Here is a 288358-nt window from a genome sequence, read left to right as displayed (position 1 = left end):
TCATTTTTTCCAAAAGGAAAAAAATTTAGAAATTGCAAAAACAAACGGGGGAAAAAATCATGGTAACTGCCAGCCAATCTGTCAGATCGAAAAACAAAATTTATCCAGCAAGCGAACCCCATCCCTACTATGTAGTTCACCCTTCTTGAACCAATCTGTGAACTGAAAAGCTATCCTTCTAAAATTGCACTTCTCTAATTTTTTGCAATGCAGTTCTCCAGCCAAACTGTGAGTATGGAAAGACATATATACATTAGGGGAAATAGTACATAAAGATGCAGTTATTCGTCAAAGTAACACACAAAAGTGAAGCACATAGAAGGGAAAATAGCTTGAGAAATGTGTCTCTTAGTCAAAGCTGGGTAGAAAAAATGTGTTAGGACAAATGCCCACTAAAATGCTGGAGAATTTTCTTGAGGACTTAAAAATCTGCAGAAATGTGGAGAACAGAACTGAAGATCGGAAAACATGAGAAATGGAGAGAAGCGGAATGGACTGATTTATCCATCCCTAGTATGGAGTAGAGAAATAGCAGACAGGAGGAAAGGTGCTTAATCTCTCTTCCACTCTTCACTTCCCCTCCCAATTTTTCCTCACCCCCCCAGTGCAGTAAACCAAGGGCAGCCAATGTTCAGCTCTCCACATGTTGTTCAACTACAACTCCCATCATCCCTGACCATTGGCCCCACTTATATCTGTTTCTCTCCCCTCACCCTCAAATTGCAGCCAGGGAATTATGATTGGGAGTGCAGCAAGGGGAGAGGAGGAGTATTTAACCTCCCCCCCAAACTCACATGCTATGGTCCCAATGAAAGTCCCCCACCCAGCCCCATACAACATGTGGCAGAAGAATGTTATTTGGATCTCAGAAGTCTGGAAGCAGAGCTGCTGTTCCACTTGCAGCTTCATTGTAGAACTGCAGCGATTGTTTGCACCCAAAGGCAGCTCTGTACATTTGTCATTTATGATTAAAATTATGGATGGTAGACATCTAAACAGTTCAGCTAGTGCAAGGAGTTTTTGCTCCACAGTGGAACTTCCCTGCCCTCTCTTCTCCCCGTGCATCTTCCACATGTCCCCTAAATCTCTTCTGGGGCTTTCCCCAACTTTCTTGAGCATATTTATGGGAAGTTAAGGGGGTTCACGGAGAGAGGTGCCAATGTGTCCAGAGAGTATATCCAAAAGTTCTCCCTTTTAGTCAGTGCTGCTGGATCTGTTGGCATCTCTATAGAAAAGTCCAACAGGCTGTGACCCTCAATGTTATGAAATCATAATATTTGTGTGCCCATTATTTACACATGTAGGTGATCACTTGATCCCACAGTCAATGGGGGCTTTACGTGCATGTGTGAAAAAACCCAAATCATCCCAACATTTCTCTTTGACTGGAATTAGACACCAGCATGTGATAAGAATGCTGCTTTGGAGGATATAATGGGACCCGTTCACTTTTGTCTGTGTAGAGTCATCCATCCCCAACGAGTACACAAATGAAGCGGAAGAAGTTTCCAAATTGTTCAGTAAAGCATCTTTTGATTTATAGGGAAGAGAGGCCATTGACCAACAGAGGGTGTTGAGAAACAGCCCCCAAACAGCTTTTTCCTTTCATAAAATTAATACGTAGTGCCTCCAGCATGCCAAGGAAAATGCTGGAGAGATGCAAACTTTAAACTACTGTCTTACTGTGAACTGCTTGTAAAAAATAATAAGGAAGAAGCCTCTACTGTAGAGGAATGCCTTCCCATATATCTGCTCTATGCGTTTCAGAGACACAGTGAAAATTGCTTATTTCTAATAAAATGTAGCAACTGTACCCTGAGGAAAAATTACAGCATTATGAAATATTTTTCTCCCCCTTTTCCCGCAGTCAATTTAGTTTTCATTTAAAATTCAATAACTGCATCGTACTCAGAATCTTCCAAAACTGCTGTAATGATACTGAACCAAAAACGTGGGCAGTAAACAAGGGAGATTAGAAAGCCATTATGAAGGCAATTTCTCCCCTCTTCCCCTTTTACCATGCAGAAGCAAGAAAACAGGGGGGGGGGAGAGAGGATAATCTGGAAATGAAGTAAATGGAACCAAGGGCACTCCTTTATTCTCCAAGGACTCACAGGATCATAGAATTATAGAGTTGGGAGGGCACCTTAGGGATCATTTAGTCCAACCCTCCCTGCTTCTTTGCAGGATCGTTCCCATCTCTAGCGAAGGAGAGAGCTTATTGGCAGGAAATATTTCCTAAGGTTTCATTGAAATCTGCATCCCTGTCATTTCTGTCCAATGAATTGTATCCAACAAAGTCATGCTAAGAGCAGATGCACTGAAATTAATGCACTTACGTTAGGGAGTAATCCAAAGCAAGTTAAGATCTGGCTGATCTCTGGCTCACCTGGGTCTATGTCGATCTTAAGTCCTTCATTGCAGCTCAGCCAAGTGGAGAAATATTTATTTATTTATTTATTTATTTACTATACTTGTATACCGCCCCATAGCCAAAGCTCTCTGGGCGGTTTACAGTAACCATTTACAGTTTACAGTATTTACGTGTTTATCATCTGCACTTATGAGAATACATCAAGGTGGAATGCAACATATAAAAATAAAATCAGTAAGAACAACCGTAAAAAAAATAATTAAAAACATCAAACATCATAAATATAGATTGGTTAAAAAGAGAAAATTCAAACTGCAAAGACCTGCCTAAACAATATAGTTTTCACAACATGTCTGAAAGAAGGGAGGGCTGGTTCCTGCCAAACCTCAACCAGTAGGGAGGTCCACATGGCAGGGAGTACCAGACTAAAGGCTTAGTCCTTGGTGAATGCAAACCAAACCTGAGAGGCACAGGGAACCACCAGAATGGCCCCATCAGAAGAAGGCAAGCTTTTGGGGTGGGTTAGGTTTTAATATTATTATTATTAAGTGTCGAGAGGACATGTTGCTGGCCGCATCATCACAAGTACCTTGTCCATGTCATCAGGCTGCATCAACTGAAACCGTTCCCAAGAAGTTGCAGCAGACTTTGCACTGGACACTTCACTGGGGACTACAGTAGATGTAAATGGGGCATCAAGATTGCTATAGAGATGAGCAACTTTACCCTTAAACTGCCTTACAAACAATTCACAGTGGACCTCCAAAGGAACTAAATTTCCACTTCCTCTGGTTGCTAGGGAACCAAGTATTTATTTATTTATTTATTTATTTATTTATTTATTTTTATTATACTTGTATACCGCCCCATAGCCGAAGCTCTCTTTATTTATGCTCGGTTTATTCTACCAGCTGCAGTAGGTTCCATTTTTAAAAAGTCTGGAAAGGCTATTATCTGTATTTTCACTGCCTAGGGTTGCTAGGATACAGCTGAAAGTACAAACCTTTGCTTGAGCAGTATTACACTTTTGCGCACAAGTTAGAGGAAAAATAAAAAGAAGGCATCATCCATCTGTCAAGAAGTGGGGCTGCTTTTTTGCAGTAAATAGCTGTAGAACACTGTCAGTAGTCTGCCCCCTGTGGCTGTTTGCAACAATATAAAAAAGACCAGCAGAACTGAGGAGAGCAGCTGGAACTAGCTTGTCAACCCACAGGAAACAAAATGAAAGAAGGGAGGATATAGTGGGCATGGAAAGGGGTGTATGAAAAAGTAACCATTGACACATCCACTTACAAACATTGAAGAAACGCATCTGCAACCACTGGTGGAGCAGAGTGGAAACATATTGTTCTCCAATTTTCGTATTATCCACGGATTGGGTTAGTACATATTTACAGGGAGAAAACTGTATAATAGCTTTTGTTTGCCGGTAAAGTCACATGAACAATACGAATTAAGAGGAGATGAACCACTGTGTAAGCCCAGAGAGAAGACATCCTCTCCAAAAACTTGAGTATGCCAGGCTGAATCAACAAACAGTTAATATTCTGTTATAGAGGTATCCTGTTCAATCAAACCCCCTTCTGCTTGCCTGAGCCTAATAATCCTTTGATCCACTTTAATGACTTCCAAAACCATAGCACCCCTGATGGGAGCACTCAGCATGGAGCATTTAAAGTTAAAAGGGAAGATGCTCCTCCCTCTAAACACAAAACCAACTCTAATTTGCTCATCTCAGTTGCCATATTCAGATCTGCATGTTTCCCAGAAGTGCAAATAGGGGACCCCAGAGAATAAATGTGTGCCATTTCATATGTTATTGCAAATGACACAATACATTCCACAGCAGCTTTAAGCAACCTGTTGTGTTGTTGGATGTATCACTTTAAAAAGCCACCCCTGCACAGAGATAACCTTGTGCTTCTATCTCAACAGGCCCATAGTCAGCATGCCACAGTTTGGGGCTTTTGTCAGGGTCCAGGGATCCTGGCACAGCCCATCACAGATGCCTGCTCTGGGTCCTCAAATCAGGGCTTGGAAATAATTTACTATATGCATTTCCTCACAAGGATTCTGATGTATCCTCACCTCAGGGCATTCTGGGAAATTAAAATGGCTACTTGGCATGATGCTGACCAGAGTGCTGTCTAGGATTTGCAGCAGATAAGCCTGCCAGGGATCCCACTGAAGTAGGATCCAATCAATCCCTCTTCCCAGTGATCTCTGGGAATGGGAGGAGGGGAATAGCGGTCTCTAAACAACTCTCAGCACCCATCACAAACTACAGTTCCCAGGATTCTTTGGGGGAAGCCATAACTGTTTAAAAAGGCATTGACACTGCTTTAAATGTATAGCGCAGATGGGGCTTATGACAGCTCTGTCTCCTACGCAACAGCCCTTTAGAGCCTGGAAGACATACTCAAACGTGTGTGTGGGCGTGCAGAGCGGAGGTAAGTGGTGTATTCAGGGTGACAATGAAGTGCTTAATTATGTCATCAAAGCTGTGCCTTTCCAAAACACCCATCTCCATAAATATCGTTTGATATCATTGCGCGACACACAAATATAAGAGCCGTTTTGCCAGCCCAGCAGCGTACTTAGCCGTGCAGGTTCTTCTCTGTATTCATGAGCAACATTCAAGATGGATAGCTCTGCTCTTAATGGAATTAGTCCGCTGGGACTAGAGTTCCTGGGTATCCAGTTAGAGGCTTGGTATAATCAAATTTCTGTGCGCTTTGCTGTCCTTGCAAAGTAGGGCTCAATAAGAATTCAAATCCCCTGTTAAGCTAAGCTGAAAATATTGGCAGATGCCTGAAAAGTCATTTGCTCTAGTTTTCCTGTTTGGAACACCTTGCAGATGAAGAGAAAGAGCATTTCCTGATGGGAAACTATGCAAGTTAGGAAGGATCTTTGAAAGAGAATGCAGAAGGATCTTCTTTCATCTCCTATCGGGTGCCTGCTACTAATGTTTGTATTTATGTTCCCAGGAGTCGACATGCAAGAGTATATAATTGGGAAAGGAAAAGAAACTAATCAAAAGAAGATCTAGACCTATCATCTATATGAAATTGCCCATTCTTTAGAAAGCCAGGGAGCCTCCTTGAGTAGAAGCAAGCTTTTCACTTCAGACCAGGGTTGGAATGATCTGTCCATTTCAGTTCTCTCAGTTTCTCCTTTTTGGAGTCTTCAATTCAGTCTCTACATTCTGCAGCAATTTGCATTTAAAAAAAAATCCTCGTATGAATTTTTCAGCATCTGTGGTTTCTCCTAGATTCTATTGATGTAGTATTAACTGTGTGTGTGTTCCATAAATATAATTTCTAAAGCATCTTATTGGTCTGAAGCCTTCCACTTTCTGTCTCCAACATCTTTCTTTCTAACCGATTCATGCTTACCTGGGAGTAAACCTCATTGGAAACAGTGGCAATTATTTGTGAATATGTGAGATGGGGCTGCTAACGTTGTGCTCATGTACTGCTGCCGACTTTCCGTATTTATTGGTTCACTGCTGTGAGAAGGAGCAATGGAAGGATGTGTCAAGTTTTGCTTCTCTCCGTTTCTCATTGTTCCAATCTTGCACACGGTTCTCCATGTTTCTGCAGCAATTTGTGGTGTTTTTTTAAATCCTCATGAAGATTCTGCAACCTTTTAGTGTGAAGTTTTCCTAACAAATATGTTTGTCTGCAGTTTTGACTAATGTACAGTTTGTCAAGCAATTTCTCCTAATACAGTGCATTTTTGTATCTTATTCTCACTAATATATGCACTTTTATACACATTTTCCTCTAACAGACATTGTTTGGAGGACAGCATTGCAAAATTTGGATAAAGTGTGTATTCTGAAGGCTGGCTTTGTTTCAGAAAGTGTGGATTTGATAGACTTGATAGATGCAGCTATAAATGTGAATGGAATCAAGTATTTCCCCATCCCTAGAATAGTAGACCAGGCAGGCCTTTGGCCTTTGGCCTCTTCCAGTAGGGCGCCTCTTATGTTTTCCCTGCTCCTCTTGATCCGGGTCCAGGTGTTCCATCTCTCATTCTTCTAACCACAGAGAGGTTTCTGTCCTGCATATCCAGATACTAACCACAGCACCTTGCAGATCTACTTCTTCTACCATAATTTAATTCTGCAGATAAGCTCACCCACATTCCTGTGTACCCACAACTTGTCTTTTCTACCCATTTGACATAGGTGCGGTCCTACACAAGCTCCCTCGGGACCTCAGCAGGGATTGCAGATTTCAAGCACACATCCACGCATGCCACAAGTCTTTGTGTCTCCTTACTTTTCCCAAGCGGGTCTCCCCTCTGTCTCTCCTTTTTCAAAACCAAATATGGTCACAAAAAAGTTTCAGTCTTGAATATCCAGATATTTCCCAGGGGGCCTTGCAGCCCCCTTCTTCCAACATAATGAAAGTAAGCATGACCTCATATCCCTCCCCACCCTCATAATGGTACATGTCCTCTCGGGTCTCAATGCAACTGCTTATAAAAAGGCAGACAGTTTCTCAACTCAGTTGGGTTTCCAGTGGGCACTCAGAGAATAATCACTTTCTCTGAGAAGAAACCCCCAACCCCTGGGCTGCCCACCTCCCAGGCGTGCCCAGAAGTAAGCCCCATTGGGCTCAATGGGCCACACGGAAGTATCTCTTGGATGCTTTCATTCTGAGGACTGCTGCCACAGACAGAAGAGGAGAAGAAGCCACATGGTGAGTAGCACTTGTTTAGGTATCCCAGTCTCCCTTGTTGCCTTTGGGACAGTGCCTACCCATTTGACATAGGGGATATCCCCATTCCCATAGTTCCTTTCGGCTACCCATCTGAAGATTCCTGTTCTTTTCAGGCCCTTGATCCATAACGTGTAGACGAGAACACATGGAAGCAGAGGAAGAGGAAGGAGGGTTACATGTGATCAACGGTCTGTGTGCTAGAAAACTGCCTGGCAAAGGATAGAATGGAGACGAAGGACACCAACGAGGGACATTCATCAGCACGCTACCTTGATGTCCTCCTCTGTTGTCACAAGCACTGGGATGCGACAATAGGCCCATTAATGTGAAGCATTTAGCTCAAGTTGTGCCTGAACCCAGACACAGATTGGCTATTTCAATGAGGCCTCAGGTAGACCTGACAAAGGTGAGATCCTTCTCTGTTTGGTCTTTGCCAGGGCTACCTGAAGAAATGCCCCACTCGCCATTTAACTTGGCCGTGCAGGCGTTGCTGGTTGCCTGAATTGGAGCCGAGAAGGAATTTTTTCCCTGTTGAACCCGAACAGGTTTTTTTGCCTTCTCTGCACTGCCTTCCTCCTCAGCTATTGAGCCTTCTTAGCTTGTAGCTCAGGAGGAGTTAAAGAGTGGGAGCCATACACAGTACATCAGAGCTTGGAAAACTTACTTTTTTTGAACTACAACTCCCATCTGTCCCAGCCAGCATGGCCACTGGATTGGGCTGGCGGGAGTTATAGTTCAAAAAAGTAACTTTTCCAAGCTCTGAGTACACTTCAGAACAGCCCCAAACAATAAAGTTATACAGTTCTCAGACTTTTCACATATATTGCTTGTCTTGTCTTTCTTGGTGCATTGTCTTGTGTTACTTCCTGGGTTTGGGGGCAAGTCTCTTTGGTCTCTGTGCATAGGATTCCCGACTTAATCCAAATCAAAGCCCATTGAAATGTATGCAACAGCTGCAGAATGAATTATATGTCAGATAACGTAATTATATGTCTCACTTGAAAAAGTGTTAGAAAGGATCATTACACAATGGGATGTGTCCAATGTTGGTTCTACTCAGAGTACAACAATTGAAATGATTGGACACGACTGATCTGGGTTAATTTCAATAGGTCTCCCCTTAGAGGGATGAGGGAGAAGTTTGATTATGCTTGCATTTGAATGAGAAACTACCTAATTCACAGTGCTTGAACTAATATGTGAACTGAAAAAAAGCTAGCCTTTAAAATGTGCACTTCTCTGAACTATGTGATTCAGTTCCCCAACCGAAAAATAAGTAAAGAAATGCATTAGACTATGGGAAAGTGCATAAAGATGCCTATATTAGTGATTATAATTGCTTGCAACAAAGTTATGGGAGGAAGGGTGGACAGACATTTAATAAAACAAAAATGTGTTTGTTAGGAGAACTTCACACTAAAATGCGGACATTTTCATGAGGCTTTCTTTTATAAAAATGCAAATTAATGTGGAAACTGAGCAAAAAATGAGAAATTTGGGAAAAGGCCATAGCTCAGTGGCAGAGCCTTTGCTTGGCATGCCAAAAGTCTGAGGTTGAGTCCCTGGCATCCCAGGTAGGTCAGTGGGAGACTCCTGCCTAAAATCTTAGAAGGTCACTGCCTGTCAGCTTGGACAATACTGAGCTAGGTGGACCAAGAGTCTGATTCGGTATAAGACAGCTTCCGATATGCCTAACCAAAATGGACAGATTTGTAAATGGGGCACAACCCTATGTTCACCAATAAAACTGAGTTGCTTTCAGTGGATAACTATGAAGTAATGAGCAAGAAACTACTTTTAACATTTGGCTTATAAGGATAGATAAGGCTCAGCTTCAAGACAATAATGGGGGACATGGCACAAGAGGTCACAATGGCAATGACAACCATCGTGACTCAACAATAGGCTCACTGATGAGCAGTACTCAGTTCTCAGCACTGCTTTCAGGTTGTAACACTTGCCAAATTTACTACTATACAGTTAATGAGACAGTATTATGTTAATATGTTTCCTTTATCATCATGTTTAATTAAACAATATTTAGACTAATGATTAAATGCGACAATGATCTACTTAATTATAGAAGACAATTCCTTGTTTAGTTATACATTTTAATTATATATTTCGATTTTTAAAACTTTTATGCCACATTATTTTCAAAGAAATCTCGTAGCGGCTGACAGATTAAATAGTACAAACTAAAACAAATAACATCCCAAATTAAATCCAATACAATAAAACAAAAAAGATCATAACAGATTTTCATTCTGGTTTCCCTGTTATCCATTTCAGATGAATTAGATATGGTAAACAAAAATGATAATAGAGGGTGTGCACACGGAAGGATTTCTTTTATCTTTGCATTCAGTAGCAAAAGAAATGAGCCTTTTATTATGAATCAGTTGTTATTGTATTATTAATAATCAAATAACATTTCTCTGGATTATAACTGCACCTAATTCTTGATCATAAAAAGAAAAAGGCCTCGTCAATTTTTAGGTGGGAACTGGAAACAGTCAGCATTTTTTTGTTTGCTCCCTTCTTAGTGGGTTTTCATTCTCCTGTGTTTGCTGAAGGTTGAAAGTGTGCTGATGTTTTATCTTCTTTTCTTATTTTTGTTTTATTTCCTATCTATTTATTTTGAAGTATTTTCACTCCGCTTTTCAGCCAAAAATGCTTCCCAAAGCAGATCTCAATTAATTATCAAGAATAAGAAAGGCCCTGCCCTCAGGCTTGCAGTTTAAACCAGTGGGTTACAGTGTTGGACTAAGATCCAGGTTCAAATCCCCACCCAGCCACAAAGTCCACTGGGTGACCTTGGACCAGACACAGTCGCTCAGCCTGAGCAATCTCACAGGGTTGGTGTAAGGGTAGGATGGAAGCGGGGAACCAGGTTGAGCAACTTGGAGGAAAGGTGGGATATAAATGCAATAATAAATACATTTCAGCTGCTGTATGTGGACCCCAGCCTCAGCCAACCTACTGAGTTTTTTTTAAATCATCATCAAGAAGCAGCAAGATGATAGTGGTGGGGAAGCTAGATTGTGAAGACAAAAGGGTGGATAGGTTGAGGAGGTCGGTTTGTGCTTTTAGGCCTTGGGATGATCATCAGAATGGATAACTTGGTTAGCATGCGCTTGGGGAACGAGAGTGGAGCCGAGACAGAACACAAATACACCTGCCCCTCCTGCAATCATCTGCAGGCATGCAGGCATTTGGGCACATGGGGGGGGAACCCCAACTGCTGCAGTATCTTAGAGAAAGAAGTTGGGGGGCAGAATGTACATGGAAGAAAGGGGGGACACTGGCGCACACACGTAGCCTCAGAGATGGGGGGCGAGCAAGTCCTGAGCTTCTGCACTGTTCCTTGGCTCCGTCTGGGCCGAAGGCAAGATCTGGACGGCCTCGCATATAAGAATAATGTTTAAAAGGAGGTGGCAGCAAAGCTGGAGTCAAGAAAGGTAGGCAGGCTGACTGTCAGAAAGGAAGGGGGAAAGCAGCCTTTCCTTGCAGCTTTGCTTCTTTGTTGGCTTCAGAAAAAGCCTATCGGGTGCCTGCTACTAATGTTTGTATTTATGTTCCCAGGAGTCGACATGCAAACGTATATAATTGGGAAAGGAAAAGAAACTAATCAAAAGAAGATCTAGACCTATCATCTATATGAAATTGCCCATTCTTTAGAAAGCCAGGGAGCCTCCTTGAGTAGAAGCAAGCTTTTCACTTCAGACCAGGGTTGGAATGATCTGTCCATTTCAGTTCTCTCAGTTTCTCCTTTTTGGAGTCTTCAATTCAGTCTCTGCATTCTGCAGCAATTTGCATTTAAAAAAAAAAATCCTCGTATGAATTCTTCAGCAACTTAGCGCACATTTTTGTATGCAGCTTTGACTTGTGGTTTGGCAAGCAATTTCTCCTAACGAAATGCATTTTGGAATGTCGTCTTCACAAATATATCCGTTTTTATGCACGCTTTCCCCTAGAGTATGCATTTTTGTAAATATTGTTTGGTTGGAGGAATGCACCGTGAAAATTTGGATAATGGCCAGTTTCAAAGGACGGCTGTGTTCAGTTCTCACATTGATTCAGGACGTGAGGATTAGAGAGATTCGGCTTTAAAGGCAGATTGTATAGAATTTCTCCTGCATCCTTACTTCAGACAGGTTCCGCTCAATTCTTCCCACCTCCCCTTGCATGTGGAATGTCTAGTTTGCAATGAGGCAGGGGTGGGGAACTTCAAGCCCAGGGCCCAAGCGTGGCCCTCCTAACCTCTCTATACAGCTATATTTTCTCTCCCCAGGGCACACACCCCGCTCTGATCTTCACCTTCCTTGGCTGCCTGGAAGTGTGTCCCTGAACACACTTCCAGGCCTCTTGTTCGCCTGGATGGCATGGAGAAAGGTGTGTAAAACCCTCCGACCTTCATGTGGTTGGAGGTTAGCCTGTCGTACAAGAGTCACATCTAATTGCCCTGCTCACTTTCCCTCCAGTCCTGCCTACCGCTGGAATGTGGCCCCTGGAAGGTTACCCACAAGGGAATATGGCCCTTGGGCTGAAAAAGGTTCCCCGCTTCTGCAATAAAGGCTACTGTCTTCCTGAGTTCTGCCGTGTCCCTGTATTCATTATTATTCTTCCGTCCTGAATTTCTGGCTCCTCCCTTGATCCTGCCTCCTGGTTCATCCTTTGGTCCGACTGGCTTTTTAGTTCTGACTACAACCCATGGCTCCTGGTTCTGGGCTCATTTCACGCAGCTGCCGATAGCCCAGGCCTGACACCAAAGCAAGGATTCTGTGAAATGATTTCACAATATCCTTTCCAAGAATATCCTTCTCTTTTCTCCTTTAGGGGCCCAGTAAGTTTCATTTCCTCAGACGTTTGGGGGAGGATGGTATTCATATCGCCACAGCTACATTTTATTTACTGTGTGGTACATTTCTAGGCCATTTATTCCTAGATTGTTTTAACTGATACGGGTTTGTTGTCTTCCTCCCGCCCAGGCTGGCACTGCTACTTCCTCCCGGCTGCTTATAAGCTTGCTCCATAGCCACCTGTTTGCCTTGCTCATCTGCCCCACAGCCACTTCCCTCACTTGTTTGCCCCTCGCTTATCTGCCCCTCACTCATTTGCCCCACAGTCGCTTCCCTCATTCGTCCACCCCTCACTCATCCACTCCTCGTTTGTCTGCTCCATATTGCCTCACTTCTTTTGCCCCACAGCAACTCGCCTCGCTCGTCCATCCCAGAGCCACCTGGTCACCTTGCTCCTACAACAGCCATCTTTGTTTCCCTGATGCCTCACTTACTGCCCTGCCACTGTGCTCTGCCATGACCCCAGGTCACCCTGTGTCACGTTATTATGCTGTGATGGTGTAATGTCTTACATTTTCATTATACAGAATATCAAAAGTTGAGTTTCATTGTGGTTTTTCAAAGAAACATTGCAACTTTTTAAAAAAATTTCATTTTTATATTGTATCTGCCAATGTTTTAGTATAGATTTTTCTTTAATAAAAATGTCCTACTTAAATAAATTGTTAAATACATTTTCAACTGCTGCATGGCTGTGTGACTTATTTTGATGTTATTTTATATTTCACAATTGTGAAAAGTTGTCAGAGAGCTTTAGGAAGCCCTCTTACATATTTTCCCTGGCGCATATTTCCCTGTGTGTATGTGTATGTCATGCACTCACTGAGACTTTCTTCCAAATAGGCATTCCTAGGATTTCATCCAGACTGACTATAATTATTTTCTGAATGAGGGTGGCTCAGGTCAGGGTTGGTTATGATTATTTGCAATGTCCTGCCCTCTCTGGTTGTTATATTGTGGTGATGGTGACTATATTGGCTAGTGTTTACTGGTAACTTTCACACAAAATCTCAGCATATCTCCATCCCCTTTTCTGCAACTCCCCCCAGCGCAATCCTAATCATGTCTACTCAGAAGTAAATCCTATTGAATTCAATGGGCTTTACTTCTGGATAGGTGAGGTTATGATTGCAGAATGTCAAGTCAGTTCAGCATTATAGTTAAATAACATTTCCTGAATGTGGGGGACTGAGTTTCAGGGACAGGTTATGCTGATTTGTAGTGTTCTACCCTGTCTGGTTGTTGTGTTGTGGCGATGACGACTATATTAGCTACTGCTTGCTAGTCACTTTCTCAAAAATAAGAATAAAATAAAACCAACTCATCAATTCAAACAAACAGATTTTCTCATCACCCAAAAAGTTGTATAATCACATTTGGAATATATATGCATAATAAAAGGTAACATTTATAGGGTTTATAGGAGAGGCAGATATCTGACAGAAAACAAACAGACAGGTTAAGAAATAAACAAACATTAATTGCAACAGCCATTGCTGTGAATTAATAAAACAAATGAAAAAATGGAGGCAGAGTAATGGTTGTTAATAGCAATCGTTCACCTCATATACACTGCAGCAATTCCAAGGTAAACAGATTACGAAGATAATGACGTAAATCTTGTTGTGGATTTTTTTTAAAAAAAGGCTGGCGTTGCTGACAGCCGTGAGTGCACTCAAGGAGTCAGAGCCTATCTAAAGATATATCAGGCTTGTGGATTCTCTCACAATTCGATGACTAATCCAAATATGTGAATATTCTACCCCATCTCTATTAGGTAGCTTCTTGTTAAAATGCAAAATTTCTTGCATCCACGCTCCATGCAGCATCCTCCCACAGTTTAGCAGTAAAGTTTGGTCTCCAAACCTGGATCTCCGCCAAATGACTGCTTCTAACCTTAGAAGGTGTACATGTAAAATCCCACATTCATATTAATCACAAGTGGTTATGTTTTTACGATTGAGCAATACTGTTTATGACTAATGCATTAGAGAAAATTACGAGGTTCTTTCCAAGAGAGGCTTTTAAGGAAAAAAAAAATCCCCAGTGATTACTACTATATCACAGAAATAATTGGGGGAACAGAGAGTGCAGCTGATTGCTTCAGAATACAAACAATGACAGATAAAGAGGTCACTTGAAAAATGCACAGTTAGAATAAAGTAATCATTGGCTTGGTTGCCAGATGGAGCCCTTTGGAAACAATACGCTGTGATTGTCGGGTTGACGCTTGTGCTGAAGCCTGTTGCTCGCTCAATGAAAGAGAAACCAACAAGTTGCGAAAAGAAGAGCACTGTGTTAACAGAAGATGTCACTGAAAATGACAACATTGTTTCCCAGTTCCCTCGATTTATTAGGTGGATTCAGCGGCATGTTAGCAGGCTGGCAACTCTCGTGCCACATAACCTGTTTCGTTCTGTTGTTTGTGTGGGTAATGATAGAGTGAACAGGCATGGAATGATGCATATGTTTGGATATTCTTTCTGAAGGGGTGAGGAGGAGCCAAGGGTGCTTGCAGGAGAGTTTACACATATGTGTTTTGTCACCCAGTGATTGCATCATCAAGTGTAGGGATATGGAACCTCTTTCAGCTCAAGGGCCACGTTCCCTTCTGGGAAAACAGCTGAGGGCCATGTGCCAGTTGTGGGCGAGGCCAGAGGCAAAAGTGGGTGGAGCAATGAATGCACATTTTACCTTTGTAGAGTAGGGTAGTTTCTACACACCCTTTGTTATCCTTCATCCGGATAGGCATGATGCGCTATCAAGAGTTCAACAACACATTCCAGCCAGTGAAAAACACTCAGGCAACTAAGCAGGGCCAGTGAGAGATACAGCCTCGGGAGAGTTCCAAGGGCCAGGCAGAAATGCCTGGAGGGCCACATTTGGGCCCCAGGCCTAAGGTTCCTCACCTCTGGTCAAGTAGAAACATGCATGTGTGAATCAGCCGCTGCAGATGAGATATCACAAGCAAAGCAGGTTCTCCAGCAGCTGGTGATGTGTAGTAGCTAAAAACTGATCTATAAGCCAAGAAGTCCCTGTTCAGTTTTCACTTATTTATTTTATTTTTGAAGATTTATATCCTGCCTTTTTTTCAAAAGAAGAACATTTAAATATGCAAATCCCCAGCTGCAGTTTGAAGAGTTTAGTCCTATATTACAAGGATAATATAGGACTAAATATAATAACATATTATTATGTTATTACAGCAGCCTATATTACAGGGAGGGGGAACCTGTGGCCTTCCAGATGTTGTTGGATTTCAACTCCCACCAGACCTAGCCAGCACAGCCTATGGTTAGGGATGATGGGAACTGTAGTCCAAAATACTTGGAAAGCAGTAGGTACTCCATCTCTGCTATATCATGTGGTTTAATTGCACATATGGATCAGCCATTGGGTATGTAGGTCCAGGAGAAGAACCTGTGACTATCATTTTCTACCTCTTGGCTTTGAATGTCCAGGGGTCGGCAGGTATGAAAACAGATGATGTTGTGGCACGTGCAGTTACCGCTCAAGAATGGAAGACATGATTGTCTCGCTGGACAAATAGTATGATTATGGGTGGCATCTTAGTCCAAGTCTGGTCCCAGGCTATGGTCTGAAGGCACATAAGGCCAGCGCCCTGCTGAAGCTAAGCAGGGTCAGGTCTGGTCAGTGCCTGGATGGGAGACCGCCTGGGAACCATATGTAAGCCGCCTTGGGTTTCAATCATGAAAAGAAAGGCAGGGTATAAAAGTAATTAATAAATAAAAATCTTGCTTTACTAGAGAAATTAACTCATACACAAGGAAATGCATTCATACCAAAACAAGAAAGATCCTATTTTACCTGTCTGGTTTTACTTTATCGATTATATGAACTAGAGGAAACATAGGAGATCACCATCCTCTGTTTATGTGAGACAATGGATAAAGTAACATGCCCCTTCCATTATTTTCAGATGGATTAACAGATTATTGTTGCCAACCTGGAAACATCTTCAAACTGTAGAACTGAAAAATGTATTAGGACTTTAATAAGAACTGAACAAATGTTATTGTATCTCACTTTCTCAACAACTACCAGACACCCTTTTCTCCCAGTCCTGTGTGTCTTTTCCCCTTTTTTCTCTTGGTTTTGTTACTGTATTTTTACCCTGTATGTTTATATATTTTGGAAACTTTTCAATAAATAATACTTTTTTAAAAAAACAAGTGATGCAAATACTGTCCTCCTTACCTGAGCTTGCAGCCTATTCATCCAAGGCTTGTGTAAGTTATCCACATGAGATCCAATTTAATATATCATGTTATCTCTTTTATTGAAATCTAACTTGTAGTGACAAATAGATTGCAGCTGACAGATGTGACTGCAAAGTACATAATTAAGTCCCCTGTGTGTGCCAGCCTCAGCCTCACAGACATAATTAGAATCTGACCAGTTCAGACACATATATTTGGGGGGGTGGGAACAAATCTTACAAAATTGCTATTAGGGAGAAGAAAGTAAGATCACATTTGGGATCACAAAGGCATCTGATCCAGCGTTGCTGCGGCGCAATCCAGCAGGATATCCTTCTGTGCAAGCCCGAAATGAATGGGAGTTGCACAAGAGTGCATGCATACTCTTGTGTAATGATGCTGGGGGATTTCAATTGGTCTGCATCTTAAAAATGACAGACCTTCCTTGAAGACAGATTGGAATGCAGTTATCTTTCAGATTGCCTGCGCGTCTCTGAATTTTGTGGTGCAGTCGTGGTGGTTGTTCTATTAAGTTTCTATCTCACCTTTCCTCCTGAGGGAGCCTCATGAAAATTCATCAGTATTTTAGTGCGAATTTCTCCTGATATACACATGTTTGTAGACAATGCGGCCTAACCTTACACATTTTTGCAAAGCAATTTTCCCTAATGCAATGCACTTTTGAACGCTATTTTCAGTAATATATGCATTTTGAGGCACACTTTACCCTAATATGTGCCCGTTTTTGTTCACATTACATAGCATTATAAAATTCAAAGAACTGCGAATTTTAAAGGATGGCTGTGTTTTGGCTCACATCTTCTTTTGGTAAGGTAGGTTCGCCTTCAAATGCAAACTGAATTGAATTTTTCCCCTGTCCCTAGGCGTCACTGATCAAAGTTAAAATCAAAAGTGCATGCAATCAGGATAACCAGCTGAAAACTCTTGTTCCCCATCTAACATGGCTGCTTTTAAAAAAATGCTCGCCTTCATTTCAATAAAAAAATATTTCCCTGATTAGGATTTTGAGAATGCAATCACAGTCATTTGCATTTAGTCCCCTTTGTTCCCCTTGACGGTGGGAATCTCAAGATTATTTTTGCAGAGCAAAACTAGGGATGCCACCATCCCACTAGGTACACCCACTCTTTCCATCTCGACCCGATGAATAATTACAGAAGTCAGCTCATAATCAATTTTCCCCCTTTCTGTTATTTACTCTTTTTTAAAAACAACAACAACAATTTATAACACGGCGGCGCCTTGCACTATCCATGTTAATTACGTTGGCACTCAAGTTTGGCTTGTAAAATGTAATTGCTTGGAACATAAATCTAGTCTTGCCACTTATGTTCACATATCATTAATATTATTCAGTCCACTCGTATTAAATCTTTATAAAGCATGATTATAAATGTGCCATTAACCTGCTCAGTTGTACGGAGGCAGTAACCCTTTCCAGAGGAGTACTTGTGGGAGTTTTTACATATGAACCTTTTACCTTGAAGACAAATGTAAATCTTTTGAAAAGAGGGAAGGGAGAGGGAAATCAATCCTGCACAGTGTTACAGGTAGAATGCTTCAAGGAATGCGTCTTTGATATATTATTTTTGTTCATTACATTTCTACCCCACCATGCCTTCAAGGAGCTGCAGGCAGTATACACAGTGGACAAACTGGACAGCCAATGAAGCTGAATGTTGAAAGATTCAGCTACAGACAAAAGAAAGTATTTCTTCATACAGTATATAGCTAGGAAGCTTCATATTGAGTCAGACCACTGGTCCATCTAGCTCAGTATTGCGTACACTGACTCTGAGGCAGCAGCTCTCCAGGGTTTCAAGTGGAAGTCTCGACTAGCCCCACCTGAAGTTGCCACAGATTGACCTGGGACCTTCTGCGTGCAAGGCAGATGCTCTACGATGAAGCTACAGCCTTTCGCGATGGAATTTGCTCCCACAGGAGCAGTGATGGCCACTAATTTGGATGGCTTTAAAAGAGGATTAGACAAATTCACCAAGGCTACTTAACCATGGTGGCTATGCTCTTCTTCCATGGTTGGAGGCATATGCTTCTAAATACCAATTGCTGGAAACTGCAAGAGTGCTCTTGCACTCAGGTCCTGCTTGCGGGCTTCCCACAGGCATCTGGCCGGCCACTGTGAGAACAGTATGCTGGACTAGATGGGCCATTGGCCTGATCCAACAGGGCTGTTCTTATGTTCTTACAGTCCTCTTCCCCCAGTTTTCATCTTACAACAACCCTGATAGGTTAAGGCTAAGAGATAGCAACTGGTCATCTAGTGAGCTTCTTGGCTGAGCAAGGATTGAAATTGAGGCCTAGAACTCTAACCAGTATACCGCCTTGGCTCTCAGTACTTTCAGCACATCTACTAGCAGGAGAAGTAGTACAACAAGTAGTAGAGCTACTGGTAGTTCTAATATTAGTACTTCAATTTTCACAAATGAAAACAACGGCACACTTGTGACCAATGGTGTTGGCTTGGCTTATTTGTGGTTATCACCAATCCCCTGGCACACAGAGAACGCTTGGATTCTCCCTCACTGCTCAGAAGGGACTCCTGCCCCTCGACAGCTGCAGTAGAAATGAGGGTTCTGGGGTGAGGATCGGTATGTGTCCTGCTCGCCAGAGGGCTGAGGGCACTCTCTCTGGGAAGCTGGAGAGCGGAGTTGTAGATGCCTGTTTGCAACATCCCAAAGATTACTGGCCATTCCACATTGCTGAAGGTTCCACTCCATCTGCTTTATTCATTCATTCTGCAATAGGTTTGTCCTCTAGCATTTTAAAACCCAAGAATTTCCTTCTTAATTAGAATATAAGATAGGCAAAGAAAACATCGTTCTCTTACCTTCTGTTAGCAACAGTTCAAACTGAGCCTCACCAGTACCTGGAACTGGTGCCGTACTGTTCGTGCGCATGCATTTGCACAGATGTAAGCTTGAGATAAGATCAATCTCTGAATCAGGTGGTGTTATGCGCAGCTCCAAGACCCTGGGGAGAGAGTTGAGCCTTGATGAGAACTGTAGCAACTCACATTGATGTTTTTTAAAAGCATCGCCAACCAGGAAAAGGGGGCTGTCTCTGAAAATTAGACAGTTGGGGTCTATGCTATGTGTTTTAGGGATTTTCAAAGGTGCATAATATAGGGGCTTCTTGCTCAAAGGTTGGCCAATCCCTCAGGTCTTAATCCTAGCCTGCAGGCTATCAAGTGCTCCCCCTTCTGCTGAAAAACAGCACGTTAACCTAACAAGTAGGCATGGGCAATTCTGTCAATTTCGGTTTCTCTCAGTTTGTCATTTTTCTAATCTTAGACGAGAAACACGCTCACTGTTCTGCCGGTTCCAGTGCGTTTCCACCCCTCTCTTCTGAAAACAGGGGCACGTGACACTAGCCAAACCCCGCCCCTTTTTCCTGTAAAACCTGGTGGGATCAGCCTGAGTGTGTGGTTTTTTAATTCCGTTTCAAAGAGATTTCACAACTGATCGGCAGATCAACCCGTTCCCCCTCCAGGTGTGGCTAATGGAAACGCTTTGATCTGGTGACTAGTGCGTTCACAGCAGCCTCTGGTTCAGTTCTCCACAACTCCACATCAGTTTAGTGATTTTTTTTTAAGTCCTCATGAAAATACATCAGACTATTAGGGCACATGTCTCCTAAAATACACGTTTGTATGCTAGTTTGCCTAACAGGCATATTTTTGCAAAGCAATTGTGCATTATTTTATGCATTTTATGTATGCTCTACCCTAGTACAGCTTATTGCATATACACCAAAAGAACACACAGCGAACAGATTAACAACCTATAGTTAAAAAGAAAATAAGATAAAACAATTATATAAAACATACTAAAATACAACAAGAGTTAATCATTTTATTAAGCAGTTATAATTTTTTAAAAAAGGTCTAAGAGCATATACTATAACCAGGGGGGATGAGAGCTTTCCCCCTCTCCAAGGCTAGTTTCACACTTTTAGCAGCCTGATATGTCACACAGAAATCTGTTCTTGCCAATAAAAAACACAGTTTTGTTTCTAAAAAATATTATCTCCAATACCAGCACAAAGGTGGTCAAGATATCGAGTGAACAAAGTCCTCTGCCTCCCAACAACCAGCATTGGCCATTATAGTACCCCCTGACCTCCATCAGCTGCAGAGTATTTAATCTACATTTAGTTAAAAGGTCCTTAAGGACACATGGGCAAATAAAGGCCAATTATAAGAGCAACATCCCCAGAGAAACAGTGCAAAAAAATGTACAGTGTATTAGAGCAATGTAGTCGCCTGGAAGTCAACATCACCTTGTGACTTCCAAACGAGCCCCACTATAGCCCCTTGTAATCAAGCAGCTCAAAGCAGAGGACCCAAATCAGAAATAATCCGGCAAATTTTGGTTGCCTGGTCCCATATCCTCAAACGTCACGAAGGATGCATTCATACTGCACTTTATTCTGTTATTGCAACCATTTCTTACCTGGTAATTTGAGCATTATATTTGACTTTTCACACAACGTACAAGCTAGTCCCAGCCAGAGCTTGGAAAAGTTCCTTTTTTGAACTACAACTCCCATCAGCCCAACCCAGTGGCCATGCTGGCTGGGGCTGATGGGAGTTGTAGTTCAAAAAAATGAACTTTTACAAGCTCTACAGAAATCTAGTGGAATATAGTGTAAATGTAGCGCTGATTTTGGTGATAATATCAGAAATAATCCATTTGCAAGCCTGGGAACCCAGAAGATCGTGAGAGCTCTGCCCTAGCTGCAGCTGCTCACATGACAGGCCTCCCGGCATTCAGTGCATTCCTACCCTTTAGGCACCTACCAATTTGTTTTGCCTGACGAAAATTGTGCTAGCATTCTGACATAGGCACAGCATCCCCTCCCTCCTTTCCCCACACACACCCGTGTCCAGACACTAACTCAAGCAGTGAATTACACGGGCACTATGCTGTCCCTGTCTATAATAGGGGAGGGATGAAAACATGGGACCGCAATACCTGGTGGACCGCCTCTCCCAATATGAACCTACCCGGACACTGCGCTCAACATCTAAGGCCCTCCTCCAAGTGCCATCCCATCGAGAAGCTCGGAGGGTGGTGACTAGAACCAGGGCCTTTTCTGTGGTGGCCCCCGAACTGTGGAACAGCCTTCCTGATGAGGTGCGCCTGGCGCCGACGCTACTATCTTTTCGGCGCCAGGTGAAAACCTTTTTATACTCCCAGGCATTTTAAAGTGTGTTTTAATAGCATTTTCATCATTATTTGTATTTTGGATGTTGTTTGGTTCTTTTATTGTTTGTTTGTTTTGTTTTCTTGATTTATTGTATTTATTGTATTTATACATTGCTTGTTTTTTATCTTTTTGTACACCGCCCAGAGAGCCTTCGGGCTTAGGGCGGTATATAAATTAAATTAAATTAAATAAATAAATAAAGATGTCATTCTTTGCAGCCATGTGAAAGACATTTGCGTGATAGGCCAGTACATCGGCTGAAAAAGCCAGAGTTCCTTAACACACCAGGTACTGCAGTGTGAAAGGAATTTTAGAAATCGGGACAGAAGCGCTGCCATTTTAATCCGTTAAACTAACGCAATAAGCCTCATGTCTGAATGCAGCCTGACAAGGGATGTATTGCATTAGTTTCACGGATCATAATGCCGCTGCTTCTGTTCCGATTTCTAACATACCTTTCACACTGCAGTACCTCTTGTATTATGGAACCAGGGCTTTGCGATCGCTATACTGCCATATTGCGCTAAATTTCATTCACAACAATGGGAGTGTTGTGACACAACAATGAACATCACTGGACATGTCGCTACTCCCCCACCCTTTCGGCGCATGCGCACGTCTGTTCCCCCCGTGATCATGGCAGGAAAGAACTGTATGCCGGTATACTGCCCCAAATTTTGTCACTTTATTCCCACGATTTACTGGGTTAATGGGGCTGCAAACGGATTTTTCTGGAAGCAATTAACATGGAAATGAGCACTAAACTTCCACTAGATTCCACTAGACTTCAAGAAGTGGCTTCTCTGTCATGTGAAAGATCAAATAAAATGCAGAAAGTATCAGGTAAGGAAATGTTGGGGAAATGAAACAAACTGCTGTCTGAATGTAGCCCTGGAATAATAACAACAAGAACAACATTATTCCGTACAACAGCCTTAGGTGTGGATCTAGATATGCCCTGAGCTCTTGTCAGGAACCTGCTGCATTTTTGTACATGTTATTTGCCTGGACAGCAACACTGCAAAATTTAGAGGTGTGTGACTTTCAAAGGATGGCTATGTTTTGGTTCATGCACTGTTTCAGAAAATGTGAATTTGGTAGGTTCGCCTTTAAACGTAAACTGAATTGGGCTCATCTTCCCCTGGAAAACAGCACCACCATCTCACAAGTGCTTCCCCTTCCTCTAAAATCCATGGATTATCTCTCACTTCATGCCCAGCCAGTTAGTCTGAGCTCTCAGCAAATAATGGCACATATCTCTGAAGGGCTTACTATGCTGTGACAGAGCAGAAGAGCTTCTTGTGTCTGCCTTGAATGCCACCCATTACATTATCACAGCCTGGAGGGGGCATTTGTTCACCTTTACTATTATATTATTAAACAGCTGCTACAGTTTAATTGAAGAGTAGGAAGAATGAAGAGTGAAAACAACACAACAAATAAAGGGCAAATTCACACCACACATTTAAAGCACATCCAACACACATTTAAAGCACACGGCTTCCCCCAAAGAATCCTGGGGACTGTTGTTTTCCCTTCACAAAACTACAAACCCCCAGAACCCATAACATACTACAGTTCCCATGATTCTTTGGGGGCAAAGCCATGTGCTTTAAATGTATGGGGTGGACCTGCCCTGTAATGACAGATTTCAACAATGGCAATTCATTGTTTATAGCACATTTCACAGGTTATTATTTTCAATTTTGTTTCACAACGTTTATAAGCCACTTGATTGGAATAAGGTTTACAAGAGGATGTACAGCTGACAATGTATATTAATAACTCGGGGGCCCTGGGGAGTTCAGCTGCACAGGGCCTTACTTCCACACATGCTGCACACCCCTATGAATCCAAGTGTGGTTCTTCAGAATACAATTGTATTTCTTCTTGTTTTTAAAGGTTGACCAGATATAGTCAGAAAAAGCAATTATTCTTATTATTAGAATTTATTACCTACCCTTCACCCAAAGGTCCCAGAGCAGGTTACAACAAATTCAAAACTAGCATTAAAAACAGTTAAAGACAGCATCACAGAAAATACGGTGGGTCCTAAAAATATACATCTCGGGTTTCAAAAGGCTAGAGTAAAGAGGTTCCTCTTCAGCATTTGCCAAAAGTTGTACAACGAGGTTTCCCGATGCACCTCAGTGGGGAGGGAGTTCCACAGCTTAGGGGCTGCCACAGAGAATGCCCTCTCCCAGGCCACCACCACCCCGAGCTTCTGAGGGTGGCAGAACAACCAAAAAGGCCCCCTCTACTGATCTCAACACCCGAGAGAATCTGTAGGGGAGGAGGCAGTCTTCCAGATATGTGGACCCTAAATCATTTAGAGCTTTAAACACTAATGTGAGCACCTTGAACTGGGCCTGGAAACAAACTGGCAACCAATGCAGTAATCTGGCTGCTGCATTTTGGACCAGTTGAAATTTCTGAGTCATCTTCAAGGACAGTCCCATGTAGAGTGCTTTGCAACAATCCAGTCTGGAAGTTGAGTGGAGGGATTGCGTGGGGGGGGGGGTGAATCTGGAGGACGAGGGTTACACACGTCACCTCATCACTTCTTCCTTGACAACTGTCCTCACCAGGCTTCCAAGGAAACAAGAGGCTTCCCAGAAATAACACCAACGTGGGCAACCACAAGGCAGTATCCGGTGCCAGTCCAAAGTCAGGATCCAAAACAGAGTCTACAACAAAGGGGTCAGGCAAGAGACAAGGCCATGGCAATCCTAAGGTCAGGGTCTAAGCCATCTGTGAGCAAACCAGGGCAAGGGAAAGTCAAGAGGCAGGTCCAAGGTAGTCTGCAGTTAGATCTGGAGTCAACAGAAATCAGCAAACAGGGCTGGTACAGAGACATGGTTCCAGCTTAGCCCTGACGTTTTTGAGCTGGAGCTGCTGAAACCACACCCCCAACCTCACTGACTCCTATCAGCCACCTTCAGCCAGACCTTTACTCCTTTGCTCTCAAGGAAGCCTTGCATTCAGTTGAGCACTTCTCCAGACAGGATGGGTCTCCAGCTGGTGTTTGAGACGACACCTATCGCTTGGGCTTGGGACCCATTCAGCCTCAATGTCAGAGGCCGAACTCACCCTAAGTGCAGATGGCTCTTCCTCGGCCTTGCTGCAGACCCTGGCTCCTTACCCCGAGATAGAACCTGACCCAGGGCTGTGTCTAAGGCTGGAGTCTCCTGATCTTCCTCTGATGAGGACTCCTTCGGCTGGGACTTAAGATAAACACTTGTTCCTTCCCACATTGCATACCAGAGGTAAGCACAAGCCCGGGAACCTTGTGTTTGCTACTGAATATTTCCTTCTAGCTGAATCCATTGCACTTATATTTAGAAAGGAGAGGTGCCAACAACACTGGAAGGGGATTTTGGTCATTCTGAACAATAAGGTGTCACAATTTTATTCCGTCTGATTCATCACATACATAATTGCGTCTCAAGGTTACTTTCTGCTTCCTGCCTAATAGATAAATGAATGGTCAGTCTCCCCCCCCACACCCCTAATCTGATTGGCTAGGAATCAAATCTATTAGAACCATCTCCTTTACTTTGAACAGCAACATTATGTCCTTGGCTTATCTTTCCGTTTTGTGAATGAATTGAGCAGCCATTTCATAATACCCTTGAAAGCTAGGGCAGAGATTTGAAGAAGAAGAAAAATGCAGAGGACAGTAAGGAAGTGGAATCGGGGGGTACTTTTAATTGGATTTAATGGAGTTGAGAGTCAAGATATTTTAAGACTCCTGCGGAGTTCCATTCCTTTGGCACATACAGAAGATGAACGGGCTAATCGTTTCTTAAGGCCTCAAACACCCAGGGGAGATGCAGGAAATCCATGCCCAGCCACAGTAAATATATTGACTCGGTGCCTATTTGAACTAAATGTTCCAATTTTCTAAAAGGGTTCATCTAATAACAAAGGCCTAGAAAAAGTTACTCGAAACATAATTCTCTCGGTTATCTCCTGGGGGCAAAATACACACATCTAGATGGATTCCATTCTTTCAAGCAATAAGGAGTGTGGAACAACATTCCCTCTGAGGTGTACCACACACCAGCATCGCTGGCATGTTGTTGACAGGTGATGGCACACCTCTGGGCCCAGGCTTTGGGCGGGGAGTAGAGCTTCCAGGTTGCATGGCATCATTTTGTTTCACCTGCTGCTCTGAAGATTGCTGTGGATGTTTTATGCACAGTTTAATGCTTTGTGTGTTTTAGCCACAAGAAACATTAATCATTGTTTTAATGTTGTTATTTATTAGATGTATATCCCGCCTTTCCTCCCAGTAGGAGCCCCAGGGTGGCAAACAAAAGCACTGAAAACACTCTAAAACATCTTAAAAAACAGACTTTAAAATATATTACAACCAAACATTTTTTTAAAAAAAAAAAAAGCTTTGTAAACAAGGCAGTCTTTCAGGTATCCTGGTCCCAAACGTTACAGGGCTTTGTACACTAAAACCTGAACCTTGGACGTAGCCCAGTAGCCATATGTATTTCCACCCTGGAACCATTCGGTGAAGTGCTGGTTATAAATATGGTAAATAAATTAATCACACACACAAGTTGTGATTAACAACTCTCTTGTCATTTTCTCATGGAATGACAGCTTGGAGCTACATGTTCACTGCATCTGAGCAACGCCAATCGTCCATTCGTATTTGGTTGATTTGAAGGGGCCAACAAAAGAATCACTGCCAAGATCTTTGTCTAAATGTGTATGGTGTTATAGCCTGTGGAGCTCAAAATAATACCCTACTTCAGATTTGGCCAGTTGGCATCCTGTGGGCCAGATCTGAGTCCCTGGTGACTTTATCTGGCCTCTGAAGATAGGAATGGCGGAGAACCCTGCCATATTTGCACGTCCCAAAACAGTAGGTGAACTGAAATGTAGCTGTCCTTTGAAACTGACACACCTGCAGATTTTGTAATGCACTTCTCCAACCAAATAATGTGTACAAAATTGCAAAAAAATAAGGGGGAAAATGTCCTCTGGATCTCCCTGGGCTGCCCTGGCTGTCCTCATCCCCTGCCCTATCCTTGCCACTCCACTCTGCCCCTCTCCCCCCACCTCACCTTTCCACGTGGGTCAGTGGACAAAACTTTTTCTTTTAAAAAACATTTGTGTGGAACTGACGCTCTAGTCACCCACCCTCTCTGAGGAAATGAAAATGTCCAGTGGCCAGAGCCATGGTCTTCGCTTTGCAACGTAATACTGTTCTGGTCTTTTGTTCCCCACTGGTTTGCTGAGGGAAGAGCAAGTCCTGTGGGATACCTGGACAATTGCCCCAAAGCCCAATCTTAACGGAGCCACTGACCACAAGGGATATTAAAGACACAAGGAATATTTTGCGTTGATGCAGGAGGAGGCTAGCTACTTACCCCTTCCTGGGAACTGGGAAGCCCAAAGCTCCAGGACCAGATTTTGCCAGCTCCGTGGGAACATGGCAAGCCGATTACTTAAAAGGCAATAGTAAAGCAGACATTGGTCCTAACAGGCCTAAACTAGTAAAGGGGTGGGGGCTCTTTGAAAATAATATCCTGGCCTTCTAAATGGCTCCCAGCATTCCGTCTCCCATGGTTCCACCTAGTAAATACAGAATTCCCATGATCTCCCATGACTCCACCCGGGGCTGGAACTAAGTATCTTGACATCTGAGGCAAACAGCATGAAATGCATCCCTAATCCAACCCAATATTTTTTGACGTAAAAAGATTAAACAACAGTTGCAATAAAATTACCAACATTGGGGAATTTGTATTGTTTTAATGTAAAGACTTGAACGCCTTTGTACAAGGCAGACATGTTGGCCCCTTTATCATGTCATTGTCCTTGGGCATATTGAATCTCGAGTGCATCTTGTTTTAACATGTTCACCATTTCATCCACTAAACCACTGCCTGTTTTCCGCTTCATTTCCATGAGCTCAACAAAACTTTCCTCAATCACACTGTTTCCAGCGTCAACAGGGGCATCGCTAATAAATTTGAAACTTTTGCTCACAACAAGAAAGGTTTAAAGTACAATCAAATAGTAGCAAATAAAACTTTTTTTAAATTCCAGAAAATATTTCACCGTGAGTATTTCCTGCCAACAATTTAATTCATTTTGTATTTTATGCAATAAATAGTTTACAGCCTGCTTTTGATGACTTAACAAACGTTTTTTAACGTCACTATCTTAATGGCTAATCCGTTCAATGAGATTTAGAAAAATTCCCACATCAGGATTGCCAATAATCTCTGCAGCACCTCTAAGAATCATCAATAAGTCCACCTTTTTTTGTTTTGCTTTCTAAGGTCTTCCATCTTAAAATACTTCACATTTCTAACAGTGGCACCCCTGAGAAAATCATTCACAGCTTTCCGACTTCAGACTATGCCCTCTGCTTTTCTGGATGGGAGGTTTTCTAACATTCCAACCCAACAAAGACTTTGTATCTGTCAATCTGGTGAAGTTGAGGACATTATACATTATTTACTAAGCTGCCCGCTATACAAGTCCCCAAGGTTAAAATTTCTTTCCTACATCCTTCGCTCCTTGTCAAATAGACCTCCCCTGGAGCAGATATGCATTCCGCTAGCAGGCAATGATCTATTTATAACTACTCAGATGGCAAAATTTGCTCTAGCTGTGGGAAAAGTAAAAGTTAGATACCAAAATCACCTTGTGGGGTAAGTGGCATGTGCCACAGTGCAATTATAACTGTAGTATTTATACACTAAGACATGGGGTGGATCAGGGTATCTTTCACTCAAGAGAGGAAATTTTATTTGAGATGTAATTCTTCTTTTACTGTATGTTGTTGAACTGTGTTTTGTTGAAATGTGACATATTTTAATATGTATTTTGTATTTTCCTTTTACATGTGTTTAATTGTGGTAGCCTATGGATCTGAGCAATAAAGATTCATTTCATTTCATTTCAAATTTTATCACAATGAAATGCTATGATGTGTTCTCATGATCAATGGATTTGATTCATATGCTTCCAGTCATTGAGACCCTTTGATTTACTGCATGTTTGGTGTGAACAATGTGCAAGGAAAGCAAAATAATGCCATCAATTTTATTCAAATACACCAGCCTGTCCCGATCAACAACTTTGATGTTGGGAAGGTTTTTTTAAAAAAACTTGATTACCAGAATATTTGCGGCCATCCTCTGATGCAACATCTTTAGCTTGGTCAGGTCCACGTTCAATGATGAAAAATCATGTTTTGTCCATATTAAATCTACATAAATGCAAGACCCAATCAAACTCATACGCATATAAGACTGTGGCACTGTGAGCTGGCTAGAAATAATGAGTGTATGTATATGTGAATGGGTGTTGTATGCTCTTTGCCACAAATGTGCTCTCACCGCACACACATGTGCTTATTGCAAAGCAGCAATAACTAGATCTGAGCCTCACAATTCCTACTCGGCTCCAGAAATGTTTGCCTGGTTGCTTGCCACCAACCTGACTTTATCATCAAATCATTCTCTTTGATCCCGCTGCATCGCACCTCCAACCCCAATAACATGCCTTCAGGCTGCCATGGAAGAGATGAGAAGCAGGGCTCATCCCATCAGCTTTGCCAAAAGACCAGCTCCATCAGGCATCTCCTAGCCCTTAACCATTTCTATGCCAGCTGGTCATTATCAGATTCACTATTTAAGGATTGCTGCCTGCGTTTGCTTCCCCCCACCCCATTCCCTCCCTGTGTCTATTTTTTTTAGATTGCAACTAGCCTGTGGGCAGGAACTGTCTGGTTTTGGTTGATTGCATGTAAGCCACTCTGCCTTTTTGGCTGAAGGGTGGGGTACAAATACGCCACTCACTCCACTGTAGTTCAACCCTATCTCCACCCCTCCTTCATGGCATTCAGGGCAGGGAAGGCCCAATGAGAGAACCAATCGCATGGGCCAGTTTCACATGGGAGCTAAAATCCATACTGAATATGAAGCTTTTCCCTTCGGAATAGAGTTCCACGGTTCACACATGTCCATCCTCCCTACTTACAATTTTTGTTTTGCATTCACACATGTTTGTGTTTATTAGTATTGCTGTTTCCTTGTGGCCCTGCTGCCAAATTTACATGTTAACTCCCTCCGGAACACCCCCATCCATAATCGAGAAGGGGAGGGTTTTTCTGTCAATTTCACACTAAGCCAGGAGACAGTGGGGGGTGCAACTGACACCAAATTACTTTTTTTCTGTTGTCAGTTTCATTTCCTCTAGACAAAGCCCTTCTTTGTGAAGAAGGAATGAAATGTTTATAGTGTGCAGTGTGTATATTTTTGTGTTTGTGTGTGTGTGTGTGCTCACACAACCTCTTTGTGAACGAGACCTTAGTTGCAACAGGGCTTCTGCAGCTTTCCCCGGGCTGCATCCTGGCCGAAAGTTAGGGGGGTCGGGTCCTGCTCTCTGGGCTGTATCTCTTCCCTCCTCGGTCACAGACAGCTTTCACGCTGGCTGGAGGGAAGGCAGCCTTCTCTGGCTGGCAGGGCTGCTTACCGCCACCGCCTTAAGAGAAGGGGAGGAGGGCCTGCTCGCCTACCCGTGCACCAAGCACCGGCCCTAAATACCCGCCTGGTCTCTTCCCCACAAACTGGCGTGGAGTGAAGCGGCTCCTCCTCCTCCTCCCCCCGGCAGAGATAGGTGCAGTGGAGAGTGGCAGTGCAGTTCTCCTTCTCTTCCCTCGCTGCCCCTGCCCAGCTCGTAAAGCAAAATAGTGAGTAAACGGAGCGCATAGCTGGTTTAAAGGACTGAGGGAGGGAACTTGCTGGGGGGGGAAGTGGGGGAAAGGAAGGCTAGAGCATACGGGATACAAGAAGGGCCAAGCAGGGGCTCCTCCTCTGCCACCACAGCCACCCTCCCGGGGCCACCGAGGAGTGCGACGAGGACGGCGGCATACGTCTAAGCATAACATACAAAAATGTATGTTGGGAGAAAAGTAAAAATAGCAAGTAAACGGAGTGCATTGCTGGTTTAAAGAACTGAGGGAGGGAACTTGTTCGGGGGGGGAAGTGGGGTGAAAGGAAGGCTAGAGCAACCGGAAGTTTGTTCATCAGAGGCAGGAAACAAAATGATGTCCATAGACAGTGTAGGGGGTGGAGAAAGGGAGGGTCTAAAATTGGGAACAACCTGTGCAGCTAACAACAGCGGAGAAAGTGACCACACAGCAGGTGGGCACCAAAGCGGGTGCAGATCTTCAAACCAATTTCAGATTTTTATCGGATTCAATCTGGATTTAAAGGCAATAGCAGCTGAATGCACTCGCGTTGGCAAAAACGTCATGTAAATGGTCCAAATTAAAAGGATCTGCAAAGGATCCACATTAACCCTCCATGTGATCGAGCCCATGGACTGGTGAGAGTACCACGCAAGAGGGGACAGCAGAGAAGGCACTGTGTCTAAACCTTCCTTTTCTCTCCAAATGTGGCTAGCAGAACCCCAGGATAGGGAAGCGCTGCTGGCTTGGGGGCTGGGGCTCCTGCCCCACTGTTAGGCCTGGACTGGCTTCACAATGCCATCACCCCTACCCTGGCCCAAAAAGGCTTGGCTGCAAGAGGCGATTCTGACACCAACAGGGTGGAGGGCTTGGCTTAGCCCATAAGTTCCCAACCCTCAGAGGCTGGGTAGCTCACGTTCTCAGCACACATGTCTTGTTGCAACATTTATTTGCTGTTGCTCATCGAGGTCTTGCAATTATATCCTGCATGCAGCATCTTCACCCTCATCTTCTTCTATTGGGTAAGAGCAAGATCTTAGCAGAGGGACATAGTTCAGCCCTGGCATGGCTCCTAGTCTCTCTGGACACCTAAGGGCAGAAGCACCAAAGGGGCCATGGGTGGTTCTTTTTTTAACCAAAAAGAACAAAAGAGAGTCTGTCTCCCCTTCTCCTGGCTAATCATTTCCTTTTCCCTTTTGTGCAACAGATTCACACCCTGGAAATCCTCATGGCAGATGGCAAAGAGATTTGGAACAGTGAGTAGCCAGTCTCTAGGCCACTCTAGACCAGTGCTGGGGGACCTGTGGCCCTCCGGATCTTGCTGGGCTTCAACTCCCATCATCCCTGAGCACGATCAACCACGCTGGCTGGGGAAGGCGTTCGGATTCTCTTGGCCTCTCCAAGCCAGCTCACTGGGCCCTTTCTCTCTTCTTGCAGAATTAGTCAGGTCCTCTCCGGAAAAGAAATCCAAGCCACAGGCGAGAAGTAAGGGATCATCAGTCTCTTTCTCCATGGCACGCACATTACCCTATAGCCCCATCCTCTGACCCTGTGCTCCATGGGGGGGGGAGAGTGTATGGCCTCTCACATAAAATTTGCCTGGTATTGTTTGGTTCCATCTTTGGCTTACCGCCTGTCTCTCGAGGTTCTGAGCTCCACGTTTGCCTCATCCGCTTTTTCTTCCACTCCCTCCCTTTCTCCCACCGCTGCCGCAGTTCTTACACCCCCTTTTTTGTCTTTCTTCCCAACAGAATGCTGCCCATGTATTTGGCGAATGATAAGTAAGACTTGGAGACAACTGCACAAGTACTGATGTTCATCTTAACATTTTGAGTATTATAAAATTAATTTAATTTAAAAAATTGTTTGCTTTTGGATTTGAGGCTCTTTGTCATTTGTCAGTGAGGGACAAATACTTTCAAAGAACACATGAGGAGGTTGTGGGGTACCTGTGTTATTTATAAAGTTTCATTTATTGATAGATCCAATTTCTTACCAGCCTTTACTATAAGGTCCCATGACGGGTCACAACACTGAAATATAAAGTTATTCAATAGATAAGACAGGTACACCCATAAAACAACAAAAATGTGAAAACAAAACAGTTCCATATATAAAACAATTTGAAATGTTTTTTTAAAATCCATGTATTAAAAAAATATAAACGTTTACAACCAATTCCTTAACAGTTAAAAAGAATTCCAGTAGAGATGCAGACTGGGGTAAAGACCTCCACTTGGAAGGCTTGTAGGGGTGATGTCATCATTGCCATCTATGAGGTCATCATAATCACCATTATCATTATTAGTATTAGAATTTTTTCTTGGTTTTCAGCCAAGCACCTTGCAAATGGCAATGATAAGTGTCAGCATACAAAAAGCTTTTGGAGGAGAGTAAGAAAGCAAAGAAATAATAATCTAGGGCATTTTAGGATATGATACTCCATTGCCCCAAGGCTCTGAGTTACTTAACTGTATAAAAGAGTCAGTCAGGAGAGAGCAGTGTCTTATATGGTAATAGCAGTGAGAATAAGATATGCAAAGAAGAGGAGGGAAGAAGGAGGTGTGCCTTCCATTAAAGAGGAAGGTCTGGGGGCTTGCCAGAACAGCAAAAATAGCTTCTTATCTCAGACATTAAAAAAAGGACAATCAAGACAAAATTCTTGCACGAGGATATAATCCTGGCTGCACAAACATATGACCGAACATTACAGAGAGTGCTGTTGCTGCTGTCCAGTTGTGGGACATCAAAAGAAGCCCAAATCGAGATGAGGCCAAGACCCATGGAGAGCTAGCGTTCCTCCTCAGATATGGCTTGTGCTTGGAAATATTATAAAATTTATTCAATAAAAACAAATTGTTTGGATGTGAGGTTCTTTGTCATTTGTCAGTCAGACTTCGGCTCAGCCTCTCAAAAGGACAGTAAGGGGGAAATACCGGGGGGGGTCAGACAACCCCCCCAGGCATTCAAAGAACACATAAGGGGGTCGTGGGATGTGTGTGAGTTATTCAGGGAAAGATTCCTTGACCCAATTTCATGCCCACCGTTTGCCATAAGGTCCCAGGCTGGTTACAACAATGAAATATACAATTATACAAGAAATAAATCAGTTGGAACCTTAAAACACGAACAGTGCGAAGACAGTTTTAAAAAGGAAGAAGGCCGTCGCCAAGGGCAGAGGGCGCTGCCCTTCAGCTCTGCGAGGAGATTGGCCCCACCCTTTAGTTTGAACGGGATTCTGCATGCCTCCACCCCCGCTTAAAAATCCTGACTATTAAGCAGCACATGAATACCTGAAAAAGCAAATTGTTTTTATTTTTATTAAGCTTACATATTTTATTTTAGGTATTTAAATACTACTTAACATTCAGAAAATTAGAATCATAATTAAGGAAACCACATTTTTTCAGGAAACCACTTTGATTCCCAATCACACCATTTAAAGGTCTGAAAAAGGTTCTTACAATACAAATAAGGAAAATCAAAGGGAAATTCTGGTTGCCCACCCCTCTTTTCTATGTCTCAAGTTCATTCAAGACTGCATCATCCTAGGCAACTTTCCCTTGATGTCAATGCAACTTTCCCTTGATGTCAATAATTGGGGGGGGTTCACATCTTTGAAAAACACGAGGGGATCATTGGAGAACTACTGGATAGACAAGAGTGATCAGCCTGGCTCCTAACTTCTTTCAGTCAAGCCCCAAAACCAACTTAGGAATAGGTTTGGATTCAGGTTTCTTTTCAAACAATTAAAAGGAGTTACGAAGTTTCCCAGAATCCCCGATGCACCCAGACTTTGGCCAACATAGAAAGACACCTGTTCCCTGCAGAGGCAACTGTGTGGAGTCCTCTTTCCAACCCTCCAAGAAACAGCTGCAATACAGATGCACAGAAAACAGAGAACATAGCCTGTCTGAGTCAACAAAGTCCCCTGTGCTGATGTTACCTTTCCAACCATGGAGGAGAAACTGACAAAGAAGGTTGGCCCTGCCATGCAGATGCCAAAGATGGGGTGCACTCCATCATGAATTCTTTCACTCAGAGCAAAACAGCAGAAGACCTGCCCTTTGGTCAAGCGTGAGAGGCTTACCTTGCTCCGTATGTGGAAGAACATAAATCACTGATAGAAAACATGGTGAGTCTGATCGATCCCTCAGATAATTCTGGGTCTTTATTGTACAGACACCACGAGAAAGCCAACAGCCAGAGCGGAGAGAGCATAGACAAACAAGTTCTTGTGAGAGAGAGAGACCCAAGTCACTGGAAGACCTCAACCAAAAAAAAAAAATGTTCATATAAAACCAGAGATTATGGATCTGGTGTATGCAAGAGCACTGGGCAGCATGGGGAACATAGGAAGCTGCCTTAAACCAAGTCAGATCATTGGTCCATATAGCTTAGTATCGTCCATGCTGATTGGCAGTTGCTCTCTAGGATTTTCGGGCAGAGTTTTCAGGCAGGGATCTCACCCAGCGGTACCTGCAGGTGCCAGAGACTGAACCTTTGGCCTTTTGCATACAAATAAGATTCTCCACTACTGAGCCACAACCCTTCCTGGAATTCTTATACAATGTTTTTGGTGCTTTTTTAAACCTCTCTTTCCTACAGAGACCTGCCCCAGCTGCTCTGGTGTCCATGTGCAGCAGGCTTGCTTCAAGTTCCATAGGAGAGGGGGGGAAACAAGGCTGAGATGCACACCTCACTGCATATCCGCTGCCCTTTCAGAGAGTGTTGCTGCCGGCTGCTGCTTCACAGGATCCACTGGAGATGGGCTCAAGGTGTTCCACTACAAGCATACGTTCTGCATGGAGTCCAGTGTCATTGCCACCTTGCAGGCAGAGTACCCCTATGCCACTTCCGTGGCTACTGTGTCCTCCCTACCCCCAGGCAGAAGGTAGAACATTTTATAGTCATTGGATCATGTTATGAAATGTTAATAAACATAAATTGTTTGGATTCAAGGCTCTTTGTCACTTGTCCCTCAGACTTTGCCCAGTGTGGGAGAGACACAGGGAGCGAGGGGGTACCATGAGACCTTCACCAGACAAGTATACGTTAATATTCAGGGCTCATCTTGTCTCTGGACACTTGCCTCCCTTAACTCACTTTTCCCAACTCACTAACTGACAAATCTCAACTGAATTCTGACTGACTCTTAACTCTTAAGTTAACTCCCAACTGACTAGATGCTCCAGCCAATCAGAGTCTGATGTTACCAGGCCAGACCAATCAGAAGGTATTTCCCTGATCCTAATACATTCTCAAAGCAAAAGATGCTTCCTGATCTCTAAGATCCAGTCAGCAAGCAGGTACTGCTAAAAAGGCCTGCAACAAAGGAACAGTACAAGGCCACAAAAGGGGACAGCTGCAGAGGTCACAGAATATTTTTCCCCCGCTTTCAAACACATACATGCATAAAGTCACATGCTGTTTCTCTCTGCATTAGTCCTTTGTTGTGAGTAGGGATGGGGGGAGATTTGATTCAGTTCACATGTAAAGGCAAACAAACCTAATTTGCACTTTCCAAAACAATAGAACTGAACCACAACCATCCCTCAAAATTAACACTTCTCCAAATTTTACATTGCAGTTCTCCAGCCAGGTAATGTGTACAAAAATGCATATACTGGGGCCAGGTGTGCATCAAAATGCATGAATTAGTAAAAATAACATTCGAAAATGCATTTTATGAGGGGAAATTGCTTTGCAAAAATATGTTTATTAGGCAGAGTTGCATGCAAATACGTGTGTATTAGGAGAATATATTGATGAATTTCATGAGAACTTATTTTTAATTCACAAACTGATGTGGAAATGTGGAGAACTGAACTTAATTTACAGTGGAAAAACAAAGAGACAACGGTGCAATCCAACACGTGTCTGTACGCTCCACTGGGTTCAATGGGACTTACTCCCAGGTAAGTGTGCATTGGATTGCAGCCTTAGAGAAATTGAAATTGATAGATTTGCCCATTCCTAGCTATGACTTGCGCCAGAGACCCTGAAAAAAGAATTTTGAGTATATATAAAAGCATAGTAAACTTTTGATAAAAGATTACATAAACATCAACAGCCAGAATATTGGTGAAGGAATGTACAGCTCACCCTATCCTTCCAAAAAAAACACTTGCATCCATTCCTTTTTCAACGTGTCTCTCTATCCAGCCTTCCTGTTTCTTGAAATGTAGCAGGGGTAAGACAAAACGTGGGAGGAGGGGGGAAGAGAGAGGGGGAAAGTAACTGACCCCTTCTCCATGTACTCTAGCTTGGCCTGTTATCCCATAATAAGGTCCCAGAAACCTCTTCATACTGATTGCTGGGAATCATGAGTGTGAGAGTGCTTGCAGTCATCTCATGGACATCTGGTTGGCCACTGTGAGATCAGAATGCTGGGCTATATGTGCCTTTGGCTCCTCTTATCTGCTGAAGGTATGCATTTTCAGGGTGGTGTTCATTGTCCTCTCTTTTATCCTCACTACTTTATGAGGTGGATTAACCTAAGAATATTGACCCCAAGCACACCAGGAGAGCTTTTTATGCTTGAGGTGAGGTTTGAAACATCATCTCCTTCATCAGGTGGGGAAAGTGCTGTTGCACTCAGATCCTGCTTTCATGCTTTCCATTGGCGTCTTGTTGTTGTTATGTGCATTCAAGTCGACTACGAATTATGGCGACCCTATGAATCAACAGCATCTGTCGTGAACCGCCCTGTTCAGATCTTGTAAGTTCAGGTCTGTGGCTTCCTTCATGGAATCAATCCATCTCTTGTTTGGCCTTCCTCTTGTCCTACTCCCTTCTGTTTTTCCCAGCATTGTTGTCTTTTCTAGTGAATCATGCGTTCTTGTTTTGTGATGTAGTTCTTCAACCAAGCGGTATTTTAAAAAATGCATATATCAGGGGACATGTTCCACAAAAATGAGTATATTGGTGAAAATAGCATACAAAAATGCATTATATTAGGATAAATTGCTTGCCAAAAATATATAAATTTTGTATGCATTAGTCAAAACTGCATACAAAATGTATTTATTAGGAGAAATTCACACTAAAATGCTAGAGAATTTTCATGAGGATTCTTTAAAGAAATATTGCAAATTGCTGCAGAAATGTGGAGAACCAAATTTAAGATTAGAAAAAGGAGAAACTGAGAGAGCTGAAATGTACATGATCATTCCATCCCTAACACACACACATGTCAGAATTCTATGGTCTTACACTGTTTCTAGATCATCCCACCCATTTAAATTTTTCCCCTAACGTCGTTTTGTATTTCTACAAACTTAGGGGCTTCCACATGCTTCCTGACACCTCCTTTTTTATGGGTGATACTATTTATTTACATAAGCAACAACACACGCAGTCCAGACATGAGAAATTGAGGTTCCCAAGTGACCTGAATCTCCGTCACTCCGTTTGTTCAGAATCGTTTAAACCTTTTTAAGTTCTGCCCTGATTAAGGTAGCCACTTTATCTGTCCCCAGGTAACCAAGCACATCATTAAGAGCAATCTGGCCTCGTCATGCTGAAATATGCTTTCTCTTTATATATTAAAAATGCATCTGAACAGGGCTCCGTTTCCACACAAATTAGAGAGGCACAAGTTCCTCAACTATAAGCATAACACTTTACCTGATTGTGCTCACGCACCATTAGTTGCACAGGAGTATAAATTTAATTTTAAACAAACGAAAGGCTTTTGTCACTTTCCAGGTATAACATGGCGAGCAACACGACAGCTAAAGTAAAGTTTGGAGGATTAGGTTCAGTTTCTTTGCATCTTCTCCATATCAGAGGCCTGATATGCTTCAACCAGAAGTTGTGTGTTTAGTGTCTCTGATCCCATGCTATAGAACATTCTTCCAGCAAATAAGCTTTTGACTTTCAGGCATCTCTTGAAGACTTTTTTTCTTGAGTAGTCAGCCATTTTCATGATTGCTTTGTATTGCTTTTAAATGTTTTTATGTTGCTGTTCATTGTCCTGGATTATCTTCCAAGATTAGGTCTTTAACAGTGGGTCTGTAAGTGACTGTGGAGGTCAATTCTGGATCCACACAGCCTCCCACATTGAGGACGTAGGTTTCCAGATGGAAAATGGTTGTGATGAGGATTTGTTTGACGTGCCTTCCGCTTAGCTTGTTTGTCCTGTTCACCCTGTATTTGTGCTTTTTCGAAGTCCATAGCACCTTTGATAATAGCCGACCTTCATTTGGGATGTTCATGGGCCAAGACTTCCCAGTTCTCGAAGCTCATGTTACATTTTTTTAGATTTGCTTTAAGAACATATTTAAACCTCTTTTGCTGTCCACCAATATTCTGTTTTCCATCCGTAAGTTGGGAGCAAAGTAGCTGCTTTGGAAGACGGTGATCAGGCATTCGAACAACATGGCCAGTCCAGTGAAGTTGATGTTGAAGGATCATTGTTTCAACACTGGTAGTCTTTGCTTCTTCCAAAATGCTAACATTAGTCCATCTGCCTTCCAAAGTAATTTGCAGAATTTTCCGGAGACAGCGTTAGTGGAATCTTTCAAGAAGTTGGGAGTGGCGTTTATAAATGGTCCATGTTTCACAGGCATACAGTAAGATCAGTAGTACTATGGCTTTCTCAATAAGCATTTTGGTCTCCCTGCGAGTACCCCAATCCTTGAACACTCTATGCTTCATTCAGGAGAATGCGGCACTCGCAGAGCTCAGACGATGTTGAATTTCAGCATCAATGTCAGCTTTTACAGAGAGATGGCTCTTTGTAGGGGAAGACAGGGGAAATGATCAACGTTCTCCAGTGTAACACCATTAAGCTGGATTGATGGTGCTACAGAGGGACTAGATTGTACCTGTTGATGAAGCACTTTGGTTTCTTTAATATTAAGTGAGAGCCCAAGCTTTCCATATGCTTCTGCAAAGACATTTAGGATAGTTTGAAGATCTTTCTCTAAATGTGCGGAGACTACATTATCATCGGCATATTGAAGTTCTACGACAGAGGTTGACATTACCTTACTTTTCGCTTTCAGCCTGCTGAGGTTAAAAAGCTTTCCATCTGTTCGATATATGATTTCCATACCAGTAGGAAGTTTCCCCTCAATAGGGTGTAGAATCATAGCAAATGAAGATAGCAAATAAGGTAGGAGCAATGACACGTCCCTGTTTTACACCTGATCCGACTCTGAATGGAACCACTGTTGTTGCTTCTATGGATGTAAGGGAGTAAGGTCAGAGATAAATGAAATGCAAATAGAAAAAGAAAACAAAAGACAGTGATTATTTCCTAAATGCAATACCATATCAACCACAACAAGATTCCTATGAGTAAGATAGAAAACTCAGCATCCCATAACCAGTCAGGGTTCCTAACCAAAACTAAAAAAAATTCTGGCAGACAGTCCGCCAAGGTCACAGAAATCCCCATGATTGCTGCAGCACAATTGCGGAGTTGAGTGAGACCCTATCAGCACATAATATTTCTGCTCTGAATCTGCACTGGTTGCTGATTTGCTACCAGGCCAAGTTCAAGGTGTGCTTTCCATGTTATGGGTGCCACATAGTACTTGTTCTGTTCCTGTAAGAAATCAGTCCTTTAGTGCGGCAGTACCTATGCTTTGGAACTCCCTGTGTATTTCCATTAGGCAGGCACCTTCATTGTACTCATTTTGGCACCTGCTAAAAACATTTTTGTTTAGGCAAGCCTACCCAGGCAGGTAGAAGCTATTATGTTTTTTTTACAGGTTCTGCATAGTACTTGTTCTGCTCTTGTAAGAAATCCGTCCTTTAGTGCGGCAGCACCTACTCTTTGGAACTCCCTGCCTGTTGACATTAGGCATACGCTTCATTGTACTATTTTCAGACCAGCTAAAATCATTTTTGTTTCGGCAAGCCTATCTAGCCATGTAGAAGCTATTGTGTTTTTAAATCTGTTTTTAACTCATTGTTGGTTTTATTATTTTGAATGTTTTTAAATTCCTGTCTTTAACACATCAATCTCTCCCAGCTGTGCCCACCTGGGTACTCGGTTCAGCATCTGGGTAGATCCGAGGGTCGGGGAGGGGGAATCGCTGTGGTCTATAGAAGTTCCATCCCTCTTGTTAGGCACCCTATCCAGGTGGCTAATGGTCTGGAGTGTCTCCACATTGCGTTGGGTCAGCGAGACAGACTGGGAATACTGTTGGTGTACCGTCCACCCTGCTGCCCAACAGCCTCCCTAACTGAGCTGACAGAGGTGGTCGCGGATTTATTGTTGCAATCCCCCAAGCTCTTGGTATTGGGGGATCTCAACATTCATGCCGAGACCGCTTTGTCTGGGGCGGCTCAGGACTTCATGACCTCCATGACAGCCATGGGGCTGTCTCAATTTGTTACTGGCCCTACGCATATCTCGGGGCACACTCTAGACTTAATTTTTGCCACTGGATTAGGGGATGGTGATCTGGGAGTGAGGGATTTTACATCTATTCCTTTGTCATGGACAGATCACCGCCTATTGAGGTTTAGACTCACAATGTTTTCTCCCCTCTACAAGGGTGGAGGACCAATTAAGATGGTCCGTCCCCGGAGACTAATGAATCCTGAGGGTTTTCAGAAGGCTCTAGGGAGTTTTCTGGCTGATAAAACTGACGCTCCTGTCGAAACCCTGGTCACTCTGTGGAATACGGAAATGACCCGGGCAGCTGACGTGATCGCCCCAGTGCGCCCTCTCCTTTGCACAGCTCAATTGGCTCCTTGGTATACCCCGGAGCTAAGAGTGATGAAGCAAGAAAGGAGATGGCTTGAGTGCAAATGGAGACGAACTCCCGACGGCTGTAACCATGCACTTGTGAAGGTCTCTAACAAGCTCTATGTGAAGGCGGTGAGGGCAGCAAAGAAGCAGTACTTTGCTGCCTCCATTCAGTCATCTTCTAACCGCCCAGCGGAACTTTATAAAGTTGTTCGGGGACTTTTACACTCTGGTCCTCAGAACGCAATAATACCATCAACAGCCCGCTGTAATGAGTTTGCGAGACACTTCCAAGATAAGATCATGAACATCCGTCGGGACCTTGACTCCAACATTGTAGCAGTTGAACCTAATGAGGTGTCCGGAGCACAGTCCTGTCCTGTTTAATGGATGAATTTCAGTTGGTACAGCTCGAGGATGTGGACAAGGCGCTTGGACAGGTGCGGGCAACCACTTCTGCTCTGGATCCTTGCCCCTCGTGGCTAATAAAAGCTAGCAGGAATGGAACAGCCGGCTGGGCCAAGGAGGTGATTAATGCCTCTTTATGAGAGGGAGTGGTACCACCCTGCCTGAAGCAGGTGGTGGTGAGACCGCTCCTGAAAAAACCCTCCTTGGACCCTGATAACCTTGACAACTATAGACCGGTAGCAAATGTTCCATTCCTGGGCAAGGTCCTAGAGCATGTGGTCGCTCGCCAGCTCCAGGCTCTCTTGGATGAAACTGATTATCTGGATCCATTTCAATCCGGCTTTCAGCCGGGGTTTGGTACAGAAACAGCCTTGGTCGCCCTGTATGATGACCTCTGTCGGGAGAAAGACAGAGGGAGTGTAACTCTGTTGGTTCTCCTTAATCTCTCAGTGGCTTTTGATACCATCGACCATGGTATCCTTCTGGGGCGACTTGCGGACTTAGGAGTTGGAGGCACTGCTTGGCAATGGCTGTGCTCCTACCTCAAGAATCGTCTCCAGAAGGTGGTGCTTGGGGACCATTACTCGAGTCCCTGGGTACTCCAATATGGGGTCCCGCAGGGTTCAGTTCTGTCCCCCATGCTCTTTAATATCTATATGAAGCCGCTGGGTGAGGTCATTAGGAGATTTGGAGTGCGTTTCCAGCAATATGCTGATGATACGCAACTCTACTTCTCCTTTTCATCTTCTTCAGGTGAGGCTGTTAATGTACTAAACCGCTGCCTGGCCGCGATAATGAACTGGATGAGAGCTAATAAACTGAGACTCAATCCTGACAAGACTGAGATGCTGTTGGTGGGGGGGCTCTCTGCCCAGATGGTTGATGTCCGACCTACCCTAGATGGGATAACACTCCCCCTAAAGGAGCAGGTCCATAGTGTGGGGGTCTTATTAGATCCGCTCCTGTCACTGGAGGCTCAGGTAGCCTCGGTGGCACGGAATGCGTTCTACCAGCTTCGGCTGGTAGCCCAACTACGACCCTATCTGGACAGGGAGAACCTCGCCACAGTTATCCATGCTCTGGTAACCTCTAGATTGGACTACTGTAATGCACTCTACGTTGGGTTACCTTTGAAGACGGTTCGGAAACTTCAGCTGGTGCAGAATGCTGTGGCCAGAGTTCTTACTTGGACTAAAACATCTGACCATATAACACCTGTCCTGGCCCAACTGCACTGGCTACCAATATGTTTCTGGGCCAGATTCAAATTGTTGGTTCTTACCTATAAAGCCCTTAACGGCATCGGACTGCAATACCTGGTGGAACGCCTCTCCCGCTATGTACCTACCCATTCGCTACGCTCGACGTCGAAGGCCCTTCTCCGGGTTCCAACTCATAGGGAGGCCCGGAGAGCAATAACTAGATCTAGGGCCTTCTCAGTGGTGGCCCCCGAATTATGGAACGCCCTCCCTGACGAGATACGCCTGGCGCCTTCTTTGTTATCTTTTCGGCGCCAGGTAAAGACCTACCTCTTTGCCCAGGCATTTTAATCTTAATTTTAATTGTAATTGTAATCTTCTTTTAATCTTTGTCTTCACCTTGTTTTTAAAATGTTTTTATAGTTGTATTGTACCCACATTCACCTGTATTTTAATGTGGTTTTATTCTGTTGTACACCGCCCTGAGAGCTTGTCGCTAAAGGGCAGTCTAAAAGTACAATAAATAAAAAATAAATAAATAAAAACTGTTTTTGCAACAAAGGAAAGTGGCTAGCATCTAAAACCAGAAATGTGAGGGGGAGAAACCAAGACGCTAGAAAAATATGTTTTATTCGTAATCCAAACCCGACGCGTTTCACCCTTGTATATTTAGGCTTTCATCAGGGGCTGTAGGTAAAAAGGCAGGGACAAAATTTCACTCAATTAATATATAAAATCACAACAAACATATAAAATCTATCTATAAAACATCTTTTCACATACAATAAAGGCTGATACACAATATCTACAATGAGCACAACTGCTTTCACCAGTACAAACGCCTCAGAAAGGAGTTCATTAGTTCTGAGCTGTAGCCCTGTTTTAAAAAGTGTCTTTTAAAAGTGTTCTTTTCAGTTCACTAATGAATGCACATCATACCTAGGGCAGATCCACACCATTCATTTAAAGCACATTAAACACACATGTGAAGCACATGAATCCCGCTACAGAATCATGAGAACTGTGGTTTGTTAAGGGTGGTGAGAACTATAACTGTGAGGGGGAAACTACACTTCCCAGGAAACTTTAGGAGAAGTCATGTGCTTTCAATGTGAGTTAGATGTGCTTTAAATGTATTGTGTGGATCTACTTAATAAACTTTGCCTGCATGCAAATTGTTTTAATTAATTTTTCAAAGTGGAAATGAGCTATAAAGTGTACTTGGTGACCATTTCTTAGCCTATCTGCTCCTCAGGATGAAAACAACGGAGGGGAACCATGACCACCCCAAGGAAGAAGGGCACACTTAAAATGTAGAGGAAATAATAATCTACAAGCATAGTTGAAATCAAATATTTATTGAGACACAGTATGAAGAAATATTTATATAAGCATGAATGCCAAAGATGTTTATTATTTACACAATTGGTAAATATATTTAGAGTGCAATCCTATGTTTGTTTACTCAGAAGCATCCCAATGTATTCAGTGGAGTTTACTCAAACTGCAGGTTTATCCACCCACATGCGACTACTATGCACTCTTGCAACTATGCCTTTCTGAGCAGTCAGGGTAAGAACCCTGCTGTTTACTAAACAGAACTGTGGGTATACCAAAGTCAGCACCTCCCCAGCTTAATGCAAAGTAGACTTTCAGTGGCTCGCAATAGTGCTTCTCCTTTCATTAGCACAAATGTTCATCATGATTAGCACCATCGTAATTGGTACATTCGTTGTCACTAATTATTATGCTGCATTGGACAAAACATTAACTCTTCACTGAACCCTGAAAATAATTGGCTGCAAATGGGACATTGAGGTTTTGGTGTCTTGAATTAATTTCCCTTTCTTTAAGGCTGTGTGGAAACACACACACAACATACACACACAAGAATGACAGTAAAAAAATGTAGCATACCCATTTGAGAAGCTATCATCCTCTCATAAGACTTGTAGGCATCTCATTTTAATTAGGAATTGCAGAAGAGGCATATATTGCAGAAGAGACATATAAGAGTCGTCTCTGCCATTATTGCTGTAGAGCCAGGGTAAGGAACCTTTTCAGTCTGAGGGCCACATTCCCTCCTGGGCAACCTTCTGGGGGCCACATGGCAGCAATGGCCAAGGCTAGAGGCAAAGCAGCTGGATACTAATTGGTGGGGGACACCGGATGGACAGGGTTAATACCTGTGTGCCCTGCTTGCTTGTAGCAGGGCATCTCCAAGTTTTCATATGGGGGCTCTCACAGCCCTACTTGGAGGTGTCGGGACTGATATTGGGACCTTTTCTATGAAAAGCAGATGTTCTGCCACTGAGCTATGGCCTTTCCCCAAACACAGCACTTACGAATCTGCCTTATACTCAGTCAGACCCACTGGTCCATCTGGCTCACTATTGTCTACACTGACTGGCAGTGGCTGTCCAAGGTTTCAAGCAAGGGACAATTCCCAGCCTTACCTCGAGATGCCAGGTATTGAATCTAAGGCCTTCTGCATGCGAATCGGATCCTCTACCATTGAGCTATGGCCCACACATGAGCCACAGCCCTTTGCACAAACATTGGTTGAGTATCAGAAGAATCATGTTGAAGGCAAGAGTAGGATGGGCAAATCTGTCCATTTCAGCTTCTCTCACTTTGTTGTTTTTCCAGTCTTAAAGGGTGTAGCCAACTAAGTTCTACTCAAAGTAGACCCACTGACATTAATGGACATGGCTAAGTTAGTCCCATTCATGTCAATGGGTCTACTCTCAGCAGGACTTAGGAAGCAATCCAATTTATGTTTACACCAGGCTAGGAAAAGTTGGATGTGGGGGGCTCCTGGCTGAGCTGGCAGGCTCCTGACACCACTGGGCTCTGCTGGAAGAAGCCCCTCATCCTGGTTCAGCTGCGGTGCCGCTGGGACCCTGCTGACTTACCCGGGGGTCCTCCGGGGACAGACAGCCCAGCGGATGGAGAGTCAGCAGAAGCCGTCGGTAGCCTCAAAAACAAGGTGTTCCAGGGCGTGGGGGGGGAAGAGCCATGGGGGGACTTATATGGCATCCCAGTCCCCATTGGAGTGCTCCCCTGGGTCCCGATCCACACAGAAGTTCCACTGGCACAAGGATCGACAGAGGAAAACAATTGCAGTGATGCTCTACTGCTGGGTAGCACTATTCATGGGACCCAGCTCTTTCCTTCCGGCTCCCACACACAACCCCCAATGGAGCATGCCTGCGCTCAGCCGGGCTAGTGACTCCTGAGTGGCAAGTGGATGCTATGGAGCTTTCCACCAGTGACTCCTCCACCAGCCCCCCCGTCAGCTACCCCCAAGTCAGATTGCTCTGTTAGTTGGACGCAATCCTAAGTTCAGTTCTCCAAATTTTACCATTAGTTTGCCATTGTTTTAGTCATGAAAATTCATCATTACTTTAAGTGTGAATTTCTCCTAATATGTACATTTTTGTATGTAATTTTGCCTAACTTATTTTCGCAAAGCATTTCCCCCTAATATAATTTATTTTGTATGCTATTTTCACGAATAAATTTATGCAAACTTTACCCAAGTTACTTTTGTCCACTGTACTTGGCTGGAGAACTGCATTGCAAAATTCAGAGAAGTGCAATTTTCAAACAAAAACTGTGTTGCACTACGCCTATTATTCTGGAAGGTGAAAATTAGGGAAGTTCACCCTTCAATGTGAACTGAATTTTTCCCCCATCCCTAGGTAAGAACAGTTCAACAATGGAACCAATTACTGGTGAGGGAGGTCTTCAAGAGTAGGCTAGGCAGCCACCTGTTGAGGATGCTCTGGATTTCCTGCATCAGAGTGCTGGTCTGGATGGACAGCTCTATGATACTACGCCTTGCATGGCAGTCTCCATCTCCAGGAACTGTACTGGGGAAGCCAATCAGGTGCTCACTCATTTATTTTCCAGTGTTCGACATACTTCCTTCTCTTTAGCTTACAGTTATATACGAAGGCACACATTCATCACTAGGAGTTTTGGTTTCTGTCATTTTTAAAAAAAATATGCTTGATGAATTTACACTCAGCTAGCCGGAAGCAATGGTATGATTGCAGCATTTCATAAACATCAAGACTCCTTTCTCTAAGACGAATTCATTTGCATGGGCAATGAGTTATCTGTTTTTTGTTCAGATTACTGCCAGTAACTTATTGCAGTGCTCTGGGGACAACACTTTGGCAGAGTCAGGGACAGCCAATGAAAAATGAGAATATCCATGACTTGTGAATTTAGGCTTTATTTGTAAGTAACTTGTTTCCTTTTCTGTTCCCCGCACTTTGCACATTCACCCTCCCCCTACACAACTGATTATACATGTATTCTTCCCTTTCTTCTGATCTTACATAAACCTGAATGCTATGGGGGGGGACATCTGAGGAGGGCACACTACCTTATGCATAGAAGCTTTATGGGTGGAAATCACACCTATGGGGAGCACACTCAGCTATGCACAGATCTTGTGCAAAATAACAATAGGCCGGCTCCAAAACTGGAAGGCTCCAAGCTTTGTAGGAAAAATCTGCACTATGAACAGAATAAAATATTCAGGTCTTCTTAAGCAGGCAACACAAGGCCAAGGATTATGAAGCGAGGGAAAAAACATTTCATTAAGGAAAAAAGAAGTGAAAGGCTGAAATAGAGATGGGCTGGTGCAAGCATCACCTAATTACAGATTCACTCTGAGCCGTGTGACTGCCTTTGAACCCGGCATGTTCGCAGAAGTTCTCAACTTTCAAACCCGACAGTCTTATTTGTTCCTCTGGGAATTGCAGGCCACAGACAGAGATCTTTGATTCTGCGATGCTTAGCCCTGCTGTGTGCATGGAATGATGGCCTTTTGGAAATGGAGATGAGATGCTGACAGGTCACACCACTGCACAGATAGCTTTACTACCATGTTGCTTGTCTGGATGTATGAAGTTAGGAATTCACTCTGGGCTGGCGATGCTGATTTGAAGAAGGTGCGTTTGTGCCATTCCCAGAATCTCAAGACTCCAGGGTCCCAAGACTTTTCATTCTCTGTAGTGAACCCTGAAGAACAGCTTGTTTGAAAAGCAGGCAGGCAGGCAGTCTCTCTCACTCTCTCTCTCCACCCCACTTCTCTGCTTGCCTTGATGAAGGTAGGCAAATGTTAACTCTGATGTGCGGGTTTTTTTCAACCCATGAATTATTAGATTCCATATTTATTTGTTGCTTGATCAGATCACCCGGTACATTTTTTAACAGGATCCTTTTGTGAAGCATCACAGAATATGAATTTCAGCTTTGCATCCCACAGGCAGGTTGAAGATCTCGTTATTTCTTGGCTTAACCATTTTATGCAGGGATTGGGGGGGGCTCATATAACAACGCAACTGCAAAATATGATTCTCCTGTGGGCTGTGTGTGTTTCTCTCCACTGCAACATACAAGCGCCCTGAAGAGCTTACAATCTAAAAGTTGCCAAAGAAGAAAAGACACATGAGATGTCTTGGTTTGCATATATACCATACATTTAAAGCACATTCCTCCTTAAGAATTCTGGAAACTGTAGCTTGTTAAGGGTGCTGCGAATTGCGGCTCTATGAGGGGTAAACCACAGTTCCCAGGATTCTTTGGGGGAGAGGGATGTACTTTAAATGTATGGCGGTGGGTATAAAGCCTTGATTGCTAGACGCCATGGTAGGGAAATTCTATTAGCAAGGCCTCTGGTCCGACCAGGCAAGGGTCCAATCCATGTAGCTGTCTCACTCTGGCTGTGTTCATCTAAGATGGCAGATACTGGGGTGTAGGGGAGGGGGGAACAGTAGCAGGCCCTCACTGTGATTTCTTCTGAATGCCATGGCTGTTTCCCTCTGTTGGACAGAGTTGTGGGACTCTGGCAGCCTGCCCTACACCTTAAACTACACTGTCACTTTCATGTATGGTGAATGATACTGTCCCATCACATTGAAGTACAATCAAATTTCCAATCCAGTCAGTTTCTGTATGTGGAAAGAATGGGGATGCTATCTTGTTCTTCATCCCATGTAGCAAAACAGCATGGGCCAACCCTAACAGTGATTTTTAGGGAGAAAGAGCATTTGATCCCACAAAGTTTTATTCAGAGTAGACCCATTGCCATTAATGGACCTACGTTAGCCAGGTCCATTATTTTTCAATAGATCTGCTCTGAGTAAAACTAACTTGGATACAACCGGAGAGTTGTTACAGCCTCTGAGCATGTGCAGAGTGATTCTTTCTCAGTACAGTGTAACTACAACTGACCCACATGCATCTAGACCAAACTTTCCCAACCTTTGTGTCCCCAGATGTTGCTGGACTGCAGTTCCCATCATTCCTAACCATTGATCATGCTGGCTGGGGCTGATGGGACTTGTAGTCCAACAACATCTGGGGACACAAAGATATGGAAAGGCTGATCTAGGCACTGGGTTCCTAGGGATGGAGCTGGCAAGCTTATGGGCCAGGCCCTAGTCCCATAATCCTTTCATCACAAGAGCTTCTGATCAGAGAAGGGGGAAGATGTAGGAGTGCATGCCAGGACATTGTCATGATGACAACCCAGAATCTTCCTGGATCTGAAATCAGGTAGCCCTGCCTACAACAAAATCCCCAGACCTGCTGTTTTCCCTCAAACTGAACAAATTGTTGCATAAAGAGGGCACCCAACTCTCTGTAATGCCTTAGGGATTGGGTCTCATTGCGATATGTGGAATCCAGCAATGCCCCTTTAATGCCCTATCTGGAGCCTAAATAGGGGTCTGAAATGCTTAATAATACGCTTTTATATGATATAGGCATATGTCTTGGTAATTATTAATACTGTATAAGAATGGATGATGTCACCTGATGTCATAAGATGGGGTGGCTAAAGGCAGTCTAATTAGACTGGGAGGGGTTGGAGACTCCAGGTCACAGAGACTATCAAGAGAAGTGGGGGCTTGCTGGGCAGTACCAGGCAGGAAGAGCCATAAAACAAGTGTCCATAGGAAGCACCAAATATGGGCAAGCCTTTGATCTGAGGGAAAGGAAGGTTTATATTTTTTGGCTGTATGCCTGGAAATTCCTGTGGGTGCTTATCTTGATGGGATGACTGCCAAGCAGTTTACTCATCCTGCTGGGCAGTGTCAGAAAGGTAGCCCCATATAAGGCTTCTGGGATGACAGATGGCTTGAAGGACTCCTTTGAAGCAACCAATGGGGAGGAGGCCAGCCCCTGGGAAGTGGGGAAAGCCCACTGAGTATAAGAGGGGCTGACAGTCCATTACTCTATGAGATTCCATGTACCATTGTTAAGAACTGGGCAGGAGGTGCACGAGACCATCGCTGCTGTTAAGATCTAGAGAAGGGAATCTCCCAGTAGCTGCTCTGTTAGTTATAAAACAGCACCGTAGTGCAGTTACTTTGATTATTCTGCTAACTAATTAATGAACCAACTCAGTTGGCACAACTGGTGTTAATTTTCATCGCTACCTGGATTTATTTAAAAGAACCTTCCTCAAGCAAGTAGAAGGGGATGGCATAACAGTCTCCCTCTGCATCACTGGCAGGCCAGCCTGGCACATGCTGAACAGATTCTCACCTGGCTGCCACATAGGAACCAGCCTTTAGTCCTGAGCTCCTGTCACAAGAATTAAGGGGTGGGTGTTTTGGAGAGTCAAAACATTCAACTTCTAGGTAGGTCTAACTCCAGGACCTTTCAAGTATGGGGACTAATCAGTGACAATTAAATGTTACAAGTAAGAACAGCAACAAATTGTTGCAGTGTCTAGTGTTCTTGTTCACTGTTCCAGTCATACTCCATTCCACTGCCCCTCCTACCCAGTTTTCCCTTTCTTTCTTTTTTACCCTAAGAGTCAGTCAGCATCCCATGGTCACTTGACCTTGGTACCAGGCTCTCATCAGATAAACAGGGGTCCCTTCACAGGCCTCCTAATTAACTGCAGCTGAGAAGCAAAACTAGGATTTTTCCACTCACTCAGAGGCTCCATCTCTGAACAAGATGAAATCCCCACAATTCTTTTCATCAGAGCCCTGTTACAAGCAACCATTCTGACAAGTTCTTGACAGACGGTACTGTTTTGGCAACATCAGCTATGACATTCATGTCTGCACTTTGGAAACGGAGTGATTCAATGTATTCTCCCAATTTTTTCCAACTCTTATCCATTGGTGGGGATGGGGAGGAACGTGCCTATTTTCTGCTCCATATACTAGTTTATGAACTCCTCATAAAATATGGATCACGTTACAGTGGTAAATGTCAACACGTCCCACCAAAAATGAAAATTGATTAGGCATGAATTAATATTCCTATGAATAACTGACATTTGCGGGGAAATGCCCGTGTTCATTGATATCTAATTTGCTGCAGTTAATTTGCTCAATGCCAATTAGGAGCATGAACATTTCTTATCGCCTCCTTCTATTATTATCCAAATCTCATTACACATATTTTCTTCGTTGCTTATGTAACGATGGCTTAATTACAGGCAACTAAATGTATACCCCACTTGCACTGAAGGAAGGCTCTTAAAGTCAGCTTTCTCCAGTCAACAATAGATAATTGCCATGCACTGGCTTTAATGAATGCAGAAATGATAAATTCTGTATTCTACTTGCACATCAACAAAAGGGAGGGCAAAAGACGGTATAGATGTACATACATTTTGCATATGCACATTCATATAGAGATGAAGATTCAGAAATGATGACTATCAATTAAATAGAAATACCATGCAGCTCTCACCATAGTGGGGAAGACCCAGGTGATCTGCCAGTCTGCTCAAGTCTGCTGTCCAAGTGCTCACTGTTGTTTCGTGAAGACTTCAAGGGTCCTGGTCTCATCCTTACGGCTCTTTGTCTTTAGACCAGACTGCGATCAGGCATCCATTTAAACTAGGGTGGCTAGTTTATGCATTGCCATAAGATATGATCTTCATCACTATCTCCCTCCTACTGAGAAAAAGGACAAAAGAGGACACCAATTTGTACATGGTGATTTTGCAATACCAAAGATAATCTTGCCTCTTATATACAAAGATGATCACTGTGCTCTGCAGGAGAGGGCCTCCTGCAAATACCATCTTATCAGGAGGTGTGTTTCGTACAATAGGAATCTGCCTTTAGCATTGAGGCACCTCCCCTTTAGAATTCCCTTCCGTCACATATTAGACATGCACCATCTCTGTTGTCTTTTCAGGCCTACTGAAGATCTTCCTGTTTCAACAAGCCTCGCAAGGAGAGATCTTTCCCCAGTCTGCATCTGTATTGGAATCACCTTTCAATGTTTTAATTGTTTTATCACTTATGTGTTTGCCACCCTGGCCTCCTTTGGGAGGAAGGGTGAGATATATTTAATAAATACATTATATATATATGGCTGCAAATTTAGAAATAGTTATTTTAATTTAAATAGAAATACAATACATCTCACTGTAGTGGGATATGACCCCCGTGTGCTGAGCAGTTCTGCTGACCAGGTGCTGCTAACAGCTGATGTAGAACTTCAGGGATCCCGTTATGGGTCTTTATCTCTAAACCAGACTTGGGCTGGACAGCCCTCAAACAGAATACACTTTTAAATAGAGGACTGTCTTCTCTAAAATGGCCACATATGGCCTCCTTTCTTCAAAAAGATTATGCCTTCAAATAGAGACTATTTCTCCATAAAAAGAGTGATTGACACTATAGCATCTGTTGTTAGTGTATTGTTTGATTGTTCTTATACAGAATATCTAATCCTTTTTTAGAGCAGGTCTCAGAATAAGAAGAAAAACCTCCCTCTGGCCTTGTTATCTGCCTCTATGAATGGCAGCCTGGAGTAGGGTTGCCAGGTGTCTGGTTTTTGCCCAGAGACTCCGGTTTTTGGGGGTCCTTTGATGACTCACCTTAATCTCCAGACTCTTAGCTTTCATTTAAAAAAAATAAGTTTCTAGGTGGTCTGGTTGAAAAGATATAAACCAAAATTTGCTACCAGGCCAAGTTCAAGGTTCTAGTTGGTGTACAAAGCCCTATACAGCTTGGGACCAGGATACCTGAAAGACCATCTTACCCCTTATATACCCAGTCGATCACTGCACTCTGCAGGTGAGGGCCTCCTGCAGATACCATCTTATCAGGAGGTATATTCTGCACAACATAGGAAACAGACCTTTAGTGTGGTGGCACCTACCCTGTGGAATTCCCTCCCCTTAAATATTAGACAGGCACCATCTCTGTTATCTTTTCGGCACCTATTGAAGACCTTCCTTTTTCAACAAGCCTTTTAAGTTGAGACTACAACAGAAGATCGCAGCAGGATCTTGGTAGGCATAAAAGTGCACATGCAGAAATGGCATATTACACATTTTATATTTCAAATAATTTTTAAACAGACGTTTTAAAAAGTGTACATGCTGCAGTGTTATACTTTTCTAATTAAGGAGTCAAACAAGTTTAAATTTTACTGGAAAAGGGCACTTTATTTGTCTTATTCATAACCTGTTTTGACAACCTTCCCAATATGACACTTTTCTGGAGTAAAGCTACAATGCTAATTCCACATACCTGGGAGCTAACCCCATTGAATTCAATAGGATTTACTTTTGAGTACACGTGGTTAGAATTGTGCTGAAAATCAGTGGAAATTTTGAGTGAACATAGACAAGGATTGTGTTGTAAATCTCTCCCCCTCTGATCTTTTTTTAAGCAGTTAGGCAGGGCTTACTTAGATGTCACTGCTTTTATTTGGCAGGAAACTAATACTTATTTTTTTTAAAAAAAATTCTGCAACAGCCAACTGGTTTTGACAATAAGCTTTTATATGGGGTGTATGTGTTTTTACATCTGCAGTGTGTGTGTGTGTGTATGGAGTCTTTCCAACAACCCTGTGAGATAGGGTTGGAAACCCAGGCAGCTCACAACAAGAGCCATTTAAAATCCAATAACCATAAAACAAGTATAAAACAGTTGCAAAACAGCTTAACGTGGCATGATTCTGAATTTTGGATTGGGTGAGTGAAGTTCCTTATCACTGAATTGCAGTCCTGTGCATGCTTCCTTGTGTAAGAAAGCCCCATTAAATACATTGGGAGTTGCTTCTGAGTAAACATCCATAGGATTGCACCTTGGGGTGGTCATGATTCCCCTCTGTTGTTTTCACACTGAGGGTCAGATTAGGCCGAGAGACGATGCGTAGCCCATGGTCACTCAGTAAACTTTGTATCTTATTTCCATTTTAAAATTTAATTAAGATGATCTATATGCAAGCAAAGTTTATGAAGTAATGTAGATCCACATAATACCTTTAAAGCACACCCAACTCGCATATAAAGTGCATAAAGAATCCTGGGAAGTGTAGTTTCCCCCTTACAATTACAGGTCCCACCACCCTTAACAAACTATAGCTCCCAGGATCCTGTGATGGGATTCATGAGCTTTAAATGTATTGTGTGGATCTGCCTTAGTATGCTGTGTATTCATTAGTGAAATGAAAAGAACAATTTTAAAAGATACTTTTTTAAACAGGGCTGTACCTCAATGGTAGGGCACATGCTTGTCATGCAAAGGTCCAAAATTCAATCTCTGGAAGAGACTATTGCCTGGAATTCTGGAGAGCCAACGTTAATCCATGTCAGCAGTACTGAGCTAGATGGTACCAAATGGCCTGACTCAGTATAAAAGAGGAAAGAGACCCAAGAGCCACAGTGACTCAGAAATTTATTTATATTTTTAATTACAACATTTATATACTGCTTAATTGCAAAAAGAAACCTCAAAGAGTTTTATAGAAGGAATTAAAACAAGAAAATTATTGGCAAAATAGTTAAAGACAGGTATTTAAAAACATTCAAAATAATAAAACCAACAATGAGTTAAAAACAGAAAAAAACATAATACCTTCTACCTGCCTGGGTAGGCTTGCCTAAACAAAAATGTTTTTAGCAGGTGCCAAAATGAGTACAATGAAGGTGCCTGCCTAATGGAAATACACAGGGAGTTCCAAAGCATAGGTACTGCCGCACTAAAGGACTGATTTCTTACAGGAACAGAACAAGTACTATGTGGCACCCATAACATGGAAAGCACACCTTGAACTTGGCCTGGTAGCAAATCAGCAACCAGTGCAGATTCAGAGCAGAAATATTATGTGCTGATAGGGTCTCACTCAACTCTGCAATTGTGCTGCAGCAATCATGGGGATTTCTGTGACCTTGGCAGACTGGCTGCCAGAATTTTTTTTAGTTTTGGTTAGGAACCCTGACTGGTTATGGGATGCTGAGTTTTCTATCTTACTCATAGGAATCTTGTTGTGGTTGATATGGTATTGCATTTAGGAAATAATCACTGTCTTTTGTTTTCTTTTTCTATTTGCATTTCATTTATCTCTGACCTTACTCCCTTACATCCATAGAAGCAACAACATTGGTTCCATGTGGTCAGCTCAGCCCCCTTAAACCCAATGATGATGCACCTTGTTATTTGCATGATGGTTTGTAGTGGTGGGCGCCTTCTCGACCCAGGTGGTGGATGTTCAACCTGTTCTGGATGGGGTTACACTCCCCCTGAAGGAACAGGTTTGTAGCTTGGGGGTCCTTTTCGATCCATTCCTGTCGCTTGAGGCTCAGGTGGCCTCGGTGGCACGGAATGCGTTCTACCACCTTCGGTTGGTAGCCCAGCTACGCCCCTATCTGGATAGTGATGACCTCGCCTCAGTCGTCCATGCTCTGGTAACCTCGAGATTGGACTACTGCAATGCACTCTACGTGGGGCTGCATTTGAAGACAATTCAGAAACTACAGCTACTGCAAAACGCAGCAGCCAGACTGTTGACGAGGACCAGACGGTCCGCACACATAACACCTGTTCTGGTGCGTTTGCACTGGCTACCTATTTGTTTCCGGGCTAGATTCAAAGTGCTAGTTTTGACTTATAAAAGCCTTACACGGTGCGGGACCAAAATACCTTGCGGAATGCCTCTCCCGCTATGAACCTACCAGCTCACTACGTTCAACATCTAAGGCCCTCCTCCGAGTTCCATCCCATAGGGAAGCTCGGAGGGCCGTTACTAGATCCAGGGCCTTTTCAGTGGTGGCCCCCGAATTATGGAACAGTCTCCCCGATGAGGTGCACCTGGCGCCTACTCTTCTATCTTTTCGGCGCCAGGTGAAAACCTTTTTATTCTCCCAGGCATTTTAATGCTTACTGTTTATTGTTGTTATTCTATATTAAGTTGTTAAATGCTCAATGTTGTATGTTTTTAGTGATTTTATCTGATTTTTATTTTACTGTATTGTATTTTATTCCTTGCTGTAAACCGCCCAGAGAGCCATTGGCTAGGGTCGGTATAGAAATGGAATGAAATAAATAAATAATAAATAAATAAATTGCTGTTGTCCCCAATCTACTGTCTGTAAAGGTAAACCAAACCATGTGTGTTTTCTCTCTGTCAATTATTACCCACTGGAATTGGGTTGGCTGTCAAAGTGAGTTTATAGCAGCCCACAGAGTAGGCAGAAAAGAGTAGAGAATCTTCTTAATTCTTACTCATTTCTCAAACCTGCAGTGAAGCATCAAGTTTGTAAAGAAGTTTGGAGCAGCCATGTTAAAAGGCAGGCAGGGCATTCCAGGCAGGGGGTTGCCAACCCTGCTTTGATATGGATATCATTACAGAGGATTCCTAGTCAAGCCTTACCAACAGCACAATCCTAACAATATCTACACAGAAGTAAGTCCTGCTGAGTTCTGTGGGGCTTAGTCCCTTAGTAAGTGTGTTTAGAATTGCAGCCTTCAGGGGCATCCATCTTTACTCCTGAGTGCTCCCATCTAACATCTCCACAACACAAGGCTTTCTTCGTACAACGTCCTTCTGGTGCCTGGCCTGGCCTGGCCTGAGGGCACTTAAACACTTCTTGCCAGAAGCAAGTAGGCTAGATTAAATGTTCCTTGCCCAGGCTCTCTAAGCAGTTGAGAAGGAATGATCCTGTCACTTCAGCTGGACCTGGAAACACCCTCATTCAGCTAAGATTTCAATCTCAATTTCAGTCAGAATTTTTGTTTGTTTGAGTGGTATGCTCCAAGCACCTGTGGTTGATGCTTAATGTATCATGCTTGATGACATCACCAGGGCACACCCCCATGACATCACTAGGATCACTGGGATCCGCCCCGGGAACCCTAGCCTGGAGGGCCTAGTCTTACATTGTTTTCAACTCATCCATGTCATCTTTTTTATCTCTGTCAGATTCAACCAATCTTTCATCCTTCCTCATTGGTAGGCATGGAGAACCTTAGGCCCGGTGCAGGTCCCTGTTTGGCCTGTGAGTCCTTTCCCCCAACCCCCACATGCCATCATACGTGATGTCAGATGTGTGGCAGGTAAACAAACATCTGCCAATTATCCAGCAGGAGCCTTAAAGTCTACTCCCAGTTGTTCCTTTGGAAGGGAGTCTTGCTGTCGCTGCCAATCAGCTGATCAGCAGAGAGAACAAGCCTGCTGGGATCGGCTGTAGTACAGAGCCCCCCCCCCACTGAGAAGTCTCAGTGCAGCTGATCCTTGCTGAAAGCAGGGGCATAGCATCACAGTTAGCTGACTGATGCCAACGTCAAGCCCTGCTTGGCTGGCCTAGGAAGTTTCCCTTGTAGCGTAGCTCGAACTCAAGCTCGAAAAGGAAAAATAGGTCTCCTGATGTTATAGTGGCATCAGGGGATTGACAGGTGAATGGATCCCTGGCCACTTTTTAAAATGGCCTGCTGGAATGGGGGAATCCAGGATCTGGCCTGCTGGATCATCTACACTTACAAGTTGTCTGTGGTTCAAGCAGAGTTCAAGATAGTAAAGTAAAGATTGATTTGCACAGAAATATGGGTTGGATGCGAGAGTTCAGCTGACTAGATAAGACACACAGTCAAGGGCAGAACAACCCCTGCTCCAGCTTGATAAACCCTACAACCATCTTAACAGCCCCAACATGGCCCCTCCATATATTAATCCATAACTCATCAACAGGACTGTTGGCATATTCTTTGCCACACTGCTCATTCAAGAGTAAACAGGATTTTTCACATCAATATGCATGTTTGGCCTTGATGGCTGCAAATATACCATACGATAGGCCTTGGAATCTGTACAGTATTGCTAAAATTCAGGTTGTGCTAATTGTACGTCAAAAAGCTGTCATCTCAGAAAGAAGTCTGATATAATGCAGAGCAAACCGATTGCTAATTGATATAGTTTCTGAGAACAATGGAGGGACTCTTCTTGCTCAATACCATTTGCTCAAAAGTTTGCTCAGTATGGCAAGATTCTCTCTCTCTCTCATTTCCCCATTCCAACAGCATTTGTTACATTTTCCTGTGATATATTACCTACTTGTAGCAAAGAATAGTCAATATCTATTAACTTTTCTCTTGTAACATTCAATAGTTCACTGCAGCGACTCCTCCCCTCCTTCCCCTTTTCTCCCTCTCATGAAAATTGTAAGGCTTTTAAATATATATGTTGGTTCGGTCCAACAGATTTTGGGTTGAAATATGTATACAATTATTTCTTGTATTCGTGTACCCTGGTTAGGGATGGAAAGATCTGTAAATTCCGGGAAGGGTGACTTAGCCTGTGCCTGCTTTTGAGACGGGCTCCTGCCTCAAAAGAAGCTTATTCAGATATATCAGTCAGATTTTTTTTTTTTTTTTTGACTGATTAAACTTCTCCCGGGTAGGGAGAAACGAAGAGATTAACCTCAAAGCCTATTTTTGTTGGGACGACCAGATCTCATTAATTTATGGGACGAGGTCCAGCCGACGAAGGTGGGACGGATTTTCAACAACAAGCTCTATCTGATAAAGCGAACGTTCATCTTATCTTCTAAGAGAGAACGCACTAACAGGCAAGCACCCTTCTTTCTATATTTTTCTTTTACTTGACTTAAATTGTTGCTGTTTAAAAGAGATTTGCCAGATTGATCGGTTTTTGACATCTCACTGGGGAGCCATAACTTCTCTCTGCTACTCACTAATTAATAGCTTATCTCTGTTTTTGTTGCAAAAAGCTGTCCTGGATTTGCATTCTAAAGATATACACAGAAGAGGGATTTCTATTCCAGATTTTTATTTTGAAGAATATTATATTGTCTGAGACTACTCTCTTTTTGGTCTATTTTATTTTGACGAATCTGTTTCCTGACGACCGCCATTAATTGTTTCGATCCTGGGAACTGCATTTTGTTTACTTAAGCATGGAGAGATAAGGCTGTCTGCTCTGTTTATACTGTGATGTCACCAAGTTTGGAGTATTAACCCAATTGTTGCTGAAATAAGAAGTGGTTTTCCTATATTTTTCTTTTAAAATGGCAATTAAGAAAGTGGCTGAGAATCTGGAAATAACTATGTTTCAGAAAATAATGGATGAGATTGAGATAACGAAACAAAACCTGCGACAGGGTTGTAAGGAGCTGAAAATTGAATTGAGTAAAATGAAGCAGGAGATTAAAGATATAGGGGTCCCTGTGAGAGAGGTGACCCTGGAAGGGGTCCCTGTGAGAGAGGAGACCCCGGAGATTGGAACAAACGTGGAACAGGAAAAAGATTTGGAGTCTATGGACTTTAGAAACAAAATCTATTGTTTGGAGACACAGGAGATTAAAGACATAGGGGTCCTTGTGAGAGAGGAGACCCTGGAGACTGGAACAGGGGTCCCTGTGAGAGAGGAGACCCTGGAGACTGGAACAGGGGTCCCTGTGAGAGAGGAGATCCCGGAGATTGGAACAAACGTGGAACAGGAACAAGATTTGGAGTCTATGGACTTTAGAAATAAAATCTATTGTTTGGAACTCAATGTTATCTCTGAAGAAATTAATGAAGATTCTAGAGATAAAGTTATCAATGGCATGGATAATCTTCTGGACTGGAATGATGTGATGGAGCCCAATATAGAGAAAATCTATGGAATTAACTGCAGCCATGTGACAATGGAAAAACTTTCAAGAGATGACCCAGTGTATTTTGAAAAAAAGAACAGAGATATGATTTTACAGCAGTATTTCAGCAACCTATTCAGAACGGATGGCAAGAAAATATTTGGGATAGAGGTAATTCCCATCAGACTCTTACTATATGACTATGGCTTTGACAGCAAGATTATTATGGAATACTGATAATGGAAGATTGGATACTGAAATTACTGGACTTAACAAGACTACTGAAGATGGAAGATGGAAAATGGAACTAATAGGGATAATAGAACAATGGCTACTGAAATTACTGAATCTAACAGATTCTGATGTGATGGATTAATTGAAATGTTTATTTTGACTATGGTTATGACAATAAGATTATCATAATTAGTAATGAGATGGATTAATCGATATGCTTATCTGGAAAAAAAAAATTGATAGATATATTTCTTAAAGAATTGAAACCTCTCTTTGACTTTTTGTGGAAAGAATAAAGTAATGTTTATGAGATTTGATGATTAAGTAAGATAACTACTGGAGGAAAGTGATTTTATAATATGACTTAAGAGACAGGATTGTTATATATTATAGACTTATAACTGATTTGATCTTTGACAAATGGGAAGTCAATATTTTACTCTTTATTTTTTATTTTTGTTTTTTTTTTCTTTTTTTTTTTTTGTTTAACTATTTTTGATTTTGTTTTTTGTCTTTGAATGTTTTATGATTTCGTCTTGTATGTTTTATGAAAATCTGAATAAAAATTATTGAAAAAAAAAAGGAAAGATCTGTAAATTCTGATTCTCTCAGTTTCTCACTTTCCTAATGTTAAATTCAGTCCTCTACATTTCTGCAGCAATCTGCAAATCCTTTTTTTTTTAAATCCTCATAAAAATTCTCCACCATTTTAGTGCAAATTTCTCCAAATAAACACATTTTTGTAGGCAGTTTTGACAAAGGTACATGTTTTTGCAAGCTATTTCTCATCATATCATGCCTTTTTGCACGTTATTTTCACATGTATTCATTTTTATGCCCACTTTCCCCTAATATATGCATTTTTGTAAATATTGTTTACATGGCAAACTGCATCCCAAAACTCTAACAAATGCAAATTTCGAAGGATGGCTGTGTTCCGGTTCTCGTATTGTTTCAGAAAGTGCAAATTTGATAACTTCTGCTTGAAATGCGAACTGAATCAAAATTCTCACCCATCCCTAACCCTGGTTTAGAAAAACAAAATGTATTCTAGGAGTCTAGCCCATTATCTGTGTGAATACCACACAAACATCTCATTTCCTGGGTGCACTGCACCCACATATTGGAAAGGTTGATTTCTAGCTTGTGCCCACATACTTTCACAACCTTCTCACCTGGGGAGATAAAGACTGCCACCCCACCTCTAGTGCCAATAATCTCCAGTGTTGGAGACATCCAGTGGTAATTGTCTCCAGTGTCAGAAGCACTATGCCTCTGAATGCCAGCTTCTGGGAACCACAAGTGGGAAGAGCGCTGTCAGTAGTGGGTGGTGCCCAATGGGACTGGTGCGGCGGAAGGCAGAGAGGACAACAGTTGGTGGAGCCAGAGCCAATCACAGGGAGAGACAACTCATTCTAGTTTTCCTCCCACCTTCCTTTCCACAAGGGGTGACACTAAGACTAAGGAAGGGGAAGCTGACAGGCAGTACTACTCCCTGGACTGGATGTAAAAAAGCAGGCAGGTGAGGGTTGGCTGAGGGCGGAGTGAGGGTGATGGGGCAGTGCTCCATTTGCCCTAATGAAGCAACCTCCGCTGAGCACTGTTGCACTCCGGTCCTGCTTTTGGGCTTCCCATAATCATCTGGTCGGCTACTGGGAGAGCAGGATGCTGGACTGGATGGGCCACTGACCTGATCCACCAGGGCTCTTCTTATGCATGGCCTCCTTCAAACCCTACCTACCCTTCAATATTGCTCACTCTCTCCAAACATTCCTTCCAACACTATCTCCTAGGCACTTAGAAACCACAAGCCAAGTTTGATTCCTAAAGTACAGTCAGTTGGTCTAGATGGAGAGGAAACTATGTCTTCTGCCCTGGTCTCTTTGTGAAAAAGGCAGGGCCTCGAGGTATTCAATAAAGGAGACCAATTCAACATCTGAGCAAGACCAAACCTTCTGAATCCCTCTCCCAACCCCCAACCCCACACCTTTGCTGAACTTCACAAGCTAATGAGCTCAGTGGGGGAACTGGCTTTCTACACAAGGAACATTTGTTCATGGTACACCATCAGCAAGAATTTGACACACCGGGACTGAAAGGTTTTTGTTCTCTTCCTTGTCTTGCTGGGATTTGCTTCAATTATGCCAGAGAATGTTGCTTCTTTCTTGCCTTAATAAACACTGCAAAGGAAATTAAATTACTCAGGCAGAACAATGGTGAAGCGGTTTTGACATCTCTCCGAGGCAAAATTCCCTGTTGCGTGAGCTGCTTAAGCGTCTTCCGCCCGCACTCGAGGTCTCATATATATATGGATATTGGTGATCACTCATCCACAATTTAAGCACCCCGCAAGAACATGGATTAACTCCAGGACATAATGGGGTTTGCCAAGAGAGTTCCCCCCCCTTCTGCCTTTCTGCAGTGGTTCCGATTTTACATAAGGGTGTTAGAGGCAATGAATCATTGGCATTCATCTGCAGCTGATGCATTGCGATACGTGAATGGGGCACATCCTGACCTAAGCTAGCTGCTGAGGCTGAACTACCATGGAAGAGCCAGGAGTCAGGACTGAGACGTCAGACATGGAACAAGTAAAAAACCAGAAAAGACTCATTATTATCCTGGCCCAAATTGAACAGAAAGCCTTTATAGCACTCCCTGTTGAAAAGAGACATTGGCCAGCCAGAGCAGGTGAAGCCACTCCAATACCTGACAAACCTTTACTGTCACAACATAATTGGGAGATGCATGGTAAATTGCCCCTTAATAAATCAGCTCCTTAGATTTTTCTTTTCATTTTATTATAGGGAAATACAAAGAAAAGGAAAATTGGTTAAAGGAAACCTATAATTAACTCCATCCCCTTAGAGAACAGAAGTTAATTAAGTAGCAGTTCATCCCCCACCCATGCAAAGATAAAGAAATAATGCAGACATAGTAACCCTTAGAAAAGGAGTGGGGAACCGGATCCAGGATAGATCCAGAACTCCCCCATCCTCTACAGCTCACTTTTCCAGGGTGGCCGGAACCCCCACTTTTCTATCACCCAACATCATATGATTCACCTTCGAACCTGTGACTTGCAAAGGAAGAATCAGGAGCACACCCCACATCCTTTGCAACCATGGCTTGAATTCAGCTACACAGGAAGGATCAGGAGGACATTCTAAGTGCACTCCCAACCCTTCCTTGCCAGCTGTACTTTGGCAACAGGAAAAGGCACCAAATTCAAGAAGTGCGTAATTCTACCACTGGCTGGAAAGGAAGAATCGGGAGCACACTTAGAGTGTGCTCTCGGTTCTTCCTGTTCAATTAGGGTCTGCTGCTTAACCTGTCCCACCCTGACGTCATCATGAGCCAAACCACAATACTGGCTAAATAGAGAGGTCTTGTGGGCCTAAAGGCCTGGGGGCTGGAGATTCCCCACACCTGCCTCAAACACTTTGATAGTGCTTCACCTGTGCACACTCACAGCTTGGTGCCACAATTGCACTTTATTGCAATATATATATCAGCAATCAGGTGTGTAAAAGCAGAAGACGTCAATACAGAAAACACTGGGGTGTAATGATTTGACAATTATCATGTGGATTCTCTACAATAAAAGAAGTGAGTGAAAAAAGGATGGTAAAAGAGCAAAGATGGAACCAACCATGAGATCTAGCCTCTGTAAATCTGAAATCTGTCTATTCAGAAGTATGCCCCATTTAACTTCACTGTGACTTACTCTCAGGTAAGCATGCATAGGATTGCAGCCGTATCCTTTTAGAAAAGTCATCCGGGGGAAAAAGAGATTGGGAGAGAGAGGAAAGGACAGTGTTGGGGAACCCGTGGCCCTGAGGATGCTGTTGGACTACAACTCACAGCTGAAGCATGACAACATCTGAAGGGCAAAAGATTTCCCCCCCAGCTGTAACCAGAGATTGAACCTAGCAATTTCTGCATGCAAGGGAATAAGTGAAAGGACTGCAGCTCAGTGGCAGAGTATCTGCTTTGCATGCAGAAGGTCCCAGGTTCAATCCCCAGCATCTCCAGGTCGGACTGGGAGAGAACCTTACCTGAAATCCTGGCATCTGCCAGTCAGTGTAGACAATACTAAGCTAGATGGGCCAATGGCCTGAGTCAGCATAAGGCAGCTTCCTACATGCCATGCTACTGAGCTACCTGAAAAGTGACATCTGCATTGCAATTTGGGGTGAAAGGTACTCCCTGGCTCTGGGAAGGGTGAATGGCTCTTGATTTATGTAAGTAGTCTTGAGTCTGTGATCTTCAATGTCTCTGCACCGTGCAGTCCTTAAACTACAAATGTAGTCAGTGCCCTTTCTGCATCCTCACTGAATGCCATGCTTCGAAACACCTCATAGCGAATGCCATTTTAAGCGTACGCTTCTTTTTCAAGGGTGAAGGCATCTTGAAAAGAGTGGTAGTTAGACTTCTCCGAAGAGAAAGATAACATGCCTCTGACGCAGTGACCCCTTCCCCATTTAGAAATCACAGAGGAGATTATTTTGTACACCCACCACACCACCGATCAGCTCTACTCTTAATAATACAGAACTAACCTAAGTTACCATCTGGCAAAGGCAACGTTCCATTTTGCCCTATAAAAAAATAAAAGAAATCCCTGCTATTTATACCAGAGGAGCTGCACAGGCCCAGAATAAATGAACAGTGACATCTTCCTGTTTGGATATCTTTCCTTTCCCTTTTCACCCATTTTTCCTTTCCTCCAGGCACTGCAGCCTAGATACCCTGGCTTTTGAGGATGTCGCCAAGCATTCATCAATTGCCCAGACACTTTCCATTTTCATACATCCTCTTAAGAATGATGTGTTTGACGGAGAAAAGCTGTCGCTGCGATGTGCGCCCTCCTGGAGGGCCATGCACTGCCATGCATCTCTCCCATTTCTGTCATATGTCACTGCACGCAGGGACTGCGCAATGGATCCACAGAGATGCAATTTAAAAAAGAGAGAGATGCAAGATGAACAAACAAGGGAAATGTGGAAACACATTTCTGTGGGTTTTCATGTATGAGAAAAAAAATATGCGCTCTGGGTAAGGGATGGAAGGATCTGTCCGTTTCGGTTCTCTCTGTTTCTCATTTTCCCAATCTTAAATTCACTTATCCACATTTCTGCAGCAAATGGTGATTTTTTTTAAAAAAAAATATTCATGAAACTTTTTCAGCATTTGAGTGTAAATTTATCCTAATAAACACATTTTTGTATGCAGGTTTGACTAATGTGCAGTTTTTGCAATCATTTTCTCATAATATAGTGCATTTTTGTATATTATTTTCACTAATATATTCCTTTTTATGCACATCCAGTACAGCCTTTCCCAACCTTTGGGTCCCCAGATGTTCTGGACTACAGTTCCCATCATTCCTAACCGTTGGCCATGCTGGCTGGGGCTGATGGGAGTTGTAATCCAACCCAACATCTGGAGACCAAAAGGCTGAGAAAGGCTTCACTAGTATGCACATTTCTGTAAACATTGCTCGGTTGGAGAACTTCATTGCAAAATTCATTACAAAATTCGTATAAGTGCACATTTCAAAGAATGGCTGTGATTCTCCTGTTGTTTTGGAAAGTGTGAATGTGAAAGATTTGCCTTTAAATGTGAACTGAATTGATTTTCTCTCCCATCCTACCTATGGCCCTCTACATGTGGTAGGACTCCAACTCCTATTGGCCACAGCGAAAATGGGGTGGGAGTTGTAATCCAAACTATATCAGAGCATCAGGTTGACAAAGGCTAACATAGATGTATATATGGCATAAAGAACTGCCCTGTTTGCTGAAGCTGCTGGGTTAGATGGATGATGGTGGTGGTGGTGGTTATAACAGGCCAAAAGAGGAAAACTGCATCCTGTTTGCAGGCAGTATCATTAGCGGAGGAAGCGTTTTGTGCTGAACATTCACCCAGGTAACCCCAAATTGTCTACAACAGAACATAGGAAGCTGCCGGATTCCAAGTCAGACCATTACTGCATCTAGCTCAATATTATTTACACTGATTGGCTTAGGTTGGCCAGGATTTCAGACAAGGATCTCTCCCAGCCCTACTTACAGATGTCAGAGATTGAACCTGGCACCTTCCCCATGCAGCAGATGCTCTGCTACTGAACTATGAGTGCATACTTGGGTCACAGCAGTCTGGAGCCCTCTCCCACCCCAAGTCATTGTTTGAGAATTTCTCACAAAATTCTTTTCTTAGAACTGTCAGCTTGGCTCTAGTCTAGAGATGGCAAACCCGTGGCCCTCTAGATGCGAATGGACTCCAACTCTCATCAGCCCTAGCTAACACTGGCCAATAGTCCCTCCAGCTCCAACCAGCAGTCAGAGACAATGGGAGCAAGAGTTCAACAACATCAGGAAGGCCACAGGTTACTCATCGCTGCCCTGGAATTATTGTTTGTATGTGCTTGGGCAAAGTGTGCATGGAGAACATGGAACTGGTTGTTTTGTTGCATGAAGTGAAGTTTGCTACCACAATGGGAGAGCTTCTATTTTAATTACGTTAATTAGTCCAAAAATGCATTGGAAGTGGAGGGGGTCAGGTAAAAGTGTTAGGATCCTTAATGACAGCAGATGGCTTCTTCAAGAGGAGTAGTTTTATTGTTTGTGCCATGTGCAGAACACCAAGGAGAAAGATGGTTTCAAAACTATTTCTTCAAAGCATAACTTTAAAAAAAAAGAAGGTTCTAACTGTGTTATTGCAATCGAAAACTGGCATAGAAGAAAGCCCAAAGGCTCCAATCCTGATAGCTGAGGATCTGCCTGTGTTTTAGAATGAGATGCCCATTCGAGCTTGGAGGAGATGGCACCCCTCCAGCTGGGGCCCAGTGGGGCTGCCCCTAAAACAAGGATGGAGAAACCTCCAGTGTAGCCGGGCTTCATCATTCTTGACAGTTGGCTGTTGTGGTTTGGGGCTGAAGGCGTTGGCTTCCCACACCATTTAGAAGGCCACAGGCTCCCTATCCCTGTCCTAGAACTTCACAACCCTTGAGCCCTCAAAGCATTCAATCTGAACAGACAAGGGCAAAATATTGGTGGGAGTGGAGGAATCAGAGCTTGGAAGAGTTACTTTTTTGAACTACAACTCCCATCATCCCAAATCCAGTGGTAATGTCAGAATTTCTCTATTGAGATGCATAGCAGAGTTGCTTAGCGCTGCGGAACGGAGAGTATTGAGCGAGCTTAGTGTGTGTGTGTGAATCTTTGCTAAGATTCTACCTTCCCTGCAAATTAGTCAGACAGAGACTTTAAGCTTTAAAATAAGAAACAACTCCTTTATTCTGGAAGTACATGCTTGATAGGAAAGAGTCCTATATCTAGCTTAACTGGTCTATGCTGGAGAAACGAGCACTGGTTCCAGTACTCGCCCTCATCCTGGTTGAGAGGAGAGACAAAGAGAAGATGTCTGCTCCCCTCTCGAGAGAAAGAGAACACCGAGAAAGGCAGGAAAGAACTGAGATCAACATTCCTTTGCTTATCAGCCTAGCAGGAAGGGAAGAGACGGCAGGATGAAAGGGATAGGTATAGCCTCAACCAGCAAGAGGTCTAGCTCTCTAGCTACCCTTATTAACCCCATGCAGCCTCAACCCACCAAGTTGGAGTTGAACCTCATACATTCCAACAGGTAAAGCAGAGAGTGAACAGAAAAATGGTGCTCCCACCAAAAAACATAGGAAGGCAGCAGAAGTGGGGCAGAAACAAAATGGAGTTCCCACCGAAAAAGCTCCCACAAGCAAACGGTGATCCAAATTGGTATTCTCACCAAGATCACAGTTACACCCACAACGCAGCAAGGAAGAAGGGGAGCGCAAGGACTGCCTGCTAGTCAGCACAGCCCTCTGTTTTCCAGGGCCAGTGGCAGTCAAAGAAAATAAAAAGACACACAACAAAGCCTGCACCCCCTCCCTTCCCAAGCCCCAGAACAGCAGGGGAAGAGGAGGAAATGGAATCTAAACCCAAGCCCAAGGGGACACAGGCGGAAGAAAAGGAAGGGGGAAAGATCTCACGCAGCACAACAAGCAGGAGAAGAAAGAGACAAAACAATATTTACACAGATGGTCAAGGGCTGCAGAGCAAACCAAAGCCACTTCCTGTCAGGCCCACAGAGAGGGTCAGTCTGGGGAGAGGAGGGAGAAGATTGCAAAGGACCCTGCCTGTCAGTTCCAGAGGGAGGATCATCCCTGTCAACAGAGTGTCCTCCACTCCAGTCTGCAAACAGCAATTCACAGTAGGTAAAAACTCTGCTTTATCAGGGCTCCTGGTCAACAGGAGATTTCAAAGCTGTTTCAGTTTGGACACACTTAGAACCACCACCCCGACCTTCCCACTCAATGAAGGAAGATTGGGAGTAGAGCACACAGAGGGAGATTGGAGGCAGGGACAGCGCACAAGCCACCAACCCCTCACATTTGGATGGCTAGCCCCTGGCCTGGGGATGGTGATCCACACACACAAAATTATCTACCCTCAAGACCCAACTGATTTTGGCAGTGGCAGAAAAGCAGAGGGGAATTGAAGTAGACACAGTGCTAGGGTAGAGATGGGTGAGAATTTTGATTCAGTTCACATTCCAAGCGACATTTATCAAATTCGCAATTTCCGAAACAATACGAGAACCGAAACACAGCCATCCCTCGAAATTCACATTTATTAGAATTTTGGGATGCAGTTCGTTGGAAAAATGAGAAACTGAGAGAACCGAAACAGACAGCTCTTTCCATCCCTAGCATGGATGGGGAAGCTGGGAAGCTTCTTCACCCTGACAGGCACATTCCCTTTTAGGCAGTCTTTCAAGGACCATATTCCAAAGGTGGGCAGGGCCAGAGGCAAAAGTGCACAGGGCACTAATATAAATGCTATCAATACACACACACACACACACTCACTCACTCCACCCAGAAAAACAAAATGCATTCTGCGAGTTCAAGGACACATTCCAACCAGGCAGCGACACTTGGAGTGTTAAGCAGGGCCTGCGACGGGTGTGGCCTGGGAAGTTCTCAGGGCCAGATAGAAAGGCCTGGAGGGCCACATTTGGCCCCCAGGCCTGAGGCCCCCACCCGTGCTGCATCGATAAACTGAAGAGGAACAATACAGAAAATGTTCAAGGCTATTTACACAGGAAGGCAGAGAGAGAAGGACATGAAAAAGTGTTTTTCCCCTTGATGGAAGCTAGGTTGTAAACTCAGTGAAATTGAACTAATTAAATAGGTTGGTGTGGGGCTGTTGTTTGGGGAGGGAGCTTGAAAGCAAAGGTTTTCTCCCTTTGTGCATCTATTTTATTAAAAGTTTCAGGCACTGTTTCCTAATAAATAAGGTACAGAGATAAATTGAGACAGAACAATTAGCAAACGTGATGATTCAGCCCCACAAGCTTTTAAACAGTTTGTCTAATCTTTATTCACAGTGCCAACACTCTTATATATCATGGTGGTGGCAAGTTAATTCAACTGTTTGGAACACAAATTCAAGATTGCTTTAGGCGAATTGCTTATCCTTTGCATATGGCCTCACTCACCTTGAGGATTAACACAGTGTATGGACATAGAAACAGATGTAGCAAGTGCCCCCTGGAGAAGCAACGCATCTCTCTGCAAGTTTAAGAACATAACCAGAGCCCTGCTGGATGAGGCCAAGGGCCCATCTAGTCCAGCGTCCTGTTCTCACAGTGACCAACCAGGTGCTTCTGAGAAGGCCAAAAAGCAGGGGCTGAGTGCAACAGTGATCTCCCTAATTATTGGGGTTGAGATAGATGATTTCTCTGGGTCCCCTTCAAGCTAATGATCTTGTATCTGAAGTTGGGATATGCAAGCAAGAAACCTGCTCTGCTGGTCAGACTAGTTTCCTTTGTTAATCTAACAGAGTGGCCAAGTCAGCCAAGTGAGCTAATGGGTCTGTCAGGTGCCTCCATTAACATGCGCAAGAATCTGCCCGGGAAGCAATGTGCAACATTTAGAATTCTTTCAGGAGAAAGGCCTTCCCCACCCCACTTCAAACAAGGAAGTGGTTTGTGTGTCTGTGTGACAGCAACTCTGAGGAAGGAGGCTAGGAGCTGTTCTCTGTGTCTGAAGTGACCCCAAAAGCTATGGGTGATGGGAAGCAAGATCTGATGGACTGTTAATGTGGAGAACCCCTCCTTCTTAAGCTCAGGCTATGAATATGTGTAAATAAACCATATATCCTATAAGACACCACAGTCTCCGCTGACTTCCTTTCCAAGGAAACCAGACCCTGGGAAAGCTCAGGAACCCCAGCATGTCTTGAGATGCTTGGAGACTAAAGGTTATGATTCCCAGCAACTGGTATTTAGAGGCATACTGCTTCTGACTGCGGAGGTAGAACTTGGCTATTGATAGCCTTAACTTCCATCCCCTTGTCTAATCTCCTAAGAAGAGTCCTGCTGAATCAACCCAAAGTGCCAACTAGTCCAGCATCCTGTTCTCACAGTAGCCACCCAGATGCCTATGGGAAACTCGAAAGCAAGACCAAAGTGCAACAGCACTCTCCCCACTTGTGATTCCTAGCAACAGGTATTAAAAAAGCATTGGTAGAACATAGCCATGTGTGCTATGTGTATATTAGGGTATGTGTGCATATAAAAGCATATAGATGCTGGTGAAATAGCAGAAAAATGTATTCTATTAGGGGAAATAGCTTGCAAAATGTGCATATCGGAGAACACGTGCTGAAATGCTGACCAATTTGAGGGTGGAATCACAAACATGTGGAAGTGCAGAAAGCTGAACTAAAGACTGGGGGAAATGCGAAACAGGAACTGAAACAAATGCATTCATCTACACCTACGTGCATCCACTTTATTGTATCAGCTGCACTGGCTGCCAGTCTATGGCCATGTGCAATTCAAGATGAAGGTCATTCCCTATGAAGTCCTAAGCACAGGAGGCAGGGGAACTGGACCCAACTGGCCGGTCAGGGCCTTGTCTCCCCCACGCCCATGGGCCACTCTGGATGAGTGGGACTGCTCGCTCACCCAATATCACAATGAGATCTGGTGACTTATTTTTGCCCTTGCAGACAATCAGCTGATTGTCAGTGCTTGCAAAATGCTGTGCATGAAACTACAAAAGGGCCAACAATCAGGGCTTTACAGTAACTGCTTGGGGCCAAACTTCTTAAAGACTGCCCTATGATTGCCCTTCCTTTATGCTCGTCGCTCATGTGCCAATGCTCTCTGAGGCAAGGAGGGTAGAAACACATTCTGTAGCGCTGCCCTGAGATATTAGATGGTCTTCCTTTATTTATATTCCACAGGTAATTGAAAACTTTCCTTTGCAAACAAACTTTCAATTCTGCGGCTGCTTAACGTCCTGACTGCTGGTGCTGCTCTCTATTTTTGTTGCTGTTTTTAAGTTTCATAATTCGAGTTTGAATGGTTGACTCACTGCTGGTATTTATGTTTGTTTTCCATTTGCACTTTGAGCAAGGCAGGGGTACACTTTTTTAAAAAAAGATTTTGCTTTATTTGAAGGCATTTGTATACCACCTTTCACCACAAAAGTAAGATCAATGCTGTTTATAACGAATAGTAAAAACAATCCTTAAATCTGTGGGATTTTGGCAGCCGCAGACAGAATGACTTGAGTAGCAGTTAGATCACTACCCCAAGGAGAGTGTAAAGAAGAATATTAAATTACCATTAAAGCAGCCTTTCCCAACCAGTGTGCCTCCAGATGTTGTTGGGCCACAACTCCCATCAGCCTCAGCTAGCATTGCCAATGGTCAGGAAAGATGGGAGTTGTAGTCCAACAACATCTGGAGGCACACTGGTTCGGAAAGGCTGCATTAAAGGCTAGAGAACACCTAGGCAAACAGATACATTTTCAATAACTGGCAGAAACTCATCACAATTCATGCGTGCCATACCCTAGAGCAGCGACAGTTCCACAGGCTGCCTGCCACTATAAAGAAAGCCCTTTTCCAAGACTCCACTAGATGAACTTCTGAAGGCTGTGCAACAACCACAAGGACCTTCTTCAAAGATCATAGCCAATGGGCAGACCTTTATGGGAGATGGTAATCAGACAACCTGGCCCCAAGTTGTTTAGGGCTTTATCATTCCAACCTTAACAAAACCTTAACCTTGGCTTGCTCGCAGATCAGCAGCCAGCACAACTCCTTTCACACAGGTGCCATGTGAGCAAATGCTCCGTAGGATTCCAATTTTGCACCAGCTGCAGCTTCCAAACCAACCTTAAGGGCAGCCCCGCATGGAGGACATTGCAGCCTTGAGAAGTTACCAACGCATAGCTCACTGTGGCTAAGCTACCCCAGTCATGGAATAGCTGTAAACTGGCATATTAACCAAAGATAGTAAGAACATAAGAACATAAGAAGAGCCTGCTGGATCAGGCCAGTGGCCCATCTAGTCCAGCATCCTGTTCTAACAGTGGCCAACCAGGTGTCTGGGGGAAGCCCGCAAGCAGGACCCGAGTGCAAGAACACTCTCCCCTCCCGAGGCTTCCGGCAACTGGTTTTCAGAAGCATGCTGCCTCTGACTAGGGTGGCAGAGCACAGCCATCATGGCTAGTAGCCATTGATAGCCCTGTCCTCCATGAATTTGTCTAATCTTCTTTTAAAGCCATCCAAGCTGGTGGCCATTACTGCATCTTGTGGGAGCAAATTCCATAGTTTAACTATGCGCTGAGTAAAGAAGTACTTCCTTTTGTCTGTCCTGAATCTTCCAACATTCAGCTTCTTTGAATGTCCACGAGTTCTAGTATTATGAGAGAGGGAGAAGAACCTTTCTCTATCCACTTTCTCAATGCCATGCATAATTTTATACACTTCTATCATGTCTCCTCTGTAAAAGGCACTCCTAGCTGCTGAGGTCAGATCAAATAAGGTCAGTGACAGATTAAAAACAACAAGAGCCTTGTGACAACCTATGATATGCTCCAGGGGATGCCCTCAAGGAAAGGGTCTCAGTCCAAAGAGATAAAAGCCTTTTGCCCCCACACCCAAGAAGACTTGTGACACAAGTTGGAATAATGTTATATTTATTAAATATAACATTCTACATCAAATGCAGATAAGCCAATTCATCCGATTAAATTGCTTCGGGCAGGTGAGGCCTCCTACATATGTGGGAATATTCCCACGCTTTCTAAAGGCAAATAATTCTCTTCAGACCTTAACTCCATAGTCAAGGACGTGGGGGAAAATCTCCCTCCTTGCTGCTGAAGTCAGCTGTGGTTCCAAGCTCCGCACCATGGCCCCGCCGTACGAGCGTTCACCATGATGCGCAAGCAGGTCCCACAAGGACACTCCTCAGTTCGCCACCGGGCATTAAGCTTTGATGGTTCCCTGGGGAGTGCCCCTTACCTGTGTACCTTAACCGCCTCCAAATAACCCAATATACCTCACCTGCCCGAATTCCATGCCAGCCAAGCTAAAACACCACAACCCATCCCAACAAGCCAATTGAATTAAACCCAAGCAGTATGGAGTAGGCAAAACCAAAGGGATTCTGAAATCAGGATCCCCCCAAAAAAATTCCTACTCAGCCCCAGTACGGCGACTAGCAAAGCCCATACTGACGAGGGTGGGAGGGAGGGTGCCGTGAGGCAAAAAAGGCAAACGCTGAGGGACGGAGCGGCTTTAAATACTCTGCTCAATCCCGAACCTGATTGGCCCCTTTGATCTCACGTGGCACACTAGAGAAGCTTCGAGATCATTCACGAGCCTTCCCTTACATTTCTGGTGGAGGCAAAAACGCCCCTTAAAAGGAACGACATTATCAAAGCACCTACCCAAGAAGGATTCAAGGTGCCACATAGTCTCAATAAGCCAAGGCCAAACACAGAGAATCACTCTGTGTCCAAAATATGATTCAGAATCAAGGTCAAGAAATAGCCCTGGAAGAAGGAGCCACAGACCTATCTTACTTCTAGCAACTAGAAGGCTGAAGAAGGAGGCCTGAGAACTCTGGCCTCCTAAACCACACCCTAACCACAGCTCCTGGCAGGAAAGGAGCATCCGGATTGCTTACTCACAAGTAGGCTCCTTACTCAGGTGTAGACCAACGAGGGTCCGTAGACGCATAGTGTGCCATTGCTCTTCGGCCTGGACCCAAAGCTTTTGGTGCCAGCACTTTTGGGGACTGGGAGGGGTCGACTCTGCTTCCTCCTCTGACGCTTCTTCATCAGGTGTCAACCTGGAGGGCCCCTCAGCACTGGATTTAGTGGGCCCTGCTTGCTCCTCCTCGTCCTGTGCATTGTCTTCCTCATCCTCCAGGGACTCAATATTTGGTGCCAGGTCAGGGTTAGGCATGACACTCTAAAGTCCAACATATTTATTATGGCTTTTGTGGAGCATAAGTTTAGTGCCTCAAGGCAGAGATCAACATATGTGGCAGGCAGATACACACACAACCAGGTGTACAGATATCAGTATGATGATTGGCACTGAGTTGGCACTGACAGACAGCAGAGTAAATTTCAAAGGGCAACCCGAGTTCAAAAACTTTGAGGGGAAAACTACATGGCATAAATTTGTGTCTCCCCAGACCACATCTTCCCCTCTGCATTCTGCCTTTTTTTCAATATCTACTTAAAATTTGAGCAGTTCAGGCTGATCAATACCACTCTCCGTTCTAATGGCATCCATAAATCAGCTGCTATATAAATGGCTAAAACTGGGGTGAGGCTAAATCCTAGAGTTGTTAATCTTGGATGCTTTATCACCTGTTCACATGTAAAGATGAAGTCAGACCTGAGAAAGGAGTTTTGGATTTGATCCTGTATTTACTTTGAATGGGGGGAGTGGAGGCAACAAGTTTAAAATAGCGGGCTTGGACCTTGATCCTGAGAATCCTTGCAGCTGCAGGAAGGCTCCCGGGGATGTATGGATCTCCGGCACAGCTGGTTTCTGCATATTCAAGTCAGAGATTCCCTGTGGAGAAGGGAGCTCCCACGCATCTATGGATCTCCAGCATGAACTGGCTTCCATATATTCAGTTCAAGCCAATCACACTCAGGGCTGTGGGGGAAAGCTATATAATGACTTTATATAAATTAAATAAATGCACTTAACTAGGATCTTCTGAGTAAGACAAAGCAAAAATACATAATTAAAACCAACAATTTTCTACCACATACGGTGAGCTTGCAAAAGCATTCAAAATAATAAGGCACATGCTATACATGCAGGAAGTCCCAGATTCAACTCTGCTTTAAAGTAGCAGGCAGCAGGCGATGAGAAGTATCCTTCTTTGCTTGAGATCTTGGATAGCTGCTGCCAGCCAGAGCAGACAATACTGGGCTAGACGGACAAATAATCTGTCTCAGTTTGAGGCAGCTTCAAAGATTACATTCAACGGATGGCTTTGGACAACTTGCTCAGGCAGGACTGACCCCTGCTCCCTGACCATCAGATGATGTCACCCAGCTGTGTCAGTTGATGGACAGGTGGGCATGCCTCATGGGCCAAATTGGACCCCCTGGTGGGCCAAGATTGGCCCAGAGACTGGAGGTTCCCCACTCCTGCAGTACATACCTGCATGCATAAGAGTGGGTTGTTCATCTCATTTCCCCCATCTATTAACTTGACATGGTCAACCTCTATCTCCTGTGTGATGGTTGCACTCCCAGTGATAATACAAACATTATTCTAGCTGTATTATATATTTATTTAATATTGCAAGTGGGGACCAGCAAGATTGAAGTCTACTACCAACCATCCAATCAAGGAGAAGATGAGGATGAAACTGTTGAAAAGCAAATTGCCAATGTTTTAAGGAGGCATGATGTAGTAGTAAGGGGAAGTTCAATTACCCCGATATCTGTTGGGAGACATTGTGCAGGGAGCAGACCTCTCTGCGTGTCCCCCCCTGTTCAGCTGCCAATTCACTTCTTGGATCTCTTTAACCACCTCTGCACCTCTGCAGCTGGGCTCCCAAGTCACTCCACTGCGGTCTTCTCTAGTGTGGTGCCAAACATGTCCTCCAGTTTCTCAAAGGTTTGTTTTTTCTCACAAAGAAAAGGGTTCTGTTTTTTTTCTGCCTCATTTACAAGATGCTTTAGAATTTCAGTGGGGGCAGGGTTCAGCTTACCTTATTGTTGCAAGATGGCCAGGACAATGTGTTTTTTTCCCTTGCCATTAAACATTTCTCTCACTGCCTGCAGCCTCCCTGGCTGCCTGAGCTTCCTGATCTGAAAAAAGGCCCAGAGGTTATGATGCCTTACCCTGGGCTTTCATTGAAGTACAAAAAAGTCAGGGATGCTGGTGCACTCACCGATTTTGTTTTTAAGGGAAGTCCTTCCAGTCTATCCTGCTTTGGTCAGACTTCACCAGTGGCTCGCCCCTGTAGTTTAACCAGGATATCAGCTAACTGGAACATGTCCAGAAGAGGGTGACAAAGAGCCTGAGGTGCCTGGAGGGTGAGTCAGGTTGAAGGCGTGTTAAGCCTGGAGAAGAGATGATCTGAGGCAATCTGATAACCGGCTGAAGAGCTGTCACATAGATGGTGGAACAACTTTGTCTTCATTTGTGCCAGGGGGTAGGACCCGAGCCAACAGGTTCAAAATTACAGGAAAGGGAACTTTGACAAAACATTAGGAAGAACTCAGTGGTGGCTGGTGCCCAGTGGGACTGGTGGGGCACCAGATAGGGAGCCCAACAATTGGTGGAGCCAGAGCCAGTGGCGGGGAGAGCCAACCCATTCTAGTTTTGTCCCCATCCTCTCTCTCCATGTTGAGTTCTACAAAGGCAACACTGAGACAAAGAAACAGGACTGGCTGTGCTTACAAGCCTGGGCTGGTTGTAAGTAAGAAGGCAGATGGGAGGGGACTGGATGAAGGCAGACTGAGAGTGGTGGAGCAGGGCTCATTCACTTCAGTGGACCAGAACACTGGAAGAACATCCTGACATCACAAGCTGTTTGATTGTGAAACACTGCATGTTGTCAATGTTGTAAACCGCCCAGAGAGCATCGGCTATGGGGTGGTATACAAATGTAAATAAATAAATAAATGGAGTCAGTTCTAGGAGGGGAGGAGCCAAGGGGCAGCTGGTCCCAGCCAGGCGATGCAGGGGGCCTTGCTGTCTCAACTCTCCATCGGACACAGCCAACAGGAATGGCTATGGATGGAAACCTAGCTGGGAAAGAGGCTTAAGTGGCAGGAGAAGTACGAGAAGGGGGAGAGAATCAGTATTAGTATGCTAAGCCTTGCAATCAGTCACATTTGTAAGAGTTTCTCCTTTTGGCTTTCTAATGATATCTTTGAAAATACTCTCATGTTGCACAGTGTCTTCCCGGATTTACAACAGCATTTTTTTTTATTTTATTTTTTGCTACATTGGAAGGAACAAACTTCAATCTGTCATGCGTTCTTGAGCTTGACCTTTACCTGCTGTTCTGCAACATGGTTGGCAAACGGATCCGGTTGTGAAGTTGTCAAATTCAGCAACACGCGTGGCTCTAGCAAGAATGAATACCTCATCAAGTGCGTTGCAAAACATTCGAAAGGTTAAGGGAATCTATTGCAACCTCTTAAGCAAGCGAAACAAGTCTCATGCACCAAGCTTGTAGGCTCGTTTCAGGAAAACAACGTTGCGATATACCCAGTGGAGGATGGTCTGTTAGGTCCTGTTTACCAATGCAGGGGGACCACTGATGGTCAGTTACCTCTTCCTTAATCTCAGGGTTGCCCTCTAGAACTCAGCAGGGATGAGGGTGGGGACAAAACAAGAACAAATGGGCTCTGCCTGTCTTTGGCTTTGCCTCCACCTTCTGTTCGGGTTCCCTGCATTCTGCCCTGCCTCTCTCTCAATGGACACCAGCCATCATTGGATATACCCTCCACGTTACCGGTCTGGCGTAGTTCAGCAAAACTGAATAACGGAAAGGAACTTTAGAAGACAGTAGGGGGTTTAACACAACACCTTCATGTGCTGAAAGTACATGCAACAGGGTTGTGGAATTGCATTAGCTTAGCCCTGCCCCCTGCCAATGGCATGAGCGCCAGCCAAATGCCCCCATAGTGCATTTCGCAACTATGTGAAAGGCTCCTGCATGTATATTAATGTGTACATATAGCGATCCTGCACTGGTGAGTGGGGGGGATTGTGTATTAATCAGGATGACCCTCATACACATGAAGGGCCCCTTATGTATGTGCATTGGTACATATGTAGAATTTCTTTGCATGGCTGTTGAGTGTGTCTGTCGAGGATGTGGCATTCATTCATGTATCAGCAGCAAGTGGTTACAGCCTCCTCATGCAAGCTTTAAATGCATGGGGAGGCATATGAACCTCAGAGGTTCCCAAAGAATTAAAATTAGGGGGCTGAGGGTTGGGACCAGCCCCTCAGTGTAGTGCAAAAGCTCTTCAACCTTATTTTATTAAGGATCACTACTCTGGTTTAGTTGTTGTTTATGCACCATCACATTGTCAGGATCATCACACACAAGCATGTTTGATGTCCCTTTACTCTGCCTCCTTCCATATTCCTTCTGTTCTTTGTCCAGTGCAGCACAGCTGAAGAGGCAAGCCTTTTCAGGTTACGTTTTTGCATGTTTATTGACAACCAGCTTCTTTCTTCAGCATGTAGTGGAAACTTCTAAGAAGCTTCTGCCCCCTTCAATGAATATTGGAAGAAATGTCCTGCTGATGGGCCTTCATGTTATGCTCATGTGCCGAATGGAGACATTTGGGTGGTAGACCCATTTGGGACTAATAGTGGTCCATAGATTTGCTGTTTAAAAAGTCCTGATGTAGTTGCATGCAGGGATGGATGGAGCAGTCAATTTGTGAAATGCTTCGGCACCAGGTAAAGATGTTTTTGTTCTTCCTGATATTTGGGCAGTACCAATGATATGATTTTATACTGCTAAAATCTGCTTTTTAATATGTTAATATGATTTTTATTGTTTTTAACTTTGGTTATAAATCACTTCAGGACTTTTTTTTAAGGAAGTAATTATAAATTGAATAAACTTAACTGTAACCTATATCCAGTCCTTGTCAATTTCGCATGTGTTATTATTCAGAAGATCATTCTGTCCAGTGTAGGCTGGCGATACCAGCAAGGCCGGATCTCTTCTTGTGAATGCACAGGGTCGAGGGATCTTCTTTCCTCCGTTCCTCTGTCATTGTATGTCAAACGTTAGTTCACCTAAACTCACAGGTTATCGACAGCAGTCATCAGAAGGTAGGCAGATGATAGAGGAGACCCCACTCAAGGATTCTTGGACCTTGGGATATACCAGAAATTTTCTATTCAGGCGTTAGACTTCAGAGAGCAGAAAAATCTTTATAATATAAGTTATTCATATATTGCACTTTACAACTAATAAAATGCATTCCAGGTGGCGACAGCCAACATTGCAGAAAAGGAAAATAGAAGCACATTTCAGCAAGAAAGAAGATGCTGGACATCCGTTTAACTTCACAGTATAAGACGTTGAAGGCACAACTTAGTTAAAATAGGTTACAATAGACGGAAGACTGAGTTAAACTCTACGTTCTGTTACAGAGCCAAAGGTACAAAATACATGGAAGTACAGGTCATGATACGTCATCCATTAGATGTCATGGATGGAATAGATAGATGGTTCTCCTGCATTCTGTTCGACCCTCACTCCAGCCGGAGTGGAGGGTAATGAGTGCTCTGAAAGCGCAGCTTTTATACACTTTTTTATCAAAGAAAAGGGGGCGTCTTCATGGCCTTATCAGCTACAACTTTTTCATTGCACCTTTCCCTGCCACCCCCTCCGGTCATTCGGTGGACGCGCCGAGTGTGATTTATATCAACAACTAGTTTGCTTAACAACTTCACTATATAAGGGGCTACCTTGTCGATACAGCCAGAGTGTTGGCTGACTGCCTAGACCTCCTTATCACTTTGTACTTGGCCTCATAGTAAAACATTGTTTTGTTCAGAAGGGAGGGCAAGAAGCCCATTTTTAAAAGGAAAACTTTTTTTATTTTGCACAACTTATGCATCAACAAGCTATAGGCTAAGCAAATGGAAGCTATTTCAGCAATATTTCATACACATTTTAAACCAATGTTTGGTATGGCCCATTACACCGGTCTATTAGGGGAAATTGAGCAGTGCCCCACCAACCTCACTCGACCCTCAGCCAGCTTCTACGGGCCTGACTTCCTACTTAACAAGTTGTCCAGAGTGCGGCCCTGCTTGCAGTTTCATCCTCCGTACTCTCAGTATTGCCTTTATAGAACTCAGCAGAGAAAAGGATGGAGACAAAACTAGAATTACTTGTCTCTGCCTGTCATTGCCTCTATCTTCATTTGCTGTTTGGGCTTCCTGCCTTCTGTCCCGCCAGTCCTAATCAGCACCAGCCACCACTGGTCCTGTCCCATTTCCATAGGAATCCGCGATTTATTTATTTATTAATAGCATTTGTTAGTCGCTTTTTCCCAAAAATAGGACTCAAAGCGACGTACAAAAAGGGAAACAAATACACCCTGCATATGAAATAGCTTACAGCAAGTCAAACAATGGCAAAAACCATTTCAAGCGCAATAAGACAGCAATAATAGAGAAAATAACAAATGGCAGACTTAAGAGCAGCACGAAAGCCATACCAACGCTATAAATATAGCGTAACATATTATAACGCTCCTATTACACAACTAGTCAATATGGCAAAGGTAGAAAAGAAGTAACACCATTTCAGCTTCAGCGTAGCTACTAGAACCACCCCACCCACGATGTCATTCACAGTCTCATCCTTCCAGTAACAAAAAGTCCTTTTAAACGCCACCAGTCACCGCCAACCGCCCGCTGTAGCTCTTTCCTGGCGGCCCGATCTCAAGCAGCGGCGTCGAGTGACCGGCAGCACTAGCGCGCCTCCAGGAGAGTCCTGCTCGCAAGTCCGAGGTCAGAAAAAACCTTAACAAAAAAAATCATATCTAACTATGTACTTACTAGGGGCTCTGCTCCTGCATGCTTTGAATGCCAACCCCTTGCCCAAGGCACCTCCCCTTCCCCTGCTCTCCGCCTAGTCTCACCTGCTGTACTTCCTTCCTCCCCTCCAGCACATGGGCTGGAGGAAAGGGAGGCTTCCTGGCAGTGACACTGAGGCCTCCCATGAAGCCACTGCATGGGTTGCACAGGGCACCACCTAACCTCACCTTCCTGCCCCCTGCCCCCCCCTGGCTTTGGGCCCAGCACAGCTGGGCCACTGTGCATTTGCTCACCTTCTCCTCCCTTCCCTCTGCTGGGCTGCAGCCCAGCATTGCCCGCTTGCCTTCCCCCCCCCCACAGCCTTGAGCCCAGTGTGGCTGGGTCACGCTGTACCTTGGAGCACCACCTTGCATGGTGCTGCAAAGTGCAGCATAACTGCGGTGGGATGCTTACAGATATATGTATTGGAAGAAATATATATTTTATCACAAAAGGCTATTTAAATATGTATTTTATCTCAATGTATACATTTCTAGCTAATCAAAAATACCTTCTTCTTATGCATTTTGGTACTTCTCTTGAGCTGAGAACTGTATCACAAAATTCAAAAGAGTGTGAAATGCAGGGCCTGATGATCTTCCGATCTGTATATTAGTCTAGTCAGTAACTAGATCAGTTCGCTTTAAAAAACTAAGTTCCCCTCCATCCCTAGTTTCACCCTTGCTTTTATCAAACTGAAGGGAAAGCCATTTCTGAACTAGGGTTAGCCCATCCTAATTTTTAAGTAGATTCTTTCATGTTGTAATTTACACCGTTGGACATAGTACACCTTTGCAAAATGGTGTGTGTTTAAAAAAAAAACTGAAAAAGCAGCCAGAAATTGATGGAGCTTTTGCAGTTTCAAACCAATTCTATAATCATAACTTTTGCCACATGCAGTCTTAACTTCCCCAGAAGCAACATCAATCAATAATGAAAAAATGCTTCAGCTAATCAAAGCGGCACAAAGAAAGAGAGTGACAATATTGTGATGAGGCAGGATTTTAAAAGGTTTCATGCCTGGCTGAGAGGCTGGCAATGAAAAAAATAATGTTTAAAATGATTTTTAACTCTCAGATTAAAAAAGAACTTTCAGAGAGTGGCTTTTCTCTAATCACATCTCACTATGCAACTGCAAGAGACAAACTCAGTCCAGCAATGAGCTAGGAAATCGTGCTTTTGGAGAACTACCACATTTGCGGTAGCACGTCTATATCCAAAACAAGGATGGAGAGTTTGTGTGCAAAAGCCCTTTTCAAAGGCTTATCATTCAGGGCTGGGCTCAGGAGCAGGTGACCTGGGTGACTGCCTAGGGTGCCTGGCCTCAAGGCTGCCTGTCAGGGCAAAGCTGGACTCAGAAAAGGGTCAGAAAAGGGCATCCCAAATGATCAAGAGGATGGAATGACTCCCTTATGAGAAAGGTGTTGGAAGTGGGGCAAGAGCAACTCCTGTTTTGTTCTTTTGGTTAAGCTGCAGAAGGAAGGGTCCTCCAGATGGACAGGCTTGTTTACCTTTTACCTGTGATGCTATGACTGACTTCCTTCTGTCGCTAGACTGTGACGCCTTTAGGGAAGCTTACCTGCCTCTCCTCCTTCCGCCCTTTCCACTCCTTTGTCCTCCGACTGTCCAGGAGAGACATCCCTTTCTCTCTGCTCTCTCCAAGCATGGGGCTAACTCCTACACCTGGCCGTTATGCCTCCAACTTAGCTAGTTAGTTAGAACTAGGTATGCCTTTTCTATCTACTATGTATTTCTCTAAATAAAGTAGCTTTTCTTATTTTACTAAGTCTCCAGTCTCAGTGATGCTGATGCAGGGTAAAAGCCTGCTTTCTTAGGCAAAACGCACGCACACGCCGGCACACTCACATTTCAACATCTGCTGTTACTCTGCTGCTGTGGTGTTGCTTTAAAATGAAATTAAGCACACATAAATACACACAGCTCGACAAAAGGTTACAACCTTTGGGGCTTTTCAGTTTAGAGAATGGCGAATAAGAGGAGACATGATAAGCGGTGCATAAACAACGCAAAGGTGGAGAGAGTGGATAGAGAAAAGGTTTTCTCCCTCTCTCGTAATCCTAGGCTATCCAATGAAGCTGAATGCTGGAAGAAGGAAGTGCTTCTTCACACAGTGCATAGATAAACTGTGGGATTTGCTCCCACAAGCGGTAATGATGGGCACCAACTGGGATGGCTTTGAAAGAGGATTAGACAAATCCATGGAGCATAAGGCTTTCAATGGCCATTAGCAGTGGAGGCTGTTCTGTTAGGGTGAATGGGGCACTGTCCCCACCAACCCCAGCCTGCCCTCAGCCAGCCCCCACCTGCCTGCCTTCTTACTTACAAACAGCCCAGGCAGTAGCACTCTTTCTTAGTCTCAGTGTGGGGCTTGTAGAATTCAGCAGGAGGGAAGAGGATGGGAACAAAACTAGAATTAGTTGGCTCTGCCTGTCCTTGACTCTGGTGCCACCTACTGTTGGGCTCCCTGCCTTCTGCCCTACGCTCCTCCCTGTTGAATTCTACAAAGGCAACATTGAGACTAAGGAGGAGGAAGCAGACAGGCAGTGCCACCTCCAGGGCTGGATGTAAGTGAGGAAGAAGGTAGATGGGGGCTGGCTGGAGGTTGGTAGAGCAACATCCCATTTGCCCAAATGGATCAGCCTCCACTGATTCGTCTGTTCAAACCAACTGAAAGCTTGATGGAGCATTCAGCTATGTGGTGGAACAGCACATTCAATTTACCTTTCTCACTTGCTTCCCCCCTCCACCTCCTTCCTCTTTTTTCAGATTAAGTTAGGACAAGACAGGAGTGACCCCAGTTGACCCTATCTTCACAGGGTTTGAATTCCCCCTCATGCAGCACAACAGGGACAAGCGGGGGGGGAATTACCAAAACCTATGTTGGCACTAGGGTTGCCAGGTTCATGGCCTGAGACTGATCCTGTATGTTTAGAAGAGAAAGTCAGCCAAGTGCAGGTGTCCTTGCAACACTGTAATGAGAAAAAGCATAAGGTAGAATTCTCCCTTCCCCCTGCACAACTTTTAAAGCTACAGAAGACCTCTTGGTTGCCAGGCCCGGCCTCCAAGAGGTCTTCTGTATCTTTAAAAGTTGGGGAGGGGGGAGGGAGAATTCTACCTTGTGTTTTTTCCCACTACAGTGTTGCAAGAACACCTGCACTTGGCTGACTTTCTCTTCTCCTAAAGATACAGGATCAGTCTCAGGCCATGAACCTGGCAACCCTAGTTGGCACCTTCATTATTGGCTCTGCTTACATTTCATTTCTATTGTTTAGTGCAACTAAGGATGGGGAGGAAATTCGATAATTCGTTTCAGTTCACATATCAAGCCGAATCTATCAAATTCACACTTTCCAAAACAATAAAGGAACCAAAGCACAACCATCTGTCGAAATTCACACTCGTTCAAATGTTGCAGTGCAGTTCGCCAACCAATGTACACAAAAATGTGTGCCCAAAAATGAATATATGAATGAAAATAATACAGAAAAATGCATTATATTGTTGCGCGCCAACCCAATCTCCGAGCGGTGTGAGACTTCCAGGGGGTTCCTATGCTTACCCATGGTTTGGTGCCCTTGGAATGAAGGTCAGCGGCGTCTAGGGTGTCTTCATGAAATATCGTTTATTTACACACATTCCAACCTGAGCTTAAGATGGAGGAGTTCAAAGCATCAGCAATCCAATAGAACTTGCTTCTCCTTCAGGCTTATAGGAGGCACCCTGAAGCCATTGTGCAGGGAGCAGGCCTCTCTGCATGTCTCCCCAGTTCCCAGCCTTTTCCCCCAGACCAAATTAAAAACACAAGCCTCTCTTTTGGCCCCAGGAAGGGGGGGCCCTCCTGAAGAGTTTCAATAACTAGGATCTCCCTGGCCCATTCTTCAGTTAATGGGCACTTGACAGACTCATTACCCCACCTGGCCACTCTATTAGGCTAACAAAGGAGACTCTTCTGAACGTTGGAGCAGGTTTCTCAGCTGCAGAGCCCATCTCCAGGTTCAGAGTTCCGGATCAGAGGCTGGAAGATGACTCATAGAAATCATATATCTCAACCCCCTTCCTTGACAAAGGCCCGGACGTGCAAACAAACAATAGAATGTCAGCTTTTCCTATAAAGAAATAACAGATACAGGTTAAGAAGACATTGAAATATACATCATCAAAAGCATAGTCATAGTACAGTACAAAAACAGTACATTCCTTTACAGTAAGTCTTCAATTAATTACTCTATATTTAGGCTCCCTCTTCTTTCTTGAAGCCCCCCCAGTCACAGTTCTGCATCCAGATCACTTACCCAGTCCTTGTACTTGGCAATGCCCGAGATAGTGAATGATCTGTTTTAGCCAGATTACAGCCTCAGTACTGGAGCTCCTTCGTCCTGCCTTGTGCCACTGCAGCACAGCAACCTTAAAAGTCACAAACATTTTTCCTTTGCTGTCCTGGACAGTAACAGCTGGTATAGCACAATGGGGAGGAGAGCCTGGCTGGGAGTCCAGAGTCTGCGAGTTCAAATCCCCGCTCGTGTCTCCTGGGTGTCAAGGGCCAGCTAAAGATCACCCCCACAGGGAGTGGCTCAGGGGTTACGTGCCCTGCCACTTGTGCAGCCGTGGGCAAGCTGCAGAGTCCCAAGGAGCCCAGTTGCCCCCCAGCTGCCAGTTGCGGACAAGGAAGGGGCTGGCTTGTGCAGCTGTGGCAAGCTGAGCAGGCCCTAGCCAGCTGGGGAGGACAAGCCTCAGAGGAAGGCAATGGTAAACCCCCTCTGAATACCGCTTACCATGAAAACCCTATTCATAGGGTCGCCATAAGTCGGGATCGACTTGAATGCAGTCCATTTCCATTTCTCCTAGACAGTTGCACACCAAACAAAATCTAACAGGCATAGTGTAGTAAATCTTAAACATTAAAACCTTACTGCAAAAACCTATCATCATAATTCTTAAAAAATCATTAAACAGTTCATATCCCCACAAGCATGCAAAAAGCACAAATCAACTGCATTTCCAAAGACAATACTAAAACCATCAGGATGAATTCCTATAGCCAATCAGTACACAGTCCCATAAGCACAACGCCCACCCCCAAACCATGCGGTTCTTCTTCTTGGCGCTCCATGGAGTTCCCAGTCCAAGCTTATCCCTGTTGCACATGAAGAATCTTGGGACATCTCTCCAGGAGCACATCTGTTTTCTCATCAGCATTCAGCAGACTGTAGCCATCTTTCTCCCTCTCTGTGTCCTGGAAAAAGTCTTTAAGCCAGGCCACCTCATCTGCTGCCCCAAACTCCAAATCAAGTACTGCCACAAGTCTTTATCTGCAAGCATCTTCTTCGGGACCAGCCGGCCTAGGCCACCTAGGTCAGCAGAGAGAAATCTTCCTCTCTGCTCTCCCTCACCATCTCAAGTTTAAATCATGGGCCCAAACAGAGGCAGGTAACCTTGCCAATATCCCTTACCCTCCAAACTCAAAGGACCCTAGATACTTCTCACTGCTGCAGCTTGCTCAGGGACTGCACCCATCATAGGAGCTGGTTCCCACCCTAACAGACCATTATGGGGCACCCAAGGGGCAAAGTCACTTGGGGGATTTATCTCACCCATCTCTCCAGGCGCTGGCAGCTCCTCTCTCACACACGCCTCGAGCTTTTCCTCCTGCACTTTCTCTTCCACAGCTGGCACACACCAGGTGAAGAAATCTATCAACAGCTGCTCTTCTCCAGCCTGTAGTTCACCTTTCTCCAAGGCCTTTTCTTCCTCCTGCTCTACATCTTCCAAAGCAGGTGCTCATGGAGCGGAGAAAGCTATGAGCAACATCTCTTCTCCAACCTGTACTCCACTTTCTTCCGGAGTATTTTCTTCATTTTCCACCCTGTCCTCCTTCAGTTCTTTGGGCTTCACCTCTATCTTTCTAGCATCTTCCCCACTGGCAAGCACCTGGACAAGCAAGACCTCCTCTTCCTCCTCTGCTACTGTGGCCCATCTAGTCCAGCATCCTGTTCTCACAGTGGCCAACCAGGTGCCTGGGGAAAGCCCACAAACAGGACCCGAGTGCAAGAACACTCTCCCCTCCTGAGGCTTCCAGCAACTGGTTTTCAGAAGCATGCTGCCTCTGACTAGGGTGGCAGAGCACAGCCATCATGGCTAGTAGCCATTGATAGCCCTGTCCTCCATGAATTGGTCTAATCTTCTTTTAAAGCCATCCAAGCTGGTGGCCATTACTGCATCTTGTGGGAGCAAATTCCATAGTTTAACTATGCGCTGAGTAAAGAAGTACTTCCTTTTGTCTGTCCTGAATCTTCCAACATTCAGCTTCTTTGAATGTCCACGAGTTCTAGTATTATGAGAGAGGGAGAAGAACTTTTCTCTATCCACTTTCTCAATGCCATGCATAATTTTATACACTTCTATCATGTCTCCTCTGACCCGCCTTTTCTCTAAACTAAAAAGCCCCAAATGCTGCAACCTTTCCTCGTAAGGGAGTCGCTCCATCCCCTTGATCATTCTGGTTGCCCTCTTCTGAACCTTTTCCAACTCTATAATATCCTTTTTGAGATGAGGTGACCAGAACTGTACACAGTATTCCAAATGCGGCCGCACCATAGATTTATACAACGGCATTATGATATCGGCTGTTTTATTTTCAATACCTTTCCTAATTATCGCTAGCATGGAATTTGCCTTTTTCACAGCTGCCGCACACTGGGTCGACATTTTCATCGTGCTGTCCACTACAACCCCGAGGTCTCTCTCCTGGTCGGTCACCGCCAGTTCAGACCCCATGAGCGAATATGTGAAATTAAGATTTTTTGCTCCAATATGCATAATTTTACACTTGTTTATATTATTTATTTATTTATTATTATTATTTTGTTCAATTTTTATACCGCCCAAAGCCCGAAGGCTCTCTGGGCGGTGCACAGCATAATATTATTACAACTATAAAGTACAATAAAATCACAATAAAAACATCAAAACATACATTTCAAACATTCAACATCCTAAAGCATTATTGGCTTTATGAATGCTTTTGAGTCATCGTGTCTTAAAATACTTAAAAGTGTCACAATAAAAATAAGTGTCCAAGTAGAGCTTTGAATATGTTTGCACTTAAATCATACTTTAGTTTTTATTTAGTTTTTTATTGAATTGCATTTGCCATTTTTCCGCCCATTCACTCAGTTTGGAGAGGTCTTTTTGGAGCTCTTTGCAATCCCTTTTTGTTTTAACAACCCTGAACAATTTAGTGTCGTCAGCAAACTTGGCCACTTCACTGCTCACTCCTAATTCTAGGTCATTAATGAACAAGTTGAAAAGTACAGGTCCCAATACCGATCCTTGAGGGACTCCACTTTCTACAGCCCTCCATTGGGAGAACTGTCCGTTGATTCCTACTCTCTGCTTTCTGCTTCTTAACCAATTACTTATCCACAAGAGGACCTCTCCTCTTATTCCATGACTGCTAAGCTTCCTCAGAAGCCTTTGGTGAGGTACCTTGTCAAACGCTTTTTGAAAGTCTAAGTACACTATGTCCACTGGATCACCTCTATCTATATGCTTGTTGACACTCTCAAAGAATTCTAATAGGTTACTGAGACAGGACTTTCCCTTGCAGAAGCCATGCTGGCTCTGCTTCAGCAAGGCTTGTTCTTCTATGTGCTTAGTTAATCTAGCTTTAATAATACTTTCTACCAGTTTTCTAGGGACAGAAGTTAAGCTAACTGGCCTGTAATTTCCGGGATCCCCTCTGGATCCCTTTCTGAAGATTGGTGTTACATTTGCCACTTTCCAGTCCTCAGGCACGGAGGAGGACCCAAGGGACAAGTTACATATTTTAGTTAGCAGATCAGCAATTTCACCTTTGAGTTCTTTGAGAACACTCGGGTGGATGCCATCCGGGCCCGGTGATTTGTCAGTTTTTATATTGTCCATTAAGCTTAGAACTTCCTCTCTCGTTACCACTATTTGTCTCAGTTCCTCAGAATCCCTTCCTGCAAATGTTAGTTCAGGTTCAGGGATCTGCCCTATATCTTCCACTGTGAAGACAGATGCAAAGAATTCATTTAGCTTCTCTGCAATCTCCTTATCGTTCTTTAGTACACCTTTGACTCCCTTCTCATCCAAGGGTCCAATTGTCTCCCTAGATGGTCTCCTGCTTTGAATGTATTTATAGAATTTTTTGTTGTTGGTTTTTATGTTCTTAGCAATGTGCTCCTCAAATTCTTTTTTAGCATCCCTTATTGTCTTCTTGCATTTCTTTTGCCAGAGTTTGTGTTCTTTTTTATTTTCTTCATTCGGACAAGACTTCCATTTTCTGAAGGAAGACTTTTTGCCTCTAAGAGCTTCCTTGACTTTGCTCATTAACCATGCTGGCATCTTCTTGGCCCTGGCGGTACCTTTTCTGATCTGCGGTATGCACTCCAGTTGAGCTTCTAATAGAGTGTTTTTAAACAACTTCCAAGCATTTTCGAGTGATGTGACCCTCTGGACTTTGTTTTTCAGCTTTCTTTTTACCAATCCCCTCATTTTTGTGAAGTTTCCTCTTTTGAAGTCAAATGTGACCGTGTTGGATTTTCTTGGCAATTGGCCAGTTACATGTATGTTTAATTTAATAGCACTGTGGTCACTGCTCTCAACCGGTTCAACAACACTTACATCTCGCAACAGGTCCCGGTCCCCACTGAGGATTAAGTCCAGGGTTGCCGTCCCTCTGGTCGGTTCCATGACCAACTGATCTAGGGAATAGTCATTTAGAATATCTAAAAACTTTGCTTCTTTGTCATGACTGGAACACATATGCAGCCAGTCTATGTCTGGGTAGTTGAAGTCACCCATTACTACCAACTTTCCTAGTTTGGATGCTTCCTCAATTTCATATCTCATCTCAAGGTCTCCCTGAGCATTTTGATCAGGGGGACGATAGATCGTTCCCAGTATTAAGTACCTCCTGGGGCACGGTATCACCACCCACAACGATTCTGTGGAGGAGTCTGCCTCTTTTGGGGTTTCGAGCTTGCTGGATTCAAACCCTGGAGAGCTGCTGCCAGTCAGTGTAGACAATGCTGAACTGGATGGTCTAAGGCAGCTTCCTATGTTCCTCTCCAAGATCCCAGGCAGATGGTCTTCCACATCACCTGGTATCCAACATCCATTCTACAGGAGGTGCCGGGAATCAAACCTGGGACCTTCAGCACGCAAAGCCGGTGCTCTGCCCATGCTAAGCTCTGGCCTTTCCCTTAAAAGGATGGGCTGGAGACTCGGACCCTTATACCATCTAGCCAAAAGTTTCTACTCTGGCACATCCACCCCCATTTAAAGCGCATAGCTTCCCCCAAAGAATACTGGGAACTGTAATTTGTTAAGGGTCCTGGGGATTGTAGCTCCAGGAGGGGGTGTAAACTACAATTCCCAGAATTCTTTGAGGGAAGCCACATGTTTTACATGTGTGCGAAATGTGCTTTAAATCTATGGTGTGGATTATGATCTCTAGCTGCTCTTCACAGTCTCAGGATTTGAGCCAGGATCTGCTGCCTCGTCATTTTATAACTGAGGGTGCCAGGTATTGGACCTGAGACTGGACCTTCTGCATGCGAAGCAGGTGAAGGCCCTTCCTCATGTGCATGGCCACTAGGGGTGCTGATGAAATTCTCCCCATCTCAATCTCTTCCCAGATTTTGGGGTTCCAAACTGCCAATTATTATTACCTGAGGAGGAGGAATACGCTTGTAATCCAGCCTTTTTGGCCATTTAGTTTCCAGATCTTTTGTGCCAATTGATGTGCATACCCACATCAGTTTACTACAATTTTCCATTTGTCTCTTCTTTCCCCCCTAACAGGTTACTGTTGAACATGAATGCACATGCACAGTGATTCACCCACAGGAGGGGGAAGAGATCCTGATGTGACTACGCAATCACACGGGTGGAGAATAATAAAAGGGAATGCAGGCGGGGATCAGTATATCCTCAAAGGCTGTTGCCTCCATCAGAGTGAATATGAAACAGCTAAAGTGTGTGTGAGAGAGGGCCGGGATATATGTAATGTTTTGCCAGAACCATAAGGGCTAGCAACATGGGGGTTTTGTGTTTACAAAAAACAAACACAGATTGTCGGATGAACCCAGAGTCACATCATCACCAAGTTTCTGCTAGGTTACATCAACCACCCATGCACTGCGGCCCGCAGAAGCTTAGCTCATGAATTTGGAATATTTCTTCCTCTATTTACAGCCATTTCTTTCTCTAGTCAATAGATTCAGCTGTTTTAAAAAAGCAGACTCCTCCACACACACACACACACACCTGAGCATCTCCCAGCTGATAAGTTACATCAAAGCTCATCTGGTCTGAGCCATCGATAATTAATTCTTTCCATTTTATTTACAGTGCGGCGGTCAATTCTTCTCCCAGGGCTTTGTGATTGCCTTTGGAAAATGAAGCATCTATTGTTGCATCCTCGTCGAGCATATATTATTTTACGCGGTATAACCTCTCCGGAGGCTGTTGCATTGAGCAAAAGAATGCTTTTTCAAGGGCAAGTGATAGAAGCCCTGATTTATTTTTATTTTTGCTGTGTATGATTCTTCTCTCTCTCCTAAACGTAGAGCCCTCCTGCACACAACTGTGCCCAGAGGCTGGGACACACTGCAATGCACCCAGCCATGCTCAATAATGGGGGTCCCAATTTGGTCCACAGGGCCGTTTCCCCCCCCAAAAAAACAAAGACCATCTGCCTCATACCTGATGCTACGGTATATGTGATGTCAAGGTGGGAGAACCCACCTGTCAATCACCTGACATCATAAAGATGCCAGGTGATCGACAGGTGGGTTGTCCCTCTCACCTGTCAAAGTTGGCCCATGGGGATAGGGACATATAAGGGTCTGGGCCACTGGGTCAGAAAGGTTCCCTAGCCCTTCTCAATAACAGTGAAGTTCCTTCCATGCCTCCTTCTGTTAGAGTTCACATGACCCCCTTCATGCCTTGAAATAAGGCATGGAAGGGGGTTGTGTGGTCTTGTGGGCAAGCCCCCACCAGTGTCTGTTCTTTTCCAAGTCTAGTGCTTCCTCCAAGGCTGGGGTGGGCACTCTGGGACAAAACAAGGGTGCTAATTTGGCATGCAAGGCCATTTTCCTCAAGCCACACCCACCTGCCTGTCCTCAATGTCGTCTGTGGCACCAGGTGAGAGGCAGTAAAGGCATGGCAATGATGTCTCTCAGTGACGATCAGATGATAGGTGCTAAGTGGCATCACTGTGATGTTCCTTTGCAAATGGGCTTCAAGGCAATGTCTCTCAGCGACCACCAGCAGATGGGCACCAAAAGACATCGCCTTTGAAGTCCATTTCCAAGCAGTTTCTTTTCACTTCAAAGGTGATATCACCGGCTGTCATAATGAAGTCAGGTAATTGACAGATGGATGGTCCTGCCTGTCTGTCAAACTTGGCATCCAGGGGTGTTTGGAGATGAGGATCTGGCCCTCTCCACCCCTGCTGTAAGGGGATGTGTGTGGATAGTGCCATTCCCCCTGCACAACTTTTAAAGATACAGAAGACCTCTTTGTTGCCAGGCCCAGCCTCCAAGAGGTCTTCTGTATCTTTAAAAGTTGTGCAGGGGGAAGGGAGAATTCCACCTTGTGGTTTTTCCCATTACAGCGTTGCAAGAACACCTGCACTTGGCTGACTTTCTCTTCTCCTAAAGATACAGGATCAGTCTCAGGCCATGAACCTGGCAACCCTAAAGCCTGAGCATTGCTATCATGAATATGCTGGCTCTTATGGGCCTGAAGAGAAGTAGATCACAGATAGCTGCTATCCTGCCCGAACTTGAAGAACTCAGACTCAGACACAGCTGTAGTTTTTTCCATTGTAGTAAGAGACAGTTTCAATTCAGTGCGCTTCATGAATCTACCTATGGCTTACTCAGGACTCAGCATCTCTCTCGGACTAACAAGGCACTGCTTCGCGGCACTAAGACGTTGACTCAGCAACTACTCCCCCCCTCACTCAGCTTAAGTAAGGCTGGGCGGGCACCCTGCATGCATGGGTCAACTGTCACTGTTGGGAGCACGCATCCAGATGAAGACTCGCTCCTCAACTGTGATAGAATCATAAGAACATAAGAAGAGCCTGCTGGATCAGGCCAGTGGCCCATCTAGTCCAGCATCCTGTTCTCACAGTGGCCAACCAGGTGCCTGGGGGAAGCCCGCAAGCAGGACCCGAGTGCAAGAACACTCTCCCCTCCTGAGGCTTCCGGCAACTGGTTTTCAGAAGCATGCTGCCTCTGACTAGGGTGGCAGAGCACAGCCATCATGGCTAGTAGCCATTGATAGCCCTGTCCTCCATGAATTTGTCTAATCTTCTTTTAAAGCCGTCCAAGCTGGTGGCCATTACTGCATCTTGTGGGAGCAAATTCCATAGTTTAACTATGCGCTGAGTAAAGAAGTACTTCCTTTTGTCTGTCCTGAATCTTCCAACATTCAGCTTCTTTGAATGTCCACGAGTTCTAGTATTATGAGAGAGGGAGAAGAACTTTTCTCTATCCACTTTCTCAAGGCCATGCATAATTTTATACACTTCTATCATGTCTCCTCTGACCCGCCTTTTCTCTAAACTAAAAAGCCCCAAATGCTGCAACCTTTCCTCGTAAGGGAGTCGCTCCATCCCCTTGATTATTCTGGTTGCCCTCTTCTGAACCTTTTCCAACTCTATAATATCCTTTTTGAGATGAGGCGACCAGAACTGTACACAGTATTCCAAATGCGGCCGCACCATAGATTTATACAACGGCATTATGATATCGGCTGTTTTATTTTCAATACCTTTCCTAATTATCGCTAGCATGGAATTTGCCTTTTTCACAGCTGCCGCACACTGGGTCGACATTTTCATCGTGCTGTCCACTACAACCCCGAGGTCTCTCTCCTGGTCGGTCACCGCCAGTTCAGACCCCATGAGCGTATATGTGAAATTAAGATTTTTTGCTCCAATCATAGAATAGTAGTCTTGGAAGGGGCCTATAAGGCCATCAAGTCCAACTCCCTGCTCAATGCAGGAATCCAAATCAAAGCATTCCCGACAGATGCCTGTCCAGCTGCCTCTTGAAGGCCTCCAGTGTCGGAGAGCCCGCTACCTCTCTAGGTAATTGGTTTCATTATCGTATGGTTCTAATAGTTAGGAAGTTTTTCCTGACATTCAGTTGAAATCTGGCTTCCTGCAACTTGAGCCCATTATTCCATGTCCTGCACTCTGGGATGATCGAGAAGAGATCCCGACCCTCCTCTGTGTGACAACTTTTCATGTACTTGAAGAGTGCTATCATATCTCCCCTCAGTCTTCTCTTCTCCAGGCTAAACATGCCCAGTTCTTTCAGTCGCTCCTCATAGGGGTTTGTTTCCAGTCCCCTGATCAGCCTTGTGGCAATCCTCTGAACCTGTTCCAGTTTGTCTGCATCCTTCTTGAAGTGCGAAGACTAGAACTGGGCACAGTATTCAAAATGAGGCCTAACCAGTGCTGAATAGAGGGGAACTAATACTTCACGCGATTTGGAAACTATACTTAATGCAGCCTAATATAGCATTTGCCTTTTTTGCAGCGACATCGCACTGTTGGCTCATATTCAGCTTGTGATCAACGACAATTCCAAGATCTCACATGTTGTATTGCTGAGCCAAATATCCCTCATCTTATAACTGTGTATTTGGTTTCTTTTTCCTAAGTGTAGAACTTTGCATTTATCCCTGTTGAATTTCATTCTGTTGATTTCAGCCCAATGGTCCAGCCTATCAAGGTCCCTTTGAATTTTGTTTTTGTCTTCCATGGTATTAACTATGCCCCCCAATTTTGTATCATCTGCAAATTTGATAAGCATGCTCTGGACCTCCTCATCCTGGAGAGCCACTGCCAATCAATGTAGACAATACTGAGCTAGATGGGCCAATGGTCTGACTCGGTATAAGGCAGTTTCCTGCGTTCCCATGCAAAAGTCAGAGATATGTATAAACAAACACCTTTGCATTTTTTTTTCATCCAAGCGGCATTCTTAGAGCTCTGGGAAACCTTATTCTAGCCCGGCAAGCATACTCAAGGAAGGTGCAGAGAAGGCCAGTGGAGGGTGTCGCTTAGTAATGAGGCATGGTCTGGAGAAGTCCTCGAGGGCCAGAGAAAAGCCTTGAGGGGCGCACTTAGCCCCTGGGCCTGATGTTCCGCATCACTGTTCTAGGGGCATTATAAGTGGTGGGTGAGATGACAGATACTAAGAGATGGCTATAAGTTTTGTCCCCCAAAACTCCTGAATTGTGCACATGGATTGCGCAGGACAACAAAGCATCAGGCAATGACAGGTAGCAATAATTCATTCCTGTCTCCACCACCATCACCACCCCTCTCTGTTCCTCAACGACTCTGAATTACCCCTCTCTGTTTCCCCCTTATGGTTTACGATGTTATCATATGCCTGTCTCAACGGCTGCCTTACAAAACATTCTTCAGGGTTATTTTCCCCATAAAACATGGCAATAATAATGATTTCTCCTGTAAAAGCCACTGGTTCCTGCTTGCACGGTAATTTCTATTCTGCCGAGCCATCCATGCACTGTTGATGGCTAACAAATTGCAGGGCCGCAGATGGCTCCGAGCGGGAGGAAGGAGGGGAGGCATCAGTCACCCACACTGTATGCCGCAGCAATGGCTTACTCACCAAGTTAGCGAACAGGGACTTGTTACTCAGGATTAGGGACGGGGGAGATATTCAATGTAGTTTGCATTTAAAGGTGAACCTACCAAATTCATACTGTCCAAAACAAGTTGAGAACCGAAAGACAGCTGTTCTTCAAAGTTTCCACTTACCTGACTTTTGTGATACAGGCTGGGGCCTTTTGGATCAATTGGCAAGTTTAAGTACATAAGAAGACACTGCTGGATCAGGCCAGTGGACCATCAAGTCCAGCATCCTGTTCTCCTAATGGCCAACCAGATGCCCATGGGAAACCCACCTGAGCACCACAGCACTCTCTCTTCCCGACACTGGTATTTAGCCTTTTAACAGTTGCAATAGTAAAAGAGGATATTAAGCAGACAAAGCACACGCAACACAGTTGCTCCCTAAATATCCCTCCCCCTTTTTATGAAGGCCTTCAAAAGCTGCCGGTCAGCTCTCCAGCTGATATTCACCGTAGAGATATTTCCTCCTCTCCCCATGTCTCTCAAGTATTTTATTCACCTCCTGTGATTTCTTCTCCACATCATTCACACCTAACTTCTAACCCAAGGGCAGCCAACATGGTGTGCCTTCCAGATGCTGTGGACTCCAACTCCCATCAGCTCCAGCCAGCGTGGCCAAAGATCAGGGATGATGGAACTTGTAGTCACGTCTAGCCCTGACCAGATGCCAAACATGGAGTTCTTAGAGGACAAATCAGACATCCCAGAACTCTAGGACCTTGAGGAGCAGGTGCCCTCTGGGTTGATACTTGATGAAGAACCCCTGGCCCATCCGCTGCTATTCCGTGTTCTATGATCTGTCACCCTGCCCTAGTGATGGCTCTAATCTCCTGTAATTAGAACCCAAGCCCCTGTGGGCATCCCAGTCACCAATAAATGGAGGCTGATGCTTTCATAACTTTGTCATCTCTGTCCCCCCCACTCCCCCCCACCACACTCTAATTTCATCTTTCACTCATATTTCAACTGATCCTCACTGCCTGACCTTCATTCTCCATCAAACATTTCATTCAACGCCTGCCCTGCTTAACTTTCTCTTGCAATAGGTCCATGCTGAGCATGAAGTTATACTGACTGACACTGGCCACAAAAATACATGTTTAATGAAAACGACAAACATGTTACTCAACTCATTGGTAATGGTGCGTGGCAGACCTAACACAACAAACCATTTCTCAAAAAATGCAGTACACACTGAAAAATTCCCCCACTGCAAAAAAAAACACAAAAACCAGCAGTCTATGAAAGAAAATGCACCCCCATCAATGTGCCAGAGTCTTTCATCGAGGCATGATCACAGCTTATTTATTTATTTATTATTTGATTTATATCCCGCCCTTCCTCCCAGCAGGAGCCTTCCAGCTTGAAGACGCATTCCAAATTATGTGACTGATGTTCAGTAAAATCAAGGTAATCTGAAACACTGTGTACCACTAAGAGTAGTTAAGTCTTAGTTTAGTTTTATTCCTTTGTATTTTCGTCTGGTTAGTGAAAAGTATCACGAAGGAAGAGGCCACACAGAAAATCTAAACAATAACAAGAACTTTACTATAACTAATTATATACAGAGAATAAGGCCCATAGCATGGTGCTGCTTGTAAGGCAGGCCTGGAACTGAAACTGCCAGAGTCTGGGGCTGACTCAGCAGCCCCTGGTATGGCAAGCCTGGAGGGCCAGTACACTATGCCCCTCCCCCCTAGATCTCATAGTCCTAAAGATACTTGGGACGAGCCCTGCTGTGGGTCAACGACAATTTTGCATTGAAGTTGATAGTGCATTCCCTAGTTCCCTATTTGGCTCTGGTTGATGCTGGTCCACTTCAGGGTCCAGTTGCAACTAATCGTCTGGCATCAGGAGTAGCCACTGGCTCATTTTCTCTTTCCACCTATTTCCAGCATACTCAGAAAGAACTGAAGGAGGTGGGCTTCATCCTCTCATCTGGTCCATATGTCAATGTAACACATGGCCGTTTGGTGTTTCAGCCCTGTAGGACAATGGGCCCATGGCTTGGGTCACAGTGGCAGGAATCCATGTTTCACCAGCAATGTAGTTCCTGACATACATAGGGTTACTTGGGATGAATACCCGTGCAGGTTCCTGAACTGCAACGGACTTCCTCAGTCAAGTCAGGATGCAACCGATCAAGCAGAGTTGTTAGTTGTCTGTTCATTAATAGCTCGGCTGGGCACCTTCCAGTTGCGGCACAAGGTGTGATGTGTTGTGTCAGGAGAAAATTTGCAAGGTGTTGGTCCCAGTCACCTTCTACAATCCATTTCAATGAATCCTTTGTTGTCCTGACCATCCTCTCGGCCTGGCCACTGGTTCCTGGATGAAAAGGGGTTGAAGTGACATGCCACATCAGTCCATTACCCAGGAATGTGCGGAATTCCACAGATGTGAACTGGGCCCCATTGTCAGAGACAATGGTGTTTGGTAACCCATGTGTTGTGAAAAGCCTGCGTAAAGTCTTGATAACAATACGAGAGGTCATTGACAATAGCAAAACCACTTCTAACCATTTGGAGTATGAATCAACAACAATCAAGAAAGTTTGTCCCTGGAAGGGACCTGCAAAATCAATATGAAGCCGTGACCATGGCGTTTTTGTCGATTCCCATGGATGCACTGGGGCATGTGGTGGAGCTAGTCCTGAAACCTGACACTTCTCACATCTCTTGATGCATTCTTCAATCTCACTGTCCATCTTCGGCCACCATATATAGCTGCGCCCTAGAGCCTTCATTCGCACTCTACCAGGGTGTCCAACATGTCGGGCCTCCAACATCAGATGACTCAACACAGTAGGAATGACAATTCTATTTCCCCACAGGAGGCATCCCTTGTGCACTGATAGTTCATGTTGTTTGGATACAAATGGTCTGAATTTCTCCTCAAGCTTCTCTAATGGCTATCCCCTCCACACACAGTTGAGAACACAGGCAAGAACTGGGTCCTTGGACGAAGCAGTGGCAATATTCCCAGCATGGAGGGGTGGTTCCGGTAATGACTCTAACAACAGCATATCCAGTGGAGGGGTTTCATCAACCCCAGCAGAAGGGAGAGGAAGGCCGCTCAAAGCATCAGCATGGGCAATGCTCCTGCCAGACCTCTGTTGCAATGTGTAATCATGCACGTTCAGGGAAATTGCCTGCCGCAACATGCGTGGAGATAATATTTGTGGCGTCTGCTGGTTAGGGGCAAACAATCCCAATAATGGCTTGTGGTCAGTAGTAATAGTGAATGATCGACCACAGACATAGTCATGGAATTTTTTTACACTAGCCACAATAGCCAGGGCCTCATCAATTTGGGCATAATTCTGTTCTGTTGAAAACATTATTCTGGAGTAGAAAGCGATAGGCACCTTATGAGAGTCCTCAAGTTGGTGGCTCAGGACAGCTCCAGCACCATATAGAGATGCATCACACATGAGAATCAAGGGCTTCCGTTCATCATAGTGCACCAAGACACTGTCAGACGATAACAGGTGTTTTACATCATGGAAAGCCTTATCATGCCGGGCTGTCCACTGCCATTCAGCATGCTTGTCAAGAACCCGATGCAATGGTTCTGCCACTGTAGCCTTATGTTTCAAGAAAGCGTGATAGAAATTCAAGAGTCCCAAGAAGTCTTGGAGTTCCTGTTTATTACAGGGCACTGGAGCTTCATGAATTGCTTTAAATTTTTCCAGGATAGGCCGAATGCCAGCAGCATCAATACTGTAGCCAAGGAATTAATTCAATTTGGGAAACACAAAATGCACATTTCTCATGCTTGACCTGGAGACCTGCAACAGCAAAACAGTGCAGTACATCCTGCACCCATGAGGCAAGTTCAGCAATGGAGTTGCCAGCAACCAAGACATCATCAAAATACAGTATGGCACCTGGTACTCCTTTGAGAATGTCCTTAATAAAATTCCAGGGGCCACAGAAACACCAAACTGGAGGAGTTTTACTCTGAATGCTCCATGATGAGTGGTGATAATCTGAGCATCGGCAGTAGCATCATCCACAGACAGTTGCTGATAGGCCTGGGCCAGGTCAAACTTTGCAAAAACTTTTCCTTGTGAAAGTGATGCCAAAAGATGACTCACCGCTGGGATTGGATATGGATGCTTATGCAGGGCTTTATTGATAGTGCACTTGTAGTCCCCACAAATGCGGATGTCGCCATTGGCCTTCAATGGGGTGACAATGGGTGTCTCCCATGTAGGGTGTGTCACTGGCTCCATGAGGTGATCAAGTTCAGCATCAAACTTTGCTCGCAGTGCAAACGGAACACGACGGGGTTTCATACAGATGGGGGCCACAGTAGGATCCAAGAACAACAAAATAGGAGGCCCCTTATATTTCCCAAGACCTTTACCAAAAACAGCTTTGAAATCATTTAGGATGCTATCCCATAATGATTCACCAATCTGGTAGACCCCCGTGAGAGCAATGCCCAATGGCTCAAGCCAGTCTAAGCCAAGGAGACTGGTGCAATGCCCCTGAGCAACCAATAACTGTGAAGTTCCATGGAAAGTTTGGTAATGCACCTCAACTTCACAGACGCCCTTTATTGGAACCTGATTTTCCTGGTAGTCAGTAAGTTTGAAGTGGAAAGGGACAATTTGTGGGCCCCCACAAGGAAATATTTGCAGGTAGGTTTCAGATGATATGATAGTATAACCTGAGCCTGAATCAACTTCCATGGTGCATGGAGTGCCCTGGATGGTGACATTCACCTTCAACTTCCTCACATTGGCAGAGTACTGCAACCCTGGCCTGATGCGGTTAATCACATCTTCTGCATTGTCACATGTGGAAAACTTCTATACAGTGTGTGTGGTACGGCTTTGTGTCCTTGACGGTGTTTTCCCTTCCACCGCACTTCTGGGGGCGGCTGCTTCCACTTTGGCTTGGCATACTTGCTCAATATGCCCAACTTTTTGACAATATTGACACTGTGAACCTCTGAAATGGCAGGTACACTGTTCACGGGATCCGCCACAGCTCTTACATTTCACTGGAGAAACTTGTCTGGATCTCGGAGGTCCTGCAGCATCTACTCTGGTTGATGAGCATTTGCACTGCAGCCTGTGGATCTCTAGAAGTTGTTGATTTGAATCTTTAGCCAGCTGGGTTTCTGACCAGGATAAGTTTCTTGCCAAGTGCACTTCTTGGGTGCTTGCTGCTGCTGCTTCTGTAGTCAGAGCTTCCTCTAATGCAGTCTTGAACATGAGCTGTCCTTTTGCAAACAGACACTCTTGCAGGCCCTCATCATGCAACCCACAGACCAGGAGATCACGCAGCATCTTCTCAAGATTTGGGAAATTGCAGTGTTTCGCCATGCATCTAAGTTCAGCAACATACAGTGACACATTCTCTTTTGGGCCCTGATTTCGTTTATAGAAAGAATTACGTTGTGCTATTTCAGACAGTTTTGGAGAGAAATGTCCTTGTAAAACATCCAGGATATCCTCATAAGATGTATTAGCAAGTTTTGCTGGTGCTAGGAGGGCCTGGGCTAGGTCAAAAGTGCCTGGCCCACAGACACTAAGTAACACAGCACACTTGTTCTCTGTCTCTGTAATGCCATTTGCTGCCAAGTAAAACTCCAGCCCGGCTGCATATCTTTCTCACTTGCTGGGACATGCAGGGTTAAATTCTTCAAGATGCCCTTGGGTGGCCATATTCCACAAGATACACACTGACCTGGAGTGCTTTGCAGTGGTTTCCACAAAGCCCAAGCTGATGTCCTAATCCAGTCTAAGGAGAAATGTTCTCTCCCTTGCAGCCTCTAATGCAGCCTTTCCCAACCAGTGTGCCTCCAGATGTTGTTGGACCACAACTCCCATCAGCCTCAGCCAGCATTGCCAATGGTCAGGAAAGATGGGAATTGTGGTCCAACAACATCTGGAGGCACACTGGTTGGGAAAGGCTGCTCTAATGCATGAAGAAAACACTCTGTGTGCCTCACAGAATCCCATCCTCGTCGCCAGTGAAAAGTATCATGAAGGAAGAGGCCACACAGAGGATCTAAACAATAACCAGAACTTTACTATAACTAATTATATACAGAGAACAAGGCCCACAGCATGGTGCTGCTTGTAAGGCAGGCCTGGAACTGAAACTCCCACAGCCTGGGGCTGACTCAGCAGTCTCTGGTATGGCAAGCCTGGAGGGCCAATACACTACAGTTAGATGTACTGGTGACGAAAGTAGAACTAATAAAGATATTCTGCTCGTTGTTAAAAAGACACTTTCCAGACATGCAAAAACACTCAAGGAAAGTGTGAAGTGAGATAAGTGAGGATGTGTGCGGTTTAGAGAGTCTCAACTGCCAAACAGAGGCCTGCAGAGCCACATTTGCCCCTTGACCGGAGGTTTCTCCACCCCTGTCTTATGCTCAAAATGCCACATGCCATCATTCTGTTACGGTAGAAGCTTGTAATACTGTGAGGGTCATGGGACAAAGTATGCACCTGCATTATAGGGCTTCTGCATTATAATGAAAACTGTACTGAAAGGCACTTAGAATGATTTTTAAAAACAGACAAGAGGATTGGGCAGAAGAAGCAACCAACTTTTTTTTTTTTAAGTAACTGGGAGCAGAAAGAGGAAACTGGGAACAGATATAAGACTGAGGATGAAAGAGGAAAAACAGCAGCGGCTGAGGAACAGAAGGGGAAAAGCAGGAAGGGTAATACTGAGGGAAGAATAAGTTAACAAATTAAACTCCACAGACAATAACAAACGAGCTTCGGAAGTTACTGAGGAGAAGTGATAAATGATTCCCAGAAAAAAGCCTCCAGGAAGGGAAAAGAGAGGGGAATGGGGGAGCGGGGATCAGGAGAAAAATGAAAAGACCGCTGACAGGAAAAATGACTCAAAAACACCCAGGGAAGCAAACTGAAGGACTCGCAAGGGATAGGAACACTGAGGATGAAGAACAAGGTACAGGAAACATAAAAAATAAAGTAGAAAGCGAGGCTGATATAAGAGTGAACGAGAAACCTTCCTCGGTTGCATTTCAGCTCAGGCTCACCCTTACGGGTTAAAGCCTGTGAGTACAGTACTGTTTCCTAGACATCACTGAAGTGAGGAAAGTTGTCTGGAAAGACAGGAACCTCCATGTTTTTCAATCTTGCAAGTTACAAGATGTGTGAACTGCTGTAGTGTATATTTTACCGGGGGACACGAGCGTATCCGCAATATCTCCAATTCCATGGTTCATTGAGATGTGTTATAACAAGCTTTTATTGCATTGCACAAAAGATTGCTTGTATGAACAAGTTACAAAACACTAGACTCGGGTTTCTCTCCTTTCCGTCCCATGCACCATACCAGATGACTTTTTTTTCCCCCACTCTTGTTAGGCTGTCCAGGGTTATCAACATGCAGCTTCCCTTTCATACTGGGCTTTGTAGGGTGATGTTCTTTGCATCTCACTCTCCGGTTCATCATGCCTCAGTGGGAACGATGACAGGAGAATCTCCATCTGCAGAGATCACGGGCGGATGCCTCCATTATACTCCTCTGCATGTTAAGCCTTTTGCTAGAAGCTGAAGAAATTGGAACGGCGTTCCGATTTGTACAGAGTGTCAAAATTATGAGCTCCAGTGATGGGAAAATGCAAGGCAATATAAGATCAACCAACAGGCCCACCAACACCACTGAAAATGCCATCATAAGTGGAAGGCAGGTTCAGAAGAGGCCTGCTGGGTTAGGGTCCAGCATCCTATTTCCAAGAGAAACCATCCAGATGCTTCCAGAAAAGTCATAAGGCTGGCACAAAAGAGAGCAGCCCTTCCCTGTTATTTCTCCCCAGTGTCTGGCATTTAGCATACTGCCTCTGTACATGGAGGTTTCATTCAGCCATCATTCCTTCTATTTCCAGTGTGCGGGGGTGCATGCCGTTACACAAGCAGCCAAAACAGCATCTTCCATGCTAGGCGGTGGTGGCTGGTGTCTATTGAGACTGGTAGGGCAGAAGGCAAGGGAGCCCAAACAATGGATAGAGCCAGAGCCAGAAACAATGACAGGCAGAGCCAACTAATTCTACTTCTTTACTCAGCGCATAGTTAAACTATGGAATTTGCTCCCACAAGATGCAGTAATGGCCACCAGCTTGGACGGCTTTAAAAGAAGTTTAGACAAATTCATGGAGGACAGGGCTATCAATGGCTACTAGCCGTGATGGCTGTGCTCTGCCACCCTAGTCAGAGGCAGCATGCTTCTGAAAACCAGTTGCCGGAAGCCTCAGGAGGGGAGAGTGTTCTTGCACTCGGGTCCTGCTTGCGGGCTTCCCCCAGGCACCTGGTTGGCCACTGTGAGAACAGGATGCTGGACTAGATGGGCCACTGGCCTGATCCAGCAGGCTCTTCTTATGTTCTTACTTTTGTCCCCATCCTCCTCCCTGCTGAGTTCTACAAGGGGCAACACTCAGACTTCAGGAAGAAGTTGACAGGCAGAGCCATCCCCTGGGACTGGTTGTAAGCAAGAAGGCAGGTAAGTGAGGGCAAACTGAGGGTAGTGGGGCAGTGCCCCACTCGTCCTCCACTGATGCTAGGAAGGGACAATACTGTCAGTATCAGTTTCTCATTTTTTCCCAATCTTAAATTTACTTTTTCATATTTCTGCAGTGGGCTGTATTTTTTCCTCTTGAAAATTCATAGACATTTTGGTGCAACGGTATCCTCTGTTGTTTTTATTTTTATTGTAATTTTTATTGTAATTTTTATTCAAAGTTTCAAAAAACAAAACAAAACAAAACAAAAAAACAAATTAATAACTAATACAATAAAATAAAATGTTGACTTCCGATTTGTCGCAGATCAGTTATAGGTCTATAATATATAACAAACCTGTCTCTTAATATATTACAAAATAACTTTCGTCCAGTAGTTATCTTAATTAATCATCAAATCTCATTAACATCACTTTATTCTTTCCGCAAAAAGTCAAAGAGAGGTTTCCACTCCTTGAGAAATATATCCATCGATTTTTCTCCAAATAAACATGTCAATCAATCCATCTCATCAAGTCTGCTAGGTCCAGTAATTTCAATAGCCATTCTTCCATTATCAGTATTAATTCCATCTTCCATCCTTGCATCCATAATACTCTTGCTGTCATAGTCATAGTCATATAATAAGAGTCTGATGGGAATTTCCTTCCTCACAAATATTTCCTTGCCATCAATTCTGAATGTGTTACTGAAATGTTGTTGTAAAGTCATATCTCTGTTCCTCTTTTTTACGAAATGCACTAGCACATCTCTTGAGAGTTTTTCCATTGTCACATATCTGTAATTAATTTTATATTTTTTCTCTATTTCAAGCTCCATCACATCATTCCAGTCCAGAAATTTTTTCGAAACATTGATAGCTTTATCTCTGATATCTTCATCAATTTCTTCAGGGACAACGCTGAATTCCAAACAGTAATCTTTATCTCTAAGGTCCATAAACTCAAAATCTTTTTCCAGTTCCACATTTGATATATCTGTTCCAATCTCCAGGACTTGCATCTTCCCTTTAATTTTTCTTTCTTCTTCTATTGCTTGTCTAGTTATATCTTTGATCTCATCAACCTCCTCTCTCATAAAATCCCCTATTTTTTTCAGCTCCTGCTTCATTTTGCCAAATTCAATTTTCATCTCTTGTTTGCCATGTCTCAGTTCATGTTTCGTTATCTCAATCTCATCCATTATTTTCTGAAACATATTTACATCCAGGGTCTCAGCCACTTTCTTAACTGTCATTTTAAAAACCAAGAAGAAAAAAACCCCTTCAATTTCCAATATAGCACTATTCCCAAGCAAAGAGCAATTTATTTCTTTTTCCAGCAACAAAGGAGTTAATATTCCAAACCTGATGACATCATAATGTAGACAGCACAAACTGCCTTATCTCTTATGTGTCCAAGAATGCAAAACAAATTTAGTTCACAGCATCCAAATAGTTAATGGCATAAAGAACAAGCAGATTCGTCAAAATGAAGTAGACCAGAAAAAATAGTCCCAGACATATAATACTCAAAAGTTCATATAAATCAAATTTTTTCTCCTCAGATTAGATGTCTCTCATCCGTTTGTATCTTTATAATGCTCAATTCCAGGCCAGCTTTTTGCAATAAAAACAAAGATAAGCTATTTCGATTTCCTTCCGCCTTAATTCTGTGTATAAAAGAGAAAAGTTATAACTCACCCAGGGATTCTTTACTGCTGATTCTTTTAACAAATCTCTTTTACTGCAACAATTTAAGCCAAATGATAAGGATAGACAGAAGAATGCTTGCCTGTTAAAATCTGTTTTTCTTTGAAGAAAAGAAAAACGTCTCGCTTAATCAGTTTGAGCTTGCTTGAAATTCCCTGGCTCCGTCCAACGTTGCTGGCTGGTCCTTCGTTCATAGGCAATCCTAATGAATTCAAGTACCCCAACAAACACAATGAAGCTTGTGGATGATCTCTTCGTTTCTCCCTTGCCTGGGAGAAAGTTTTTACCAGTCAAAAAAACCTTTTGACTGGTTTTAAAACTGAAAAAGCTTCCTCAGAGACGAGAGCTCATCTCAGAGGCAGGCACAAGCGAAGCAATCCTTCCCGGAAGTCTACTGCGTCCAGTTTTGGTCTCCGCACTTCAAGAAGGATGCAGACAAACTGGAACATGTTCAGAGGAGGGCAACAAGGATGATCAGGGGACTGGAAACAAAGCCCTATGAGGAGAGACTGAAAGAACTGGGCATGTTTAGCCTGGAGAAGAGAAGACTGAGGGGAGATATGATAGCACTCTTCAAGTACATGAAAGGTTGTTGTCACACAGAGAAGGGCCGGGATCATTCCAGAGTGCAGGATACGGAATAGTGGACTCAAGTTGCAGGAAGCTAGATTTCGCCTGACCATCAGGAAAAACTTCCTACCTGTTAGAGCCATACGACAATAAAACCAATTACCTAGAGAGGTGGTGGGCTCTCCGACACTGGAGGCCTTCAAGAGGCAGCTGGACAGCCATCTGTTGGGAATGCTTTAATTTGGATTCCTGCATTGAGCAGGGGGCTGGACTCGACGGCCTTATAGGACCCTTCCAACTCTACTATTCTAGGATTCTATGAAAAAGACTTTCACACAAGATAAAAAAAATCACAATTAAAAATAATAAAATATATGACAAGCGTCACTTGTAAAACAGGTAAACATTGCTATATCAGCAGTAGTGTAGTGGCAAATTTTAGAACTGCAGGGTCCCTTCATGAGTCATTAGGTTTGGCCTCACAGGCCAGATTTGATGGCTGGTGCCTCCCCTGTCAATCGTATGACATGATTATGGTGTCAAATGATTGATAGGTGGGCTGCCCAACCCACCTATCAAAACCCCTTGCAGAGAGCCCCAATCGCAACAGCCTACTGCAATCAGGTGCTCGGAAATCACTGCACATGGGGCTTTGCTAACCAAATATAGGCCTAGGAAAGTGGTTCTTTCTCCTCTCTCCCCATAGGGAGTGGGGACAAAGAAGCTGGTATTTTACAGGTATTGCTGCAAGTAAGAGAGATCCCTCTCACGGCTGATTTGCAAAAAAAAAAACCAGTTTCTTCCCCCTGCATTTTGTGTATCAGCTGAAAGATATTTTTTTTCTTGCACACGAGACCTGCAAAATACAAGGGGCATTGCTTGATAAGCAGTTTTTTCTCCTTGCACATCCTCACTGCAGCCATCACAGAGGGTGTGCAGGGAGAGAGGAAAAGAGAAAAAAGGCTCCGAAGAATGAGTGGAGAGTGAGGTGAAGTGGCATTTCCACACAACGAAGGGGGCAAAGGAAGCCAGAAGGAAGGCTGCCTGCAATATACAAGCGGAATTGCTTGTCAAGCGGTTCTTTTCCCATCAGTCGTGCTTTTTGCTGATTGTCTGTGAGAAAGGGGGGAGGGGAAGAAAGAGAGAGCCTTGCAGCGGGTGGGGGACGACAGAAAGAGCGAAGGGCGAAGAAAGTGGGTGAAGAGCGAGGCTGCCTGCATACAAGGGGAAGAAACCTGCTTTTTGTAGATCAGCTGTGAGAAGGAGTTCTCTCGCATGTCTGTAAAATACCCCCAGTTTTCTTAGCCCTTTGCCTCCACCCCCCATCCACTTGCTCAGAGACAATCTGCAAAAAGCACCATCGTGGGAGAAACAAATGCTTTGCAAGCAGTACACTTTGCATTTTACAAACAGCCTTCCTTCTTTCAGCCTGCCTTCATTTGTCCCCCTTCTCTGAGAGAAAATGCTGCTTTGCCTCAGTCCTATGCTCCCCCCCCCAGTGTGGCTCTCTTAACCCCCCCTTCCAGTTTGGCTGCTATTAGTCTGCATGGGACTGTTGGAAAGCCCTTTGTTTTAGAAAGATTCTGATGCAAACTCCCTCTCAAATCGGGCTTGGCTATCCCTCCTCTTCTCTGTAAACTTCCCTCTCTTAACTCCTGCTGACTTCCTTCCTCATGTTTCTCTGCTCCCCACAACAAGGAGGAGATTTATACTGACTGGTAATTGGCTGTAGTGGCTGCTGGCCTTGCTGGATTCTCCCTGTCTCTCCTAAGGCAAGAGGAAAGGGCAATACCTTTCAAAGGCAAGCGTGGAGGAGCTTGATGGGCTGTAGAGACAGAGGGATGCCTGGAGGGGGCTGGGAGAGGGCCGCCTGCAAAAAAGTAATGGGTCCCCCCTCCAATATACACCTGTACATCAGGAAGCAAAATAACATTTGTTATCATGTCAGAGAGCATTTGGTGCACTCATATCTACAAATATCTGACACTTTACAGAAATAGAATCCAAGAACTTTCCCCTGCATCTAGAAGCCTTCACCGCAAACTCAGAGACCCTGTAGATCACATACTGATTTGTTGCTTGTAACAGAAAGCCCAGTTTCTCTTTTACACCCCAGTATTTCATTTTCTTTAGGAAAGACTTTAAATAACTTTCTGTAATGTTGCCGGGGGAAACAGAAGGGAGTAGAAAAAGAGGAAGGTCAAACAAGAGATGGGTTGATTCCATAAAGGAAGCCACAGACCTGAACTGACAAGATCTGAACAGGGTGGTTCATGACAGATGCTCTTGGAGGTCGCTGATTCATAGGGTCGCCATAAGTCGTGATCGACTTGAGGGCACATAACAACAACGACGTTGTTATACAACTGACACTTGAGTATGTAGTGAGCCATGTCCTCCAAAACCGGGTCTTAATGTGGCCTAGGTGAACTTTGCAATGTGCATGCATGTCCAACGTCCATGTATGTGTGCTCCACTTAGACCTCTGGCCCATTTAGCATGAAGATCTGAAGTGCATTTGGCTTCTACGTGCATTCGTCTGAATGTGCTTAAAAGCCTTTGCATGTTTGGGAACTCTGCTTTACCACGCACCCTGATTGCAATGGACGCTTCCATGCGCATCCAGCCAATCTCACATAATAGCCCCCTTCAGATCTTTGTGCTACATACACAAAGGACCAAGAGGATCTTGCACGTGTGAGGACACTGGGGGTGGGAGTTGTGTGCATATGCCACCCTTTGAATATAAGGTCTAAAGAGGACTTGTATGGAGTCTCAATGATACAGGGAAGGCTCAAGACAGGCATGTATTCTTTTTAATCAGTGGTGGCTGGTGTCGATTGGGACTAGAAGAGTGGAAGGCAGAAAGGCCAAGAGTAGGTGGAGCTACAGCCAACTAATTCCAGCTTTACCTCCAATCTCCTCCATGCTAAGTTCTATAAGGGCAACACTGAGACTGAGAAGGAGGATCTAACACTGGAGGGAGGGAAGAAGGAAGGGCAAGCAGGTGTGGACTGTTCGAGGTTAGTTGGGCAATATCGCATTTTTTCCAATGGACCAGCCTCCACTGTTTTTCAATTTATTGCCTTTTATAGAAGAAGGGCTAAAGCCCAGTTGCAGAGCATCTGCTTTGCATGCAGAAGGTACCTAGCTCGATCCTCCACATCCCCAAAACAGGGCGGGGACAGAACCCTGCCTAAAAACCTGGAGAGCCGCTGCCAATCCATGTAGACAGTATTGACTTAGATGGACCAGTGCTCTGACTTGGCATAAGGCAGCTTTCTATGCTCTGAAAGTTCTGTTTAGAAAGTTGCTATGTGCTATTATAATAAATCCAATAAGCATTACATTTTCTTACTTCCTTTTGAGAGGTTTCCTTTATTATCCCCACCACCTCCTTCCTCTGCAAAGAAGCATCTATGCTTATTTTCCTCCCAGAGTGCCAACTCTGGGCTGCATATAATATTTGGGCTGCATATAATGTAGAGCATTAGAATATGCAGCAGTTCCTATCATCCTGCTCTGATCCCTGAAGCCTAGCTATTATATTATGGGATAGCTGGCTAGCATGACAGCATTTTCTATGTAAATATGGGATTACTGCCTGTAAACACAGATAAGAAAAGGAGATTTGTGCCAGAAAGAAAATTGATTAGCTTCGCGCCTGGCCTGTTTAAAAATAATCTACTGAAGGACCAAGATAAACCCATCGTGTAACAGTGTTCAAGGTGGAAACTACCAAGGGAGATGCTGCTTAATTGCCTTGCTTTTGCCTCAGACCAAAGACCTCCAGGCATAGAAATGTACATACAGATTGCTTCATTCATTTCAATGGAAGCAGATGATCTCTGCACACACAGTGTTATAAGACTGGGGTGTTGGTTTGGATGATGTCTGTGGGGACCCTCCAAGCCTGGAGTTCTGCAGTAGAGACACCTGTTGAACTAGCCAAGCCAGTTTCTGTGTTGATGGACCTGATTTACATGTCTGAAGACTTGGTGGAGAGCAGATGTGTTGCCATAGAAATGAGGGTAGCCATTACCTGGCTGGAGCCCCCCCCCAATCCTAAGGGGAGGAGTTAGGTTTAGTGTTTTTAGTCTGTTGTGGAGCTGGGGACTGGAAAGACAGAGAGGCTTGGCTTGCTGTCTGCGCTGAAGCCAAAGCTATGGCTTTGGGAAGCCTCCCCAGAAATCTAATGGGGAAGCAAGATTTGTTGGGTGTTAATGCTGAGAAGCCTTCTATCTTATGCCTGGGTTTTATATGTGTGCAAATAAAGCCATATATCCTAAAGACACCACAGTCTCTGCTGACCTTCAGTCTAAGGAAACCAATGGAAGTCTTGCACCACTCGGAGATTGAGGTGTCCACAACAATATATTTGAGCTCTGTTAGAGTGTCCATGTGTCCTGCTTTATAGAGGGTGTTCCTCTAAGAAGGTAAGAGCCTTGCTGGATCAGGCCAATGGCCCATCTAGTCCAGCATCCTGTTCTCACAGTGGCCAGCCAGATGCCTATGGGAAGCCCACAAGCAGGACCTGAACACTAAAGCACTCTCCCCTCCTGTGACTTCCAGCAACAGATGTTCAGAGACATACTGCCTCTGACTGTGGAGGCAGGAAATAGCCATCATGGCTAATAGCCAGTGACTTGAAGGAATCCTTTATTTGAATGGTTGCCCGGTCCAAGTCAGTTTTAGAGATGAAAAATGGTAAGAGCAGGGGCCTTGAGGTTCATTCATTCATTCATTCATTCATTCATTCGATTTGTATGCCGCTTTTCCACACAAATGTGCCCAACGTGGCTCACAACACAAAAGAAAAAAATGCATATCAATATAACATTACAATATCAGTCCAATGACTATTCAAACACAATATAACAATCCAAACAAAGAATTCATTTTGATAACCTAAATGTTATAACATTTAAAATACATTATAAAATACACTATCAGAACATATGAAACAGAGTCAGACGTGAAAAACATTTCGGGTACAGTGAAATGTCAATAAAAATATAAGCCCATCAACAGCTCCTGGACATAGAATGAGCAGGCACACAGGTCCCAACTTCCACCAGGGGGAGATGTATTGTATTTCTATTTAAATCATAGCAATTATTTCTAAATTGGCGTCTACACCTATAAATCAGCAACCACAAATGCTATGCAAATATACACTTTTTGTTTTGGTCCTTTTTTGAGGAATGCAGAAAAATGACAAACCTAGGCTCTTATATGCATTCTGGCTATATGAGTATTATGCAGCACTCTTGAGGATCCATGCCCATAAAGGACTGTGGATGGGAATTTATGTGTACATTGACAAATAAGTCAGTCCACAGGTATGGCATTAGCTGAGTTAAGATGTGAGAGCATTATCAGGAAAAAAAACATTTTTCTTCCTCTTCTGCCTCCCACCTGAGACAAATTGGGATATTAGGAGATATTTTTATGATTGCATTGATTCAAAAGAAGCTTCTGCCATCTGTTAATCCATGTAATTATAAATGCAAAAAAAGAATCGTAATTCACATGCACAGAATACTGTTTTGAAAAGGGGAAGGGAATGAGCTATTTAAATGCATACGCATCTTTGCAAGTTAATCTTTTCCAGACTCTTTTTTTTTTTTAAAGTATATCTTCCATCCATCAGTTCTTGAGCAGGTAGATTTCTTGAGCTTTAAAGGCCACCTAGGAAATGTGTCAGATAATGGGAAATCTTTGCTACTGCGCATAAGGCAAAGGCACGGCATGAACACATTTATGCATTTTTGCTGCACTAACTTGATGAATAACAAAGTGCTGGTGGTTAGCATGTTGCATTTCTAACAATGCCATTAAAGGTTTTTAAAAGTGTGAGTTGGTCATTAAAAAACCACCCTTGATATGCCATCTTAAGTGCTGAATTTCTAAGTCTGCAACCCTATACATACTTATCTGGGGAGTGAGCCCCATTGAACATTAGGGATGGGGGAGACAGTTGAGTCAGTTGGACCTATGGACCTTAACAAACTGAGGCTCAATCCTGACAAGACTGAGATGCTGTTGGTGGTTTCTCTGATCGGATGATGGATATGTTCCCTGTCCTGGATGGGGTTACACTCCCCCTAAAGGAGCAGGTTTGTAGCTTGGGAGTCGTTCTAGACACTTCCCTTTCACTTGAGGCTCAAGTAGCCTCGGTGGCTCGGAATGCGTTCTACCAACTCCGGTTGGTAGCCCAGCTACGCCCGTATCTGAGTAAGGAGGACCTTACATCAGTTGTACATGCTCTGGTAACCTCACGTCTGGATTACTGCAATGCGCTCTACGTTGGGCTGCCTCTGAAGACAGTCCGGAAGGTTCAGCTAGTGCAAAATGCAGCGGCCAGACTGTTGACAAGGACCAAACGGTCCGAGCATATAACACCTGTTCTGGCCTGCTTGCACTGGCTACCAATATGCTTCCGGGCCAGATTCAAAGTGCTGGTATTGACTTATAAAGCCCTGTACGGCGCGGGACCACGATACTTGTCGGAACGCCTCTCCCGCTATGAACCGGCCCGTACGCTACGTTCTGCTACAAAGGCCCTCCTCCGGGTTCCAACTCATATTGAGGCCCGGAGGGTTGTGACAAGATCTAGGACCTTCTCAGTGGTGGCCCCCGAATTGTGGAATAGTCTCCCCAAGGAGGTCCGCTTGGCGCCGACATTGTCATCTTTTCGGCACCAAGTTAAAACCTTCCTCTTTCCCAAAGCATTTTAACTGTATTTTTAACTTATTATAACTTAAATTGGATTTTTGCACTGTATTGTTTTTCTTCTTGTATTTATTGTATTTTTCTGCTGTTCACCGCCCAGAGAGCTATCGCTAGTCGGGCGGGATATAAGCCTAATAAATAAATAAATAAAGAAGGTAGTGTTGATGTGTGAGCGTTGTTGCGTGAACAGCATACGTTACGTTGGAGTTAAGTTGAGCAAGAAACTTCACAGAGGCTTGAGAAAGGTTTAAGAGTCTTTACTAAGACATTACGGCCAAAGGCTTAAGAGGATAGATACATGTAGAATTCTCCCCCCCCTTCAAGGATAGAACTGCTTGCTTCAAAGACACACACAGAAGAAGGAAGAACTAACAGCAGTTACAACTTTCCCAGCTGTTATCTCCAGTTACCATGACAACTACTGTCTGGCCTTGAATGAGCGCTCCCTGGCCAGCACAGCAGATAAGGCTGCTTTCCCATACATCTTGAAACATTTCAGACCTGATGAAAAAACACATTGGTAGTAAGGCCTAGTAAGCCAACATTCCCCCCTTTCATCAGTCTGTAAATCCATTACAACAATAACAATAACACATTTCTACAATACAAAGATAATGCATCAGACAGATCCAGTTTACATTTCAGTACATTTCAGAACATCTCAGTACATTTCATAACTTTATTCAATCAAATTTCGGCTGAACACAGGTCAAATATAGTGTCTCTGGATCCATCTCAACCTGTTTATGCATACCTGGGCTGGTAATTACCCCCACAGTAAATCTTTCAGGCGGTTTGCCAATGTTCGCTCTTGTAGAGCGTCTCAAAGGAACTAGAGCTTCTGCTCTCTCAGCCCCCCCATCTGAGCTGGTACTTGGCACAGCTTGATCAGGAAATTCCATTTCTTCAGCCTTGCGTTTCTTATTTCTACGTTTCCCACAAATGAGTTCATTTAACGCATCCCTGAGAGGAATTTGTGTGCCTTCCACTTTTATGTCAAGGTTTGGTTTGAATGTTTGTGCTTGTGTTTGTGCTTGTGTGTCAGTTGATCCTGTAAGAATGACTGTTTGCCTTTGATCCCAAGGCTTTTCTGCAACTTTAATGCTTCTGCTCAAAATCAATTGCTGTGTTTCTGGTAACCAAACTCTGAAGTATGCATTCTGAAATCCCAAAACAAACCCTTGCTGTGCTCTGGGTGCAAGCTTGCCTCTTCTTTTTCCCTGTGAAATGTGGACCCAGCAACGTGCCGCAAATTTTTGAATGTGTTGTATTTTCGGCTTTCTGCCAGTGATTTTCTCATAAGGTGACATTCCAAGTGCACTGTGTAATACCCTGTTGTGAATGTAATTCGCATACAAAATTGCCTCTCCCCAGAAAGAATTCCCTAAGCTGGAATCCATTAACATGGCTCTCATTGCTTCCTGAAGCACCCTGTTTTTGTTCTCTGCAACCCCGGTGGAAGGTTCAAGTGCTATTTTCTTACTTGCCAGCACTTCATGCAATGCTTTACCCATGAATTCCTCCCCTTGGTCCAAGTGTATAGCTTTCACAGTAACGCCATGTTGAGTTTCGATTCTCTTAATGAACAGTTTCAGCTTCTGCTCAGCTTCACTTTTATGCTTGAGCAAATAAAGATTAGTGTATCTAGAGAAATCATCTACCAGTACCATAAAGAATCTCGCACCTCCTCGTGAAGTGTTTATTGGTCCTGATAAATCAACATGAACTAGCTGGTAGGGAGCTGTTGTGGTTCTCTCAGCCTCCCGGTTTATTGGTGCAATTGTCATTTTCGCTTTATGACATGCATCACAATCCATTAACTGTCCACAATCTTTCAACCGCATGTTTTCACTATGCATAGGGGTTTTCTTAATCGTGTCAAAGTTTGCATGCCCCAGCCTTTGATGCCATTCATGGACGCAGCCTTGATGTGTGTGTGCCTCAGCATTTAACACAGCACACCCTGCTTGACTGCTTTTTATTACAAACTGAGAATCATTCAGGCTTCCCTGCATGAACACTTGATCTCCCCTCATTACATAACATTTGTCTTTGTGAAACAATACTGAAAAATCACAACTTACCAGTTTTCTGACTGACAATATGTTATGAGACAGTTCTGGTACAAACAAACAATCTGACAGTATTCCAAGTTTATCAAATCTCACCAGACCTCGTGCCTCCACTTTTTTCCTCGATCCATCCACTAGTTGAACAAAGTCCTGCACGTCTTCTGAAGTGTAAAACAAACTCCTGTCTTTGATTAATATATGGCTTGCCCCACTGTCAAGAATCCAGTTAACAGGTCCTAAATCTTGAGACTTCTGTTTACAAACAAAGTTCACACTGCCGCTCTGTTTCCAGCCTCCGTCCCTGGAGTTTCGCTTGACTGCACAGTCTCTCTGAAGATGCCCACGAGCTCCGCAAACATAACAAGCCTTTAGCCGCTGCTGCTCCTGCTTGTTTCCTGCTGCCTCCTTCGGCATGGCACCTTTCGCCTCCTGTCTCCGCTGCCATTCCTGGGTCAGCTTTTCTTCAATAAAGGCTACATTCAGCCCCCCATCGGGCATGGCTTCAATTCCCATAACAAAATTATTCCAAGTCCCATTGAGTGAAGCCAGGATCAAATAGGTCTTCTGAAGGACAGAGTGTTCCATGCCTCGATCCTGCAACTCAGCAAATAGGCATCTGAATTCCGTGAGATGCTCACTCATTTTGCACTCACCCGTGAAGCGCATCTGGTACAGCTTCCTTGCCAAACACAATTTAGATCCCGCGGTCTGTTGCACATGAAGGGCCTCCAACACGTCCCACATCTGTTTGGCGTTTGTAACATTTCTCACGTGTAGCAGTTGAGAGTCGGATAGAGCCAGAATAATAAAAGCTTGCGCCCGCTCATCGTTCCGAGTCCAGGCCGCTGTAAGGGGTGCAGGGGGTGTTCCATCAATAGCTTCCCATAAATCCTCTTTTATCAACAAAGCATGCATCCTTGGCCTCCAGCTTCCATAATTCTTTTCATTAAGTCGTTCCATCGGCAAGCCTCCAGACATGTTTACAGCAGCCATCCTGCTCACCTCTGTCTGGCACAATCAATCAAGCTGCCCTCTCTGGAACTCCGTCTGCCGTTCAGACCAGCCACTTACTCCTGTGTAACACGCTGTGGATCTGGGCCCATAACCCTGTTGATGTGTGAGCGTTGTTGCGTGAACAGCATATGTTACGTTGGAGTTAAGTTGAGCAAGAAACTTCACAGAGGCTTGAGAAAGGTTTAAGAGTCTTTACTAAGACATTACGGCCAAAGGCTTAAGAGGATAGATACATGTAGAATTCTCCCCCCCCCTTCAAGGATAGAACTGCTTGCTTCAAAGACACACACAGAAGAAGGAAGAACTAACAGCAGTTACAACTTTCCCAGCTGTTATCTCCAGTTACCATGACAACTACTGTCTGGCCTTGAATGAGCGCTCCCAGGCCAGCACAGCAGATAAGGCTGCTTTCCCATACATCTTGAAACATTTCAGACCTGATGAAAAAACACATTGGTAGTAAGGCCTAGTAAGCCAACAGGTAGTTGCTTTATAGAAGTCAGACCATTTGTCCTTCTAGCACCCTTTTCCTGGCAGATGAGGATTTTACCCACTACTAGGGATGGGTAAATCTGATCATTTTGGTTTCTCTCCGTTTCTCATTTTTTCCCAATCTTCAGTTCAGTTCTCCGTATTTCCACATCAGTTTGCACTTTTAAAAAACAGTCTTCATGAAAATCCATCAGCTTTTTATTGCAATTTTGTTGTGGCTGAATGCTATAGCCAGAATGAATTTTTCACATTCGGCAATGTTAAATTGAAAATACCCTCATGCCATTCGGCTGCTTCCCATAAGATCATTTCAAAACAAAACCTTACAAAACTTATAGTCCTGAACTCAGAAACACTTGCTTAACAACCCTCTAAGTTTTCATGGCAATACAAAAAACACTCAGACAGAATCGAAAGTTCAAAGTGTAAAAAGAGAAAGAAAAAAACCAGACCCCTTTTGGGCTTTTTTCTGTCAGTGGTCTCATAATTGTTGAAATTAATTAAAAATCAGCCACATTCACAGAGTACCTGCAATCCTATTCCCGACCTTGCCCCATACTCTGACCTTCCTCTTCTGCAGTTTAAAAGTTTTAAAAAATGCATGGCTGATTTTTAATTAATTTAAGAAATGTAACATTGGAGTCAATGATAAGTGCTGGCATGCTCAGTAAGAACCAACTGTCAATGTTCTAAAAGCCAGAGTCACAGCTGCTTGGCTTGGCTAATCAGGCTAACCCACATCAGACCTTTATTTCACTTTAGATAGTCCTGGCTTGCCCCAAAGAATCCTGGGAAGTGTAGTTTGTGAAGGGTGCTCCTATTCCCCTGACACAGCTCCAGTGGACAGAATGGCTTAACAGTCAGCCCCTCTTCTGGGGATTGTAGCTCTGTGACCGGAATAGGACATCTCCTGGCAGCTCTCAACACCCTTCACAAACTGCACTTCCCAGGATTCTTGGGGGGATGCCATGACTGTTTAAAGTAGAATAAAGGTCTGGTGTGAGTGTGGCCAGTGACAGCTTTGGTTTGAATTTGGGTGGGAGACTACATGTCTGCTGTAAAATAAAAAAGTGGAAAACCCTGAAAAACAATGATACTGTTTTCCTTTTAGAAAGGGGCTTGCCCTCTGTCCAGTGCCCACCCATCAAATATCCTCCCCTCCCCCTCCCCTCCTTCCCCAAGTCAGTTTCACCTATCCTAAGCATCATTGTACAAAATTTAATCCCATTGAACTCAAAAAGCATGCAATCAAACCTGTCTTCCCCTCCTCCTCCTTCTTTCCCCCCTTCCAGTTCCCCTCCTGCCCCCTCCCCTTCCAATCCCATCCCCTTTACCACCCCTTCCTCCTTCCCACTCCTCCCACTCCCATCCTCCTCCCCCATGGTCAGTTTTACCTACCCTAAACATGATTCCATTGAACTCATTAAGCATGCAAATGATCAGACCTGCCTTTTCCCTTCCTTCCCCCTCCTTCCCCTCCCCCTCCTTCCCATCTCCTCCCTTCCTCCCTTCCATTCTTCCTTCTTCCTTCTCCCCTGCCCTCTCCAGCCCTCCCTTCCTCTTCTCCTTCTCCCCCCATGGTCAGTTTCACCTATCCTAAGCATGACTGCAGAGGAGTAAATCCCATTGAACTCAATAAGCATACAAATAGTCAACCTACCCTCCTCCTCCTCCTCCTTCTCCCCTTCCCACCTCCTCTCCTCCCCCTCCTCCCCTCTGCCATTCTTCCTTCCCTAACCCTGCCCTTCCTCCTCCTCTCCCTCTCCCATGGTCAGTTTCACATACTCTAAGCATGATTGCAAGAGGAACATCCCATTGAATCAATAAGTATGCAAATGATCAATCCATTCTCAGCAAACTTGCACAAGATCTCATTTCTTACCTCCCGAATTAAAAAGCAGAGAAATTCACTAATAGGCCAAAAAAACCTTGTGGTTTAAGAACGTACCTTTAGCCAGCAGATATTTCTATCAAACTTTAAAATGCAGGGAAATTCAGCAGCTACAGTGACTGTACCGGGGAGCAGTAGACCTGACCTCCTCTCTGAGATATTGTACTGCCCTACAAATTTGTAAAAATGCAAACACAATTTGGGTTGGTCTTTTACAGTTCAATCTGTATTTATGAATTTATTTCATTTCATTTTTAAACCGCCCATAGCTAGTAGCTCTCTGGGTGGTGTACAAAACAGAGTTAAAATACCATGTCACAATAAAATCCAATTCAAATAACAGGAAAATTTAAAACATTAAGATGAACTATTAACATTAAACATTAAAACATTAAAATGCCTGGGAGTATAGCCAGGTCTTAACCTGGCGCCTAAAAGAAAATACCGTAGGCGCCAGGCGTATTTCCTCTGGTAAGCTGTTCCACAATTCAGGGGCCACCACAGAAAAGGCCCTAGATCTAGTAGTAATCCTCCGGGCATCTTGATGAGTTGGTCCCGGAGGAGGGCCTTAGATACTGAATGAAGTGGACGGGTAGGTTCATAGCAGGAGAGGCGTTCCACAAGGTACTGCGGTCCCACACCGTGTAAGGCTTTATAGGTCAAAACCAGCACCTTGAATCTGGCTCGGAAACAAATAGGGAGCCAGTGCAAATGGGCCAGGACAGGTGTTATATGCGCGGACCGATTGATCCTTGTCAACAGCCTGGCTGCCGCGTTTTGCACTAGCTGTAGTTTCCAAACTGTCTTCAAGGGCAGCCCTACGTAGAGCGCATTACAGTAATCCAGTCTAGAGGTTACCAGAGCGTGAACAACTGAGGCGAAATCGTCGCTGTCCAGATAGGGGCGTAGTTGGGCGACTAAGCGAAGATGGTAAAACGCATTCCATGCCACCGAGGCCACTTGAGCCTCCAGTGACAAGGAAGGGTCAAAAAGGACACCCAAACTACGAACCTGTTCCTTCAAGGGGAGTGTAACCCCATCTAGAACAGGACGAACATCCACCATCTGGGCAGAGAAAGAGTTCACCAACAGTGTCTCGGTCTTGTCTGGATTGAGTTTCAGTTTATTAGCTCTCATCCAGTCCATTATCGCTGTCAGGCAACGGTTTAGCACATCGACAGCCTCACCTGAAGAAGGTGAAAAGGAGAAGTAGAGCTGCGTGTCATCAGCGTACTGATGGCAGCGCACTCCAAAACTCCTGATGACCGCACCCAGAGGCTGCATGTAGATGTTAAAAAGCATGGGGGACAGAACCGATCCCTGAGGGACTCCACAATGGAGAGTCCAGGGTATCGAGCAATGTTCCCCAAGCACTACCTTCTGGCGATGATCCGCTAAGTAGGAGCAGAGCCACTGCCAAGCAGTACCCCCAACTCCCAGCTCCGCGAGCCTCCCCAGAAGGATACCATGGTCGATGGTATCAAACGCCGCTGAGAGATCAAGGAGAATCAACAGGGTCACACTCCCCCTGTCCCTCTCCCAACAGAGGTCATCATACAGGGCGACCAAGGCTGTTTCAGTGCCAAAACCAGACCTAAAACCGGATTGAAACGGATCCAGATAATCGGTTTCATCCAAAAGCGCCTGGAGCTGGGTGGCAACGACCCGCTCCAAAACCTTGCCTAAAAAAGGGACATTTGCCACTGGTCTATAGTTGTTCAAAACATCTGGGTCCAAATAAGGTTTCTTTAAAAGAGGTCTCACTACTGCCTCCTTGAGACTGCCAGGGACTACTCCCTCTCTCAAGGAAGCATTTATCACCTCTTTGGCCCAGCCAGTGGTTACAGCCCTGCCAGCCTTCACCAGCCAAGATGGGCAAGGATCAAGGGCAGACATAGCCGCCCGCACCATTCCAAGCACCTTGTCCACTTCCTCGAGCTGCACCAACTGAAACTCATCCAATAATAAAGGACAAGGCCGCACTCTGGACACTTCAATGGATTCAACTGTCATAACATCAGAGTCCAAGTCCCGACGGATGCATTCAATCTTGTCCTGGAAGTGCTCCGCAAATTCGTTGCAGCGGGCTTCCGATGTTTCCTTAGTATCAGGAGGGCCAGAATGTAAAAGCCCTCGTACCACCTTAAATAGCTCCGCTGGGCGGCAAAGAGATGATCTAATAGTGGCAGAAAAATAAGACTTTTTCGCCGCCCTATTCTCTGTAGAAACAATAGTAACACAGGAAAGAAGCAAAGTAAGAACAACATCAACAAACATACAAAAAAAATACAAAAAGTCCTGATTGCAGGTGTTGCCACCACTCACCATATGCTGAGGCACGTTGCCAATTTCTTCCAAGCTACACAGCAAGTGGATTGGACTGAAAGACCAACCCAAATTGTGTTTGGGTTTTTACAAATTTGTAGGGCAGTACAATATCTCAGAGAGGAGGTCAGGTCTCCTGCTCCCCTGGTGCATTCACTACAGCTGCCTAGTTTCCCTGCTTTTTCAAATTTGATAGAAATATCTGCTGGCTAAAGGTACGTTCTTAAACTGCAAGGGGTTTTTTGGCCTGTTAGTGAATACACACATTTTTGCATGCAATTTTGCCTAATGTACACATTTTTGTAAGGCATATTTTCTCTAGTATTATGCATTTTTGTTTGTCATTTTCACTAACATTAATTTCAATGCGCACTTTATTCTGGTATATGTATTTTTGTACACATTACGTAGCTGGAGAACTGCATTGCAAACATAGGAAGTGCAAATTTCAAAAGATTACCATGATTCGGTTCATCTATTGTTTTGGAAGACGCAAATGAGATAGATTTGCCTTTAAATGTGAGCTGAATTAGATTTCTCCCACATTTGTACCCATCAGCTTTTTCTTTTTTCAACTGGAGGTGCTGGGGATTGAAGCTGGAACCTTCTGCACGCAAACGAGATGCTCTGCTATTGAGCTGTGGTCTTACCCTTCCTGGTACAGCTGGGATTTGAGTGTGGGTCCCCCCCAAAAAAACCTATTTTGGCACACGAACCACAAAGCCACACTGGCTCTTTTTCTAAAAAAAAGTCACTTTCAAAATATTGCTGAAGGCTCTGTGCTCTGTCGGGCTAATCTCCAACAGGTCCCCCCTACCCTAAAACCCACTTGGCATCAGTAACCAAACTGCATCATGTACCTTCAAGACCATCTTCTGGGCTATATCGTTTATGGCAGGGATGATGAGGAGCCTTTTTCGGCCTGAGAGCTCATTCCTTCTTGGCCAACCTTCTGAGGGCTGTATGCCAGTGGTAGGTTTGGTAAAAGGCATGTGGATGTGGCAGCACCCCATCCTGTCCGTCATGTGCATGCTCACATGTACATCTCGCAGTCGCATCACACACAGAGAGAGAGAGAGAGATGGTCCAAGACATTTTTGCTGAGGTGAAGGACAAAATGACACACATACACACATATTGTTCTAAGAACTGAAACCATCCGAACCGGTACTTGAATCTTACTTCAGCTCTGGTGACCTAACAGCATCTTCCACCGCATCTGTGGGCAGTAGGCTATCTTAACGGCTACAGCAGTAAACCCAGTTCTGTTCTCCATCACCTCATCGCTGTTTCATGCCTTCCCAACTTCGGCTGCCTGAGATGGCTGCATCACTCTGCCTGATGCCGGGGCTGGCCCTGCATACAGACCATGCATTCAACACCCAGGCCCCATACTATGATATCACTTAAAACAGTCATGGCTTCTCCCAAAGAATCCTGGGAACTATCGTTCTTTAAGGGTACTGAGAGTTGTTAGGAGGCCCCTATTCCTCTCATAGAGCTACAATTCTCAGAGTTCCCTGGGGAAAGGGGTTGATTTTAAACCTCTCTGCATTATAGTTCTGTGAAGGGAATCAGGGTCTCATAAGAAGCCTCAGTGGCCATAAACTACAGTTCCCAGGATTCTTGGGGAGGAAGCCCAGACTGTTACAGTAGTATTGTAGTGCTTTAAACATAAGTTGTGGATGTGGTCACAGAGTCCCGTCTTTGTCATTACGCAACAGCTCGGTTTCGTTTTTTGGTTCCAAACCCTTGCTTTTGAGTTTTCAAGCTCCCTTAAGCTTTATGCTTTAATCCCACACTTAAGGATATATAATTTTTTTGTTTTCCTTTTCTTGGCCATCAAGTTCAAGAGCTCAACCCGCTGGTAGCTGCAATCCATCCCAGCCTAATCCTTGGGCCGTAGCACAGTGTGGTGGAAAGGAGGAAGAGCGAAACTGAAATGCCGGTGCATCGCCATCACTCACACAAACCAAACCAAAGGAACGTTGGCAACAGGAACAAACAGGCTCGCTTGGTTAGCTCGTCGCCGGGCTATGCCTCGCCATTTCTAGAAAAGTACATAGTATGGTTTAGCAAAGAGACATTTATCATGGTGTGCCAAAGATCAGCTCTCAGCCACAATCTTCAAGTACATTCCAGGGAATCGGAAAATGTAGCCATTTATCATAAGGCCAGCTTCATTCTCTACTGCCTGCGGGCCTGCTGATAACCGTAAAGAGAAGGCTGGCTGAGCTCAACCAAATTTAGTCTGTTTAATCTCTACAAGTGGAATCTGCCCAAAATAAATTTCAGCTCAAAGTCTGAGATCGTAGGAGGAGATCAGGAGGTTTCACAGGAGAGATGGCAGCTATATGGCAGTTCCCTAAGGTAAAACGACCATCCCAGGATCCTCTGCAACACTCAGGAATTGTATGATAGGAACTTACAGATTCCTCAGCAGATGAGTCAATGAGATAAGCTTGGAAACTACTGAGGTACGGGTTAGTGAGATCTTGTAATGCGAAAGGCTTGGAGCACTGAAGGGGAAAATGCTATATAAATTAGTATTTTTAAGTCATCAGGCTTTTTGGCTCAGCCCTGGATGAAATTAAACCCTCGTTTCCTTGCCTGAATACACATCCTTCCCATTTGGTTCTTTTTCATTCATTTGTAAAATTTATCACATTAAAAATGATTCCCTTCTACTTTCCGCAATGCACACGCCATTGAGAACACATGGGTCAAATAGATTATTTTGATTACTTAACAAATGAGATTTTACACACACACACACTCACACTCAATGTCATTATATAGAAAAAATATTTATGAGAGTCCTTACCCTCTAGCCTGGAGAAGATTTAAAGGGAGATATGATCGATGTATTCAAATTTCCAAAAGGCTGTGGTACAGAAGATGGATAACACTTGTTTTCTTTTGCTTCAGAGAGCAGAACTGGAACCAATGGTGTGGAAATTCCTGGGAAGATTTTGGCTAGACATTAGAAGAAACTTCCTAACATTATGAACTGTTTCGCAGAACAGAACCAATCTGCTGGAGATGTTTAAACAAAGACCGGGCACTTTCAGGGATGCTGTTGTTATTAGGACTGTGCACTGGATCCTGAACCAAATTGGGCTGATTCGGGTCAACTTGGGAATCGGCTAGATCAGGTTGAGGCAGCTTTGGATTGCCCCAGGGTGGATCCGGTCCACCCAGAACAACCCAGGGCTGTCACAAGTGGCGTGGTGATTGAGCACTGAGAAGAAAGCAGCCTTCTTTCCCCCCTCCCAACCACATGTTTAATTAAACCCACCCACCCCCATTCGGTTCAAGGCCTGGATCCGGGTGGTGTCAGCCCCGGATTGTTCCAGGTCCATCTGGGGCTTCTCTGAAGCACTGGATCAAGCTTCGAATCAGATTGCAGGGTGAGCGTGTATAGCCCTGGTTGTTACATCCTGCATTGCAGACCCTTGATTGAGCTGGGGGGTTGGAATGGATGACCTCCAAGAACCCTTCCGACTCCAATATGCTATGATATTTGTCTAGGGACAAAAACCAGTGGGTGGGAGGGAAACACTGCCATATCTGGTGAGAACTGAACTCACAACTCAGGTACTAGAATGCTGTTTGCTCTTGTTTTTCCATCTCTCACACATACCGTTCCAGGCATGGGCTACCCTGGGTGTGGGGAACCTTTGGCCGTCCAGATGTTGCTGAACCACAACTCCCATCCTCCCTAGCCACTGGCCATGCTCGCTGAGACTGACAGGAGTGGCAGTCCAGAAATACCTGGAGGGTCAAAGGTTCCCCACACCTGAGCTACCCTTTTGTCCTATTACATTTTTAAAAATGATTTTCTGGCAGGAAAAGATGGTCTCTCTCTCTCTAAAGAACCCTTACTCATTCCACCTGTCACAGCTTGAGCCCTTCACCAGGGTGTGTCCCCCTCCTATTTTAGGTTGACAGGGGGCAAATGAGCCACTGCTACTCTTTCCCCAAGCAAAAATACCTGGGAACAAGACAGGGCTGTACTTGCTTACATCCCCTTTCTGCTCTTCCCAAGAGATAGGCTACTTGGGTACAAGGACTTGTCTATAATTTAGGCCCTGTACGGGGAACTTTTGGCCCACCACCTATTGCTGAACTACAACGCCCATCAGCCACAGCAAGCACGGACAATGGCCAGGGATGATGGGATTTGTCATTCAGCAGCATCTGGCAGGCCGAAGGTTCCCTCACACGTGCTTTAGGCTGCATCCAGTGTTCTCTGTCTGCTAGTGCATGGGCGCTTTTTCATGTTGCACAACAGAGGGACTGCACAGTCTACTGCCTACAAAGTTACCAGCAACCTCCTTATTCATTCCCTTGCGCAGCGCCGTTCTGCTGGTGCAAAACATTTTATCAATGGAACAAGTGTACCACTAAGTGACTAACTTAAGTGCCACCATTGGATACATTCCTTTGCCTTTATACCTCCACGAAGCACCATGTACCTCAAAAACGCTGCTGTACATATGTTTGTACATACGTACAAAGCAAGTAACCCCATGCCTCTGCTTTACACCCTCTCCTGGCCGTTAACTACAACATGCTAATTCTCCTTGCTGTTTACAAAAGCCGTTACTGACCTCTAGTGTCCAATCTCTAAGTCCAAATAAATGTTGACGAACACCAGCAGCACAAGGCTGATCTGAGCACTTTGCAAAAACTCACAACTCTCAGGTGACCTTTCTACTCACCATGTGCTTTCTGCTGCCACAGAGCCCTTGAGCACTGCAAAGGGTCTGGATTGCCTTGCTGTCCTTGGGCACCTGGCGAAGCCCCGTCCCCGGGTAGAACCGCAGCTGAGATAGGTCCTTTATTCCAGATTAGTCCAGCCAGATGACTTTTGTTTCTGGCTCTACCAATCACTGGCTCTATCCCCAGCCAGCATGTCGACGCCAAAAGATTACCCTGATGGAATGCGGCCCTTGACAGAAAAAAAGTTCCTCCGCTCCTGCTTTACAGAGAGCGGAGGGTAGCTAGCAACAGCTATAGGTTGGTAACGCAACAGTGTGGAAAGTCCGCTTGGCATGCCGAAGGGTGCCAGGCTCCATCCTCAGGATCTGCAGGTCGGGTTGGGAGAGTTCCCCGTCTAAAATCCTGAAGAGCTGCTGCCTGTCAGTGTGGACAATGGCGTGCTAGAAGGATGAAGGGTCCGACTTGGTATGAAGCAGCTTCCTGTGGTGGTATGGGAAAGGGCTGTAGCTTAGTGGTACTTGCATGCAGAAGGTTCCAGGGTTAATCTCCGGGTAGAGATAGGAGAGTCTGTCAGTGTGGACAATGGTGTGCTAGAAGGATCAATGGTCTGGCTCAGTAAAAGGCAGCTTCTGACGTTCCTATGAGTGGCCCAGAGATGTGAAAGCAAAGCCGTGTTTTCACAAAGGTGCCTTCTTTGCAATAATCATAATGTATTTAGAAAAAAAAAAAGACTGATAAAAATCAAATCATGGCTGGAGCGATTTATGCTCCCTCCCCTCTGCATTTCCACTTCCATCTCACCTTGCTGTGAATACCAAAACTGATTAAAGCATCTATAATCGTCAAGCGTCCAGAGACCCTGGAAAGTCTTGGGGCAAGTGGGTGTGCAGGCAGAGAAGTCTCGTGCCATCCCCATAGCCAGAAACAGCCTCACACTTTCAATATTTATAAACAGCTGGCTTTCCGACATACTGGAGAACAAGCCAAGCCTCCTCTCCCCTCCCCACTACTGCACGGAGTTTAAAGATAAGTCGCTATTTGAACAGACGGAAACACAGCTGCTTTCAAGGGCAAGATGGTCGTCGACTCAAAAAGAAAAGTGGCTTTGTGGTGCCCATAAATCAACAGGAATGCAAAATCGTGACAGGGGTTTTGAAATGCCTGTGTTGCTCATGGGCAGGGCACTGACCATTCGAAGTTGCCTAATAATCTCATTGCCCCTCTTAATAACAACATTGCTCGGTGTATATTTCTTAGCCCAACTGGACCCAATTCAAGGTGTTTACCATTGAATATAAAGCCTTAAATAGCTTAGGACCCAAGTACCTGAAATAGCGCTGTCCCCTATGTTGACCCCACCTGGATCCTGTGATTGGCAAGCGGGGCCTTGTTGGTGGTGCTGCCCCTGGGGGCTGCCTAGCTGGTGCTAACCCATGACAGGGCCTTTTCAGGATGGTTTCGTATTTGCGGAATGCCCTCCCCAGTGAGATGCATCTGTCTCCATCATTATTGCCTTTCAGGAGCAATTTGAAAACATTCCTGTTCACCCAGGCATTTGACAGCTGAAGGACAATGTTTGTAACTATTTTTTGGAATGGTCTGTCACTGCTTAAAGAATGTTTTTTTAAAAAATGTTTTTATTAACGTGATTGCCGCCCTGGGCTCCCTTGGAAGGAAGGGTAAGATATATAGCGAATAAACAATAATAATTATATATACACACAGTGCCATCAACATAGGTAATGCTTTACATCATGGGTTGCTCACCTTTGCGGGCCAACACCAGCAAGGCCATGCTAAGACATGCTGAGGCCCTACGTTATGTGAAGTTTAAGAGGCCCCAGAATATTGTCAAAAGTGTGTATTATTCTAATAGAAACTACCATGAAAATAGAAATAATAAAGTGGGCTGAGGCTCTGCAGTCTGCACTGGACCTGAACCAGACCTCACCTGCCAATGCTGTGTGACAGTTTATGGACACATTGCCTGATATGAACGTAAGGAGAGCCCTGCTTGATCAGGCCAATGACCCATATAGTCCAGCATCCTATTCTCACACTGATGAGATGCCCTAAAGGGAAACCCCAAGCAGGACCTGAGTGCAAGAGCACTCTCCTCTCCTGTGGTTTCTAGCAACTGGTAGTCAGAAGTATACTGTCTCCGACTGTGCAGGCAGAGCATAGCCGTCATGGCTAGTAGCCATTGATACCTTTATCCACCATGAATCTGTCGAATCCTCTTTTAAAGCCATCCAAGCTGGTGGCCATTACTGCCTCTTGTGGGAGTGAATTCCATAGTTTAACTATCTGCTGTGTGAAGACTTTCTTTTGTCTGGCCTGAATCTTCCAACATTCAGCTTCGTTGGATGTCCACGAATTCTCCATGCCATGCATCATTTTATGCACTTCTATCACATCACCTCTTATTTGCCTTTTCTCTAAACTAAAAAGCCCCAAATGCTGCAACCTTTCCTCGTAATGAAATTTTGATAGTTATTTCTGCACACATTTATAAAAACAGTATGGCACAATTGGGTAGCCATTAAGTATATTTTTGTCACATCTGAGTGTTTATTTTAGAGTCTGTTTTCCCCATTTCTTTTATTGTTTGAACCAGTTTATGCAAAACTTGAAACTTGTATTTAGAGGTCCTCATAATTGGAGGCACTTAATGGGCATAGATCCAGCACCAGCCACTGGGCACATCTGGGATTTTAAGAAATTGGTGCCAGCGACAAAATGGCTGCTGGGAAACTGTGGCATAACAGAAAATGGCAGCCACATCTAAAAGAGCAGAAAACAAAACAGGATCACAAAATGGTGTGGGCAAGACCCTCGTCAGTACCCCCCACCCTCCAAATCAATGATGAAAAAGGCACTTACATCAGCCATTGCTGTGCTCGCTCCGAGAGAGAAGCTTTTTCCATCTCTCCTCAGAACAGAAACGAGGGGGGTGTCTTGGCATCCAATGAAATGTTCAAGGGGGAGAATGTTTAATCTTTTTTTTTTCATTAATTTTTATTCAAATTTTTAAAAACAAAAAACAAAACAAAACAAAAATTATTAAACAATAAAATAAAATGTTGACTTCTGATTTATCGCAGATCAGCTATAAGTCTACAATATATAACAATCCTGTCTCCTAAATTATGTTATAAAATCACTTTCCTCCAGTAGCTATCTTAACTATTCATCAAATCTCATAAACATTACTTTATTCTTCCCACAAAAAGTCAAAGAGAGATTTCAATTCCTTGAAAGATATATCTTTCAATTTTTCTCCAGATAAACATGTCAACCAATCCATCTCATTCAAATCCACTAGGCCCAATAATTTCAATAGCCATTTTACCATTATCAATATTAATTCCATCTTCCATCTTCAATAATCCTGTTAAGTCCAATAATTTCAGTAACCATGGGAGAATGTTTAATCTAAGAGAGGTTGAGAGGTGGACTCTGGGTTTGAATCCTCTTTGCAAGCAGAACACCAGCAGAGCGGGGAGAAAGGTTCAGTCCCAGCCAAAGTCTGAGAGAATAGAGATGTCCATCTCTTTTTAGAGCTATGCTTGAATGTACATTGCTTTCTTCTCATTCAATATGTGTAAGTGACCCTTTCGTATATTTTGAATGTTTTCTCATTTTCTTCAACTTAAAATGTTTAAAAAACCATCACGCACGCACACGGTCTGAAGTGGTATGCTACATTCTACCATCTCAGAATTCTACCACATGCTTTGGGTTGAAATGTACACCAAATATGTTTTAAAAATACACACATGCAATGCCCAACATCTTCAATAACGAAAGGAAAGCTTTATTACACAATCTTTCACCAAGGGAAGTTGTTTCAAAAAAATCATTCCAACGTAAAATATTCTGCAAAAATATCATCCTTCTTGCCAAAAAGCCCTCGGACTTGTTGGAATTCCAGCGGGATGTCTTTAGCTTCCTTTTTTATATCCCTATCAAAGATCTGGTGTGGTGGGGAGGGGGGGAGAGAATGAAAATGAATGTCAGTTTTATGCAGTTTGGTTCACCTATATTGTGGCTGCCGTTCCCTCCCTACACTCTCTCTTCCTCTCTCTCTTTATCTGGCTTTAATGTGTCCTTGAACTCTGACAACTCTTTGCTTGTCTAGATGGAGGATATGGAGAGGGGCGTGTTTATAGAATCTAGCCTACTGTACAAAGGTAAAATTTACATTCATTACTCCATCCACTTTTTTCCCTCTGGCTCCGCTCACCACTGGCACGTGGCCCTTGGAAGATTGCCCATATGGGAATGCGGCCCTCGGACTGAGAAGGTACCCCACCCCTGAAGTAAATAAATAAAACTTTGCTTCCCCTATTCCTAGTGATTCCACAAACAAAAATGCTAGACATGTGAATATTTTTTTTTGGGGGGGGGGGGGCTTAGACACACTGCTCTGCAATCACCTCTATTCACACATGGAACATTGTTTACCTCATAGGCAGTCAGCTCCAGGACTTCCGATAAGTCATCCTCCATCTCGGACAGTGGCGTGTTGATTGCGGCAGCGGCCTTGGCCACATCTGGGTGGTAATGGCTCTGCAGGGTCTGAGGCACCGAGAAGAACGGAACAAGCTGTCAGCTTAAGTCATGGCCACACTAAGAAGGCCCTGCCAAATTCCTGATGTCAGACAGTAGCTAAGAGTGCAAGCTGTGAAAGACCCCAGTTCAAAACTTAATTTCACCACAAACTCACACGGTGGTCTTAAGGAAGCCACTGTTTCCTCAGCCTCCACCTTCCCCACCTGCAAAATGGGTGTAACACTACAGGCCTACTTTACGGGGCTGTTGCAAGAATTCCCAAGATAATGTTTGTGACGTGCTTCAAAGGCCCTCTACAACTGCTAAGTATTATCATCATCATCAATTTTGTTTTGCAAATGACCACTGTTAATAACATAATTATCACCATCTCTGAATTCCTTTCCTCCTGACCTCATTCCCCTAAAGCATGTGTGATAATTTATTTTTTAACTATTTCTACAGCTAGTTTAATATTGTAAGCCACTTTACAAAGGCTTTTATTCCTCCTGAAAATGGTCTGTAAGTTAATTAATTTCTGTACTTGTCTCACATGCAAGCACACACTCGTGCAGCCCAGGATAACACTTCATTAATCTGATGAAGTGGACTCTAAGTCCAGGAAAGTGTGTGCTGTAATAAACTGGTTAGTCTTTAAGGTGCCACAAGACTCACTGTACTTTCTGCTGCAACAGAATTCCTTCTGGGAATTATTAAATTAAAATGCGCTTAACGGTGTGACTTGACGCTACAGACCAAGTGCATGTGACGATCATAGGCGGCCAGGGTTGCCAACTGACCACAAAATGGAAAACACAACACAAAAATCCTGACCGGGTCTGGTCTTGTACCGAGAACAGCAGCTTAATTCTCAAAAATGTCTGCAGGGGACACTTTTTTTTTTATCAGCAACCGCTAATATCTACAGCTCTAGCTGCTGCTAAAGGCAGCGCTGCAGGCCTGTGAAGAAGCTGGCAACAATGCACGCCACATGAGGATTTCTCAGAGTCTGATGCACTTATTTCGTTTGATCGTAACTGTATGTTTTGAAGCTTAATTTCATTTTATGACTCTTCTGTCCTCTCTAACAGCCGGCGCAGAACAGTGGTGTCTAAATCCCAAATTAACAGCAACAGCAAAGACAATGAGCTTTTAAATCACCATGGTGTAGCTCCCAGTCTCCTGACACCAGCCTGCAGGAAGACATGGAAACGACACCGTTTCCAGACCCCAACGAGATGCATGCCATGTAGAAAGGGGAGGAGTCAGAGAAGGAGTGGAGAACCTCAGAGCCAGGGGCAGGATGCATCCCTCCAGACCTCTCTGCTTGGCCCTCGGAACCAAATAGGCCTCTCTGTTGGCCCTCCTTAAGCCACACCCCCTCTCCCCTAGCCAGGCCCCTTACTGGCCCCACTTCACACCCTGGGTATTTTTGTCTGCCTGGAACGCGTCCGTGAATTCTGATCATGCCTCTCGTTTTTCTGGCTGGAGGAGAAAGGGCTGTGTGACTGTATGCAGAAACTAGCCTGCTGCACAAAGGTAAACTTTACATTTGTGGCCCTGCCCACCACTGGAATGCGGCCCTTGGAAAGTTGCCCAAAAGGGAACTTGGACCTCCCCCACCTCTGTGTCAAAGAGATACTTCCTCCCCCCGCTCCGCCGCCATTTGCAACTGTCCGTGCCTCCCTAGGAAAGCCTTAGCTCTTTTCTACAACTTAAAATTCTGGACTGTTCCACTTCTGAGAGCAGGTATCGAGTCATTTTTATGAATGCTGCCCAATGTAAAGAGCTCTCTGCATGCAGAGCACATCAGGGACAGGACTACGTTAACAAATCCTCCCTGATGAGCGTGCTTTCTAGCTGCAGGTTTTTTTAAAAAAAATGTTAACAGGGAAAGCATACGAAAATGCAGGCCCACACCACACTCTGAAGTGCTACACACAATCCCGAATTCTGCTATTCCTTTCTACGCCATTTTTAGAACAGCACTTAAGATTCCTGCACATACTTGTATCTCCCAGAGGGAGCTCTCCAAAGCTCTGCTTTTCGAAGGCTCTTCTTCGCCCATCAAGTAGGGATCTTCTGACATTTCTGTAAGAAGACAGTGAAATGAAATGTTATGAGCAAAAATGTGGCAGGAGCCATCCCCAGGATACCTGGAACATTGCAAGAGCAATCAAAACAGAGAGATCACAAACCTTCCCTGCCCCAAACTCGTATTTCTGAGTAACCATAATTACACCCTGGTTGCTGGGAACTACCAGAGACTGAGCCTACAACCCTCAGCTCTGTATGTGGCTGCCCCTTGTGATGAGCCACCAGAACTGTAGCATCCTCCTGGGTGGTTAATTATTAACAGAATCAATAGAATGATGGCATCATACTGCTTTACATATATAGCGTAGAGAGGGCCTTAATCTCAGTGTTGTCATGGTAGTTTGCAAGGAGAATCAGACTACCAAGACAATTTGGCATGCATTTCATCTATGTCAGGGGTCACCAATGTGGCCCCCATGGGCACACTGGCAGTCTCTGAGGTCTTCCCCAAGACCTACTATGTAGCCTCTGAGGTCCCCCTGCAGGTGAGGGTGGTTATCTTTTTCTCCCATGAAAAGCACATCAAAAACAGAAGAGTCAACCAGCTCCAACAGGAGGAGTGGTGAATAAAATGTACGGAACTGGCACAAACAGGCAAGCTACCTGAGCTGAATCAAAGGAGAGAAGGTTAAGGAATGCTGATTTTGCTGAAAGATGGAACTGTTTTGTTGAATCATTGGAATGCAAGATACGGAAATGTAAGACTGGAAAGATACCTGTTTTTGTAAATATCAATCAATCAATGCTAAAAAAAGAGTATGTAGAGATGAAAGAGGAAGTTGGAAGAGTGACACTCTTTCCCACTTCCTCTTTGAGCTCTATGTGCTTTTCAAGGCTCAGAATAATTCTAATGGACCTGAATTTTATCCAGATCCCTTGGAAAGTGTGCATGAATGCTTTCTCTCTTTCTGGCTGGGAGGGCAGGCGCTGATGTTGGGGGAAAAGGGAGAGAAGTGACCAGAGGGGGAGATGCACCCAGCTAAAAAAAACCCACATGTGCCCATGGGGTCTATTTTATTTTAAAACATTTATATACGGCTTGATATTTCAAAAATCTCTAAGCAGTGCTCAAATGGGGTTCAGGAATCATGTGGATGTCCTGCAATTCTAGGCAGAGGCAAAGACACTGAGATAAAAGCCTGGGCCAACCTTTGAACCTCCAGAAGTGGCTCCAGAATGCACCTCCTTCCTCTCACCTGCAGGGCCTTCAGGCCTGTGGATAAGCACCTTGCAAGATGGATGCCTCCGAAAGAGGTTGCAGATGAAGGGGATGACTATCAGTAAGCCGTCTGGCGGTGCTGTGAGGGCCAGACGAGCAAGTCGCTTCGCAAAGGCTGCCACCAGGTACGCTGGCAAGTGCCTATCGTAAGACAGGGGAGAGGAAACGATGGCATGTCTCTCTTGGAAGCAACTCAAAAAGGGGGCACCATAACTGAAAAGACCCTCTGTCTTGTTTTCACTGAGTCAAGGCACTCAGAGAAGGGCCTCTGAAGATCTTAATACTCAGGCACTCAATTCCGCAAACGTGCAGATCTGATAATTTACATAATTTAAACAGGCTGCAGACTCCAACTTCCCTTGCTGCAGAATTTTTTTCTTCCCTCCCCCTGCCCCCTAAGCACAGCAGCTGTCTGCTAAATGCTTATTGTAATTTCTTTTTAATTCATGTTGCAGAAAACCAAACTTTTCAAAGCACTCCAGCACCTAAAAACAAGGTAAATCAAGTGAGGTTGGATTGTTTTTTTGCACATTTAAAACCCACTGAAAAGAAATCCTCAAAGCCATCTCATTTATTTCTCACTGCTGGAGAAAATGAGAAAGGGTTTCTGAGGGTTAGGCCAGGCTTTTCGAACAGTCAAAGGGGGAATGAGCCGTCAGCCTACTTGATCAAAGCCCAAGTGAAAGGGAGACAAAGAGGCTTGTGGCATTTTCATCAAACGTGTACTTACGAAGATGACAAAAATAAATCCAATGAACGGAAAAATCTGGCACGGTATCTCACGTGGAAGATGGATGGGTCTAGAAGACTGTAGAGCTTCTTGTAAAAATCCGGATATTCCCTAGGCAGAGAGACCAAAGGAGACAAACAGCCTTGCTGAACCCTTTTTCATGTCTGAATGATTACTGGCTCCAAAAATTGTGAAAACTCTCATTTAACACAGTGACTGCATTTGCACGTGTCACCAGACCATGGTTTAGTGTTACATGTGCAAGCAGTGACGAGACCGAGCAAAAGTGGCAATCTGTCCTGAGTGAGCCAAAGTGGCTCTTTGGATCGAAGCTAATCTCCTAAAAAAAAAAAAAAATCTCTACGCCTACCGGGCCATCTTCAAGGCTCTTGAGTTAATATACAATGTCTTGAACAAGTTAGGTCCATGATACCTTAAGGACCATTTGAGCCTTTATATTCCAGCTCAATCACTGAAATCATCTGGAGGAGCTCTGCTAGTGTTAGAGAGGCCCAACTGGCCTCCACTAAGAATGTGGGCATTCCGTGTTGCTGGTCCCATGCTGTGGAGCGCTCCTCCAGCAGAGATTAGGCAGGCATCCTCACTTTTGACTTCCAGGCATCTCTTAAAGACCTTTTTATGCTGACTGGCCTATGCAGCTGTTCAAACTTTCTCGAGTTTAATCATTTTAATGATTTGCATTGTTTTGTGTTTTATTTATTGTGCCTGTATGTATTGCTGTGCACCACCTTGGTATTGGCCCCTTCAGAGGACTCGGAAGAAGAGGAAGCGGCAGAGTTGGCAGACCCAGGAGAAGGAACTAGTGGAACCCCTGAGGACACAACTCTGGCTCTTCCCCAGCTGGAGAATGTCCAGGACCTGGCTGAAGCCCCTCAATCGGATTCTGGGCATGAACAGGAGGCTCCCCTACCCCCTGCAGAAAGGAGATGCCAGCGAGCAGCACAGCAACGAAGGAAGAGGTCAGGTCATTTAAGAACAAGCAGCTCTGAGCAGCTGGGAGACTAATCACGGGCATCTGGCTTAGGGAGTCTGTTAGAAAAGGCAGTTCGTGGCTGCAGCAGACTGCTGACTACAACGTCGGCTGTGACCCCTCGCTGTTACTAGCCTCTAGACCTTCGGACTTGACCCCTGGCTTTCTGAACTCTGCTTCCCTACCTGGATGACGCTCTTGGACACTGCTACTGGTTAGTTTGTCAAGCCTTTCTTCTGCCAGCCGGCCTTCATTATCTGCCTGGCCTTTACTGATTTATTGCCAGCTAACTGCCGGCTGCTTCGTTGCTGCCCAGCCCCCAGCCCTGAAGCTGACAGTATTTTATATGAGCTGGTGGTATATACACATTTTTATAAATAAATCATAAATAAATGGGAGTCTATTTGGCATCAATAATAGATTAGTCAAGTGCTGTTATGTTACAACCATAGGATTCTGCTATGGTCTCGGTGTTCTATTCACCAAGCACAGGAGAGTTAACACACACAGACAACACTCACACACAAATTTAAATTGATACCACAGACTTAAGAGTCATCTTGTCAGGACCAAAGCTAACGCAGGGCCGAGTTTCAATTTTTACAAGGCATCATCACCGAAGAGTGTCTTTTGACCTGCAATCCTTACATGGTTACTCGGTCTTAGGGCTGGGCTCACACACATGCACATTTATCACACAGGAACCACAACACGAAGCATTGACCGACACGTGTGGCTAAGAGTGAGCCATCCCCAGGGCTGGCATCACAGACTGGAACTGTTGGGCAACTGCTGAGCCCATGCTCCAGCAAGGGGCCCACTGCAAATTCCTGGAGCAGCAACGGGGAACTGTTTCCCAGCCTGAAGGCTGCAATCTCTTCTGGGCAACACTCCAAGAACCACAGGCCAGTGGTGGGCAGGGCGAGAGGTGAACGTGGGCAGATCAATGAATGTAAATTTTACTTTTGTACAACACGCTAATTTCTACACATACACTCTCTATATCCTCCATCTGGACCTGGAGGATGGGGAAGGATGTGTGTGTGTAAACCTCTTACATTGCCCACTGTATATTAAGAGTTACATGTGTTTCTCCCACTGTTGGCATGTGGCCCCTGGAAGATTCCCCATGAGACAATGTGGCCCTTAGGCTGAAAAGGTTTCCCCATCCCTGTTTTAAGCCAAATCTGCATAAAAAGGGGGGGAAAGATATTGTAACGGCAAAAATCCCACTGCCTGTTGGCCTCAGGTGATGTCTGTGTGTCAGAAGAGGAGCCATTTTAGAAGGACCATCGCTCCCTCTTCATCACCTTCCAAATGCTCCTACTGCAGGAAAGGCAAGGAGAGAGGGGGGACATGCTTTTGAACACCACCTCAACCCCACTGTGAAAAGCTCCCTGAATGTCATTGAACTAGCAAGAGCGGTCTGTGCCAGGAGCGAGGAACCTGCGGCCCTCGAGATGTCGCTGAACTACAACTCTCATAATCCTTGGCCATTGGCCATGCTTGATGGTGCTGATGGGAGTTGTAGTTCAGCAAACATCTGGCAGTCCACAGGTTCCCCACACCTGGTCTATGCACTCATCCTAAACTCCTAATTAGAGATATGTGAATTGTAAAAGCTAAACCATTTGGAAGCAGGATCCAAGCACATTTTGTTCTTAATTGGGATCTGATGGTATGATGAGCCCCTAGCCTATTGTGGCGTTCACCTTTTAGTAGGGTGGGGTAAGATTCGTCCTTTTTATAATATGACAGGATGAACACTTTCAGTAAATCATGTTGTTTTATTCATTTTGATGTTTGTTTTGAACTTTTATAGTTGTATGGTGGTTACATTTTATGTAGTAGGTGACAAATAAATGCAGTAATAGTACCAACAGTTAAAACATACAATTGGCAAGTTTCAGACGGCTCAAATTTCAGGGAGCAGGAGGAACTTACAGATTGTGATGCAGAATCAGGACGAACAATCCATTTAAAGCGAGAAGGCTGATTGCTCCACCTGAGAGAAGAATTGATTTGTTTACTTAAAAGCACTTCTAAACAGCTTAATATTTAACAAAACTCTCTAGGCAGTATACAAAAACAAAACAGTACAATAAAGAAGAGACAGACCAAAACAACATGATTATAAAAACAGAACTTCAGTACTAACAAGGTCCAACCATTTGGGCAAAAACATGCATCTCAGCAAGACATCCTAAGCAACTGAAGGATGATGCTTCATATTGAGCAGAGGCAAGGGCATTCCAGAGTGCAGGAGCAATGTGGAATATGCCTGGTTTTGGGGATCACCACCCGGCGATATTTTCCAGGGTGTGGTGCCATCAGTAAAATTTCCCGACATGATATAAGCATTCCTACGGATCTATACAGCATTAGAGTGCTAGACACGTAAAGGCTGGACTACCAAAGATTCAGGATGCAGAACAGACAAGAAAACAGCAATGGTTATCAAAGGCACTAAAAGCACAATCTTGCACATACAGTAATATCTCAGTTAACAAAGTAAATGTGTTCCTGGACGTTACTTCTTTAACAGAAACGTTGGTACCAGAGGTAGGAATAACATGGAAAGAGTAGGGATAGGTTCCTACACTTGCTCATAGATGGTGGAGGCAGCTTCAACAGGGGCTTTAAAGGGCGCCTACCCAGCACCCCCTCCCCCTCTGAAACGTATTGGATCCTTCCCACCCCAGCCCTGGGAGAAAGCAAGAGATCTCTCTAATGCAAAGCAAACACACGGGCTTATCAGTTTCCCCTCAACAAAGCAAAGGCACAGACCTGAAAGTTTATCCACAGCAAAGCAAAGACAAAGTTTATCCATAGCAAAGCAAAAACACAGGTTAGTTAGTTTCAGCTTAAAGCAAAGGCACACGCCTATCCCTTTGCTGATAGCAAAGCTGGTCAGTTTCACCTTTAAAAAAGCCTTGGTTCAAAGGCGCTTCATTCCTGGAGGATTTGTTAACTGAGGTATTGCTGTATTTATTTGGAAGTAAGGCCCCTAATATGTTCAATGGGGCTTATTCCCAAGTAAGTGTGCGTAGGGCTGCCCTCTTAAAAGTTCTCCAGACTAGTTATAAGCATGTTTAATTCCTGCAGGAGGAAAGGTTCTTTGGGAAGGAATGGGGGGAAATTTGATAAAATAATCTAACAGGATGTTTTGCAAAATGGCATTGCAGGGGTTTATAGGAACTGGGTTCTTAACTCATAAGCAGGACTGCATGCACGCATGGCCTTTGTACTAGCAAAACAAATCTTAAAATGCTGCTACCCATATTAGGTTATTCACATCGTCAGCAGCATATATTTGGTAAAGTGGCATAAATCCTGGTTCTGTCAGTTGTGTGTAAGTCCAGACCAAGGGCAGATTCAGGCAGTCAGACCTTTCTCTACCAAGTGACACAGTCCCTCCCAGCTATCACAGTCCCAGGCCCGAAAGTTAAAGCTATGCATTATTATTTAACAAATGTCCATTCCCACCTTCCCTCCTCCTCTTCAAGCTAACAACTACATTCTGAGACTTCCCAGGAGGATCCCTCCGCCTGTGCAGCTCTGAGACGGGCTCCCGTCTTGGATGAAACTTTTTCAGTTTTAAATCCAGTCAGAAGGGTCTTTTTTGACTGGGGATAATTTCTTCCGGATAAGGAAGAAACGTGAGATTTCCCACACAGCTTTGTTGTGATTGTTGGAGACTGGAATTCATCAGAATTGTCTGTGAAAGAAGGTCTTCCAGCAGCTCGGACGGAGCGAGGATTTCTAGCTAAGCTCAGCTGAATAAGTGACCCGTTTTTTTTTTCTTTAAAGAAAGACGGACTAACAGGCAAGCATTCTCCTGTCTACGCTTTATTACTTTCTTATCTATACAGCTAAAGAGATTTGTCAAAGGAACAGCAATTAAGAAAACCTGGGTGAGCCAAAAATTTCCTTCTCTTTTACTCACTGAACTAAGGGGGAAGAAAATAAAAATAGCCTATCTTTTTTTTATTGCAAAAAGCTGACATGGAAAATAGCATTATAAAGATTACAACGGATGAGGGGTTTCTGATTGGAAGAGAAAGGAAAAATCTTTTTGATTTATAAGACTTTTGTGTAATATATGTATGGGACTATTTTCTCTGATCTACTTTTTTTTGACGAATCTGCTCATTCCTTCTGCTACTAGTTATTTGGACGCTGTGAACCAAAGCTGTTTTTGCATTTCTGGGCATATAAGAGATAAAGGCTGTCTAGAGTGTGACGTCAGTTGGTTTGAAAGATTAACTACTTTGTAACTGGATAAAGAAATAAACTGCTCTTTGCTTGGGACATTGAAAATTGAAGGAGTTTTGTTCCTTTGGCTTTAAGAATGACAATTAAGAAGATCATGGATGTACAAGAAGGGACTTTATCTTTAGACATGTTTCAGAAAATAATGAATGGGATTAAGTCAATAAAACAAGAACTGAGAAATAATAGTCAAGCGTTGAGAATTGAATTTGACGAAATGAGACAGGAGCTGAAAGAAATTCAGGATTCTATGAGAAAGGAGAATAAAGATAGATCTGGAAAACCAAAAAAGGATGAAAGAGAAATTAAAGGCAAGGTTCAAACTATGGAGATTGGATTAAATATGGACATGGAAAAAGATTTGGATTTCCTGGCTGTGATGGATCCTGGAGATAAATATTACGGTTTGGAACTCAGCGCTGTCCCTTTTTCAATAATTTTTATTCAGATTTTCATAAAACATACAAGACGAAATCATAAAACATTCAAAGACAAAGAACAAAATCAAAAATAGTTAAACAAAAAAAAAACAAAAAACAAAAAAAAACAAAAATAAAAAATAAAGAGTAAAATATTGACTTCCCATTTGTCAAAGATCAAATCAGTTATAAGTCTATAATATATAACAATCCTGTCTCTTAAGTCATATTATAAAATCACTTTCCTCCAGTAGTTATCTTACTTAATCATCAAATCTCATAAACATTACTTTATTCTTTCCACAAAAAGTCAAAGAGAGGTTTCAATTCTTTAAGAAATATATCTATCAATTTTTTTTTCCAGATAAGCATATCGATTAATCCATCTCATTACTAATTATGATAATCTTATTGTCATAACCATAGTCAAAATAAACATTTCAATTAATCCATCACATCAGAATCTGTTAGGTTCAGTAATTTCAGTAGCCATTGTTCTATTATCCCTATTAGTTCCATTTTCCATCTTCCATCTTCAGTAGTCTTGTTAAGTCCAGTAATTTCAGTATCCAATCTTCCATTATCAGTATTCCATAATAATCTTGCTGTCAAAGCCATAGTCATATAGTAAGAGTCTGATGGGAATTACCTCTATCCCAAATATTTTCTTGCCATCCATTCTAAATAGGTTGCTGAAATACTGCTGTAAAATCATATCTCTGTTCTTTTTTTCAAAATACACTGGGTCATCTCTTGAAAGTTTTTCCATTGTCACATGGCTGCAGTTAATTCCATAGATTTTCTCTATAATGGGCTCCATCACATCATTCCAGTCCAGAAGATTATCCATGCCATTGATAACTTTATCTCTAGAATCTTCATTAATTTCTTCAGAGATAACATTGAGTTCCAAACAATAGATTTTATTTCTAAAGTCCATAGACTCCAAATCTTTTTCCTGTTCCACGTTTGTTCCAATCTCCGGGGTCTCCTCTCTCACAGGGACCCCTGTTCCAGTCTCCAGGGTCTCCTCTCTCACAGGGACCCCTGTTCCAGTCTCCAGGGTCCTAAAGTCCATAGACTCCAAATCTTTTTCCTGTTCCACGTTTGTTCCAATCTCCGGGGTCTCCTCTCTCACAGGGACCCCTTCCAGGGTCACCTCTCTCACAGGGACCCCTATATCTTTAATCTCCTGCGTCATTTTACTCAATTCAATTTTCAGCTCCTTACAACCCTGTCGCAGGTTTTGTTTCGTTATCTCAATCTCATCCATTATTTTCTGAAACATAGTTATTTCCAGATTCTCAGCCACTTTCTTAATTGCCATTTTAAAAGAAAAATATAGGAAAACCACTTCTTATTTCAGCAACAATTGGGTTAATACTCCAAACTTGATGACATCACAGTATAAACAAAGCAGACAGCCTTATCTCTCCATGCTTAAGTAAACAAAATGCAGTTCCCAGGATCGAAACAATTAATGGCGGTCGTCAGAAAACAGATTCGTCAAAATAAAATAGACCAAAAAGAGAGTAGTCTCAGACAATATAATATTCTTCAAAATAAAAATCTGGAATAGAAATCCCTCTTCTGTGTATATCTTTAGAATGCAAATCCAGGACAGCTTTTTGCAACAAAAACAGAGATAAGCTATTAATTAGTGAGTAGCAGAGAGAAGTTATGGCTCCCCAGTGAGATGTCAAAAACCGATCAATCTGGCAAATCTCTTTAAAACAGCAACAATTTAAGTCAAGTAAAAGAAAAATATAGAAAGAAGGGTGCTTGCCTGTTAGTGCGTTCTCTCTTAGAAGATAAGATGAACGTTCGCTTTATCAGATAGAGCTTGTTGTTGAAAATCCGTCCCACCTTCGTCGGCTGGACCTCGTCCCATAAATTAATGAGATCTGGTCGTCCCAACAAAAATAGGCTTTGAGGTTAATCTCTTCGTTTCTCCCTACCCGGGAGAAGTTTAATCAGTCAAAAAAAAAAAAAAACTGACTGATATATCTGAATAAGCTTCTTTTGAGGCAGGAGCCCGTCTCAAAAGCAGGCACAGGCTAAGTCACCCTTCCCGGAAGTCCCGGAACTCAGCGCTGTCCCTGAAGGAATTGAAGAGATTGGAGATAAAGATATTATCGGTTCAAAAAAAATTCGTGGACTGGAAGGATTTGATGGAACTTGAAATGGAGAAAGTTAACAGATTTAATCCCTGTTTTGTGTCAATGGAAAAATCTTCAAGAGATATGCTAGTGTATCATGTAAAAAAGAGGAACAGAGATGCGGCTTTGCAACAATACTTCAGCGATACGTTCGGAATTGATGGCAAGAAAATATCTGTGATAAAGGAAATTCCTATCAGACTCTTATTATATGACTATGACAGCAAGATTATTGGGTGCGTGAAGATGGAAGATGGAACCAATATGGATAATGGAAGAAGAGCGATTTGAAATTACTGGACTTAGTAGACTTGATGAGTTGGATTAATTGACATGTTTATTTAGAAAAAAAATTGATGGACATATATCTCAAGGATTGGAAACTTCTCTTTGACTTTTTGTGGAAGAATAAAATGATATGATGTTAATGAGATTTGAAACCAATTAAGATAACCGCTGGAGGAAGGTGATTTTATAATCTATTAAGAGACAGGCTTGTTATATATTATAGATTTATAGCTGAACTATGACAAATCGGAAGTCAATATTTTTATATATTTTTTTTCTTGTTGTGTTAGTTATTGATTTGTGTTTTTTCTTTTTGTATTGTTTTGGTTTTGAAAATTTGAATAAAAATTAATTGGAAAAAAAAAAAAAGCTAACAACTACATTCTGCACTAGCTGCAGCTTCCAGACCATCTCCAAAGGCAGCCCCACGTTGAGTGTACTGCAGTAGTCCAGTTGGGAGCATGGACAAGCAAAGCCAGGCTAGGTCTGGGTCAGGGCTGGATGGGTGACCACACAAGAGGCCCACGTCTTTGACTTCCATGACAGAAGAGAGACAGGCAAGACTGCACGAATGGTATGCCAGAGACCCTCCCAAAGTCCTGGCCAGGAGTGCAAAAAACCCAGCTACCAGCCTAGACCCTTGTGGCCTCTGCAGCCACAGGTTGGCCACCTACGATTTACCCTAATGCTCACATGGTCCACAGCTGGCCGGCCAGTTCAACGCCACCCTTCCCAAACCCCCCACGGAATGCCATCTCTCTACCCACCTACGTCGTAGGCGACCGTCAGGAAGTCTATCATGAGGGTTGGTTCATTCATATGAGGTAGGATGGAATCATGCAGTATTACCAGCACTTTTTTGTAGAGGCTGCCGGGTAGCTGGGAAGAGAGAAAACAGATAGTCACAGTCAAACAAATTTCTTTCAGGCATGGCCTGATCCTCCCCCATCAGAGCTGCCAATTTGAACAGAACACCGAGCCTATCAGGATGCAGCAGGGAGAGAGGGGAGAAGCAGAGCCGCTCCATCGGTTGATGACAAGTCAACTCCATCAGGCTCCCTGATCCCTCAAAGAACATTTAACAGCAGTCATTCCATCAGGCTGCAGCAGGAGGAGAGAAGAGCCTTTTCCAACGGCTCTGCTGGAAGACCAACAACCTTTGGCTCCTCCTCTCCTTGAACTGTTTCTATTTCATCTTCTCTTTCTAAAGAACGTTCGAACTACATACAGGCGCCTGAGTTTGCTTCCCCCTCCCTCTTCCCTCCCAAATCTTTTTTTCTTTTGTGTCGTCTCTTTTAGAGTGCCAACCCGAGCGGCAGGGACTCTCGCGTTGTTTTAGCGCTGTACGCCGCTCTGGATGCCATCTTTGGGGTAAAACGACTTGAATGAAAACATTTTGTTTTTAGTGTAAAATTAAAGCAAAAACCCTCAATGACATCAAGCCACTCACCTTGTGCTTGAGAAATCCGAGCCACATCCTCTCAAAAGCCCGCCGGTGCTCCTAAAGACAGAGAGAAGAAATGAGACTCTGCAGTAACCCTCTTGCATTTGTCAGGCTTCTGCAGGTTCACATGGGAAAGCACATCACACAACATGGCACTTCGTAGAGTAAGCATAGCAGTCTTCACATTTATGTCCCAGGCGACCCTGGGGGAGCCGTGGAAGCTTACTGGGGGCTCCTCAGAGAGAGGATCCATGATAGCAAGCGCCTCTGCCATTTTATCAGTCTTCCCCAGCAATGTGCAACCATAGAAAGAGCATTCCGGAACACCAGAGAAGATTCCAGAATGTTCCAGAGATGCATTTGCAACAGAGTTTCTACAGCAGGCACTCAGGGGTTTGCTGGGAAATGAATCTATACAGAGCATGTTCCCTGAAGGAAGAAAGTTTGAAAGTGGCTGGTCTAGAGCTCCGTTCCGCCAGAGACACATGGCCACCGCAGCTGTTTTCACGAAGGGAGCCTATGCTTTGGAGTCTGCCCTGAGGATGCAGTCTTTCGTAGAAGTTACGGCTGTGTGTTGATTTGCTCTTAGCTGAATAAAATGCCAGTCCCTGCTCTCCTCCTCAGGGGATGTAATTGTGTGTGCAGGAGAGAAAGCCTGAACCTAACCGTACGAGGTCATCCTGAGTATAAGCGAGGAGTAAGGAGAAACAACCTTGTACACCTCCTTCAGTACTTTGAAGGCAGAAATGGAGAAATTTGATGAAATAAAATAACCTCAAAAGTACCATCATAATCACTTATATTTCCGATGTTCAGGCTGCTAGTGCCGTTCCTTATGTACCCCACTTATTTGTTTACAAAACATCTATCTCGCTCTTCATCACAAATGATCTCAGGATGGGTCACAGTCAACCAAACACACTCAATACAGGCATACCCCGCTTAAAGTCGCCTCACTTAAAGTCGCCTCGCTATAAAGTAGATGCTCCATACTCCACCATACCCCGCTTAAAGTACGGGCGCTTTGCAATAACGGACACTGTATTGGCATGACGCCGCTGCCATCTAGTGGTGATTGCGTGCAGTACAAGTGAAGGTAATTGCTTCACTTTAAGTACATTTTCACTTAAAGTACACTCTCCGGTCCCATTGCGTACGTTAAAGCGGGGTATGCCTGTAAAATCCCTCAGTAAATCGTTAAAGCCACATGGACGTGTATAAACTTTGCCCTGAAGTCATCTACTCTTTATAATCAAATCAGTATATCAATTCCCAGCCAAAGCTTCAAGGAAGGTCCGTTGCAGTTGTCACCTACCAGTAACTAAGAATGTCTGCTGTGTTGATGCACAAGTTATGCTATTAGTCTGTTCACGGCAGGTTGTATCCAACCCAGTTAGTCATGCCTACTCATTATGAATGAGTCTTTTTATTTATTTATTATTTGATTTATATCCCGCCCTTCCTCCGAGCAGTCTTTTCTGAGTAGGACTGATATTTGCTACAACCCAGAGTCTGCATTGTTTTGGGGTGGGGGTTTTTTTTGGGTGGCATCTAAATTTTTATGCAGTTTTCATAGTTTTCACTAAACAGTTATTATTTATTAGATTCGTTTGCTGCTTGTTATCTGATGGTCTCATTCGCGTTGTCTAAGTTCGTAACTGATTGGTCCCTACTGATGACGTTTTTAACACCACTTAGAGACAATTGTCATTTTTTGTCCAAACAAAAAACCAACAAGCCAACAAAGGAAAAGAAGGCTTTCCCTGAGGTGTGACCTAGTCATTTATGCAATGTTTAATGGCATATCTGCAGAAATTGTTTTATTGGTTTCTTTTAGAGTCTGTAGGATCGATTTTATGGTTTATTTCATTTTTAATCTTGTTGCACATTACATCGGAGCGGCTTATAAATTTGTAAAATAACACAAAGAAGAGATAACAGTTGGGAAAGCAGCTGGTGAAAACTCAGTTACACTCACAGTAGGCCCAAATGGAGTTTATGGAGCTAACTAAGGGCACAATCTGCTTCCTGGATAGGCCGGGGTGAGAGGCTGCTGGATGCTGTGTAGCTGGAGGAGGAGAAAGGGTGCTAGTGTCGCTGGGCTCCGCCGGCAGGAGTCCCGTCCCCTGAGCACAGCCATAGCGCTGCTGGGGAACTCCACCACCACCCAGGCCAGCCGGCTCAGCAAAGACCAGTGCAAGTAAAGCCGGAGGAAGGCCTGAAAAAGGGGTATGTCGGGGGCAGAACTGAGGGGAGAAGGACTTCCACTGCATCCTGAGCCTGTTTGGCTCAGTCCTGCAGCCCTCCATCCCGGCAGCCGAAATGCCGGGAACAGGGGTGGTGGAAGGAAACATGCATTTCATTACCTTCCACCGCGCCCTGCGAGCACAGTCAGCATCCTCTCCTCTGAGCAGTTCCTGAGGGGCAGCTGGATGTGGCGGCCCCTTCTGCCGGCTCCACTCCTGCCAGCCTCCTCTGGGTTGGATCGCTCTGTTGGTCACGTCCATTAATTTCGTTGGGTCTACCTCTGAGTAGGACTTCCAAACCTCAGAGGGCTGACTGAGCTGCAAAAAGGTGAATCCTGCCCCTTCAATCGGGATGCAGGGCTGGGTTTGGTATGGACACTGCCTTGGTCACTGCTTTTGACCTATAAAAAGTTCTTTACAGCTCAGGACCCCAGTATTTTCTGGAATGCTTCTCCCGATATGAAACTACCCAGACCCTTAGATCTTCTTCTGAGGCCCTTCTCCAGGTCCCCTCTCTGAGGGAGGCCCAGAGGGTGGTGACAAGTGAGAGAGCCTTTCCACTCGTGGCTCCCCATCTGTGGAATATGCTCCCCGGTAAGGTCTGCCTGGCACCTTCATTTGACATCTTTTTGGAACAAGGTAAAGTCTTATCTTCTTGCCCAGGCATTTCACAGACTAAGATGATGTTGTCTGTATTAGCGTGCTGCCAAAGCTTTCTGTGGCTGTATGGGGGTAGTTGTAGTTTTGTTTTGTTTTTATGGTGTGATTTATTTACGTTGGTTTTTAACAACGTTGTAAGTTGCTTGGAGACCTTTGGGTAACAAGCACCTAATAAATCTAATAAATCTAAATCTAGTAGTAGTAGTAATAATAATAATAATAATAATTCAGAGAGCAGCTGTAAACCAAGGGTAGCCAACATGGCACACTCCAGCTCACATCATCCCTGACACTAGCTGGGGCTGATGGGAGCTGTGATGCTCCCAAGAGACTTATGGACTACATTGGCCAACACCAAGTCCTAAGACTAAGCAGGACAAATAAAACCACAACATTCCACTCAGTGATCCAAAAAAATATATACCTTCAGCTTTGAGACGTTCCATTCTTCCTGGTTGGCTGTTTTTGTGGACAGAGGAAAAGAGAAAAATATTCAGCTAAAGAAAGGCAAAGGGCAACCAAGCATATTAGGCAGGAACCACACCTCAGCGGTAAAGCACATGCAATGCCTGCAGAAGACACCCGATTCATTCCCCAGCATCTCCACTTGAAAAGGTCTCGGGGAGAAGGTGATGGAACATAAGAACATAAGAAGAGCTTGCTGCATTAGGCCAGTGGCGCATCGAGCCCAGCATCCTATTCTCATAGTGGCCAACTAGATGCCTATGAGAAGCCAACCAGCAGGACCTGAACGCTACAGCACTCTCCCCTCCTGCGGTTTCCCGCGACTGGTATGGAAATGACCGAAACGACCCTGTGCCTGATGCCAGAGCAGACAATACTGGTTTAGATAGACAAAGAGTGTTGACACTCGCTAACAGCTATTAGGAACATCCTGCCACGTCAGAGCAGACAAAAAGAGGCTTGATGGTGAGGGAGCATCATGCCATTTCCGTACGGTCACATTTGCGTACATTTTGTTAGCATGTGCAATATTTTGTACTGAGTATTCCGACTTAGAGTGTGCGTGTATTTGTAAACACACATATACATACATACATATCTACAGAATTTTGGCCCCGGGGAAGGTATTCTCTGGTGGCCCCTACGCTGTGGCATTCCCTGTCCGCTGAGTTGTACCTGGCACCATTACATAGTTTTTGTGGCATGGTGAAGATATACCTCGTTACCCTGGCCTCTGACACTTGAGATATCCATATCTATATGTTTATGACCCATCCGATTGGTTTGATTGTAATCTGGTTTAACTGTTTTTAATCTCGTATTTTTAAATTGTTGTCATCTACCTCTTGGTGAGGAGTGGGTGGGCAGGAACACATCAAACCGCCTGCAGATAATAGGCTGAAACGCGTTGGGTTTTATCTATAATAAAAGTTCCTATTTTCCAGCATCTTGGTCTTTGACCCCTTTTTTGGTTTCTCTTTTGGATGCTAGCCACCCCCTGCTTTTTCCTTTTAGGGAGAGCAACATCTTGCAGCCCAGGTGGGGCTAACTCTTATAGGGCTATAAAAGGGGTCAGTTCCTGCTCTTTCCTTGGTGGAGAAACTGCAGAGCGCTGTGGTCCCCAGCGCAGAGTCTGGCGTCCAGCCTTGCAGCAGGTTTGATGGAAGCGGGGCAAGAGCAATTCCCGTTGGGTTCTTTTGTTTGCATTCCAAAGGGAAGGTAGAATGAGGGTCCTCCAGCCGGCTAGGCTTGCCTACCTTCACCTGTGCCCTTCTCTGCCTAACTTCCTTCCGTTGTAAACCGATACGCTCAGGGAAGCTGACTTACCCCTCCTTCGTCTTCTTCTTTGACCGTCGGAGGAGACAGGAGACATCTCTGTCTTTGCTCTCTCTCCTGAGCCATGAGGGCAATACCCAAGTCTTGGCATTGCGCCTCCAACTTAGTTAGAACTAGGTATGCCTTTCCTACCTACTATATATTTCTATAAATAAAGTAGCTTTTCTTATTTTAGTAAGTCTTAAGTCTCTGTGATCTCAACGCAGGGCAAAAGCCTGCTTCTCAGGTAAATGCACACACTGGCACGCACGCAAGCTCAGACCGCTGAATCACTCTCTATAGACATGTTTCCATAACAAGCTTGACCCTCGCCTTGCCGTGCGTCCAGCCTGAACCTCACTTTGTCCTACTACCCTGGCTGAGCACTGCTGCGCTGCAGAGCGGGACAGCCCGGAAGAGCCGCTGAGCCCTTTTAGAGAGCCAGGGGCTTCAAGGTGTTCCTAGTCCTCATGCAAACAAGATTCAAACAAGCAGCGATGCCATTTCACTCACTGTTCCTCACTAGGAAGTTTTTCATCTCGCTCTCTTTGCTCGGCATGGGAATAGATGAAATGAGGGCAAATGCGTTCTTCTGGTAAACTGGAAGTGGCACCTGGGGAAGGGAGAAAAACGCACATTGATTTTGATATGGAGGTGATGGGTGAGTCTGTCCCCCCGCCCCCCACCACTCTGGCAAAGATAACAAGCACCAATAAGCAAGGTTGTAACGCTTTTCTTCGCAGACAGCAAAATGTCCCTCCTAATGTTGAATGGAACTAGCAAAAATATTTCTCACTATTTTGTTTTATGGAGCGCTCACATTTTTACCTGACCTTTGGCTGGAATTTTTTTATAGTCTATTTTAAGAATGGGCATTTCTATTCAGGGTGGTATTCAATGCTAGTCCTACTTGGAGTCGACCCGCTGAAGCTAATAGGCATGACTAATAGGTTCATTAATTTCAGTGGGTCTACTCTGAGTAGGACTTAGTGGAACACAGCCCTCTGTAATTGGTTTTGTACGTGCAAAGAAGCCACTTTGCCAATTAAGCTTTACACAAATTAAATAATAGGAACAATCGCCATCATAATCATACTACTACTGTTGCTTTTGAATCATTTTTTCCTAATACAATTATCCAAGCTGCAATTTTTCTCGTTTTTGTAAACCACTTAGAGGTTTCCTATCATCAAGCAGCATATAGATTGTTGTTTTGTAAAAAAGGATCCATATATTCCAGGACTTGAGGGGTGGCACTCTACCTCTGCAGACAGAGATCCCTTACAGTCCAACCTCTCGCATTCCTGTCAATGACAGCCAGGCCACCCACTGTCCAGAATACGGGACAAATCTGGATCTCACCATAACTTTACCCCCAAGGGCAGCACCTTACTTTTCTCCAAAGGAGTGAAGGGTGAAGAATCACCGACAAAGGGGAAAGGTAAAAGCCACTGATTTAAGGGCTGCAGCTGCTCCTGAAGACAGCAGCCTTTGGGAACTGAGCTGACCCTTATCTGAATAGCTTTGCCTCCTTTGCATGGGTCCATCCTGGGTTCAACTTATTGGCCGTAGTCAGGGGAATTTCCCGGTACCTTTTTGGCCTTCTCCATAACACTGCCGATGTTTTCAGCCACTGACTTCATGATAAAGAACCGGACGTCGTCGTGTTCCAAGTATTCTTGGAAGCGAGAAATAAGGAGCGAAGAATTCTCTTCTGTCGGAATTAAGCTGTCCACAACCAACTAGGGAAAAAAAGAAACCAAGGAAAGGAAGTTAGGAGCTCGGAGGGCGTGGTCAGCAGAACCATCATAGCACCCACGTATTCCCAGTGAATGCCACTCCCCTGACTTCCTTGAAGCAATTTCCCTTTGCCAGTTTCAAAGGCAGTATGTCTTTGAATGGCATGTCCTACAGATACAAGCAGCGAAGCAAGGCCATCGTCTTCGTACACGCTCACGAATCTCCCAGAGCATCCGGATGGCCCTTGGTCTACTCCACGAGGCAAGTCTCATCCTGTACATGAGGGATGGGGAACTTGCATCCCTCCACTTTCTCATAACAGTAGAACTTGGGGACATCCAATGGAGCTGAACGTTGGACGACTCGGGGCACACAAAACAGAGAAATTCTTCGCAGAGCTTGGGAAAGTTACTTTTTTAAACTACAACTCCCATCAGCCCCAGCCAGCATGGCCACTGGATTGGGCTGATGGGAGTTGTAGTTCCAAAAAGTAGCTTTTCCAAGCTCTGCGTTCTTCGCACAACGCAGAGTCACACTATGGAATTTGCTCCCACCAGAGGCAGTGATGGCCACCAACGTGGATGGCTTTAAAAGTGGATGAGGCAAATTCATGGAGGAGATAGAATTTTGGTGGCTATATTACCTTCGGTATCAAAGGCAGTTTACCTCTGAATGTCAGTGGCCTGGGCATAGCAATGATGGAGAACTACTGCCCTTACGTCCTTGCTTGTGGGCTTCCTAGGGGCATCTGGTCAGCCGCTTTGGGATACAGGGTGCTGGACCAAATTGGCTTTTGCCCTGATCCTTCTCCTCCTTCTCCTCCGAACAGAGCACACCCACTACCCCAAAAGTCTACAACAGGAATTTGCGCAACTTACTTTTAAAAGCTCCCGTGGGAAATTAAATCTCCATTCATTCTTAACCAGAGGGTGCTTTGCTTCCAATTCTACAAATTTCATCAGGGTACAGAGAGCGGATTCCTTTAAATAAAGTGAGTGGCGGGGTAGGGGAAGAGAGAGGCAAGTTTCAAATGCAACAAACCACTTTAAGCAATGTTTCCTTCACACATTCTTTCAGAACACTGTAGGGCTTTCAGTGTCCCGGGCACTAATATTAAAATGGGACACAGACTCGCTGGAATCGTTTGTACGAGGAAACGAAAGCGGGGGGGGGAGGCCATCTTAAATCCCCTGCCTCCGTATGAGGGTCAGTCTTAAAAGTCAGCCTAAGTGTCAGACTCAGCCAAAGACTCCTGCCGCCGTATGAGGATCTATCTTAAGACTTCTTTTTCCCCAAAGGACCAGGGTATTCTTCTCAGAATATCCAGCAGAATAGAAACCTATCTGTAACAACTGATTTTCATCCTTTGTTCTGGCAGCCTCACTGCCATGATGTACATGTGTTCCATGTACATTGAAGGATGTACACATGCAAGAAGGGACCCTGATCGGGCCAGGATCCCTCCTCACATGGAGGAGCTCTCTGTGTGTAATATCAGCATGCATGTACAATGCTTCCAATTTATTTTCTTATTTACAGCATTTATACCCTGCCCGTTAGCCAAAAAGGCTGTCAGAGCAGATTAGAGTAGGGCCCAACTCATATTGCAGGTTACGTCCCAGACCCGCCGAAAAGCGGAACTCATTCAATAGGATGGTGCCCGATGCCTGAAAAACGTGGAACAAGTGCCGTATGAGTGGGGCCTTACTCTAATTGAACGCTGTATTAGCGAAACGCCAAAAAGCGGGGCCCTACTGGACAGTCCTTGTTTTCAGGCTCATAAACTGAAAGATGCAACGCACCGGGGGGGGAGGAAAGGGCAAAGCAAGAGCAAGGGCAAGTCTTTAGCTGCAGTTCTTAAAAGTCACAGCTGATGTCAGTAGCAGGTCTGTCTGCCTTGATAAAGAGCTATCCCTCCCCAGAAGTGCTCTGCCCCCCCCGATCAGATCCATCAGCAGATCAAGTGACCGTGTCCAGGCGAGGGGGACAGAGCCGCTCCTGCCAGACAGCCTGATTCTTGATAACAGTAAGAGGGGACTTGTTGGAGCTGCCCTTCCTCCTCACCAGAGTCAGCTGCAATTCTGGTGGTCACTGAGGGGGCAGGGAAAGCCTGCATGGTCCCCTCTAAGGGATCGATCTCCACGTAGAGAGGATCATGTCGCCAACCCGCCCGCCCTCTAACAAACTCACTTGGACTTGGAAAGATTTGTGGCCCATCAGCTCTCCCAGACAATTGGCGCAACTGTTGTACCGATGCCGCATCCAAATTTTGTATTTGTCTTCTGCGCTGTAGCCCTCTGGAAAAAAGACAAAAAGTGATGCAGGGCCAGCAGGGGGCTGGAGAAGACACTGGCATGATCAACAGATTTCTTCCAGGGCTGGCTGGTTTCAAGTAACATTATTCAGCTGATGATGGGGTAGCAGCAATCCTGTTTTGTTAAGAATTATTTTGTTTTTTAGTGCTGCTAAACACTTTTTGAGTGTTTTTTCTCATGGGTATTATAAGTTTTCCATCTATCTGCACTTTCCGGAAACAACTGAAGGTATTTTTTATCCCAACAGGCTTTCCCAGCTGCATGAATGGCTTTCTGCTATGGCTTCATATTTTGCATGGATTTGTCTTTTAAATATATCTATTTTTCCCTATTGTTTTTAATCTGTATTTTAGCTGTGCTTATACACCACCTTGAGATGCTTATGCAGAAGGTATTTAAATAATAAATAATGAATTTGAGAATCCTCTAATGATTCATATTTTTCAGCTCATAGATACCATTATTCAAAATCTACTTAATAAGGTTCACGTGATTTTATTACTGTATTTTATTTGCTTAATTGTCAATAGTAATTACATAGTTATCTATTTAGTAACATTTATGCGATATTATTATTGTATTTTCACTTTGATCATAAAGCGTTTCAGGAGTTTCTCAGTAGGAAGTGATGCAGCAAAATATTGCAGTATAGAGTGCTGCTGTTCAGGGCTCTACCCACTCTGTGCCATTTCCCCCCCCTGCACAATATTATGGCTCCCCCCTCATAGTCAGTATTCAATGGTCCCTGAGCATGCTCAGTCCTCACTGAGATGCTTATTTACTTATATCCCCCCTTTCCTCCACGGAGTTCAAGGTAGCATACAAACACGATTTCCCCCTCCCGATTTTACAACAACCCTGTGAGGTAGGCTACGCTGAGAGATAGTGACTAGCCCAAGGCCACCCAGTAAGCTTCACGGCTGAGCAGGGATTTGAACCCTGGCCTCCCATATCCCAGTCTGACACTCTAACCATTACACCACACTGACTTCGGAGTAAAAAATAATTTTTCCTAATAATTTTTCATTCCTCTGGAAGCTTTAGGGTCCTCCCCAGCTTGCTGGTACCTTCCTCATGTGCAAGGAAGTGCCGTTTTGACTACCTAAATACTGGCACACACATCTGAACATTAAAAATAGAGGGACAGCTGGTTTTCCACAAGAAGGTCAAAACTGCAATGCCACTCCCACATTTCTTCCCAGCCAGCTTCTTGCACAGATGTTCATCCTTACCTTGCAGAGACTGCTCTTCTGGAGGCAGCTTCCCCACAAAGAGCTCTCCTCGCTCAAGCAAGGCCCCAAAGAGGCGGCTGCAGGTCCGGATGGAGCACAAGACAATCTCCTTCTGTTCAGCCTGTAGGGGAATGGGAACAAGGATTTGGGGTGAGGGAGACAGAAGCGTGTAATAAAAATCTGGAGAAAAGGCTGGTTTAACCATTTATTTTATTTTATTATTAAATGTATATCCCACTCTTCCTCCCGAAGGTGGCCAAGGTGGCAAACGAAGCAATTGTAAAAAAAACCCCCAAATTAAAAGCATTCTAAAAACAATTACAGTTAAAGCATTCTAAAAAACAGTGGCAGGTAAAAGCATTCTAAAAACATCTGCAAATAAAAACAAGCTTCTGTTCAGTGTTACCCAGATTCACACGAAGCACTCTGTAGCATAATCTTCTCAACTGAAAAAGAGAGCATAAGAGACCTAGATAAAGCTTACATTTGCATATGGGGCTGTGGTTACTGCACATGCTCAGGAATACCCTGATCCTTCTGATTACTAAGGCTGCAATCCAATATTTCTACGCAGAATTAAGCTCTATTAGGTTCAATGGGACTTACTCCCAGGTAACTGTGTATTAGATTGCAGCCTAACCATGTTTTTTACATTCTTAAGTGGTGGAATTAACCTACATTTCACACCATCTTTATACCTTAAAAGCCATAGGCAATAAACTCTGCATATGATCAGAGGCAACTCTCCCCCTCCTCTTTCCTACCACTGCTTGGCATTCCAAGAAGTCATTGGGCCTCTATCCGACCAAATCTTGCAACCCTAAACACATTTAATAGGAAGCAAGCCCCACTGATATCTCAGTGAAGCTTCCTTCTGAGTAAGCATGCATTGATTTATGCTGTTAAAGCCACCGTGTGCACTCTGCACATGCTGCTGGCAGTCCTGGCATCCCAAAGGTGCCTCTAAAACGATAAATGTAGAGTTGCAAGAGATGCAGAAAAGGGCAATCAGAATGATCATCGGGCCGGAACAACTCCACATTAAATGAAGCTGAATGGTGGGAGATTCAGGACAGTCAAAAGAAACTATTCCTTCACACAGAGCATAGTTAAACTATGAAATTCACTCCCATAGGAGGCAGTGATGGCCACCAACTTGGATGGCTTGAAAAGAGGATTAGGCAAATTTATGGAGAAAAAAGCTACCAATTGTGGCCATTGATGTGTTCCAAGACTAAAGTAATGACAACAGAAGATTTATGTAACTTTACAGTTGACAACGAGGACACTGAACTTGTCAAGGATTATCAATACCTTGGCACAGTCATTAACCAAAATGGAAACAATAGTCAAGAAATCAGAAGGCTAGGACTGGGTAGGGTAGCTGTGAGAGAACTAGAAAAGGTCCTCAAATGCAATGATGTATCACTGAACACCAAAGTCAGGATCATTCAGACCATGGTATTCCCGATCTCTATGTATGGATGTGAAAGTTGGACAGTGAAAAAAGCTGATAAGAGAAAAATCAACTCATTTGAAATGTAGTGCTGGAGGAGAGCTTTGCACATACCATGGACTGTGAAATAGACAAAAAATTGGGTGGCAGAACAAATTAAACCAGAACTACCATTAGAAGCTAAAATGATGAAACTGAGGTTATCATGCTTTGAACACATCATGAGAAGACATGATTCACTAGAAAAGACAATAATGCTGGGGAAAACAGAAGGGAGTAGAAAAAGAGGAAGGCCAAACAAGAGATGGATTGATTCTATAAAGGAAGCCACAGACGTGAACTTACAAGATTTGAACAGGGTGGTTCACCACAGATGCTGTTGGAGGTCGCTTTTTCACAGGGTCACCATAACTCGTGATCGACTTGAAGGCACATAAAAACCTTGATATGCTTAATACCAGTTGCTGTTTTTCTGGGGAGAGCTTCCCACTGGGCATCTGGTCGGCCACTATGAGAACAGGATGCTGGACCAGATTGGCCACTGGCCTGATCCAGCAGGGCTCTTGTTATGTTCGCAGGATGTGCTAAGGGCAGTATGTGTGGGGGGGGAGAGAGAGGAGTTCAAACCTGCCCAAGGCTGCGATCTGGAACACATTTACTAGGGAGTAAGCCTCACTGAGCTCAACGGGGTCTTAACATTTTGAGAAAGCGCACAGAGGGTCAGAGCACCTGAAAATCCAAGCTACAGAGAGAGTGGCGTCCGACCGAGGCGAAAGAGGCACAGGCGCTCTGCACACGCCCCTCTCCTCTCTTGTTCGCTGCTCGCGGCTGCCGGCATTCCAAAGAGGTACCGGGGCGTTCGGCCGCCCCAGTGCGCGCATCGCGCTTACCTGTAGGAGCTCCAGGATCTCGAAGACGCGGTTGGCGCTGCTCCGGCTGCCCAGCACGGCCTCTAGGGAGGCCCCTAGCGTGGCTTCGGCGGCGGAGGCCTCTGCTCTGGGGTCCGCCATGGCTTTTTGCTGGCCTCTCTTGCCCTGGATCGGTCACCCACGTGCGCGGAAGGAAAACCCGGCCAGGCACCGCCTTTCAGGCCCGATCCTCCCCCTGGAGCCAGCTCAGCTCCGCCTTCCCCCCCCCCCACTCTGTTTTCAGAGATCCTAGCCCTGCGAGAGGTGTTGTTCTTTTAAAATCACCATATTAATAAGCTCCCAGCCTTTTACATCGTACGTATGCTCTTGCAGGTTACAGACTGCGATCCTTGCCACGCAAGAGGGATTAAAAAAAAAGTCATTATGACTGATCATCATCCAGTTTTTTTAAACGCAACCTTAGACTTCGGACGTATTTCATTTACTCGGAAAGTAAGGTCCGCGGGGTTCAGTAGGGCTTACTGACTGGTAAATGCGCGCGCACGTGAAAGTAGGGCGCCCCAGCCAAAATGTACGAGGATCCGAGTTTCTCTCGTGACTTTAAAAAACAAGAAAAAAAACGACAGTTGGAAGCTTTGAGTCTGCGACGATCCTAGGAAAAGTCGTGCACAATAGGAAATCGTGATCTAGACAAACTGTATTATACGTATAATTAAAGTCAAGTCAATGCTAACTCCATTGAATACATTTCAAAATAAAAGGCGGCATTTTTATAATTTTTTTGAGGCAGTTTGGAAAGTGATGTTGCAATTTTTTAAATAAATTGCAACGATAGTTCTTCCCTTTATGACTGTTATTCCTTATCTTAAGAACAACGGTGTCTTAACTATTTTGATGTATAAAGCACTTTTCCGGCTGGAGTCGAGTGGCATTCATTTCCCACCTGGGGATTTAACAAGACATTGAAAAGGGGAGGGCAGAGAACCTCAGGTGGTAATGGGGGGTCGGATTTGGCCCTCCTAGCCTCTCTATCTGGCCCCCACGACTCTCCCCAGCTACATCCCTCACTGGCCCTGTTCATACCCTCCTTGAGTGTTTTTGCTGGGCTGGGCTGTGTTCTTGAACTCTGGGAATGCCTCAAATGTTTTGGGCCAGAGGATAGAGAGAGGTGGGTCTTGAAACTCACCTACTGTACGCAAATGTCAAATTTACATTCATTGCTCCGCCCACTTTAGGGGAGCTGCTCCCCAGTAATGGCTCTGAGGGCAGGGGGGAGGGCACTGAGGCAGAAGCATCCTGCTCCCTCCCCCCCAAAAAACAGTCTCCATTTAATTATGCTTACTCCCATGCCAAGCATGGGTGGCAATGGCTGCTTTTCACTTTCCCTTCTCCCCTAGATCAGTATGTGGAGCCTTGCTCTTTAAACCTATACTGAGACTGTGCCTATTTTTTCAAGACCTGCTCTCCCCGTTTTATTTTGGGGAGAAGAGGATGCCTTTTTTAAAAAAAATCACATTAGCATGCACAGACACAAACAAAAGTTAGTCCTGCTTTTAATCTCTTAAGACAATACATTTTGATAAAAAGGTCAAACCAGGAAAGCTGTTGGAAAGTGTTATTCTCCTCCTCCCTCAAGGTCCTCAGGCAAAGGAACGAAAAATTCATGGTAAGGAGACAGATCCAAAGCAAGCAACGCAAAATACAAAAGTGCAAAGAAACAATGACAGGAGCATGTTATAAAAATGTACACTTTATTACAGTTTCAGGTAGGGTACACCACAAGTCCTTACAATCCTACTGGTCAAGTACAAATGCTTTATGTTCATAAAGATATTTACAAGTTAGACCGGCTTCCTAACACTTTTTTTTTTTTTTTAGGGGGAAGAGGAAGATGAGGGAGAGACAAAGGGAGAGACAGTGTAATTTTCACCTTCACGGTCCACATAAATAGGCATAGTTGCTGCTGACAATCAAAACCAGAACACTGAGCCTGACTTTTTTTTGGGGGGGGGGATCCTTAGCTGTATTTTTTTTTACATTTACACCCCTCTGCATTTATGCACATAATAAAGATTTAAAACATTTTCAAAAGTAAAACCAGAGCGAGCTATACCTTTTTTTAAAAAAGTATGGATATCGGTATACGGTACTAAATAGCAACCACAGGGAACCAGCTTCTTTGCAAGACCCATTTGTTTCCAAAGAGGCTAACTAATGCAAGGGATATTCTGGGTGTTTTTCAACTAACTATGCTGGTCAGGACTGATGAGATTTATAGTCTGTAACATCTGGAGGGCACCAGGTTGGCTACCTCTGGGCTAATGCAAAGAGATATTCTGGGTGGTTTCCAATTAATATCGTCTGTTGTTGTTGCCTTTAGTTTGCATTTTAATTATTTTACTGTCCATATAATAAGCAGTTCTCACAAACAATAAATGTAACAGTACAACCCTGTCAAGGAGGGCTGGTCTGTCTCTACTTTCATGTACAAAACACTATCCAGAAAAAGAAACACACCACAAGTGTAAAAATTGAGGCTCCAAGAAAAGCTGTATGTTGGAGGAGGAAACTATTTGAATAAATCAGGGGTAGCGTCTCCGCACATTCAAAATAGTAAGATGCCTAGCTCTTGCCTAAGATCTCTTGGATACTGGTCAAGGTTCAGTCCAATCATTTATGTATGCAGAACAAGAATTTGCATTGGGCACAATCCACAAGAGTTGGGCACATTGCCCACTGTGACCCACAAGCTTTGGGTAAGCCCTAGAGAAGACTCAATCATGTGATCATAACTCTGTGGTATGCACACATATTCTTGTCTTGTTGATCATGGCCCTCACCTACTTTTTTCCCTAGCTTTTCACAATATCCCCCTTTTGTTCTCGTACCACACTGCAGCATAGCAGCTAAAACAGACAAGCTGGAGGTCTGGAAGAAGTGTCCATTTTTAAACTCATGGCAAAGACATTTTGATTTTTAGTAAGGTGGTAATGTGCAAGGGGGATAGGGGGAAGCCTGCTCTCCCAAAGTGCTTTCTGGTTGCTCAGGAACTAAAAAAAAAAACACCCAGTAAGGGAGACAAAATTTGCAAAATTAGCAATCCAAATGCCCTCCCTGAAGGTTTTGTTTCTTACCCTTCAGTAAAAGAATAGTATGAACATTTAGATGCAATTTCTTACACAACTGAAAAATTCAGACTGACGTTTTCCATCCTTAATTTCCTACAGAGTGGAAACAGGCCTGAATGTTAAACACACAGCTACTATTACATAGTATTTATTTCTCCAAAAGTCACATGCCTAGATTTATTACTTTAAAAGTGAAAAATGGGAATGAAAGCCTAAAGGTGGGTGCTTCAAAAAACTGTACAGGGGGTGCGGAATAAACTGACACACAACTAGCAAATTCTTTTTAAAAAAAAGGACTTACAAAAATGGCGACTGAAATATGGTTCGTAATTACAGATACTTACAAATCTTCACATTTATTAGCTAAATGTTGCAGCAAATGCTTCCAACAACCCACCCACTCCACCAGCCCTCACTGTCAACTTATGAAGGGCTTGTCGCAGCTCAACTCCAAAACCAGTGGAGAGGATTCTTTGCCTGCCACTGACTCGGCACTGCCTTTTAAAGACATTCAAAGCCCACTCAATAGGACTTCCCTGTGGCAGTGATGGCGATATGCTAGAATACTCATACACATTCCTACTGATGCTTGGAAGTCACCTCTGCTTATCTTTCTGTGAAAACAGGCAGAGATCACAGTCTTTATATATTTACAGTATATATATGGTTTAAATAAGCAGCCTTCCTCAGAATTTTATTCGGAATCAAGGAGCCCCAACATGTATCCGCAGCTTTGTGGGACAGGCTCTCTGCTGAAGCGACTACAGAGGGAAAGTCTGCAGGTTCCTGCAAGGACCTGGCCTGTATTCGCCAGACTGCAGGAAGCACGGAAAGCTGTGTCCTCCTTTGCTCACTGCTGCAACATCATCATAGACTCAACTGGGCTTGTTGGGTGCCTTTAATCTGACCGGAGCCCTCATTTGCACTTTCCCTTGCTGAGTTTGGCCATCGGATGGTGTCGGCGCCTGGGCTGGGTTCTGCACTGCGGCAGCCTGAATCTGGGGAGATGCAGTCGTGACAACCTGCTGCTGGACCAGTTTCTGTGGGAGCACCTGAGCAGTGGCGGTGGTGGCAGGGATCACCTGGACCTGATGCTGTCCTGCTGTCGTCTGGGACAAAGTCACTGTCTGTGGCTGAGCTTGAACCTGGTTTTGTTTTTGGGGGGAGGGGGAAGAGGAAGGAGAGGAAAAGATTAAGGGAACAGTTCGCTAGTGAATACCTCACTTTCCTAGATGGTCAAATCCTTTCTATGGATTATTTCTGAAGTTATACTTTGTCACTCAGATTTTTAAAGAAATGTACGCAAGTTTTGAAATGTGGAAATGATCAAGAGTCCCGTAAGTCTCAGGTGTTTGTGCACCCTATAATCCTTAAGTCTATGCATTACATTTTGGGGCATGGGGCAGGGAACGGCCCCAACAAACTGCCAAGAATCTTGTCCGTGTTTCTCATGCTGTACAAAACAGAAACTATCTGTACAGAGAAGAGCAGTAGGAGCCTCATACTCACCCACTGACCCTGCAATCCACCTGCAGTCTTCAGTTGAAATGGATGCATGAGATTTTATCTGCACTATGGTTTTTTGTTTTTTTAAAAAACTGATCACAATGGATTTCTGAGGGGGTCTTCATTGCCTCTGCGTGGGCTGCAATGTACCAGGATTTTCAGCACTCAGGAAAACTCTACTGGGTGACACTGCGCGGATGCAACGGTGGCAGAGAAGAAAGAGTTCTTTCACTGCCATTGTCACCACAGAGTAGGCTCTAAAATGGACTGTAGGCCACGTTCAGTCGGACTTGTCACACATCTTCCTCAACGGGCACGGCTGTCTGCGCAGTTTCATTGCTCACAGCTCCATGAAAACCCAAAGGAACTAATTTAATTTACAAATCACTTCCTAGAAACCCCAAAGCTATTTAACTATAAAAGCATATATTACAAACAATTTCACGTCCAATACAGATAAGAGGCAAGGATAAAAATATCTACTTAACAAGCCTGTTGGGAAAGGAGAGTCTTCAATAGGCACCAAAAAGATAACGAGACAACACTTGTTTAACACACAACAAGAACAGAGTTAAAAAGGTGGGTGCTGACACACTATAGGAGCAACCTTTAATAAGCTGGGAAGGGTGCTTGGAAGCAAACAGGTCCACATCCCAAGGCATTTCCGATTCCAGAGGTCGACCAGGGATAGCTGGAGCAACACAAAGTTCCCACCGAACTGCCAAGAAATTACTAAGATTCTCCTCAAAGGCTCTCTTCTTTTGGCCCCTTTGTCTTCTATCAGCAAGTGGGTGCTAATCCATAATAGGGCACCACAGTTAAGAAGGCCCTGAGTGTGGAGTGCTCTCCCAAGGGAGACTGGCCTGGCACCAAGCCAGATATTTCTTTTGGCAACAGGTGGAATTATTTTTTATTCACCCAGGCTTTTAAAGACCGAGTGCTACATTGATTTATTTCCCGTTGAGGTTTTTATTTTACACGCTGCTACTGCTATGATTCATTTTGTCTCAGATTGTTTTGTTTTAATGCTTCATTGCATTTTGAATTGTGCGCCACCCAGAGAGCACTTATGTGCTGGAGGTGATGCAGATTATAAATAAAATGTATTTTAAAAAAAGTAGGCTCTGCAACAAAATGCTGACGTGTGGGGTTCAGGAGTTCAGCCACCCAGCCCTGTTCCAGGATAATCCATCCCCTTATTCCTCCTGCTCCTCGTTTTCTAGTACTTCCCCATCCAGTCAGCATTCTGTGGCCACTGAGCATGCTCAGTCCTCATTGGACCATTTTGGTTTCCCCCTTCACCCCCCCTTTTTTGTTCTTCTACAAACTGTGGGGTTCCCCATGGCCAGCGGATACCTCCCCTCTTATGTCTGGGCTGGTGCTGTTTCGACTACAGAAAGACTGGTGGCTCAGAAAACTAATTCCCTTTAGTATAAATAGGATAAAAATAAATTCACCTAGATCCATCAGTCCAGTGTCCATTTAATAGGCCTTTCAACCCTGCAGAGGTCTGAAACCCCAATGACTCTTAATCTCATTGCAGGAATAGGGGAGCCTTTGGCCCTCCAGATGTTGCTGAACGACAACTCCCATCGCCCCGATCTTTGGCCATACTGTGAGGGTTGATGGGAGTTGTAGTCCTGCAACATATGGAGGGCTGAAGGCTCCCCACACCTGGCTTGAAGTATAGACAAGTCGTTGCACTCAAGGAGCCTACATCTTCAGAAGAGCTCACCTGCCACCTGTCACCCTAAAATAGGAGGGGACACACACTCTGGTGAAGAGTTCAAGCTGTGACAGGTTGAATGAGTAAGGGTTCTTTAGAGAGAGACCATCTTCTTTTCAAAAAAAATGTAATAGGACCAAAGTATAGGTCAGGAGCAGACAACTTTAGTTACTGTAAACCGCCCGGAGAGCTTTGGCTATGGGGCAGTATACAAGTATAATAAATAAATATAAATAAATAAACTTTGGGCCCTCCCGATGTTGCTGAACTGCAGCTCTCATCAGCCCCAGCGAGCATGGCAATTGGTCAGGGAAGGCGGGAGTTGCAGTTCAGCAACATCTGCAGGGCCAAAAGTTCTCCCCACACCTGTGCTATCAGGTAATGGATCCTCAAAGTAAAGCAGAGTGGGCAAGATCCAGCTGCTCAAAGCAGATGTGTGGCATCTACGGAGACAGCAGTTCTAGCCACACATGCGTGGAAAAGAGTTTCCGTGAACCTTACCTGTTGGGAAACTGACACCACCTGCTGAATATTGGCGACCGTCGCCTGTTGTGAGACCACTTGTGGAATCTTTGCAACCTTTAGGAACAACACATGGGGTGGGGGTGGTTCATGATTAAAAAAAAGTAATTTGTATTCAGTAAATGTCTATCTTAAACTGGCGCCTGTAGGATCGACACCGATTCATCTGGGAACGAAACAGACACTGAACAACTGCAAGGAAACAGGAGAGGCACTTGCGGTGCGATTGCTGATCCTCACCAAAGAGAGCCATGGCATCCATACCTGTATTTGGGTCTGGACTTGCTGGGTTCCACCAGGTTTCTGGGCCTGAGAAATCGGCGTTGGCAAGAACTGTGCCTTAATGGCTGGCTGCGCAGCATAGACCTTCTGCTGCTGCTGCTGCGACGTCTGCTGTTGGGCCTGGACCGTGACTTGCTGGGCATTGATCTGAAGCAGCAAAACAGAACATTGGGCCTCCTGAGTCAGTGCAGAGTGGTGGTTAAAAACATCACACCACAACCGCAGGAGCCGACGTTCAAATTCCCCATTCACCCAGGGAACTCACTGTTTGACCTTGGATCAGTCACTATCTCTTTGTCTAACCTAACTGACAGGGTTGCTGAGAGGATACAGTGGGAGTGGGGTCCCAAGCACACTGCTCTGAGCTCCTTGTTGGCAAGGCAGGATATACATTATTATTATTAAATATTATATTATTATTCCATTTATATCCCCCCTTTTCTCCAAGGGAGTTCAAGGTGGTGTACGTAGTTCTCCCCCTCCCCATTTTATCCTTACAATGATCCTGTGAGATACGTGAGGCTGAGAGAAGTCACCCAAGTGAGCACCACAGCTGACTGGTGACCTGAACTCGTCTCCCAGGTCCTAGTCCAACACTCTAACCACTACACCACACTGGCTATAATGAATAAAATAGAACAGAGTTCTCTAAATCCAGAGCACAGTTGTGCATGTAAATCTTCGCCATGCACAGCTGTTGGCTCCTGTGACCATTTACTTCTAGGTAAGAGTCTACAACACCAACAGGACTTGCCTCCATCTTCAGCATGATTCTAATAGCCAACATATCCAGCCCCCCCCCAATTAATGCTAAATGCAGTGTTGCATTTCTCTTGCACAGAAAGCAAGAGGACCCAAGAGACATATACCTTTTGCTGGACAGTCGCTTGCCCTTGGGCAACCTGAGGCTGGATGGCTTTCTGCTGCTGGGCTGCCTGGTGATGCTGCTTCAGCTTCAAAAGCTGCTGGACGTGCAGCGGCTGAGCAACCACAGTCTGTCCTCCTGTGTGCGAGAGAGACTGAATGCTGCTAGTGCTGAGACACTGTTCACAGTCCTCAGGACCAACAGGGCACAAACCGTTTCACAACACTACCCTTGTCAGTAAGCTCACCAGTTCTGGCTGCTAAACAACCTGAAATCGGTGGTGGCCCCACACGTCTGTTCCCAGAGCGATGAGGCCTTTATCTGGGGACACGCTGAGTTTTGGAGGCAAGCACCTCTGAAGTTCACTGCCAAGGCTGCAATGATCAGCCCTTCCAAGCTCCGGAGTAAGAAGGGCCGCCGTCCACCCTGCGCTGTAGCTGCGTGGTAGAACACCTGCTTTGCAGGCAGAATGCCCCTGGTTCAACCCCCCGCATTTCCAGGCAAGGCTGGGAGAGGAGCCCTGTCTGAAACCTTGGAGAGCTGCTGTTGGGCAGTGCAGACGATACTGAACTAGATGGACCAATGGCCTGGCTCATAATAAGATGGCTTCCCACAGTTGTGTGCTGTCTTTGGGGAAGAGCCGCAGCTCAGTGGCAGAGCACCTGCTTTCCATACAGAAGGTCCCTCCTGGTTCAACCCCCAGCATTTCCAGGCAGGGCTAGGAGAGGACACCTGTCTGGCAGTGGCTCTCCAGGATTTCGAGACAACACCAAGCTAGATAGATGGTCTGACTCAGTACAGGGAAGCTTCCTTGGAGGGCCTTTCGAAGGCACACATGAATCTCAATGGCCTCCTCCTTCCTCTCAGTGCTGCTACCCTCTACTAGTGGTTGGAGCAGGACGTCTGTAAGCAATATGGTGGGCAGGAGCTTGTGCACAGAGCGCAATTTAAAGCAGGGGAGTCCTGAGGAGGAGGAGGGGAGGGGATGTTTCATGCAACTGTGGACCCTCAAGTGCCACACAGAAATACAGTCCTTCAGGAAAGCCTTTTAGAGTGACCAATTTGGTCTGCAGCTTGTATTTGGTCCGGCTGCTTTGTTTTACGAGCTGCTGTTGTAACACAACATACTTGTTTGACTATTGTGTTGGTTTTATTTTCATCACCTTGGGATTAACTTCTTAACAAAAGCAGGATATTAAGCTTTATAACAAATAAAGTATTTATTCCAGTCCTTGGAATAGCACTGGGGGGGACGGGACGAAAGGGAGCATTTTGTTGTTTCATACCCATGGAAGTTTAAGTCATTAGAGGCCCACGGAAGCTGCCAGACTGTGCAAAGAGATGCAGCAGAGCCGGGGTGGGGAACCACAAGCTCGGGGGCCAAATACAGTCCTCCCCCATCTGGTCCTCAAGACATAAAATGTTATGACTAAACTGACCGCTCTCTTTGCTTCCATAAGTGCTGGAAGCCAATCTGTTTGATTCCCTGGCCAGCGGAATATTCCGAGCCATCCGCCAGTCAGAATTATTATTATTATTTATTACATTTGTATACCGCCCCATAGCTGAAGCTCTCTGGGCGGTTTACAACAATTAAAAACAAATATACAAATTTAAAAACACTTTTTTAAAAAAAAAAAAAATTTACAGTCACAAGCACAGTACGACATAGACATTAGCCAGTTTCTGGTAACAGAGACATTTTTGGCATTTCTCAAGCAAGAAAAGGAAAAAGAGGCCTAAAATGAAAAGCTCCATTTTGCTCAGAAATGTCATTCCCCCTCAGCCCAGAACAACAAAAGAGGTTCAGGAAAATGGTTGAAATACCTGCTGCCTTCTGCGGCTGCCCAATTGCAACACTAATCCCAGCGACGGTTACAGGGAGGGTGGTGACCCCTGCAGATGACACCACAGCAGGGACAGACACCACTGGAGGTTTCGCCAATGCCACCTGGGCAGCTTGCGGCGTCTGGGCCTGGATCTGGCCTTGTGCTTGAAGCTGGGAAGCAGCAACACGAGTCTAAGCAGTAAGGAATTGGGGTTATTGCAAAGGCATAAAAGGAGATCTGCCTACTCAAGCTATTCCACACCAAGGCCACCTAATAGAGGAAGGGGAAACACTGTTCGAGATGCTCCGGGCAGAATGACACTGAAGCACAACATGGTCCTTTTGGGATAAGAGGAAGAGGGAACTAAGTATCTCCAGAATGCGATTTAAAAGGTCCCAAGATACTTTTCTTTTTAAAACATATTACAAGGAAGCAGCAGCAGAGAACGTCTTGGGTGTCTCACCAGTCCACTCTGAGCACAAGAGAAGCCACCCAAGGGAGCAAAGGGAAACAGATGAAAAGGGAGGAAATAAAAGCTCGAGAGAGAAAATTTAAGAAAGAAGAATGTCAAGCAGCCAGGCCAGGAAGATGGAGGGCATCTGCTTCAGCTGGCAGGGGGATGAAACCAAAGATCCAGAGAGAGGGGAAGGAGGACGGCCACTTCAAACGGTCACAGAGGTTCGGGGCTGCCGGAGCTGCGAGAGGGACGTGAGCCCAGCAGTGGCTGCGCTGCTACCGTCTGCCGGGAAAAGGTGAGTTTCCCCTTCACACAGGACTCAACAATACAGGAGGATATTTTTTAAAAAAAGAAAAGTCCATGAGATGTGGCTGTTACACTGCGAGGGCTGAAACCCTTCTCTGGCTGTTAGCACTCAAACCAAAGGAGCTGCCCTCCATATTCATGCTTTCCCCACCCTCTCCTTAACCATGAGGAATAGCATTGGGGGTGGGGACAAGAGGGAGCATTTTGTTGTTGCATACCCATGGAAGTTCAAGTCATTAGAGGCCCACGAAAACTACCAGACTGTGCAAAGAGATGCAACAGAGCTGGGGTGGGGAACAACAAGCTCGGGGGCCAAATACAGCCCTCCCCCATCTGGTCCTCAAGACGCTGCCCCAGGCCACACCCTGCTTTTCACCCTCCCTGAGTGCTCTTGACTGGCTGGAATACGTCCCTGGACTCTGATAGGATGGAGGACAGAGAGGGGTGTATTCAAATGTTAGTCCTACTGTGAGTAGACCCACTGAAAATAATGGGCACGTCTAACTTAGGTTCATTAACATCAGTGGGTCTGCTCAGAGTTGGATACAGCTCCCTGTACAAAGGTAAAACGAACACTCATTGCTCCACCCACTTTTGCCTTTGGCCCCGCCCATCACTGGCATACAATGCCCCCCTTCCTCCAAGACGGGAATGCAGCCCTCAGACTGAAAAATGTTATGAGGGAGGTTCATAAAGTTATGCCCACAACACTATGAAAGTGGCAGTGAATTCAGGATTGGTGAAAGAGAACATTTCTTCACACAGTATGTTAATTAACTGATGAAATTTGCTGCCAGAAGATGCAGTGATGGCTTAGATCAGCCTTCCCCAGTCAGGTGTCCTCCAGATGTTTTGGACTACAACTTCCATCAGCCCAACTGGCCAATGGTCAGGGGAGTTGACGGGATGTTGATAGTCCAAAACAGTTGGCGGGCACCCGGTTGGGAAAAGCTGGCTCAGACAGTTTCAAATGGGGATTAGACAAATCCATGGAGACGGGGAGAGCTAAATGGAACCACAATGTTCACAAGCAGCACCCTCTAAATGTCAGGTGCTTGGCGGTCAATGGCAGGGAAAGGGTATATCCTCCATGCTCTGCTCCCCAGATATAGAGGATGGCTATAGTAGATTGACTCCTCATCTTCACATAAAAAGCATTAATTGAACAGAATGGTATGGCCACCGGCAAGTGCTTAAGTGCAAGGCTACCATAGCCTTGCATTTAAGTACTCGCCTGGTAACCACAGAATTCCATCATGCAAGAGAGAGACTGAGCCAGTGGAGGAGGACAGAGCACTCCATTCCTCCTCTGCAGTCAGCAGAGAAGCCAAGCAGGCCGGCAAAGGAGAATGCGCAGAAATGCAATGGGGGCTGCTGGAGGACGATCTTGGTCCCTCCTCCCCAAACACAGGCTAGCCAAAATTTTTGCAGGCTCATTAACTTCTGTAGGATTTCCAAGGCTGACTTACGAGGCGTGCAACCTGGAGGTTTGTGACGGTGGTGCCAGTGAGGACTGCCCCCGGTCTCGGCGCTGCGACAGCTGTGAGCTGTTGGGTCTGCTGCTGCTGCTGCTGCACTTGAACCTGAGCGGCCTGCTGCTGGGCTCCAGGCTGTGCCTGTTGCTGGGCGGCCTGTTGCTGGGGGAGCTGCAGCTTTTGCTTCTGCAACTTGAGGAGCTGCTCCTAAACGGAGAACGCATCATCATCCCACCATCACCACCACGTTTGGTTTAACTAAATTATTTTTGGTGCCACGAGAGAGCTGGCCACTGGAACCAACTACAGACTTCGAGATGGTTTAATTGTTCCCGCCATGCATTTCATGAAGCTTTTCTTTTTGACAGAGTACCAAGTTTCATTGAACATGCAAATCCTAAAACAGAGCGCCTCTTACATAGCAAGTTATGCTGTAAGCCTTCCCCAGCCTGATTGCTCAGTGGGAAGGCATTTCCTTTGCATGCTGAAGAACCCAGGTTCAATCCCCAGCATCTCCAGTTAGGGCTGGGAGAGGCCTCTGCCTGAAACCCTGAAGAGCCGCTGCCAGTCAATGTAGTGAGCTAGATGGACCAGTGGTCCGACTCAGTATATGGCAGCCTTTCTGTGTTGCCCTCCAGATGTTTTGGACTACAACTCCCATCAGCCCCAGGTTGGAGAAGGCTGCTAAATTAGATGCAAATGTAAAATGACATGTCACATTATCAAAAATATGCGAGTGCTATGGAAGTAACAGACAAAAAGAATCTGGTACTGGGAGCAGGATCTCACTTCCCCAGAGCCTCTTCTTGTATGTTTTGGCTTTAAAGAGCAAGTTTCCAACGCTTATGACTATAAAGATAGGCTCCAAGGATTGTATTGGGAAAGCATCTCAGAAGCGAAAGATGGGCAACGAAGATCTGTAGAGGCTGGAGGTAAGGCTTCAGACCCCTACCCAGCTCCTCAGCCTAACCTTCCCCATAACTAAATGATGCAAATCTGCCCAGTTTATGTAAGTCTTCTATCAGGTACAGAAGTCAGATTTTCCTGTTTCAGAATTTGGACTATGTGTATGGGCCAAAGTCTAGTTTTCTTACAGCAGAGCATACACCATCTCCAACGTGTTAAAACAATCGGTGGGGTCCAAATTTCCCTTCTTCTCTGCAACATTCATTACCTGTACCAGTGTGTGAAATTTGGACTTCATTAACTGTGATTTATAACAAAAAAAAATGTTCTCCTCTACTGATCTCGTTCAACCGTTAATATTAGATGGGTGGTTCTGCAATGTGACCGTGAAAACTATGTCTTTCATGTATATCCCCTAATTGTACATGCTGAACGTTCTTTTTGTTTTATAAATTCAATAAAATCTTTAATAAATCGGAGGAGGAGAACACAAGCTCTTCTCAAATTGCCAACTGGTGTTTGTTACTCGTTTTAAGTGTGCTGAGAAGCACAAAGATGAAACGCTGCGTTGGTTATAAACCACTGCAGGATTTGACCTCCACAAGCCATTCGGAGCCCTTGAAATCTGGGAGCAGCCTGAAGTCACAAGCAGATCCCTAAGAAGAAACTAAGAGGGTGCTCTGAACCAGTGCTGCACTAGCAAACCAACTCATGCCTCCCTCACCTGGGATAGCTTCCCCATTGTTTTAATCTGGGCTGGCGACTGGGCCTGCGCTTGGATCTGGGGGACTTGGACTTGACCTGCGGCCTGCTGCTGCTGTTGCCGCAGGAGCTGAAAGTGAGCTGGGGTGATTGTCTTCCCTGACAGCTGCACACTCGCAGGAGCTGCTGGGAGAAAAAAAGGAAAGAAAAAGGAAACGTTATTTCTCCAATTGGTTGGTTTTGGGGTACATAAAACAACCCCTCAAAACAGCAGCAAATAGTTTCAGCAGCACAGCTTACAAGAAACAATATCTTAGTCCGTCAAAAGGCCACACCCCCCACCGGCCCTGTTTTCCACCCTTGTCAACTGTTTTTGCCTCGCTGGAATATGCCTTTGAACTCTGATCGTGACTTGCCTGGATAGAGGCTAGAGAGAGGGGTGTGAGGGGGTGTAGAAAATATACAATGGCAAAATTTACATTAGTTGCTCCACCCTCTTTCATGTGAGGCCTTTGGAAGGCAGCTGCAAAGAGGATGCGGCCCTCAAGATGAAAAAGATTCTCCATCCCTGGGTTAGCCCTGTGGCCCTGCAAGTGTTGCTGGACTCCATCAGCCCCAGCCACCATAGCCAATGGTCAGGGATGATGAGAGTGAGTCCAACATCATCTCCAGAGGCTGTTCTCCAGCCACGGGCTAAATCAAGGATTCAGATTTTTTTCCCCCATGGACCACTTGAAAACAGCTGAGGATCTTGGTGGACCATCTGATGAATTTTTTGCCTGATGTAGCAATTGTAAATGCACAGCGCTAAACGGATTTTACTGCATTACAGTTTGAATTCCATAGAATTCAAACCGCAATACAATAAAATACAATATACAAGAAATAAGAGAAGCAACCAACATACAATTATTTCAAAATACAATTAAAATAGGAATACTTTATGCGGCGGATGTGCTGTCTCCTGGCTCCAACCATGCGTGCACAGACACATTTCCGATCACCTGAATGAAGCTCATGGGCCACCAAAGGTCCACAGACCACAGTGTGGGAACCCCTGAGCTAAATATTAAAACTGTATAAGGTCAAGCCAGCAGAGAATTAAAAGTGAGCAGCTGATGTTAACTTGCTCAAACTGGTGGTATCCATAGGGTAGATTTTAACATTCCTTAAATATTAGAATATGCAAAATTTTACACTCTTTACCTGGCGTAACCTGAGTGACTAAGGATCTCGCCTGGGTCTGGACTGGGGTCAGGTTAGTGGTGACAACAGCTGACGCTGTCACAGATGTTACTGCTCGAACCCCTGGAGTCGATGCTATGGTCACCAATTCCGCAGATGCAGCAGGTGCGGTAGCTGCTCTCTGTTGAGTATGCACCACCTGGGCTGCAGCAGTCCCTCCCGAAGTCTAAAAGAAAGGATTGAAGCTGTAAATCCTCACAGCTTTTGAGTTAAATCTAGCCATTACGGAATGGCTCGATTCAGATATCACAGCTAACCATGGTGTGCCCTAACCGCAGTTACCAACCCAAACCAGTTTGCTATTCTAGATGTACAAGAAACAAAACATTATATATGTGTGTGTGTGTTCTTTCTGCTTCTATTTCCCTCCCTCTCAGTTCACTCTTCATGAAGAAGCAGCAGCCGTTAGACACAGAACAATGGCCACAGTAACTACAGCTCATCAATTCAGGCATCAAACAAAAAAAAAATATGGTTAGCACAAACCATGGTTCGCAAAACCCAATTTAAACCATGGTTTCCAATTCTGGGCTGCCAGCCAAACACAAAACAGGACTTATCACGCCTTGATGGCAGGTTTCCTAGAACTATCCGGTTGGAACAGGATGCCGGACGAGATGGGCCACAGGGATTGTAGTGGATCGCAAGTTGAACATGACCCAGCAGTGTGATGCTGCGCCAAAAAAGGCAAACGCAGTTTTGGGCTGCATAAACACAGCTATAGTTTCCAGGTCGAGGGAAGTAATAGTCCCACTATATTCTGCATTAGTCAGGCCTCATCTGGAATACTGCATTCAGTTCTGGGCACCTCATTTTAAGAAAGATATAGACAAGTTGGAGCGGGTTCAGAAGAGGGCGACGAGGATGATAGCCGGTATGGAGAACAAGTCTTATGAGGAAAGGTTGAAGGAACTTGGCATGTTCAGTCTGGTGAAGAGAAGGCTGAGGGGTGACATGATTGCACTCTTTAAGTACCTGAAGGGCTGTCACATAGAGGAGGGTACAGATTTGTTCTCTGCTGCCCCAGAGGGTAGGACTAGGTCTAATGGTTTTAAGTTGCAGGAGCATAGATTCAGATTGGACATTAGAAGGAACTTCTTGACAGTAAGGGCAGTTCGGCAATGGAACCGACTGCCTAGGGAGGTGGTGGGATCCCCTTCGCTGGATGTCTTCAAGCAGAGGCTGGACAGCTACCTGCGGGAGATGCTCTAGCTGTGGATTTCCTGCTGTGAGCAGGGGGTTGGACTCGATGGCCTACAAGGCCCCTTCCAACTCTATGATTCTATGATCTTCTTTTGTTCTAATGTGGATCCAGGCATCAGGCCAAACCATAGTTAACCTTCCTTAACTGGGATTGCTGTGATATTTGAACAAAGCCAACATCTTGCACTTGCAAGCCAGCTTTCGAAAGTATTCTCATAAACACAGAGAACCAGAAATGCTCAGGAAATTCCCAAAATGCTCCACATCATTTATGCGTCAACGTGGAGCAGTGCCTGCTCATGGAAAAAGGCTAGCGCTTCTAAAGGAAACTTAATACCCTCAGGGGAATCCCAACAATGCCCCACAAACTGGCAAAAATGACAAGTGCATAAGCAGCGAAACACTGAATATTCTTAGCACCCGATTTCTTGCTTGTATCTGCATGTTATTTCAAAGAGGCGGCCTTTGTCACTGGCAGAAATAACATCCTTTTGCCCAGTACAGGGGTTACATTCTGCTCTGGCTAGCATGGCAATTGGCAATGGCCCGATTCAGATATAATGCTAAAACGTAATGGAACATAATGGTTACCTGAATGAACCCGTTCCCCCTCCCCTCCTCCATGTGGCCGTGAAAAGCAGAAGCATCCACTTCCCTTTTCAACTAACTGCTGGTTGTTGTTTCATCCGAATCAGAACTGTTTATCTGAACAAGCCAGGATCAGAAACCATGGTTTGGATTTGGCTGATTTGGGCAAACTGAACTAACCATTATTTACTTTGGTTCAGATTAAATAACAAACTGTAGTTATATTGGAAATGTGTACAGGGAGTGGGGGAGGGGAGTCCATGGGCCTAAGGCCTGTTCACATAGCACTTACCTACATCTTAGTGCTATGTCCAAATGCAGCTGTTGCATTTATAGCCCCATAAACGAGACTGAACGACAATGTCAATCTTCCGGTTGGTCAGGCAGCTGCTAGCTAAGACTGGCCTTCTGTTTGGCCCCAAATCAGGAAGTAGGTACCACGCTGTCTTTAATGAGTGGCCTCCTACCTACGTACTACATCTATATAAGCACAATCTCACAGGAGCACACCCCAGTTGCCACACGGAAAGCTTCCATATGCCAATCCAGAGCAGAGGAAATTTCCTGGTATCCATGCAGACACAAACCACCTTGTTCAACAGCTTCATAACTACTCATTAGAGATGACTGATGATGAAGTGGTATATAAATCCTCTTTAAAAAAATTTTTGAAAAAAATAAAAGCACATGGCAATCCCACCTCCAGTGTAGGATTGTTTCTAGATGCTTATTATCCACATGCATGCCCCATTTTGCTTAGCATCGTACGACTTTTATTGAAGTCGCTGCCCTAACTGGGTGACTCAAAGTGATACACTGGGCATTTGCAAGTACTCACTGTCAGTGTTCCGGGTATAACGGGTGAAGCAAGACGCTTGTTGATCGGCTGAAAGGTAGTTGCAGGCACTCCAGCCACGGTGTTCACAATAACATTCCCACTGACTGTAGCTGAAAAAGAAAACCAAGAACAGTCTGGGTCCACATCCGCACCATATGCTTAAATTACTCTTATACCACTTTAATAGTCATGGCTCCCCCCAAAGTATCCTGGGAAAAATAGTATGTTAAGGGCGCTGATAGCTGTTAGGAGACCCCTGCACAGAGCTCCAACTCTCAGAATGGTTTAGTAATCAACCCCTCTTCCCAGGAAATTCTGAGAATTATAGCTACGCAAGGGGAATAAGGGTCTCCTAACAACTCTCAGCACCCTTAACACATTACAGTTTCTCAGGATTCTTTGGGGAAAGCCTTGATTGATTGAAGTGGACCCATAGTGCTTTATGTGTGGTGTGGATGTGGCCTGGAACTGCAGTAGAAATAGACACCATAACTTACCCACCAACCACACAGGTATTTTTTTCTCCCCCACCCACAATACTTTACTATGGGAGGTGCAACTCACCTGTCTGTATGCTTGTCCCAGTCACTGAGGTTTTCATTGCACCAGCCTAGTCAAGAGATAATTTGAGTTAAGAAGAAAAACTGGCATCAGTTGCATGCAATGCTAGCCACAATACAGCATGACCTGCGTGTGGTTGCACACAACTTCTTCACTGAATCTTCATGCAAGCAGTTAAAAAAACAAAACAGGATTCAACACTTAAAAAATCCTTCCATTTCATGGGAACCCAGAAGCTATGGTTAATGGCTTCAAAACTAGCCAGGATATGAAGCCAACATTAAATGTTTCCTGGTTTGGAAGTAACAAGAAGCTACATTTAAGTGCTAAATCCTCACTTGTTTGCCCGCTCGTGTGAAGTGAAGCAGCTGGAAAAGAGCTGTGGAAACATGTGCATATCCTGGCTTAAGCAGCCATGATTTTTGGCTTAGTGCTATGTGTGAATGTGGCCACTGTGGAGAGTCATGAAACTACATCCCAATTAACTTCACAGATGCTTGAGTTATATTTTTAACAAGTTTATAAGGCAGAGGACACCCAATGGATTGTATCCAGCTATTTAAGGGCTAAGGGCTACTGAAATTAATGAACCTAAGTCAGTCATGTCCAATTATTTTCAATGAGTCTACTCTGAGTAGAACTAACACTGGATGCAACCCAATAAATTTAAATCACAACAAAAGATAAAAACTGCAGTGGGCTCGTGTTGCTTATACCTCTGGAACATCAAAAGCTTATTTTAAAAGTAACAGGTCCTTTTTTAAAACTCTTGTCTAAAACATGAGTTTAACTATGACCATTCCTATTCCCTCCCTATGGAAAATCTGGGTTGCAGTTTCCAGAAATCTTAGCTGCCACCAGTCAATCAGCACATAAATGGATGTGCCTAGTATAAAGGAGGTCACCGTTTGTGTCAAGATGGCTACAAAACACTGGTATTAAACAAGGTACAGCCTCAAGAGTGCAGTGATGCAGTTTAGTCTATGGAAGTCAGAAGCCCACAAGAACAAAAAATGTGATATGCTAGGCCTCAGTGGCCTTAGCCACTAGGCCAGTGGTTCCTGAACTGTGGTCCATGGACTACCAGCAGTCCATAGTTTCATTCAGGTGGCACGGTCATATTAAATATTCATACTGATTTTTAACTGTATTTGTATTGCTCCTGTTATTTCTTATATTGCATTTTGTATTCCAAACAATTAAAAGTGAAATACAGTAAAATGCAACATAAGGAGTAAAAGCAGCAATATAAACACAACGAAAAACCTTGCCGCATCTAACACAGCGCATTACAATTGCTATAAGCAGGCAGAAAAAAATCATTCAAGACCATCAGCAACATTCAATGGCCCACGGGGAAAAGAAGCCTGGGAACCACTGGACTAGGGCTGAAGTGACACTTATGAGTCTGCAATCCCAAACTTTATGATGCCAATAAGAGAATCTTCTGCTTCTGTATAAGCCTGACTGCTGAGTGAACTCGGATGTGGTTCTTACTTCCCATAAGTGTCCTCCAGAGTGTCTTACCAATACTGCAGTGTTTGCCACAGTGGTAACAGCCGTCTGCACCACAGCCTGGGGCTGCTGGACTACCTGGGCTTGAGCCTGGGGCTGAGGCTGGGCTTGCTGGACAGCTGCTTGCTGAGCTTGCTGCTGGCTGGCCTGCTGTTGCTGCTGCGCTCCAGCTTGCTGCTGGGCCCGTTGCTGCTCAGCCAGAGCCTGGAGGAGGAGGAGGAGGAAAGAAGGAGGAGGAGGAAAGAAAGGCATCACTTCCATGCTGTGCAGGTGGCTCAGCTGGACAGCCGTTCTTTAGACGGCCAAAGCCCACTGCTTGCTCTCAAGCACAGCTAAAAGCATCCCCAGTAGGAGGAGCTACAATCGCATTCGCATTCGATTGAAGAATCGGCTGAACAAGAATCGGCTGAACAAGTGGGATGCACTCGTTTGTAATTTGCCTGAACTTTGTAAGTCTTTTTGTAAGCGGCTCAGTTCTTCATTTTGTGTCAGTTTCTTACGGCAGATCCTTACATTACTTTTGCCAGGAACAGCTGCTCAGATTGCTGTACATAACGGTGAGGAACAGACGTGTTAATGGCCCTTAAGAGACCATGTGTTAATCCCAGGATAGCCTCTTCAGTCCTTGGCTTTTTGTTTAGAAACAGCAGCCACAGAGAAGCCCCAATCTGGATTTCTCCCCTTTCTCCCCAGGGCATTTTCCCACTGAATATTCCTGTCCCCAAAAATGAATTTACTTCAGTGGCAAACATAAAAAATGTGAAAATATGTATTGTACAAGAAGATACAAAAATGTAACCATATGACTAATATTGCTATTCCTTACTGTACAAAAAACCTTCAATAAAATTTTTGGGAAAAGAATAGCTGGGATTGAGGTCATTTTTCAGCAGGAAAATGATGCAAGGAGAAAGAGTCAAATTCCTCCCACCCCACCCCCAACGTGCTACTGGGTGAATCTGGATCAGGCCCCACTTCAACTGCTACCTGTAAACAAAAAAGCAGTGTGGGACATACTTAATCTCATGAGTATCAGGGCCATTAACACAGCTGCACATAATGGAGCAAAAGAGACATCCACAGAGCTATTCTCAAGTTTTAATATTATTCACTAATAGGCAAAAAACTTTGCGGTTTAAGAACATATCTATAACCCACAGATATTTCTATCACAAAAGCAGAGAAGTCGGGCAGCTATAGTGAATGCACCAGGGGAGCAGGAGACCTGACCTCCTCTCTGAGATATTGTACTGCCCTACAAATTGATCAAAATGCAAACACAATTTGGGTTGGTCTTTCACAGTCCAATCCACTTCCTGTGTAGCTTGGAAGAATTTGGTAACAATTCTACAGAGTGGAGGGAAGGAGGAAAGGGGGAAGAGGGGAGCAGAAGGAGGGGATTGGAAGGGGAGGGGGAGGGAGGGGGCAAAAGGGAGATGATGGGAGGGAAAAGGAGGGGAGGGCAGGTTTGATCATTTGCATGCTTATTGAGTTCAATGGGATTTACTCCTGTGCAATCATGCTTAGGATAGGTAAAATTGAGCAGGGGGGAATGAGGAGCAGGGGGGAATGAGGAGCAGGGGGGAATGAGGAGCAGGGGGGAATGAGGAGCAGGGGGGAATGAGGAGCAGGGGGGAATGAGGAGCAGGGGGGAATGAGGAGCAGGGGGGAATGAGGAGCAGGGGGGAATGAGGAGCAGGGGGGAATGAGGAGCAGGGGGAATGAGGAGCAGGGGGAATGAGGAGCAGGGGGGAATGAGGAGCAGGGGGAATGAGGAGCAGGGGGGAATGAGGAGCAGGGGGGAATGAGGAGCAGGGGGGAATGAGGAGCAGGGGGGAATGAGGAGCAGGGGGGAATGAGGAGCAGGGGGGAATGAGGAGCAGGGGGGAATGAGGAGGGGGAAGGAGGGGATTGGAAGGGGAGGAGGAGGAGGGGGAAGGAGGAGATTGGAAGGGGATGGGGAGGGGAAGCGGGGTGAAGAAAGGAGGAGAGAAGGGGCAAGAGGGAGGGGAGGGCAGGTTTGATCATTTGCATGCTTTTTGAGTTCAGTGGGATTTATGCTTGTGCAATCACGCTTAGGATAGGTGAAACTGACCTGGGGGAGAGAGGGAGGGAGGGGAGGAGATTGGATGGGTGGGCACTAGGCAGAGGGGAAGCTCCCTTCCTTTCCAAAAAGAAAACATTGTGAACAGTATTATTCTTTTTCAGGGTTTCCCCCACCTTTTTGTTGTACAGCAGGCACATGTAGCCTCCCACCCAAATTTAACCCAAAGCTGTCCCTGGCCACATCCACACCAGACCTTTATTTCACTTTAGACACTCATGGCTTCTCCCAAAGAATCCTGGGAAGTGTAGCTAGTGAAGGGTGCTGAGAGTTGCTAGGAGATGCCCTATTCCCCTCGCAGAGCTTCAATCAGAGAGGCTGACTGTTAAACCACTCTGGCCACTGGAGCTCTGTCAGAGGACTAGGAGTCTCCTCTCAGCACCCTTCACAAACGACACTTCCCAGGATTCTTTGTGGGAAGCCATGACTGTCCCACATGAAATAAAGGTCTGATGTGGGTGTGGCCCCAATTAGCCAAGCAGCTGTGAGTCTGGCTTTTAGAACAGTGACAGTTGGTTCTTACTGAGCATGCCCAACATTATCATTGAGTTCAATGCAAAATTTCTTAGATTAATTAGAATCAGCCAGGCATTTCTTTAACTTTTAAACTGCAGAAGATGAAGGTCAGAGTATGGGGCAAGGTCAGTAATAGGATTACATGTACTCTGTGAACATGGCTGATTTTTAATTAACTTCAACAAATTATGAGAACTTGTGACAGAAAAAAGTCCAAAAGGGGTGTTTTCTCTCTCTCTCTTTTTACCCTTTGAACTCTCGATTCTCTCTGACTGTTATGTGTATTGCCATGCAAATTTAGAGGGTTGTTAAGCCAGCGTTTCTGAGTTCAGGACTATAAGTTTTGTAAGGTTTTGTTTGAAATGAGCTTATGGGAAGCATCAGAATGGCATGGGGAGTGTTTTCAATTTAACATTGCAAAATGCAAAAAATCCATGCTGACTATAGTATGCAGCCACTCTCGTGGCTGGATAATTCTCTCTCCCTTCTTCCATGTTGCCAAAAGTAGTACAAGGATCTGCCCCTAAGAAACAAAATGAGACAGCAAATTTCACATATGAATAGTCCAGATTAGACTATAATAATCAACCCCTACAATGAATACAAAGCACTACTATACTATGTTTCAAATCTTCAAAGCATATCATACAACTGAGCTAATCACTTCTGATAAACTAGATGGTGGGGCAACAGGATCTCTTGCCAAGCTTCATCCTGTGGCTCTTTGTTTGACACAGGAATTAGCATCTCCCCCTCAACGTACCTTCTTCTCCTTGGCAATCCGCTCTGCTCGGAGAGATGCAACTTGAATAGGAGGAAGTGGTTTATCATAGTTGATGCCGCTAGAAATAAAGCGGAATAAACTAACTTAGAAATTATGAAGGGGGTGGAATCAGGACACAATTCAGTAAAATGTTAAGAACTTTTAAGCTAGGTGTGAGAATCTGGCCCTCCAGAAGTTCCTGAACTACAATTCCTATCAGCCCTGGCCACTGGCCGTGCTTGCTGGAGCTGATGGGAGTTGCAGTTCAGCAACATCTGTAGGGTGAAAGGTCCGTCCCCCCGGTATAAGCCCTCCTGATTTTGATGGAAGAGTTAAGCACATGCTTAAAATATCTTCCACTGATATAAAAAATGACTCAAAAGTGTTTCACTTCAGCTGGATTGCGCCCAAAGCAGATGAAAATCAACTCCATTCTTTCACAAAGCATTGTAAGCAAAGAGGGGGCAAGAGTGCTATGAATCTCTCGGTGCTGCACCCATCCTTCCTGCAACTTCTTACCTTTCTGCAAGTACTGAAGTGTGTTTTGGATTCTTCTGGAAAGGGTTCATACCAAGTCTGAAATACAACCAAAAGGATATTTGCTGTAACAGCAACACGATCGTAAAATGTTCCTTTATTTTGAGAGAGAGGGAGAGGGAGGGAGGGAGAGAGAGAAATTCCTGAAAGAGGGGGCCCTGCTGCATGTTCTAGTCATGGCACCAACACACCCACCCACCCACCCATACACACAAAGAAACACACACTCCAACACATCCACCACAGGACTGCCTTTGAAGGCCACTTGGAAACTTCAACTGGTGCAAAACGCAGTGGCAAGATGACTGACTAGAACTAGCTATCAGGAACCTTTGGGTGGTATTCAATGCAAGTCCTACTCAGAGTACACTCATTGAAGTTATATGACTAACTGTAAAAGTTCATTAATTTCAATGGGCCTGGTGTAAGATGAGTACAAGTCTTTGCCACCAGAGTTGAAAGGATTCCCCCGACTTCCTATTTGTTTCTGAGCACAATTATAAGTGTTGGTTTTAACCTTCATAGTCATATATACGGATTGGGATGAGGGTACAAACCACCCCAATAATTAAGACTGGCACAGAGGCCTTCCTCCCAATGATTCTGTCTTCAGAGATGAACTGGGTAGTAACCAGGTCAAGGGCCTTTTCAGTGGCAGCACCTTGTTATGGAATGCCCTCTCCAGGGAGACTCACTTGGCACTCTTACTATTTAGCTTCAGGAACCCAAGTTTGAGACTTGTTTTAAATTTGCCCAGGCATAAATCAAGACATTCAGTGACAGAATCAACACAATGGATTTTTATCAATTACATGAGTTAATTGGCTGACCAATGGCAAGACACGTATGTTAACAACTGCTTTGTGAATGAACATATTTCAAAATGGAATAATCACTGTACTTTTCTGCATTTAATTTCTGACATTACTGTTCATAACACCATACACACACCTCAACTGTATGCGTATGCTACCCTCAGAAGCTCAATGTGGTGGAGGGCCTTTTCTGTGGCAGCCCCTAAGTTGTGAAACTCTGTCCCCATGGAGGTGGGTCTGGCAACTTCACTATAAAGTTTTCAGCAAATGATGAAGACCTAACTCTTCACTCTAACCTTTGACACTTGAGATGTATATTTTTAGGTCATGCTTGTGATTTTAACTTTAAATTGTTTTTTTGAAGACGTATTTCAAACTGCTGTAACTCACCATGGAACCTCCGAGTGAAGGGTGGATAATAAATTAAAACAACAACACTTCATGCATCTGATGATGTAGACTGTAGCCCACAAAAGCTTATGCCATAATACCCCAAGACACTATTGCCTTTGCTGCAATATACTTAGCATAGCTAGCCTTCTGGAAATTGTCACAAATATCTTTTGTACAGAATTGTTTTATTGTAGCTGTTGCAACAGGAGCGGCTCTTACACAAACTTACAAGGGTTTGATGGGTGGGCTTCTTTTCCCAGCAATCATTTTCATAACCTCAAAATGATTAGTGTAAAGCTGGGTGTGTGCTGCACCCTCATCTTGGGCATAGAGCTGATTAGTTCGAAGTGGACGGCTATTCTTTGTCTAAATATGAACAAACAACAACAAAGTTTTATACCGAGTAACACAAAACTCTGCAATGCTTCTGCCTGTATGCCTACCTACATAAGAGATCCATTATACTAAGTATGCAAATACTAGGAACAAGTCAAACACAAAGCTTTGAATATAAGCTACTGTCGCTTAATCCCAACCGGGGGGGGGGGGGTAGCCAAGCATTTGCATGTTCCAGCTGTCACCTGCTTGCCCCCTTCCCTTTGCTTTTAAGAGCTAAACATGGTTTAGGTCATTTCTGGGTCTCTTGTGAATCTGCTGAATGAAAGGCAGTAATTCAAATGTTTTAAATGAATGAATGAACGAGCATCTGCATTAATGTTAACTATGGCTAGCTTCAAGCCAGCTTTTGTAAACATTTGAAGGAGGCTTGGAAACTCTGGTTAAAGCTAACCACAATTAGCCCTAATACTGGTGCAGAAATAACCCTGCACTATGGTTAGCTCCAAAACAGAAGAAAGAACACATGTAAAAGAAGGGCAGGAGGCAAAAGGGCACACGTGGGCCTGTCATGGCTAGTAGGCTGCTAAAAATTACATCTGCACCAAGCTTGTATGCTGTTAATTTGAGTGTAGCAAATATAGGTGGTTTTTTTTTTAAAAAAAGATTAATCTCCAATTTTACATAATCATAAAAAACCCCATAGACTGAAGAGTTAGGAACACTTGCAGGTACTGACATACAGTATTCTGCAGTGTCCTTAAATATGAAACAACTCCCTTCTTATTACCACTCTCCAAACAATTCTGAAATCTCTCTCACACACACGGACCACTCTGAAATTACCCTCTTTTCCTCCACATCCTCTTTTCCCCCCATTCCCACCACGATCCTCTCCCTCCTGCCCAAAGATACAGCTGGAGAACTCTCATCATTAACCTCCTATTCAGTGGGCAAGGTATGGACACTGTGCTGACTAAGACCAGAAATGGGTAACCTGGCTGACCAGCCAAATTGCACCATGAAGAAATAGCTTGGCTGGATGCTCCACAACTTCCTGTCAGTGATTACTTGCCAATGGTTTTATTTTTATTTTTTAAAGAAAAGTTGTTCATTCCCCACACCTAACTTGCCCCCTCCCCTTTGACCTGACCTACCTAGCTTTAATTTCCAATACCTCCTATGACTTTAGAGCAGCTAAGTCAACAGGCCAGAGACACCAAAGCCGTTCCTCTGCCTAAGCAGACTATATATCACATCAGACCAGCCTTTCCCAACCAGATGTTCCCAACCAGATGCCTCCAGTTGTTGTTGGACCACAATTCCCATCTTTCCTGACCATTGGCAATGCTGGCTGAGGCTGATGGGAGTTGTGCTCCAGCAACATCTGGAGGCACACTGGTTGGGAAAGGCTGCATCAGACTATATCACCCACATGTTGCCAGCTGAACTAGTTAATACTCATTTATTTCCTGCACTTGCTACATCCAGCAATTCCTTGGAAAACTCAAGAGCAGCTTACAAGGGACTTTTATGGGTCTGCCACTGAGTCACTAATCAGGTACACTCCTGCTTAGCTTTAGTGATGCTCCTTGAGCATTCACCAGGCATACATAAATACATGCACACACTCACACCTCTCACCATAATACTGGTCTCTCTGAACAAATGCCATACCTGGCAGCATCCCAATGATTTCCCGAGATTTAATTTTGCTATCAGAAAGACAAGCTTAGTAGGAGCTGTAACCCAAGGCCAAAAGCTCTTCATCCTTAGGCACCCAACACTGCCCCCTTGAGTACCATCTGGTTTCCGGGAAGCAGTTTAGATTTATCGCTATCGCCACTACTACTACTACAACTACTGTGTAACTACGTTTCTGCACCTGTTAAGTGGGGAGTGATACATTACCTGATGGGGCGTTGCAGGGATTAATTCATTAAATGTCTGCAAAGCAATCAGATTTCAAAATGAAAAGTAAAAAAAAGCTAGTAACAAAACATTTTTTTTTAAATGAAAAAGGTACTAATTATAATAATCATGCGGAATGAGGTGGCATTTCTGGGAGGTGGACAAAACACTTCTTAATTTTGGAATTCAAACTGGCTAAAGTGTGAGAAATCACTCTTTAAATCACATCTTTGAGACAAAGGTCGCCTGGAGCCACAATCTATTGCATCAACGCGCAAGAGATGGGAAGGCTTCAAATGGCTGATTGAGCGTTCAAATTGGGACTCAAATATGGATCTCCTACTTCATCTTGTGTCCACCTCTGCTGATGCTTAAGATACCAGACTGTCTGCATTGGAACAACAATTTGTAAGTGCACACCTTATAAATGCTTTTTGTCTTCTTCTTAGGGTTCGCTTCATACATAAGCTGTAAAATAAGAAGCAAAGTTTGACTTTCCGCGATGGGTTTGGGGGGTAGATTAGTGACATTAATAGAAAGTCTCTATTAGAGCCAGTGTGGTACAGTGGACAGAGGGGGAGGCTTAAGGCCCAGGAGATCAGAGGTCATTACCCTGATCAACCAAAAAAGAAAAAGGGTGGGGAACGCATGCCGGGAGGCCTTGTTCAAGCCACTATGTCTCAGTCTCAACTCCCCATTGGTAAAATGGGCAAAATGCTGACCTAGCTCACAGGGTTGTTGCGAGGACTCTAAAGCACTTATTTTAAAAAAATACAAAAAAGGGGGGCAGGGAAGAGTGCCACATAAAATGATCAAAAAGAGAAAAAAATACCACAAGGAAGGATTATCTTTTTGAAACTTCATACAGACTAGTTTATGCTGCTGACACCCCAAAGAGGGTGCAAGAAAGATGCTTATTTTGGCTCCCACCCACCTTCCCTTCCTCTCTTGGAATGACGATGTTTTCGTAGCGGTTGCGACACTGTTTCGGGGAGCGGTAAACTCGGCTGCAGGAGTTCACTACGTCGCTGACGAGATCCCAGTTGGGGGTGTGAGCAGGGGAGACGACGGCAAGGTTGAGAGGAAGCTCCAGCAACTGTTTGACTGCCTACAAAGGAGAGGAAGAAACAGATAACATGGACGACAGCAGACGTGAAACCACACTCTATTACCAGTATCTCTATTTAGTAATGTTTGGGGGAGAGTACCGATACTTATCAGTGGGCAGTGCAGCTTTGGCTACATAAGGAGGAGGTACTCAGGGGAAGCTGGAGGTTTGCAGAAGTACATCTCTTTAAAAAAAAAAGTTGGAGCAGGGGAGGAGAGAGCAGGAGTGCACATGGTCAGTGGCCATGGAGTGCTGAGTATCTATTGGTGAGGACCCCTCAGAAAGCAGCAAGACAGGAGTGGGAATGGAATGGAGTACCCTGAAGAACAGAATTGCTGGCTGCAGTATCTGAACAGCAGCACTCCACACTACAAGATTTTGTTGCAGGTCTCACTTAAATTATGTACAGTATATGATACAGGCTAATATGTTACATTCTATCACACTTGAGCAGTACAAAACTAAGCATAAGAAGAGCCCTGCTGGATCAGGCCAAAGGCCCATCTAGTCCAGCGTTGTATTCTCACTGCGCCCAGATGCCCACGGGAAGCCCACGGGAAGCACAGCCTGAGAGCAACAGCACTCTCCCCACGTGCAATTCCCAGCAATGGGTAATGAGAGGCCTGCTGCCTCTGACAGGGGAGGCAGAACATAGCCCTCGTGGCCACTATGGGGCAAGACTACGTAAATGAAGGAGTGGAGCACTCAGGTAAGGGCTGGAGTTTTGTAAAACTACACTGATGGATTACAACTGAGAAAACTTTGCTCCTCCAAACTAAGTTAGGACACTGGGTAGATTTAGTTAATACTCCTCCGGTGCCTTCTTAACTTTCTCCTGTATAAAGGACAGGCTGCCTTTCACTTCGGGGAAAGGGCAGGAGAGAGGGAGTGTTATTAGGAGGATCCATCATTGTGACTGGAGCCAATCGTGTTCTTGACACTGGGTAGCCAGAGCCTCCACTATCCCACAGAGGGGCACGATGCATGCCTCCTGCGTCAACCTGTACAGTACAAGTCATCTTTGGACACCCTCCTCTGAGTCTTCCAGCACACGAGGTAAAGATGGGGGTAACAAATAGGGACAGAGTGCACATTTGGCCAATCAATAACAGCTAGCACGCAACCAAATTCTCCTCAGAGTAGACCTGTTGAAATCAATGGGCCTAAGTTAGTCATGTCCATCAGTTTTCAATAAGCCTTCTTTGAGTATGATTGACCAATGTTGGACGGAACCCAAAGACTTCTGCCGTTGATCCGGCCTCACACACCGCATCTCACCTGGAGGAGGGCCCAGTCCTCACTGATGAGCCATTCCGGATTGTCTTGGCCTGCCTCTGCAGCCGGCTTCACAAGAGTGGGCAGCGGCTTTGCGAATTGCGTCTGCTGCTTCAGCAGGATGTTCTTCTTCTGCTCTTTGCCCTCCCGCCGCATTTTCAGCATCCCTGGAGTGGCTCGGTCAAAGAGTGACCGGGGAGGGATGACTGTCTCCCCATGGCGCTGTTTTTTCTTCCTTCCTGCAGCTGGAAGAAGGATGCCAGGCTCAATGAGACAGTTGGGGGGGGGAGAGAGAGCAACGAACAAACAGCACAAACAACGCCAAAAGGAACGAAGGAGCTTCTAAAGCCCTCAAGGGCTGGGTAATCGCTCATGTCACAGTGCTAATAAGCCTTGATCAACTCAGTACCTATGATACTGCAACAGATCAAGTTCAAATCAACGGGTGAGCTGTTTTGAGCAGTTAGCTGGGGAAAGTGGCATATAAATGAAAACTGAAATGAAACCCCTGAACAGTCTTGAATTCAGTGGTCTTGGCAAGTGCTAGCTGTCTCAGTGCAGAAAATGAAATCCACAGCCATAAGAACACTGATGGGCCAAAAGCGGGGGATTCAAACCAGGGTTTCCAGCAGCCAGTCTCCAACACGTTACCTCCTATGCCACCAGTGTGCTGCTGTGTCTTACAGAAGCAGGACAGACTGAGAGCTGTGCTTCAGAGGCTAGGCTGCAGTACCAGATGTGTCGTCATCTGACTGAGCAGCCTGTCAGCTGACCACCCAACAGCCAATCCCTGCACAGTTTATAAAAGCCCTAGCCTAATACTTGGCTCCTCAATCTCAGCCACTCATCCATGGGAAAGGCCTCACCTCTGCTCCGTTCCCTCGGAACACAACTCCCTGCCTGCCTCTGGTCCTGGCTTCTTGTCCTCCTAGCCCAGAATCATCTACTGATTGGCAACAGCTGTTTAGGATCTCAGGCAGAGGGGGCTGTTCACATCACCAACTCCCTGATCTTTTTTTTTTTTTTTAAACAACCTTGAAATGCCAAGGAGTGGATCGGGAATTCTTGCATGTCAAGCACGTGCTCCATGATTTATCTCTTGCTCATCTCAGGTGATATTATCTGTTTCTCAACCTTTTTGATTGTTGCCACTGGAATCTGTCCCAAGCCAGCCCTGGAACACGCCACTTGCCCCTGATCCCTCAAGACCAGCCACCAGTAATGCCTCCCCTTTGGTGTGGACCGCAAAACCACTCCCGTATCAATGGCAGGTTTTCATAACGTCATGTGTTGCTTTAAATCAGGGGCAGGGAACCTTTGGCCATGCTTGCTGTGGCTGATGGGAGTTGCAGTTCAGCGACATCTGGAGGGCACCAAAGGTTCCCCACCCCTCTTTTAAATAATCCTTTGCGGCCTGTGGCAGTTCCCTGCAGTCACAACAGTAACACTCTCAGTTTTGCTTTACTTCCTATATAAAGGAAATCCATACCCACAAAAGAAAAAGCAGGATGCTTTCTATCAGTACAGATCTGAAACCAAATCCAATGTTTACCCGATGGATCCGTTTTGTGGCGCTTACGCTCCTTCCTGACATACACGGGGGGCAGCTTCGACTCTGGGATTGGGGTGCTCTCGTACATCAGGCACATGACCGAGTCGATATAAATGTCATTGTCATCCTGAGGTGGGGTTGGGGGAGTCCAGAGCTGCACAAAGCATCAGAAGAGAGTTACATCCCACTCTGCTTATTCAGCTATACAGGGTGTGTGTGTGAGTGAGAAAGAATGAGAACATAAGAGCCCAGCTGCTGCATCAGGGCAGGAGCCCACTTAGTCCAGCATCCTGTCCTCAAACAGGTCAACCAGATGCCCACAAGCAGCACCTGAGTCCAACAGCACTTTCCCCACTTGCGACGCCCAGCAACTGGTACTGGGAGTCATACTACCTCTGGCAGTGAAAATACATCAGGAGAAGCTCCCAGTCCTTGTCTTTTATCTCCATGAAAGCCACACCAATGTCCCCTAGCTGTAGTCTGAAATGGTACAAGCCACTCTACCTACATAAGAAGAGCCCTGCTGCATTAGGCCGGGGCCCATCTGGTCCGGCATCTTGTGCTCACAGTGGCCAACAGAAGCCCATGGGAAGCCTGCAAGCAGGACCTGGCAGCAAGAGCATTCTCCCCACCTGTGGTTCCCAGCAACAGGTATTCAGAAGCACACTCTTCTGCCTCTGCATACTCTGTGTGTGTGTGTGTTCACATGCATGCCTTTCTGTGTTCCCCCCCACTCCCCATTCTAAAGAGGTTATGAAAACAAAACAGAAAGACTTACTGGCATTATTTCAGTTTGTCCATCTGGACCTTCATAAATATATTCCTGGAGTGGGGAAAAATGGAGACCCACTTAGTTCTGATGACATCAGAGGACAGAACCCATTACTGCGCCCTCTCAACAGCTCAGGAGGCGAGCGCATCAGAAAAGGAACCAAAACAGGGCCAGTGACTTGCAAGAGGGAGGGAACATGCTCTGGGAAACTTGAGAAGTACACTTTTTTTAAGAAATGGGTTGTATCCAGTGTTAATCCTACTCAGAGAAGACCCACTGAAATTAATGGACGGAATTACCTAGGTTCATTAATTTCAATGAGTGATATCCAAATAAATAGATCCACTTGCACAGGTGTGGGGATCCCTCCAGAACTAGAGTCCTAGGCCATTGGCCACGCTTGCTGGGGCTGGCAGAAGATGTAGTTCAGCAACATCTGGAATGCCAAAGGTGTTGGTCAACAAAAGGTTGACCCATGTGCTAGTGCAAGAACTTCCGCCTGTGCAGAGGAATGTCTCCTCCCTTTCTTCTCCCTAGCACCGCCCACTCCTCTAAATCTGAATCCTCTGGAGCAGACAAGGGAAGGTCACGTGGGGAGGAGGGGAAGTTCCATTGCGCAAGCAAAAATCCTTACGCTAGCGGATCTATTTAGTTGGATTCACCCCAATGTGTCTACTCTGATGAGGACTGGGGGGGGAGGGTAACAACTCCCCCCGCAAAAAGCCAAATAAAAACAAATAATCTTAGTACCCAATGAAATGTTAGTTGTAAAGAAAAATGGAAAAACTTTGCAGTGGGAGCAGGGGGAGATGGAACACCCTCCTTGACAAGCTCTTTATAGCTTCTAGTCTCTTGGAGGAGAGCAGGGCTGGCTGGCTTTACCAGATGAGGACACACAGTGAGGTTTTGCTGCAGGCCCCACTTGTAAAATGCTTTAATGGCTACATAAAAGCTGGCAAATTACTTTGTTATAGGCATCTTCCCGGGTGTAGGTGAGGAGTTCCTCCTCCTCCCCATCCAAAAGCATTTTCTCCTCTTGTTCTTTCAGCTCCTTCACGTGATGACTCTCCCACATCTTTTTCGCAGTTCTTACTTCCAACTAGGTAATTTAAAAAAAAAAAGTTGTAAGCAATAAAATCAAGCATGAGCTAACTCTGGGTTGGGCAGAAGGTAGATCTGCAATAGACTAACAAAGATTTATAACTTTCAGTATTATTCACCAATAGCAGCAACAAAATGACCTCCACACACCCTAGCGTGGAGTAATCAGGAGTGATTTTTTCTGTGGAAGAGTTGCGAGCTCTGCTGAGTTCTAGTACTCAAAACAAAACACTTGGACTCAGAATCCTTTTAGTTTTAAGTGCATGGCTGTTACACCAACTGCCAACTGGTGGATCTCCAGGTTCCAGTAAAAAATACCAAAAAAGTAGATCCCACATGTTTGCCCATCCCCTGAGCTGACACTTTCGGTGGTAACAATCGCCACAGAGAAAATTGATGTTGCTGCAAAACATTTAAAAATATTTCTTGGTCTAAGGTATCACAAGATTTATTATGGCGTAAGCTTGTGTGAACTACGCTCCACTGTTATATTTGATGAAGCAGCCTTTAGTCCAAGAAACCTTTCTCCATAATAAAATTTTCAGTTTTTAAAGTGCCAAAAGATTGTTCTTTTTCAGAGGGTCACTGCAGCTTTGCACTCCGTGAGGTTGAAAATCTTTTATTATTCATTTCTCCAAGCGCTACCAGAGGTCGTGCTTCGAGGAATGTGCAATAGCAGAAGCTTCGTCGTCATCATGAAATTCCTTGATTCAAGTTACCTGTATTAGAATGTACTATTTTTTAAAAAAACAAACACTTTTTTTTAAAAAAGGAGCTACATTAATACTTTGACAATTGCATTAGCTTGGTAACCCCATTTAGAAGTTGGTTTTGCCTAAGAATAACTGGGTTAGTATATTAACTACCAACTCTGTCATTTCTAGAACAGACAAGCAATTACATTCACTATCCATTTGAAAGTATATGCATTTGTAAATACAATCTTGGACTATAAAGAGATGTTAAAATCTGTCTGAGCTGCTGCTATTTTCATGGCTTCACATGTTGGTTTTATTCTTTTGTTGTGATGTTTTATTGTGTTTTTGCATAATTTTATTTCACTTTGGCCAACTTCGTTGGAAACACAGCTAATAAGATTCATTAAATAAATATCCTAGCTACAAGAGAGAATAAAACAGTGGTGTATTTTTCAAGGAAAATTGGAGGGTATAAATATTTCTGACACAGACCACCACTAGAATCCAAAGGGGAAAAAACTGCCTCTCACCCACATTTTCTCTTTAATATCCAGCCTGACAATGAGTTCTGGAGAACTCGATAGCTTGGCTTTGACTTTGTATCATTTTGGTTGTATCAAATAAAGGTGTTACCATACTATGACTTTAAAAAATCCTGGGTCTGGTAAGCATCTTCAGTATATTTTGCTTTCTTTCATATGAGGTCCTTACATACAGGAACATAGAAATCTGCCTTATACTGAGTCAGACCATTCATCCATCTAAGCTTAGTATTGTTTACACTGAATGGCAACAGCTTTCTATGGTTTCAGGCAGAGGTTTCTCTCCCAGCCCTGCCTAGAAATGCTGAGGATTGAACCTGGGACCTTCTACATATAAAGCAGATGCTTTGCCACTGAGCCACGGCCCTGAATAGTATTTCACTGCTTAATACTATAGAGCAGGGGAGGCCTTTTAGACCTCTCTTTCCAGACCTTGGGAATCTGCTGAAGTCACGCCTTCCCAGACCAGACCTCTCACTGGTCCTGCTCTGCACTCTCCTTTAGTGATCTTACCTGGCTGGAATATGTGTTTGAACTCTGGTAATAACTCTTGCTTGCCTGTATGGAAAGTAGCTTGTGGCTGGCATGCACACCGGCATGCAGCTCGCAGAAAGTTGTTTATAAGGGAATGTGGCCCTTGGCCTGAAAAAAAAGATTCCTTGGCTCTGCTGCAGAGATAACTATTAACGAATGTATACCTTACCTCATTTTCTTTAGTTTCATTCTCATCAGTGGAGATATGGAAGAGCTCTAGGTAATTCAGAGCATACTTTTCAATCGGGGTGAGCTGTGAAAAGATATGGAGAAACGATTATTTGACAAAGAAAATGTCAGTGTTCCTACAGGAACTGCCAAACCTTAAAGTGAAAATGTACTTCCAATCAGCCAACAGATTTTAATTTTTTGTCAACACATGTATTTATTTTAAAAAGTGCATATGCTAAGCAACATCTCAGAAGAGACACTCCTGCTGCTCCTCTCTCACAGAGAGCAGAATGCCTTTTCTAAGGCGATGAAAAATGCATTTGTCATCTAAAAACAAAACAGAGAGAAGTTATTCCCCTTGGTTCAGAAGTGTTGCTTTTGCTCATTTGGAAAACTAACTGATCAGAGAGATGTCAGTTAATTTGATTAAATTAGCTAAAATTAAGTTCCGAAGTGGGCACTACATGGGCATTTGGTGTGTCCCAGTTCGTAGAAATATAGGAAGCTGCCTCCTACAGAGTCAGACTCTTGGGTCCTTCTCTAGCTGATATTACCAACACCAGCTTTCCCCAACCTAGTACTCTCCAGATGCTGTTTGATTACACCTCCCATCATCCCTGACCATTGACCATACTGGCTGGGGAAGATGGAAGTTGGAGTCCAACAACATCCGGAGGATACGAGATTGCAGGACGCTGGTCTACAATGACAGGCAGCGGCTCCCCAGGCTTTCAGACGGGTCTCTCCCAGCCCAACCAGGAGATGACAGGGATTGAACTTGGGACCTTCTGCATGCAAAGCAGATGCTCTACCATAAGATACAGCCTCTCCTTGGAGACTGCATACTTAGCCAAAATATATCTTCAAGTACTAATGGGAAGCAAGTGTACCTGATCCACGACAGCAAACAGCTCCTGCAACTGAGAAGGCTCATCGTGATACTGTGACTTGCCGAGTTCCGAAATCAGAGGTTTCAAAGCCGATTCAGTCTCCAAGACAGGAATGAATGTGTTTGACTCCTCTTCCTCCTCTCGCTCTGTACTTTTGAGAGCCTTTTAAAACACACGAAGTATCATATATATATATATATATATACACACACACACACAAACACACATTAGATAGACAGACAGATAGCTGTACATCAACCAAGAAAACTAGGATTCTATGACTTGTATAAATTAAGCAAATTAAGACTTACATAAATTAGGCAAATTCAGTTTATTCTGCTGCTACTCATAAGCAAGGAAGTAGAAAGAGACTGTTGAATTCTGCCCTCTGAACAACAGAAATCTCACATTCTTTTGACATGTGAGGTAGGTGAGGCTGAGAGATAGCCAAGGGTCCAAAATGATGGCTCAGCAAGGATTTGAACTTGGGTCTCCATTATTCTAGTGCAGCCTTTCCCTACCTTTGGGTCCCCAGATGTTGTGGGACTACAACTCCCATCAGTCTTAACCAGCCTGGCCAATGGTCAGGAATGATGGGAATTGTAGTCCAGCAACATCTGGGGATCCAGAGGTTGGGAAAGGTTGTTCTAATGCAATGCTGTGACTACCACAACACATGAGCTCTCTATGCATTAATGTGTAGGGCACTTGTTCCTTGGATAGCAAATTATTTACAGTAGTTTCAGATTTGGATGTTTTGACAGTATCCTTTGCATGTTGCAAGGGTAGAACCTTTAGGTTTTGCAGTAACCAGGAATTTGGGGATAAATGATGGTTTGACTAAAGGATGGACAACCTCCCTCCCCCCATCAATGGCTTCATTGCCTTGGGAGTAATCTGCAAGGAGCTGCATGCCAGCTGTAAGCAGAGCCACAGATGAAGGTGTTCTGGATTAATTACTTTGGAATGACCTCCGCATTTTGACTTTCACAATGACTCTCTCAGATTATAATCCCTAATAGAATCATAGAATAGTAGAGTTGGAAGGGGCCTATAAGGCCATCAAGTCCAACCCCCTGCTCAATGCAGGAATCCAAATCAAAGCATTCCTGACAGATGGCTGTCCAGCTGCCTCTTGAATGTCTCCAGTGTCGGAGAGCCCACTACCTCTCTAGGTCATTGATTCCATTGTCGTATTACTCTAGTTAGGAAGTTTTTCCTGATGTCCAGTCGAAATCTGGCTTCCTGCAGGTAGTATGCAGGTATGCTCAGAACTAAGTCCCAATACAAAAACATTAAAAACCCTAAGACATACACACAACTATTTTTTTTCCTAAGAAAATATTGCTGCATCCAATTGTTCTAGAATTACATAAAGGGGGGATGCTTTAAAACAACATGAAAAATGAGGAAAACAAACAAGGAAAAAGTCTGATGGGAATGGAACAGCTTCAAGGGGCAGTGGAAACTCCATAATATGCAGCCCGCCCAAGTTGCAAGTTGCCCACCTACGCTTGATACACCCCATTCTAAGGGTTGCACCCAATGTAGCACTAAGTCAAAGTAACTTAGTGCTATACTTGTTCTGCTGGTAACATTGTTTCACAATAGACTGCATAATCTGTTGTGCAACAAGTTTCTGTGGGTGCAACTATTGCACAGGATTCCTCAGTTGTACAACGTTAAAATTCACCCACCTAAGTTTTCTGACCACATTGCTGCAGTTAACATTGTGCAGAACAACATTTATATCATGCAAAAGATCTTCCCCTTTATCTCCTAAATGCGTTGAAAAATTACAAATAGACGCACACACAAACAGAATGTATGTATTTTTAAAAGGCTCAAAAAACTCTTAAGGGAAGTAATGTCATTACCACCTTGAATCGTTTACAAGCTTTCACAGCAATCTTTGAAAAAAACAATTCAGAAGATTAAAAAAAGACAGGATTATTCTGAAGGGCCATTTGAAAAAATCCCAAAAGGCAATCATATTTATTTCATACAACTATATAGCCTGCCTCTTATTTGAATTCAAATGGTTTGTGCTTAGTTACCTCAATAAAAGGTCTTGCAACCTTGGGAGAGATGGTTTCAGCTGGGGAGGGCTCCTGAGTAAGCATCACAAATTCTTCAGCCTTCACCCGGAATCCGGAATCCTCCATTGGAGAATGAACCTCAAACAGTTCCTGAATTGTTTGCTGTGGAAGAAGGGGAGGGAAGATAAACACATCTCGTACCATGTTTTTGGAGAACTATTTATTTATATTGCCCACTCTAGCTTAACTCGGGGTTAAACAGATATACTTCCATTGGAAGGAAGGGGAAAAACTTGAACGTCTGTCACCCCATCCAGATCATGAACTCTGCAGAACTGTTTTTAGTCTTCTTTGGGGAGAAATTATGGACAAAAAGGAGCGGAAAATGGCACACCTATTCCCCCTCCATTAAATAAAAAACAGAGTACAATTACTAGCCATGAGTTTGGGACACCAGTTAGAAGGGATCGGGAACAATGAATCTGGAGCCTCATACTACTAAGCAACCATATCTGTGTACTGTGTGAAGTATGGTCCTTTTGAGGCTAGCTCAGTTTTTTATCCTCCTTGTGGATGTATTAAGGGCACATGCAGTGGAAGCTCTTCTTACAGAGAACAAACAAGTGTTGCTTTGTCTCTGTCCCGTCCCTCTCTGATTAAGCCATGGGAGGGAGAGTGCAGCCAGCTGACACCATGTCTACCACCACCATCCCTCCCCCCCCAAAAAAAATCTTCAGAGCTGGAAAGCTGTGAAATCCCTGTTACAGTAGCCCCCGCTTTTCGGGGAAGCTCTCGTGCTACAGCTGATTGCTGTCAGCTCCCCGCTGATCAACTGTAGCGTGCAATCAGCTGAAGCCCAGGAAGCTCATGTGCTACAGCTGATCGCTGTCACTGTCAGCTGGAGTACAGCGGCTGGAGCTCCCCACGCTACTGCTGATCGCTGTCAGCTGAAGCGCGGTTGCTGGAATACAGTAGGGCCTCACTTTCCGGCGGGGGCCTAGAACATAACCTGTCATATGAGTGGGGCCCTACTCTACTTTGAAACATACAGGACCAGGAGGAGGCTCCTTCCACTGGGAGGCGTCAAGCACAAAGTCATTTGCATAGTCCAGCCTTTCACAGCTAAAAAATCTCCACCATGGAAGCCAATGAGAAGTCCTATAGGTGGGCCTCACAACAACAAAAAAGGCTCAGGAGCCAGTCCTTTAAAGCAAATGGTACAAAATATTTTGCAAAACAAGGAGTATTTTGATAAAACAATAGTAATACTACCTGCGTTAGAAAGGCCATAGAATAGTCGGTTCCCTGAGCAGCTACTTCTCGGATCAAATCCTTAGTGCCGTTTTTTAAAAGCTTCTCCTCTACTGAATTCCCACTGACAAGCCTAGAGAAACCAGAGAGATCTACCAAAACCTTAAAGCCGAGAGTGAAACCTTCATACCTAGAACAAACTAAACTGAAAATGTTTATTTTTTTAAGGCTATAGTCCTGGGATGAGGAAACTTTTTGGCCTCTGCAGGCCAACTTTGACATGTGGGTGAGACAAACCATCTGTCATTCACATGGCCTTATTATAATATCACATAATCGACAGGTAAGTTGTTCTACCCACCTCTCAAAAGCCTTTGCTCTTTGCATGCTTCTCCCTTCATCCCTGACATCAGAGGTGAAAAGGAGTTGTGTGGGGTGGCTTCCAAGAACAATGATGGGAGGAAGAAGCAGTTTCCGCTGAATGGAAACCACCTTTTCCTCTTTGAGCAAGATGCTCTCCCACCACCCAATCAGCTGATGGGTGGTTGGGAGCACACCTTCATCTAACAAAGGGACAATCGAGAGCCCACTTTAAGCTTCTGATTGTTCCTTTGAATCCTTGCCTGTTCCCACCCCACACCTGACAGCACGTATAACATTAGGTAGGGTAGGTGGGTGTGGTTTCCCCAAAACACCCTTGCAGGCCAAATGGGAAGGGTTGGTGGACCATATTTGGCCCATGGGCCAGAGGTTCCTCACCCCTGCTATTGGCAAAACTTTATAACTGGGCATGCTTGTAGAGAGTGGAGATGACCGTTATAGGGCAGAACCATTTATCTACTATGCATTTTGGGAAGTTTTTGTTTCTTCACCAATGCATTTGGACACCTCTCAAGATATTATAACCAAATTTGCAGGATGGGTCCTGAGATCCAGGTTTTCATCTACGTTTGGAAACAATTGGATGCCATTTTGAATCAAAATGAGGCTACTGAAACTTTAAAAACTGCACTGATTTTTTTTTGTTTCTTAGAATTCCTGAGCAATGCTGGGTACAAGGCTGCTAGTTTAGCATACAGTATGGGAAACCTCCACCCCCTTCAGACAACATGAGGTTCCAGGATGAGGGAGCTCCAGAACACAAACCGCCTCTGCTATACCTCCTACCATGGGCTACAACACTAAAGCTACAAGTCACTAAAATCACTAGAGGGTCTACTTTCTCTTGGTAGAACTACTTTGCAAGCATCACCTGTAGATATGGATGTCCTTGCATCTGCCAATCCTGTCACACCATTCTTGAGCCTTAGCATCCATCACTGGATTTAAATCGTTGTCGTAAAACACAACAGTGTCGGCCTCTACTAGGTTGACACCGGTGGAGCGACTGTGCGAAGACAGAATTGCACAGAAGATACGCTTGTCCCTATTGAAGGTCTTCATCAGCTCCTTGATCAGAAAGGGGTGGGGAGAGGAAAAGTACCGTAGACTGTAAGATATTTAGCACTCACTAACGAGTTCACAAGAATCACACGTTATTCTGACAGCAGTCATCTTTTGTCTCACACAAGACTGAATGTTAAATCAGATTTGTAAATAAGGCTGCAATCCAATACATGTGTACTCAGAAGTAAGCCCCATTAGGTTCAATGGAACTTACTCCCAGGTAAGTGTGTATTGGATTGCAGCCTACATCCACAAAAGTTCCCAGGGCGAAGAGAGGATGTCACCACCTCCTCTGTGGCCAGCATGGAAACACAGGCTACTGCACACTTGGGTGCAAACAAATTTGCCTTCTACCAAGAGGGTGGCCAAAGGAGAGTGCGAGCAAACCATCCCTTCTTCACCACCCTGCTGCGCTGCCACGCTGGCTGCAAAGGAGGTGACTCCCCCATTTCTCTGCAGCCAGCATGGCTGGTGGAGGAAATGGACCGATCAAGCAATAAAAAAACAAACACACAGTAACACACTACATGATCACATACACAAAACAAAAAGGGTCAGCAGGAATCAATTTCCCAAAGAATGAAGGAAACAAGAACACCTTCACCTCTCTGCAGAATGGCCAACAATAACAATGACCCACAAGTGGACATTCCAGTACTCTGGGACTACTGCCGAAAATGTCCTCCTTTTTGTGGGCAGCCAACCTCAAATTTCAGGGACACACTCCGCTTAGTATCCAATTAAATTAGTGTGTGCACCCAAAGAATTTGGATACAAAAGGTATTTTGGGTACTTGCCATAAAAGTGCTCTCTCTCTCTCTCTCTCTGGGAGTGAATGAAGCACCCATCAACTAAAAGGCTTATCCTCTCTGCCTAGAAGAGGCAAGGAATCATGTGACTAAGCTTTAGCATCTGTCCTGGTCTGTGGTGACTCCTCCCCAGTTTCTGTCCACAGCAGCTATATAGGCAAGAGCTCTGAGAAGTACTAGACGTCCAGGAGAGAGGCGAGAAAAATCCAGACAGAGAGCAACAGACGTGCAGGAACTCCAAAGGCATCTGCTCATCCCCCAATCGTGACATCGTGCTCATGCAAGACACTGGCTTGCAGGGTGCAGTATGGATGCTTTATGGTCTTTAGGATCCAGGTATCCAAGACTGACGCCTCCCCACACCAGACAGAAAGAGGCCTAGTCCATCCACCCAACCACTAGAGGGAACCCGGCATCAGAATTGGTTTCTTCCTCCACTAGTGGAGGGGATAGAGGAAGGCCTGGGATTGGTGGACTGAGGTTTAGCTGAGAACCTGAAGAGGTTCCTCTGGAGCCTGAATGGTCTAGAGATTCTGGGGCAAAAGGAGGGCCAGGAGAAATAAAAGGAATAGCGGTTATGTCTTATGAGAAGGGGCACAGCTTTCTTTTTTGTCATACACTTTGATGAGGACTTCTTTCAGGGTTTCTCTGTTGAAGAGTGTAATCCCCTTGAAGGGGGTCAAAGCTGGATTTGAGTGACAGGAAGCATCAACACTCCTGTGTTAAAGATACAAGGAACATCTACCCACTGAAATGGCCCCTGGGCAGAGGGGGAACTTAATCCATTGCTAAGGGATGCCTCCTTCACCCCAGAGAAACACAGAACTTTACAAAAGTGGTTTTACCAAAAATGACTATCTGCACAAGCAAATTTCTTGAGTTCCTTTTCATGCAATGTTCCTTATGTGCTGCAGACTCCTCATGGGCCACTAGGGGTGGTGGTGGATCAGAGCAAAGAGTGCCTGCTTTCAATTGCAACCTCTTATTGAAAGGATATAAACCAGAAGTGGCTTACCTGTGGCTCTCCAGATGTTGTTGGACTACAACTCCCATCATCCCTGATCATACGCCATGCTGGATGGGGCTGATGCGAGTTGGAGTCCAACAACATCCAGAGGGCACCAGACAAACCACCCCTGGTATAAACAATGAGACATAAGTGACTGCTCCAGTTTACCTGCCGCTCTTCCTGATTAGCACACTCATCAATCCTCACATAGGTGAAGAAATGGAAATTCAAGAACAGCTCCAAGATGTCTAACATGAGGATCATCTGGGATAAGATCAGTACCCGGCGTCCTTCTGACTTCAACTTCTGAAGCAAGACAGCCAGAGCTTCCAACTTTCCTGTTTTGGAAACAAGAAAGCATAAAGACTTCCCGCAAAACATCTGCTTGGTTCCAGATTCTACACAATCCAGCCAAAATTTATTTATTTATTTTTAAAAAAGGAAAAAGTTTCTCCTCTACCTGCATCGTACTGAACCAGACAGAGATCAGGAAACTGAAGCAATTGTGGGGTTGTGAGCTGCTGCAGCTGACACAGGTAAGGAGAGGCCTTCTCTTTCAGATGGTACCTGAGTAGTTTCATTCTGTGGCTGTACAAAGGGGGAAGCCTTGCCACGTGCAAAGATGGAGGAGCAGCTACTGCAGATGGCAGCACACAAAGCATCCTGGGTAACAAAAAGCAAACATATTGTCAAGTGCTTCCAATGTATTACAGGTTACACGGCAGCCTGATTAACCACAGAACCGTTAATTGGCAACCTGAGAACAAAACCCAGCTCCTCCAAGGGCTTAGCTGGCTCCTGTGCCAGCCACTTCTCATCCCCTTCCCTTCCAAAGGGGCAACATGGATGGGGAAGAGGAAAGTGAGAAGTGGCAGTTAAGCAGGGTACAATAAGTTGGGGGATGCCCAAAGAACTCCAGGGTCCATCCCAACTTGGATCAAGGCAGCGGCACTGGCGAAGCTGAAGGTGGCATGCAAGAGATTTATGCGTCCCTTATTGACCCTGTCAACTCCTGGTAACTAAGTGACAAGGTGCCTCACAGTCCTCTCCAATGACACAGAGCATTCTGCGGTAGTACATTTGAAGTTCATGCGTCTGCTTGCTCTGACCCCCAATCCCTTTGATGTCTATTAGGTGGGAGATGGCCACTGGCTTCGGTGTCTTTAAAGGGGATGAAACAAATTCATGGAAGAAGATACGATCTCTATCAATCACAACTAGTCAAGAAGACTTCATGGAACGTCTGTGTTCAGACACAGTATATGCCAGGGATGGAGAACCTGTAGCTCTCCAAATGTCCTGGGCTACAACTCCCATCATCCCTGAGCACTGGCATGCTGGCTGGGGCTAATGGGAGTTTGAGTCTAACAGCACCTGGAGGGCCACAGGTTCCCCATCCACACAGTATGCCAAAGACTACTAGCTGCAGGGGAGCAAAAATGGAAGAGGGGATATTGCCTTCATGACCTGCTTGTGGACTACTTAGGAACATCTGGCTGGCCACCTCAGGAAACAGGATGCTGGACTAGATGGTCTCCTCCATTAAGGTCTTTCTTATGTTCTTATGGAGGGGGATGAGCTGTACAGCTCTACAGCTGCAGGGAGCAGGAAAATAGTCCTGGTCCTCTGCCTCTAACCACCCCATGAAATGGGCCTGTGGCTAAAATGAGTTGCCAGCAGGTGCCACAGGAAGCTACCTAGGCGACCCCCTCTGAGCTGCCACAGTGCCACCATTTTGTGGCATTCCTAAACAAGGACTGGAAGGAGGATTATCTTGAAAGATGGATAAGCCAGCCAATCAAAATTTAAGATTGTGCATGACAGTGACAGCTCACCGGTTCACACCATTCCTCAGGGATTCCTGTTGCTGCTCCAGCGTCCACGTCAGCCCCTGCAGTGGGTCACTGTGGTCTCGAGAGGCATTCGACGAGAGGAGACAGTTTGCAAAACCAGCCCAGCTCCATTTGCTGGCACCAGCAGAAAACTGAGGGGGCGTCCTTCTGTCACCCACCAGAGAACAAATGCTCATGAGGTCCCGGCCATACACCGGTGCTCTGGAACAGCGACGTTCATTGCAAGAAAAGATCCTGTCCAGGCGCTCCTTTAGAAGCCTGTTTTTTTCCTCAAATGACTCCTTTGCAAAAAAACAACAACAAAAACATGTATCCATTTCCTGGGGCATAAAGCTCACAGCATTTTAAAATCAGAACTATAGAGAGATCAACATCTTTCACTTGGCTGCAATCCTAAGATCATGTACATGGAAGCAAGCACTGCATTCAATGGGTCTTGATTCCAAGTAAAGATGCATAACATTGGGATGCACAATGCAAAGGGATTTATTTATTTTGCACAATACTCAACAAAATAACTCAGATTCTTATAGCTATGTGTTAGCATCCATCCCACAAATCTAAGCAGGGCTTGCACAGGTTGAGTCTTCTGAAGATTCTGGTCCAGAAAATCAAATTGATTTCCCCATTCTGCTCTACTTCCCTTAATTGAAATTCTATTAATTGAAATTCTGTTAAGGTTGCATTCTATATTTTATTGCAAGCATAAACTGGGGAGGGGGCATAGCTTAGCAGCAGAGTACATGTGAGGCATACAGAGGCTCCCAGATTGTCCTCAGCACCTCTCATTAAAAGGGTCTCAGGAGGATTGGGGAGGGGGGAGATTCCTTCCTGAGATCCTGGACAACTCTTCCACTCAGAGGGGAAGGGGTGTAATCACCCGGGGTCTCAAGGGGTCTTAGACCATTTGCTTTTTTTGGGAGCAGGGTCCCTATGTCTCCAGCATCTTATGAGCCAATCAGCATGAAAGGGGAGTGTGTTAGCCCTGAGAAGAGTCTTCTAACATGTTTCCTTGTCCTTTCCTGCTAAATGGAGCCAAACAGAGTGAAAGGAGGTGAGTCAGCCACTGAGAAGACTTTTCTCAGTAGCTAACGCACTCCCCTTTCATGCTGATTGGCTCCTAGGGACATCTGTTGTGGTGGGTGAAGGCATTAGCAAGGATCTCATTCTCAACCCAGCAGCAAAAAAGGGAGGTGTGGCTGTGACTAACATGAAGGGACTCTGCACTTCTGAATTTGCCACTATGCTACTGCAGAGGAGACAATAGTAACCAGATGGTCTAATGGTATAAAAGGCAGCTTGATAGAGTCACCTATTTTGTAGCATACTGAAGATTATACAGCTTCCAAAACAGACAGCGAAGATGTTTTGCTGTATTTTTTTTAAACAGAACACAACATTACTTTCTCTTCATATTTCCATGGATACCTTCAACATCTCGCTTTCAAACTTCTAATTTTATAATTTATTTTCTGAAAGTGAGCTGAGCTGCAATTTCTCCCTCTCCATGTTTTAAAGTATCTCCAATAGCCTCCCCAGCTTGCCAAAATTTGCTTTTACATCATCAGTGGTGGAATCCATTTCTTTACAAGTCCTAATTTATATAAAAAATAATTCACCTGAGACAGTTTTACATACTACACACATACACACCAGTCTTAAAAGGGGGGAAGATGCTATAATAAGATACATTTTTGTTGACAAGCAAAATAAAGGGGAGATCAAAGTGCTAAATATTACCATTTTATTTATTTTTGCACTTCAGTTAGAAAAATAATGGAAAGTGAAGCTATTTTATTCTGACAACTGAGTTCACAAAATAAAAATAAGTAAAAATACCTGCGAGTGTCCTCCATGAACAAGGCCAGGTTTCAAAGATGATGCCGAATCCCCCGAAGCTAAATTAGTACCCATTGTTCTACCTAGAACACATACTTAAAAATAAACCATGTGTTTATGCATCCCAAACACCTTCTTTACAAATTACTTCAAATTACCACAAACGATAACACTCCCCCACTGTCAATGATAACAGACTCTCAAGGCCAGCCTTGTCTATTTAACAACTTGCCTAGGTAACCAGGAATTGCATCCAGGCAAGTACACAGGCTGGCAGAGGGGAGGGCAGAGTGTTCTGTGCCTCCTCCATCACTAGTCCACTTGGTTTGGCTGGGAGAAGGAAGAGCACCGCGTTCAGCATAGGAAACCAAATGAGGTGGCACAGAAGGTCCAGAGTGCTCCATTCCTCCTCCATCAGCCCATGGCATTTCTAGCTGTTTTTTTAAAAAAACTAGCCTGATTTTACCCATAAGAGGGGCTGGCAAAGGAAAGACAGAGCATCCCTCCTCTGCCTGCTCCGTTATGACTAAAATGCAGACTAATTTAAAAAAAGCAGGTTCATTTACAAGGCTGCCAGAGGTATAGAGGAACATAACAAGCTCACAGCGATCAACAATCTAGCGGTTTGGAGCATACTGTTCTATGCAGTGGACACAGAGCACCCTCAGCAGCTGAGTGCGGCACACTGGGTCTGCTGTTTAATGGTTCTCAGTCTGCAAGAGGACAGATCCAGAACTAGTAGGTGATGGACGAAAAAGGGACAGAAGTGGAACAAGGAATTCCAGGTGGGACCATCTGGAAGAGCAGCCGCCAACCCAGGTGGCTCTCAAACAAGTATAACAGCAGCTCAGCAAGGAAGTTTGCAGAACTACAAACCACGAGAGGAGGAAGAGTGAATGATGCCTCCCAACTCCCACTACACGGGAATGTAGCACCTTAATGCATCGGTCCATGAATTTCAGCTGGATTAGAAGCCAGCCCAGATTGGCACACATAGCTGGCTCTTACCTCTGATGATATGCTGATATTTGTAGGAGCTCAGAGCACCTCCAAAGCCCTGCACAACTGCCTAAATGTGATTTGTGTTAACAGACACAGAGGGGAGAGGGAGGGGGCAGTTGCCATAGCAACTGTGTAAGCTAGCCAGTGGATCCTTATTATTGGCACTCAACTAAGCAATCGAGGGCACCGTGCAAGAGAGCCAAGTTGCCATGAAACCAGATTTAAAAAGCTGAAAGCTCACAGACATCACCAAAGAGGACAAAGATTCTGACTCCGTTAACTTTAATAGGGCCTTCTGCTTTCCAACAGAATGATCATCATATTGCCCACTAGCATAAAAAGTTTTAGATTTGTAATTTTGTTCTGCTACAAAAGGAATCAAGAACTTTGGATACAATGGCTGCAATTGGACCCAGGTTTATCAAGACGGGAATGAACCTGGCCTCCTCCTGGACTTGCTTGTTCCCTGTTCCTTTTCTAGTGCATCCACGAGGAGTTCAGAAGTGTCCACTTCCATTTTTATTAACTGCAGCTTGTCACTCCTGATCCCCCCCTTGCGACGCCTGCACCAGAAGAGAGGCAAGAGAGAAGCAAGCCCCCCGGGGGGGTCATACCCATTACAATAAACCATAGTTCATGGTGATGTCCAATGCTGCAACTTTGGAGCAAATGGGAGAGCTGGAACTCAGCTTGCAGGAGAGAGCAAGGAGAGCTAAAGCGGCAAGGATGCAGCGAGACTAAACTGTATCCTGTCCAGCAAGGAACAGGAAAGCTGGATGTTGAGGAATTGCTCCAGTTAAACACCCTGCAGGCTACAGATGCAAGACTGGTGGGAAGAAATTACTTCTTTTCCATTCAACTGACATAATTTCCCCAGTTTATCTTAGGCAGAGCTTGGAAAAGTTACTTTTTTTAAATTACCACTCCCATCAGCCCCAGACAGTATGGCCACTGGATTGGGCTGATGGGAGTTGTAGTTCAAAAAAGTAACTTTTCCAAGCTCTGATCTTAGGGGAGGGGGAAGGGAGAGAACCTAGGAAGGCAGGAAAGGACAGGAAAATCCTCACACGCTTAGAAGCACACATGTGCTCCTTAACAATATCCCAGAGGTAGATATACAGTAAAGCACCCTTACCTTGCTGCGCTACCGCCGAAGCTGGCAAGCCAGCTGGATGCTGATTTCCCAAAGCGTTCAGAGCGTTTTGAACGGTCCCGGCCTGAGACACTGTCTGCATGACTACTGGGCCTTGAGGCCTTAAGTACTGCTGCCCGGGAGCTGAAACAATTTGCAGCACACTCCCTGCATTTGTAGAAATTAAATGGTAAGAAGTCCAAAGTTACTTTTTTTAAAAAAAAAAAGCAAAACAAAACCAGCTACCAGTCTTCTGTTTGCACCGTGTATTATGAAAGCAGGCAAGACAAAACCTTCCAGGTCCTTGGGTTATACTTACAATGCAGGTATAACAACAATTCCACATCACACACACACAAAACCCCTTTATCTTAAGCCATGGATGGGTAACCTGAGGCCTGTCAGATGTTGTTGGACTCTAATTTCTATCAGTTCCAGCCAACACGGCCAAAGGTTAGAGATGATGGGAGTTATAGTGCAACAACACCTGGTGGGCCTTGACCTAGGCAAGTTATTTTCCTTAAGAGGTGACAAAGAACAAGAATCAAAAGTGATAAAGGTGACACAGGACTAATTTTTGTCCCCTTGCCAAGATTTGGTGGTGAAAGTGTTACTTTTCCTTCTGCTAAATGTACAGTACTAATCGTCAGCATTGCTGTGTGGTATTGATTTACTCACTAGATTTATAAAATGAAATACTTTCTGCCATGGGAAAAGGCATGCTGAATTCTCCTTCAGCTAAGGGAAAATCCATCACCACTACCCACCCCAAGGTTACTAAGATGATTCTTCAGAACACATCTTTGAACTATTTAAGGGAGTGACACAAACCTCACATCTGTGATAGCAAAAATGCCACTTGTTCAAGCTTGGTAAAAATTTGAGAGATTCCAGCTTCGCAACTGAAAGCTCACTATGACATATCCATCATCTAAAGCTCCACATTGGAAATGCTAACAAATAACTGAGGCTAATTACTAGTAAATATATGAATGAAAATGGTGTTATTTCCAGATATTGCTCTTGGCTCTTGTGAACAATCCCTGAACTCACCTTGTACACCAGGGACGGGTGATCTGTGGCCCTCCATGTTGCCAGACTACCACTTCCATCATCCCTGATCACTGGCTACACTGACTGAGGCTGATGGAAGTCCAACAGCCTCTGGAGGGCCACAGGGTCTGAACTTTGTATAGTCCTGTTATAGGCTATACCCCGTCTGTGCAGACTGAACTGTGTTCGAAATCAATTCCACAAATTAATTTGTCATAGCATTCCCCCATCATAACAGCTTCAAGAGTCTGCTCCTCTCCAATACAGAGATGCTAGTGCTATCAGTGAACCAGGAACACCAGCCTCCAAAATCTCACCTGTGTCACAACCTTGCCATAATCAAGTCAATTTGCGAAACCATTATTTCAGTGTGGCACCCCCTGTACTTTGAAGCACTGTTATTCAACCTTGGGTCCCCAGATATTGGTGGACTACAACTCCCATCATCCTTGGTGATTGGCTAAGCTGGCTGAGGCTGATGGGAATTGTAGTCCCACAACATCTGGGGATCCATGGTTGAAGAACAGTGCTTTGGAGCTCCCTGGCTACTAACATTAGGCAGGTGTCCTTGCTATGTTGTTTTAGGTGCCTGCTGAAAGGTTTTTCTTTTTAATTTCAGCAAGCCTAGCTATCTACACACATAATTCAGTCATGTATACTTGTTTTTGAATTTTGTTCATTCAATTTTACAGTTTTATGTATACCGCTTAGAGGTTTATTTATTTTTTATTAAGCAGCTTATAACATTTCTTAAATAAAACAAGTAAGTTGCATTAGACCTCAACAACCCCAGGCTGCAGAATAAAGATAACACTGGCCCACACTACAGGACTGTTGTAGAGATTAGGGAGAAACCTACCTGAAGGTAAGCAAAGCACATATAATATTAGCTATATATATTAGGAAGGGGAAGGGAAAAAAAGGGGGATGCATTGTTTTGAAATTGGTTTCTACAGTACCTTGCAGTTGCAGAGGCTGTCCTGCAGTGAGCTGGCGAAGCTGACTATGAGATAAAGTAAATTTATTCCCCTGAAACTGCAGCGTCACAGGAGTCTCTGGCTGAGCAATTCTGCCCTGTGCTCCTGCAATAGAAGCCAGTTGGGCTATTTTTACCACTTCACCACCTGCAGGAGGGGGAGAGAACTACACATTAATGGGGGGGGGGACTGAATTCCAGATAGCCTTCCTTCCTTCTTGCTTCGGTTAGTAAGACTGATGCTGAAGCTGCCCCCATGCAGAATATATAGTGCAGAGGAGAAAAGTGTCATATACAAGTTCCACAGGCACTGCTTTCATACAGGTGATGTACAAATAGGTTTTGTTTTAATGTAGAACATTTGGAGTGGGGTGCAGAAGTTATCCTTCCACATTTACAGGCAGCAAGAGCAACCTGAAAAAACTCATGTGACACTTTGTAAACCAGAGAGTAGGAAGTTATTAAGGTCGGGCCTCCATTGCCTTTTCAAAAGCAAAACACATTCCACGGATGCCAAAAAGTTCACAAGAAGCGCCAATAAATTTGTCAAGTTTAGTGACTTAACAAACGAAGCAAGGATTGTTTTGTGTGCTCTCACCTGTAAGCTATTACAAAATATTAGGGGGATAGCAAATCAAGAATAGTACCTCATTATGGCTATGGTAGAACTTCCATTGAAAGGATTACACAATGGATTTTTACACTGTGACAAGTTTATTTCACATCAAAAGCCTGTATATTTCAGGTGTTTTTAAAACACATTATTGTACCTCACCCTTATAACATAAACACAATGTTCAGGGTGTTTCACAACAAGTTAAAAACAACTATGACATTATTCATAAAACAATTCAGGTCAACTGGAAAAATATTCATCATACATTTTTAAATTATGAAAGCACAGATCTGTGCTTCCAATGCACCGAGAATGCTTCAAATGAAAATCTTGCCTCAGTTTTTGAATCTGAGCCACCGTGGATCTTTAGCTTTTGCAAAGGCAGTTTATCCCCCCCCCCCGTGATGAAAATATTAGTATATCAGTGCTCTGTAATTTCTAGACATGCTAGTAGTGAACCATTTCCATTCCCTCCCCAGTCTGCCTAACAGCTGCAATTCACCTCCAAGGAAGTCGAGAAGCCTTCTTATCAGGATGAGGTTAGTGTTTTGTTTAAAAAAGAGAGAATCTAATTAGGAGGAGGAGAGCTTTGAAGGAAAAAAGGAAGAAGTTGTTTCCGGGTCCAAAAGAGGTCTGGCCAGCGAAGGAAACATGCAGAAATGATGAGATTAAGTTGACACCACTAATGTATGTCCACAGCAATTTTTCAAATTTGTTTTTCTTATCCAAATTTGGGACCTTTTTCCTTTGGGTCATGGAAGCAATGTAGAAACAGTGAGCAAGGCTACTCAGAAGAGTGAAGGGAGAGGGAGGTATTTTTTTAAAAAAAAATCAACATAAAACAAGCCACCACAACAAATCATTCTGTACACATTTTTAGGGTGCCTAAAAACTTAACCTCAGGGAAGTTTTGAGGAAAAAAAATAAAAATAAAATAAAAAGGTGGAAGAAACCTGTAAAGGGGAGGTCGGGGTGGGGGGCACTTACTAGGCAACCGTGCCTGAGCCTGAGAGGTTAATACCAGCCTCTGAGGCAGCACACTCTGTTGGATGGTGTGTGGGGGGGCCTGTGGCTGGGCCTGGCCTAGCTGTAAGGCCTGCGCAGTGGTCTGACCCCGCAGTTTCGCAGGATTGGCTGGGCTAGTTGCTGTGGTGAAGGTCACTGGCTGCTGTTGTCTTGGAGGAGCACTGATGGAAGACTGAGTTGTCTGAAACTGTGGTGCTGCAGAGGAAGAGGCGGCTGCAATCAATAAGGTTGGGTTGTGCAAGCTGTTAGTCAGTCCTGTTTTAAGGCTTATAGCGCCGGAGGCTTTTTTTTTTTTTAATTAGCTCTAAGTACAGAAATGCTGCAAAATCCCTCTTTTCCACAGGCTATACAACTAGGAGCTTAAATGCCAACAGTCTCACCGAAGTCATTAACAATTACATGCATTACTGATTAGGTTCACCTGCTCGTTACAGACACACACATCACTTGAGGAGGTCACAAAGGCAACAACTGGCTATTAGTTTGTTTCCACAGCCATTAGTAATCTAGAATGTGGGGTTCTCAACCTGTGCCAAAGATGAGACCGTCAGGCAAAAATCTAGTACAAAAATCCCCCTGAACAAAATGGAACACACCCTTGCCCCCAGGAGGTTTACCTAAGATAGATTCTACTACTACTAAATATCACCTTAACGTGTTCAGAGCAAACTGAAACACTGGGGGGGGGGGGGAGAAGGTGGAATATGGTACAAGTTTTCCAGAAAGATGAAGGCAAGAAGACTGTGCGGTTCAACGCTCTCCATATTAGAAATCTCCCGCCCCCCCAAAAAGGATGGTATATTCCTTCCCAGGGCAGCAAGGTGAAGACTACATACTTGAATGTTAAGATCCTGCTGGATCAGGACAAAGGCTCATCTAGTCCAGCATCCTATTCACACCATATGCCAACCAGATGCCTATGGGAAGCCCAGAAGCAAGACCTGAGCACAAGAGCATTCTTCCTCCTTTGCAATTCCCAGCAACTGGTATTCAGAGGCCTTCAAGTTCCTCTCACAGAGGGCTCCTTGCAGGTGGAAAACTGGCTAGGCTAGAATCTTTTTTCTTGACATGACAGCTTTCGTCATCCAGGGAGCTTGTGCCATGGGAAACGCTACCTGTATCCTAACGATTGGTGCAGTTCCACAAGGAGTATTATCATTATGTTGTGTTTTTTCATTAATTGCTTCAAAAGCTTAGAGCAAGTTTTCAGAGATGGAAGGATCTATGAAAGATGCTGGAGAAGTCCCTGCTTGACGCAAAACAAATTGTTGTGCACACAGGTTTAAGGGGCAGAGGTGGTCAGCACCCACAAAAAAGTGGTGTGACCAGGACAGAAGCTTACACCTCTTCTCAGGGAGGCTCTCCTTTCATTCTGAGGACCACTAAGGGCCAATTCAAATACTTAACTGGTACATAGGCAGGGTCCCATTCAGAGGTCAGCTGGCAGTATAGCAAGTCTTGGGAAAACCTCATCATATTTCACACACAAAACTTCCCCACTGATCTATTTTGAGTGGCTTTCCAATGGCCTGGTAAATGCAGGCAAGAGCGATGAGCAGGGTCCAAGGGGAAGCAGCTGTACAATCACAACGGCATTAAACTTTCCTTAGTCCACAGCTTCAATGTGTCAACTGAGTTGAAAGAAATGGCTGTAATTGCAGTGGGAGGGTTGGAGGAAACATTTCAATTCATCAGGTTAGAATATGATGATCTGAGACTTGGGCGAACACTAGAGTGGCAATAACCTTTCTTACCTTGATTTGCAGATACTGTAGCTATAGGCGACCTTCCACGCACTTGTCCCTGTTGAGCTACCATTGCTGTGGTTGTCGTGCGTTGTACTTGGGCAGTGGGAAAAGTCGCCGTTCTGCCTTCAGGCCTCTGTCCATACTGAACAGGTTGGAACAGCCTGAAAAATGTAGGCATTATTATTTACTTCCTCCCACAACAACATTTAACAAAACCGAACAAAATATTGTTTTGCCATACATGCTTACAGAAACACAGCTCTTTACATTTCCACAGCTAAAAAATGCAATATGAAGAGTGGTTATCACAGCAAATAGAACTGGGGTGATATTTTATTAAAATATTTACAGACCACCTTTCAGTCAAGGCGGTGGCGCAAACCAAAACATAAACCTTTTTAAAACAGAAAGAACAAAATTAACAGCAGAGCAATAAAACCTCAAAAATGGTAAAAAAAAAAAGAGTTATCAACCCCCTATTACACAATTTCAAATGCTGAGCAGAACAGAAATGTCTTTACTCCCTCCCACTGCTCAGCTTCCAGCTGGCAAGAATCTAACTTCCCTAGGAAGGGAGTTCCATAATCAGGGTCTTGGCACACAGAGGCCTGTTTTGAAAATACCAGCCCATCCCAACAGCCAAACCCTGATTCCAATCCCTGGTTTGGAAGCAATCCCCATTAGCAGCAACACTCATTTGTCCGATTTGGACATCACAGCAAAACGACGCTTCTCCCAAACTATGGAAGAGGCGCGAAGGAGCACATGCCCCTACGAGGGAAAAAGAACACAGGAAGCTACCTTATACCAAGTCAGGCTGCTCATCCATCTATCCCAGTACTGTCTATACTCTGACTGAAGCAGCGCTCCAGGGTCTCAGGCAAAGGCATTCCCATGACCTGATACTAACAGCCTTTTAACTGGAGATGTCAGGGATTGAACCTGGGGCCTTCTGCACACAAAGAAGGTGCTCTGCCCCTGAGCATGAGCCAGCAGAGTATACTGACTGCCAAACCATGGTTTGGGGACTGGGGCCCATGCTGTCCAATACAGGCCAGAAAATTACCAATTCATTATTTCATTGTCATTACTATTACACACACAGCTATACACATAGCACATTCCAGTGACCCAAGACAAGATCGGTCCCCTATCCCCTCAGGAACTGAGGATCTAGATTTTGTAGGAACAGGGAAAGAGAAAGCGGGGGAGGGAGAGAGATGGATAATAAAATAATGAATCTGAGCAAGCACAGCTTAATTTCAGGCCCACTTGAAGTTCCCACTTGAAGTCTGAGATCACTTAATTCTCCATATAAAAATATTTGCTCCACAAAGAGCTCCAGTGAACATAGCTCTAGATAAACCATGTCAGTCAAGTTTTTTTTTTAATATATGCCAGGAATCCTTTACGCATGAGGGAGCATTTAATCGCAAGAGCACCGCTACAGTGGCACAGTCCAGATGCAGCTTTACCCCGTTCGCTGGGAATGAGGCAACAGCTGCATATATTTATTATAAATTCTTTCCATGCTGCTTTTCAGGGCAAAGGCAGTTTACATGCATAAATGAAACATAAAACCCCCGAAGCATCTCATGCCAATAAAACTAAACCATTAAAAGAAGCAGTCTAAGAACATTTCATAGCCTACCAGAACACTAAAACCAATTTAACCCTCTAGAGTATAGTGTTGGAGCACGCAAGGAGAGGGGAATCTGCTCTGCTGGAGGAGAGACATAGGTGGATTCCACCCTCAACAAAAAGTGCTTTTAAGCCAGCAGCAACGCAAGCCATTAAACAGTAAAAACAAAATTCAGCTCAGTGACTCAACTAAAAAGCCGCTTGAATTAAACAGGCTTTCAAGGCCTGTTTAAAAACTGACATACCTGCTCGGCTTCAGCTTTACTGGATTAGGTCTTGGGGGAGGTGGAGGAGAAGAGTAAATTTCCTCAATGAGCTTTCTGGTCACTTTTTGCTTCGGCAACACTTGCGACTCATACAGAGTCATTTTATTCTCAATCCCAATCAAATCAAAGAGACTCAGGTCAGTATCCTACAGGTGGGCATAGAGAAATTTAAAGTATCACTCTACCTACTATTATTATTAATATTTATCATATTTTTGTGGATCACAAATTGAATATGAGCCAACAGTGCAATGTGGCTACAAAAAAAGGCAAATGCTATATTAGGCTGCATTAACAAAAGTATAGTTTCCCAATCATGTGAAGTATTGGTTCCCCTCTATTCAGCACTGGTTAGGCCTCATCTTGAGTACTGCATCCAGTTCTGGACACCACACTGTAAGAAGGATGCAGACAAACTGGAACAGCTTCAGAGGAGGGTAACGAGGATGATCAGGGGACTGGAAACAAAGCCCTTTGTGGAGAGACTGACAGAACTGGGCATGTTTAGCCTCGAGGAGAGAAACGTGAGGGGAAATATGATAGCACTCTTCAAGTACTTGAAAGGTTGTCACACAGAGGAGGGCCAGGATCTCTTCTCAATCATTCCAGAATAATGGGCTCAAGTTACAGTAATCCAAATTTCAGCTGAACATCAGGAAAAACCTCCAACCATACTAGAACCATTAGTACGACAATGGAACCAAAGGGAGGTGGTGGGCTCTCCACCACTGGAGGCATTCAAGAGGCAGCTGGACAGCCACCTGTCCGGGATGCTTTAAGTTGGATTCCTGCATTGAGCAGTGGGTTGGACTCGATGGCCTTATAGGCCCCTTCCAACTTTAATATTCTATGAGATCATCATCTACAACCCACTCTTTTTCTCAAAAGGAAAAACCACCATTGTTTGATTTAAACAATAAAAATGCACTGAATTAGTTATTTTGAATAATTTTTAGCCGCCTTTTCAGACAAAGTTCTCTCAAGGCAGCAGGCAACAGTGTTAAAAACTATTACAATTTCAAACATTTGAAAATTAAAACAGTCATTAAGAGACACAATTCAAATTATTAAGTAGTGGCAGCTCTACATATCAAGAGGCTGTCTGAATCAAAATTGTTTTCAATTTCTGTCTACAAGACAACAGAGAAGGAGCCTGGTGAATTTTCACATTGAGGGCCACTGGGTGCTGATCTCTGAATGACTGGCGCTGGATGCAATATACCAGGTGTGGAGAACTTTTCGCTCTCCAGATGTTGCTGAACTACGACTCCCATCAGCCCTAGCAAGCACAGCCAATGGCCAGAGATGGCAGGAGTTGAAGTTCAGCAACACCTAGAGGACCAAAGGTTCCCTGCACCTGCTATAAATGATTGCTAGATAGATCAAGCCAGTTCCCAACAAGATGTTACTAACTTATCTGATGAAGAGGCATTGCTGTGCATATAGACGCAGGCTTGTACACCCCTTTACTGTCTCTCATATAAGCACATGGATGTCAATCACCAGGGACGTAGGACGAATAAGGTGCTACATAACAATGCTGCCGTAGGGGCAAAATCTGCCCATTACTCGCGACAGCCCTCACCAACAAGGAATCTGCAAGCAGTGCCATGTGTAGAGAAGCATAGGCATACTGCTAGCTCACACAGGAGCACTAGAAATATACAAGCCCTCAAATCTTGGAGAACTTTAGCATGAAAATTCTCTCAAGGGGGATGTCACAGAAAGAACGTGAAGAACCTGTGGGCCCTCCAGACATTGCTAGACTACAACTCCCATCATTCCTGAGCATTGGCCATGCTGGCTTGGGGCTGATAGGAGTTGGAGTCCAAGATAGCCACAGGTCATTCATCCGTCTTAGAAGCCCGTTGTTTAACTCACCTTCCAAAGGTCACGTTCAAGTGCTTTCAAGACCAGCGAAGCAATTCTATACTGCAGCACTTCCGAGACATAGGAGAAACTGGAGAGCCTAGGGTTTATCAGATCAGGATGGTTACAGATCTTTTGCAGCCGCATCAAAACATGAAGAACGCTGACAAAATGTCCACTTTTGAGAGCATCTTGGGTTCTGCCAACAGAAAGAAGCATGTCAATCTGGAACAGATTTCATGGAAGCCCTGTGAAATGGCCTTCATCACTCAAGTCACACGTCTTACGGCTGTCGTGCAAACTCTTAAAATGCTAATTTATTATACTTGTATCCCAATTTTCTTTGGAAAGCTCAGAAAAGCTTACATGAAGCACACACCAGTCTCCCAGCAAAGCACTGATCAAATCCATGGCAGCTTAGCTTAAACAATTCTGCAACATTAGGTACTGTCCCAAGACCACTCACTGTAGCAAAAGTGTTTGTAACATAAGGAAACGTTCAAAAATGTGAGTCCCCCCTCCTGATTACTAGAAAGATGCTGTCTATCTTATCAGCTCATTCTGCTGCATGTGTTGACCAGATCTTGCATAATCCAGTTCCAAATCTAAAAGTTATATGTTAAATTCTCTCTCTTTTGCTCACTACAATACAACGTCCATGTTCAGATGATTAAATCCTGGCTTAATATGCCAGGATATGCACAAGCTATGTATAAACAGTCCCTTTGTTTCTCCTTCCATGCAAGAAGCTAAGCCAACCAAAAAGCAACAGTTAACCAGCTTCCCATTACAGGCAAAACTATGTAAGTGTGGTAAAGGACTCCCAAGCGAGCCACATTTGGAAGCCAATTTTAAGCCATGGTTCTGAATCTGGCTCATTTAGAAACCCTCAGCCACATGTCCAGGTTTGCACATAACAGGAAGCTGTGGTTTGTTTTGCTGTTTGCACAAAGGGAGGAACAAAGGGGCTTTGTGAAGTTGTATACAACTCAAGTATATCCTGACTTATTAAGCTAGGATCTGATTGTTTGAAGGTGGCCAAAAGGTTAGTAAGCACATTAAGCACAATCTGAAATTTCTGCATTGTAAAAGTCATAAAACAAGCCGTACCCTGGCTGCAGAATGACATCTTCATACATCACTTTCTGTCTGTTTGAAAGCCGACACTTGAGCACATGCTCATATTTTTTGGTTAATTGCTTTTCGACATCTCTTTTCGATCTTCGCAAAATAAATGGCTGGATCATCTGGGGGGGGAGAAGGGAGAGAGAATAGAAAAATCAAAGTTAACGTTAATACAGGGTTATATTCAACTAAGTCGTACTCAGAGTAAACCCAATAAAATTAGCCATGTCTGTTAACTTCAATGGGTCTACTCTCAGTAGGACTAGCACTGAATACTACCCAAGCCCTTTGTTAAATAATATTAAGTGAATCTGGGACAGCCACACATGCAGCTCTGACACAAGTCATGTGACTCACTCGGTGTAACCTGATGACAAGTTTGTGGCAGTAATCCTGATTCTCCTCATTAGCTGCTTTCACTGGGAAATCTAGGTAGGGTTTGGAGATCCCTGGAATCAAGAAGTGCACCATCGTCCACAATTCCATCAGTGTATTGTGCAAAGGTGTATCAATTAGGAGCAATCGGTGCTGGCTGTGAAGAGAGAGACTTGACCAGTTCAAAATGCGGAGCCATAGTTATCCCACTGGTGACCATCACCCTACTTAATGGGAAAAAGAGAACTAGCAAATAAAATCAACAAGGGGGGGGACCACATAAGCAAAGAGGAAACACATTCAGGCCCCAGTCAGATTAGGAAGTAACAAAAAAGTTGTCATGTGATTGTCTATCCCAGGGTCCGGTTTCTTTTAGATATAGCAACTGCAGGGGGTCTCCAATCAGTACTGCAGCATGCAATGTGTGTGCCCTCCACCATTTTCTTGCCAAAAATCGCACCACCCAGCTGCTACTTGTCTCCCAAAGGTGCCAACACCTCTTCCCCATATGTTGTGGTTCGGATCTACACCTATCTACCTGCAGCTATCCTTGGAATAGAAGTCACATGGCAAACATAATCTGCTCCTGGTCTTAGGTGTTACTCTGAGAACTGGGTATGATGGAGCAAGTCTTCAGCTTTTGTACATCGACTCTACCCTCTAATGTAGATAGCGATACCTGTGCCAGTGGCTGCTGTTCCCACCTGTACTTGGGATGTCCCTCAAGCTACCATTTACCAACCTCACCCCCTCTCAACATGGAGATGGATTCCTGGCCCAAACAAGGATCATGCAAACTAAGTTTGCGGGAGCTCAGCTCATGACACAAAGAACAATGACTTCCTGGACCGCAGGTGGCAATCCGGTGGCCCTCTAGACATTGTTTGGCTCCAACTCCCATCAGTCTCAGCCAGTATGGCCAACAGTCAGGGATAATGGGAGCTGTAGCTGCTCAACTACATCTGCAGGCCCACTACCTTAGACCAATGAAAAGTATTAGGAAGCACAATGTACACTTCTACAGACCTGCGAAGACCAAAAAGCGCTTCCCAGTGCTTCTCCGTCATGTTCTTAATCTGCTGCATCTCATCAACAATGAGGTACTTCCATCGCATCTTTGTAAATGCTTGGTGACCTTTGAACAACTGCTTATAGGAGGTGATGCACACATTAAAACTGTTGGGTTCCATCCACTGCTGCTGGAGGAAAAAAAAAGGAAAAAAGCAAAGAAAAATAAAGTTGCACAGTATGACAAAAGCTTTCAAAACCGACAAAGAGGGAAGACGGAACTCCCAGAGCCTACGGCTTTATTCAAAATAAGGACATTAATATAGTTGCATTTGTTGGAGCAGACAGGCAGAAAGGATGAAGAGCTAAAAGGGGGAAATATCACACTCTTTGCTGCTAACCAGAAATCATGCCCCTCCTGCCTGCCTTCTCAAGACTCTTACTAGAAAGAAAGGATGAGAAGAGTCCTGGACATCTTAATGACTAAGAAATTTGTTATGTAAGCATGAAAACACAAAGTCTCTGCTGAGGCACACAGCTTAATGGATAAAACATGACCATAGGAGCATATGTTCCTACGAAAATAAAACAAAAACACAGGACCTTATACCAAGTCAGGCCACTTATCCACATAGCTCAGTATTATCTACAATGACTTGCATCAGGATTTCAGACAGGAGCTTTTCCTAGCCTGGCTTGGAGACACTGAGAATTAAACCTGGGACCTTCTGCATGCAAAACATGTGCTCTACCATTCAGCTATAGTCTCTTCCTCTTGATCTAAACTACCACAGAGGATCTCTTAAGCGGAAAAGTGATGCTCTGAGCTCCTCTGAGGAAGGTGGGGGAATATCTATGCAGCAAATAAATTGCCTGTACCGAGTTGTTTCAGATTGTGGAACCTGGACTGCATCCCATCAGCTGCAAGGGGCCAGAAGAGTCTGCAGTAAACAGAAGTGTTGCTTCTGTGAGTTGGCATCTTTTAGCATCCACCACACCAAGTCCCATCTGCCCCATCCCTCTGGAGCAAAGGCGGGGAATCTTTTTCAGGCCGAGGGCCACATTCCCTTCTTTACAATCATTTGCGGGCCACCTGCAGTGGTGAGTGTGGCCAGTGGCCAAAGTGGGGAATGTACATAAACTTTACTTTTGTACAGTAGGCCAGTTTCTGAACACAGTCACAAACCCCTCTCTATCCTGGCAACCAAGAGGCATCGCCAGCGTTGAAGGACACATTCCAAGTAGGCAAAAAACACAAGGAGGGTACATCCACTGAGGAGTGTGGCTGAGGAGGGGGTGTAGCCTGGGGACAGTGCCAAAGGCTAAATTCCTGAAGAAATGCATCTGGCCCCTGGATCTAAGGTTACCCACTCCTGCTCTGGATGGAAAAATGTGGACTAGGACATCAACTGCCAGGAGCCATATGGCACGGTCATGAGCAGAGACCTTTGTTTAGGATGTTAAATTGTTGTAAGTGCCTTGTTTGTTAAGTCAATCTCTGCTGGAAGGTGGAGCACTATTATAATAAATAAGGAATAAAAGGCAGAATTTTGCTCAGCAGACTGACGTTTAATAACAACAACAACAACAACAAATCTTCAGAGCACTGTACCTGTCTTTTTGCTCTAAGTTCCCGCTGGCCACCAACGTAGAGCAGGATTTTCAACCCAGGGCACCAACGCTTTAGTTCAAGCTCCCACTTCAGTATATTACAACTCCGAACAACAATGAGATGAGGACCCCAGTCACCTGCAAAGGAACCAAAAGCAGAAGCATTCATGAGAGCTACGCACTTCAGAAGAGTCCAATTCTGGCATGCAAGCCACCCCTTGTCCTGTTCCCAATTGAAATAATTAGTAGCCACAAAGCAGAGGACAGGCTTACCCTCATTACATGCCAAATGTGCAAAAAAGGCAATGACTTGCACTGTTTTGCCAAGCCCAGCCTCATCTGCCAAAATGCCATTGAGATTCTTCTTGTACAGCTTGGCAAGCCAATCTAAGCCAATCTTCTGATACTCTCGAAGGGAACCGTACAACAGAGGTGGAGTGCTGAATTTAACCTGCAACAAAATTAACCATGTATGAACACACCATTCTGATTCAGGTTTTTCTTTGCAGGGCAGTCAGCTAACCTTTGATATAAGTAACGTTTATTTCTGTAGATCAATGCAAGTGTTTTTGTCCCTCAATCAAGTTATGAATTTCTCTTGGTTACTAGTAGATGTTAAAGGAAACATCCCATCATTATTTCTGAAATTGGTTTAAAAGAATCAGGGGAGATTCTACTTTGCAAAACCCCTAACACAGCTATGAAAACTCCCTGGGTGAGTCAATGGACCAGTTTAGACTGGGACTGTGCTATGTCAGTTTCATTGGCACTCAAATCATGAGTCTCTTTTGGCGGATTTCCCAAAAGAATGCACAAAAAAATCTGCATGTAAATTGTACCCTTTTATGTATTTTTTTTTGCAAAAAAACTTACCCATTTTTACATTTCAGTACATTTTCCCTCCCCAAAACGCACATTTTGTACACATTTTTTACATAAAAATACTTATTTTTGTGCACTAGAACTGCATTACAAAATCCAAAGAACAGATCATAATCCAATTGATTGTTGTGGGTTGTATCCAATGTTAGTAATGAACAGGCATAACTGCCTTAGATCCATTGATATGAATGGGTCTAGATGGATACAACCCTGTATCTTCAAGCAAGGTTGGGAATGTCAAGTTGTGTCAGCAAAAAGTGGATCAAACGAATTCCTACCCCACCCATATTTCAGACATATGGCCAGACTATGGTTTGGTCATTGGGGCCATGCTTTGGGCTGAGGCTGCCTTTCCCCCATGTTCTAATTCCTCCCCTCTCTTCCTGGCTTGCCATTAGCTATAGTTTGTTGTTGCAACTCAATTGGGCAAATTATGGTTGCTACAGCTTGCCTCACTGAGACCATGATTTGAAGCAGCTTTCCAATTTTTGTTTGGGGGCAAACTATGGTAACAGTTGCTCAATTCCAGCACACATACACAGACACGAAAAAGCCTATATAGCCACTCGAAATCAGGAAATGAGCTAAACCAGAGCATGCAACAGGAAGAGAATGCACACAAGCATGGCCCCAATGGTCATCTAAACTAGGCTACCCTTTCTACTTGTCCTACTTGATAAGGCTGTTTTGGTGATAAAACATGCTAACTAGATGCCAGCCATTTAGATCTTGGAAGAAGGGTTTCCATTTGCAAACAAACAAACACACACCTTTTTTAACTATCATGGCTTGCATGTAGGAAATCCTAAACCATCGTTTTGTGAGGTTGCTGAGCACCCTCACTAGAGATTGCTATTGCCCTCATAAAACTATGGATTCCCAGGGTTTCTTGCAAAGGGGATGCAGTACAACAAAGCCAGAATTGGAGTTAAGGCTGCAATCCTAGACATACTTATTTGGGAGTAAGTGCCATTTAACATAGCGGGGTCACACTTTTGTGCAAACACACTTTAGGATTGCACTGCAAGTCTGTAGTGGGGACATCTCTATATGTAGTCAAGTGTACACTGCAAGTGAAATAAAAAAAATACTTACTGAAGTTGTGATCCGGGCGCTGCCTTTTGGCAAGAGTGCTTCTGCTGCAGCTGCCACTTCTGCTATGTCCCGCCCGTGTTTCTTAGGAACTGGTCTCTCGGCGCCCTTATACTGATCGATGCTGAGGAGGGAGTCGATCAGGATAACCTCCTTCTGGAGAATTTCCCTTTCAGCTATGTGGTCTTCCATCTCTGACCAAATGTCACATCAAACAATCAATTTTGCACTGGCAGAAGCTTAAGAGCAAAATCTGACACATTAAAATATTTCTGCACATACTAAAATCCAAGACAGTGAATCCAGATGAGAGTGGGATCATAAACAATCAGCAAGCCCTGTAACCCAGATCAGGAAAGGGTAACCTGTGGCCCAGCAGATGCTGTTGGGATTCCAGCTCCCATTAGCCTCAACCAGCAGAGCCAATGGTTAGGGATGAAGGGAGTCTAGAGTCCCAAAACATCTGGAGGTCGCAGGTTACCAAAACACTTATCTAGATGGCATACTGCCTCAGGTGGTAATGTTAAGCCATCCCACTGTCATGCAATATAGTGCAGAGCTGGCCTTGGATTCAAACCCCTGCTCAATCACAAGGCTCACTGGGTTGTGGCCTTGAGCAAGTCAGTCTTTCACAGACTAAGCAACCTCTTACAAGTTTCTGCAAGGCTAAAAAGTACTCTGAGGGTGTCAGAGAATGAGATAAAATTAAACAATGGATTTGGGAGAGGGTCTTTGGAAAAAACAGTCGCCTTTACACAAACACACCCACCCCACTGCCCTACTGTTGGCAGGCTGGCTGCAAGCTATAAACCTGAAATACATTCCACCCCAACAAGGCCTAGATAGTTTTTAAAATGGCTTCAGTTTGGTTCATTTTGCAAAGAGGCTGCTTGAGACCTGGTGGAAAAAATAGCTGAAAGAGTTAAGTTTGTCATCTCAACCGAGAGGATGTTACCAGAGCTTGGAAAAGTTACTTTTTTGAACTACAACTCCCATCAGCCCAATCCAGTGGCCATGCTGGCTGGGGCTGATGGGAGTTGTAGTTCAAAAAAGTAACTTTTCCAAGCTCTGGATGTTACCAGTTATACGTACAGGACATGGCCTTTGGCAATCCAATAAATGCAATCCCAAAAGCAACTGTAAATGTTTGGCCCTCTGGAGAGGAGCCCATCATTTAAATCTGTATCTTATCAACTAGCTAAAAAGTGAATGCCACCACCAGCCTTCACACACACACACACACAAACCCATTAACCTGAACATATGACTCATAACAGGCTCTGGAAATTAAAGAAGGGCACCTGCATGATCTAATCAGTGTTGGATTCTTCTCTTGAGGCTTTTGTCCAGAAAGCTATAAAAACTAGACTTGCTGTTCTGGGTTCTGGTCATCCTGTTCCACTTTAAAATCACTATGCTGGGTTCTGCTTACCCAGTTCTACTCTGATGAATATTACTCTACCTGAAATCACTTGCTGAATCACTTAGCCAGCCAGAACTCAGAGATCCGACTCCCGTGCTTTTCATTTGCTATTCCTGGACCCCTGCCTGCTGATGCAGAGGCCCCCGCTTGCTTCAAAAACTCTTTTCAGGGCTCCACTACTTTTCCTGCTTTCCCCTGGACCTTTCCTAGCCACAGCAGAGATCCAAGAAGCCATTGCAGGGCCTGCCTGCTGCATTTGTTGTCTCCTCACCTGACCCAGGAGTTTCAACACACTCCAATTCCACTTCCAGATTGGAAAGGTGTATTTGGCTCTCTATCCTGTCTTCTGGAGGTTCTTCCCCTACAAATGGTAGCCTCCACATCTGCTCCCTCTGCCTATCTTTGAATGTGCATGTGACTGTGTTTCAGAAGCCATGTTCTGGTCCTCCCTGCCCAGCTGCATGTGACTGAGGCCTAATCTGCAAAGTGAGCGGGGAGAGGGAGAAGGGTAGTGTGCCTTCCGCAGATGTGCTGAGCTCAACCCCCCCCCATCTCCTCTTATGTCTTTTGTGCTTCATCCTTCGTGTGCATGTGTATGTGCGTTTAGTTATGATCAGGTTTATTTGACTAATTCCCTCACACGTACTGTTACTGAGCTATTCCCCACCGAGGTGTTAAATGTGTATATTTTGATTCTGTGTATATATATGCTCAATAAATATCCCCACGTTTAAGACCTGTTTGAGTGTAAGTTACTGGGTAAATCCGCCAAGACGCACTACTGCCAATGTCTGAAGATCCTAATCCACAAGACTCTTAGAACGTGTGACTGTGAAACATGTGTCTACACAGGAGTCTTGCTAACACTACTACTGAGAGAATTAACACAGCCTGATCTGCTTCTGTAGTGACTATCAACTATGCAAAAATGCATGGGAAATGTACACATTGAGTGCAAGGATCCAGTGTAACATGAGTGCATCCAATCCCTGTAATACACATCTTGGAGAAAACATCCTTAATTGTTTGTGTGCTCTGAATTCGATCCTCTCTTTTGTCTCCCTCCCCTGTACCCTTTCTAACTTTAAAACATGAACCAAGAGAGCTGGTGTATTGCAGAGACTTAAACTAAGGAATAAATCCCTAGTTCAAAATTGCAAGGGTGTAACTAGGTAGCCTTAAGCATGCCTCTCTTACTCAGCCTTAATCCCCCCATCTGCAATTGGGGGGTTATAATATGGGCTGGTCTTGTAAGGATTACTAGATAGCATACTCTGAACATTCTAAAGCTCTATATAAATGATTATATTAACCTACCCCAAGGCTCTGTATAAAGGTGGGCTATACACATAAAAGCACATCTGCAGATGCAAAACACTGCACCTCTCCTCTCAGAAGTTAGCACATTTTCTTAACAAAACACCACCAAGCCATACCTTCTTCACTTGTCTCTTCTTCAGGCTTTGGCTGGGGCCAGTGAAAATTCTCAGCAAAAGCACCCTCATACATCTTCACCAAATCATCCAAAGGCAGCTCAGCTGAATGTGATTGAAAAAGCCAAGTGTGAGGTCATTGCAGTGATTCAGTCCCAAAGCAGAGCAAAAGGGCTACCATTTTACACTGGACACGCTGCTTTAAAAAGGATACTTCCAAATTAACATCCACGCAAGCCTTCCTTGTTAACAACCACAAAATGCTATTTCGCAGGTGGACGGAGCAGTGTCGTTTTGGTATTAAATTTCTGGAGCAGCCTTTTGGGTTTGTGTTTTCAAGCTCCAATTTAATTAAGATCACAAATGAGATTAAATGCCCAGGTTCGCCAGAGAATGAAGTTCCTGTAGGGACCAGGGATGGGGGTAATACTGGGACAACAAAGAGGACTCATTTGTGGCCTCTGATTAGAGGGGAGGGGGTTGCATTCAACCTCCTTCCAGATTGCTTCTTCTGAATCATACTGGCATCCTGAGTAAGTCTCACCTACTCCTTCCATACCTCCCCCCTTTTTTTCCAACTGGATGTCAGTGATCCTTTCATAGCTGGTCACTTCAGGGATCAAACCCTTATTTGGTAGTGTGACCATGCCTAACCAGGGAAGCATCGGCAGATGGTGGGGGAGGGAAGTCCTGATTCCGATGGTCTTTATTTGCTACAAACACACTGGCCACTTTCGCACATCAATGTAAGCCACAGTTAACAGCTTACCACGCATGAACCTAGCATGCCCACCTGGCTACTGCAGAGGAGAAACAAGCTACTATCCCTGGCTTAGCGGGGACTGTGGTGTGTTTCACTTCAAGCAAACCACAGTGATAAATCAAGGTTTGTTCTTAGCTTGCCAATCATGGTTTGTTTGGATCAAAACAAGTCACAATCCCTGGCTCAGATGCAAGATTTAGCCAGGGGCTGAGGTTTCTTTCTCCATGCGGTAGCAGTGCGACGTGAAACAGCCAAGATCAACTGAAAGATCACTGATGAAAGAATGTTTTTAACTGTAGTTGTGCTTTAGAATGTTTTAAAAATATTTTAGAATGCTTTTATTTCTTTTTTCGTTAAATTGCTTTGTTGATATGTTTGCCTCCCTGGACTCCTTCGGGAAGAAGGGCGGGATATAAATTTAATAAATAATAAAACAGGGACAAACCACCAGTGGGTTCACAGTAAACCATTAACTATGGTTCACCATGATGTGAGAACTGGGCCACTGTGCACTTCTTACCTGCACCATGTGCCAACATATGAACTGGAAAGCAATTTTGAACACTAAAGAGGAGGGGGCACAAAAATAACACAGTGCAAGAGTGCCGCATCACAGTCCAGCCTGCCAGCTCTCCAAATATACAAAAACCCAACAGAAACATCATTGAGGTTGAGATTGAAGTGGCTTGTAAAGAAAAAGAGAAATGGGGAGGCATATTCTCAGAAGCTGAGCAGGTGTGATGTGCCTTTGGGCTCACCTTCCTTTGCCAAAATGGACAGCTCACTTTGATGATTGATGTTGCCTTCTTTAGCTTCCTGCTCTTCAATGGTTTCCTCTTCATCTTCAACTAGAAGAGGAAACAAATTACATTGATCAAAGTTGAAGGTAGGAAGCCACATGTTCTCACCAGAATATTCAGTCTTGTCACTTTTAACATTACAATATATAGTCTTCCCCCTGCCCCCAGTAAAAAGAACTAAAATCAAATGAAGGGCCTTCTTAGTGGTGATAGTATCACATCTACTATTTCCCCATATTTTCAGTGTCACTTAAAAATGGAAATGGACTGCCTTCAAGTCGATCCCGACTTATGGCGACCCTACGAATAGGGTTTTCATAGTAAGCGGTATTCAGAGGTGGTTCACCATTGCCTTCCTCTGCGGCTGAGGCAGTGACTGGCCCAAGGTCACCCAGTGAGCTTCATGGCTGGGTGGGGATTTGAACCCTGCTCTCCAAGGTCGTAGTCCAACACCTTAACCACACCACACCACACTGTGGCATGTAATTAACTTTTGTAGTTTTGAATTGCCTTCTCCCCCCCCCTTTTTTTCTTTCCGATTTCACTAATTCTTTTGCGTTTTCTGGTGTTGTTTTTCCATCGTGATATTGTTTTAAATTATTCTAAGCCACCCTAGGAACTGTATGGCTGAAAGGCACCATCCACGGACAAAAGAGACACATCGATAGGGTCGGACGGATCGCAAGGTTTACAGAAGTGCAAAAAAAAATCTTTAAGAAAAATACCTTCAGGAGACACCCACCACCAAAACAAAGAGCCCAGTGGGGAGTGAGCATGCTCAGTGGCCACAGAATGCTGATGGGCTGGCGGAGGGGAATAGAATGGAGCTTTGTGAACAGGAACACTCCACACTGCACCATTTTGTCGCAGGTCCCATTTGTTTGTTCCATCATATTTACAGGGAAGTGGGCAAGGCTAGTAAACTTGAGATTACAATAGTGGAGTTGTAGATTGCTATATTGATTAAGCGACCAACCTTCATTATCTGTCCATGATGTGCTTGCCTTTCTCTTTCTTCCAGACACCCACGACCCCTAATATATATATATATATATAAACATTACAATTTTAAAAGCATTCTGAAGTATTCTTCAGCAAAGGAATTAATGGCATGTATGCCAAAAACACAACAATATTTGGAGGAGACCTCTATCAACACTTGCTCATTGAATCTACAAGAACCCCTGCAAAAAGCAATAATCTTCTCCTGTAAATTTCATTAAAGGGGAAATGAAATGATGCCAACAACCCAGGCATATTTCCTATTGTTCGCAAGATCCAAATCCCACCCCCTGAAGTGGGCAAAAACCTGGACCACGTGACCCACAGTTGATAATTGAGAGTCATGGGTAGAGCTCATGCTTCTTGTGCACATTACAGTTCATCCCAATCAAATTTTGCAGAGATCTTAAACAATCTATTGAAAAGAACTGCTTCTATGGATCGTATGGATCATTAAGATAGAAAAAGGTTAAGTTTCTATATAGTGCTCTCCCTATAAATGAGGTGTGGGAAACCTCTTACCTGCAGACCTAATTAGGCCCACCAGGCCATTTTGGCAAAGCCAAGCCCACCAGCCTTGCACCAAACATCATATATGAAAGCAGGTGTGGGGCAGGTAAAAGTGGGGCTTGGATGAAAGGGGCTGGGCACAGGGCTCTCCAGTAACCACAAGCAGCTGATTGTCAGTGCTTGAGAAGCACTGTGCAAAAAAATTGGTCACCTGACATAAGGCTATGGATGATATCTGACAGTCAAGTCATCTTCATTTTAACCTGTCAAACTTGGCCTGCCAGCTTTAGTTAGGGAGGCTCACTGTGACATACTTTTGTTATGTCCAAAAGCAATAACATATAGAATGAATCCAACCTCAGCAGGGTGAGGGGGGAGAGGAGGAGAAGGAAGAGGCCCGTACCAAGTTGGTTTCTTTTTCCAGGAGAATACCTTCTATCAGTCTTGCATCTTTACCTGTAAAATTGTTAGGGGTTAGCCATCTTCTAAGCCACTCAACATTCTCTGTATTTATTAGCCTAACATTTATATTTGCCCAGAAACAAGGGGAAAATACATACATAAAATCAGCAAGAAGCCAGTGCTATACAGTGCTATTCCTGCAAAGGGTTGGTGAAGGTTCATGGAGGGGCCACAGGGCAACATTATTTGCAGTATGACACATTTTGCATACAATGCTAACAAAAATCTTGGCTGAGGTGTAACCAAGTAGCCAAGGTTACACATGGGTGGTCTGCTTCAGCAAGCTGCATTGTTATGCTGACTTAGCATACTTTTGGCATAGCACTGCACATAGATGCGGCAGTACATATCTCAGAGTCTACTTAAGTTTAAGTCTTCCAGTCTTTTTCATGAACATGAAATGGAGACAAAGGCCCAATTCAGATATAACATTAAACCATGATTCAGTGCTACGTGAACAAGCTTAAGACTCATGCACACCCTTCTCCCTTCATGTGCTGTGCTTCACTCAGGTGATCGTCGTTTGCATAGCACAGCACAAGGGGCTTTGCAAGCTCTGGCAGTTTGCTGATCGTTGGGGCTTGCAGAGCACTATGCAAGAACACCCAGCATTACTGTGATATCAGGTAACTGGTGAATGGCCCCGCCCACCTGTCAAACTTGGCCCATGGTGGGTAGGGAGATAAGGATGCAGCTTGCTGCCAGATCCAATTCCCCACCCCTGATGCAAGGCAAAGGAGGGACAGTTCACACTACCATTCAATTATTCACAGCCATTATTTGTTCTTTACATCAACGTTTAAAAAGCGGGGGTCCTGAAAAGGGGGCAAAAATTGTGGCATCTCATGCTAGCTACCCCACTGTGCTCTATTGTGAAATCAAGCCCAAATAAGACCAACCTAAATCTCACCAAGTGTTCCATTTTGCTTAATGTGTTATACCTGGAGTTGCCTTCCAAAGACTTCGGAAGCAACAGTTATTTCAGAATATAGCTACTATGTCAACTGGGACCAGGTCTTGGCAAATTCCACCCGTGCTTTGCCAACTGCACTGGTTCCTGGTTGGTTCCCAGCCCCAGTTCAAACTCCTGGTGTTGATTTTAAAGCCGTTCATGGGCCGGAGGCAGATAGGATCAGTTGCCTGCATGCTGAAATCCTCATCAGAAGCCCCTCTTTGGATTCCCCCACCATCTGGTGGTGATTACACACAGAGAGGGCCTTTTCCGCGGTGGTGCCCATCTCTTTGGAATACTCTCCTCACAGAAGCTTACCTGTCACCCATTTTTATGTCTTCCCAGCATCAGGCAAAGACCTCTTCTTCCTCCCCAAGTTTTTTTTATTTTATTTTACTTTTATTTTTTTATTTTATTTTTACTTTTGGTCATGTTTTATTTGGGCTTTTTTAGAATTGCTATTTTAGCTTAATTAATTTTTATGGTGTCTTTGTATTTCATTGTTAAGTTACTCTGATAATGTATTTGAAATCTAAATAATAATGAATGAATGAAAGAAACAAAAGAATGAAATTTGAAAAATATGCATGAGGGGTTTTTTTTAACATACAGTACCACAATTTGTATTTTCAATACTGTAAACTCTTGAGAATTGTTTTCCTTACATAGTCACACAATATTAGTCTGCTAATCTTTGCTGGATTCATTCCCATTTGTGTTTGTTTATCTGTTTTACTATTCCACACCTACCTCTGGCAGCTCACAATGCAAATAAAAAAAATATAAAATATTAAACCAAATATACAAGAAAAAAAAACTGTCTATAACCTGAAACATAAGAGGAACACTCGCTATCACCTGTCTTGTACGTTTGCATTTAATTAACTTTAAAAAAAGAAAAGAAAACAAGATGACAACAGCAACATACATCGTCATCAATAGAGTACCACAAAGTGCACCAGGTATAAGGGTGGATGTTTAGTTAAGGCATCTCTAAATGACCTGCAGAATGTGAAGGTCTTTATCCTGTTCTTGTTATATGACAGTAGTTATCAGCTAATGTTGTATGTCTGAGCAAGAACACACATCCTGCAATTATGTAGCAGCCTTATTTGCAGAAAGGAACCCAAAAGGGGCAACGATTACCTTTTCGTGAATGTCTCTTTAAATTTAACGCTTTTCTCCTCTTCTCTTGAAATTCAATCTGCTGCTTTATTTCCACAACCTAAAGGATGTAACAAAAAAGGTGACGTGTATGAGACAGAAAAACCAAGCAGTTAACATTTAAGATCTTAAAAGTAACATAGTGGAGATTAGGGAGTTGTATCCCAAAAGTCAGGGCAGCCAGTTTTTAGTTGTACCCCTTTACTTACTACAACCCTACTACAACCCTGCACCTGCTGAGAGCTCTTTTTGCTCCCTAATACAGGAGACAGGAAAGAAAAACAAGAGACAAAAGGAGAAGATCTAAGAGAGCCAAGGCAGCAAAAGAGAATGTGGAAAACAGAATCTATTTTATTTTATTTATGATGGCATTTACATCCACCCTTTCCTCGAAGGAGCTCAAGCTGGTGCACATAATTAAATAATAATAATCATAATTTTATTTGTTAGACGCCTATCTGTCTGACTATACAGACACTCTAGGCGACTTGCAACACAATTAAAATACTACAAACAATATACAATATATAACATCTCTGATAACACCACATCTCATATATACAACTGACAATTCTCCCCCTTTCCATTTTATCCTCACAACAACAGGTGAGGATCACCCGGTGAGTTTCCTGGCTAAGTGGGGATGTGAACTCTGGTCTCCGAGGTCCTAAGTCCAACACTTCACCATAATGGCTATGAGAAGCTGGAGCTGCAACAGGAGGAGAAAGACCCGACCTACTCACTAAGGCTGCAATCCAGTATGTGTCCACTCAGACATAAGCTCCATTGGGTTCAATGAGACTTACTCCCAGGTAAGTGTGTATTGGATTGCAGCCTAAGAAGCAGTGCCTGAGACTCCTCCTTCCCACTCCCCCCTTTTCCTTTCGTGTTATGTGTTTTAGATTGCAAACCCGAGGGGCAGGGACTGTTTTATTACTGATCATTGTAAGCCACTCTAGGAGATTTTCTTGGGTGAAGAGGAGGGTAAGAAAACTTTGAATGAACAATAATATAGTTCACCAATAGGCAAAAAACCTTGCAGTTTAAGAACGTACCTATAGCCAATAGATATTTCTATCAAACTTTATAAAGCAGGGAAATTGGGCCTATTGCTGTTATGGGGCTTACTTACTGGTGCTGCTGCTGCACAATCTGAATCCCTTTCTAGCATCCCTAAAGTCCCAGATTAAGGACCTGCTGTGGGTTTAAATTCTCCTGGCAAAACCAGCTTAACGATGATAAACACTGGCCATGATTGCCTGGTAATATCCAAGAAACTCACACACAAAAATCACACCGTGCAAGGAATTGACAAAGAAAGAGTCATTTCCTGAAGAGTTTTGTTTTGTTTATGAATATAGAAAATAATGTTCGTTTGATCCCCACATGATATGCAACTCTTATCTGGCTTAGATGTCTATCTCCCAAATGCCACTGAGCAGTAATCAGTAGACCATGTGAAAATTCACTAACAGGCAAAAAAACCCTGCAGTTTAAGAACGTACCTGTAGCCCACAGATATTTCTATCAGTCTGATGTAAAATCAGACTAATTACAATATGTTGTTACTTAAGCAATACCTCCAGCTGTCGGAAAAAACAAACTTGGCCTACCCAAGATGCATGTTTTGCTGCTATCTTTAAACCACTCCACTTAAGAAAAGGTTGGCATGGTCAATTAAAAGCATAGAGCATATCTAGAATTTTGCTAGAATATATTTCACCTCCCACTGTTTTATCTTGTGCAAACTGAAACACTCCTCAAGTTCATTGGAAACTATTCTGCAGAACAGTCAGTGCCATTATTTCACAATTGTTTTGGGAGCATTTTTTTAGTGTTGCAAAGTGTTGCTGTACTTCACATATTCACAGAAACAGAAGCAAAAGAAAATGATTTACTATAGGAACTTCACTAACATTGCAAAGTAAATCAAACATATTTAAAGTGACTATCCGAACTATATCAACTGTTTTAATATTGTTGCTTCCTCCCTGCTAAAACAAGATCACAGCACACGTCTTCTTTCTATTATTTGGGCTGATTGCAGGTGTGGCCACCACACGCCATATACTCAGAGGCACATTACCAAATTCTTCCAAGCTACACAGCAAGTGGATTGGACTGTGAAAGACCAACCCAAATTGTGTTTGCATTTTGACAAATTTGTAAGGCAGCACAATATCTCAGACAGGAGGTCACGTCTCCTGCTTCCCTGGTGCATTCACTATAGCTGCCCAATTTCCCTGCTTTTTAAAGTTTGACAGAAATATCTGGGGGCTAAAGGTACGTTCTTAAACCGCAAGGTTTTTTGCCTATTAGTGAATTTCTCTGCTTTTTAATCCAGAAGGTAAGAAATTGGATCCTGTGCAAGTTTGCTGAGAACAGATTGATAATTTGCATGCTTATTGAGTTCAGTGGGATTTTACTCCCCTGCAATCATGCTTAGGATAGGTGAAACTGACCACATGGGATGGGGAGGGAGGAGGAAGGGCAGAAGGGAGAAGGGCAGGTTTGATCATTTGCATGTTTATTGAGTTCAGTGTGATTTACTCCCATGCAATCATGCTTAGGATAGGTAAAACTGACCAGGGGGGAGGGAGGGAGGGCTGGAGTGGGCAGGGGAGGAAGAAGGGGGAGGGGAGGGAAAGAGGAAAGGAGAGGGGAAGGAGGGAAAAGGCAGGTCTGATAATTTGCATGCTTACTCCCATGCAATCATGGTTAGGATAGGTAACACTGACCATGGGGGGGGGAAGGAGGGGCAGATGGAAGGGGGGGATTGGAAGGGGAGGGGCAAAGGACGGGGGAGGGAAGGGGCAAAAGGGAGGTGATGGGAGGGCAGGTTTGATCATTTGCGTGCTTATTGAGTTCAATGGGATTTACTCCTGTGCAATCATGCTTAAGATAGGTAAAACTAACCATGGGGGGGAGGGGATTAGAAAGGGATGGGGAGGGAGGGGCAAAAGAAGGGTGAGGGAAAGGGAATAGGAGGGAGAAGGGAGGGTGGGTCTGATCATTTGCATACTTTTTGAGTTCAGTGGGATTTACTCCTGAGCAATCAGAAACTGACCTGCAGGAGGAGCAGGAAGAAGAGGGGATGGGTGGGCCCTAGGCAGAGGGGAAGCCCTTTTTCTTTCCAAAAGGAAAACATTGTGAACAGTATCATTGCTTTTCAGCGTTTCCCCCACCTTTTTATTCTACAGCAGGCACATGTAGTCTCCCACCCAAATTTAAACCAAAGCTGTCCCTGGCCTCATCCACACCAGACCTGTATTTCACTTTAGACAGTCATGGCTTCTCTCAAAAAATCCTGGGAAGTATAGTTAGTGAAGAGTGCTGAGAGTTGCTAGGAGATTCCCTCACAGACCTTTAGTCAGAGTGGCTGACTGTTAAACCACTCTGGCCACTGGAGCTCTGTTAGGGGAGTAAGAGTCTCCTCTCAGCACCCTTCCTAGGATTCTTTGGGAGAAGCCATGACTGTCTCAAGTGAAATAAAAGTCTGGTGTGGGTGTGGTCTCCTGATTAGGCAAGCCCAGCAGCTGTGAGTCTGGCTTTTAGAACACTGACAGTTGGTTCTTACTGAGCATGCCCAACATTATCATTGAGTTCAAGCCAAAATTTCTTAAATTAATTAAAATCAGCCATGCATTTTTTAACTTTTAAACTGCAGAAGATGAAAGTCAGAGTATGGGGCAAGGTCAGTAATAGGATTACAGGTACTCAATGAACACGGCTGATTTTTAATTTATTTCAGCAAATTATGAGAACTCTGAGGGAAAAAAGTCCAAAAGGTGTCTGGTTTTTCTCTCTTTTTACACTTTGAACTCTCGATTCTCTCTGACCATTTTGGTATCACCATGAATATTTAGAAGGTTATTAAGCCAGCATTTCTGAGTTCAGGACTATAAGTTTTGCAACATTTTGTTCTGAAATGAGCTTAGGGGAAGCATCAGAATGGCATGGGGGGTATTTTTAATTTAACATTGAGGAATGCGAAAAATCAACACTGGCTACAGTATACAGCCACTCTTGTGGCTGTATAATATGATGTTCAACACAATCCTATGCATGTCTACTCAGAAGTTAAGTTTCACTAGTTTCAACACGACTTACTCCCAGGTAGTTGCACTTAGCGCTGTGCCATATGAAGGAATGCAGCGTAAGTGCTTTAAGACCAAGGTTGTTAAGTGTTTTAAGATGAAGATTGTTTGACTTTTGACTGGCAAAGTAAGAAAAGCACTACCTGCTCAATATTAGACCAGAAATACTCTATTTCTCTTGCAATTGCTGCAGCAATGCGCCTCAGCTTGTTCTGTTCTTCTTTCCTGGCCCTCTCTTCATTAAGCTTCTTTTCTTCATGGTAACGAGCCACAGTCCGGACCATCTAATAAAAATAAAATCACCGGACAATGAAGAACATTTCTTCCATGTCAATGCAATTCTAGTCTTTACAATTATTTGTATAACCATTTTAGCGAGTCTGATTCCTGACCAGTCAACTTTCAGGAAAAATGCTGCATTCCTTGTCAGGTTTCTTTCTTTCTTTCTTTCTTTCTTTGATTTATGTCCCGCCTTCCCTCCCAGCAGGAGCCCAGAGCAGCCCAGGTTATTTGTCTACCTTTTGTTACTCCAGCCTTTCCTAAGTAGGTGTGCTCTAGATGTTGCTGAACTACAGCTCCCATCATTCCTATGCTGGCTAGGGTGATGGGAGTTGTAATTCAGCAACATCTGGAGGGCACCAATGTGAGGAAGGCTGGTTTACTGTGACTGGCAGAGGCTTTCCAGGGTCCCAAGCCAAAGTCTTCCATATCACCTGCTACTTGATACTTTAAACTGGAGATGTCAGGGACTGAACCTGGAAGCGTTTGCAAAAAAACCAGACGTGCTCCAACACTGAGCTCCAACACTGAAAAGCAAACCCAAATGAAGGCAGAAATACAACATTTCTGGAAAAGGATTAGATAAAATAGAGAGGAAAACCCAAAACCAGTTCACCCCTGGTAATGAAATTGTAGCAGAAGCTCCGGAACATGGCCAACACAAAGCCTTCTTGGTCACTTCCTGTGTCAACTGACAAGGATAGCTAACTTTGGTCAAGCTAAAATGGTTCAACGAGAGAGAATTCTGGAGCCTTGTGGATCCCTGGCACACCGTGGCTCAGTGTCAGACAGACAATTTGAAACATTGCAAGAAGATGCAACTGAACCTTAGCTGTTATTGCTTTTCAGCTTCCTGAGATCAAAACACAGGAAGAGGGGGTGTTGTAGATCAGGACCCCTGGCTGGGGCTGTCTGGCCCCCTTATCTTCAAAGGAGCGGATCATGGCAGGGGCGGAATATGGCTATTTGCCTCCCCCCTCCCTGTGGACCGGTAAACTCCATAAATATGAAGGATATTCCTTCATTTGTTGTTCCCTATTTCCATCTACCTCGACTCGCCTGGAGTTTTACAGGGAAAAGCCATTGGAAACCTGGCTATTCTACTGTGAGAACAGGATCTTAGCTTAGCAAGCTCTTTGTTATGTTCTTTGTCTGTATTGAACCTCTCACCTTTGATATGCCAATGTATCTCTTGTATCTCTGAGAGCGATTAGCTTTAAGGAAACAATTGCTGCTCTTTTTGTATACACCTTTCTTTTCTTTTAAATAAACTACTCTTTTATAAATGGTGTGTATTGGCTTGAAACAAACGATTCTAAATCTAGTCCTTGATCATTGAACGCTACTGATTACTGTTTATTAATGTGGGTTAATACCCTTAGAACTCATGTAGCTCTCTGAGATCCCCTTTCTCAGAGAAGGGAGCTTGAAAGAGGGGTGGTGGCAGTTCTACCATTGATTTAATCCTGAAGGAGGGATAGTTTGCCTGAGAAGCTGAGACCCCAAGGTGTTGGGACTGTTCTCGGAAGCAAAGAACCCCCCTTGGGGTGCTGAGGGCAAGGGACCCCAGGGGGACAATTCTTTGACATCAACTTTAAGAGTTTATTGCAGACTTTGCTCTTCATTAAAACAAACATTTGAGGGCTTACACACTAAACGAAATTGCCTTGTGACACCTTAAAGACACTATCTATCTATCTATCTATCTATCTATCTATCTATCTATCTATCTATCTATCTATCTATCTATCTATCTATCTATCTATCTATCTATCTATCTATCTCAGAAGCTTTTGTGGACTCAACCCCAGTTTGTCATGTTCACTGGTTGTTTTTGATGCAAGAGAGTAACATGGGTACCCTTCTGGAAATATGTTAATCCAGGCCCCCACCAAATTCAGTTGCCGGGGACACCAAAAATAAGTGTGGCAACTAGGAGGGAAAGCCTCCATTATACTCAAGCACAGGAGCATCAGGTTAAGACATGATTTGTGAGGCAAAATACCCATCCAGCCCACTGTCTGGAAAAGAGCCTGGCCCCTAGGAACAGAGTTCAGCTGTTCCTATTCTAGACTGTGCCAGAACAGTCCAACTGAAGCAGAGTCAGACCTTCTTAGCAGTGGCCATCTTCCACCTCCTCTCTTGAGCAAAGTCCGTTGCCATCCACTGCATCTCTTCTAAGAGATAATCCCAGTGAGATTTGGGTCGGGGAGCCTCTTGAAGTTTGGGCAGCCGTCTCAGAGACCACAAGCCTTCCTTCCTCAGCTCTGCTATCCGTTGATGGATTTGGTTTTCCTTTTTGAAACAAGCAAGAACAAAAAGGGGCCTTGTTAGAAATAAATTACACTTCCAAAAGGCCAAACAAAATAACACTGACAGGTTAAAATATAATTCAGCTACCCGATATAACAACAGATCATTTATTTTTATACAACATATTGGGGAGTGGGGGAATTCAGCTTACAAAATACACATACACACACAGCTGGTGTTGCTTAAGAGCAAGACATGAAGAGCTAGGAAGCAAAGGTGAGGCCTGCTCCCATCCCACTCTGTGTCTCCACACACACAAGGCACAAAAGTTCAGGAGCTATACCAGACCCTATATGCAAATATGGCATTCAGTCTCCAAGTGTGGATTATTATGCACCGCATGCGGAACCACAGACACATGTGGAAGTTATCATCAGGCTTGGGGGAATCCAAAGGTTTTCAGGAGTACAAAAAAAAAATATTCAGGGGAAAAATGCTGTAAGGGACTCCAAAAACAGCAAGGTGAAGACTCTGCATGCTTTGTGGAGTATGGGTTCACATGCTCACTGCGTCTGGGCTAGAGTATTGGAGCAACAAGGTTAAATCAAGACCATGGCATGTGTTTGAGGTTGTTGTAGTACTGGTGAAAGTAGTACTGGCATCTAGGTTGCTTCTTTTCTTTGCTTTATGTTTCTCTTTAGGTTCCACAACTACATCTTTAGAACTCTGTCTCCAAAAAAGCATGCGCTTTAAAGGGAACTGATGTTAAGTTTGATCTGTAGGCAGTATCCACATTCTGTGGTGGAGCCACAGAGACCTTCTGGCTACAATGTAAACAGCACAGAGGTTTTATTACAATCAAGTGGGACATAATTTTTAAAAAGAAGAAAATAAAAGAAAATACACTGGATACACAATAGTTCTGACAAAAAATTGAACAGCTTCCAGGTTGGCATCTGCAACAGATCCTGCCCCCCCCCGGTGAGTTTATTTAATAATTTTTAGAGGGTTATGTCATCCAAATCTCTACTTTGCAAAATGTCCTCTAGCCATAGAAAAGTGCCCTAGTAATAACTGAGGAAGTTAATACTGCTCGGAGAATTAGGGCAGGAACTTCCTGTGACTTTTTTAGAGTTGTATCCACTTGTTTCCTCACTAGGCTCCCTAGCAGAAGTTACACTTAGAAAGCACCATCCCTGGAGCATCAAGCACCAGCTTCTTTAGCTCTTCCAATGTTTGAGAAGGCAGTGAGTAAAACCTCTTGGTCCGCTTAGTTACTTCTATGCTCTAAAACGGATTGTCCCACTCAAGTTTGAGAACCTCAGGAAAGGATGAAGGAAAAAGTTCCTCTTAGGAGGCTGACCTGGACTCTGGAAAAACAGAAGCTGCTCAAGAGGTTGACTGAACTGACTCCAGAGTCTCTGGTTGTAGTCCTAGAGATTTGACTACTTTTGTTAATAAAGGCACAAAAACAAAAAATCACTATGAAATAGTCTGATAGTAGAATGACCCTTGGTAATGCTATCGGAATATTCACCTTCCTCATTCCCTAGATTATTTTTGCAATCTGGGAAACAGAAGGCCTGGTGGTTGGCACACTCTGGGGAGAGGGTCAGGGATTTGGAACCAGCAGATGCGGATCCACAGAAGCCCCAGAGGAATGATGTGATTGTGAGTTTGCTTGATTTAATTGGAAGCAATTGGTTGTCCCCCGTTGGATCCAGGGATACCCGCTGACCTCTGACATTTTTGAGCCCTGCTTCTGCTATGATGTCAAAACACCTGTTTTGTAAGGTCATCAATTAAAAAGTGTATAATTCCCTGGACAAATTGATCCTCAAGTAAAGAAGCAGGCAGATTCTGAGCATTAACTACTCTGGGGGAGCTGGCTGGGAAAGAACTGAGTGCTGAGCTGATGGTCTATGGCTGACTGCATTGAGAAGCACTGATAAAGGAGCCTGTCCCACCCCTTGGTGAAGAATGGTTGAGTCGTCACAGTCCTTTATTTCAGGAAATGACGCCTCTCAGACCTCCCACCTCCTCACAGATTCTTCCTGATTTCCCTGAAGTGGAAGGGATCGCTGCACCAGACTAACTGCATTGACTGATAGGTGTCTGCTATGACAAGAGTTGTTGACATCTAGAAAAAAAATCTGCTCCCAAAGTTGAACTGTGCCTATTGTGGCAGCTGCCACAGGCATCACTGGTTGCTGGGCTCCAAGTGGATGCTGCCTTAGGCCTGCTCTGAAGAGATGCTGGGAGACACACCATGGAGGCTCTAAGGAGGAGGGTCCACAGTGCCTACACCAGGTATTTGCCTTGCTTTTGCAGGTTTAACAACTTGGATGCAACATAAAACATAATCACATGACCTGCCTTTCCTGGGCAGTAGGAAAGCTTAACCCATTTCTACAGGGTGCCCTCTTCACCCCAAACTGAGAAAGGAAGTTGCTTGGCACCAGACGTACAGAAGAATCTGTGACAGGTCTTCTATATCTGGGGAACAGAACGTAGGGAGGCTTCCAGACAGCCTTGTACACATTCCAAACTTCATGAGAAAGATCTGCAGGCTCCAAAATATCAACAGTTTATTTAAGCCTCCATTAGAAGAGAGAAAGGCAAGAAAACAGACGTTTCATTAAAAAATAATAATCAGGGGGCATACTAGGTATTCTCTCGTATGATCAGGGTCGGGGGGGGGGAGGTTGATCTTACCAGCTTAACTTGTTCTGCCAGCTTCTCCTGGGAGCTGTCGTGTGGCAGAACTGTTGCATTTTGAGCTGGACTCTGCGTTTTTGGTGCTGCGGTCACAGCCAAGCCCGGGGGTTTAGAGGCAATAGGAGAAGCTGATTTATTTGTCGCTGGTGAAGTTCGACTGGCTTGCGCTGGGTACGTGGACTGTGGTGCCATGCTGGATACAGTTGTTGGTGGGTTGGTTGAGGTAAGAGGAAGAACGCTTGCTGGAAGACGTTGGGAATTCTGGATGGTGTCTGCTGACACTCGTGCCAGGGTCACTGCCTGTGAAAGGCACACATCCATTTTGATCCATGTTTAAAAACAACAAAAGGGATTCAAGCGATATTTGTATTACAGTATGCTACAAAAACACATTGACTAAATATTGGTCTAACTAGGCAAGTCTAGGCTGTTTCAAAGAAAACACTACTGCCCACATACTTGGATAAGACAGTAGTCAGTTACAACAACACATATGAAACAAGTTGTTTTAGGCTGAGATGCCTGTCAATATGAAAGGTAGAACATATTTGGTGGGATGACTATATTGCAAAGATGAACACACTAGCAAATGCCACCCCAAGCTCACAGAGGTCCAAGTTACCTACCAGAAGAGACCAACCACCCTATGTCAGAATCTGAGGATAGCCTATGCATTCATCGTTGTCCCCAAGGACAGCACTTTAGTTTTCCCACATGGTGAAAACCCAGCATCTAGGTGAGAAAGTAGGTTTTGCTCCAACTCAACCACTTTCCATTGTCCTATGGAACTCAGTGGGAGCCGTTGAGCCACCCCTAATCTCGATCAGCTCCACTCCGGGTACACAAATACACAGAGTAACCCTAGCTGTTTAAAATGTTGCAAGCATTCCAGCTCAAAACTCTCCCCAAATATAGGGGTTCAGACTATATGGCTTGGATTCTAACTTCTGCAATTATACCATCATGAAAAATAGGGGAATGTTGGAGGGCACTGTTGGTTTCCCCCCTGAACGACACTTCTCCCAATTCTAAGAAACTAGAGCTTTCACGGGGTGGGGAGGACGGGGGGGACACAAAGCAAAAGCCATGTTCGAATATGTCTACAGGCCAAATTTTGTAGATCAACTCTGAGCACCTTCTTAATTATAAGAGAGGAAAATGATTCCTACCAATGTTTATGATGCGTAAGTACATGATATGCAAGCTGCGCATTGTATTTGAATTGCATGTCTGTGCATTCCAATTGTTGTTTTTCCTGGCATGAGCAGTGGCTGGGAAAGAATTAGATGCCCAGCTTGCACACAATTAAAAATAGGTAAGCTGCTAACATGTGTGTGCATTTCCACATGTGTGCACCCAGCGTATGCTGTATCCTGGTATCATACTCAAGTACAAAAGAAGTCCATTCAGTTTGAAGTCAGTCTGAATAACTGCTTACTCTCCATATGAGGCACAAGCTTGCCAGCCACATATTTCTAGACCCTACCCACCAGCCACTTCCAAGAAAGTTTCCATATAAAAAGAAGGGGGGGGGAAAGGTCAGTATCCGGAATAGACTTTTCACCAAGGCTACGTTACCATGTGCTTGTGCCCAAATACCTGCTGCTGCTGCGCTGGAGGCTGTGGTTGGGCTACATGTGCCGTTATCTGTCCTTGTACATGCGCCACTGGCTGAACCTGCTGCTGAAGCGGCACCTGCACTTGGCTGTGTGGCACAGCAGCAGCAACAGATATGCTCTGCGGCTGGGCCTTCACGTGAATCTGAGGTTGCGCCGGAGAGTCTGGAATCTGTGGTGGCTGTTGGGTAAGCTGCAGGGCAGCTGGGAGAGGTGGGATGGGGACATTGCTCGATTGCAGCCTCCCAGGAAGCTGAGGTGGAGGAGTGTGGAGACTTGCCGCATTCTGCACTGGAGGCCCTTTGGAGGGGTCGTACTGTTGCTGGCTCTGCTTCTGTCCGGTGAGTTGTACCAGTTGAGGGGTAGGAGGCATCCCACCTGCAAAGCAAGAAGAAAAATCGGAAGAGGTGAATTTGAAAAGCCAATGCTTTGGGACATGTGCAATGCCAGAGCATGCCAAGGCGATAAAAGTTAACTCTTAACTTACTTTGGCACACTATACCATCACTTAAATAAAATGACACTGGGGAGAATTACAGTAAGAAATTCAGTCAACACCAAACTACCATGCACAAAACCTGACTTTTTTTAAATCATGAGTCAGTACACACATGACAAACAACAGTATTACTAAATGGTCATCTACATGACCTACGGTTTTAAAATGTTGTTGACAGGATAATTGTCAAAACAAAAAAAGCACAAATGTAAGAACTAATGTGGAATTAAAAATTAAAAATGCCTACAGGAGAATGTCACACTTTTTTGCAATTTGGCAAACTCGCACATGAATGATTTTGCATCAACTCGTGTGACCATTTTCCAGGCCCACATGCACTACTGGAGCCCGCCACTCAGCTTCTTTGTCATGAACAAGGCATTTCACACCAAATATTAATTTATAAGGGGTAAGTAAAGGGGCAGAAGCAGAGATCTCAGAAAGAAGGCTCCATTCTGTGAGGATTCTGCTTCTGGTGCCAATGCCCCGACCCCTTGCTAAATTAATCTGTGGCTGGCATGTGGCAACACAGTACCTTGTGCTGTTGGCATGAGCTGTTGAAGAGGGACTCCTGAAGTCACGCCTGGATGCTGAAAAACCATCCCATGACGGCCCACTTCAATTCGGGGTCTCTTAGACGAATCTGGTGATATTCAAATTCCATTTACGGCAGGGTACAGTGGAAGGGGTTCAGATTACAAGGTTTTAAAAAAAGACGCCCCATGAGTTTTAACATTGGCTTTTTTAATTTATCTACAATTCTACTGTGGAAAAGTACAGCATCATGGCAGTAATTGCCTCAAATGCACACCATATTTCTGCCCATGTGAAATCCGGCTGCAAGAGCAGCAGATGGCACACAAAACAAACCTCACATCAAAAGCCAGATGCTTTGGAGACACGGTCAAGCCGAAACAAGTGCTAGACAAAAGGTGGTCCTCATATTAAGAGCCTAAAGGGATTATTAAAGTTCTACTGAAAGGGACCATACCTGCTGAAGTAAGTGCTTGTTGTCTCTTAAAAGCTTCAATTTCTATGGTATTCACAGTTCCTGTTACTGGAGTCCCTGCATGCGCCTGCTATTAAAAAACAAAAACAGAACAGTCAGAACTTCATTTAATCCTCATCTTGACAGAACTCACAGAATTTTTTTTTGTTTGTTTAAAAGCTGCATGAGGATACGTAGAGAAAAAAATCTGTCCAAGAGCTGCTGGCCATTTTTAAAAGTGTCTATAACGAAGAAATGTAAAGCAATGTACATTTACCTCTGCTTTCATGGAATGCTATTAAATATTATTTTGAATCCATTGTACAAAGATATTTACTTTCATATGACACGTTTAATGTTACAGAAAGGGAAATCTATGTGGCTTTTTGTCTTCCTTTCCTAGTAAAGGTTCGTTAAGAGCTTCCTCCCTCACAGCTCAAAACCTCCATCTGCTTGATCCTGGAATGAAATCATAACCTTATGCTCCACAGACACGTCCAAAAGCTTAGCGCTTCCCATATTACGAACCACTCCCACCAAGATTTATACCCTTCCCATTCCCACCCCCCATTTCACAGGAACCATCCAATTTCCCCCAAAGAGTTGATGTCAATGTATGTAAAACACAACAATGCTAAGATAGACCAACTATCAAGATACTGGAGGCAGACATTTGAAGACAAAGCATGTACCAGCAAAGGTGATTCATTAAGCCAATCATCATACACTATGATTCATGCATCAGTAACCTCAGGATCAGACTAATGCCGCAGCCAGACTGTTCAGTGGAACACCAGGGCGCACACGTATTTGCTGAGGGAACTGCACTGGCTGCCAATCAGCTACCAGGCCATGTTCAAGGCCCCGTTAACGTATAAAGCCCTGAGCAACCCCGGAACAAGATTACCTGAAATACAGTCTGCCCCTGTATAGAGCTGTAAGAACAATTAGTCATCAGGGGAAATTCTACTTGTGGCACTGCACCCGATTGAATACCATAGGGTGGTGACCCGAAAATGGGCATTTTCTGCAGTTGCCTCTGTCCTGTGGAATGCCCTTCCCTCTCTCATATGTGAAGCAGCAACCATCAATTGCTTCAGACGTCTTGCAGAGACACCTTTTTGCCCAGGCTTTCCCTGACCCATAATACTGGACCCTATTTTACATTTTTCAATCTTCTGCTTTTATGTGGAATATTATACTGTTTGTTTTTTAGACTGTACACCACTTAGATTTTTGAAATATTAAGTGGTATATAGATGCATTTAAATAAATATATACACTAGCAAAATGTCAATTTTTTGTGTGTGTGCACAAGTATGGGCAGTCTAATAGAGACAGCATTTAAAAAACATTTTAGTTATGTATAAAACTTTCACATCTTTGATTTACAGAACAAGCAATTTGTAAAACAAATTTAGTTGTAGAGATTAGATTTCTGTTTCATTTTATTTAAAGAGGGAAGATTACTTTGAGCACACAAGGCAAGGATTAAAAAAACCTTGATGCTTGCTCATGCTTTTAGGAAGGGCATGGTTTAGCACAGGATGAGGAGAGAAAAAGTAAGAGAAAATTTAATATTCCTCTTTCAGACGAATGTGGAACACAAAACAAAAAGTTCTTAATGTCTGTGTATCTGTAATTATGTTACATTATTAAAATAAAGCTCCACATTTAAATAATGCTCCACAACACTCATTGTAGTTGATATTTAATATGTTTCAAATTTAACAGCCAAATCACTAATAAGCTGTAACCCATATAACCATATTATTTCTGTAAATGATCTTATGATCTGCCTAGGAGGTACCCAAACTAAGTTTGTTATCACAAGAATAAGCAGGCCCACGCCTCTGGCTCATGCGCTCCCCCTTTCTTCTCCCCTCCCCCTTTGCATGGGAGGGGATCAAGCCTTCCAGTTTTGAACTAAACCACCATACCATTATTTCTGATTTCGGAGAGCTATGGTTTGCTCTAACTGTGGTTAGTTGACAACCAACATCTCAAACCACAGTGTGATCTGTAAACAAGCTATAGTTAGAGCAAAATCACTGAAAATCAAGAGTTCAAAAGGAGAAGCCGTGAGACTACCTCCTGTCATGCGCAAAGGACAAAGGGAAGGAGGAGTATGCAAATCCAAGCTTTGTGCAGGCTCTTTCGCCTAACAAATCATGATTTGCCTTTACTTTTGAACCAGGCTATTATAGCCTACAGGGCCTTCAGCAAAAGGTGCGATAACCCCATCACGCCACTTCCTGGCACCCACAATTTAATCCAGCAATCCAGAAGGTCTGTTATGTATACATCTGACAATTAAATAGCAAGACATTTGGTTATGCATCTATAAAATGTGGTAACTTAAAACTGCAGCAGAAAGAGGAAACCCGTGGATGCACATCTGTCATCTTTTGTATCCACATTTAAAAACCTTCAAAACTGAGGACAAAAAAAAAGGGGAAAAAGGGAGAACAGAATTTAGAAGGAATCCACAGTCATATTGCCACAGACACAGAGAGACCCACACTGTTACTAGGCAGAACGCAGAAGGGAGTCAAAGACAAGCAACCCAAAGTGGTACACATTAAAAGCTGAGAGTTAATGAAACAAGCCAGCAGCTTTGAGACAAGGGACAGGAAAAGTAACTCCCTCAGTGCTCCGTAAACACTCATGCATCTGAAATTTTAAGAGGTTCCTGTTCATTTTTGCTTCTAAGATTAAAAGGGATGGGCTCTTTAGTGGGGAATACAGATTCTGCTTTTCAAATACGAAATCTGAATAAGGAAAAAAATAGTAATAATAATCTGGGATGAAACTACAAGTTTAAAACCATTGAAAAAGTACCTGAAATGGTTGCTGCTGGGATGAAAAAGCAGCAGAAACATTTGGAGGAAGCTGGGTTGCTATAGCAACAGGAGTACCAGTCTGCCCATCCTTTCCTGTCACAACCTTTACCTGAGAGAAGATATTTTGGGGAAACACAAAAAGGGAAATCATTTTCTTTTGTTTTCTTTTTAAAAATAATCCGATCAATACACCCTATGTGGTATTGTATCAAGGGTTCCTCATTGAAGAGGGGATTAAAAGGAAAGGCCCATAGGTGTGATGAGACTTGAACCCACTTTTTAAAGAAAAAAAATGAAGGTGTTCTGCTTTGTTGTTAAACAGCCACAAAGGGACAAAGGGCAAGGGGCAAGATTGCTGCAACCACTCGCCTCCTAAAGAGTCTCCACTGAAATTTAGGATACACAATTAATGTGGGTTAACTTTCAAGATCTTGGCTTTGTAACAGACAACAAAATTAGCATGACAGACAGTTCACATTCAGAAGAGCTCCAACATTTATTAAGCAATGAGCATAAGCCTCCATTCTCTCCCCCCACCGCACCCCTGGACAAATTCCCATAGTGATCAGCCCACCCAGGCAAGGGATGAGGTTGCGTTGCTTTAGCGGAAGGTGGTAAAGAAAAGGGAGGGGGATAAGAGGGAGGAAGAGCACAAGATACAAAGAACGTAAATGTCCCCCCATGCCGTATTTTTCAAAAGGTAATGTAACCTCATCAACAATCCTAGATGTTTATTTCTTGTTTCTTCAAAAGACTTCCATCCCTTCATTTTTACAAAGACGAAAACAGAGTTCTTAAATAGGATGTTAAATAGGGATACCAGCAATTGGTAGATTTTGTTATAAATTTAAGTGAAAAGCCTTAAACATTTGTTTATGTCATACAAGACCAACTAGCACATATATATCATTTTTGACCATTCAAAAAAAGAAAAAGAAAGAAAGAAACAAATGAAGATAACCTGTGGGGAAAAAATAAAGGTAAAGTCATTCTTAAAAATCACAGTGTGTAGAAAGGACTGTGCTTTATTAACATTTCAGCAGTTATACAATTTGTTTTCATGTGCCGTGCCATCTGACCTACTTAAATGAACCTGAAAAACCCTCACCTCAATCCCTAGAATGGATTTCAGCAGGACTTTCTGGAGAGTAACTACTTTGAAAACAGGGAGCCTTTGTTTTAATATCGACGTTTGAAACCAAAAAGGCACATAATGTAAACAAGATAGCTTTTATTGCAGTTTTATTAGTACTTGTTCTGCAAAACAGATTTCGTGTGTGGTGGAGGTGGTCGGGTGGCTCTTGCTGGTTCTGAGATAAAAGATCCAAATGAACATGCAAAAGTTAATTCCACTTTTTGTGTTCTGAATATTCATGGTGCCTGACAAGGACTTCTCTAAAAAGCCTGCTTGACTGGTCCCATCTAAGCTATAAGTAGAATCACCTTGATTATTCACTGCAGAAATTCAACATTGATGTAGAGAGAATAAATTTTGCATACTGTACTATTTTTTCAAGCTGGTGAGATTTTAATAATGAGGTTTTTTTTAAAAAAATTAAGAACTCACAGACTTTTAAAGCTCTTGAAGGAGAAGTGTTACTCCAAAATGTATTATTTTGTTCATCTGACGTGCTTTCCCCTCCTTTTCTTTCACCATATCTAAGGTATCATCTCACCTATTCAGCATTTCTTGTTTTCTGAGACTGCATAGCCACCACCACTTTCGTGGAAGCAAACATGCCATTAGACTACTACCAACTGCTTTTACAGAAGTCATCAAGACTGCACTGAAAATGTCAATATATTCACAATTATTGGAATAATAAATTGGCTATATCTTACAAACACTCATATGCCTCTTTGGAAATGGTATCTTGCAATATATCCTACAACTTTTAAAAGCTATTTTAAATGGCTATTATGCCAATTCACAAGGTCCCAGTTTCAAAATTATTTCAGAGGAGTTCTCTGCATACAAGAGCTACATGTGTCACCCATAACATTACAAACTTCCAGTATATAAGCAACCAATTCTGCTTCAAACTGGGATTGTATAGTATAATATACTGGGAAGACTGCCAGATTCAAAGGCCCCCAATCCCTCAAAAAGGCAACATTTTGGAGGGTTCATTATGCTGCCTGGAAGATTAAAGTAGGCACCCTTTATGTTCAATGATGCTGCAATACCAAACATCCCCTTTAAAATATCTCACCTCCAGAAATACAGTAAACACATGTATTGACATTAACCAATTCACTGCTAAGCTCACAAATTAATTCAAGTAAATTCGTTCATCCATTCAGTTCACAATCCTTTACACACTTACTAGGGAGCGAATCTCAAAGAGTAGGATTAACTTCCAAGTACTGATGCGAAGGATTGCACTGTTAATTTGCTTTTTATAATGAGAGTTTTTAGGATTGACATATTCAACAACAGAAAGCAACGCTTATAAGACTAAACACACTGGATAATTACAGCTGATGGTTTCCTTTTTGCTTGCACAATTTTTTTAAAAAAGTGTAAAATTAGACACAGGGGCCAAGATCCCAACTACAGTAGGGCCCCGCCTTACAGCGCTTCACTTTACGGCACTTCGCTAATGCGGCAGTCTCAATTAGACGCAATTAGGCTAAAGCCCTACTCATACGGTGCTTGTGCCGCTTTTACGGCGGTTTCCAGGCATCACGCGCCGTTCTATTCAATGAGTTCCGCTTTTCAGTGGTTTTCACTTTTCAGCAGGGGTCCAGAACATAACCCGCCATATGAGTGGGGCCTTACTGTACTATTGGCTGTCTTTCATCCAGTCAGATTTCACTTTTATTTTTAAAATATTTTTTCAACAGCAGACAGTTTCAGTAAACATATTGTGTGAGTTTACACCCAATAAGGTCTCTGTGTGACCATGACTTGTGAGAATACAAACATAAAGAAATACCCTACAACGTCTGCTTTCTTGTTAAATCTATTTTTCTGACAGCATACACTTTGACTGGAACTAGATCATCATCTTTATATCACAAAGCAACGACTTCCAAAAGCAAAAAAAGAAAGGGATTTTTCCATTATTTTCTTAAAGCTGCAATCTGAAGTAGTATCATACCTTTAAAGTTTTATTTTATAGTCACATTTGTATCCTGCCCTTCCTCCAAAAAGCTGAAGGCACCACTGCATAAGGATTTTCTCAATTTTCCTCCACTTCCCAATTTTATCATACCTAACCTGCAAAGCAGACTGAGCAATGGCTACTGGCCCAAGGTCACACATTGGATTTCATGGCTACAACAATACAGGAAGTGAACTCGCATCTTCTGGATCCAAGATCAACACTTCAGCATGCATAAGTCCATGAGCAAGCATAAGATCAAGCTGAATTACAACGAACTGCTAAATTTAAGATTCTAGATCTTAAAACATGCCTGTTTGCAACATCAAAACACCATAATTTAAAATGAAAGCTGTAGGAGATGATGTGTTATCTACTGGCTTAATAAATCTTGCAACCCAATCTTAACCCTGCTTATTCTGATGCAAGTCTAATTGTGCTAACGGCCGGAGTTCGATTCCAAAGGAAGGAGGAAGTCGAATCTCTGGTAAAAGGTGTCGAGGTCCACTCAGCCTTCCATCCATCTGTGGTCGGTAAAATGAGTACCCGGCATATGCTGGGGGGTAAAGAAAGGCCGGGGAAAGAACTGGCAATCCCACCCCATATATACGTTCTGCCTTGTAAACGTCGCAAGACATCACCCTAAGAGTCAGAAACGACTGGCACTATAAGTGCGGGGACACCTTTACCTTTTATTCCAAAGACTAGAGCATACTTAATTGTGTAACTGGATTAAATTCTATGTGTCAGTAATACTCTAAAAATTATTGGAATAGTAAGCTCTTACCTCATCATTGATAACTTCAGACTGTTCCTCTTCCTCCTCTTCCTCCAAATCCAAGTCATTTTGCCTGAGGTATCCTTGTAACGGCACACAGGGCTTCTTCTTAAAAGCTAAGAAATCCATCATATTTCCTTGAAGGTGTTGCAGGAAAAACAACTCAATCAAATACTCCTTAAAAGCATCTTTCAAAACCTCCATTTGCTTGAGATGGTGCTCCAAACATTGCTTTCGCATCTGAGCAGCTTCTTGAGTGGCTGGGGGGATCTCCTCCAGTTTCTTTGGTTTTTTCACCACAGCACATACCGATGGAGCAAGTGGGAGGCTTGTCAGCCCCTGTGCCATACTGGCTCGGGAAGGGCTTGTGGGAGGTGGTGGTGACGTCATTCCAAACGCAGAAGGACCTGCTACCCCAGCTATCAGCCCACCAGGAGTCCGATCGTATCCTAGAGATCTGCTCAACTGCTGGCCTTGGAGTACCTGCTGCTGTTGCTGCATGCCTTGGATGATGTTGCTGATCTGTGGTGGCAAGTTATTTGTTGTAATGTGACCGGGGCTAGGCAACGGCTGGATAGCTGCCCCGCTAGCTACAGGACTTTGCGGTCCAAGGTGGTGGATGGTGCCACCAGTCTGCGAGTGGGGCTGTGACAGCCGTCGTTCTCGAACGGTAGCAGGTGCTCCAGAAGATGAAAGCTGCACCTGCGCTGTGGCGCCTTGAGATATTTGGGCAATACCAGAGCCTTCTTGATACACAAAATGCCCACCATTTGAAGGGCTCAAACTGATCTGTCTCACAAGCACACTTGCATCAACAAAGCCTCGCGTCGGGCTCTGGCTACACATCCCCAAGCCAGGCCCCGGGGTGCCTGCCCGGACATTCGACATGGACTGAACCGGCACAGGGCTAGGCTGTGTGGGGCTCTGAGACTGAACCTGCGGTGGCAGCGGCGAGGTAACTTGAATGTAGGAGGGGGACCCATGTTCAAACCTCCTTTGCTGAGGGCTGAACTGGAAACTCGGGGATGTTGGACTCGGGATCGGCAACGGGGTAAGTGTGATCTGCTGATTTCCTGTAGCAACTGGTCCAACATTTTGCAGGGTAATGTTCACATTCTGCCCAGCTACTGGGCTTCTGCTCATTATAAACTGCTGGATTTGGTAACTGGGAGATTGTGGCGCTGATGGACTCGCTGAAGGTGCAAACGAAGGTGCCGGGGACTGTGGCAGATTTGCCTGCTGGTCTTCACTCTCGTTGCCAGTGAAGGAACGGGACCTTTGGAGCTGGCGTTGGGCATTTTGAGGACCATTGCCATGGTGCATTATCACCTTCTTAATGTTCTTAAAGTCTAAAGGAAATTTTTAAAAGCTCCATTAAAGAACACATCCTTCTTACATAGTAAACTCAGCATTCAGTTGCAAAATCCTCTTACTTCCTCTGATATTTGTGAGACTTACCTCTCCCCTATCTTTGTATACTCAACCACTATCAAAATTTAGAGTTAGTATCAGGGCTGTGGAGTCGGAGTCGTGGAGTCTGAGTCGGAAGCAATTTTGGGTGGAGTCGGATTCGGTAGAAATGTACCGACTCCAACTTCAAAATAAAATTAATATTTTAATATTAATTTATTAATATTAATACATTAATATACATCTGCCATTTATGAAGGAGTCAGACAGTAGAAAAATTAATATACATTTGCCATTTATGAAGGAGTCGGAGAGTAGAAAAACAGAGGAGTCGAAGGTTTGACATACTGACTCCACAGCCCTGGTCAGTATGCTTTTTGTTACAGGGACCTGCCATTTTTTGTTTGTTACCCTATAAATTGTATAAATGTAGCTTGATGGAAATATATAAACAAACAGTAGCATTTCATTCTGTCTAGGACAGAACTCACTAAACTATCTCTGTTGTTTATGAAAAACTAACTTTACTACAAACCTATTTGCTACACTATGGTGCTATCCTCAATAGCTTTATAACCAAGGGAAGTTGTGTCTTTCGCTGGTGTGTTATTTTCCTGCGAGGTTAATATTTCTTATGGATATTCTGCAGAAAAGAGTGGGAAATGAGTTCTTAATAATAGTTATATTTTTATGATTGTATTAAAATGTCAGTTTTTGAGACTTTATGAACCACTGTGCATGTTCTCTTTTCAACAGGAAAGTGTGCTACAAGTATTTTAAAATATAATAAATTACATATTTGAAAAAGGGGAGGCTATCCCAAATTAATTTTTGTTATCAAGTTAGCTGTAGCTCAGTTGGTAGATTGTCTGCTTTGCATGCAGAAAGTCCCAGATTTAATCCCCAGCATCTCTAGGTAGAGCTGGGAAAGATCTATCTGAAATCTTGCTGCTGCCATGTAGACTATACCAAGCTACAAGGACCAATGGTGTGACTCTGTATAGGGTGGCTTCCTAGGCTATCTCTGATGTTGCACTGAGTTGCAGAAGCAGCTAGACTTCTTGCTCTGAGAACCACTGATTCATGCCGGACATTTAGAGGCATTCAGTAAACAATGGAAAGTTTGTAAACCCCCTGAAAATCCACAAGAAACACAAACTAGTTTGTTACAAACTAGTAACAGTGCTGTTGCATTTCAAACGTGTTTTTCAGGCAGCAAAGTAAATATGTATAACCAATATTGATTGATGTTTATAAATCATAGTGTATGGGCCACTCATACATTAACTGTTTTAGGTTACTTTCCTAGAGATTATATAAAATTACAGTGTACTTTTGAATAAGCCTATGAAATTTGATGAATAAAGAGTAAATTAACTCAGAAGTTTGGCCCCTTTCCTTGACTGCTTTAGCAAGAAATGGAACAGATTAAGAATGGCATCTCCTCCCCTCCTCCTTTCTAACTTTTCCCACATGCATTCACATGCATGTGAATGTGCTCTACCTGATTAAGGCAAAAAATAGCAATGAATCTATAGTTGTTCTTTCAAGGGCAGGAAGGTAGAAGGAATGATAAGGAATTTTCCTGAATAGTACTCCACTCTGAATACCACTCTGTTAATTGTCTCATTGTTATGGTGTGAAATGTAAACTTGTGTTCTTCAGTACCAGGTGAGTTTGCATGATGTAGCAGTTACCAGGCCCTGGAAGACCCAGGTTCAAATCCCACATTTGACTATGAAGCTCCCAGAGTGACTTTGGGTCAGTGTCACTCGTAGCTTAATCTACTTTGCAGCCTTCTTAGCCAATTGCAGCAAAAGTGACAGAGCCTTATAGCATCTTAAAGATCAACACATTTATTATGGCATATGCTATTATGGAAAATCAGATGCATGAAATTTTATTCCAAGTTAACATGACATGCTAGCTTACTAGTGCCAGGATGTTAGATAACCAACAATGAAGAGGGGGTTGAAGTGCCACTGTTGACATAATTATCGCTGTGTGAATTTTCAGCATTTCATTTTCCCCTGACCTCAGTGCTTACAATCCCACCACGCCAAGTGTAACTCAGGATAACACTTCATGCATCTGATTAAGTGGACTCTAGCAATCGACAAAAGTTCACATCGTAATAAATATGTTAATCTTTAAGGTGTCAAGATGCCACAAAGTATGTTTTTGCTACTTCACAGGGTTGCTGGGGGGAGTGGAGAGAACTACATACACTACCCCATGATATAAATATATAAATGCAACAAAAAATAATTGCAGCAGCAGCTCCCTGAAGCCCTAATATATATAATGTTGTTTCCCAGTAGTAGATCTGCAGTTGTGGAAGTCTCTTCCAGTTAACTTTTGCTTGGTTTCTTCAGTTCTGGTAGTCAAGAAAGTCTTAAAACACTTAATTCATCTGATATAGCAGGCTGTAGTCCACAAAAACATGTACCATAATAAATTTATTCATAATTAAATTGCCACAAGACTGTTATTTTTTGCTGCAACGGACTTAACACAGCTGCAACTCTGGGAATTAAAAACTTCTTTTTGCTATTTTTCTTTCCTTAAGGAAAAAAAAAAGAATCATGGTCTTAATCCAGCATCTGTTTGTCTGCATCTACTCAGTGTTTCAGCGTATAACTGAGTTATCTATATTCATTTTAAATGTTTTACTGATTTCTCTCCATGTTTTAATAACTATTCTATTAAATAATTAAATACTTGTGTTTAAAAACTTTTGCAGTTTAGCTGTTTTATATATAATTTTATTGTGTACACCACTTAAAGAGCTCTTTAATTGAGCAACTCATAAATCTTTCTAAATAAATAAAATACATTCGTACCCTACCCAAATGTTGTATTGTTTTTATTTTTCCAAGTTGCTGGGTGCGCACTCAACTAACAAATATAGAAGCAACAGTAGGTCCCCAGACCAATAATGATAATAGAAAGGGATAGGTACCTTAGTTATACCAAGGACTGACCATCCGTCCATCAACCTCAGTATTACATACCCTGATTTGCAGCAACAACTCTCCAGGTTTTCAGACAGAATCTTTCCCAGCCCTATCCACTGGGGACTGAACCTGGGACCTTCTGCATGGAAAGCAGATGCTCCACCACCAAGCTACCGTCCCCTCCCTCCCCGAAACCAAATTAACTGCAGCGCCCCAAAACTAAGGGTGTATCCACTATTAGCCATGCTCAGAGTAGACCCATTTAAATTGATGGGCATAACGGACTCAGGCCCATTACTTTCAATGGGTGTGCGCCAAGTAAAGAGAAACAACAATAACGGCAACGACAAACAATATGCAGAATGAAAACAAAACAGAAGCAGCAGCTTCCCAAAACCAATCACCATCATCGCAGAAGCTCCAAAGCCCGGCTCCGTCCTTCCCCGGCAGCGCAGAGCCGAACGGTAGGGAGAGAGATAGCTCCCTCCGTCCCTCTCTGGGGAGAGCGTTTGCTTCCGCGGCGGCGACGCCGGCCCTTATTGGCCCTTCCCGGCGCCCGTTAACTCGCGCGCTCTCTCTCTCGCGGGGAAGGCGCGCGGGAGAAGAGGGGAGGGGGATTCTATTCCAGGCCTGGCTTGCTCCCCCTCAGGCGGGCCCGGAGCGGCCTACCACCTCGGGCCTATCACTCACCCACCCGGTCAAGCCCTCCGGGGACCGGCCCTACCGTTTTCCTTCTCTCTCTCCGCTGCTTCAGTTTTTGGAATCCGGAGCGCGCGCGCGAAACAGAGCGCCAACCGGCTAAGGCGCCTCCTCGCTCATGCCTCCCGCTCCGAGCCGGGCCCTGCTTCTGCCATTCGCTCCTGACAGGAAACTAGCTGAAGCGAGGGCGGGGACTGGGAAGGAAACAAAAACATGCGCGTCCGCTGCTTTACGGGCGCCGGCGAGGGACAAACTTCGTGACGTCGCAAGCTGAGGCTGCCTTCGCGTTCGCCAACAGGATACCTTCTCTATCTCCCTCACCCGTAGGTGTTCTTTTTAGTAAAGGGTGCGCATGCGTGACAAGACTCCAGAATGGACCATAAAAGGCGCTTGTCTATAGTCGGAGGAATAGTTCAGACTGCATGTGCGGGGAGTGGAATTGTGATGGTACATGTGCAGTTGTTGTTTTTGCTCTATCGATTTTATAGGAGGGATGGCAGCACTTTATCAAAAGCACTCAGCATAACATAAAAAAAAGATTTGCAGTAAAGTCTGGAATCAAAAGGGAAAGGGTTTGCAGGGCTTTTTTTGCTTTAACTGCAGGTTTTAAAATTGCTGGAATTTATTACCAAATATATACTGCACCTTTCAGGGTGCTGTATTGCCCGTGAGGGCAATGTACAACATTTTGTCAAATACAATAATAATCATCCATGAATAATGATCCAATTCAAAAGCACATTGCTTCTCCTTAAAATTGAACAATAAGCAGCAGTCCACTAAAAGTAACTGATTAATAATAATAAAAATGAAACACAAGTGTTTTGTTTTCTTTAAAACTCCAAAGATACTGTTTGCAATTTGATTTTGTTTTGCTGTGCTGGTTTTACGGCTGACTGGGTTGCATTCATTGCCAAGTCTGCCAATTGTATAAGCAGCGCTTTGCTATTTCAATCGACTCCATACCTGGTGGTCTCATAGCACAAAAATATTCTTTGGTTCTGACGTCAGCAAGGTAGCCAAACAGCTGCATTTGTGGTGTAGACCTTTCACTTACAGGCCCCACCTTTTTGATCAATTGAGTCAGAGCTCCAAACTGCACATTTGGGGTGCAATCCAATCCTACGCAAGACTCCCACAAAAGTAAAAACTGAGCATCAGACCAGGGGCGTCACTACCGGGGTGCAGGGGGTGCAGATCGCACCTGGGTGACACCATGAGGGGGGTGACACCCAGAGCTGCACCCCCCCGCACTCCCACTAGTGACACCGCTGCCCCCAGGCACCCGGTCCAGTACGCACCGAAAGCAGGCACCTGCTTACCGGCGGTGAAGCCTGGACGGGCCTTCCACCGTAAGAGTGGAGCATGGTGCGCACGCGCAACCAACCACCCCTGTCCATGCCCCTGGGAGGGCATGCGCCGGAGGTCCGCAACCCCCCCCCCGGCACTCCCGCTAGTGACGCCGCTGCATCAGACTTCAGCCTGCGGAACCAGATTGGGAGAGGGAGAAATCTCATTACAAACATCTACTTTTAACAGTTGTCAAAACAGGCTTACGAATGGTTGGTCTCACATAAACCAGGAGCGGTGGCTAGTGCCCATTGGAACGGGGAGGGAAGCCAATAGTGGGCAGAGCCAGCTAATTGTATGAACTTCTGCAGCAAAAAAAAATTAAGTGTGTGGGGGGAAAACAAGAACACCACTGACTTGGGATGAAGTCCAAATGGCAACTGCTGCCCATTGGGACTGGTAAGACAGAAAGACCAACAGTAGGTGGAGCCTACATTGGTCATTAAGACAGGTAAGGACTGACTGAGCTTCGTGGGCAGTGCCCCTTTTGCACTAATAGAGCCCCCTCCACTGGCTAGAGAGCACATTGTAGTATTGTGTATTGTGTATTGTATTACCAAACCACCTTATAAATTTGTATAGCTGCTTGACATATACACATACAGGATTGTTATGAGAACTACAATGTGAGTCAGTATTATTATTCTCTTGCAGATGGAGGCCGGGTGGGATGGAAAACACCAAGGCCAAGTGTCTGTAGGTTGCCTAAAAGCCACCCAATGCAGGGCAGGCAGTGGTGAGACCTGTGGCGGTTGTGTTTGTATATGTGTGTTTTATGAAGTTTTTTTTTTTTTTTTTTTTCAATAATTTTTATTCAGATTTTCATAAAACATACAAGACAAAATCATAAAACATTCAAAGACAAAAAACAAAATCAAAAATAGTTAAACAAAAAGAAAAAAAGAAAAAAAAAAACAAAAATAAAAAATAAAGAGTAAAATATTGACTTCCCATTTGTCAAAGATCAAATCAGTTATAAGTCTATAATATATAACAATCCTGTCTCTTAAGTCATATTATAAAATCACTTTCCTCCAGTAGTTATCTTACTTAATCATCAAATCTCATAAACATTACTTTATTCTTTCCACAAAAAGTCAAAGAGAGGTTTCAATTCTTTAAGAAATATATCTATCAATTTTTTTTTCCAGATAAGCATATCGATTAATCCATCTCATTACTAATTATGATAATCTTATTGTCATAACCATAGTCAAAATAAACATTTCAATTAATCCATCACATCAGAATCTGTTAGGTTCAATAATTTCAGTAGCCATTGTTCTATTATCTCTATTAGTTCCATTTTCCATCTTCCATCTTCAGTAGTCTTGTTAAGTCCAGTAATTTCAATATCCAATCTTCCATTATCAGTATTCCATAATAATCTTGCTGTCAAAGCCATAGTCATATAGTAAGAGTCTGATGGGGATTACCTCTATCCCAAATATTTTCTTGCCATCCATTCTGAATAGGTTGCTGAAATACTGCTGTAAAATCATATCTCTGTTCTTTTTTTCAAAATACACTGGGTCATCTCTTAAAAGTTTTTCCATTGTCACATGGCTGCAGATAATTCCATAGATTTTCTCTATATTGGGCTCCATCACATCATTCCAGTCCAGAAGATTATCCATGCCATTGATAACTTTATCTCTAGAATCTTCATTCATTTCTTCAGAGATAACATTGAGTTCCAAACAATAGATTTTATTTCTAAAGTCCATAGACTCCAAATCTTGTTCCTGTTCCACGTTGGTTCCAATCTCCGGGATCTCCTCTCTCACAGGGACCCCTATTCCAGTCTCCAGGGTCGCCTCTCTCACAGGGACCCCTGTTCCAATCTCCGGGGTCTCCTCTCTCACAGGGACCCCTTCCAGGGTCACCTCTCTCACAGGGACCCTTATATCTTTAATCTCCTGCTTCATTTTACTCAATTCAATTTTCATTATCTCAATCTCATCCATTATTTTCTGAAACATAGTTATTTCCAGATTTTCAGCCACTTTCTTAATTGCCATTTTAAAAGAAAAATATAGGAAAACCACTTCTTATTTCAGCAACAATTGGGTTAATACTCCAAACTTGGTGACATCACAGTATAAACAGAGCAGACAGCCTTATCTCTCCAATAGTTAAGTAAACAAAATGCAGTTCCCAGGATCGAAACAATTAATGGCAATCGTCAAGAAACAGATTCGTCAAAATAAAATAGACCAAAAAGAGAGTAGTCTCAAAACAGTATAATATTTTTCAAAATAAAAATCTGGAATAGAAATCCCTCTTCTGTGTATATCTTTAGAATGCAAATCCAGGACAGCTTTTTGCAACAAAAACAGAGATAAGCTATTAATTAGTGCGTAGCAGAGAGAAGTTATGGCTCCCCAGTGAGATGTCAAAAACTGATCAATCTGGCAAATCTCTTTTAAACAGCAACAATTTAAGTCAAGTAAAAGAAAAATATAGAAAGAAGGGTGCTTGCCTGTTAATGCGTTCTCTCTTAGAAGATAAGGTGAACGTTCGCTTTATCAGATAGAGCTTGCTGTTAAAAATCCGTCCCACCTTCGTCGGCTGGACCTCGTCCCATAAATTAATGAGATCTGGTCGTCCCAACAAAAATAGGCTTTGAGGTTAATCTCTTCGTTTCTCCCTACCCGGGAGAAGTTTAATCAGTCAAAAAAAAAAGAAAAAACTGACTGATATATCTGAATAAGCTTCTTTTGAGGCAGGAGCCCGTCTCAAAAGCAGGCACAGGCTAAGTCACCCTTCCCGGAAGTCCGTGTGTTTTATGAAGTTTTAAAGGGTTTTTAGTGTTTTTCTTTGCCGCCCTGGGCTCCTGCTGGGAGGAAGGGCGGGATATAAAATCAAATAATAAATAAATAAAATAAATATATCTTAATGAGCTGTGGGGGGAGATTTGTATCAACTTGTTAACAGTAATGTATTTATGTTTTTAAATGTGTTGCAAGTTGCTTGGAGACGTTTGGATAACAAGCAACAGTAATTCAAGACTCTTACACCATGCCAGCTCTGCAACCACAAGATTTAAATTACAAAACAAAACAGAGATGCAAACAAAGAAACTTTTTTTAAAAAGTCCAGACACAATACCATTTAAAAACATAGTCTACTTTATTACACCAGGTACAATATTTTTAAAAAATCACCATCTCAGACTTTGAAAAAGTCTACAACCAGAAAGTATAAATGACTGAAAAATGTGGAAGCTAAAAGGAAATGCATTAAATGCAAACAGTTATTTAAGACTGTCTGGCTTTCAAATACAGGAATAGCATTTTTATTTCCTTGGATCAACCCTCTGCGCCTTTCAGAGACTTTGAAATAGCAGTGTTTAGACATCCCGAGGAGTTCCATTTCTAGCAAGCTTGTTGGAATCTTGGTTTAAATACAAAATGAGTCTAATAAACGTAATAGGGTTACTTTGGCTGAACATGATGCTGCAGGCTGTTGATGATAAGCAGGTGTGCACCCAATTTATCTCTTGGATATGGGGTTGCTAACTAGCCAGAAAAAAAGAAAGAAAACAGCCTTGACTGCTCCTTTGCTTCATTGGTATTTGTGTTTTAGTATTTAGAAATAGGTGAGTGAGCATTTTCCAGCATTTCCTGCTTGAGAGTTGTTACATAAAAAAAAGTTAACCTCATGTAAAACAAGAAAGTATTGTTGACATTTTTTTAAAAAAGAACAAAAAAGAGAATTATGTCCGCTAATCTCCCTCCTTGCCTGCCCTGCATCTGCTCTATAAAATTTGGAAATCTGTTTGATCGCTATGCATTTTGACACCTCTTAACATATTATAACCAAATTTTGCAGGATGGTTCCTGCGATCATGGAGCAGGTTTCTGTCTGTGTTTGAACACAATTGCATGCCATTTTGAATCAAGATGGCAGACTGAACCTTGCAAAACGGCACTGATTTTAAACCATCCGTTCAAAAATTGCACTGACTTTTTGGTTAGAGTTCCTGAGCAATGCCACGGACAAGACTAATACTTTACAAATATATATATATCAAAAGTCAAAGTAGCCTATAAATTAAATATAAATCAGTTCCATATACAAAACAACTTTAAAACGATAACTTTATAAAAACTTATTGTAGCCCTCTGGCCAATAGATTAATCACCCTATGTGATACCACTGGCAAACTAGATGCACATGAATATATACATCAATTAAAATGAAGTAATATGTGCACACAATTATTTTCTGAAAACGGATTACTCAAAACATCTGGTTATAGATACTGACTTTGGAAAAAATATTTCTTTCATACAATTACACATTATTTTGTTTTAACTGATTTATATATCCACATGTATCTAGTTTGTCGGTATCGTATGAAACTTCATATGAAGGGGGTTTTTTTTAAAAAAAATACAACTTTCAGTTAGAATCTAGATAAATTTGTGACAGAATTGTTTCTCTTGCAGCCTGACTGATCCTACCCCTACATACTCAGCAGTAACCTGCAACCGTTCATTGGGGCTTTTTTCCAAATGTGCATGCTTATGCACTCCAGTCTTTGTGCCCATTTACTTTGAAACTGATCCCAATGAATTTAGCGGGGCATTCTATGTTAACTTTGTTGGTTGGTTGTACTGCTTTCGATTCCGACTTATGGGTGACCCTATGAACAAGGTTTTCATGGTAAGCGGTATTCAGCAGGGGTTTACCATTGCCTCCCTCTGAGGCTGAGAGGCAGTGACTGGCCCAAGGTCACCCAGTGAGCTTCATGGCTGTGTGGGGATTCGAACCCTGGTCTCCCAGGTCATAGTCCAACACCTTAACCACTATGCCACACTGGCTTTGCATTGGCTTATAATCTTGATAATGCTAGGCTTCCTTATGCTAGGACACAATCTTTAAGGCATTTCACAATTATTCAGAGCTATTCCTTCCAAGACAATTTATTTGAATTAACAAGGTTATACTTCTGAAATCCTTGAGTTATTTCAGTTCTAAAAAAAAGAAAGTCTTCATGCACATCTTCTTGTGGTTATTTCAAGCCTTCCAAGATCATTTAACTACGTTTACCTGGGATCTGTTTCAGGGGATAGATGCTATTGTTGCGATGCAGAGAGTACCATTTTGGTCCAGTAAGCAACAATTGCTATCCAGTATGGATACCACATTTGTGATCAGAGTGCCTAAGGAAATAATTTTAAAAAACAGAACAGTGTTAACAATACATTTAAGAAGTAAAGATGAAATTATATAAATGAATAGAGAATGGAAACACTACATCTATGTGTCTGCCATCATCATCCCTGCCACCGCCAGCCAGCCATAAATCAGGGATCATAGCATTTTTTAAAAATGCTACATATTATATAATTTTATCTATTTATTAAATTTATATCCTGTCCTTCCTCCCAAAGAACACACAAAAGTGACAAAAATAAAACAACACAATTAAGAATAAAATAACCTGTTTAAAACAGAGTTCCCTGGGAAGAAGGATAAATTGTTAAACCACTCTGGGAATTGTAGGTCCATCAGGGGAATAGAGGGGGGTGTCTCCTAATAACTCTCAGCCCCTTCACAAACTACAGTTCCCAGGATTCCCTGGGGGAAGGCAAGGCTGTTTAAAGTGGTGTCATAGAACTTTAAATGTAGTGTGCAGATGAGGGCACAAAAAGATGCAGGAACAGAATGGTACAGGGTCTTTAGTGCCAAGACTTGGATTTCATGCACCTTCCCCCCCCAACTCTGCTCACAGAAACACTGGGCACACTTTAAATTTCATCCCAGCAATCTACCAGCTCAATTTACCCAGATGCACTCTATACATTTATGCCAATATGTGTCATGGCATGCCTGTGCCCAGACACATTTAGATACTTACCAACCCCCTTTCCAGGATGAATGTTTGCTCAAACTGTAGGCCCCAAAGGAAACCCAAGAATCCTACTGGGGAGGGATATGAGCATGATTTCAATATATCCTCAGGCAATGCCAAGGCACTCTACTGGTCAGAGAGCCCTTGGAGTAAGGTAGAGGAAAACAGTGCTAGACTAGGGCTCGGGACTAGCTATATACTAACTATGCCAGGTGTGGGGAAACTGTGGCCCGCCAGAGATTGCTGAACTACAACTTCCTTCAGTCCCAGCAAGCATGGCCAATGGCCATGGAAGATGGGAGTTGTAGTTCAGCAACCTCTGGAAGGCCACAGGTTCACCATACCTGAACTATAATTTAATTCCATAAGTTAATTATGCGGGGGGGGCACCCTGCCAAATACTGTCAAAGCCAAATATCTTCACATATTCTTCTCGGCCAAATTGTTATAGGTCATTACATCTTAGTAGGGATGGCAAACCTGTGGCCCTTTGCATGCTGTTGAGACTATAGTTCCCATCATCCCTGACCATTGGCCGTGCTGGCTGGGGCCGATGGGAGTTGGGGATTTCACAACATCTGCAGGAACACAGGTTCCCCACCCCCATCTTAAAGGTGGAACCATCAGCACCAATATGTCTATCAGCCAACAGTTCTAGCGGCATGCTTAACTTTCCACATTGGTATATAAACATCATCATCTTCTTCAATCTCAGACTTACCTGCTGAACCAGTTAGAATTCAAATCCAACGTACCAGCAACTGACTTCAGCCTGTTTTTCACAAAACAACCTTAAATATGCAATCAGCTGCAAATGCTGCAGTTACAGGCCTGCCTGTTCTTTCAACAGTTGGTTTTCTGCCTGTCATACTACTGTAAAAAGATGGGAAGGACCCTAGGTCAGTAGCAGAGTATATGTTTTGCATGCAGAAGGTCCAAGTTTCAATCCTCAGCATTTCCAGGTAGAGCTGGAAATGTCCCCTTTGAAACCCTGGAGAGTCACTGCCAGTCAGTGTAGACAATACTGAGCTAGATGCTTCAATGTAAGGCAGTTTCCTATGACCTTCATTATTTGGGGGAAGGACCGTAGCCCAGTGGTAGAGCACTGCTTTGCATTCAGAAGGTCCCTGGTGCAACCCCTGGCATCTCCAGGTAAGGCTGGGAGAAACTTCCTGTCTGAAACCCTGTCTGAAACTCCAGGGTGAGAGGCACTACCAGTTAGTGTAGGCAGTACTGAGCTACAGGGACCCAGTGGTCCGACTCAGAAAAAGGCAGTTTCATAGGTTCCTAAGAAACCTGTTGCATCGCATGGGATAGCAGCTTTTAGACTTGCAAAAATAAAGATTATATTACACTAAAATGATTTCCTTTAGTCCAGGCTTCTGGGCCTTTCATACATGCCCAAGAGAAATCCAACAGGTGGATTAAGACACAGGCAGGCCTACAACTGCAGCAGCTGCAGGTTGCACGTTCACTTTTATTCCACATCTTCTTCAGAGGATAATGAACTTAAGGATGGGAAAGCTCTACCAATGGAACTTCTGCCTTCTTCACACAACTGCCAAAGCCATTTTGCCTTCGTGTCAAGGGGAAAGAAAAGGCAGTCATATTTACAGAAATAGCAACTTATTAAACATTTAATATTCCCCCATACCCATTTCCCACCACTTGTGCTCCCCGACTACCTTAATCAAACCAGATCACCCCCTCCAAAGACTGCACTTGGTCTATTCCTCCTTCTCCTCCTCAGGTTTAATGGCGAATCAAGTACTCAAGCATTTCACTCCCCAGAAGATACTATTACGAGCTCAGGAGGCAGGACTATGGCAAGCTACAGATGCTATTCGCCGATACCAATTTGAGAGCTCCCACAGTATTGGACATCAGGAGTGACTATTAGAACAGCCCGCCTATCACAAGCTCAGCAGTAAAATAGGCAAAGAGCAGTGTTTGGGGTTTTTTTTTTATGAACTACGGGATCCCAAGAGGAACATAATACCTAGGGCCTGTGTGATAGGCATTCGCTTCCTCTGTTCCTTTTGCGATGGAGCAGTCATCAAACACGGCATTTAAATGTTACATCACGTATTTTACCAGGGACTCCCAAACAGCTCAATCTTCCCCTTCTCTCTCGCACACACACAGCTCCCCTTCAGACCTTCTCTTGTGCAGAGGCAGCCGGCTGAGGCAAGCAACAAGGCAACTGTTCTCCTCTCCCAAAGCTTCCCTCCTCGCCTTCTGCTGCTGAAGCTGTCAGCAGCACAGGACAGTTGAGGAGGAGCTATGCCAGGCTGTCTTGACTGCTCCTCTGTGGCTCACCTGGTCTGCCCCGCTCTCCCACCTGGCTTGCTTCATGCCCACCTTGCTCGCCCTCGGCGCACCCCTGCCCCCATGGAATCCTGCCGGCATGTTGCATGACATCTTACAAAAACGTTGTACGCGTAGACACACACGCACGCAAAGCATAGGAATGTAAGAAACTGCCTTATACCGAGACAGATTATTGGTTCATCTGGCAGCTCTCCAACATTTCAGACTGTGTTCTCTCCCAGCCCTCCCTGAAGATGCCGGGACGTTCTTCACGCAAAGCAGAATGCTCTCCCACTGAGCTACAGCCCTTCCATCACCACACGATGGCAATGTTTTATGTCCACTGTTAGAGAAGGTATGGCTCTGAACACCAGTTACTGGGAATTGCAAGTGGGGACTTGACTGTTGCGCTCAAGTGCTGTTTGCGGGCTTCCCAGAGGCATCTGGTTGGCCACTGTGAGAAGAGGATGCTGGACTACCTGGGCCACTGGCCTGATCCAGCAGGCCTCTTCTCACGTTCTTAAGCTCTTTTATTCCATATACAGAAGACATAGGGGCAATTTTTTTACTCTTCTCCATTGTGCCGTGAGAAGTTTATTTTATTTGTAAAAGAGCAGAGATATTCTTTTTATACATATAAAAGCCCTCTAGTTGACTCAATTAGCACAAGTTTTCAAAAGAAAAGGGGAAAATAGATATTCCACAACAAGAGTTTGCTTTAGAGACATTACTTTGTCTCTTGGAGACCAGAGACAAACACACACAAGGAAGAGAGTCTCTCATTCCAGAAGCCAAGTTTGGGACAAAATACAAATCAACAGAAAGCCTAAAAGAAAAGAGGAAGAAACTTAATTTTAACACTAAAAGGGGGAAAAAAATTAAAATCCTTGTCCTTGTCTTAAAAGTCCGATTATTATTTCCTCTTATATATCTAACATAGTAAAAATGACATAATTCATCTGACATCTTCTTTCATAAGCATAATCAATGCACTATTAGCTCTAGCTGGCATTATTTCTCATCCGTATGCTGTAGCAAGGAGTTCTGTAGTCTGTTCTGAGTGTCCCTTTTCTTCCTCCCCCAGACTGGCCCGGTCTTCTGTCGTCAGTGACACTCATCACCCAAGCAGATGAACACCACCAGTGAAGAGACGGTCCCAAGTCTAGTGAACAGGGGTTGCCTGGATCAGTGTGGAGCAACCCATGCGCCGTTATCCTCCCGAGCGATTTCAGTTCAGTCCGAGTCATCTCCGCATCCATCGCTGCCTTCAGGATCGTGGTTCTGAAAGGAAAAGCATCACAGCAGTCAGTTCTGTTTCACAAGGCAACGCCTGCAATTCACATAGAAAGCTGCCATATATACAGAGTTGAACCATTGGTATTGTCAGCACTGACCGGCAATGGCTCTCCAGTGTTTCAGAGAAGGAACATTCCCAGCCCTACCTAGAGATGCTATGGACTGAACATGGGATCTTCTGCATGCAAAGCACACGCTCTGCCACTAAGCTACAGCCTTCAAGGTTGGCGGATCAACTAGCCCAAAATTATTTGTTTATTTATTCATTTTTTTCTATTTGTATGCCGCTTTTCCACACAAATGTGCCCAACGTGGCTCACAACGCAAAAGGGGGAAAAAGGCACATCAGTATAACATTGCAATAATAGTCCAAAGACTAGTCAAACATAACGTAACAATCCAAATGAAGAATTCATTTTGATAGTGTAAATGCTGTAACTTTTAAAATACCGTATCAGAACATATGAACCGGAGTCAGACATGAAAAACATTTCGGGCACAGTGAAAGATCAACAAAAATTTAAGCAGCAGCCAGTTCTTCAAAAATGCCAGCAAGCAGATTTCTTCAAGCCTGAAGTAAAATGTTTTCTCTCCCCCTTTGGTGTAAAGGCCAGTGTTATCAGGCAGAGAGGGCTGGGCCCAGAACAGCAGCATGCAGACAGGGCTGGGTGAACAGTTCACCTGCCCAGCTGAGTGGTTCCAGCTGCTGCTTCCTTCCTGGCAGAGGTTATCCAGGCATTGTTGCCCATTCCTGCCAGGGACTAACCTACGATCTTCCACATCAGTGATGTCCTCCTGATGCGGCCCTTTGGAGAAGGCCGTAGCTTAGTGGGAGAGCACTTGCTTTGCATCCAGATTCAATCCCCAGCATCTCCAGGGCTGGGAGAAAACTTTGTCTGGAATCCTGGATAGGTACTGCCAGTAGATCAGGTATAGGGGACCTTTGGCCCTCCATATGTTGCTGAACTATAACTTCCAGCCAGAATGGCCAGGGATGATAGCAGTTGGAGTCCCAACAATATCTAGAAGGCCGCAGGTTCTCCATCCCTGACCTACACCCAAATGATGTGCTCTACCCCTGAGCTACAGCCTTTCTACAGGATGGTGGCAAATCACTGCAACCTAGATCATTCTCAGCCACAGCTGGGTTCACGTTCCACAATAAGCAATACTCACTTTGACTTGGAAGGGCAGACAGACTTCTTTGTGGGAGAAGCTATATAACTTGACCCAGGCAGCAACTGCCCTCAGGGGTGTATAAGACACACAGAGAGGTAAGAAAAGGTAACTAAGGGGGTCAAGTGGCAATGCCACTTAACAAGCACATTTTGCGACAACTGAATTAATGCTTAAATATGTACCAAAAAAATCCACCCACCCAAAGTCATCAGCTGTAATGGGTGATAAACAGGTGATCTGAACACTCACTGCTTATTTTGCACACACTTGAGCTTTAATTGAATCCTCGGTCTGGGTTTTATTGATGCATTTCATTGCAACTTGAACCCAGCATTTACAATCTTTTCTTTCTCTCCATACCTCATGTGGTTATGTCTCTATACATGTGTGGTATGTAATGTATTATACACAGATAAGCACATGCATGCCAATTTAGGATAACATTCCATGCATCTAACAAACTGGACTCTAGTCATGAAAGCTTATGCTGTAATAAATATTTTGGTCTTTATGGTGCTGCAAAATTCTGAGGGACAGTTAAGGAGAACAGGTGGACTAGTTTAAGAACAGGAAACCTGTGGCACAAACAGTCACAGGCAGTTAAGAGCAGGAAAACCAATGGAGAAACGTGGAAATGTAAGAGCCCTGCTGCATCAGGCCAAAGGCCCATCTAGTCCAGGGCCCTGTTCTCACAGTGGCTAACCAGATGCCAATGGGAAGCCCACAAGCAGGACCTGAGTGCAAACGGAACTCTCCCCGCTTGTGACTCCCAGCAGCCATTATTCGGAGGCATTCTGCTTCCAGCAGTGGAGGGAGCCATTGTGGCTAGTAGCCACAATAGCCTTCTCCTCCATGAATTTGTCTAATCTTTTAAAGCCATCTAAGCTGGCAGCCATCAGCGCCTCCCATGGGAGCAAATCTCATACTTTAACCATGTGCTTGCTGTAAGAAGAACTTTCTTTTGTCTGTCCTGAAATCTTCCAACTTTCAGCTTAAATGGATGTCCCCCAGTTCTAGCAATATAAGAGAGGAAGAAAAACTTCCAACATCACGAGAGGGAGAAAATGAGCCAAGGACAAGGACTGTTTGTCATTTCAGCACATGCAGGTTCCATTACCTTTGAATCTCTGTTGTTGTCCGGCGCCCTTGATGCAGTGGAGTTGAAGTCGTGGTTGGGAAGAGTCTCTAGCCAGCTCACCATGGACTTCTCCTCTTTCTCAGTGCTAATGATTGTGGGGTAGATGTGTTGCTCTTTAAAAGCAACAATCTTCTCTTCTTCCTCCACCCACTCCAGGGCCTCATGGAGCCCATCATTCCCAAAACGCTTATTGTACTTTTCAAAGTGAACACGCTCTAAAACCAGGCCCAGCCCAGGGGCTTTGGGGACATCTACTTTCCCCTCTCCCCAGCTGCGCTCCAGGATGGACTCCGAGGCATAGCCCTTCATGATGGCGATGACCAGGCCAATCATCTTCCGGATCTGGTGCATCATGAAGCTTTGCCCTTTCACCTTGATCACAGCAAACTCCATGCCTTCCCTCGCAAAGGGCTCCTCGCAGTACATCTCCATGATGTAGCGTCTGGCGCTGGGGTCTTTGGGCCCCTTCTGAGAAGTGAAGTTGTGGAAGTTGTGGGTCCCCTTGTAGCAAGCCAGGAGGGCATTTATGGTCTCAAGCATCTGCGTGCTCAGGCGGTACGTGTCGTCCTGAGAATCGCAGTCCTTGTGCGCAAAGGTGAAAGTTGGAAGCATGTAAGAGTATGTCCGGGCATCACATTTGTTCTTGGAATTGAACCCTCCTGTGACTCTCTTCAGCCCTAGATTAAAAACAGGGATGTTCCATTAACAGGGTTTTAGGATCCCATCACTTTCAGGTCAACCGTGAACCTGTGATACTCTAAGCACAGAGATGCAGAAAACTGCACCCTCCAGATGTCACTGGCCTTCAGCTCTCATCATCCTTGACCAGTGGCCATGCTTGCTGGGGATGATAGGAGCTGGAATCTAACAACATCTGGAGGGCCACAGGCTGTCTATCCCTGCTGTAGCAGAATCAGGGTCAGGGGCCCACAAGTTTTGGCTGGCTTAAAGCAGCTCTTATTTTTCTCCAGTAGCAAACCATACAGATGCCGCACCCATGGCCCATGAACTGTTTACTTTCCAGCCTCTATTTGTTGCGGGTGGGAACTGACCACACAAGGAAGTGTATCGTGCCTGGCACAACTGATCTGGAAGATGCAACTAGCGCAGGATGCCGCAGCCAGACTGCTCACAAGAGTAGGCTACTGGCAACATGTTGCAGTGCTACTGAGAGAGCTGCACTGGTTACCAATTTGCTACTGCACCCAGGTTCACAGTTTGTGTGTTTATTCACAAAGCTCTAAACAACTTGGGGGCAGAGTACCTGCAGGACTGCCTGATTCCTGATGCTCCACCTCAATCTTTTGGTGGTCCCACATGCCTGAGGTTGGGCTGGCCTTTACCAGGGGCGGAGCCTTTAGTGCAGCAAGCCCTACCCTGTGGAACTCCTTGCCAATAGAGGTCCAGCAGGAATCATCCCTGCTCGCTTTCAGATGTCTTCAGAAAACTGCATTATTTGGACAGACCTTTCAAACCTCACCACCTTTATTTATTTATTATTTGATTTATATCCCCCCCTTCCTCCCGGCAGGAGCCCAGGGCGGCAAACCAAAGCACTAAAAACTTTAAAACATCGTAAAAACAAACAAAAACACTTGTGATATTTTATATGAAAGTGTGATTTATAAATATTTAATATAAAATTTAAAAACCCAGAAACTTGCGGCCGCTCTCAACCACTGCTCAGTTCACTTTTCACAATAAGGAAGGATTATTCTGGCCTGGAAGGACACATGGCACACACATAAGCTCCTTCCATCCATGCAGGAGGAGCTACATCAAAAATGCCAACTTGGCCCAACTCACAGGGAGCATCAGCCAACATCAGGCACCAGCCGGAGATAGCCAAAATTTGTGCTTGCCAAAGACTGTGCCTTGACTCCCTCAAGGCTCATGGATTGGCAATGTGGTGCCCTCCCAAGAATAGTTGGACTACAACTCCCATCATCCCTGGTTATTTGCTAGGGTCCTGGGGCTGATGGGAACTGGAGTCCAGCAACGTTTGGAGGGCACCATGTTGGCTACTCCTGCACAAGTGGAGCAGGCAGCATTTTCTGATGTCACAGAGCTCAACTCAAAGCATCCCCAATGCCCAGCATGACTCACCCCTCCTATCCATTTCCAAGGTGGTGAGAGGGGCTCATTCATAGTACTCCGGTTTTGGAAAATTGGAAGGTCAGATCATCGAAATCAAGACCCACACCCCAAACTCCTGTAATTTAGTGCCTTACCTAGAATTCTTATATGAGGGGGAAGATGATGGTTTATCTTTTGCAAAATATCTTCTATCAGCCAGACCTTCAGAGAAACAATCTGCCCGGCTGCAGAAACACCCTGCGTTTATCAAAAGGCAGGCATTAAAACAACAAGAAAAAACAACAACGAAAGGCTTAATCAAGCACTGAAGGAAACCTGAGAGCAACTTCAGGTCATAAGCATGGATTTGGGCAGTTAGTATAAGCTGAAAACAAAGAAAGCTGGGCTAAGCGATAGAGGCCTCTACATGGAACCATATCCTGGGGACCACAAATCTCACACTCGCATGTTAGGGGAACGTAGGAAACTGCCTTTTAAAGTCAGAGCCTTGTTCCATCTAGCTCAGTATTGTCTGCACTGACTGACAGCAGCTATCCAGGATACCAGACAGGAGTCTCTCCCAGTCCTATCTGGAGATGCCGGGGATGGAACCAGGGACCTTTTGCATGCAAAGCAGATGCTCTGCCACTGAGCTACGGCCCTTCCCCAAAGTTCAACACACAAGCCAGGAGAAAGAATGGCCTGGGTTACTCCTGTGCCTTTAGGAACGGTCTGATCGGCAAAAATGAGATCACATTACGCTCCACCAGTGCCAATCAAACTTGGTAAGAGGCACTGTGACAGGGGCCAGCAGAAGAACAGTAACATTCACATCTTACAGGGGAAGGGCTTCCAGATGTTCCTGGACTCCAACACCCATCAGCCCCAGCCAGCATGGCCAATGGGGCATGGATGAGGAGAGTTGGGAGTCCAACTACATCTGGAGGGCCATAGGATCCTCATCCCCATCATACAGGTATGGAAGATGTGAGATTTTAGGCTGGGGCAGTAGTTCCTAAACTCCCCCCCCCCCAGACCACTTGAAAATTGCTGAGGGTCTTGGTGGACCAATTCATGATTTTTCTGCCTCTTGCAGCAACTGTGACGCACTGTGCAAAACGCTGCATGATTTTTAACTGTCTCTTTATTGCTTCTTTCACTTTTTACGTTGCATGTTATGATATTACAATCTACATTCCGCAGAACTCAAATTGTAACACAATAAAAGGAGCAACAGAAACAAACGCAGTGAAAAGTTAAGAAGAATACTGAATGCAGATGTGCCACAGGCCCCCTGAATGAGGCTCGCGGACTCCCAGTGGTCTGCCGACCACAACTGGCGAACCCCTGGGCTAGAGAGCCAAGCTCAGCGGTGGACCATACGCTTTAAATAGGAGTAGAGCAGCCCTGCTGGGTCAGACTGTTTGGTCAATTTTCCTCCAGCATCCTGCATCTGGTGTTCTAAACCAGGCAAGGGGACTACTCAAAGTACAGCAGGCTCTCTGTTGCAGACCTTCACCCCCCCCCCCAAAAAAAACACCTAGAGGGTTGCAGGAAGACACATGCAGGAGGGAGAGAAGCCAGCAAGCTCTTTCGTCTTTCTGCCTTGCATGATGACAATACAGAATGGCAGTGGATCTGGCTAGGAGGCTGGATCTGTATTTCCCCCCCACCCCCCGGTGGGCCACATTTGACATGTGACCGTGCTCAGTGGCTACTGAATGCTGACTGTAGGGGGTAGGGCAGCAGGGAGGCAATACAGAAACCCAGCAAGGGGTGGGGGAGTGGAATGCATTTGCTGGAATCCACAATGGAAGCACTCCACACCACAAAAAATCTGTTGCCGCTCCCCTGATACACACTATATTGATATATAAATCTATTTTGTAGCGTGGCAGCACCCTACTCTTTGGAACTCCCCGCCTATTGACATCAGGCAAGCGTCTTCGCTGTATTCCTTTCAGTGCCTGCTTAAAACATTTTTGTTTAAAAGCCTATCCAGACGCATAGATGTTGATGTGTTTTGCTCTTTTTAATCTGTTGCGGTTTTAATTCTTTTAAAAATGTTTTTAATTACTTGTTTTTGACTGTTTATTGATCATTTTAATGCTTTTTTGTAAACCGCTTAGAAGTTTTTTATACTCAAGCGGCATGCAAAATTTTGTTAACTCAATAAATGAAATAAACCCCAGCCACCTTGTCTGTCCTGGCGCATCTCTGAAAAGACATTTTCTTCATGTCTTCGCCGTGATTCTCCGGGATGCAGCCTGACCGAATGAGGGCCAACACCAAGTCATCCTCAATGGTCTTGTATTGAGCATTCCCCACATTGCGCTGGAAAGGGGGGGAAAAGAAGATTAAATGCATCTCGCTTGCCAGAGCTGGAGCTGCCGAGACACTGAACAATGGATCAGGAAGTCACCCCAGCTGCCAAGTGCCTGTGCTGGCCTCAAGAAAGGTGTCGAAAAGGTAAGAGCTCCAGATTAACTGACCTCAAGTAAGATCCCAGAGCCAGCTGCTTCCTACCATGGGAGAATCCTGTACAGAAGCCCTATCTGCACTGTATGTTTAGAACGTTATGATACCACTTTAAGCAGCCATGGCTTCTCGCACAGAATCCTGGGAACTGTAGTTTGCTAAAGCTGCTGAGAGTTCTTAGGAGGCCCCTATCCCCACCTCCCAGAGCTACCAGTCCCAGAGTGGTTGAACAATCACTCCCTCTATATCCAGGGAACTTGGCCCTCCCTCAGCTGTCACTTAGTGGCAGTCCTTCCACTCGGCTACCTGCCTGTTCCCATCCCAGGTGGCCAAACTTTTAAGGACTGGTGCCTGAACTTGTTTCCCCACACACTCACACACACACTCCATTTTTTCCTCACATGTCACATCTTCTAGATTGTAAGCCCAAGGGCATACTTATCTTCGCAAGCTACTTTGGAGTCCTTTTTCGTTAAAGATCACAGTAAAATAAAGCAATGCTTGCAATAAATAAACAGAGCAGCAGCCATGCCACCAACCCCCATCCTCCTCTCATCCCTATCTGCATGCCTAGCAACCAACACACAAAGGCTGCAAGCATATGTAGGCATGCAGAAGTGAATTACAACAGGCCCAGCTACTCCGCATACTGCCCCAGAATATGTCGCCCACTTCACCAACACACTGGGAAGGTTCTACTCCTAGCTACTCACTTGCATCCCATGATAGCCTTTTCCTGAATACGCCATCAGCAGCACAACCTTCCTTTTGGGGAACCTTTTGGCCCCATCCCCGACGTCCTCTCCACTGGTCTTGAACCGTTTCGTTTCATGCCCATTTTCCTCCTCCTCGCCAGCCTCTTCCTCCTTCTCCTCTCTGTCGCTGTAGCTGCTCCTCAGCCTCTTGGCCTGGCTGCCGGCCACAGTTCTGAGCTCCTCAGCCATCTCAAAACACTGGAAAGAATGATCCAAAAGGTAAATCTTCATGTAAAGTGCAGGTTGCCCACAGATGGTGTCAGGGTAAACGCAGATGGGCAACTCAGCACACAAAGCCAATCAGCCAAACAAAATGCTCTTAAAAGCAGCGAAGCAAGAAAGGCCCCTATACGTTTAAACCAGAATCACACAGCTTTGAACACTCATCGTTTCCCCCCAAGAATCCTGGGAACTGTAGTTTGTTACAGCTGCTGAGAACAGTTAGGAGACCCTATTCATTGACAGAGCTACAATTCCCAGGTGGGGACTAACAGTCAGTCCTTCTTATCAAATTATTTTGGCATTGAGACAGAGAACCCCACATGCACATCTCCTCTCTTCTAGCAGGAAACTTTTTTTTTTTAAGGATAAAAGTGCCCTTTTCACAATCCTCTACATTCTACATAAATCAGCAGCTTGACTCTATCTGGCGAAGGGCCGTGGCTCAGGGGCTGAGCCTCTGCTTTGCATGCAGAAGGTCCCAGGCCTGTCCAGTCCTCAACAGCATCACCAGGCGGAGCTGGGAACGTCCCCTCCTTGAAACCCTGGAGAGCCGCTGCCAGTCAGTGGAGGCAACGCTGAGCTAGATGGAGCAAGCGTCTGACTCGAGATGAGGCGGCTTCCCGCGTCTCTCTGCTTTTGGAGCAGGTCCTTTCTCAGGAAGCGGCATCATAAATAGCAGCAGCAGCCAAGAAGGCAGCTTCCTACACCTTTGGAGCATCAGCTACTTTCTCAAGGATCTCCGACTAAATAAATACGTTTCTCAGGCCGCCTCCGATAAATGAATAAAGAGAAAGGGAAGGAGATACCTACGCTCCCCGTTTTATTCAGCCGCCAGCCACTCGCTGTTCTCCCAAAGGAATCAGCAGCCAGCCGTTGCAGCACCCTCGAGCCCAACCAGGCTACAGGCATCCCCGGGCTCTCGAACAATGAAGGCACCGGCCGGGCGCGGTCGGGGTCTTCCCCTTCCCTCCGAGAAGGCCAGCTCTGTCCAAGCCCCCCCCCCCGGGAGCCTCCGTCCTGTAGGAAGAGGCAGAGGCGCGCTCTCCTCTTTGCAAAGAGCCCGCAGCGGAGCTTCTGCCGCTCCAGCCACTTACTCAGACGCCGCAGCCAGGCACATTCGCTGCTGCCGCTGCGGATGCATTTGCAGCCTCCTGCCCTGGACCACGTGGGGAGCAAAGGATCGGGGAGGGTGGGAAGGGAACGCCTTCCTAAGGCAGCCGCGGAGGGACAATCTCACTCTGTATCAGTCTGCGGCGGAGCGTTTCCAAGGGGAGGGGGCCAGAGCTCGGCGGTGGCAAAGGCAGAAGGGAGCGCGAGTAGACCCCTTCCAACTCCCATCATCCCTCGCAATTGGCCACGCTGGCTGGGGCTGATGGGAGTTGGAGTCCATCAGCATCTGCTGGGCCACCTAAATCCCTCGGGGCGTGGGCAGGAGGGGACCCAAACTCCCCTGAACAGTCACGAAAGAGTTAAGCCTTCATCAGGCAGGATGTTAAAACAAAACTTTTGTGTTGAAACAAGCCCACGCAGATATGCCGTTTTCAAAAAGCTTTTGAAATATTAAGCGGTTTATAACTGCTTTTCAATAAATGAATGAACATTTTATTATCTAGGGTTGTTTTTTTTAAAAAAAAAAACATTGATTTTAACTATATTTGGATCATTTTATTACATCTACTTGTTTTTAAAAATCAATTTTATCGGCATTTTAATGAATATTTTCTATTTGTTGTATGCAAACTGCTTTTTTGTTATTATTAACCTGTACATAAACATAAATCTTGTTGAAGAAAGGCAATCAACCAGGGTGGGTGGGAAGAGAGTGATGTGGTTGTTTCCCAAGTCTGTAGCTGAAAGAATAATAATCTTGAGGTGTGGAAATGCTGAAACAAAGCGTTGGATTTTGCAGAGGTGGTTAGATTAGCCAGCCTTCCCCCAGCCTGGTGCCTTGCAGGGGTTTTGAACTACAACCCCCATCAGGCTTGACCAGCATAAAACATCTGGAGCGTGCCAGGTTGGCAAAGACTGGATATTATTATTATTAATTTCCCATGAGGCATCCTAAAGCAATATAACATATAAAGCAGTTAAATAGATTTAGAAAGTTAAAACAATTGCATATATAAAAACAATTTTAAAAAATATAAATATAAAAACAGATTAAAACAACAACAGCACATACATAAAATCAATTCAAAGCCAAGACAGATACCAGCTGGGATACAGATTGCCATTTAAAAGTCATTAGCAGGTGCCAGAAAGACAACAGAGAAGGGTGCCTCTCTGATCTGTAACAGAAAGACGTTCCAAAGGGGAGGTGCCACCACACTGAGGCCCTGATTTCAACATCCTGGGGAATGGACCTCCTGATAGGTGGTATCTGCAGGATGCCCTCTCCTGTAGAACACAGTGATCGATTGGCTATGTAGGGGATGAGATGAGGTTGCGTCTAAGTCCTACTCACAGCAGACCATTGAAACTGATCATGTTAGTCATGTCCATAAAGTTCAATGGGTCTACTCTGAGTTGGACTAGCATGGCATACAATTCAAGATCCTTTAGAATTGCCTAATTCTAAGCACAACTCAAGGTGCATAGTTAATACCCAAGTTATCCAGACATTGAGACAGAGAGTCCGGCATGCATCTCTCTCCTCCTCTATCAGAAAAAAAAAACCAATACCGATAATAATGCCCTTTCATGGTCCCCCCAAAAAATCAGCTGCCTGTCTCTACCTGGAGAAGAGTTGTGGCTCAGTGGTTGAGCATCCGATTTGCATGCAGAAGGTCCCCGGCATCTCCAGGTAGGAGACACTCCTGCCTGAAACCCTGGAGTGGACAATTCTGAGCTAGATGGGCCAAGGGTCTGAGCTAGTATAAGGCAGCTTCCTATGTTCCTCCTGAAACAAGGAATGCCATTTGTCCTACTATACAGAGGACAGCCCTCTGTTTGAAGGGCTGTCCTGTCTGTGTCCAGTTTTAAAAGAGGTAGCACAGTGGTTAGAGTGGACTCTAACCACTCTCAGACTAGGACTGGGAGAGCAAGACTCAAATCCCTACTCAGCCAGGAAGCTCACTGGGTGACCTTGGGCCAGTCTCTCCTCTCTCAACTCTAACCTACCTCACAGGGTTGTGGTAAGGATGAAACAAAGAAGGGGGAGGCACACGTAGACCTCCTAGAGCTGCTTGGAGGAAAGGTCGAGACAGAAAGACTGAAAAAGTTTATCCCACTCATGATCTAGTGTGTTACATTGAGGCACAGTGAATTAACTAAGCATAACATAACCTGAGCCTACGGCCATACTATCCCAAACACTCTGGATCTGATCTGATCTCTGAAGCTAAGCAGGGTCAGGCCTGGTTAGTACTTGGATAGGAGACCACCTGGGAATACCGGGTGTCATAGGCTTAGAGGAAGGCAATGATCAACCACCTCTGAATACCTCTTACCATGAAAACCCCATGAATATATCCAAAAAAGATTCAAAGGGTCGCCATAAGTCGTAATTGTTGACGTGTGTGCGTTGTTGCGTAAAACAGCATACGTTACGTTGGAGTTAAGTTGCTCAAGAAACTTCTCAGATGCATTAGATCAGGTTAAGAGTCTTTTATTAAGACATTATGGCTTAAGGCTTTAAGATCCCCCCTTCTAGGAGAGAAGTTCTCAGTTCAAAGACATTACACAGAAGACTCAGGTCAACACAGATAACTGCTAGAACTCTCCCAGTCTATCTTGATGCTGCCATGACAACGGCCTTGGCTATCCGTTCCCAGACTGGGCAAAGACATAACTTCTCTTAGCTACAGATTTCCACACTTTCAGACTTGATGGAAAAACACTCAGTGACAGTGTGGTTCAATGGTCAACAATCTCCCCTTTTTCCCATCATGTCTGTAACTCATTACAACAATAACAACAATACATTTCTCCAATACATCTTGAAATACAGCTTACATTGCAGTACAGTTCAGAACATCTCTGTACATTTAGCTAACACTTTATTCAATCAAACTTTGGCTGTACACATGTCAAATACAAAGTGTCAGGATCCATGTCCACCAGTTTATGCATTCCAGGACTGGTAATTACCCCCACAGTATATCTTTCTGGCGGTTTCCCTATGTTTACTCTTGTAGAACGTCTTAATGGCACTAGGGCTTCTGCTCTCTCTGCTCCCCCATCTGTGCTTGTGCTTGGCACAGCCTGTGCAGGAGATTCCATTTTCTCAACCTTGCGTTTCTTCGATCTACGTTTCCCACAAATGAGCCCATTTAACGCATCCCTGAGAGGAATATGTGTGCCCTCCACCTTTATGTCTGGATTTGGCTTAAATGTTTGTGATTGTGTGTCATCTGACCCTGTAAGAATGACTGTTTCCCTTTGATCCCAAGGTTTTTCTGAGACTTTAATGCTTCTGCTCAGAATTAACTGCTGTGTTTCTGACAACCAAACAGATTCTTGTTGTTCTCTGGGTGCAAGCTTGCCTCTTCTTTTTCTCTGTGGAATGTGTACCCGGCTGCTTTGCACTCTCTTAGGCATTAACCTGATTGCATTACATGAAGATTCCATGTGAGCAGTAAATACTGACTGTGTGCCTTTTACAGCTGTCTTTTTACAGCTCTGGCGGTCATTCCCTTTCCGCCCCATTAAACTCAAAGCATCAGCACACTTCACACCCATGGTCATTCTAAACTGCCCTTGTGTCATGAAACCCTGACAGACAACTTTGCCTCTTCTTTGCACAAAACATTTCCCTCTGTCAAACAAGACCGAAAATTGACAACTCACCAGTTTTCTTACTGACAACATGTTATGAGCCAATTCTGGAACAAACAAACATTCTGAAAGTATTCCCAACTTGTCAAATCTCACCAGACCTCAGGCTTCCACAATCTTTTGCGATCCATCCGCAAGTAAAACAAAGTCCTGCTCATTTGTAGACGTGTAAAACAAACTCCTGTCTTTAATTAATATATGGCTTGCCCCTCTGTCAACAATCCAGTTAACAGGTGCTAAATCTTGAGACTTCTGTTTACAAACAAAGTTCACATTTCCCTGCTTCAAGCCTCCGTCCCTGGAGTTTCGCTTGACTGCACAGTCTTTCTGGAGATGCCCACGAGCCCCACAGGCATAACAAGCCTTCAGCCATTGCTGTTCTTGCTTGTTTTCCTGTCTGCTGCTGCTTTCTTCTTTCAGCTTGGCTCTTTGCTTTTCCTCAGCATTTTTCGCCTCTTGTCTCCGCTGCCATTCCTGGGTCAGCTTTTCCTCAATAAATGCAACGTTCAGACCTCCGTCAGGCATGGCTTCGAAAGCCATGACCATATTATTCCAAGTCCCATTGAGTGAAGCCAGGATCAGATAGGTCTTCTGAAGTTCAGAGTGCTCAACGCCTCGGTCCGTCAGCTCAGCAAACAAACGTCTGAATTCCGTGAGATGCTCACTCATTTCGCACTCACCCGTGAAGTGCATCTAGTAAAGCTTCCGTGCCAAACACAATCTAGATCCCGCAGTCTGTTGCACATGTAGGGCCTCCAACACGTCCCACATCTGTTTGGCGTTTGTAACATCTCTCACGTGTAGCAGTTGAGAGCCAGATAGAGCCAGAAATATAAAAGCTTGCGCCTTCTGATCTCTACGCGTCCAGGCCGCGGTCAGTACCGCCGGAGGGGGTCCATCTATAATGTCCCATAAATCCTCTTTTATCAGCAAAGCCCTCATCCTCAGCTTCCAGCTGGCAAAATTCTTTTCCATCAATCTTTCCATTGGCAAGCCTCCCCCAGACAGGTTTACAGCCATGTTGCTCACCTCTGTCTGGTACAATCAATCAAGCTGCCCTCTGGAACTCCGTCTGCCTTTCAGACCAGCAACTTACTCTTGTGTAACACGCTGTGGATCTGGGCCCAGAACCCCTGTTGACGTGTGTGCGTTGTTGCGTGAAACAGCATACGTTACGTTGGAGTTAAGTTGCTCAAGAAACTTCTCAGATGCATTAGATCAGGTTAAGAGTCTTTTATTAAGACATTATGGCTTAAGGCTTTAAGATCCCCCCCTCTAGGAGAGAAGTTCTCAGTTCAAAGACATTACACAGAAGACTCAGCTCAACACAGATAACTGCTAGAACTCTCCCAGTCTATCTTGATGCTGCCATGACAACGGCCTTGGCTATCTGTTCCCAGACTGGGCAAAGACATAACTTCTCTTAGCTACAGATTTCCACGCTTTCACACTTGATGGAAAAACACTCAGTGACAGTGTGGTTCAATGGTCAACAGTAATCAACTAGAAGGCATATAACAACAACAACAACATAACATGAAGCACAACTGGACATCCAGATTCCTTTCCTCTCCCTCCACCTTCTCTTGGCCTAGGAGGAGACCTGCTGTAGGCTTGCATCAAGAGCCCTGGCAGGGAGCTGTCTGAAATCCTGGTAAGTTCCCAATTTTTGCAGAGCTTAAATTCCACAATCAAGGTTCAACAGACATGGTGCGAGCGGTGGGATATGAACCCACGCTTCCCTGCAGAGGCCAGAACAGAGGCATAACTAGGGACCGGCTTTCTGCTGTGAATGCCAATAGCTGCACCCAGCACTGCCGTATCGAAGAGTGCTGCTGGTTAATAAGAGATTTGTGGGAGTTGCCACCACTACACAAGGTGAACACCTCCCATTTGCTGAGTAGGTGAGCCAGCTAGCCTGTAGCAGAGCAGAAACCTCTTCCCTTCTGCTGAGCGAGTGCCTCCCAGCAGTGGTGGCTGGTGCTAATTGGTACTGGCAGGGCCCCCAAATGGTAGGTGGAAGTGGCAGGCAGTGCCCTCCCTAGACTTGAGACAGGCAGATGGAGGCCAGCGGAGGGCTGGCTGAGGTTGGTAGGGCAGGCTGAGGTTGGTGGGGCAGTGCCTTACTTGCCCTAATGGACCAGCCTCCATCGCCTCCCAGCCATCTCATCTAGGGTCACCTCTCACATAGCATCACAAAGGTGAGGCTGCTACCATCCACAACAAACAGGCTGAAGGTGAATTTCGCGACACCAGAATCCACAACAGACCTGCACAGTCTGTAAGCAGATGGGGAAGCAAAGGAAAGGGACTCTGCGTATGCGCAGGAATAAGTTTGCCCAAAAGTCTTTCAAATTCTTCACCCCCTTGATGGTAAAGTAACTCTGTGCATGGTCTGGGGAACTCAGTGCAAGGTGCCACTACCGGAGGCAGCGTGCTTCTGAAAAACAGTTGCTGGAAAACGCAGGAGCAGAGGTGCTGTTGCGCTCAGGTCCTGCTTGCAGACTTCCCATAGGCAGCTGGTTGGCCACTGCGAGAACAGGATGTTGGACTAGATTTTATTATTTATTTATTTTATTTATTTAATTTATATCCCCCCCTTTCTCCCAGGAGGAACCCAGGGCAGCAAACAACAACACTAAAAATACTCTAAAACATCATAAAAACAGACTTTAAAATATATTAAAACAAAACATCTTTAAAAACATTTATGTTTAAAAAAAGTTTTGAATAGATAGATGGGCTAGTGGCCTGATCCAGCAGACTCTTTTTAACTCCAGACACAGGTTTTTGCCCTGGATGAAATTGCTGATAAATTTCCATCGGCTTCCTGTCACTTCGAGACTACCTGGGGTGCGGGCTGGCTAAGGCCTATTTCTTTTAGGGCTGTTAAAATCATGTTAGCGCTCTCTTTGGGACTGGGAGCCGTTCCAAATGTAGAGTCATCATAAAAATAACAGGCTGTGAAGCATTAATGCACCCTGTGTGCCACAGCCCCAAAATTCATGTGCTCCCACTCTGGAGAGCTTTTATGAGGTCAATTTCAATGCTGAGTGGATTTGATGGTAAGCTCTCCCCACTGGTGCCTCACCTGCCCACCTTTAATTTTATCATCCCCCATTAAACTTGCATGACCTGTGAAACTCACTGCCCTCATATAAACAGCGAGATGCTCTCACGCTTTTCTCTCCCAGTTTGAGTTCTTGCTTGAAAATTTTGTGCCAGAAGTTACAAACGCTTGCAAGTTTGTGCCCTTGTTCATTCTCAGATTGCAGAGGAGCAAGCTTATATTATTAAGTCTCTTGCAGCAAAGGTAGACAAAGAGTGCTGTCAGATACCTTAAAGACTGGAAGACAGACCCTGTTGTGGGTTACAGCCCACTTCATCGGATGGGCAGAGGGTTCTAGTCTCCGACAGCCAGGGCCACAATAAAGCTACCCCAAGACTCTCTCTCAAATGTGCTAGAACTAACAAGCAGAGGGCAGCATCTTCCTTGTAAGGAAACAAATTGGCTCGAGATGAGTTGTTTCTGTGCAGAACTGTGCAGATTTGTAGTGCAATCCGACATATGTCTATTCAGAAATAAGTTCCACCAAGTTCAATAGGACTTATTCTCACGTAACTGTATTATATGTATTGTAATGTATATAATATCCAACAGGGAAAGACAGCTGGTTGGGAATGGAATCTTAAATGTAGGGAAGGAGCAGCTTTGAAAGAAATGAGGGTGCCACAGCATCTGATTGTCCTGATGTGCAACCTATACTCTGGACAAGAGGCTACTGTAAGGACAGAATATGGAGGAACCGATTGGTTTCCCATCGGAAAGGGTGTGAGACAGGGGTGTATTTTATCACCCTATTTGTTTAATCTATATGCAGAACATATCATACGGAAAGCAGGATTGGACCAAGATGAAGGAGGTGGGAAAACTGGAGGGAGAAACATCAATAATTTAAGATATGCAGACGATACCATACTCTTAGCAGAAAACAGTAATGATTTGAAACGAATGCTGATTAAAGTTAAAGAGGAAAGTACAAAAGCAGAACTACAGCTGAACGTCAAAAAGACTAAAGTAATGACAACAGAAGATTTATGTAACTTCGAAGTTGACAACGAGGACGTTGAACTTGTCAAGGATTATCAATACCTCGGCACAATCATTAACCAAAATGGAAACAATAGTCAAGAAATCATTAGAAGGTTAGGACTGGGTAGGGTAGCTGTGAGAGAACTAGAAAAGGTCCTCAGATGCAATGATGTATCACTGAACACCAATGTCAGGATCATTCAGACCATGGTATTCCTGATCTCTATGTATGGATGTGAAAGTTGGACAGTGAAAAAGGCGGATAAGAGAAAAATCAACTCATTTGAAATGTGGTGCTGGAGGAGAGCTTTGCACATACCATGGACTGTGAAAAAGACAAATAATTGGGTGTTAGAACAAATTAAAGCAGAACAGTCACTAGAAGCTAAAATGATGAAACTGAGGTTATCCTACTTTGGACACATCATGAGAAGACATGATTCACTAGAAAAGACCATAATGCTGGGAAAAACAGCAGGGAGTAGAAAAAGAGGAAGGCCAAACAAGAGACGGATTGATTCCATAGAGGAAGCCACATACCTGAACTTACAAGATCTGAACAGGGTGGTTCATGACAGATGCTCTTAGAGGTAGCTGATTCATAGGGTCACCGTAAGTCGTAATCGACTTGAAGGCACATAACAACAATATCCTTGCAGCCCTGCAAGGTAGGACAAGCCCAGGCCTGGCATCAGCAGGCATCCAGTTTGGGCTCTGGCTGTGGGCCCCTGAAGGGCTCCTCCTTAGGCTGGGAAGGTGGCGCTCCCAGGCACTCCCCTGATACAGCAGCACAGGCTTCAATAATCCCGCCCACGCCACCTGCCTCTCTCGCCAATATGCACAACATGCGCACTGTGTACACATGCCTGCCATCACCTAAGATGGCAATAGGGGCATTCCTAAGGGGTTTATGCCCCTGCTGCCATCCTGATTGATGGCAGGTGTGCGATTTTTGCGCATGGCATGCACACTGATGCAAGAGGTAGGTGGGGTGCACAGGCAGGCTTATTAGCCCCATGCCGCCTGTATGGCACTGTGGACCCAGAGCAGGCTGGTGTCCAAGGGTCCAGTTATGTCTGGTGCCAGCCCTGGACAAGCCAAGAGATAGCAACTGGTCTAAAGAGGCTGCAGTAAAATGCCTCCAAATTGTTCCGCAAAGACTATCCCTCTAAACACTCCATTGCAGTGGCTCTCATGTCATCTACTATAAACCAGGTCTAGGGAACATTTTTCAGCCCAGGGGCCTCATTCCTCTTGAGGCAATTTTCCGGGGGCTACAGGCCAATGGTGGGTGCGGCCAGACGCAAAAAAAGACAGTATGTAAATAAGTTTAATGTTGTAACCATAGGTCACAACACAGCAAATCAAAGCATACCCAAGAACATTGATACATTACACATCCAACATAATTTAAAACCATTCATACTTCATACACCCCAAAATTAATAAAATAAAAAACTTGAATTCAAAATGTCAGGGAAAGGAGACAGAGCAACGACTGTGAATTGTACCTAGTTTCTACACAAATACACCTCACTGTCCTCCATCCAGGGAAACCAGAGGAAGTGGAGGCTGGTGGCTCTGATGTCAGCGGGGCAGGGAATCCGCTCTGGGTTTTAGTTCGAACTTTCAAGAACTTGTCCAATGCTCTGCGCCTATTTTGGGACCAGGTTTCAGCACCTTGGACAGCTCCTCAAAATTTCAGACCAAACCTGGAGCAGATTCACTGCCCCACTGGCATCAGAACCACCAGTCTCCAGTGGCCAGAGAGCGAGGAGACCCTCCAGCCAGGCAAAAACACTCGTGGAGGGAGAGAGCAAAGCCGGGCTGGGGAGGGATGTAGCCTGGGGAGAGTCCCAAGGGGCAGATGGAGTGGACTGAAGGGCCACATTCGTCGCCCAGGCCTAAGATTCCTCACCCCTGCTATAATTATTGGGTCTGTAACCATAAAATAATGAACAAACGAAAACAAACTGTAAAAGCACAAGATGGGATTCAGTGCCTCTTCTACTCAGAGCAGGCCCACTGAAATGAACAGGCAGGGCTAACTCAGGTTCATTCATTTCATTGGCATCTGTTTTTAAGATGTTTTAGAGTGCTGTTGGAGTGTTTGCTTGCCACCCTGGGCTCCTTCTAAAAGGAAGGGTGGGATATAAATTTAATTAGTTAGGGTCTACCTCTGAGTAGGAGTCCAGACTCAGTTGCATACAACCCATTCTGTGCCATCTGTCTTTTAGCCAGAACCACCTGGGGGACTCAATCAGAGCAAAGATTTCTTATTGTTGGTAGTTGGAGGGGGGGATTTGCGGCCAAAACTCCTTTTGGTAATTTCTCCCCCCCCCAAAAAAAAACACCATACATCCAGATCACGCCACTGTATTGTTGGAAGGAGATGAGACTGAAGGCTGCAGGAGCTAAAATTAGGACATTCCCGCGGAATAACTTTGTCTTATCAAGCTTCCGTCCCACCCACATCTGCGGCCTTGACCTTGCCAACTTAGCTTGATTGGTCCAGCCAAAATGGATCAGAGAGTCGCTTCAGTTAAAAGCAAAACACCGGGGGGGGTGTTTATGCCAAATGTTTTAAGAACTGTTTACTTGGTGGCAAGGTGGAGCTCAAATGACAATATCCTCTGAAGTCGATTGTGTCGCAGAGCCAAGTCTCCTTGATGTAGTAGAGAAATGTTCATAAAATGTTTATGTTCTGTCCTTTAAAAAAAAGAAAAGAAAAGAAGAGCCCTGCTGGATCAGGCCAACAAGGCACCTCTAGTCCAGCATTCTGCTCTTACAATGGCCAAGCAGATGTCCTAATGGGAAGCCCACAAGCAGGACCCGAGTGCAAAGCGCTCTCCCCATCAGTGATTCCCAGCAACCAGTATGCAGAGGCAACCTGCTTCCCAGTTGGCAGCCCTGGACTGGAAATAGCTCTCGCTTTCAGAGGGAAGTATTTCCCAGCCCTGTCTAGAGAAGTGAAGGACTGAGCCTTTACCTGTATGCAACAGCATTTTCCTCCATCTGTAAACATTCCGAAGTGAACGCGTGTTAAAAAAATACAACTATAATCACACCCTTTCCTCACTCAGTTTATTATAAGGGAAACTAGTGCAATCCTGTAGAGGTCTATTCAGAAGTAAATCCTGTTGAGTTCAACAGGGCTCCCTCGAGGGTCTGTAGATTTAGATTTAGGATTGCTGCCTGAGAGGTACCTTGGCTTTGCTAAACTTCATATACTGTACTGCCAAGAAAGTACACTTCCTGGCATTCTCACAACATAAATAAAACTGAGATATTTTCATCCAAGGATATTCAAGAGGTGGCTCTTGAGCCAAATTTGGCCCACAAAAGAACAATTGGCCAGAGTTTGTTTATGATTTATTTTGGATGTTTCCATCCGGCATTTAAAAAAAAAATCCAGACGGGTCTTATCACATTTCATAGACTAATAACATCAAATACATATTTTAAAAATGTAAAAAGCAAAAGAAAGATAAAAAGAAAATGACATCGTCAGAAACCACTCAGAAAAGAAGTTAAGAACCAAGGCTCAACGTGTTCAAAAATACCCGCTGAAATGTACTAAAAACTGATCAAGAAGACCCCCTCCCAACTGCATCAGGATGCCTTGTAAATAATGAAGAAAAAATATGATATAGCTATAAACTTTGTAAATAAGATGATTCCATTTTTAAAAAATACATATTATGCTTCGGCTGGTAAGGCAGCTGCAGCTGTTTTTTGACCGGGATAGCCTGACCACTGTTGCCCATGCACTGGTAACCTCCAGGCTGGATTATTGTAATGTGCTTTATGCAGGGCTGCCCTTGAGGTTGGTCCAGAACCTGCAGCTGGTACAACATGCAGCGGTGTGACTGTTTTCTAGGGCAGGACATTGCCAACATGTCACCAGGCTGCTGAAAGAATTGCACTGGCTGCCCATTAGCTACCAGGCCAAGTTCAAGGTTCTGGTGTACAAAGCCCTATGCAGCTTGGGACTAGGATACCTGAAAAACCATCTTACCCCTTATATACCCAGTTGATCAATGCACTGTGCAGGTGAGGCCCGCTTCACACAACATAGGAAGCAGACCTTTAGTGTAGTGACACCTACTTTTTGGAATTCCCTCCCTTTAAATATTAGGCTATCTGTTGTCTTTTCGGCGCCTTTCTTTTTCAACAAGCCTTTTAAGTAGAGACTTTCTTCCAATCTGCATCTGTGTTAGAATTCTTTTAAAGATTTTTTTAAAAAGATGTTTTGTTTTTAAGATGTTTTATAGCCTGTCTGCCATCCTGGGCAGGATAGTAATTCACTTTCATTCATAAATAAATGTTATTGTACTAAGTCCAAGAACCAAAAGTTAAGTGGCCAGTGGTATTTATAATTGTAATTGCTTTTTAATTTTAATACTTCCATAAATGTTTTTCTTTTTTCTTTCTTTTTGCTTGTGCATATAAAGAAAGCCCAATTTAAAAAGGGGGGGGAATTGAGTCTACAATGGGAGCCACTACTGGAAAGGCCCTGCTATGTGTTTTCATCACACATCCAAGAATGAGTTTTGTTGCTTTTGCAGACAAATGACACTATCCACTGTCCAACGTGCTTGATGTTTTTTCTCATTTATGCCAGGGGTTCCCAAACAGTGGTACCCTGGCCACCGGTGGTCTGCAAGCTTCATTCCGGTGGCCCACGGCATGTCTGTGGATCTGTGGTTGAAAATGGGAAACGACACAGCCATCGTATTAGTCATACTCATTTTAATTGTGCTTTTATTGCTTCTTTTATTTCTCATATATGTTATTCTGTGGAATTCTAGTTGTAATACAACATACCATATGTGAGAAATACTCAGCGATCAAAATACAATTAAAAATCATGCAGCGTGTAGTACAGCACATTACAATTGCTGCAACAGGCAGAAGAATCTTTAAGTGATCCACCAAGACCCTCAGCAACTTTCAAGTGGTCTGTGGGCGGGGTGTGTGTGTTGGGGAGCCACTGCTCTACATCACTCTGCCACAAAATGAACTTGAAAGTCTTGTTATCACCTCAATCATTTAGTAGGGTGAGGAGGGGCTGTGAACTACCAGTGTTGCCAGTCATCAACCCTGCTCTAAGAAAAACATCCTGTTGCCCTGCTTTTCTGCTTTGTTCCTCTGCTACACTCTGATGGTCAGTGGTCATTAATATAGATGTCTTTCAAAAGGAGATCAGACAAATACATGGGAAGAGCTCTATCAATGCTATTTATATATGACATTTTCACAACCAGTGATAGTATGCCACCAAACGCTATTTGCTGGGGTGCATGCCACAAAGACAACACCCCTCCGCCCTTATTCCAGATTTCTTCCCACGCTGTTGAAGGGGAGTGGGGAAACTGCTGCATAGGCTCCAGCCAAGCAACACACTCTTGTTCCCGTTTGAGATCACAGCAAATCAATAAGAAGCCGCAGAGCCTCAGTCCTCTGGTGCAGCTAAGCTGACTCACAAGTCAATAGGTACATCAACTTTGGTCTGCAGGAATGTGTGGAACCGAGGTCTCGCCAACATCGTCAACGATGTGATGCAGCCTGGGTAAAGGTTAGTACTTTTCCAGGACACAGAGACACCCATGGGGCCACAGAAGCGATCTGATTGGTGTTGGGGGGGCGTGTGTCCATGCACACACCAACTGGAATCTACAGGGGGCTTTCCTTGCACTTGGTCTCAAAACTGTAGTTAATGCAGAACGCAGCCACACAATCACCAACAAGTGTCAGCGTATTACACCTGTTCTCAAAGATCTGCACCGGCTGTCCATTTGCTATCTGGCTGAGTTCAAGGTATTACCATAAAGCCCTTAATGGCTTGGAACCTATCCACTTAAGGGACCGCCTTAGCCCATATGCGCCAACTCGATCCCTTCGATCTGTGGAACCTGCACTTCTACAAGTGCTATGCCCAGTCTGCGTTCGCAAGGAGTCGTGCCTTTCGCACAGCAGCACCTGTACTGTGGAACTCCCTGCCCATCGGTGTAAGTGTGTGGATATACAAGATGATGTATAAAAAGGAAGCATTGGCTGATGGGCCTTTCCTGGATCCGACGTGCTCTTCTGAAAAGGCACCCTTCTCAATGGCCGTGTCGGTAGACTTGAACCGAGAACAAAACTTCAGAAATGGTGTCATCATAAGGGAGCTCGCACACCACCGCCTTGCGGTCAGTGAATGCACGAGAATGGAAATGGCGTTGCTGGCCACGCTCCGAAAGGGTTCCAGAGCTGTACACCGTTTCTCACCAACACAAAACACGCTGCTTCCACTGGTCTGACCCATTTTACTCTCCCCCCTTTACTGAACCCAGAGAGGGGGGTATGGCCACATCCATACCATCCACGTAAAGCACCGCGATACCACTTTGAAACAGTGCTAGCTTCCCCCAAAGGATCTTAGGAATTAGTTTGTGAAAGGTGCTGAGAGTTGTTCAGAGACCCCGATTCCCCTCACAGAGCTACAATTCCCAGAGCCGTTTAACAATCAATCCCTCTTCCCAGGCACTCTGAAATTGTAGCTCTGAGAGAGGCACATCCTTCACAAGCTACAGTTCCCAGGATCCTATGGGGTAAGCCATGGCTGTTTAAAGCAGTGTCATGGCACTTTAAATGTATATTGCAGATGTGGTCTTTTTTAAAACACACACACGGGTATCCCTATTCTCTCTCATGAAATCAGGAAGAATACAGCAGCAGCCTCTGGAGAAGGGAGGGCATGAAGAAACAACAATTAAAAATCAGTTTATTTTTTTAAGTCGGCATTGTACAATTTAAAGCAAGAACTGACCAAAAAGTCACACAACATGAAATTTAAAAAAATGACAAAAATCTATCAAGCATAACCATGTGAAAAACAAAACAGCACAACTTTCTCACAAACCTGAACATACATGGTGTTAGGTTGAGGTCTCTTGAAATCTAGTCAAGACGCTATATAGAAAAAGCTGCAACAGGAAGCAATCCACGAACAAGAGTCAACAGACTAAGAATAGCCACTGCTGCCTTGGGTTCAAAACATCTCTTTTCCGTTCCTGACTTCACAAAAGCAATAAATACTCGTTTCCACACACACACAACCCAAAAAACAACCCCACCCATCCAATGGTTCATGCTACGTGCAGTTAAGATTGGAAAAAAAATTCAAATCACTAACAGGGTGTCAAAAAGATACTTTGCCTCTCTTATTATTTGTAATCCAAGCACAGTGGCTAAATTTCAAGTATTGAGGAGCACACACACACACACACACACACGTTTCTAGGTCAAAGTTCTGTAAACTACTTTTTTTTTTGGCAGGGCTGCGTGGAGAGCAACAACTAGGATGACTGTAGACAACTCTGATACATTCACGTAACTACAAATGACTGGAAAGTTAGTGTGCAGCTGGCGAAGCGACACACTTGCATTAAACCTGCAGTTTTAGAAAGCCAGAACCTTGGGCCTGCCAGATGTTGCTGCACCACTCCCATCAGCCCCAGCAAGCATGGCCAAGGATGATGGGACTTGTAGTTCAGCAACATCTGGAGGGCCAAAGGTGCTCCCCATCCTGCCTTTTCAAAGGTGGGAATGGCTGTTTCTTTGCGACACTTAGCCAGGGGTTTGGAAGAGCAAGAATTATTGTGAAGCAGTCAGGGACAGCTCCAGATTCAATGGGACCCTCAAGGGGCCTTTCTTTATGGGTGAGCCCTGATGAGGGACATACCTGGCAGCAGGAGTGCTCTGACCGGTACTGGTGTCCAGGATGCTGTTTTTGTCTCCCACACTGCCCATGGTGTAATGTCGCTCTGGGGGACCATGGGGCATTAGAATAGCAGCCCCCCCTGAGGCCTAGGCAGCTGGCACTGACTGGAATGCTGGGGAGGAGGGGAATAAAGGGAAGACGACATCGGTAGGAGACCCTCGCTGGCTACCAGGAACACTGCAGATGGCACCTGGCAACGCTGGGTCTAGTTGCGTTTACACATTATTTCCAGTGGTATGAACCAATTTCAGGTCAACTCCTACAGTTCACCCATTTGCTCTTGCTTACATCCAGTGCACATTTCATACTGCACACAGCTCAGGGCTCTCCAAGATCTCGTTGCAAGGCATACAATCTCTTCGGGGATTGGTGCTGCAGAGTTTTAGTCAACCAGCTGGATTTGTGGCTCAAAAATCTCGATTGACTAAAAAAAAGTGGTATCCCCAATTCACGGGCAACATGCGCCATGCATAGAAATGTAGAATGCTCAGGAAGTGGAGAAATATAAGAATCTGGAGAATATCTGAATGATAAAAATGTGAGCTAAGGAAGAACAAAAGAGATAATGGGATGATGTAGGTTTCTGCTCTTACTCTTCCCCACCCCATCCTGGTCCCATTGTAGGCCAACATTTTGACCAGTTTTGTTAATACAGTATTTTGCTCGGTGATGAGTGTTAGAATGGAGTGTCAGGGATGTGTGCGGGCACACACAAGGGAAGCCACTGAAAGACACAACATTTTCATGTGCTAATATGTATGCAAATTTAGAAATGGTTACTAGAATTTAAATAGAAATACTATACAGATCTCACCATAGAGGGAGAGACTGTGAGCAGGTGGCCTGTGTGCCTGTTCAATCTATTGTCCACGAGCTAACTGTTGATGAGCAACTTCCCAGCCCCAGCTCCCTTTCTTAGGATTTGTGTTATCTTTAAAGTGGACTCAGAGTGGCGGCCCTTCACCTACAGGACTGTCCTCTGCAAAGGAGGATACAAATGCACCCTAGTTTGTGTGTGCAGGCTTTTGTGTATATACAACAAAAGGGGATAAAATGCTTCACACTGGACTCCTCCTATGATCCCATCGGCACTACACACATGAAGGAGCATCATACCACTTTAAACAGTCATAGCTTCTGCCAAACAATCCTGCAAATTGTAGTTTGTTAAGGGTGCTAAGAG

General features: G+C 44.3%; 3 protein-coding genes, 1 long non-coding RNA gene, 1 other non-coding gene and 1 pseudogene across 27 annotated transcripts; 1 reads left to right on the top strand and 5 right to left on the bottom strand.

Annotated features, from left to right (window-relative positions):
* Positions 1 to 119995: 119995 nt before the first annotated feature.
* On the bottom strand, positions 119996 to 125991 carry LOC133373353 (uncharacterized). Its single transcript, XR_009759663.1, has 4 exons — positions 125308 to 125991; positions 123408 to 123544; positions 121444 to 122633; positions 119996 to 120477 (listed from the first exon to the last, which is right to left on the bottom strand). It is a non-coding gene; the product is annotated as an uncharacterized LOC133373353 (long non-coding RNA).
* Positions 125992 to 129104: 3113 nt separating this feature from the next.
* Positions 129105 to 156004, bottom strand: NOC4L (nucleolar complex associated 4 homolog). 2 transcript variants are annotated; one of them, XM_061602951.1, is made up of 16 exons: positions 155800 to 155889; positions 153860 to 153899; positions 153454 to 153574; positions 152097 to 152203; positions 150785 to 150886; positions 149759 to 149908; positions 148680 to 148779; positions 146812 to 146846; positions 143488 to 143538; positions 142805 to 142916; positions 136844 to 136904; positions 133909 to 134019; positions 133156 to 133319; positions 131871 to 131953; positions 129776 to 129889; positions 129105 to 129284 (listed from the first exon to the last, which is right to left on the bottom strand). In XM_061602951.1, the coding sequence occupies exons 4-16, from the start codon at positions 152166 to 152168 to the stop codon at positions 129168 to 129170; spliced, it is 1272 nt and encodes a 423-aa protein (XP_061458935.1). In that variant the 5' UTR covers positions 152169 to 152203; positions 153454 to 153574; positions 153860 to 153899; positions 155800 to 155889; the 3' UTR covers positions 129105 to 129167. The 2 variants fall into 2 exon arrangements, with proteins under 2 accessions (XP_061458935.1, XP_061458934.1); XM_061602950.1 differs by lacking the exon at positions 153860 to 153899 and having other exon boundaries at positions 155800 to 156004.
* Positions 156005 to 157512: 1508 nt separating this feature from the next.
* EP400 (E1A binding protein p400) lies at positions 157513 to 260890 on the bottom strand. 20 transcript variants are annotated; one of them, XM_061603275.1, is made up of 58 exons: positions 260770 to 260890; positions 259806 to 260660; positions 258280 to 258392; positions 246815 to 248154; positions 242919 to 243029; positions 240081 to 240168; positions 239625 to 239732; positions 238574 to 238968; positions 236972 to 237274; positions 234113 to 234298; positions 231868 to 232008; positions 227610 to 227688; positions 225453 to 225505; positions 224514 to 224571; positions 223496 to 223585; positions 221978 to 222079; positions 219122 to 219312; positions 217418 to 217595; positions 217146 to 217282; positions 215552 to 215724; positions 214508 to 214682; positions 214136 to 214272; positions 213038 to 213224; positions 211136 to 211302; positions 209256 to 209410; positions 207463 to 207714; positions 205843 to 206007; positions 203834 to 203998; positions 201697 to 201779; positions 199840 to 200138; positions 198465 to 198667; positions 198173 to 198342; positions 195993 to 196189; positions 194762 to 194873; positions 193508 to 193651; positions 191451 to 191612; positions 190559 to 190642; positions 188479 to 188613; positions 187521 to 187565; positions 186743 to 186896; positions 185194 to 185435; positions 183742 to 183915; positions 183228 to 183275; positions 182808 to 182843; positions 180790 to 180926; positions 179335 to 179391; positions 178816 to 178894; positions 175445 to 175636; positions 173921 to 173966; positions 173357 to 173466; positions 170689 to 170893; positions 169505 to 169668; positions 167869 to 168081; positions 165635 to 165827; positions 163812 to 163945; positions 162925 to 163089; positions 162640 to 162717; positions 157513 to 160051 (listed from the first exon to the last, which is right to left on the bottom strand). In XM_061603275.1, exons 4-58 carry the CDS (start codon positions 248126 to 248128, stop codon positions 159782 to 159784), a joined length of 9441 nt encoding a protein of 3146 aa, XP_061459259.1. In that variant the 5' UTR covers positions 248129 to 248154; positions 258280 to 258392; positions 259806 to 260660; positions 260770 to 260890; the 3' UTR covers positions 157513 to 159781. The 20 variants fall into 20 exon arrangements, with proteins under 20 accessions (XP_061459259.1, XP_061459266.1, XP_061459265.1 ...); XM_061603282.1 differs by having other exon boundaries at positions 167869 to 168075; XM_061603281.1 differs by having other exon boundaries at positions 169505 to 169665.
* Positions 259110 to 259248, bottom strand: LOC133373582 (small nucleolar RNA SNORA49). Its single transcript, XR_009759709.1, has one exon. It is a non-coding gene; the product is annotated as a small nucleolar RNA SNORA49 (small nucleolar RNA).
* A 1067-nt stretch (positions 260891 to 261957) lies between the features above and the next one.
* Positions 261958 to 271882, bottom strand: PUS1 (pseudouridine synthase 1). 3 transcript variants are annotated; one of them, XM_061602483.1, is made up of 6 exons: positions 271633 to 271882; positions 270275 to 270514; positions 269280 to 269417; positions 267239 to 267341; positions 264987 to 265684; positions 261958 to 262675 (listed from the first exon to the last, which is right to left on the bottom strand). In XM_061602483.1, exons 2-6 carry the CDS (start codon positions 270503 to 270505, stop codon positions 262628 to 262630), a joined length of 1218 nt encoding a protein of 405 aa, XP_061458467.1. In that variant the 5' UTR covers positions 270506 to 270514; positions 271633 to 271882; the 3' UTR covers positions 261958 to 262627. The 3 variants fall into 3 exon arrangements, with proteins under 3 accessions (XP_061458467.1, XP_061458466.1, XP_061458468.1); XM_061602482.1 differs by lacking the exon at positions 271633 to 271882 and adding an exon at positions 271349 to 271626; XM_061602484.1 differs by lacking the exon at positions 271633 to 271882 and adding an exon at positions 271345 to 271429.
* Positions 271883 to 273827: 1945 nt separating this feature from the next.
* Positions 273828 to 273946, top strand: LOC133373608 (5S ribosomal RNA; annotated as a pseudogene).
* Positions 273947 to 288358: the final 14412 nt, after the last annotated feature.

This window comes from Rhineura floridana, chromosome 19 (genome assembly GCF_030035675.1).
Source record: "Rhineura floridana isolate rRhiFlo1 chromosome 19, rRhiFlo1.hap2, whole genome shotgun sequence".
NCBI classification, from domain to species: Eukaryota; Metazoa; Chordata; class Lepidosauria; order Squamata; family Rhineuridae; genus Rhineura; species Rhineura floridana.
Note: the sequence above shows the minus strand (reverse complement) of the source record. Positions and strands in the feature narration are given on the sequence as shown.

What these genes read in the sequence shown, in the direction of transcription:
- EP400 (XM_061603275.1), bottom strand. Translation starts at nt 248,128, where the DNA reads ATGCACCATGGCAATGGTCCTCAAAATGCCCAACGCCAGCTCCAAAGG. An exon ending in CTGAAGTTATCAATGATGAG is followed by an intron (nt 243,030 to 246,814) that starts GTAAGAGCTTAC and finishes ATCTTCTCTCAG; the next exon opens with GTAAAGGTTGTGACAGGAAA. An exon ending in AGAAGAGACAAGTGAAGAAG is followed by an intron (nt 219,313 to 221,977) that starts GTATGGCTTGGT and finishes ACATTTGGTCAG; the next exon opens with AGATGGAAGACCACATAGCT.
- NOC4L (XM_061602950.1), bottom strand. Translation starts at nt 155,919, where the DNA reads ATGGCGGACCCCAGAGCAGAGGCCTCCGCCGCCGAAGCCACGCTAGGG. An exon ending in GATTTATTTTTGTCATCTTC is followed by an intron (nt 133,320 to 133,908) that starts GTAAGTACACGT and finishes GTCTTACGATAG; the next exon opens with GCACTTGCCAGCGTACCTGG. An exon ending in GCTCCCTCTGGGAGATACAA is followed by an intron (nt 129,890 to 131,870) that starts GTATGTGCAGGA and finishes TCGGTGCCTCAG; the next exon opens with ACCCTGCAGAGCCATTACCA.
- PUS1 (XM_061602482.1), bottom strand. Translation starts at nt 271,447, where the DNA reads ATGCCTGTAGCCTGGTTGGGCTCGAGGGTGCTGCAACGGCTGGCTGCT. An exon ending in GGCTGAATAAAACGGGGAGC is followed by an intron (nt 270,515 to 271,348) that starts GTAGGTATCTCC and finishes CATTCTTTCCAG; the next exon opens with TGTTTTGAGATGGCTGAGGA. An exon ending in CCCTCATATAAGAATTCTAG is followed by an intron (nt 265,685 to 267,238) that starts GTAAGGCACTAA and finishes TTTTTAATCTAG; the next exon opens with GGCTGAAGAGAGTCACAGGA.